The sequence below is a fragment of the Lygodium microphyllum genome, chromosome 5, assembly GCF_053477565.2.
Source record: "Lygodium microphyllum isolate KBCC chromosome 5, Lygodium_microphyllum_v1.1.10, whole genome shotgun sequence".
NCBI classification, from domain to species: Eukaryota; Viridiplantae; Streptophyta; class Polypodiopsida; order Schizaeales; family Lygodiaceae; genus Lygodium; species Lygodium microphyllum.
Window position 1 is genome coordinate 19,134,133 of NC_141139.1, and position 288,358 is coordinate 19,422,490.

A 288,358-nucleotide genomic window follows, 5' to 3' on the forward strand; every position below is an offset into this window, starting at 1 on the left:
AAAGAGCTACATTTAGAATATCTATCATATCATGGTTAGTGGTAGTTTCTCCTAGCTCCATCACTATATGATCTTTTGCATTGAAAATAGAAAACTTAGACCCTTACATGACCCTTAAGAGACATAGTGGGCTTCAATAACCATTTTTAACGAAACCTTGAGGACTTCATAGGCTAGAGGCTAAGGTTTTAACATCTAATGGTGTCTATTTGTTGAAATACTACCAAGTCAATGAATTATTGTTTGCATATAAAACTCTCTTTATAACATACTTTCAGGTTTTAAGGGACACTTTTTTTAATGGGAATAAGGGAGTTGAAGTTTTAAGGTTTGTTTTGAAGAGGAGTGACCAAAATCTTAGATAACCTTTCAAGACACAAAATCCTAAGGGCTTCACCACCCAAGAATTACAATTTGTTATTAGGTGCTTTATCACTATTGGTGAAGGGTTATGCACTAAGAAGGATTAATGTCATAGGCTTGAGTCAAAGAATTGAGAGAGAGAAAAAGAGAAACCATCAAGGGGTTTCTAAGGGTTAGGTTTTTTTGAGAGGGGAGGAACCTAGATGCACCAATTTTCTCCCCCTAAAGTTTATAGAAATTAGGAGATTATTTTGGAAAATAAGGAAATTAAAATTTTAGGGTTTGTTTTCTAGAGGGCCAAGCTAAGGATTTGCCATGGTGGATAGCATCAAGGTTTAAGTTATATCATGGTGGGTAGCATGAGAACTTAGGTCATCAATAGATATTGTGGGCTTCGATAGCGCACGCATGCATGCACACACACACACACACACACAGGTGTAGATTCAAAAACAATGTACCATATACGTACATGCCTACATACATCCAATTTTACACACACACACATACTCTCTCTCTCTCTCTCTCTCTCTCTCTCTCTCTCTCTCTCTCTCTCTCATGAATCTAATTGTCTACTTATACTTAAATAAACATAGAAAAAATAATGCTCAATAGTCTTAACTCAATAATTAGGAATAAATTATTTATATGCTAAAATTAAATAATAAATGCATAAGAAAAATATTAATGTGATAGAAATAATAACTATTATGAGCAATTAAATGTTATAAACTATCATAAACACAAAATATCTTAAGATATAGTAGATAATCTATTATTAAACATATCATCAAACATGCAAAAAATATATTTCTCAATTGCCACCATCCATCCTGATCATAGCCTATGATTGAACAAGTCAAATACGGCCCAAATCCTGAGATGGCATTGCTAAAAGGATATTATTCAATCCTAATGGCACCAAGAACATCTAGGTGGTCAATTGATGCAACCAAGAAGATGCTAAGGTTTTCATTAGGCCAGTCTATTTGACATCTTACTATTTCAATGCAAAATGTTTATTTGAGAAGATTTATTCATCAATAGGATATAAAATTTAGTAAAAGACTCTGCATTTAAAAACCAATTAACTTGAAGACAATTATTTGTTTAACTTATTAGATTTATTAGTCAATTCCTTAATCAAAACCATATAGAAATTAAGTAAAAGTGTCTACATTTTATACCCCAATTAATCTAAAGACATGTTACTAATCACAACATGTTGATCACATTTTACTAATCATGACATGTTAATCAGTCAAGGATTTAATAAGGATCAAGGTATCTTGCATGCAATGAGTCATCTTGCAAGACTTTTTCCAAGTACCTTATGCTGATATTTAAGTGCTCAAAAACCCAATCTCTAGAATTATGTTGAAGAATAAGCCTTATTAGCATACCTTAATTAGTTCACAGGGTATTTAGGGGAGGAACACACCTCAAAAAATTGTACATTCAATTAATCCTAAATCCATGCTAATTAGAATTCATGATTGAAACCAATATATAATATTTTATATAGCATAAACAAAGTGTTCTGTAACTATGGAATCATTTGCAAGGAAATAACTTCATTAGGATCTCAAACTTGAGAGTTTGATGATGAAGGTACCAAAGCCATTGAGGAAAGTAATCAAGAAGGTTGATGAAGACTAGAGTATTCAACAAACTAAAAATCTCACTATGCATTTTGATAGTGTGTAAGCACAACACCTCCATACATATAGTTAGATTTCTTGCAACGCTACATGCTAATTGAAGAATCATATCAAAGAATCAAGGGAGAGAAATCTATATCTAGGGGAAAGCCTTGCCATTTGGAAATGAATGAGAGAATATAGCTATGTATACAGTGTTAGAAATCTATCAACATAGGATAATATATCTTAATGTGCAATTGTGTGTGTGTGTGTGTGAGATAAATTTTTATTCACATAAAAATGAATCATTTAAAAAATTAATAAAGTAACATAATCTCAATAAATAATTCAAAGATAACTTATACAATGAAAAGTATGAAAATTTAAAAAATAATTAATTGTGTGTGTGTGTGTGCGTGTGCGCGGGTGTGAGCATGCGTGCATGTGCGCGCGCGCACGTGTGTGTGTGTGTGTGTGTGTGTGTGTGTGTGTGCGTGCGTGTGTGCGTGCGTGCATGCGTGTGTGTGTGTGTGTGTGTGTGATATATGAATCATATTGGATTATTTAAAAAATTAATGAAGTAACATAATTTCAATAAATAATTCAAAGATAACTTATATAATGAAAAGTATGAAAATTTAAAAAATAATTCAAATATAACTTATTTGAATGAAAAGTATGAAATTTTAAAAAATTAATAAAGTAACATAATTTCAATAAATAATTCAAAGATAACTTATACAATGAAAAGTATGAAAATTTTAAAAATAATTAATTACATTAAAAATGATTCTTAGAACAAAAAATGTATCATTTGTCATTTGGAATGTATTCAAATAGTTTTCCATAGAGTATGCAAAAATTGTTGAATTTTATCGAAAGGGAGTCCCTAGGAATAGTCTTTCTAGGCTTGAGTGGGTGAAGGGTCTAGCTATTACTTGCATCCATACAAAAGATGAAGGTAAGAACCTTACCACCTAATGCATATTGCAGGGCTGTGTTGTCACGAGACTCAGTTGTTGTCCCGGTCACACCTACAAAGATGCTAGGGAAAATAAAACCCTAAGGACAAAGTCTTCAGAAATCATATTCTATAGTCAAGAAAAATCCCTTCAACTTTGAGCTAGAAGTATCATAAAACACTGCCTCTAATAATAAATGATCCATAAATTACTAATCTAAGCATATATTACTTAAGATAAGCCATCATCCTTTAGTAGTAAGGTAGATATGCATGGTAATACACTAGTGATTAATAGAATTGCACTATCAAGTTGAAAGCTAAAAGAAAAAACATAAGTCATGCCATAAAGATCCCTAGTATATTGTTTATCCATCCAAAGACATCCAAATATTGTAACCTATCGCATAAGAATAGTGCCATAATAATTGTAGTTCCATTTATTGATAATGTTTCTAATACAATGAAGGCAATTGTGAATGATAACAATCTATTAACAAGACATAACATGTATAAATTAGCTATCAAAGGATGCACCATCCACCATCAGTAAACCATCACTAATTATCATAATGGTATAGAGGATAACTATCTATTCTTACTATATCTTGGTCCATATACATATTCACTTTTAAGATATTATCAGGTAGTACTAAGAGACATACTTCTAAGATCAAAGAGATTTCTTACTATATCTTGGGCTTTATACAAACTCTCTTTCAAGCTCTTATCAATGATTGGCCTAATTCAAAAAAAGGTATTGTGTTTATTCAAGTTATAGAATCTTGTAAGGATAGGAGTATGGCATGTCCATTGGCTATTTCGATTTGAGACCTCCAAACTTTCACCCTAATAAAGCTCGGATGGATCATCAAATAATGTTCTTTATGTGTGGTGGGGTGGGGGTGAAAAAAAGTTTTAAGATGTAGGTTTAGAAAAACCATGATCTACATTACAACATAATAATGTTAACTATTGCATGTGCCATTAATCAATTGTTACTCATAGCAACCACACTGAATCAACTACTATTGCATGTGCCATTAATCAATTGTTACTCATAGCAACCACACTAGATCAACTACTTGTGAGTATCAATAAATATGTTTTGAAACATGAGTGCAAAAGGGTGGCACGTGATACTTGTCAAACTTATTATTATGCCAAAGCCATCATAAGCTTTTTCTGGAGCATGTGACATTCAACAATATGTGGAATTGCCAACTTTTCTCCCTTATATGCGAAGTGAAAGCAATTGATGGAGATATCATGGTCTCATGAACCAATGTCATATATCAATGATGCCATCAAGACTCACCAATCTGTCATAGTGGAGCTACTTTAGTTTACAATATTGGAGGTCTTTAATACATTCATCGAGCTACCTAACTGAAATCGGAGTGTATTCTACTTTTAGATAACATTTTCCCACTAAGAATGGCAATCAAGTTCTTGATAAAGGCATTGCAAATTATTGTTAAAAGGACTATTAGCCTGCAATAGAAGAGATGATTAAGCATCTATGAGCTACACATGATATTTGCAAATTATATAATATTAATAATTACATATTATCATAATAGAATGATTGTATATACCAACATCGATGAAAACACTCAAAATCTAACTTGTATAGCTATTTTACAAGTTGTAGTTCCAAGGAAAGACATCACCTTATTCACTCAAGATGGCAAGTAATGATGCTCAAAGCACTTAAAGTAATATGAGGATAGCTTGTATGCATGTGTGCTAGCTTCCATCAATGTCTGAATACAAATTCTTTATGAGGATAGTAAAATAGATATGCAAATGTATTCTAAGTCTTTAGATGTGATAAAGTCATAGGTTTAATGGCTCTTCATGCCTCAGTAAAGAAATAACATGGATTGTTAAACATGAATCCCTATTTTATGAGTCACCTACTTATTCCTTGATGAGATAGAGAAGTTACTATAGCTTCCTTATATCCATACTAGTTGCCAAGAATTGAGTAGACTAGCTAGTTAATATCACAAGGATTACCTAATCTACTTTGATGCGACTAGGGAGCTGCGAAATTGAAGCGAAATTTCCTCCAATCAATAGAGTCATAGACTTTGGCCTAGTCTTTATTGTGAGGGATCATAGCTTTGAAACCAACTTTGCTTCAAGCGCATCCTTTAGCTTACTCAGCTTCATGCATAGCACACACTACTATTAATAGGTCACATAGCCAAAAATAGATTTGTGGGAGCAAGTTGCCAACTTAATCAAGAAACTTATTCAATTATACCCCATTATGTACTACAGTTTTGAGCTTTCAAAAGGTGCAAAGTTGAGCCATGTGATATGTTTCCGTGATTCCCTCTATTCATATCCCCAAAATTTAGGTCTAAGTGTGTAAACTACTCTATCCAAAGGTAGCAAGGTAAGAGATACGTGCACATGAGAAAGAGAGAGTGTGTGTGAATTTGTAAGTGTGGTCAATAGATGCCTTGAATCTATGCCAATAGAATATAAGAAGAAATAACAAAATCGCATGAAGAGAGAGAATGTGGCCTAAATTCATAGTTAAGCATACCTTGCATTCACACACATGCATATAAGTATATCGCTAAAGAGACAAGTCATGTAGTGTGTGTGTGTGTGTGTGTGTGCGTGTGCGTGTGCGTGTGCGTGTGCGTGTGCGTGTGCGTGTGCGTGTGCGTGTGCGTGTGCGTGTGCGTGTGCGTGTGCGTGTGCGTGTGCGTGTGTGTGTGTGTGTGTGTGTGTGTGTGTGTACATATGCATACATACCTATTACACTATTATAAAATATTAAATATTTACATATCAATATATCAATATCAACATCAAGACCCTAATTATAACAATATCAACATCAATATCAAGCTCCTATTTCTATTTACATTTCTAACTATATTTAAAAATATGTATCTAACTATATTTGAAAATATTGATATTCATGTATCTCCATTGTTAAGCCATAAATGTAAATATAACCTATTGAGAGATAAAAGTATGAACAAATTATAAATAACAACCCACTTTAAATATTTCCATCTTAAAAAGAGAGAGAAAAAAGTTTTCAATATTTAAAAATCTAAATAGATTAAATTGAAACTTGCCTAAAGCTATCATGCATCTATTTTAATGTTTTTTTTTTCATTTGAGAATATCTTTAGTTATTATTTCCCCTTCTCATCTTGTGGTTTTTGCTCCCTATGCACCTCAATTTGATGATGCCTCTACACCCTGCCATTATCCCATTACCGTGTGCTAGCATGAACAGACTACCCACTACCTTGCTGAAGAACAACTACCACATTTGCATCCACCTCTACATGATGGTATGAGCTACCCTTTATTGCACTCCCTACCATGCATGAAGCCACCTAATTGACGTGATTCTATGCCTTGTGGTGCTATTGATTTTATGTTTGACAGGTGATGCAATATGAACAGCTCATTTGCCTAAATGCATGTTGGTCTACAATGGTCATATCCACCTCGATGTGTGCTACTATCAAAGCCTTACTGCAACTCACATTGGGTAAATTATCTCTATATAATTGTGCATTATTGCTATTAATTCTATTTGTTGAGAATTATCTCTTGCTCAAATGTTATGCTTATGCTTAAACTAGTTTTGATCATGATGGGCATGCTACTGCCCTAATCCAAGCACTAATATGCATGCACTTAATATTTCTGTGTAATCTCTTTCCTATATAATTACCCTAATTCCTAGTCATTGTGATGGTAGTAATGATTTATTCCAACACTAACATTAGTATCGAATTCTCGCAATTTACTATTTTTGACTTTGAAATATAGCATAAACAAGGTTATTATCTCTTGCAAAACTAATTTACAATGAATGTTACCACTATGTAAAATTGATTTCAATTGACATGTTGTGGAAATTTTACTTTCCAAGGGAAATGAAGAGCTAGTACATGCTTACGCATAGCGTATATATGTCTAGCTTCTATCCCTAATAGGTTGTCTTAGTTGTGCAGTAATATTTCAATTCTTATAAAGATAATTATTTATTCTTAATCTTATTTCTTGTTGAATCTTTATGTATTTTAAAACATAATATCTATTTAGCAATTACTTTTTACCAACTATTCCAAAAAGCCCACTATAACTATTATTGGGGTAATATTTACACCCCCATAGGAAGTGAGGAGTTGCATCTAAGGTGAGCTTGTTTTCAACTTTTGCTCCCAAACCATTGTAATATTTAAACTCAATTTTTTTATTATTTTCTTTCTCCTTATGGTTTTATGCACTTAAATATATATGTTTTGCGCTATATATCCTATAATTATGTAATTGGTAAACTATAGCAACTTTTTGGATGAGTTACTGGTTGTTATAATAAAGGTTGTAGTTCACTAAGCCCTCCTTTGAGTTTTCGATTTGATAGGTAATTGTTGTTTTCTAAACCACAAAGTAATAGATAAAATTTTGTGGAATTTTTTATGTATTGTGCCCTCCATTTAATTTTTCAAATTGATATATAATTGGTATTTTCTAACCATAAGGAAATAGAATTGATTCTAAATTTGCTCCATTTCTAGTAACAATAGTTTTTTGCAAGGTAGAGTTTGCTATTGTATTGGCTATCCCTCACTTCAAGATAAAGATTCTAAACATGCTTGCCACTCTAGATTTGAAAAAGAAATTTAACTTATATTATTTTTACCATAGAAACTTATTTCAATTCTCATTTACTTATTAATGTTCTAATTTTTTGCTTAATAAGGGAGTTTCTATTAAGTTAGTTCTAGCCCCCACTACAAATTACTATTTATGTGTATTAAGTTATACATACGTAGCTTTTGAATAGAGTTACTATTTCTTTACCCATAATATTAGTCGCATTTACCCTCTAAATGCATAGCCTTAGGTATACCTTCTAAATACAAAATCCTACCACTCCCAAAGCTTCCTTATAGTAATATTTAGCACTTCTTCTTAAGCTTAGCTTAATGGATTATCTATAGTAAAATTATTTACTTCTCTCATTTTTGCTACTTCCTAACTAATCTATCTTCTATAAACTAACTTATTCATGACTCTTAAATTTGAATTCCTATTAGAATATCCCCTAAACACTTGTGGGTCCCACAATTTATAGGTTATGCTCAACAAGCTCCTAGAGCTACTCTTGCTTCTCTGCCTTCATGGCCATGTGCTGCCTATAAATAGCCAATGCTGGCCATTGAATAGCAGCCTTCCGAATTGCTCCTACTATAGCTACCCTTCAAAGTACTACCTATTTTACTTCATGGATCCCACCAAGGTATTTACATTGCTAAGGAGGTGACTGGGATAGCAACCGAGTGCCTCCATTGACACCTACAACATAAGCTTGGTTCTTTAGTCCTAATAATTTACTTATTCAATTTTGCAAGTAATAGGTGGCGCCTCTCCTCCTTTTCTTTGTAATTCTTGTGGCATTCATTCTAGTTTGTATGACTAATGAAGCTAGCCTACTTGGCCTTTTTGGAAATGTAGTTTTTGCTTATGGACTTCTAAAACCTTTTTACTACTACAAATCTATAAAAGTTTACTTTGTTTTAATACACACATGCATCGTATGCATACATACCTATTGAACTATTACATTATTATAAAATATTAAATATTTACATATAAAATATCAACATCAATATCAAGATCTTGCTTATATTTATATTTTTTAACTATTCATAGTTATAACTATGCATCAAATACATACCTATATATGCATATTTATTATTAAGCTACACACACGCACTCGCACACATGCACACTCACACACACACACACACACGTGTGTGTGTGTGTGTGTGTGTGTGTGTGTGTGTGTGTGTGTGTGTGTGTGTGTGTGTGTGTGTGTGTGTGTGTGTGTGTGTGTGTGTGTGTGTGTGTGTGTGTGTGTGTGTGTGTGTGTGTGTGTGTGTGTGTGTGTGTGTGTGTGTGTGTGCATACATACCTATCAAACTATTATAACATTTGCATATCAAAATATCAATATCAACCTCAAGATCCTACATATATCAATATCAACATCAACATCAAGTTCCTATTTATATTTACATTGCTAACTATATTTAAAAATATATATTTAACTATATTCAAAAATATTTATATTCATGTATCTACATATATATCAATAACAATCACCATATGCATACATACTTGTTAAGCCACAAATATAAATATAACCTATTGAGAGATGAAAGTATGAACAAACTATAAAGAACAACCCACTATCAATATTTCCATCTTAAAATGAGGGGAAAAAAGTTTTCAATATTTTTGAATCCAAACAAATTAAATAGAGACCTGCCTAAAGCTATCCTGCATTGATTTTAATGTTGCCTTTTCATTTGAAATAAAAGAATCATAGTCCTTAGGTGAGCTAAACGTTGGTTCTCTTGCAAATAAAAGCTTATTAGTAAAGTTTTCTAGTCAAGATGAAGGATTGGGCTAGATAGATGATGTGTTGATTTGTATGTGATGAGTTTAAGAATCACAATGGCTAATAATTGCAATCCACCTTGTAGCCACTACAAACATAGCTTAAAAACCATGTTTCTTTTTCTAGGGAAAAAGTTTGTTGTTTATGTTGAAGGACTAGGTATTTTCTTAGACTACTCAGGCCTATACCTATGCCAAAAAGTTTGTTAGTTTCACTTGTGTGGAATTTAAAGCACCAATAAAGCACATGCATGATTTCTTGAATTCACGTTCTCATTGTTGGCTATTGTCAACTTGAAGAAAGAACATGGCCAACTAGGAGCTCTCTACTAGTGGGAGGAACAGTGGTGTTGCAGCATTGGTTGTTTTACTTTCCATCCGCCTTGATCGAGCAACTTGCAACTGCGATATATGTAATTATTAAATAGAATTAAGTAACCTCACATAGACTAATGAAGTATGAGATGCATGTTTGATTTGTTTTAAGTTCATTAGTCTCCTCACCTCATGATATTTTTCTCAAATTTGGATCTAAGATGTCAAGAGTTAAGAGTTGGAGGTGTGAGAGTTGTGAAAGGGAATATGCATTATGCTAGTGTGAGTGATTGAGGCTCAAAATCAAACTCCAAGCTCAAATCTTTGCCAACAAAGCCTTTTCATCAAATAAAGTGCAAAAAATTGTATTCTCTAGCTAGCAAGGCTGTTTTTTATGTCTATAGCAAAAGGGTTTTCTAAATCTCATGTGTTGTGGGTTTCCAACATATAAGACTTTTGAAGTTTAGAATAAACTAATGTTCCTATAAAAACTTCTATTTGATATATAAAGTGGGGGGCTAAAGTACACAAAATATCCCTTTGGCCTCAAAACTTGATAAACTTATTTTGAGTAAAACTCTTATATATTGAATAGCTAGTCTCAGAGAGAGAGAGAGAGAGAGAGAGAGAGAGAGAGAGAGAGAGAGAGAGAGAGAGAGAGAGAGAGAATGAATGTGTGTGGTGCCCTTATTGCTTGGAATTGAGACTCTCACAAAATCAGACGTTGTTTTGCCCTATTAATGGCTCATCTATTGTATTGCTATTTGGGTTTTTAAGTCTGCTACTTCAACGTGAATGCATCATTGCACAAGTCCTAGGGTGCCATTGAAGCTGAGTATAAAAGAGAGTTTTGGACCCCTTTGTTCATCCACTTCATTTGAACCTACCCTGAATGATAAAGTGATCCAATTTCAACATAAGTAAGGTGCAATTTACACCCATCCAAATACCATGTATGTAGAAGAAAAATAGTATTGGTTGGTCAAACCTATCCATGAGAGCATTTTCATCTAGCCTTGACCACTACCCATTTTCTAAATGTGGCCTATATGATGTCTGATCAAATAGTCATAATGTTCCAACCACTTACCCTTTCCATCAAGTAGACCCACTCTGAGATATTTATCTACACTATATTAAAATACTAGACCTATCTCCTATTGTACATGCATATGTAAGATGATCCCAATGTGCCTAGCTCTCTCTCTCTCTCTCTCTCTCTCTCTCTCTCTCTCTCTCTCTCTCTCTCTCTCTCTCTCTCTCTCTCTCTCTCTCTCTCTCTCTCTCTCTCTCTCTCTCTCTCTCTCTCTCTCTCTCTCTCTCTCTCTCTCTCTCTCTCTCTCATGTTACACTTTCAGGAGAACCACGCTGCATAGATTGTTCTTTCATTGTAGCTACCTTGTTCTACCATGGGGGAGGAGAATCATTGTATATTTGGAAAGGTCCCATGGGTAATAATTTGGCCTTCCGTGGACGATAATAAACTACTCTACTCTAATCTCTCTCTCTCTCTCTCTCTCTCTCTCTCTCTCTCTCTCTCTCTCTCTCTCTCTCTCTCTCTCTCTCTCTCTCTCTCTCTCTCTCTCTCTCTCTCTCTCTCTCTCTCTCTCTCTCTCTCTCTCTCTCTCTCTCTCTCTCTCATCATCTATGCAATCAATTAGTATTAGAACCATGTGGCTCGAACCTATGGGGTGCATGCTTGAGAGGAGATCAAGCCACTACTTAAGGCGCACAGGGCATTTGCAAGAATAGATGAGCTTTTGTTGCTACAAGGAGATCATATATCCAAAAATTGGAGAAGAAGGAGTGAGCTTGCAATAAGAGAAGATCACTGCTTGTGGGAATAAATGCTTAATCTAAAGAGGGAGCTCATTCTACCCATTGTGTGTGAGTGGAGACCATCTTGCAAAAGGCATGCAAGAAAATGGAAGCTTACAAGCATTCTACTATTTCAACCATAACAAGGGCTAGGCACTTGTATAATTACAAATTTCATTCTGTAAGTGTAGCCTATTCATTTTGGATACGCAACAAAATTATTTGGTTAGGGACAACCACTCCAAGTTTGCTTATTGCATGTATCTCCTATGCCTTCCAAGTGATTGGTAGCTTATCTTGAAACTCTTTCAACAAATAACAAGTTAAGAGAATAATGAGTCATTGTGAACATCAGCTTGAAAGGTCTTGGAAAGCATATGGAGATGGAAACATTTGCAAGGATATGGTGCATATAGCGTATCCGTGAAATAGCATTGGCTTCTTTTGGAGCAAAAACAATTACAAATGAAGTGCATATGGTACTATTATGCATTCATAGCAATTGGAGACTCTAATTTCACTAATCTTGGATGTTTTTTTAAGATCGTGTCGATATTGTGCCTTGATCTGGTGTAGCTTGAGCAATGTTTGGTCTCTAGATACTTATGTTTGAGTCAAGTTGGACACTTTTGTTGCATCTAGTCCATGGCAAACATTGGATACGCTCAGTTCTTTATTAGCTTGGGTCAATGGTATTTTTAGGCTCCCCAAGAAATTATAATTCTAACATTGATGTCAACATAATAGAATCTCTCATTGTTAAAAGCCATTGGAAGCTAACTTCTCTCACTAGAAAGAGTAGATTACAATATTTTGGTGCAAAAGAAGCATGTTATGCCCGTAAAATGTAAAGATGTGAAGCTTAAAGACATGGATAAGAATGATCAGGAGGACTTGGATGAGCTTGCACACTCTAACATCATGTTGACACTCTCTAAGTTAGTGTGCTTCAACGTAAAGGACATGGAAGGTGGTCCTTATGGTGTATGGAGGAAGCCATTTGATCTATATGACAAGAAAAGTGTTGCATCTTAGGTGTATTGTCCACAAAAGCTTATTGATATTCACATGCAAGAGAATACATCTATGCCTAGTCATTTTAATGAGTTCAACTTTTCAATCGACTTCTAACTCAAGAGATTGCATTTGAGATTTCATCAAGCTATGTTATTGCTTGTTACTTTACCTGAAAGTTGGGATTTAGCAGAGCACCTTGCTTATTGAGAGGCAACTAGAAGTATACTAGTACTCAAAATTCCAACACAAGGAAATGTCATGAAAGAGCCAAGTCACACATGCATAGACTATTTGTAGTCATAGATACAAGGTGATGTCTTATATGTCCTTACAATTAGTGACACATTTCTAGTTGTCAATAACAATGGCATATCACAATATTGGATCATCAATTCAACTACATCTTTTCATATTACTCCACACAATAAATGGTTCATGTCATATGATGTAGGTAAGAAAGGATATGTTTGGTTGGATATGACTATGGAGTGGAATATGCATATCATACCTTACAAGCAATTCTTCCTTTATGCTCAAGAATATACATAATGTATCAAATCTCAAGAAGAGCTTGATCAACATAGGATGGTTGGATGATTGTAGCTATTGTTTGTCTTTGGTAGTCATTCATGGAAGATTCACAATGGATCTCGTGTGGTTTCCAAAAGGTCCAACTTTGGTACATTTTGTTTTGGCATATATCCAATATCAAAGATCATGTCATAGTAATTGTGACAAGGCAGCCATTTGTATCTCTTTGGCATCACCAATTATGTCACATCTTTTTGATAGGAATGAAGATCCTTGCTTGTTTGTATCATGTCATTTCCTTTAACTTTTCTGATTTTTCTATATGTGAGCATTGCATGTATATAACAAATAATCTAGGTTGCCATGTAATATGTCTCTTCGTAAAAGAGGCTTAAATAATTGGAGTTGTTTCACACTTATGTGTGTGGACCTATGTTTACCATGTCATTGGGAGGAGCATTGTATTTTGTCATGTTTATTGATGATGCTACATGGAAAGAATGGGTCTATCCTATACGGAAGAAGATTGGCACCTTTGATGCATTCCAAAAGTCCTTGGTATATGTAGTGAATCACTTGGACAACAAACTCAAATGCATATATACTTATCATGATGGGGATCATGCTTCTCATACCTTTCAAAACTTTTGTGAGATGTGGAATACTAAGAGGGATTTATGGCTATTCCTGGGAACCCAACTTAGAATGGGGTCACAAAGAAAGTGACTAGAACCATACAAGAAAGGAGTTAGAGAATGCCGTCTATACATTTATTTCTTATGGAATTTGGGCTGAAGTTGTGAGCACATGGTTCAATTGATAGAAGCCATTCGATTGAAAAATTATTGGAGAGATATGGTCGAGATAAGACACCTACTTGTGAGCATATATGTGTGTGTACCTATGCTATTTATGTGCCCATTTCTAAGGACAAAAGAAGCAAGCTTGACCCTAAGTCATAGAAGTGCACTTTTCTTGGGTATGGAGACTCAAGAGAGATGGCAGGCATGTCTGCATCCAACGCCAACATTCTGCCCTTCTTCTTTCCTTTTGCTATCAAGCGACCTTTATTTTCCATATCCTCAACAAAGCATCCATGAGAATTAAATTTGACCTGCAAGCCCTGCTCAACCATTTGACCAACAGAAACAAGGTTCTTGGTGATATTCGGGACACAATTCCTGTCACGCACAAGCCGCAGGTCTTCCACAACTCCAAACTTCTTGAATTCAGCTTCTAATTCATCTTTTGTGACAGTGCCACATATGTTCCCAACCCAAAGGTACCTGCAAGTCTTGACCTGAAACCAGAACATAGATATAGATGCTGAAACCCCTCACTTGTGATAATATGACTACAATCACTAGCTAATAAAAGAAATATCCACCACACTATTTGAGAGAACTGCTTTCTCAAATGATGATTGTTTGTAGAACACTATGAATTGTCTGATGACAAATTTCATAGAACTACATGCATATGTAATAAACCTATGCTTTAATAAGAGCAGAAAATATAGCAAGGAATGTCAATGGTCTAGAATATTGTGCCTAAATATTTGCTAACACAACTTCCTCGTGCATACCATCACCCTCTTCCTAGTAGACATGGTGATGACAGAAATGAGCATTTGTTTATGGTACAGTACATGACCAATTCCGTGACAAGTGTAAAAGAAAGCAACGATGTGTGGTATGTTGACTTAGGTGCATCAGACCACATGACAGGTCATACAGAATGGATGTAGGATACAAGGAAAATGGAAAAACCAGGATTTGTAGAGACTGGTGATGATACTACACATCCTATTGTGCAGATTGAAAAATTTCATTTATCTATGCAGGATGGGAAAAAAAAATACATGTCAAATGTATGACGCGCATTAATAAATTCTATTGGTTTTAAGTATGTTCGTATATTAATGTATGCATAAATGTTTAGATGATGCATATTAAGAGTTTATATATATATGTTTTATATCTTTAAGATTGTGTGTATATTGATATGTATTGTATGTTTAGTGTTTGTGTGCATATAAATGCACACTTATATGTTTTGGTGCATGTAAAAATTGTATATATGTACATTATGTATATGTTTTCATTTAGTAGTTTTAATAAAAAAATTGACATGTATGGAGTACAATTAATAATGCTCCTCTCTTGCATGATTGGTGAATGTATGTATATTAATGTGCTTTAACCTATGTGTGTACTTTAATGCTTCAACATAGATATAGAGTCATTGTCCCTCTCTCTATCTCTCTCTCATGATTATTGGTTAAATTATGTCTATACATTAATTGCATGGAGATGGAGTTTAGGGAGCCTGTGTGTGCTTGAAAATTTGCATATGTGAGTCTTTGTTATTATCATGTATATGCATTAGGTTTTTACCTTTGTGACTTTTCTATGTCTTGGATAGGTCTTATTTAATGGTTGTCCAATCTAGGAGATATGAGGAAACTGGTGGAATAGATGGTGCACAATTAGAAACCGGTGCGGCCATAGGTTTTCAATCTCTCAAATACTTGCAAGTTCACATTGCTAAGGTAGAGCTAGTTAAAAAAAATCACAATAATGTGACTTTTTATTCTTAAGCACAAGCCGATAACACAACATAGAGTTGGGCAATTGGCTACTACATTCACAATATTGACATTTGGTTGGGTGTCGGATTCAAGTACCATCACATCACTAGTAAGTGTTCACAACTTTTTCATTGCACCTCTATGTTACACAACAAAAGTACATTTTTTTCCATTTGACCATAATATCACCGTTGCTTGCTTGATCAAAGGCATCACACACAAATGTATTTGTTTAGGATGATGGGGCTTGTGTATCATCAAAGTGAATCACTAAATTTTACATTTAATGCATCCTAGAAGAAAGTTGATGCATCACTATGTAGGTGTTATTTAACTAGTTTCTCTACCCTAGACCAAAAATAGACCAATATCTTATAAACAAAGACACATCTCAATGCCAAGACCCGCTAGCTCAAGTGGTAGTGAGATGGTGTGTTAAACCTACGGGTTCCATTCTCACGGGCAAGAGTGAAGGCACCTTGTACGATGTTAAAAAAATGATTATAGCTCCACTTGGCTAGTTAGCAAAATGGATATTGTAATGGGACGACTTGTTGAGTTGGTGGTTGAGGGTTTGGGCATCCCTCAACCACTAGTCTCAATGTAAGCCATGGCATTCAGGTAACAAAAAATCCCATCACACCTAAGACACACCAAGCACCATAAAATTTGCAGTTAGCTTCAAGAAAATGAAGCAACATAGTTTGCAATGCAAAAGCAAGCACAATAACTAGAAGAGAAAACTCCAACACAACCCACATATGCACCCTCGGTTAATATATATTGTACTGACAACTTTGAAGGTAAGAATTATACAAGAGGGAGACGACACATCAAATTGATGTTTTGTTTTCCATTCTCTTTTCCTTTACATGACCTGCCTAAGCAGGCCAACAAAAACTTACATGAAGATGGAGGCAGATGACTAGTAGGCACCCCTCCACTTCTAGAGGACGATCCTTTCTGTTTGTCATGATTTGTCTGCCAATGCTAAGCAGGTGAGGCCTGGGATAAGACGCATACAGTGCTGTCAGCATCAAAGACCCTTACTACTGTTGCTTTCAAGTTATATACACTGCCACTGCATTCTTGTTGGTTTCCGTCTTTCTCCAACAAGAAACATGTTCAACAGATTGTCCATTCCTCAGCATCCCACTTTGTTTGATGCCCATACTATCATGACACTTTGATCAGGAGATTTATGCAAACTCCTTCAAATTGCAAGCTAGAAGGTAGTTGGTTTGTACAACACAGAGAGAGAGAGAGAGAGAGAGAGAGGTGTGTGAACACAAGTACTGTCCCTTGAAGCCTGGAATTCCAAATGGAACTCTCTACGCTATCCTAGTTACTTACAATTGGGTGTGCTGGCTGAGGCAGTTGTTACATAAAGACTGAAGCCTGAACATGCTTTTTGAACAAAGCTTCCCATCAAGATTCAAGCCTGAAGACACTGTTTTCGAACGAAGCTTCTCCCACGTATCAACATTCATTTACAAGGGGATCCCCATCGGGGAGTGAACTGTTAGGCTTCTTCATGTAGTTATGGCCAAGGACGATACTAGGAGAGAGTACACAAGAACCCACCAGTCTTGGCAATACTTGACTTGCTTGTCATCATCCATATGAATGTGTGCCACTGTTCTTTGAAGCACAGCCATTGATACCTCATTATGGTTGTTACCATGCAACTGACTGCTCTGTTGAGCTAGGCACCATGGATTTCTCACTTGAGAGAGTCAACAATGAATCTCCATATAACCAAGATGGGTAAGGACTTGGAGCCTTTTATGAATCTGAAGCATCTTTGCATTTGACTGGTAGTTTCACCATTCGCTGACCCAAAAAATTACACCAGAATTCATGGACTCTTTTATGCAGATGTCAGAGACTGAAATTTCATGCTAGGCTCGAAACCACCATATGGTATTTTACAGACTGTCAAGATACCTGTAACAATGAAACAAAAAAATTTAGAAGCATGTGACATAAGAAATGGGATATTATGTGATAACTCTCAGCTGTGAACTCCTGAGGAAATAAATTACTGAGTCAACACTCGAAAATGGGAATGAATAAATGTCACTGATTGGAGGATTACTCCACCCGACACCTTACAAATGCTGCATTCATAGCACAATATTTCTTTTCCGAGGCAATAAAGTTTTGTTAAAACCCAGAGTCAATCCAGTAAAATTTATCAATGCAAAATCCAATCAAGAAGAGAGTCCCCCTTTTTCTGGGGATCAAAACAATGGCTGATTATATTTATCAAAGGAATGGAGGAAAATACAAGGGCCCAGCTGTATGACTTTAGTAGGCTCAAGAACAAATGTATCAGGGGCTGGCATCTTGCAACATGGACAACAAACTATACTTCTTCCAAGTAGTGAGGAAGGGACATATAACATCCTGATAATTGTGGGAAATCCTAGCAACATTTGATGGTGGAGCTCCAAATCTCAGCTAGAGGAATAGCCATATTGTCCTATTGCATTGTGCCTTTGATATGGATGCCAACATGTAAGGGTCTCAAAACTGTCCCAAACCTCTAGCAAGATTAGAGAGATCCAACCCCCAAGACTGGATAGCGAGGGAGAGCCACCAAATTGGTAAGACGATCCCTCCTCCGCCACGACAACAGTAGTATCCTGCTAACAAGTGTGAGGGTGGGAATCCCTTGCCATGTGATCCTAGTAACCTTGGAGGGTTGGAGCTCCAAAATTCAATTAAAGTGATGACCATTTGATATATGAAGAAAAGCGCTGAAAACACAAAAACGACTTGATGTAGATGATGGAAGCTGATCATTGGCAGCAATGGGAGGTGGGCGACAACTGTAGACCACGTAGCAACAATCACTGGGAGTTGGACATCTAGTGGAAGAGGGCTGATGGCTGAAACCTGCGAGACAAGGATGGGGCTAAATTGTGTGTAGCTTGCCTATTTATAGACATGGAAGGATCCTCCCAAATTAGGGTTTTGCATTTGGGACAAAAATTGTCCAGAAACCGCTCTGTTTAATGAAACTTTTGGTAATTCACTGATTTGGTGCTGTTTAAAAGAGCGAGTTAGAATGGAATGAATTTTTAGCTCAATAGAGTTAACCTGCAAGGTCCAAATCTTGCCATGGACGATCAAAATCCAAAACCAAGAAGGGCTCTTTGGGCCATAGTGTGGTTAAAAGTTGGTCCCACAACTCCCTATATCCTAGAGGGATCCGAAAGAGGCCTCCCAGCGGCACGGAGAGACATCAATCCCCTTCAACTATCCAAGGTGGCGTTAGAGATTGAAGACGGGCACAATTGTGCCATATGATTAAATTTGGAATGATCTTCTTGCTTCCCATCCCACATGATCAGCTTGGACACAGCCAATAATTCCATCCGAAAGGGATTAACGACCACGTGATCCTCTACAAGATGCCACTAGACCTTTGGAAGAACGAACTTCCATGAGCAAACCAATTGACTCACCAAGGAGAAAAAGGAGCAAAAGGGGGTATCAACATTAAGAACATCCAAAAGGAACCTTGAAGGGTCGTATTGCCTTGAACTAGATCCCACTCTTCCAAAAAGAAATAGGCAACAAAGACCTAGAGGTGTTGATCCTTGCACATTGCATGAAAGAGGGACCATTGAAGAGCAACCATGTGAGTGTGCACATCCAATATAGCCCCATCACCCACATGTCCACATAATGAGATAGCAAGGAGAGGACCAAGTGGGATGCTAAGGCAAAAAAAAAGGGACTCAAAGCGTAGCCTTGTCTTACTGAATGAGCAGACTCAGTGACCCCACCATTCAACATGACCCGCAAAGGGGCAACCGTGCTCACCATATGTATCAAACGAGACATATGCAGACCAAAACCCATCACATGCATAAGCTTTGCCACAAAAGACCGATCCAAATAATCAAAGGTCTTTACGAGATCCAATGGACCAATGCTTCCTACTTCGAGTTCTTTGCATCGTCAATGGCCATTTGAACATTCACTATATTGTGCAAGATATTCCTACCCTTGATAAAGCCATTACTCTGATTAGGGTGCAGAAGGTTAGGGAGCTACTTATGGAGGCAATTAGCCATAACTTTAGAAGCCATACTCTGATTAGGGTGCAGAAGGTTAGGGAGCTACTTATGGAGGCAATTAGCCATGACTTTAGAGAAGATTTTATACACAAAGCCCATCAAAGAAATGGGTCATCAATGTTTCAACATTGAGGGTGATGGACACTTTCGGAATAAGCTTAATAACCCTACCTTCCATGAAGCAAGCATAATCCTAGTCTCCCAGACTTGTTCGCACATGGCTGTCAACAGTTTCGCCAAGCTTGTAGCATAGGCTTCAAAAATTCATCGATCGAGCCATCCCTTTTTATACTTTTATCCTTGGGTAGATGTAGCAAAACATCCATAACTTTCTCCTCATAGATATCCCTATCCAAATCATCATGCATATTTGGTAACATGTGGTCTTGAACCACGGGATACAAAGCCAAGCGGGCCAAGGTGGTCTACTGAATACAAGGGGTGGAGAGCCAAGAAGATTGCGAAAGTACTCCCTACACATACGCACAATGGATTGCACTTCCGTGATCATTTGGCCCTATGTATGTTCAAGTCAAACCATACACACAATGGATGGCATATCGCAAAAGTGCTCCCTACACATATGCACAATGGATTACGGATCCATAATCATCTAGCCTTGTGCATGTTCAAGTCGAACCATATTCTCTAAAGCAAGAGAGGCATACAGGCTGCAAAAAAAAAATATGTGAATGTCATGAAGCACCTTGTAAATTCTCAGTCAAACTTTGCAACTTAGCTCGTTGATACGATCTCAATTGGAATTGCTGAATGAGATTTGTCAGCTTGTAGCTAAGCGCCACAAAAATGGATCTTCTAGTGAATCAAGTAGCAAAGAGTAGACCAAGGCCAACATTGCCGAAGTGGCTTCTTGTCGATGCCTACACAACAGTTGTAGATTGCAACAATCTTATCTAGGTATTCGACCATAAAGTGCCCTAGTTAGCCTCTCTCTCTCTCTCTCTCTCTCTCTCTCTCTCTCTCTCTCTCTCTCTCTCTCTCTCGCGCACACACACACACAAGGGAACTGAAGAAAGAGCAACGTACCAAGAAAACAGATCGTGTCGAGAAAGAACATTTGCTATCTCAATGATGTCCAACTGCCAAGCAAGAAGGCATCTCAAGCAGCTGAGATAACTCTATACTTCAAAGGTGGAGTAAAAAATGAATACACAGCGCATAGTCCATATGTGCCAACCTCCCTAGAATCACAAGAAATAGACAAAAAGTTTCATATCAAGCTGCACAAGATCCGAGAGTTGGGCTGTCCAAAAACCCTGGCCTTTGGAGACATTGATCCAACTACAATTCAAGACCAAAGAGTGGACAATAGAGATCAAGCTTTCCTTGCAATCGCACAATACAAAAAATGATGACATGAAGAAACTTCACGTGTTGCACAAAAGAAGCAATATCCATTTGAAATACCACCTCTTGAGAGTGTAAATGCAAGGGGGTGAAGTGCCAAGCAACACTTGCCAGAGAGAGACTTTATATTTCAAGGGAGTTCTATTAAGCCAGCACACCACCAAATTTCCACTAGGTGCTGCCTTTATGCATACCCCAAGTAAGGTTGCCCTTGTGAGCCAACCATTCCTTCTCATGTAAAAGCAAATGGTATATCATGTTTATTGAGGTACTGTGCCAAATGTAGCTGGAAATTTAGCATCCAATATTCTAGAGGGGCATCCTAGTTCAAAGGAGAAAAATGTTGCAAAGCCCGTAGGAAGATTGAAATGGTGTCTCGTAAATGATGATAGCCTCTAGGAACATGATAAACCTGCCAAACTATCCTAAAAGGCATGAGAGCAACACTCATGGGCAAGAGTGCATCAACAGTAGTGATCAACCCTACTCACGCCATTCTATTCAGCATTGACCTCTATTGTTGTCTGTCTTCCCATGAAAAAAGCTTTGAAAGAACCAACAATTCGTCTCTCAAAAAAGTTGCTGTGTGTGTGTGTGTGTGTGTGTGTGTGTGTGTGATATGCCTCCAGCTAATCCATGCCCCCACAAGATGCATCATTTGTAGATAGAGGGGATACTACACCCTACTCATGCCATTCTATTCAGCATTGGCCTTTGTTGTTGTCTGTCTTTCCATGAAAAACGCTTTGATACAACCAACAATTCAGCTCTCAACGAAGTTGAGCATGCACGTGCACGTGCGCGCTCACACACACACACACACACACACACTCTCTCTCTCTCTCTCTCTCTCTCTCTCTCTCTCTCTCTCTCTCTCTCATGTCACTAGTAATTAACTACTATAAGCATAAAAGATGAGTCACAAGAGAACTATGGACATGAGACCTACATATTGCATGGTGCTAATTTGCCAGTGTAGGAGATTCCTCAAGTGGCCAATATGAGTGCAGTGTGCACTCTGAAATGTGAATAAAAACGAATACATTCTGAATAGTTATGCCAAAACCCCATAAAGCACAAAAAGTGGAAAACCATCATTACATATGGCTACATAGAGTCTATCAGTATGAGCTTTCCCACAACCATTGAGCAAGAGAGAAACCAATGTTGACAGGTCTCCTCAATTGTAGTACAAAAGACACAAAAACCATTGGAAATATTGCGCCTTGAAAGAGTAACAACTCACTAGCATTCTCTAAACAAAGGCTTTGCATTTGAAGAGGGTTATATTAAGCAGCGCAAACCACCATCACCGTGGATTTCCACCAAGCTTTGCCTTTGTGGAGGCCCCAAAGGGACTTGCCCTTATCCATCAACCCTTCTTGATCATCAAAAAGCAAATGATATATCTGATTGGTAGATGCATGCTCTGAGACCAATCATGCATTAATTTTCCAACCCTACCAAGGGCTATCCACATCTAAGTAAGGAAAGGATTGCCAAACACCACTCGACAGCAAATATCAAATACTAAATACCAAACTTTTCTCATCACTTGACAAGACAAACCAATGACAAGAAGTTTCTTTCCATGTTGTACAAAAGATGCAACAACAATTCCTGATACTGTGTTTTCAAATGGCAAATGCAAGGGGTAAAGTGCCAATCAACATTTGCCAAAGAAAAACTTCGTATTTAAAGGCAATTATATTAAGCTTGTCCACCATCACCACAGATTTCCACCACATAATGCTTTTATGAAGACCCCAAGTGCGGTTTCCCCTTCTCTCTCTCTCTCTCTCTCTCTCTCTCTCTCTCTCTCTCTCTCTCTCTCTCCCCCCTTGTAATAGGTAATTTGATTAATTACAAAAAAATACAATACTACATGATTACAAGATGCATGATGGCTCTAGGTCATCGTACATAAACTCGATTTATAGAAAATCGAAAAACTTAAAACACTACAAAAGTCACGATAAAGAAGCACCAGAGATTGCAATATGCCAAGGGACCAAGTCCTCCCTAGAAAGTAGATCAGTGTGCCGAAAAAGGTCAAGCTACCAATGTTGAAGACCTTTCTACTTGGCGAGGCCAGGTTGCACCCCAAACACGGAATCAAAAGCAAAAGCATTCCAAGTTGTCTAAAGTTGCTAGTAGCCCTAGAAAACAGAGTTATGGAGATAGAATCGTCATATGTCAACCATATCCCAATCAAAGGTGTGTAATGATATGCCAACCACATCCCACCAAATAGCTGCTAATAGGGACCAAATTTCATTGCCAAAGGGCATGAAAGAAATGGTGGCAAGAAGTTTCTGAATTAGCAAGGCAGAAAAAAAAAGTGCCATTTGAGATTCGGTGTTTTGCAACTTGTGTGGCGAGAGGCAACCTACTAACCATGACACACCAAAGGAAGACTTCACCTTTGTATGGGGTCTTATTAAACCAACCCTCCATGATAGTCATTTTCCACCAATGCCAAGCTTTGTGTAGGCCCCAGACACTATTGGCCTTAGTGACCAACCAATAGTGGTCCCTAATTACAAGATGGTATACTTGATTAGCTAAAGCCTTCTTTGCTCGAGTCAACCTGCAAGGTCCCAATCCTGCCAAGGTCGATCAAGAACGAGGGAGGAAGGGCTCTCTAGGCTGCAGTGCCATCAAAAGGTGGTCCCACAAGTCCCTATAACCTCGAGGGATGCAAAACAACCTCTTAGCGGTGCACAAAGACATCAATCCTCGACCAGTCACCAGAGTGGCATCACAAACTGAAGATAAGCCTAGTTGTGCCATGCAATTAAATCTAGGGTGAGCCTCTTACTTTACATCCCACAAAATCAGCTTAGATATTGCTAGCAATTCCATTTGAAAAGAGTTAGCAACCAAATGATCCTCCATAGGGTGCCATTGGGCCTTTTAAAGGATCAACTTCCATGAGCAGTTGAGCTGGGCAAGCAAAAAGAAAGAGGATAAGACAAAAGGAATGTCACCTTTAAGAATCTACCACCACAAGCCACCAATGCTCATGTTATCATGAACCATGTCCCGCTCTTCCAAAAAAAACTGGGAAACAAAGACCCAAGGGTATCGATCAATGCACATGGCATAAAAGAAATACCACCAAACAGCAGCCATGTGAGTGCACATCCAAAATAGCCCCACCACCCATACTTTTAGGAGTGCAAGCATGGCTCCAAGAGATCCATGAGTCAAAGTATGGAGCTCTGGGTTCGTAATATCGATCTTTGGCATGACTACATCTAGTGGTCCAAAAGCACCAAGCAATGATGCTAGCTATGAGCTCCCATTAGTCAATGCCCTTGAGTCCACATTGGCTTTAAAAAATCCAATATGGCGATCTTGCTCAAGAGATGACCCGAAATGAGATAGACATGGCTTCAAGATTCTTGGTGGCATGTGCTGAATTCCACAAGGCCCAATCTTTTCTCCTTTCTCATTTGATTGCATCCTAGCAAGAGATTTTGTGTTTCACAGTTTGGGGCCCTCCTAATCTTCATAAGGAGAAGAATTCGCTGCAAGGAGAAGTGTTGGCTATCTCCAAGTTGTTGAACTAGCCTGATAAAGACTTACAGCGAGATAATTTTAATTGGATGGCTCGCTTGCGTTTGCAAACAGTCCATGATGGTGTCATTCCTAGGCAACCCCCTATTTATTCTTTTCGGCACATTTGTCAATATCTTCGGGTGCCTCCTCATGGCTATCATGACATTTGGTCGTCCTTACACGAGTAGCTTCTGAGGTACTCTCCATTGACTGCTTTACAACCCTCATCTCCTTGGCAGGATTGGATATTCGAGGTCAAGAGATGGTCAGCTAATCATATCTATCATCAAATGGTCGAGGTCAAGAGATGGGTCATTGAAAAGGCCAATAAAATATGGCATATTTGGGATAGCAAAAAGAAGTGGCATGAAAGATTTGTCCAACTCTGGAAGTCTAACATTCCTCATTAGGGTAAAGTTTTCATATGGAGGTTGCTTATTGGGGGTCTTCCAACTGGGGACGTGTTGCATGCTCGCAAGATCTCCCATGGTCGTGTATTTTGCACTACATGCGATGAGACATTGCTTCATCTCTTCGTCTCTTGCCCTATTGCTCGATAGATTTGGAGTATTGTTTCCCATGTGTGATCCTCAGTGATTCAATAGCGGATATCAACTCATTCGTGGATTATGGGAAGGATGCCTTCTATGTCCACCGTGCAATTAGACCATTCTTGCCTTTTCCATTTACTTAGATGGACAACTCTGTGGCATATTTAGCATACTCATAATGCCTTCATTTTGTATTTTACCTCAGGTATCCATGGTTATGTGGCCCATGTTCGTGGTTTATTCTTATAGCAGATCTCCTCTATGGTTTCAACTGACTTGGTTCTTCCTAACATTGTTGCTTCTTGGCTAGATATTATTCCCTCCACTTCGTTTGTTCTTTCTTTGTTATATTTGTGTGCTATGATCTTAGAGACCTTTTGGCTTGATTTGTGTTTGTTTTATTTTTCTTAGTTGACTTGATGGTATGATGTAAATATTGCAATTTAATTCAATTATCTTCAAGAAAAGAGAGAGAGAGAGAGAGAGAGAGGATTGATAAGTTACTTGAGCCCATGCGTATTGGTTTCAACAAAGTATGGGTGCTCTATCCTATCCGATTGGTGGAGCAACCATTAAAAAATGGGGATTATCAATATCCTTGTCTCTTGCCCGCTTGGTACATACTTTCTACGAGCGGTGGATGTCGATACAAGAGGAAGAAGAACCACAAGCTCCTTTATGTATCAGCACATACAACATCATTGATGTAATTGATTTGTTTACTTCAAAATTCTCAAATATATTGATTCTAACTTCATTATGCGTGGTCTTGTAGGTTGGTGCACAAAATGATGTGCAAGTTGTCATAGACAACACCTCTAATTGTGCCTCTATGGGATGAAAACTTGAGATTGAGTTTCCGTCCATAGCATGGATACCATACACCACACATTGCCTAGATCTTCTTATGGAAGATATAGGCAAGTTGGAGTGGGTGAAAAGGATTGTGGATAACACTTGCACAATCGTCACTTTCATTAACAGCAAGGTCCAAGTTCTTGCAATTTATTGCCCATACTCGGACTTGAAGCTAAAGAACCCTTCAAAGACATACTTTGCAGCCATGTGGCTTCTCCTTAAGTGTCTCTACAATGTTTGCAATAAGCTCCAAAAGACAGTTGTGTCCAGCGAGTTCAAGGAGTGGATTGAAGGAGAGTCCTTATTTAGTCAAGTAGAAGCAAAGCCATTCAACGGCTTTGCTTGAAGGAAGAAATTTCGAGTACTGTGAGGGGCATTGTCATTGCCGTCACTCCCATATACAAGGTGCTTCGCATAACTGACATGGATGGGTCTACTATTGGCCTCCTCTATCATCTTATTACGGAGGTAATAGCAGAGATACAAGCATCAACCATTTTGGATGAGGAAACTTTTTCCTCATGGTAATCACTTTTTTTTTTGTTGGGAATTTTTATCATGATCTAAAGTTCTTCTAATCTTCTACACTCTTTCTCTGTCTGTCTTGTTCTCTCAATCTATTTGTCTATGCAAGGTTACATAACCTAAAGGTGCTCCCTCTTTCTCCATGTTTATTACCTATCTCTCTCTCCATCTCTGTTGTTTTTGTGGGACTGCACATCTAGTCATGGCAAGGTTGTAGCAACACATCTGTCTATTCTTACGTGCTACAGGGATTCCAAGACACGCATCAAACAAGCGTGCTCCCACAACAATCTCTATGTCGGAGCTTTTAGCTGTGGTCTGCAATTCTGTTGCTCTCTTTTTCATAAAGTAGTTTGAATAATGTATAGAAATATTTACATCATGCCTTCTAGCCAACCATGCACAATCATAGCCTTTCCAGGAATACGTCAGGCCTTCAAGCCAACAATACAAGAAGGGAATAGCTATCACAAAGCCAAAAGGCAAACAAAAGAATACAACACGCGAACAAAAACTCTCTAACAAGCTATCCAGCAGCAATCCACAAGAATGAGGGAAGGGGATCAAGAGGACGAGATGGTACAACAAGGGTGGAGTGACCAATGTCCATGCATGGAGCAGCCAACTCTCCAATAATGAGGCCAGCTGAAATCATACAAAAAATCGGCCATAACAGCAAGCCTCGCACTTGACCTACATGGCCATGGATACCCAAGGCGGAATCAAATATAAAGGCATTTCTAGTCCACCAAATGTGCCAAAAGAGCAGTCCATTGCATGAAGTGAAAGAGACAAGGATGATAAAACTGCAACCTAGCCAAGGAAGGCATCTTGCCAAGGACCCAAGAATGCACTGGCATTCTTTGACCTATGAGTGAGGTCCACACTCTAGAAATGAAGTCCCAGACCTGTCTGGCAATCGGGCAAGAAATAAAAAGATGAACCGGTGTGTCATCACAAGTAGTGCAAAAGATACACTTGCCCGAGGATATCTTTATCTCCCGTGGGGACACCCTCATTGAGAAGCCTCCAAAGGAAAACTTTCCCTTGATAGTGAAGTTTTGACTTCCATAAGTGAAGTAGGTGATCGATCCCTCCACTTGACCGCACTGTCATGCACCTTCCCTTAATAGGGAAGCGCTCTCTCTCTCTCTCTCTCTCTCTCTCTCTCTCTCTCTCTCTCTCTCTCTCTCTCTCTCTCTCTCTCTCTCTCTTTTTCGTAAAAGGTAATTGTATTAATTACGAAAAAAAAATACAAGATTACTTGATTACAAGATACATGACGACAATGCAAGTCATCATGCGACGAGGTGCTAAGTACTACAAGTTACAATTTCATGGCAAGGATGCGGAGGAAATTGCCATATGCCAAGGACGGAAGTCCTCCGTAGAGAGCAAATCAAAACGATGGAGAAGAGCTAACTGCCAATACAAGAGGCCCTTAAGCCTCCCAATATGTCGCTGAACATTATGGGCTGAGTCAAACAGAAAAGCATTCCGAATGGTCCAGTTATGCCAACAGCCCCAGTATCGAAGAAAGTGATACATGAGCTTCATGTGTGGCTGTGCGGGAGAAGGGTATTTGGGCTGGCCCAAAACCCAATCAAAGGGGCGCAGTGTGATACCAACCACCCCTCGCCAAACGGCCGACAAAAATAACCAGACCTTCTTAGCGACGGGGCAGGAAATAAATCGGTGGCGAGCGGTTTCCATAGTAGTGGTGCAAAAGAAACAGGTGCCATTGGAGATTCGTCGCTTGGAAAGAGCCGAAGCAAGCGGAAGACCCCCAATGATCACTCTCCAAAGAAAGACTTTATATTTAAAGGGTGTCTTGTTGACCCAGCCCTCCATCACAGTGACCTTCCACCAGGAGCGGGATTTACGCAATCCCCATAAAGCATTCGCTTTAGTAACTAGCCATTGATTATCTTTAATCAGGAGATGATACACTTGATTAGCAGAAGCTTTGCTCAAAGGCAGCCGGCCTTGTAGGTCCCAATCCTGCCAGGGATGATCCAAAGCAAGAGCAGGAAAGGGTTGTCTGTTCTGGAGCACTGTCACGAGCTGTTCCCATAAAGGCCTATATCCACGAGGGATCCGGAAAATCCTCCTAGCAGTACGAAAGGAGATAAGCACATTGCGACTGGCAAGGGTGGCATCCGCAACTGAAGACAAGCCCAACCGTGCCATCCGGTTGAATTGTGGTCTAAGCTCATGTTTACCTTCCCACGAAAGTAGACGCGAGACTGCCAGTAATTCCAATTGAAAAGAGTTAGTAGCCAGGCGATCCTCCGTTGGGTGCCACTGAGCCTTTCGAAGGACGTGTTTCCAGGAACACACCAAATGGGTAAGCAGCGATGAAGAAGAACTGGAAAACCGCGAATCCGCATTAAGAACGTGCCACCAAGAACTCCGGAGTCGGGTATTGCCATGCCGAAGCCCATGACCCTCAAGGAAAGAACGGGCGATAGCGACCCACGGATGATGATCATCCGAGCACATGGCGCGGAAAAGGGACCAACGGAGTGCCTACATGTGGGTGTGGGTATCTAAAATAGCTCCGCCACCCATGCTTTTGGGGGTGCACGCATGCGACCACGAGATCCAGGAAATACCTGCCTTCAAAGAGTCCTTCTTCCAGAGCATGAAGCGAATAGACTGAGTGAGAGCATTCAGAGTCGTAGGAGTCCAGGGCAACAATGGCAAGAAATATGTGATCATTGGCAACATAATTATCTGGGCTACTTTGAGGCGGACATGAAAAGGCCAGGCCTGAGACTTCCAGTACATAAACTTGGCCATCATCTTCTGAGAAATCCACTGCAGAAACTGCTTTGGGGGAACATCAACCCCCAATGGGTATCCAAGATGCCTGACAATGGAACCTCGAGGAACAACCAGACCTTGCCAGTCCAAGGACTGCAAGTCCGACTCCGTGCAGCTTAGAATGGCTGATTTGAGTGGATTGATACGAAGGCCTGACGCCTGGCCAAAGAGACCCCAAACATCCAATGCTTTTCGAAGGTTATCCTTGTCCGCACGCAAAACCATAAAAGTATCATCCGCCAGGGATTGGCTAATGAAATGTTGCCCTGTAGGAAGCGACAGTCCGGCCAGCTGGGAAGAGGCGGCCATATGTGATAACATGGAAAGAACTGGATGTGTCGCAAGGGCAAAGAATAAAGGGCTCAAAGGGCACCCCTGTCTGACAGAACGGGCAAGGACAAAAGGCTCAGTAACACCTCCGTTCAGCATGACTCGCGAAGACGCCGCAGCACTAATGGTGTAGATCAGACGAGACATCCGAGCACCAAAGCCCATAGCGGACATGAGGTCAGCAACAAAAGACCAATCCAGATAGTCAAAAGCCTTTTCCAGGTCCAGTTGAATCAACACCACCTCCTGATTAGAATGCCGGGCATAATCAATGGCCAATTGGGCATTCAAAACATTGTGTAGAATATTTCGGCCCTTAATGAAACCGTACTGGAGAGGGTGCACAAGGGCAGGGAGATGCTTATGGAGCCGATTCGCCATTACTTTGGAAAAGATTTTGTACATGGAACCCATCAAAGAAATGGGGCGCCAGTGTGTCAACTTAGATGGCGAAGGAACTTTTGGAAGTAGTTTAATAAGTCCTTGTTTCCATGAGGGAGGCATGATCCCCGTTTCCCACACCTGCTGAAACAGAGCCTGCAATGGTTTCGCCAGTTGGGTAGCGAAAGCTTCAAAGAACTCATTGGTGAGACCATCCCAACCCGGACTTTTATCTTTGGGCAAGTGTAACAAAACATCCATAACCTCTGCTTCACCAATATCTGACTCCAGAGTAGCTTGCATGTCCTGGGGTAACTGATTGCGGACCAGGTCATAAAAGACCGAACGGGCCTGAGTAATTTGGGCGGAAGGAGGAGAAGCGGAACCGAGAAGGTCATGGAAATAATTCCTGCACATATGCACAATAGTCTATGGATCCAGGATAAGGTGGCCTTGTGCATCCTCGAGTCTGGTCAAATTCTCTCGAGCAGGAGAGGCATGGAGGGCTCGAAAGAACTTGTGGGTCTGACATGCACTATCTTGCAAAGTCTCTGTTAGATGTTGCAATTTGGCCTGCTAATACGATTTTAACTGGAATTCTTTAACAAGATCGGCCACCCGCAGGGCCAGTGCAAGCAGAAATGCATCATCCGGAGTGTCCATCAGCAGAGAGCGAACCAAAAGCAGCAGGTCCTCCGCTGCCTGTCGACGGCGCCGACAAAGAGAGGCATGATAGATCCCATATTGCCGAGCAACCCGCTGCACATTACAGAGCAATCGGTCAAATGACGCAGTGCCCTAAGAGGAAAAGTCCAAGGAGAATCTGTCAAGCATTTGCTGCATATAGCCCTGAAAAATTGTATGCTTTAAGTAGGAGGAGTTGAAACGCAAAGGGAGTCTCTCCAGAAATTGCTTGAAGGGGGCAATGGGTTGTGCAAGCAACTCGAACTGCAGAGGGAAATGGTCCGACAAGACATATTGCTGCAACACTTTTATTTCGAGCATCTCAGGCAGAAAATCATCATTCTGCATGATATATATGCGGTCCAACCGCGACCATGTTGTGGCATACTGGGCCGAATGGAAAGTAAAGCCTGGAGAAGACGGGTGTAGCCAGGACCAAAGATCTTGCTTAAGAACAGCAAGAGCCAAGTCGTGCCACATACGACATTCCGGCGCATCCATGACCGAGTGCTCCGATGTAGACTGGGAAGAATCAACACACATATTGAAATCCCCCATGAAGAAGCCGCGTCTGCCAAGTGACAAGGAAGTCTGCAAAGTCTGCCAAAGCTCCCGGCGAGATAACGAATCATTCGGAGCATAGAGGCCAAGTAACCATAGGATTTCCCCTTCGAATAAGATTTCGACCACCAAAAAGCGGCCATGAACATCATTTTTAATAAGAACCGGCTGATATTTGGCATGTACAATCATGAGCACACCCGAATAATGCATGGCCTGTGTTCCTGCATAGAACAAACGAAAGCCATGGCAATCCACAACTTTACCGGCGTCACTGTGACTCTTGTGCTCAACAGCACACAGGACATCCCACTGATTCTCATACAATGCAGTCCACATGGCATGTTGCTTGTGGCGAGAACAAATTCCTCGCACATTCCACGTGGCTATTTTCATGTGTATACAAAACACAATCAGGTACGAGGCACAGCTTGCCTCGATTTGACTTTGTCGGCGAGAATGTCCAGGACTCCCTCATCCAAGAAATCTGCCAACACCGCAAAAGAGTTCTGAGGACCAGATTTGGAAGTTGAGGGCATATCGGCTTGCTTGGGGTTGGAACGTGGGTAACGACGGTCCCACGGAGTAATGACGTTGCCTCTGGTATCAAAAGCCAGCTGTGCAGGTGGACCCTTGAGACGATCCGAATACATTTTCCTGGCGGGTTGGTGGCGGGGAGCTGAAGAAACCATAGCAGGAGCAGAGCGCTCTGACGACATCATTTCCTTCCTGCGCATATATGTTCGCATGGAATCGTGTGAGGTAGAAGGCCCAGTACTCTCCATGCCAGCACCAATCCTGTTGCCTTTTTTGGCGCGTACTTCAACCCAATCAGTAGCACAGGAATCCAGACCCGAAACCTGTTGTTTACCTTTGGCCAGAACGTGGGGCGGGTGGGTAGGATCCAACGGCGGGGCATCACACACCATATCTTCCATGGGCGGAGCAACATGAGCTGTATCTGAAACGTGTTGTTGCTCGGGGCATTCAGCCATAAAGTGCCCCAACTGTCCACAGGAAAAGCAATGGCCAGCAAAATTGCCCCATTTCAAACGAAAGTGTAACGGATGCATGCCGGAGCAATTGAAGCGTAACCATGCAGGCCGTTTCCGTGCAGTATCCCATAACATGCACAAGCGGTTGCGATTCACAGCCCTGAGACTGGGAGGGACCAGAACCGTGCCCACAGCGGCCATAGCATCCTTTAATAGTGGCCAATAAACAGCCGGACAATTCTCCACTTCTACCCACACAGGGCATTCACGTTGCAGGAGGCGCTGGAAATCTGCCATCGGGCGCCATGGAACCACATGAACCAACCGACGATCAAAAAACAAAGGCAGTTTAGACAGAAGAGCAGCACGGTGCGTCTCTGTTTTCAAGAGGACCTCGAAAAAACCCCGGGATCCAACAAAAATCTCTTCAACACATTCCCCTTGTAGCAGACTCTGCAGCCATTGGCGAATACGGGAAAGCAGCGGAATGCGACCGGTGAAGAAGAGTATCACCGCGCGATCATAAAATACCGAAAAGGAGCGTAGGACAGTTTTTGGCTCGACGGTAGCTTCCAGAACATCGTCTGGAGCAGAGGCAGAGAAGGCTTCCTGGTTGTGTTGAACATATTCACCAAGCAGAGTGTTGGCAAATTCCAACAGATGCTCCCAGTCCACCTCCTGAGAGTCCACCGGATCAGAAGCAACCTGCGCATAGGAACGATCGGGAGTAACGCCTATCTCTTCCGGGGTGTGCTTGGTACGTTTGCCCGCAGGCTGGATGTCAGGACCCGGGGGCAATTCTTCAGTGCACGGAACCATATCCTCGGGTTCCTCAGCATCAGAGTCCGGGCCAAGTGCTGCCACCGTTTGGTCTAGGAAATCCAGATCCAAACCAGCCATCGTGTATGACAAACTGATCTCACAGAAGGACTGACTGACACACACTCTCTCTCTCTCTCTCTTTCTGTGTACAGAGCAGAGGGCACGCGATTCCGGACGCTGCCTCTCTGACGAGGTTTAGGGTTTCACAGGAGCTGGGAAAACAGGGCGTCTGGACAGCTCCGGGAGCAGGCGCGACAGTCAGCAACAGATGTCGACTTGTAAAGGGGCTGAAATCTGGCAAGGCGCACCTCTGCAGGATGTGCGGGCGGAGCTGGGGCAGGGGGGCACTCGGGCGAGGCGTTTTCGACGGGGTCTTCTGGCGACAGCGGCGGGACCTGCAGGAGACGGCGGCAGGACCTGCAAGCGACGGGACCTGCAGGCGGGACGACGGGGCCTGCTGCGGGACGACGGGACCTGCGGCGGGACCTACAGACGAGGGCAACGGGGCCTGCAGGCGAGGGCGGCGGGGCCTGCAGGCGAGGGCGATGGCGAACCTCTCTCTTTTTTTTTCGTAAAAGGTAATTGTATTAATTACGAAAAAAATACAAGATTACTTCATTACAAGATACATGACGACAATGAAAGTCATCATGTGAAGGGGAGCTAAGTACTACAAGTTACAATTTCATGGCAAGGATGCGGAGGAAATTGCCATATGCCACGGACGGAAGTCCTCCGTAGATAGCAAATCAGAACGATGGAGAAGATCTAACTGCCAATACAAGAGGCCCTTAAGCCTCACAATATGCCGCTGAACATTATGGGCGGAGTCAAACAGAAAAGCATTCCGAATGGTCCAGTTATGCCAACAGCCCCAGTATCGAAGAAAGTGATACATGAGCTTCATATGTGGCTGTGCGGGAGTAGGGTATTTGGGCTGGCCCAAAACCCACTCAAAGGGGCGCAGTGTGATACCAACCACCCCTCGCCAAACGGCCGACAAAAATAACCAGACTTTCTTAGCGACGGGGCAGGAAATAAATCGGTGGCGGGCGGATTCCATAGTAGTGGTGCAAAAGAAACAGGTGCCATTGGAGATTCGTCGCTTGGAAAGAGCCGAAGCAAGCGGAAGACCCCCAACTATCACTCGCCAAAGAAAGACTTTGTATTTAAAGGGTGTCTTGTTGACCCAGCCCTCCATCACAGTGACCCTCCACCACGAGCGGGATTTACACAATCCCCATAAAGCATTTGCTTTAGTAACTAGCCATTGATTATCTTTAATCAGGAGATGATACACTTGATTAGCAGAAGCTTTGCTCAAGGGCAGCCGGCCTTGTAGGTCCCAATCCTGCCAGGGATGATCCAAAGCAAGAGCAGGAAAGGGTTGTCTGTTCTGGAGCACCGTCACAAGCTGTTCCCATAAAGGCCTATATCCACGAGGGATCCGGAAAATCCTCCTAGCAGTACGAAACGAGATAGGCACATTGCGACTAGCAAGGGTGGCATCTGCAACTGAAGACAAGCACAAACGTGCCATCCGGTTGAATTGTGGTCTAAGCTCGTGTTTGCCTTCCCACGAAAGTAGACGCGAGACTGCCAGTAATTCCAATTGAAAAGAGTTAGTAGCCAGGCGATCCTCCGTTGGGTGCCACTGAGCCTTTCGAAGGACGTGTTTCCAGGAACACACCAAATGAGTAAGCAGCGATGAAGAAGAACTGGAAAACCGTGAATCCGCATTAAGAACGTGCCACCAAGAACTCCGGAGTCGGGTATTGCCATGCCGAAGCCCATGAGCCTCAAGGAAAGAACGGGCGATAGCGACCCACGGATGATGATCATCCGAGCACATGGCGCGGAAAAGGGACCAACGGAGTGCCTGCATGTGAGTTTGGGCATCTAAAATAGCTCCGCCACCCATGCTTTTGGGGGTGCACGCATGCGACCACGAGATCCAGGAAATGCCTGCATGCAATGAGTCCTTCTTCCAAAGCATGAAGCGAATAGACTGAGTGAGAGCATTCAGAGTCGTAGGAGTCCAGGGCAACAATGGCAAGAAATATGTGATCATTGGTAACATAATTATCTGGGCTATTTTGAGGCGAACATGAAAAGGACAGGCCTGAGACTTCCAGTACATAAACTTGGCGACCATCTTCTGAGAAATCCACTGCAGAAGCTGCTTTGGGGGAACATCAACACCCAATGGGTATCCAAGATGCCTGACAATGGAACCTCGAGGAACAACCAGACCCTGCCAGTCCAAGGACTGCAAATCCGACTCCGTGCAGCTTAAAATGGCTGATTTGAGCGGATTGATACGAAGGCCTGACGCCTGGCCAAAGAGACCCCAAACATCCAATGCTTTTCGAAGGTTATCCTTGTCTGCACGCAGAATCATAAAAGTATCATCCGCCAGGGACTGGCTAATGAAATGTTGTCCTGTAGGAAGCGACAGTCCGGCCAGCTGGGAAGAGGCGGCCATATGTGATAACATGGAAAGAACTGGATGTGTCGCAAGGGCAAAGAATAAAGGGCTCAAAGGACACCCCTATCTGACAGAACGGGCAAGGACAAATGGTTCAGTAACACCTCCATTCAGCATGACTCGTGAAGACGCCGCAGCACTGATGGTGTAGATCAGACTAGACATCCGAGCACCAAAGCCCATAGCGGACATAAGGTCAGCAACAAAAGACCAATCCAGATAGTCAAAAGCCTTTTCCAGGTCCAGTTGAATCAACACCATCTCCTGATTAGAATGCCGGGCATAATCAATGGCCAATTGGGCATTCAAAACATTGTGTAGGATATTTCGGCCTTTAATGAAACCGTACTGGAGAGGGTGCACAAGGGCAGGGAGATGCTTATGGAGCCGATTCGCCATTACTTTGGAAAAGATTTTGTACATGGAACCCATCAAAGAAATGGGGCGCCAATGTGTCAACTTAGATGGCAAAGGAACTTTTGGAAGCAGTTTAATAAGTCCTTGTTTCCATGAGGGAGGCATGATCCCTGTTTCCCACACCTGCTGAAACAGAGCCTGCAATGGTTTCGCCAGTTGGGTAGCGAAAGCTTCAAAGAACTCATTGGTGAGACCATCCCAACCCGGACTTTTATCTTTGGGCAAGTGTAACAAAACATCCATAACCTCCGCTTCACCAATATCTGACTCCAGAGTAGCTTGCATGTCCTGCGGTAGCTGATTGCGGACCAGGTCATAAAAGACCGAACGGGCCTGAGTAATTTGGGCCAAAGGAGGAGAAGCGGAACCGAGAAGGTCACGGAAATAACTTCTGCACATATGCACAATAGTGTGTGGATCCAGGATAAGGTGGCCTTGTGCATCCTCGAGTCTGGTCAAATTCTCTCGAGCAGGAGAGGCATGGAGAGCTCAAAAGAACTTATGAGTCTGACATGCAGTATCTTGCAAAGTCTCTGTTAGATGTTGCAATTTGGCCTGCTCGTACGATTTTAATTGGAATTCTTTAACAAGATCAGCCACCCGCAGGGCCAGTGCAAGCAGAAATGCATCATCCGGAGTGTCCGTCAGCAGGGAGCGAACCAAAAGCAGCAGGTCCTCTGCTGCCTGTCGACGGCGGCGAGAAAGAGAGGCATGATAGATCCCATATTGCCGAGCAACCCGCTGCACATTAGAGAGCAATCGGTCAAATGACGCAGTACCCTGAGAGGAAAAGTCCAAGGAGAATCTGTCAAGCAATTGCTGCATATAGCCCTGAAAAATTGTATGCTTTAAGTAAGAGGAGTTGAAACGCAAAGGGAGTCTCTCCAGAAATTGCTTGAAGGGGGCAATGGGTTGTGCAAGCAACTCGAACTGCAGAGGGAAATGGTCCGACAAGACATATTGCTGCAACACCTTTATTTCGAGCATCTCCGGCAGAAAATCATCATTGTGCATGATATATATGCGGTCCAACCGCGACCATGTTGTGGCATACTGGGCCGAATGGAAAGTAAAGCCTGGAGCAGACGGGTGTAGCCAGGACCAAAGATCTTGCTTAAGAACAGCAAGAGCCAAGTCGTGCCACATACGACTTTCCGGCGTATCCATGACCGAGTGCTCCGATGTAGACTCGGAAGAATCAACACACATATTGAAATCCCCCATGAAGAAGCCGCGTCTACCAAGTGACAAGGAAGTCTGCAAAGTCTGCCAAAGCTCCCGGCGAGATAACGAATCATTCGGAGCATAGAGGCCAAGTAACCATAGGATTTCCCCTTCGAATAAGATTTCAACCACCAAAAAGCGGCCATGAACATCATTTTTAATAAGAACCGGCTGATATTTGGCATGTACAATCATGAGCACACCCGAATAATGCATGGCCTGTGTTCCCGCATAGAACAAACGAAAGCCATGGCAATCCACCACTTTACCGGCGTCACTGTGACTCTTGTGCTCAACAGCACACAGGACATCCCACTGGTTCTCATACAATGCAGTCCACATGGCATGTTGCTTGTGTCGAGAACAAATTCCTCGCACATTCCACGTGGCTATTTTCATGTGTATACAAAACACACTCAGGTACGAGGCACAGCTTGCCTCGATTTGACTTTGTTGGCGAGAATGTCCAGGACTCCCTCATCCAAGAAATCTGCCAACACCGCAAAAGAGTTCTGAGGACCAGATTTGGAAGTTGACGGCATATCAGCTTGCTTGGGGTTGGAACGTGGGTAACAGCGGTCCCACGGGGTAATGACGTTGCCTCGAGTATCAAAAGCCAGCTGTGCAGGTGGACCCTTGAGACGATCCGAATACATTTTCCTGGCGGGCTGATGACGAGGAGCTGAAGAAACCATCGCAGGAGCAGGGCGCTCAGACGCCATCATTTCCTTCCTGTGCATATATGTTCGCATGGAATCGTGTGAAGTAGTAGGCTCAGTACTGTCCATGCTAGCACCAATCCTATTGCCTTTTTTGGCACGGACTTCAACCCAATCAGTAGCACGGGAGTCCTGACCCGAAACCTGTTGTTTACCTTTGGCCAGGACGTGGGGCGGGTGGGTAAGATCCAGCGACGGAGCATCACACACCATATCTTCCATGGGCGGAGCAACATGAGCTGTATCTGAAACGTGTTGTTGCTCGGGGCATTCAGCCATAAAGTGCCCCAACTGTCCACAGGAAAAGCAATGGCCAGCAAAATTGCCCCATTTCAAACGAAAGTGTAACGGATGCATACCATGGCAATTGAGGCGTAACCATGCAGGCCGTTTCCGTGCGGTATCCCATAACATGCACAAGCGGTTGCGATTCACCGCCCTGAGACTGGGAGGGACCAGAACCGTACCCACAGCGGCCATAGCATCCTTTAATAGCGGCCAATAAACAGCCGGACAATTCTCCACTTCTACCCACACAGGGCATTCACGTTGCAGGAGGCGCTGGAAATCTGCCATCGGGCGCCATGGAACCACATGAACCAACCGGCGATCAAAAAACAAAGGCAATTTAGACAGAAGCGCAGCACGGTGCATCTCTGTTTTCAAGAGGACCTCAAAAAAACCCCGGGATCCAACAAAAATCTCTTCCACACATTCCCCTTGTAACAGACTCTGCAGCCATTGGCGAATACGGGACAACAGCGGGATGCGACCAGTGAAGAAGAGTATCACCGCGCGATCATAGAATACCGAAAAGGAGCGTAGGATAGTTTTTGGCTCGACGGTAGCTTCCAGAACATCGTCTGGATCAGAGGCAGAGAAGGCTTCCTGGTTATGTTGAACATATTCACCAAGCAGAGTGTTGGCAAATTCCAACAGATGCTCCCAGTCCACCTCCTGAGAGTCCACCGGATCCGAAGTGACCTGCGCATAGGAACGATCCGGAGTAACGCCTATCTCTTCCGGGGTGTGCTTGGTACGTTTGCCCGCAGGCTGGATGTCAGGACCCGGGGGCAATTCTTCAGTGCACGGAACCATATCCTCGGGTTCCTCAGCATCAGAGTCCGGGCCAAGTGCTGCCACCGTTTGATCTATGAAATCCAGATCCAAACCAGCCATCGTGTATGACGAACTGATCTCACAGAAGGCCTGACCGACACTCTCTCTCTCACTCTCTCTCTCGCTCTCTCTCTCTGTGTATAGAGCAGAGGGCACGCGATCCCGGACGCTGCCTCTCTGACGAAGGTCAGGTTCAGGGTTTTCACAAGAACTGGGCGCCTCTGCACGAAAGGAGGAGCACACGCAGGCGGCGCCTCGAGCCGCAGCAGAGGTGAAGTTGACAGGGCGGCTTCAGATGATTCAGCGAGACAGGCAGGGGCGGATCCGCTGACTCACGGCCTCAGGGGCAGGCTGCCGTGGCTAGGGCGGCAGAAACAGGGCGGCGGGACGGCTCCGTGAGCAGGCGCGACCGTCAACCAGAGGCGGCGATGTAGCCCTCGACGATGGACAGCGCGACCTACCAACGAACAGAGGCTGGGCGGGCGCGAACGAGGGGTGGCGTCTGGCAGGGCGTCAGGCGGCGACAGCGCAGACCACAGGGCGCGCCAGATCATTCGATGGCAGGGCGGGACGACGCGGGAGCACCATCGCGACCTCTCTCTCTCTCTCTCTCTCTCTCTCTCTCTCTCTCTCTCTCTCTCTCCTCTCTGGCGAACCTCTCTCTCTCTCTCTCTCTCTCTCTCTCTCTCTCTCTCTCTCTCGTGAAGATAATTGAATTAAGTAGCAATATCTACATCAGACCATCTGGTCAGCTAAGAAAAAAACAGACACAAATGAAAGGCTACCATGACTCTAACACACAAATATCACACAAAAAGGACAGCTGGTGTGGAGCAAACAATATCCAGCCAGCGAGCAACAATGTCAGGAAGAACCAAATCAGTTGAAACCATAGAGAAGATCTGCCATAACACTAAACCACGAACATGGGCCACATGACCATGAATGCCCGAGACTGAATAAAAAATAAAGGCATTCTGAGTACGCCAAATATCCCACAGAGTTGACCATCTAAGGAAACGGAAGAGGCAGGAACAATCTAAATGCAAAGTAGACATAGAGGTCGTTCTTCCCATAATCCACGAACAAGTTGATATCCGCTGCTGAGTCACCGAGGACCACACACGGGAAACAAAACTCCAAATCTGTCTAGCAATAGGGCAAGAGACAAAGAGATGAAGCAACGTCTCATCACATGTAGTGCAAAATACACGACGACCACCGGAGATCTTGCGAACATGCAACATGTCCCCAGTTGAAAGACCCCCAATAAGCAACCTCCACATCTCTCTTTCTCTCTCTCTCGTGTGTGCAGTCAGGTTACCTGTGTCTGCAGTGTGCAAAAAAGATATGTGGCAGGAGGTTGGCGCAGCAGGTGCTAGCTCTGTCTCACAGCCTACACAGAAGCACTGACAAACAGACTGAGTGGAGTGGAACAACGAGCAGGCTGTGAGGGCAGGGGAACAGCGGACACTACTCTCTCTGTCTCTTTCGCTGGCTCATGCAAGTTCTGCCCCTGCACGATGCTGAACCAAGGCAACAAGCACGTGTCACAGTAGGCTGGCGGCATGCAGGTCCACACGATGGCAGAGAAGTGGCACACAGATCAGATGGGCCGCCCTAGGGCCATCTCGTTGCTCTCTCTCTCTCTATACATACATACATACATATACTTTTTTCATTTATTTATTCTATATCTGTCCTTCCAGAAGGGCTTCTCTCCCTGAAGAAAGAGCCATCTGAAAAGGGACTATCCCCCCAAATCTGTGGAATGGGCTCCCTTAGGTCTTCATCATAGCAAAGGTAACCTGGACTCCTGAACTGGAGGAGGGCCCTTCAATCCCCTCAAGGTGACCTAGCTGGCCAGGAGAGTGATCTGAGAGAGTAGTGCCAAAATTTATCGTGCCAAGCAGATCTTCATAGCATCTACATAGAATCTGCAACCTTGCCTCTTCCAGAAAACTGTAGAGAGCCTGAGGATCTGCCAAACTCAGTTGTGAACCAAGGATCCTGTCCCTTGGTCTGGAAGATGAACTCCTCCCCCAAAACTGCATGCTCTCCTCCTCTAATAACATCTATGTGTCTGCCTCTTCTATCCTCCAACTCCGTATATTGTATAACAACCAACTACTGGTGAAACCCCCACCACAGACAACTCAAGACCCCCTCACACATACACACACGCACACACACATACACACACCCCACACACACCCACATGCCCCCACACACCCACCCACCCACCCGCACCTCCCCTCCACACATGCATGCATGCACACGCGCGCGCACACACAACATGCACGCACACAAGCACACGCTCATGTGCATGCACACCCACATGCACAAACACATGCACTCACACACACACGCACAAACACAAGTACACACACTCCTAAGCATTCACACAAATAACTGAATGCATATCCCATCCTATTGTCCGTATCAGCCTTAAATCATCAAACAACAAAAACAAGAGGGCACATCTTATGAGAAGGAATCTACATTGCTATAACCAAAACATGGTGACAATACTATTCACCTCTTTGTAAAATAATGTCCATTGGAAGAACAAGAGTCAAAAGTTGAGCCTCACCTTGACCTGCTCAACCCACATTTCTGAATCGCATGTAGTTCAAAGGTTTCGAAGCTGTCACACCCCAAAAATTCAAGAATGGGACACCAGTGTGGATGTGTCTACCACTTGGGCTTTTCTTGGCTTCTTCTGCTCCATTACCCATGGGATTTTTATCTTTAACATAGAATAATATCTGTAGCAGTATTGAGAAATGATTCATAAATGGCTAAGTTTAACTGAATGCACATTAGATAAATAGGATTTCAGTCATAATCCTCAAACACAACTTAAAATGCCATTAAAGCTTAAGCTAGCTTGAAAACAGTTCATATAGCTGTACCTTCTCAGCTAGTACTCCCTTGGGCATCTTCAACTTGTGAATACGCACCCCTAGGTAAGGGGTAAAGTATTTTGCTTTCAGTCAAAACTTTTAGAAACCGCTCCCATTCTCTTGTTAAGAAGTTGTGACTTTTAGTCCCATAAGTAGCTGCTAAACCCCGCATGCCTTCAAGATTATGAGCATTCCTATTGCAAGAGTCCTTAGATACTTGTTTTAAAGGTCGTCCTTGCATTCTTGTGTGCTCCTCTACAAATCCAAACCACATAAATATTAATGAAAGAAGGATGGCAATAAACGATGACCAAGAAAACACAGCTTAGTATTTTTAACCATAGGTGGAGTTCCTGAAAGTGCTTACATCGTCAAGTTTATATGCTCTCTGAAATGATTAACATCTATCTTGAATCTTGATAGTTGACCATACCTGACGGGATCTCTTCCCGTTTGCGCTTTGGAGGCCTTTTAAACCCTGATTGACATTCCACTTTATCAGAAATGGGATTGTCTGAAACAGCCTTATCAGGGCCCATAATCTTGGCTGCTATGAATTGTTCTCTATTATCTGCATCCCGCTTACCGGAAGCCAGATCAAGCATATCAATGTTAACATCCCTCGTTTTTGGAGTGTTGAACGCTTTGGCATCTGCATTTGCTGACGTAGAGATGTCTTCTTTTATTGTCCCCTGCACCATGATTTTGTTTAGAGTGGGTCTGTCATGTCTCTCCACTATAGGCTTTACAATCTCCGTTTCTGAAATTTCACTATGTGCATAGCACTGTTTTCCCCCCTTCATCTTACTTTGCTTCAAAGAAGTGCTTACTTTACCATGGAGTTTCCACTCATCCCTGCTGTTCTTATTAGAAAAACCTGAAACTTGGTTTGAGGAGTGTGATTGTACGAATTCCTTCATAGAAGAACAGTTTTTCTTAGAGTCGTTGTGGACTTCATTACGAGATCTTCCACCCCCCTTTCTATCACAAACAAAACTATTATTGTAACTAGAACCAAGTCCTGCATCAGGCACACCCTTTTCCTGTAGATTGTCCTCTTTCGTGTCCTTTCCAGAATTCACTGGTTTCAAACTAGCCTCTGAATGTTGCTCTCTCTTGACCTGCTTGCTGATATCTGTGGCTGTATCTTTACTCCCAACAACAGCTTGATTTTGATCTGAAACAGATTCATTCCACAGTCTGTTATCGACATGTCCCACAAGACTTCCACCATGTGATGAATCCATGTCATCGCCAAGGTTCGCAACTAACCTATTCCCTTCCTGAAAACACTCTCTCTGAGAGCCTGATCCCTTTTTCCCCTTGCTTTGTACCTCCACTTTTTCTTCCACAGTTGGACAACCAGATGGTGCATTTCTGCCACTTAATGGAGTGGGTACGCCCAATCTATCTACATTTTTATCATTGAAGAAACACTTGTAAGGACTTTTCACAGTATGTAGAACCCCTCTTTCTTTTGCATCTTTCAATAAAGCTGCCCATGGAGGACTTGTCTGTAATGTAGCCACATTACAAACAATCCACAGTGCAAATCTGGCACGTGTAAGAGCCACATTCATTCTACGAACATCTGCAACAAATCCAACTCCTGAGATTTTTTGCGAGTTTCTGGCTGCTGCTCTCACAGTAGACAAAATGATTATGTCAACTTCACGTCCTTGAAACCCATCAACAGTGTTGAAATCAATAATTTCTGTAATCTTCTGTCCAAACACCTTGTTAAAGCGCTCACGTAGAAGGGAAAGCTGCTGTTGATAGGGGGTGATAATACCAAGTCGACCAGAACGTACTTCATTTGGATACCTGTAAGAAAGTAGCAACATATATAATTTGCTTGATTGAACTCAATAGCAATTTCTAGAACACCAGATTCATTAAACCAGATAACTAAAATAGAAGCTTGGCCAAAAAAGGTTTGATGTATAAAGCCATCAATGACATGACCATGGGCTGTCATTAGAATGAAGATTCAAAAGACTAAACAAGGGTTCTACTTTGTGAAGACCTTGAATGAGGCTAGAGCTTCTAGTTTGGCACATTGAAAAAGGGGCTTTGCAAGAAGAACAGAGAAATATTTGAGTAATGACATTGTTGAAAGTTGCATCCAGTTCCCATTCTTCATATGCAGGCAGCTTGAACCTAGAACTAGTAAACCACTTCTAGTTGCAATCTTGAGATGTGTTCCAAATTCTCAAGCACCACCTAAGCAACAAATTGAGTCATAATTTGTCCTCCTCTAACACTTGTTGCTATGTCTCTAGATCAAAGAATATTCTCCCATTGTACCAACCATAGCTACAGAGAATCTCCCAAAGATACAATGGCACCTCTATCCAAAGAGTATGTCCAATCTGACATCTGATGTGGTTGTTGAGTTGTTGTCCCACTTTCTCTTCAGGAGATGTAAGTGCTCTGGGAAAAGGGCAACAAGATGTGCAAGTTCAAATAACCATCAGCTGCTGCAAGCCTAACCTCAAAACCTCTACCCAAGTCTCTCGCTTTGGTACAAAGAATCTCCCAAAGATAAAACCGCACTCATGTCTAAAGAGTATGTCCAAGCGGACATCTGATGTGGTTGTCAAGGAGAAGACATTGTCCTGCTTTCTCTTCAAGAGAGCGAGGAGGTCTTAGAAAAAGGTAAAAAGAAACTTCAAACAATGATTGGTTGTTGTATGGTCCCTTGTGCCCAAAAAGGTTCATGCACAATTGTATTTTCCTGAGCTGATGTTTGTAAAACATACAAGTTTCCTTATTTTGCATTCATTAAAAGGGTTGTGTCAACAAGTTTTCATACCCATCTCCCTTGCATGTTTTCATTAAAAGGCACTTCTAGTTTTCATACAACAAGTTTCTAGACTCCATTGACTACCTTCCAAAAAAATTCCCACACAAGAGTTTTACAAGTACTTTCTTTGACAACTTCAAGAATAAGGAAGAACCTTGCCAACACAAGCTATAGATTAATGTCAAATAGAGTTGTTGTTTCTTTGATAGAGATTGTATATTTGGGGCATATCATCTCCAAGCCCTGATTGTCCTTTACCCATGACATCAGATGAGAAATTTTCCTTGGTCTATAAGCATCCATGTAGTTCCTTTGCATGACTTGACAAAGAAGAAAATGGCTCTCTTTTGGGGACACAAGCAACAAGAAAGTTAGGTAAGACACAAACAAGTTATGAGTTTTGCTGAGCATTGACCATGCCAGGTCTTGCATGGAATCATTGGTGCTATTTTGAATCAAGGATACAAGAGTCTACCTCTATCATCTCACATACTGATTTTATTGGAGTTGCCTATGTTCTATGGATCAATTTGGACTTCGAAGATGCATGTATACAATCGCAATCTAGTAATAATATTCCTCATTATGAGGTTATTTATTATAAGAATCAAATGTGCATCATAAAAGATGTCAAAACAAGGGCTATGGAAGAAGTGCATGATGTGGTCATTGCGGAATACAACTAACAAGCTACTATTGAGTGACATGACAGGCATTTCTACTTGTCTACTTCAAGATGTGATGTTGAAGCCTTTCATCAAAGAGCACATGTCTTGTTAGAAATATTGGTTCATTCCAAACCATGGTGAGAGATGAGTATGAATATCATTATGGGATTTACCCAATCTCAGGGAAGCATTCCAAGAAATTGAGAGCACAGCTGTCCAACAGACCTTTCCAGATTATTAATATCATTAATGATCTCGACTTGTGGTTAGAACTTTCAAAACACACAATGCTTTCCTTGTGAAGTTTAAGAACCATATCAAAATGGATACCAAGCGGCTGCCACGGTCTTTCAAGGCTATCCTGATGTATTGCAAACTTATCTGGACCCAACTAAAAATTAGAAGAATGTTAAAATGAATTTACCTATATCTTATATGCAGGTCAATGTGAGAAGTAAAACATCTAGCTGAAATGAAATGATGTGATGTGACATGTTTTGCATAACAACCTACTAGCAACTTGAAGAACTGATGGCATGTGTGCCATAATCTGCTCATGAGTTTTTCCTAGAGTGTTGACAAAGTAAAAAAGCTGACCAGGAGCATGGCAAAACACAACCCCCATGAAGTCAACCTTCCATTCATATGCTTGTATGAACTCTCTTTATTATTTTCACATACGCTTGCACCATTTTCTTTGAGATTCATTTTGATGGCTCAAGCCTTAGAGCTGGCCGTTCTAAGTAACAACTTGAGCTGTCTGATGCATTCATGGAACAAGTTTACATCATGTGCAAGTCATAAGTGTTTCTTTCTTGATTTAGGGTAAAATGAATTTGTATGTACAAGGTAAAAAATTTGGCACTTCGCTAGCCAAGAGGGACATGATGTAAAAAATGAGTTGCACCAAGACAGAATGACAGGCATTCCTCTATATTCAAAGTGGTGTGTCACATATTTAGCAAAAAAATAAAAGATATGGAGATTCCAACTGAGATGCACATACTCCAGATGTGCACATGTGGGGTGATGGTGAATTAAGCAATCTGCTTCCAGATATGTAGGCGTGAAGAGCTAGGACCCTAAAAGATAATAGTTTGAACCTAAAACAACAAGGCTCTACAGCAACATGACTTCTAAAATCACTTGTAGGCAACTGAGTAAGACTCTCCTAAATATTTCTGTTGACTAAAGATTGCTAAAGGTATTCATCTTACACTTTTAAAGTGTTGAGGTACAAAGAAATACCCTGCACAAAACAAGTCTAAACCAAGTATATGCACATTTGACTAAGTAAGACAAGACCGAGTAAATGGTGAGTAGGAGCCTTAAGTGTAAAAAGCCACACCGCCATCAGATAGCAAACAACATGATGTTCTACCCAATCAAACCTATGTCTTCCAATTTCATCTTTGACATATGCACCACATTATTACCAAATTGGCACAATAATGTATGTTGCATGAATTGCATATCATCCACTAGGATGGGACGTTATCCAACACAAATAATCCCCCCCCCTCCCTCACACCCCCCTGCCACTCACTCCCCACCCCCCACCCCCTCGGTCCCCCTGTAATGGGTAATTATATTAGTAAAAGCATGAGAAATACAAGAGTCACGGCACTTCAACAAAAGAGACTGCTGTATGCCAAGGGACCAAATCCTCCTTAGGGAGAAAACCAGTGTGTTGAGCAAGATCCAGTTACCAATGAAGGAGACCTTTCAGCCTTGCAAGTTGACTTTGAGACTTGGGAGGTTTAATATGAAAGCATTCCGGGCAATTTAATTATGCTAGTAGACCCAAAATCTAAGAAAATGATATTAAATTTTCATATGTGGCTGTGCCAGAGTAGAATATTTTGCCTTGACAAAGACCCAATCAGATGGATGGATGGAAGGACCCGTCCCAGCCCTCCAAATGTCAGACATCATGGACCAAATCTTCCTAATCAAAGGACAAGAGATGAATCTATGACGAGAAGACTTCACACTCGTAGTACAAAAGAAGAAGTTACCATTTGAAATACAATGCATGGAGAGGGCAGAGGTGAGGGGCCAACCATCTATCAACATTCTCCAAAGGAAGACATTGCATTCGAACAGGATCTTATTAAGCCATCCTTCCATCACATTTGATTTCCACCATTTTCTGCTTTTGTGTAAGCCCCAAACAGCATTGGCCTTGGCCACCAGCCAATAACGATCTCTAATCAAGACGATAGCTCTAGTTGACTAAGGCCTAAGGCACGGTCTAGATGCAACCTACATGTGAATCTCCAATCTTGCCAAGGATGATCCAAATAAAGAGTGGGGAAGGGGTACCAATCATGCAAATGCCAAGAGATCATGTTCCACACACTACAAAATCCACGAGGAATTCGGAAAACCCATTTGGCTATGTGGAAGGACATAAGCACATTGGGAGCTGAGAGGGTTGCATCTCCAATAGAAACCAAGACCCAACCTACCATTCAATTGAACTTGGAACAAGGTAACCGCGAAATGCTTCACCCTGAAATGTTTCACCCTTGAATCGTTTCACCTTTGGGCAAGTCCCAAGCGAAACGCCAAGTGAAACACCTGAATAATATATATGAGATAGATTTCTTTATAAACAATGAGTTGCAACTTACACATTTATACCATGTGAATCCTTTCACATGAACAAATGATATCTATCATATATGCAAAGTGTCTTAAAACTCTCAAAAAAGCAAGAAAAACAATTGTTTTTCATTTAAACATTGTTTTAATCAATCGTTTCACTTAGGTCATTTCGCGCTTCAGTGAAAGAAACACAAAACATTTCAAGTGTTTCACATTTCAATGCCAGCGAAATGTGTTTCACAGTTACCATGACTTGGAACAATCTTCATGTTTCCCTTCCCATGAGAGCAAGCAAGAGACAGCCAATAATTCTATTTCCAAGAAATTCATGTGCAATCTATCCTCTCATGGATGCCAAGTCACCTTCTAAAGGATTGTCTTCCATGAGCATGTCAAATGGGTCAGTAAAACAGAAGGCAAAAATTGAGCGCTTGAACTTTCCAATACAGAAACTTGGCATCCAACTTCTAAGAAATCCATTGCAGCAATTTAGATTATATATGCACACCGAAAGGATAACCCATATGCCAAGCAATATGACCATGTGGAACTACTTCACCCAGCCACCCCAATACTTGTAAATTTGATTCTAAGCAGCTAATCAATAACACGATCTGGTGGCATTCATATGAAGCCCAAAGCATCGCTAAACAACTTTCAAACATTCAATCCTCTACGAAGGTTGTCCCTCTCAGGTTTCAATATCATAAATGTGTCATTGGCCAGTGCCCCGCCCAATAAACTGTTCATTTAACGCAAGGGATAAACCAGCCAACTACCCAATCTCAAGAAGATAGGACAACATAGTGAGAATCGGATGTGTAGCAAGGGCAGAAAATAGAGGGCTGAGAGGACAACCTTGTCGGACCAACCTAGTAAAAGGGAAGGGCCGAGTAACACCACCATTCAGCATGACATGCGAAGAGGCCTTGCTGCTAATAGTGTATATCAGCTGAGACATACGTAGCCCAAAACCCATGGTTTGCATAAGGTCCACCTAAAGAGACCATTTCAAGTAATCAAAGGCCTTCTCCAACTCTAACTAGACAAGAACAACCTCTTGGTTAGAGTGTTGTGCATTATCAATGCCCTTCAGCACATTCAGCATATTGTGCAAAACATTCCTGCCCCTAATGAACCCATGCTAATGCGGATGCACAATGAAAGGGAGGTGCTCATCGAGACGATTAGCCAAGTCCTTTGAAAATATCTTATAGGTAGTACCAGTCAAGGAAATCGGTCGCCAATGTTTGAGTACGAAAGGGGAAAAGATTTTAGGAATCAACTTGATAACCCTTTCTTTCCAAGATGCAGGTATTAGTCTAGTAGCCCAAACCTCCTAACACATGGTTGTCAAAGACTTTGCTAAACAAGTAGCATAAATCTCAAAAAATTCATTTGTAAACCATCCCAACCCAGACTTTTATCCTTATGTAGCTCAATTAGACAACCATAACCCCATCCAAAAATATCGACCTCCAAAACAGCATGAATGTCTGAGGTGACTTGATCCTTCATCAAATCTTAAAATACCAAATATGCATGGGCAATCTCATCAGAATGTTCTTGTCTCAAACCAAGTCACAATAGAGCGAGGATCTGTAGCCATCTAACCATCAATATTCTACAATCTCACCATGTTTTCTAGAGCAAGGAATGCATGCAAACCACAAAAGGATTTATGGGACTAACAAGAATTGTCCAACTGACCCTCAGCATGATTCAAAAAGGAGAATTTGAAACACAAAGCAAGCCTATCCAAAAGCTATGCAAAGGGAACAATAGGCTAGTGAAGCTCTAGCAATAAAGCTACAATATCTTCATCTCCAAAATCTCTGGCAATAAAGCATCATCTTGCATAAGATGCATGCAATCCAAACAACTCCTTGTTGCTATATGCCGCCCCAAATGAAAGGTAACTCCAAAAGAAAATGGATAGAGCCAAGACCAAAGATCTTGTTTAAAAACAACTGGTGCAAAATCATCATAAGTACTATGTTCCCGTGCATCCATTACTAAGTACTCAGTTGTAGATTGCGAAGAAGCAACATCCATATTAAAGCCCCCCATCATCAAACCCTATCTAGCAAGGGACAAGTGTACTTTCAAATGAGCCCATAAAGCATGACAATGCAAAGAGTAACTCAATGTATAGAGATCCACCAGCCCTAAAACCTTGCCATTAACCATAATTTCAATCACCAAAAAAATGCCAAATACATCATTTTTGCAAGAACTGACTGAAATCACTCATGAACAATCATGAGAACACCAAAATAGTGGATTGCAGCACTCCCAACATAAAACAATCGAAATCCATAACATGCAACATTCTTTCCAACATCACTATGACTCTTGTCTTCAATAGCACATAAGGCAACCCATTTATTCTCATACAAAACACGCCACATGTCATAGTGTTTGCTACAAGAGCAAATCCCACGAATATTCCAACTAGCACTCTTCATTCACTTACAAAGCACGATGAGAATTATATTCGATGTTGAAAACAACCTTCAGAAACAATCTAAAGTGCAATGATCATAAAATACCTTATATATAAATAAAATAAAATAAATCAGCAAATAAACAAAACACTCACTAAACAGGAGAGCTAAAATACTATTGCACAATAGATGATACATGATAGGTCCCAAAGGTTAGCACCCATTTTGGTGTTTCTCTATCATTATTTAATCCTTGCACAAATAACAATGACTTGCTATCACTGTCCAACTCTTTTGATACTAATGATTCCCATGTGCCTTGCTCTTGAATCCACCCAAACTTGTCTCCAACGTAGTGTCCTCAATTGCTCTCACCAACCTTAACAAAATGTGCAACAAATTTATCCATTCACACTACAAGTGCAATGCATAAGAACACATGTTGTCCTTAGTCCAATTGACCTATAAAAGTGACATTGGATATGCAAATCTCATCCCACATTGCTGTCCATTCCAAACAATGTATAATAAATGCAAATCTTAGTTATAAATTGATCCAATCTACTTTGTCAAGCGTGAACCCTATTCATGCATCATTCCCAATGTGTTGCCCTACCTTTGTATCCCCAATTTATTGTCAAACAAAGTAAATTGAAACCTGTATGTTAAATCTACATTGCTATCACAACAAACCAGCAATCCATTCATGCCCAAAAACAAAGGGCAACCGATACATACAATATGCATTCTATTAGGTACTACCTTGCATTTCCCTAATTTTCCCATCCATTTCCCGCCATTGAATGGCTGAATTTCAACGACTTGACGTGGAAAATTGATCCACAAGGATACATTGACCTTGTTACTTGAATATTGGCCTCCAACCAACTGTAGAGTGTTCAAAAATGCACATGAACACTTCAGTTTGCCCAACCCTAAAAATGACTGCCTACATTAGAGCCCAATTTCACATAGCATTCACCCAAACAACTATCATGCATAGTTCCCATGCAATCCCACATTGTTCCTCTCACAAATAGAGGAGTTCCTTGCAATGAAACCATAATTAAATCATGTTCTTCCAAGTTGTCAAAAAACTGCAATATGCTTGAGATCTTACACGAGAAAGAGAATCTTAGCTCATAGTGCTATAGTAACATGTTTTGCTGAGAATCGCGTCAAAAACAGCAGGATAACTTACTATAAATGGAGTTACAAAGCTTCCCAGTGAATTCCAGTGAATTCTATATGCCCAAAGGAGAAGATTAGTTCTTGTTCCGACTTCATATCCGCTGTCAACTCATCTTCCATAGCTGAAAACTACAATTTATATAGCAAAGAACAAAATAATAGTTGTCCAAACTTGGTTTGCTCCAAAATGAGAGAGAAAGAGGCCCCAAACAACTAAGATCAGCTTTCTTTATGAATAGCTAGTTGCTCCTTAATCTAATCTCGTTTTTAATTAAGGGCTAATTAATGACTTGGCCATTAATCATAAGTGAGCTACTCGCAAGACTAAACTTAAGCTCATGGCATGCTTTATAACTTAAATGAGATGCTTACAAGGCACAACTTTCAACCGATCATTAAACCTAATAAGCAAACTTTCAATTAATCAAGTTTCACATTGCACTTTGTTTCTTTTACCCCATCCTTGTACCGCAAAGAATGTACACTTGTCCACTACATGTCCCAATGTCAAATCCTTCACTGCTTGTGCAATGGTCACCATGCCAAGGGCTAGGGGTAGCAAAATTTGAGTTCATTTTTATTTAAATCATTAAGGCCCTTTCTCATTCTCGTGCCATAATCCCGTCTTGAAACATTGCAAGTGACCCCAATGGAACGCAATTAAGATCCAACACGGCATACAAAATGGCCGATACATGGTTTCCATCTCCCAAGCATATTGCCATTACTGTATGTATGGTCAATGTATAATTATTCATACATGCTTCCAAGGAACCAAGCATGTTGTTGTTGCTCTATATACTACCGATGTACAATTATGGAAGATGGTAGTCACTGTGCTAGTAAACAACCAATCACAACTATACATATCCTTGGCTATCTAAGTGGTACTTTTTACACCAGTGAATAACTATAGAAACACATATGCACCACATTGATCATAGTAAGTCTCAAAGCTCACTATCTATTAAGAGGAAAGGGTGCAACAAACTCAATAGCTTGATTCAAGCAATGCAAATTCTTTACAAATGCAGCCATCTCTTGTCTCAAAGTTGGCCAAAGCAAGAATTGTTTGCTTTTTCACTATATCAATACATCAATACTCTATAACGGTAGGCCACAATTTCTTTAGCTCACATTTATGATCACTAGATTGGGTGTAGAAAAACAACCGACCAACATATACAAAAGCTCTCAACATAGGTTCATGACGGACGCCTACAAATTCATGAACACAAGAGCTCTAGAAAGTTGTAACCAACTACAAAGCCATAGTTCATCTCATGCCATTGCTCTATCTTGTGGCCATCCCAAAGCCATATTCTCTACAAACCTCCATTTGCCAGCAACAAAAATGAAAACAATATCCTCAAGTGCATTTAAAAAGCATAGCAATGGTCCACGAGCAAAGAAACATCATTGAAAAGTGTCACATCACACTGACTCATATTTATTTTTTGTTCTTCAAGAACCAAAGAGAATATCATCTATGAATCCGCATGCCACACTTAAATGCTTTCGCAAATACTATGTTCCACTAGATGTCTCAATCATCCATAATGGTTTCTTTACAAGACTTAGGCTCATAATCATGGATGGTTAACAAGACTTATGCCCATGCCATCCCTAGAGATTCATATTGCTTCACAAGACTTCCAGTCATGGCCAGTCCAAGAGATCCACATTGATGACACATCTTAAGCATAAACATGTTCCATTCAAGGTAAACAAGCATGCATTTAGTGCCTTGCACTCTACGTCCCAATGTTACCATACATGCCAGACTCTAGTGTGCATTTCAGGCTCCAATGCTCCACAATAATTCCCCTAAGAACCTACCATAGAACCAGCTGCATTTTGCATATTAACATTGGCAGTTACAATAGTATCCATAGACTAAAACATTGTTCCACCCCCAAAATAACCTAGATGCATAGATGAGGAATTGTGTTCCTTGTGGTATCCGAGCACATACACAATCAATTTCTGTTGCCCACCCACATACTTGGAGGCACCAAAACAGTACCAACGGCAACCATTGCATCCTATAACAAAGGCCAATAAACTACAAGGGAGTTTTCCACCTCAACCCACATTGGACATTCTTGTTTAAGCAAGCATTAGAAATCAGCTGTAGGTCTCCACGGAAGCACATGCACCAATTGTATATCAAAGAAGAGGGACACCCTACCCAAAAAGTCATCTCAATCCTTGGCTGATGTAAGCCCAACCTCATAGAAGTTCCCCTACAAAACTCTCTTTTACACAATCACACTACTAAATGGAAGTCGACCACTGACGTGAATCCAAGGCAGCACTAGAATCCTAGCCATGAAAAAAAGGATGACTCCACACCCATAAATAGCACAGAAGGAGAGAAGCACTTTGTGCATGTCAACATGAGTATTCACAATGTCCTCTTCATCACAATTCAGAATATTGCTATGATTATGTTGAACATATTCACCCAACAAACATTAGCAAATTCTAGCAAATGGTCCCAACCCAAGTCCTAGGAATCATCAAAGTGATTGGAAGCATGTGCATATGAGCACCGCTGAGACTCAAAAAGGGATAGAACTCTTGGAGATCATCATAGTATCATCCACATAATGTTTATTATGTTTCACAGCTGGCTGCATATCAAGGCATGGAGCCATTTCCTCAATACATGCTACCATTTCATCTTCTTGCTTAGAAACACTTCCATTACCTGATCAATGAAAGGTGTATTGAGCTCCAATGTAGTCACAAAATATGACATGTTCTGCTGTGCCACATCTCTCTTTTTTTTCTCGTGAAGATAATTGAATTAAGTAGTAAATATTTACATCAAACTATCGGGTCAACATTCTCTCTATATCTCTTACATTCTATTACATCAGACCATCAGGTCAGCATACTCTGTCTCTCTCACACTCACTCTATAGAATATTTACATGAGGCCTGCAAGCTCTCAAAACAACCAAAACAACCTATCACATGACCCATTCTAATAAATCACGCAAAAGAAACAACTGGAGTAGAGCGAACAATTGCCAGCCAGGGGGCAGCAATATCCAGAAGAACCAGGTCAGCTGACATCATAGAAGAGATTTGCCATAACACCAATCCACGCACACGGGCCACATGTCCATGGATGCCCAATGCCGAATCAAAAATAAAGGCATTGCGAGTATGCCATATATGCCACAGGGCTGTCCATCTGGGGAAATGGAATAGGCACGAACAATCTGAAGGCAAAGAGGGCATAGAGGACATATTTCCCAGAATCCACGAACGAACAAGTAAGCGGTGCTGAGCCACCGAGAACCACACACGGGAAATGAAATTCCAGATCTGTCGTGCAACAGGGTAGGAGACAAAAAGGTGAAGCAGTGTCTCATCACATGTAGTATAGAAAACACAACCACCTGCAGAGATCTTTCGAGCACGGAGCACTTCTCCCGTTGGAAGTCCCCCAATGAGTAGCCGCCACATGAACACTTTACCCTGATACGGAACCTCAGACTTCCAAAGCTGGATAAATCTTTCCCGCCACTTCTTTTTGCTATCCCTGAGATGCGAGAGCTAATTAACCTTACCCATGACCCATCTCTTAGCTTCCACTATCTGATGATATATCTAATTAGCTGACCCTTTCTCAAAGTCATCAAGTAGCACAAACATCCAATCACGCCATGGATGCAATGGCTATAGCACACGCAAAGGAGAGAACCTCTGAGGATTGTCCTGTATGAACACCCAAATGTCCCTGTATCCACGAGGCACCCTAAAGTACTGATGAATACGCCTAAAGGAATAAAGGCGGGGTTGCCCAGGGATAACACCATCACAGATTGTCTTCAACCTTAACCTAGCCATCCGATTAAACTTGTCTCGCTGCAAATCTTTGTGTGACCAATCCAACAACCTTGAGGAAGCAAGTATTTCTTCTTGCATCGAATTTTCCTCCTTACGAATATCCGGAGGGTGCCAAACTGCAAAACGAAGCATCTCCTACGAGAAAGCAATCAAATGCGAAAGGAGAAAAGACTGGGAGACCTTTATAGGCCTCGTAGAATTAAGCACATGCCACCAGGAAGCATGAATAACCAAGCTACCATGAGAAATGCCAGTCTTTTCTATGAAAAATTTGGCAATAACAGACCAAGGATGACACTAAATACATAGACTCTACAAAAGGGACAACCTCAAAGAGGCCATATGCAAATTAACATCCAACAAAGCTACACCCCCCATCCTTTTCGAAGTGGTCACATGCTGCCAAGAGATCCATACCTGCCCCAAACGATTGCCTTTCTTTTTCCACAGCATAAATCTGATAGGCTGGACCAAATCCAAAAGGGACTTTTTAATCCAAGGCAACAATGGCAGAAAGAACGAGATCATACTGATCATAATGCATTGAGCCACTTTTAGCCTAATATGTAGAGGCCAACTCTGAGATTTCCAGTACATGAACCTGTCATGAATTCGGGATGCCATCCAATCCAGCAAAGCACAAGGAGCAACCTCCATACCAATAGGATATCCCAAGTGTCTAGTTATATTGCCCCTTCATATCACAATTCCATTCCATTCCAAGGCCTGCAAATCATTCTCCGTATAGGAGAGAAGGGTGGATTTCTGAGTATTAATGTGAAGACCCGATGCCAAAGCAAAAAGATTCCAGGCCACCATTGCCCGATTAACATTAATGTGATCCGCCTGAAGGAACATAAAAGAATCATCTGCCAAGGATTGACCCACCAACTGACCACCACCGGGAAGAGATAAGCCAACTATCTCACCTTGAGCTGCCAACTTATCCAATAATGAGAGCATCGGGTGAGTTACCAAAGCAAACAGTAAGGGACTAAGAGAAAAGCCTTGCCGAAGAGACCGAGATAAGGCAATTTCCTCCGTAATCCCTCCATTAAGAGCAATATGTGCCACAGCACCCTGACTGATGGTATCAACTAAAGAAATCATATCGGGCCCAAAACCCATTGTAGACATTAATTGGCGCAAAAATGACCAACTAACATGATCAAAATCCTTCTCTATATCCAGCTGAAGCATAACAACCTGATGGCTAGAAGCTTTGGCATAATCAATTCCCAGCTGCACATTCAAAATGTTGTGCATTATATGCCGACCTTTAATGAAACCGTATTGACGTGGATGAATGAGGTGCGGAAATATTTTCTGCAATCTGTTCGCAATAATCTTAGAGAAGATTTTATATAACGATCCCATAACTGAAATGGGCCTCCATTGTTTCAAAGAGGTCGGAGAGGGGACCTTGGGCAGCAACCTAATGACTGCTATCTTCCAATCTAAAGGCATCATACCAGAGTTCCACACCTGTTGACACAATCGAGTTAATGGGTCCTTAAGCACTTGCACATGGGCTGAAAACAGCTCATTAGAAAGCCCGTCCCAGCCTAGACTTTTCCTTCGAGGCAAGTGAGACCACACTTCATCTTCAGAAATATCGGCCTCCATTAAATTTACCCATTCTGGTTCGACTTGATTACTAACCACGTCACATATGTATGTTCAAGCAAAAAGAACAGTATCTGAAAGAATCCCATGTGGACCCAACAAGGCCCTACAAAAGTCAACAGTCATCCAAATAATGGAGGCAGGATCAGTCACACCATATCACCGTGCTCATCCTATAAGCGCATAATATTTTCTCGGGCATATTTCTGTTGCAAACGAGCAAAAAATTGATGAGTTTGACCATTGTTATCATGTAAAGCTTCGGCTCTGGCTAACAGTTTGTATTTTGCATATTCCTCGTCCAGAAGAGGTTGGACCCTGCCTTTCAGCCATTCAATGCAAGTGAGCAAGTCATCATTGGAATCCCTAGACTGACACAGAGACAAGGAGTGAGCTAATAAAGATTGAGCATGCTGCAATTCAGCTTGAAATGAGGATGCATGCTGAATACCATATTGTTGGAATAACACTCGCGCATTATCCCTAAAAACCGCCCATGCTTGCATCCCTCTAGATAGGACCTTCGTGCTAAAAGAAGCTATCAGTTGCTGAACATCTTCCAAAAACTGATTTTGCTGCAAAAAATATTGATTAAACCGAAGAGGCAAATGGGCAAGAAGAGCCTTGAATGCATGAACAGGTCTGTGGCTCATTTCCAGGACCAAAGGGTAATGATCTGACAAAACATGTTGTCTTTCCACCCACATGTCAATGACTGCAGGAAGAAAGAAGTCAATTTGGCAGATGTAGATCCTATCCAATCTGGCCCAAGTATTTGGATGTTGAAGAGAGCAATAAGTATATCTGGCTTGTGGTGGATACATCCAGGACCACATATCCTGTTTCAAAGATGCCGCTGCAAGAGCATCCCAAGCTTGTCGCTCATGGCCATCCATAACCAAATGCAGAGAGGTCGCCTAATCTGCAAAAACACAGGCATTAAAATCACCCATAACAAAACCTTGACGAGCCAAGGCGAGGCAATGCAGGTCATCCCAAAGCTGACGACGTTCCCTTGCATTAAAAGGAGCATACACGCCTACAATCCACGAAACCTTCCCCTCATAACATATTTCCAGAATCAGAAATCGGCCACGGGTATCTTAAGAAACCAATGCTGGTTGCAGGGAGGATTTGACAACCAACATAACTCCTGATTTATGCGGAGCGCGACCACTAAAGAAGACCGCATAATCCTTATACACATAAGAAGATCCAACCAAAGAATGTTGTTTGTGCTCCACAGCACAAAAAACATCCCAATTTCCAACAAGCACAACTTTTCACAACCAATACTGCTTGCTGCCCGAAGAGATACCTTTCACATTCCACAAAGCAATTCTCATAATAAATCAAAAAAGAGAAAACTACTGAACCACCGCTTTTCCTTTTCCTTTTACATCTAAAGCTTTAGCTGCCTAGAACCTTTCCATCTCGCTTTGAATTACATCGACAAGGTCTGCCCTTTGCAAACTAGCAATGGAAGCAGGAGAAGGGAACTGATGTTGCTGTGACCAAAAAACATTCCTAGGAGGCACAAGCCTCCCCTACGCATCAAAGTGCAAAGCAGAATTGGAATTCCTGTTATCATCCCCCGCCAGAGCACGGGAAGATAGAGGGTTCATGTAAAACTCCTCACCTCTTCGTTGAAAGGTCTGAGTAATGGGGTGTGGCAATGGGCGCGCAGGAGCCGAACGAGAAGCTTGTCTTGCATTACGTCTAACCACTAAAACCCAAGAATCTTCCTGACGAGACACATTCTGGACAACCGGAATGGAAATACGCTCAAGATCCACTTGTGAAATCTCCTTACCATCATCCTGACCATGTTGGGGAAGCATCTCAGAATCAGCTTGAGGCTGCTGAAATGAGTGGGGAGGATGGTGTTCCTGCATCTCCATGTCTAAATCTATAGTGTGTTGCAAAACATCTGGATTTTTGTCACATTCGAAAATGAAATGGCCCAATTGGCCACATCTGAAACAGTGTCTTGCAAAAGTACCCCGTTTCAACTCATAAACCAAGGTTTGCAGTCCTGGGACCTGAAAATGGATTTTGGTCTGGCGAGGTTTTCCTGTGTCCCAAAGCATCCATACCCTGTTCCGATTGCGGAAAGCCAGCCGAGGCTCTACCAACACCTCGCCTAAGGTTCTCAAGACCAAAGGGAGGAGTCTCCAGAGATGGCACCGAAATCAACCACCTCCACCCAAATAGGGCATGCCTACCTCAACACCTCCTAAAACTCGGCCACGGGCCTCCAAGGGACCATGTGAACCAGCTGCCCATCCAAAAACAAAGGGATGCACTGCATGATGAAAGACCGCACTTCCGAGGAGCGAAAAAGCACCTCAAAAAACCCCTTGCGACCATCATAAATTTCTTCAACAAGAGGGGCTTGCATAGGCCCTGAAGCATGTTCTTGACACTGTTGCACATTTACAAGCATAGACTACAGCCAGGTACGAATCCTTGTGATCAAGGGAATCCCTCTTGTGAAATAGAGGATGGCTGCCCTCTCATGGAAGGCAGCAATCTGTTGTAGAACCAGTTCTGTTCCCATGACTGCTACTACATGATCCCCTTCCGGAAAAGAGTTAGCTTTACTCTCATTAACATGTACATAATCGGAAATAAGATGGTTGGCAGTGACCACCATGAACTGAAGAGACCCATCAGGTCCTTGACCAGAAGCCTACACCTCTGGTGGAGACAAATTTGGGGGGCATAACAGCGGGTCTTCTAGCAACATCTTCTGACATTTACCTGTATCTTCCCCTTCTGTCAACTGCTCGGAATCCTCTGCCAAAGAATTGCTATCCGAATCCGGTAGAACTTGGTCTTTCCTAATTCCCAAGTGCTGGTCAAGAAAGGCCACATCGATACCATTTGTCTCCTGCAGATTCTCCATCACTGAACTAGATGCTGAGCATAAACTACTTGTCTCCCCTGTTGCAGGCTTGCAGACCACAACTCTCTCTCTCTCTCTCTCTCTCTCTCTCTCTCTCTCTCTCTCTCTCTCTCTCTCACACAGTAGGTAATCCTATTAATTAGGAAAAAACCTACAAGATTACAAGGTTACAAATGCAGGTGACTCTAGGCCATCATGCAGAGACCAAACAGAACAAATTCAACTAACTCAAAAGAAGTGCAAAGAGCATGCCGGGACTGAAGTCTTTGTGTGTGTGTGCAGGATTGATGTCACTTCTACAGGTCTGCAGTCAAAGAGTGACGTCTGTGGGTAGATCTGAACTAGCATTTTAGTCTGCCGCCAGGTCTGAACTGGCATTTTAGTGATCTGTGCATGATCTGATGCACCAATTATCTGATGCGATGCTGCCTAGATTCTGACGTGTTGTACTCTGGTTTGCACCTGAACTCCGAGTCTGTGCTTGGCTGCAGCACATGTATCTCCCTGTCCACAGGTCGCTGCCTGGAGTCTCTTTCCAACTGTCTACCAGTCTGTGTGCAAGTTGCAACCTGTCTGTAGACACCCAATATACCTGTTTGGAGGTCTCTGTCCACAGAGCTTACATGCCTGTCTGCAGGTTAACCCTGGTTGCACGCTGCAGGTCCTCTCTCTCTCTCTCACATTCATAATGGGCAATTACATTCATCACACGAGAAGTTACAAGAGTCACAAACAGAGTAGCAAAGGAAACTCCCATATGCCAAGAAACTTCTTTTTTTTTTGCGAACTCTCTCTCTCATCTTAGTTCTAGGAAATTAGCATCAGTCATGAGAACTAGGGCTAGGTAGAAAGGGTGGAGATGTAACATTTTGTGTATCTTTGATCTTTTGGAATAATAATTATTGTCATCTCCATTCTTGGAGCTTTGAGGTTTCCATCCTCCTACCATAGCATGAGGTATGTGTCATGCTCCACCATAGCATGTGGAAAGTGACATGCTCTACCATTGCAAGAGGTATGTTTCTTGCTACTGCTTCATGTCTACCTTTGTATCTCCTAGCTATAGCTACATCAAGTCATATGCATAATGTGACTTAGCTATGGCTATTTCATTTCTTTGATTTCTTGCAAGTATTAGATGTATTTTCTAGCTAGAGATTAGCTTCATTACTCTCTCTCTCTCTCTCTCTCTCTCTCTCTCTCTCTCTCGTGAAGATAATTGAATTAGATAGTGAATATTTACATCAAACTATCAGGTCAACATTCTCTCTGTATCTCTTACTTTCTATTACATCAGACCATCAGGTCAGCATTCTCTCTCTCTCTCTCTCTCTCTCTCTCTCTCTCTCTCTCTCTCTCTCTGTGTGTATAACAAATATTTACATGAGGCCTGCAAGCTCTCAGAACAACCAGAACAGCCTATAACGTGAACAGTACTAACACATCACACAGAAGGAACAGCTAGAGTAGAGCAAACAATCGCCAGCCAGGGAGCAAAAATATCCGGAAGAACCAGGTCCGCTAACATCATAGAGGAGATTTGCCATAACACTATTCCTCGCACATGGGCCACTCTCTCTCTCTCTCTCTCTCTCTCTCTCTCTCTCTCTCTCTCCCCCGACATCTGAAGATGCGACCTGTAACTATTTAACAGCATCATTATCCTCTAATTAAAAAAGTTTTAATATTACACTAGCACCTGATGTAAGGTATAGGATAGGACCTTGTTTTAAGAGTTGTAACTATTTCCAGAGCAGCATCCACTTCTGCATCATTGCAAAGAGACTGTGATGCAGATCTATGCTTCACCTTTTCATAGCCTTCAACAATATCAAAAACCATGTAAGGTCCAAAGTGCTTATCAGCATGGAACAAAGCGTGTCTCCCATTTGCAATTGTTGCTCCATCTTGTAGCTGATTTTCATAGAAATGTGCAGAGGGAAATATGCGGATTTCTGGATGCATTCGGTACTGCAAAAGAACCACCATGTTTAACCAAGACACACCAGTTCTCCACACTTTTACAATGGGTAAGACTTCAATAAGAGCAAGCATGATCAGGTTGATAGATACAAGCCTACATGATTTGAACCTGCACACCAAGACTGGCAATTCGTCGTAAGGTAAACAATGTTGTACATATTAAGGTCACCATAACAGTCATCGTTCTTATTCCAGTGGCAATTCAAATTATTCATCAAACCAGGAAGTTCTGGGAAGCTTGAGAATGATTGGTGTTTTGACTCAAAGCGGTCATCTTTTACGATTGATTCTACTCGTCAATCAAAGGGTTTGCTTCAACTTTCTTTCTGACGATATAAGATTTGGTCTTTCAAAATAGTACAAGATTGTGCAACAGCAAGACTAGCAAAACAAACCTCTACACCCAGTTACTATATTCTGAAGTGTCGTCAACACCTTCTCCCACTTTTTAATGAATACAGACCTCCGCGAGGATAGAAACATACCTGGGTGCTCAGCATTGTTACTGGATAGCCACCTCGTTGAAGACGTTCAAACATGCTGCATTCATAGGAAAATCTGCTTGCCAGCTGCGATAAAACTGTAGCTGGGAGCTGTTTTGGATCACCCACCTGCAAGATTTTGCCATGCCATAATAAATGCTGACAAACTGTACCCTAATTTATGCAAAATTTAAATTGCACATAAATGTGTAGTAGAAGATATCAACAGACCATAATGCACTTTGCACGAGACCACTTCAAAAGCTGCAGCGGGATAAGTGTAGCTGGCTCCAAAGCCTTGACAAAAATGTGATTAAGTACAGATATATTGAGAACCTCAGCCATGTGAAAATTATACCTATGAAAAAGCCTTTACTCATATGACTATGTAGAGTTACCTGAGCTGCTTCATCAATCACAACTGCATCGAATAAGCCATCATCCAAACTCTTCATTTGTTTCTTTGGTCCACATTTTTCCATACAGGCTGAGTAAACATCACCACCACATCCACTTAATGTAGCTACCACCACCTCGGCTTGACGAATTATCTCTCTTTTAAGTAGCTGCCGCTTGTTTTTCTCTTCTTCATATGATCTTCTTTCATCTGCCTCCATCATTGCTAGCTCTGCAGAAATCTGTCTGCGTTGTTTGTACATCATATTCAGTTTGACTTTCAGAAGTGCTTCACCACCAGCACCTGATTGCTGATGGCTTGCCTCATCCGTGGTAGAAGATTGTTGTCCAGCAGAATTATCAGTCACATCATGACTACCCTTCCCAATGCTATTATGTGAACCTGAAAGTTGAGCTTCAAGAACCTGGATAGTGTCAGCAATTTTGTCAAGCTTGACTCTTAGAATCTGTATAGTGTTTTTTGCTTTTTCTACACCTCCAGCATGAGCTTGTTGTTTATCAGCTTCCAGGCGACTTTCAATGAGTGTATCAATGAAGACAGGCAATGAGTTAGGGTGCACAGTCTTAGGATTACCCACACGAACTAGATAAGGTTTAAAATGCCCACCATTGCTGTCATAAAGACCCTCTTTACACAATCGAAAGACTAACTCATCAACTGCTGCATTTGATTGTGCACAGACCAAAACCCTTGGACTTTTGTATCTCTCTCTATGTACATCCTGAGAGGTTTCCATATTCATTTGTTCTTTGGCTAATGCTGCTGCTTGCCAAGACCTTGCTATGGCGACACTCTGACTCACAGATCTGGTAAAGCTGTCATGCACTGCACCATTCACATCTTCTCTCATTCTAGCAAACTGGCCATCTGAAGTTCTTGCACCAGCAATAAGGGCACTGATAATGGCAACAATAGTGCGTGTTTTACCGGTTCCTGCAGATACATGTGAGATTACACAAGTGTACATCTTTGAAATCAACAATAAACAGCCTAGTCAATTCACAACTTAAGGGCGCTTTAGGAACTGCTAAAATAGAAGCAACAATCAAAATTACTCAAAAATTTTCTGAATGGATTCAGTCAAAACATTTCTGCCCCCTTGACAGACTTGCAAATCAGATAATAAATTCTTCACAATTTGGGAAAAACCAATGTTACACTCAAAACCTGCAGCTATGTCTCTCTTTATGTAAGGGTCACATTTTGTGCATGTGCACAAAGTCATCCAAACTTCAATTCCTACTGAAATACTATAAACATGACCTAGTTTGCCTGTACATAAACTCCAAGAGAACCAGTTTTTAAAGCCTAAGGGTGGAATATGATAGCATAAATCACAAACTAATATACATACACATTCTCTCTCGTTCACACGTGTGCACATGCACACACATACGCACATGCACACGCATGCACGCACACTCTCTCTCTTTTTTTCGTAAAAGGTAATTGTATTAATTACGAAAAAAATACAAGATTACTTGATTACAAGATACATGACGACAATCTAAGCCATCATGTGAAGAGGTTCTAAGTACTACAAGTTACAAGGTCATGGCAAAGACGCAGAGGAAATTGCCATATGCCAGGGACGTAAGTCATCTCACTCTCTCTCTCTCTCTCTCTCTCTCTCTCTCTCTCTTTTTTTCATAAAAGGCCTCTCTCTCTCTCTTTTTTTTTCGTAAAAGGTAATTGTGTTAATTACGAAAAAAAGTACAAGATAACTTGATTACAAGATACATGACGCCAATCCAGGCCATCATGTGAAGAGGGGCTAAGTGCTACAAGTTACAAAGTTATGGCAAGGGGGCAGATGAAATTGCCATAAGCCAGGGACGGAAGTCCTCCCTAGAGAGCAAATCAGAATGCCGGAGAAGATCCAACTGCCAATACAAAAGGCCCTTAAGCCTCACAATATGTCGCTGAACATTATAGGCGGAGTCAAAAAGAAAAGCATTCCTAATGGTCCAGTTATGCCAACAGCCCCAATATCGAAGAAAATGATACATGAGTTTCATATGTGGCTGTGCAGGAGTGGGGTATTTGGGCTGCCCGAAAACCCAATCAAATGGGCGCAGGGTGAATCCAACCGCTCCTTGCCAAATAGCCGACAAAAAGAACCAGATTTTTTTTGCGACAGGGCAAGAAATAAATCTGTGACGGGCCGATTCCACCGCAGTGGTGCAAAAGAAACAGTTGCCATTGGAGATTCGTCGCTTGGAAAGAGCCGACGCAAGCGGGAGACCACCAATCATCACTCTCCAAAGAAATACTTTACATTTGAAGGGGGTCTTGTTCAACCAGCCCTCCATCACAGTTGCTCTCCACCAGGACCGGGATTTTCGTAAGCCCCATAAAGCATTGGCTTTGGTAACTAACCATTGTTGATCTTTGATCAGAATATGATAAACTTGATTAGCAGAAGCTTTGCTTAAAGGCAGCCGGCCTTGTAGGTTCCAATCCTGCCAGGGATGATCTGAAGCAAGGGCAGGAAAGGGTTGTCTGCTCTGGAGCATCCGCAAAAGCTGTTCCCATAAAGGCCTATATCCCCGCGGAATCCTGTAAAGCCTCCTGGCTGTACGAAAAGATATAAGCACATTACGACTAGCAAGGGTGGCATCCGCGACCGAAGACAAGCCCAAACGAGCCATCCGGTTGAATTGTGGTCTAAGCTCATTTTTGCCTTCCCATACAAGTAAACGCGAGACTGCCAATAATTCCAATTGAAAAGAATTCGTAGTCAAGCGATCCTCCGTTGGATGCCACTGAGCCTTTAGAAGGACCCGTTTCCAGGAACATACCAAATGATTGAGCAGCGACGAGGAAGAACTGGAGAACCTTGAATCAGCATTAAGAACATGCCACCAAGAAGTCCGGATTTGGGTATTGCCCTGTAGAAGCCCATGGCTCTCAAGGAAATAGCGGGCTATATCAACCCATGGATGATGATCCAAGCACATGGCGCGAAAGAGAGACCAACGGAGTGCCTGCATGTGAGTTTGGACATCTAAAATAGCTCCGCCACCCATGCGTTTAGGGGTGCAGGCATGCGACCAAGAAATCCAAGAAATACCTGCATGCAATGAGTCCTTCTTCCATAGCATGAAGCGAATAGACTGAGTAAGAACATTGAGAGTCGTAGCAGTCCAGGGCAACAATGGCAAAAAATATGTCAACATTGGCAACATAATTGTCTGGGCCACTTTGAGACGAATATGGAAGGGCCAGGCTTGAGATTTCCAATACATAAACTTGGCCATCATTTTCTGAGAAATCCACTGCAGAAGCTGCTTTGGTGGAACGTCGACACCCAAAGGGTACCCAAGGTGCCTGACAATGGAGCCACGAGGAACAACCAGACCCTGCCAGTCCAAGGACTGCAAATCCAACTCCGTGCAGCAGAGAATGGCTGATTTGAGCGCATTGATGCGAAGGCCAGAGGCTTGGCCAAAAATGCCCCACACATCCAATGCGCGCTTGAGGTTGTCCTTGTCCGCCCGCAAAATCATAAAAGTATCATCCGCCAGGGATTGGCTAATGAAGTGCTGGCCTGAAGGAAGCGACAGACCGGCCAACTGAGAACAGGCTACCATATGGGATAACATGGAAAGAACTGGATGTGTCGCGAGGGCAAAGAATAGCGGGCTCAAAGGGCATCCTTGCCTGACTGAGCGGGCAAGTACAAATGGCTCAGTAACACCACCGTTCAGCATGACTCGCGAAGACGCCGCAGCGCTAATGGTGTAGATTAGACGAGACATCCTGGGACCAAAGCCCATAGCCGACATAAGTTCAGCAACGAAAGACCAATCCAGATAGTCAAAAGCCTTTTCCAGGTCCAATTGAATGAGTACTACCTCCTGGTTAGAATGCCTTGCATAATCAATAGCTAGTTGAGCATTCAATACATTGTGCAGAATATTTCGGCCCTTAATGAAACCATACTGTAGAGGATGCACAATGGCCGGGAGATGCTTATGAAGCCGATTCGCCATTATTTTGGAAAAGATTTTGTACATTGAACCCATCAAGGAAATGGGGCGCCACTGTGTCAATGTAGATGGCGAAGGAACTTTTGGAAGCAGTTTAATAAGGCCTTCTTTCCATGAGGCAGGCATGATCCCGGTTTGCCATACCTGCTGAAACAAGGCCTGCAATGGTTTCGCCAGTTGGGTAGCAAAAGCTTCAAAGAACTCATTGGTGAGACCATCCCAACCCGGGCTTTTATCCTTGGGCAAATGTAACAAGACGTCCATAACCTCTGCCTCACAAATATCGGACTCCATAACAGCTTGCATGTCCTGCGGTAGCTGATTACGGACCAGGTCATAAAAATCCGAACGGGCCTGAGTGATTTGATCTGAAGGTGGAGAAGTGGTGCCGAGAAGATCACGGAAATAAGTCCTGCACATCTGCACAATAGTCTGCGGATCCATGATAAGGTGACCTTCTGCATCCTCGAGTCTGGTCATATTCTCCCTGGCAGGAGAGGCGTGAAGAGCTCGAAAGAATTTATGGGTTTGACATGCATTATCTTGCAACGTCTCTGTCAGATGTTGCAGTTTGGCCTGCTGATATGATTTCAATTGGAATTCTTTAAGAAGATCCGCCACTCACATGGCCAGTGCGAGCAGAAATGCATCATCCGGAGTGTCCACCAGCAGAGAACGAACCAAAGCCAGCATGTCCTCGGCTGCCTTGCGACGCTGCCGACAAAGAGAGGCATGGTGGATCCCATACTGCCGAGCAACCCGCTGCACATTAGAGAGCAATCGTTCGAATGACGCAGTGCCCTGAGAAGAGAAGTCGAAGAGAAATCTGTCAATCAATTGCTGCATATAGCCCTGAAAGATGGCATGCTTCAGGTAAGATGAATTGAAACGCAAAGGGAGTCTCTCCAGAAATTGCTTGAACGGGGCAATGGGTTGTGCAAGCAGCTCAAGCTGCAGAGGGAAATGGTCCGACAGGGCATATTGCTGCAATACTTTTATTTCGAGCAGCTCAGGAAGGAAATCATCATTCTGCATGATATATATACGATCCAATCTTGACCATGTTGTTGCATACTGGGCAGAATGGAAAGTAAACCCTGTAGCGGACGGGTGTAGCCAGGACCAGAGATCTTGCTTGAGGACGTCAAGAGCCAACGCCTGCCACATACGACTTTCCGGCGTATCCATCACCGAATGCTCTGATGTGGACTGGGAGGAATCCACACACATATTGAAATCCCCCATGAAGAAGCCCCGTCTACCAAGTGACAAGGAGGCCTGCAAAGTTTGCCAAAGCGCCCGACGAGATAAGGAATCATTCGGAGCATAGAGGCCAAGTAGCCATAAGATTTCCCCTTCGAATATAATTTCAATCACCAAAAAACGGCCATGAACATCATTTTTAATCAGAACAGGCTGATATTTGTCATGGACAATCATAAGCACACCCGAGTAATGCATGGCCTGTGACCCAGCATAAAACAATCTAAAGCCATGGCAATCTATCACTTTTTCGGCTTCATCATGACTCTTGTGCTCAACAGCGCACAGGACATCCCACTGATTTTCATGCAACACAGTCCACATAGCACGTTGCTTGTGTCGAGAACAAATTCCACGCACATTCCACGTGACGATTTTCATGTATACTCAAAACAAAATCAGGTACGAGGCACTGCTTGCCTCGATTTGACTTTGTCAGCGAGAATGTCCAGGACTCCCTCGTCCAAGAAATCTGCCAACACTGCAAAAGAGTTCTGCGGACCAGATTTGGAAGTAGACGGCATATCTGCTGGCTTTTGGATGGAACGGGGATAACGACGGTCCCACGGGGTAATGACATTACCTCTGGTATCAAATGCCAGCTTAGCAGAAGGACCCTTTGAACGATCCGAGGACATTTTCCTGGCGGGCTGATGACGGGGGGCAGAGGAAACCATAGCAGGAGCCGAGCGCTCAGAAGACTGCATTTCCTTCCTTCGCATGTATGTACGCATGGAATCTTGTGATGTAATAGGCACATTGTTCTCCATGGCCGCAACAACCCTGTTGCCTTTTTTTGCACGGACTTCCACCCAATCAGTGGCGCTAGAATCCAGACCCGCAACCTGTTGTTTACCTTTGGCCAAAGCTTGAGGCTGATGGGTAGCATCCAGCGATGGGGCATCGCACACCATCTCTTCCATGGGCGGCACAGCATGGCCATCATGGGAAGTGTGTTGCTGTTCCGGGCACTCGGCCATAAAGTGCCCCAACTGTCCACAGGAGAAGCAGTGCCCTGCAAAATTGCCCCATTTCAAACGAAAGTGTAATGGGTGCATGCCAGGGCAATTGAGGCGTAACCAGGCAGGCCTTTTTCTTGTAGTGTCCCATAGCATACACAAGCGGTTGCGATTCACAGCCCGGAGACTGGGAGGGACCAGAACAGTGCCCACAACGGCCATGGCATCCTTCAATAGCGGCCAATAAACAGCCGGACAGTTTTCCACCTCGACCCAGACCGGGCATTCACGTTGCAGCAGACGCTGAAAATCTGCCATTGGACGCCAGGGAACCACATGAACCAACCGGCGTTCAAAAAACAAAGGCAATTTAGACAGGAGAGCAGCACGGTGCGTCTCTGATTTCAACAGGACCTCAAAAAAGCCCCTAAAGCCAACAAAAATCTCTTCAACACAGTCCCCTTGTAGCAGATGTTGCAACCACTGGCGAATACGGGAAAGCAACGGGATTCGACCAGTGAAGAAAAGTATCACTGCGCGATCATAAAATACCGAAAAAGAGCGTAGGACAGTTTTTGGATCCACGGTGGCGTCCAGCACATCGTCAGGTGCAGAGTCAGAAAATGCTTCCTGATTATGTTGAACATAATCGCCAAGCAAAGTGTTTGCAAATTCCAGCAAGTGTTCCCAGTCCACTTCCTGAGAGTCCACCGAATCCGAGGCAACCTGGGCATAGGACCGATCCTGAGAAACGTCTATCTCTTCCGAAGCATGCTTGGTACGTTTACCCGCAGGCTGGATGTCAGGACCAGAGGGCATCTCTTCGTTGCACGGAACCATATCCTCAGGGTCCTCCGCATCGGAATCCGGGCCCAGTGCTGCCACTGTTTGATCTATGAAGTCCAGATCCAAACCAGCCATCGTATATGATGATTTGATCTCGAAGGAGGACTGGCACTCTGTTTTGCCGGCTCACTCGCTTTCCCTTTTTCTGCCTCCGTGCAGGGGCAGACAGGCGAGGCACAGGCCGGGCGGTCTCCACAGCAAGACGGGACAGGCTGGGCTGCCGGGCAGGGGTCCGTCAACAGTGTCCGGGAACAGGGCACGCTGGCGGCGCCAGGAGCAGGGCGACTGTTGAACTTAGGGTTTTTGGTGGAATAGACAAGGGCGTGAAACCTGATGCAGAGCCTACCAGAGCGACGCGCACTGCTGCCGCAGAGAGAAAGCTGCGGACGGATGCCAACGGCCGATTCCAGCCGCAGACGGAACCTGCGTGATGGCAGGACAGGACCTGCGGGACGTGCAGGCGGGCGACAGGCGGGACGTGCAGGCGGGCGACAGGCGAGGGCGACGGACGTGATGGCAGGCGAGGGCGACGGGCGGGACGTGCAGGCGGGCGTCAGGCGGGACCTGCAGGCGAGCGCGTCAGGCAAGGGCAACGAGCGGGACGTGCAGGCAAGCGTCAGGCGGGACCTGCAGGCGAGGGCGTCAGGCGAGGGCGACGAGCCTCTCTCTCTCTCTCTCTCTCTCTCTCTCTCTCTCTCTCTCTCTCTCTCTCTCTCTCAATGACCCTCTCTCTCTCTCTCTCTCTCTCTCTCTCTCTCTCTCTCTCTCTCTCATGATCTTGCTCTCTCTCTCTCTCTCTCTCTCTCTCTCTCTCTCTCTCTCTCTCTCTCTCTCTCTCTCTCTCTCTCTCTCTCTCTCTCTCTCTCTCTCTCTCTCTCTCTCTCTCTCTCTCTCTCTCTCTAGTAATTCGTAATTCGTAATTCGTAATGAGTAATGAGTAATGAGTAATTATATTCTTCAAATGAGAAATACAAAAGTTACGGCAAAGAAGAAGAAGAAGCTGTCATATGCCAAGCAACTGAATCCTCCCTAGGGAGAAGGCCAGCGTGCTGAACACAATCCGACTACCAATGGAGAAGACCCTTGAGCTTAGCAATATGAATTTGATCGGAGGCCCCATCAAAGATGAATGCATTCTAGGTGACCCAATTGTGCCAACAGCCCCACAATCTAAGAAAATGAAACAGATCTTCATGTGTGGCTGCCCAAGAGCATGATATTTCGCCTTGCCAAAGACCCAATTAGATGGATACATCAAAGGCCCAACCACAGCTCTGCAAATGTCAAGGACAGGATGGACCAGATTTTCATTGCCAATGGACAGAAAATAAATCGATGGCAAGAAGACTCCACACTGGTCGTACAAAAGGAATGATTGCCATTCAAAATACAGCACCTGGAAAGAGCCAAAGTAGGGGGCAGACCGCCTATCAGCTTTCCCCAAATGAAATTTTGCATTTGAACAGAGTCTTACTGAGCCACCCTTCCATGGCAGTCAATTTTCACCATGCCTGGTTTTGGGTAGGCCCCAAACAGCATTAACTCTGGTCACCAAGCAATGGCATTCTGTAATCATAAGGTGATATATTTGGTTAATTGAAGCACACTCCAGACTCAGTCGACCCACAAGGTATCAATCCTGCCAAGGATGATCAAAATCCAATGCAGGGAAGGGCTGTCTATCTTGCAGCTGCATTGAGATCTTGCCCAAAACCCTCATCTAACTATTGAACTTGGGCCCATCCTTGTGTTCCCCTTCCCAAGAGAGCACACGAGAGAGAGCCAACAATTCCAGTTGCAAGGAATTAATAGATAATCTATCCTCCATTGTATGCCACTGCACCGTCTAAAGAACAGTCCTCCATGAGCACACAAAATGGGTTGCTAGAATGGATGAAGCGATTGAAAACTGGGAAGTGACCAACGGAGAACTGTCATGTGAATCTCAACATCCAAGACAGCCCTGCCACCCATGCTTTTCGGGGTAAAAACATGATTCCAAGAAATCCAAAGGATACCTGCGTGCACTTAATCCATTTCCACAACATGAAGCAGATATGCCTGGTAAGATCATTCAACGTAGTCCTAGCCCAAGGAAAAAGTGGCCAAAAACAGATAAGCATGAGCAATGTAATGATCTGCGCCGCTTTGCAATGCACATGAAATGGACAAGCTTGTGATTTCCAATAAACAAACTTAGCTTTCAGCTTTTGAGAGATCCATTGCAACAACTGTTCAGGCTGAATTGCAATGCCCAAAGGGAAGCCTGCCCAAGGGAAGCCAAATTTCCGTGCAATATTGCCACATGTAATCACCACACCTACCACCCAAAGCTTGTAAATCTGATTCAATGCAACTCAAGAGGGACAATTTAGCAGTATTAATATGAAGGCCCAAAACAAACTTAGCTTTCAGCTTTTGAAGGATCCATTGCAACAATTGTGCAGGCTGAATCACAATGCCCAAAGGGGAGCCAAGTTGCCACACAATATTGCCACATGGAATCACCACAACCTACCACCCAAAGCCTGTAAATCTGATTCAATGCAACTCATGAGGGACAATTCAGCAGTATTAATATTAATGGCCAAAGCACCCCCAAACAAATTCCACAAACATCCAATGCCTTGTGGAGGTTATCATGATCCACTTTCAACATATGAAAGTGTCATCAGCCAAGGCCTGCCCAACAAAATGTTGATTAGAAAAAAAGAGACAACCCAACCAATAGCCCACTATCAACTAGATGTAATAACATGAAAGAAGTGGATGGGTAGCAAGGGCAAAAAACATAGAACTCAAGGGCAGCCTTGTCTAACTTATCGTGAAAGACTAAAGGCTTCTGTGATACCACCATTCAGCATGACACAGAAAATAGCATTTCTACTACTGTTGTATATCATTTGGGATATGCGTGGCCCAAAATCCATAGCATGCATAAACTTCGCAAGAAAGGACCATTCCAAGTAATCAAAAGTTTTCTCCAAAGCCAACTAGACAAAAATAACCTCTTGATGAGAGTTGCACATAATCTATGCCCATCTGCACATTCAAAATATTATGCAAATTATTCCTGCCCTTACTGAATACATATTGATGAGGATGCACAATGCCACTGAGGTACTTATGGAGACAATTAGCTAGCACCTTTGAAAAAATCTTGTACATGGTGCCCTTCAAAGAAATTGGTCTCCAGTGTTTAAACATCGAAGGAGAAGGGACTTTGGGAATCAACTTGATAACTCCTTTCCAAGATGCAAGTATGATTCTAGAAGTTCAAACCTGCTAACACATGGCAGCTAAAGTTTTACCAAATGAGTTGCATAGGTCTCAAAGAACTCATTAGTGACATCGTCCCAACTAGAGCTTTTATCCCCGGGAAAATGAAATAAAACATCCATAACCTCATCCTTATGAATATCAGCCGCATGGATGTCAAGCAAAACCTGATCTCTGACCCAAGCATAAAATACTGAACCGGCATGGGTAATCTAATCAGAAGGTGCATGCCTCAAACCCATGAGTTCTAGAAAATAACTTCTGCACATGTTAACAATGGATTGAGGATCTATGACTATCCGACTATCAGCATTCTATAATTTGTGTTTTTATGTAGGGTATGCATGCAAGCCACGAAAGAACTTGTGAGACTGACACAAGTTATCTTGCTGACTGTCAATCAAGGCTTTGAGTTTGGCTTGCTAATAAGATCTTGTCTGAAAATGCTTAATAAGATCAGCCAACCGCACAGATAATGGAGACAGGAAAGCATTGTCCAGTGACTGAAGTTATAAGGAATGAAGCAAAACTAGGATTCAGAGGGGGGTTTTCTTACTTCGCCCTCAAAGGGGGCTTCCAATTATTCTTCAGCTTCATAAGGAGCTCCTACTTCTACTCCTCCTAATTCAGAGAGAGACCCTATGTGCCATGAAGTTCTTCATACACCACCACCTTTCACTTTCAAGGAGTGGCTCTACTTTGAGCAGTCATTTCCTCTACTCATAACCAAGATCTAGAGGATCTACCTAGATCGGGGCCCCTTGGATCTTCAACGACGACTTGGGGACTAGCAGCATGGAGTCACGGAGCTAATGGCTTATCTCCCGAGGTTGCATTTCGGGTTCTATAGTTCATCCCTTCACCTGCAATTTGCGTTTTTTGTGTTTTTGTGTTTTGGGTTTAGGGTTTGCAGTCCCAAAAAGGGGCGCCACCCTAGAATGACTCTGCCTATTTATCGGTCACTCTCTCATTCATTCATTCCTTACAACTAATTCATTCACTCCACCACCTCTTCTATCTATCCTCTCCACTACCCTCACATCTCTTTAGGAGGACATTGCGGTTCATGGTTCGTGGTTGTCTTCATCATCTTCCTTGTGCTACGGCACCCTTGTTCCCTTGTGTCACATTCACTCCATGATTTAGGTCTTCATCATTCCATTCATCAGAGTTTCTTCTCTCTTCTCTTCTCTTCTCAGTGTTTGCCTAGTTCACTCCGTGTTCCTCCCCGCAAACCCTACCGTCTCGTAGGTATGTCTTTTGACACTCCCAGTCCAAATCCTAACATTCATTGAATCTAGTGATGACCTATGCATAAGAGCACACCGCAGGCTGCAAGGAAAAGGACCCTTGGAACCTGCCATCATTTCATCCAAAGTATGCTGCTAAGCTTAACAGCTGGCTAATTATCAAAACTCAGCACCATTTCCTCGGAAAAAAGAATCATTTCCTCTTCCTCTACAGCTTTTGAATCCAGTCCCAAGGCTTCCACTACCTACTCAATAAAGGCTATGTTCAGGCCTGCAATCTATCTCACTTGATGGTGCACTTAAACATGGCACTCTCTCTCTAAAGATCTATTGTACCACAGGACTGCCTAAGAACACTACTGTTGACAAAACGTTGTCTGCATACAACCGCATATCTGTTGTACTATAGAAATCCAAGGATTGCAAGTTTGCTACTTCACATGGTTGTCATGACTCACCTTCTTGTCCTCGTTTGTTGACTCAACAATCGCATGCTTGTTTCTGTCTGTTCACTAACTAGAGACGTTGTTGGTCTGATTTGCAACCATTGGAGGACCTTCTGAGGCAGCCAAGGGTAGGAGAAGACCAATCAACAGTAGGTGATAGCATCTACAAGATATAGTGTTCTACTCAAAGACACATCAGGGACCACATACTACACTTCCACGGGTGACAGGCTATAGGTGGGAGTCAGCTTGAAGGAAGGAGACGCACACAAACCACAGTAATCGCGGGTCGGGAGGAGTGACAGTGTTATTTAGGGAGGAGCTACAGCAGATGATCCAAGTAGTCCGCAGAGATGAGCAGGCCAGATACATGTGGGTGAGAGTGTGTGGTGAGGAACGCACTTTGTATGTTGCCATATCCTATTTTCCCCCTATGACGTCCTGATACGCCCCACCCAAGGGGCAATCACCATATGTGGCTTTGGATGAGGATATTTGGGAGTTCTCGAAGGAGGGAGAGGTTATCTTACTAGGAGACTTTAATGCCAGGAAAACCTCCCATCAAGTGTCTTTCTTTGATGCATCTGAGGAGATGCTACAGGAGCAGGATGTGTCAAAGCTACAGCTGGAGAGGACATCTCAAGATATGGGGGGAAGTCACCGAATATGGGAGATACCTTGTGGATATGGGCATAGCACACAGGTTGGCCATTCTTAATGGCCTGGCTAGATACCCCCTATCCGGCGCCCTCACACATGTTATCCTCACCAACATGGTGCTAGCATAGTAGACTATGTTCTTGCCCCACCAATGCTGATATCACACATCCAGGACCTCTCACTATCCCCACGCCTTCTCAGAGTTACAATGGATCACGCCTACCTATCATTCACCATCGACCTCCAATTCACTGACACGCAGACCCATAATGCAGCTCACCGACACATGAGATACCTCTTTTCCAGAGAGAGAGAGGATACCTATGAGGCGGAGATCCTTAGATTGTTACATAATGCAGACCCCGACATTCCATTACAGGAGCTGACTCAGCAGTTCAGTGAGGCCTTACACATTGCTGCAGGTGTAGCCTTCCCACATTCACGACCCACACAGAGAGCCTCCACCGGGGTGACACCTCGGAACAACTGGTATGATGATGAGTGCCGTGAGACCAGAGCACGACTACAGAGAGAGATAGCACTGGGGTCCACTACCCACAAGCAGGCAGAGATACTCTTTAGACGCCTCACATGGTGGAAGAAGAGAACATTCTTGGCCCAGCTGGAGGGAGATCTATATCAGTTATTCTTGAGCCAGGACTCTAGAGAGGCTTAGAGGCTTTTCAGAGAGCATTGCTCGACGACACCTATTACGTCCACCGCTGTATGGGAGGAGTACGCAGCTAGTCTTTTAGTATGCAAGGTCAGCCACCTCTTCTTGACCCACTTGAGCCTTGTCCAGAGACCACCACTTTCTTTACAAAAAGTAGAGTCCGAGAGGCCATTAACAGACTCAGTAGAGGAAAGGCACAAGATCACGATGGATTAGTAGCCGAGCACTTGATCCATGCTAGAGATTTGGTGGCAGGATTCCTAGCTTACATATTTAACATAGCCATGCGTGAAGGCCTACCAGAAAGCTAGAGCACGAACACTATTGTGCCTATCCTCAAGTCAGGGGACCCTACTCTACCCAGTAACTATCACGGTTGGGAACCCTACTCTACCCAATAACTATCAAACTATCATGGTTGGGCATACATTGGCTAAGTTATATGCTTCCATCCTTGAGCATGAGTTAAGCAGGTGGGCAGAGATGTGGGGTCTTAGAGCACAAGGACAAGCTAGCTTTAGAAGAGGCTTCTCCACATTGGATCACATCCTCACACTCAGAGCGATCATTGAGGAGGGAAGGGCCCATGGCCGACGAACCTACTACTGCTTTATGGACTTCCGCAAAGCCTTCCACACAGTACCGAGAGACAGGCTGATAAATAGATTGCACACCATGGGAGTACTGAAAGAGCTCAGTTGGGGTATTTTGGCACTGTATGAGAGAGTTGTGGGCAAAGTCCGGACACCTGAGGACCTTTCGGCACCTATTTACTCTACCATTGGGGTGAAGCAAGGATACCCCCTCTCTCTTATTTGGACTGTACATTGATAGGATTACTGACTACATTTCACAAGAAGGAGATAGAGGAGCTCCACTAGCTGGCACTTGGATACCTCTCCTATTATATGCAGATGACATTGTATTGATAGCTGACTCTCCAGAGGATCTACAGAGATACTTGGATGCACTACACTCCTATACTTTGGACAGTGGGCCTTCAGTGAACCTTGGTAAAACCAAGGTGATGGTATTTAATACTACACCACAGTGGGTCAGGAGATCAGCACCTAAATTCACATATGGATCTGAGGAGCTGGAGTATGTGGATTCTTATACATACCTAGGAGTCTTATTCACAAGGCCCACCTTTTCTATGCGAAAGGCAACAGACACTAGACTGACTCGCGGATACACAGCACTAGCTGGTTTGGAGAGAATGTGCTCACAGGTGCAATTCCAAGAACCCCGTACCAAGCTATGGCCCTTTGATACACTGGTCACATCCACACTACTTTATGGAGTACAAATATGGGGACCTAGTCTTGACCACCGTAGCAGATTAGGGCGCACTTATGATGGATGGAGGTCGATGGAGAAACCCCTAGTGTCCATGATATCCAGGATGATCAGATGTAAGGCCTCAATGCCACATGAGATCATCAGAGCCGAGCTAGCAGCTACACCAATTGTGGTAGAGGCCCTCACCCGATTGGTCGCATACATACATAGCCTATGGGACTTACCCAGACACAGATATGCACGGTTGGCCCTTGAGTCCTCCAGGCAGCTTGCCAGAGAGGGTCATACTTCATGTTAGTATGCACAAATGTCGGCCTGGTTTGAGCTACATGGCTTTAGCATGGACAAGTTACCCCCCTTCCAGTACTCCCTTGATGCACCATCTCTTGATCTGAGCAGGTTAGAGATCCGCAAGATCATCAGGATGGATCTTACCCAGTTGGATATCAGACGGACATGGTTGATGTCAGGGCAGGAGCTAGGGACAAAGATGGCTTTCTACCGTGTGCATTTCCTTCATACTACAGATGATGGATTTATTGTTTGCTCGAGATACATGGACATCCACCTTTCCCATGGGATCAGATGTACTATTGGCCAGTTGCGTACCTCCTCACATCAGCTAGAGATTGAGACTGGTAAATATAGATCCATCCCACCAAAGGAACGCATATGCTAGATATGCCAATTAGAGCCAAAGACAGAGAAGCATTATATTTGCCACTGCCCAACGTATTATGAGGTCCGTGGTTGTTTCCACTGTCTCTTTAGAGACCAATTTGAACCACTATCCAAAGTCATGGATTCTACCGATCAGCGATGCCTTGGCCTCTTTCTTCTTGAGATACGACGGCTTCGTGACATGCGCCTCAGGAGTACAGCTGCCCCAAGACATCGAGGCCCTTCACAGAAGCAGCTCACAAACTTCTTTGTAAAGGAGACTCAAAAGACTTCAATACAATTACAGCCACAGTCCACATGAGAGCCTCTCTCACCGCCACAGTCCACACACAGACAAGGAGTACTAATTGAAAGAGTCATTCAGCTTAGCCGATCCATACGTCCTAGGCCTCGGCACAGACACCAATGACGCCTTCATAGGCGGATACATGGGATTATTGCTCGGACTAGAGCTAGGTCCTCCATACCCACATGAGATTGTACCATTTGGAGCTCATTGTTACGAGATAGAGCTCTATGTTTTACACATAGCTATAGTTAGTTTCCTTTCTTATTTTGCTTTGTGCTACATACATATTTTGCCCAGACAGTTGTGCTATCATACACATGATTGTAACTCATGGTCTCATAGGTCATTTTGGCCTTTTGTAGACGTTCATATATCATTTCATTTCATCTCTCTCTCTCTCTCTCTCTCTCTCTCTCTCTCTCTCTCTCTCTCTCTCTCTCTCTCTCTCTCTCTCTCTCTCTCTCCTTTTCTCTTCTTCTCCTCCGCTCTGCTCCTCTTCCCTTCTCCTCCCTCTTTCTCCCTTCTCCACAAATGATATCTCCCCCAAAGACTAGCTAAAAACTAAGGCTCATATAGCCTTATATGTAAGTTATTTAGTCCTTCGCTCCTCATGGCTATTGTCGTCCCATCGAGAACTCTCTTCCTTTCTCATAGTGATACCATTGAGGTAGACTATGGCGTCGAATCATGTGGAAATAGGAGACCATCAATGCCATTGACTCATGATGACAACAAGGAGGAGTTGGTGACGTTGATCAATCCGAGCTCAAGATAGGGTGAAGGCTTGTGATGACATCAACTTCTTTTTTTTATTTTCATTTAATTTGTTATGAAAAAAACCAAGCCTATAAACATTTGTTAATCCCTCTCATCATAGGCCTTGTTCTCATGGAGTTTGGGATATCACATCCTCTCCCCCTTAAAGAAATTGAGATGTCCTCATCTCAAAACAACTTAGGGTTTCTTATTTCAAAAGACAAGTTCTTGAGGTATATGTGGATTAAAATCCACTACACTTCAACTGTGCCACTTTGATTATGCAAGAGTAAAAGACAGGCCCAAACATGTCATATGATAAAATTTTGGTCGGTCTTTGTGTTTCTTATCCCAAGAGAATAGCTTTGATACAACCAACAATTTCATCTGAAAAGAGTTAGCCGACAAGCGATCCTCTATTGGATGCCAATGCACCTTTTGAAGAACTAGCCTCCATAAGCATACCAAATTAGTGTTAACACGAGCAAGTGGCCACGAAGGGCCACCATGAGAGTCACAGCATCCAAAATAGCCCCACCACCCATGCTTTTAGGGTACAAACATAGCTCCAACGAATCCAAGGAATACCTTCACATAAGGAGTTCTTTTTCCATAACATGAAACAGATATGCCTGGTAAGATCATTCAAGGTAGCAACAATCCAAAGTAGAATTGGCAAAAAATAAGTAAGCATAGGCAGCATGATAGTCTGTGCCACTTTGAGAGAGATGAACGTGGAATAGCCAAGCCTAGGATTTCCAATAAACAAACTTAGCCTCCAATTTACGTGAAATCCATTCTAGCAAGTGCTTTGGTTGAACATCAAGACCCAAGGGGTACCCTAGATGCCACGTGGCATTAAAACGGGCCCACGGGATACTACCACACCCTACCATCCCAAGGACTACAAATCCAATTGAATGTGTTACAGTGCAGTTGTTAATAAGGAGGGATTTTACAACATTAATATGGAGGCCAAAAGCATGCCCAAAAAAGTTTCAGACATCCAATGCCTTGCGGAGATTATCCCTTTTTACTTTCAAGATCACGAAAGTGTCATCAACAAATGACTGGCCAACAAAACGCCGACCAGTACTTTAATGGCTTTTAGGGTTTATTATTAGTATCACACATATACATGCACACTTGTACACACATGCACTCATATCTATACATAACTATTTTGCTACATAGTTCTATATATAAAAAGATATTGAAATTGAAAAATTTTAGACATGCATGGATACACAACATAAGTCACATGCATGCATGGTACTTGATACATCTACAAATGTTTATACAAGTATTTACATATAAATACTTGATGTAAGACATTTATCCATGCTAATAGAAACATACACCCACTACTTAAACATGTGTGTATGAAAAACTATCAAATATAACTTAATGAAATAAAGTTTAGAGGAAACTACTCAATGAAATCACTTTTGAAACATAAATTTTATATTGGCTAAGAAAGCTTGTGTTTAATTTGGTTAGTCTCATTTTGGAATCCTACCATATATTTAAAACTATTCAATTTGTGTTTAATTCGGTTAGTCTCATCATGAAACCCTGCCATAAATTTAAAGCTATTTATAGCTTCAAATGTCGACTAGGCTCAAAATGGACCTATTGCTCATCTTGTACTTGGCATTTGTGGTAGAAATTTCATGGGATTGACGTTTCAAGCATCAACCTAGCAATCTTATAGCATGAAAGTATTTATTTGTGATTTTTCCCTCTACTTCTTATATTTGACGTTCACTATTGTCCATGGTCATTTGGATCTTTCACCCTTACTAAACCTTACCCTTGTGATTACATCACCTTGTTTTACTACTAATAAAGGTAAGAGTTAACACTTTCCCGACTTGTTTGTCACTATTGTAACTGATTTAGCATGTGCTAAACTTCCCTACACACTCAAATTGCCCAAAACAATCACACAAAAGTCCACACTGATGGAGCTCTACTGCTGAATCAACTTGGTGCCAATATGCTTAGAAGATTCCAAGCTGATTTGACTCCTGTACACTTACCAGAATATTTCAAATTGTTGTTTCCTGGTGTCCCAACTCCAAAGCTACATGTGTCAATTTACTGCTTTAAATATTGGTGCTGCAATAGTTTCACAGTTGTGGCAGCCTGCTTGGACCTGAAGTGCAGTCTAAGATGACAAAGTCCTAACATGGCCTCCCTATCTTAGACGATGCAGTGTTTTGTTTGCTGCAGCAGTCCTGAGCAGTTTGAAGACCCAATATGGAAGAATCTAGCAACATGATGCACTTTGCAACGTTAAACACTATCACGGTGTTTGACAAACCTGAAATTTTGATGCTTCGCTTAGCATTTGATTAAAGAATTAATCAAATGTGCAAATGTGACTTGCACATGTGAAGTACAGGTTACTTATTTCATAATATGGGACCTAGGACCTAGAGATATCAGTTGGTGCCAAAGGAAAAAGTTGCGACAAGTTATATTGGATAGGTACTTGGTGGTAATCAATGATGACATTAGAGAATTGGCATTAGTTAATTGATTAATGCCAATCCCAAGCTAATGAGTGCTCAAGATCACTTGACTGATAACTTGGCCTAGCCAATTAATTGTTGGCCAGTGATATCTTTTTTTGAGTATTAAATAATTTTTAAATTAATTTTTAAAACTAAAAATCTGAAATTAATTTAACAAAGCTAGAAATTGTTGTTGAAAGGTTGTCATTTAGCAAAACTTGTCCATGAAAGTGGAAAAAACATTTCCAGAGGATTTGAGGAGGGGGGGGGGGGGGGGGGGGGGGGGAAAGGGTCGTTTGCAATGCACCAGCTAGAGAGAGGCTGTGTGACCAAGTTGCATGTTGTTGGAGACCATTTGCACCCAGCATGGGAGGCTTCAAGACCATGCGACTCCAACCCAAGGCCCTATGGATGCAAGAGACTACATCTAACTCTAGGTGATAACAGTTTTGGGAGGACCTCACACTTTGTGATAACTTCCATGGCTGTCTAAATAGCGCAACAGCTGATTTTCTCTAGTTTTTCACTACAAAAATCAGAATTTTCTCCCTTCTCAGCATTCTCTCTCATCCTCCAACCTATCCCTATTCTTTCTCAACAATTTCCAACAAAATCAACCATTGGAGATTGAGATTTTGACTAATCTTTGCAATAAACCCTTATTTACTAGAAGGATCTTCAGCTGTGTCAAAACCTTGCAAAGTTGGCAGTGGATGCCGCTCTTGCTCAATTCTCGACATAGGCTGCTTAGGGGATTGAGTAGGTATGGAAGTATTCAATGTCATCTTCTCTTCAATAGTCCATGCTTCTAAGTTGACCTTTCCAATCAAGGGCCTAGGTTTCTTCAATGAGTACCTTACTCTAATACTATGTAAGGACTACAACAAAAAACATAATACAATCGTACAACAAAGCACAGACTGATAAATCGTACAACAAAGCACAGACTAATAAAGAAACACCATTGAGATTAGGGTAATGCAGAGACAATGAACATGATGAAAGATTATGAATGAATACCAAATAGAATATAATGCTCAATGTAGCAAACACACTATGCAATGAAGAATACTGACCCCCAAACTCCTCTATCTGAAAGACTGAGGCAAAGAGTATTTGCTGGAGAGTGTGCCATACTCTAACAAATCCCGAAACACAGCAAGCCAACCTCCAAATGTATCTAGCAACAGCAAACACAAAAGTAGGATGCTAGATCAATGATAAACATGTAGTAGATTGGCAAAAAACTGCAATGCAGTAAAAGATGATAATGTGGCAGCTTGAGGAGGTCCAAATCAGCAAAACCCAGCACTAGGGGCAGTAACTAGGCCAAGCTGCAGCAGGAAGGTCAAAACGCATCCCTGTAGGAGGTCACCATCTGTAAACAACAGCTGATCTGGGAAAAATGCAGGTTTTTGAGCAGTGTGCAGCAGTAAATGCACACTCCAGGGTGTAGATAACAGCCACCTTAATCACAAGCAGTGTGAAGATGGCTGGAAAGGGTCCGAATCTGCAATGGATGGCTGAGAAGCAGGTGCTTGATGGTAGAAGACAATGGCGGACAGCTTTGGCTAAGATATCCTCCATGTACAAGGTGTGGACAACAAAGCTCTAGCACCTGCAAGCTGCAAAAGTGAGATTGTGGCTAAAAAGTTTAGCATTTCCAGCTCATCATCATTACCATCATTGATAGTTGCCACCCTGCCCTTCCTTGATTCCTTGTTGTTTTTGGGCATAACACTACCATCACCACCACCTCCTACCACCCCTCCTACTAGCTGCTTTCGTCTCTTCTGTTGTCCTCTACATCCATAAGCTGCCACCCAATCAAAGAGAGATTGCCTCTTGCACATCATTACTGCAGTTTTGTTCTCACCTACCTTCACGTAGTCACCCAACTCTTTGGCATCATAGCCTTCCTTTATCCTCTGCATAACTATTATGTGACAATTCTCTTCGTCATCACCCTTGCCAAAGTGGTCTACATCAGATTTCAACATCGAGCATTGGTGGTTTGCTGCATTTAGGATCCCTTTTGGAGGGAAGCACTCCACAACACTCTCCCACTTCCCTAGGAACACCCCCTTGACCACCTAGTTTCTCCCACTCTGGTGGCTCTTTGGTATACTATTCCTTAGATGTAGAGGGCAACACTCCTTGTCATTCATTCAAGTATCATTCCTTAAGGCCCAACACTTCTTAGCATATCCTTCTTTAGGAGGTGGATCTTAATTATAGCAATCAGCTATTAAGGATGGCCACCTCTCAGCTATAAAAGATCATATCATCAATGAGGCATCAGTTGGCAATCCAACAGGACCACAACTTTCAATATTGTTCCTACTATGCAGGGATAGGCTATAAGCATGGAGAGCCAATTAGTACTAGTATGGTAATAGAGAAGGCTCTAGTACCAAAGGAACTCAGCAATCGACACGAGCAGAAACGCAGCAATTGACTGTTGTTTTGCCGATATGGCCAAACATATGAAATCGGTTGTAAATAGTGAATTGTTACAATACATGTTGTAGTGACGGAGAGCGCGAAGATCGAGACACGCAAGGATTGTTAGCAGTAGAGAGAGACAGAGAGTGAGAGAGAGCAGAGTGGTGGAGAGAGTGAACACAATTTTTGGGTACAATGACAAGTGTACCACTTTAGGTTTTTAGATAGATATATATATATGTAAGTACAAGTGTTAAGGATGTGTTCACACCCGAACACATTAAAAGGCACGAGGGACTTTATTCCCAACAACCTCCCACCTGAAGGCAATGTGCCTTAAGAGGAGAAAATAATCAGCTGAGTCTAGGTATGTACAAAGCTGAAATACATATATCTATCCAACTCCCATCATCTGTCGGCAATGAGTAAACCACTTTGCTGGAAGACCCTTCGTGAGAAGGTCTGCAAGATTATTATCTGTATACACTTTGACAAACTCAATGCTCTTGCTGTCAAGTACATCTCTAATGAAGTGGTACTTCACCTATATGTGCTTCGTCTTCGCATGAAAGACAGGATTCCGTGCTAGCATGATAGCACTCTGACTGTCACAATGGAGAACATGTAACTCTGTAATGCCAAGCTCTCCCACCAAACGTGAAAGCCATAAAGCCTCCTTGCATGCCTCAATGGCAACCATATACTCTGTCTCTGTAGTAGACAATGCAACACACTTTTGTAGCCTGGAGATCCAAGAGACTGCTCCTCCTGTGAAGGTGAACACATACCCAGAAGTGGACTTTCTACAATCCGCATGACCAGCATAGTCTGCATCCATAAAGCCAACAACAAATGCCTTCTACTTTCCAAAGCAGACGCACAACTCCTTTGTGCCTTTGAGGTATCTCATAATAGCTTTCACTGCTTCCCAATGCTTTTTACCAGGGTTTGCCATGTATCTGCTAACCACTCCCACTACAAAGACAATGTCAGGACGTGTAGCAATCATAGCATACATCAAACTGCCAACAGCTGAAGCATATGGTATCTTGGCCATTTCAGCCGTCTCATCATCAGATATAGGGTTGTCCTATTTTTTTCCCCCTAAAGATAATCCTGGCATCTAATATACATCTGAATGTACTAACTCTAGAGGAGAAGATTTCAGCTAAAGAAAATTTTTATGAGACATCCGTGCATGTTTACCATAAACACAATGATCACAATGCTCAAAATCAGTATAATGAAGACAAGGCAAGTAACCCAAACGAGAGAGCACTTTCATTCCAGTTTGACTCATGTGTCCCAACCAGCCATGCCACAAAGAAACACTAGACTGCTCGGTCACGGCAACAACATGATCACTCACACTAGATACATGGAGAGGATACAAGGTATCACTTTTATAACCTCTAGCAATCACTCTAGATCCCTTACAGATCTTTCATTTTCCATCACCAAAGGTGGTATGAAATCCATCATCATCTAGCTGCCCTGTGCTAATCAAGCTCTTCTTGAGCTGAGGTACATGCCGTACATGCTGAAGTATGAAGGCAAAGCCATGTTGAAACTGCAACTGCACACTGCCAATACCTGCAATGTCACATGCATAGTTGTCCCCAATATGAACAACACCATGTCGACCCCCTGTTTAGGTAGAGAACCACTTAGGATGAGGGGTGACATGAAAGCAAGCACCTGAATTGAGAATCCAGGTATGCATGTCATCATCTGTATCTGCAAGTAAAGCATGTGCACCAAAGTGTGAAGAGACATAGAGTACGTTATTCCCACTGTCACTATCATGAGTGACCACATTCACCTCTTCAATTTTAACACTGCTCTTCTTAGGTTGACCCTCTTTCTTCTCTTCCTTGCTATCATCTGTCTTCTTGCCATTTCCTTTCTCTTTCTTCCATTTGTAGCAGTCACGTTTAAAGTGACCTTGCCACAATGATGGAATTCAACATCTTTGCCACGTGATTTATTGCATCCCTTGCTATCAAATTTGCCTTTCTATTGTGACCTACCCTAGTATGCAAAGTACTAGAAGACTTATTGGATGCATTGTTTTGCCGATTCATTTCTTCCATGAGTAGAGCACTCTCTACATCAGCATACAAAAGAATCGCATTAGAATTGCTCATAGCAGTCCTGAATGTATCCCAACTCTCTGGAAGTTCATCAATCAAGAACTTCAAGGCAACCGGCTAGCTGAAAATGGAGTTAAACTCACTCAAGTGAGTAAACATTACTGTACCCTCTTTCATATGCAAATCCATAAGCTTTTTCAGCCAATACACTTTACTTGCGGCACTCTTTTGTGCATACACTTCTTCCAGTTGAGTCTAAATAGCATATGCAGAATCCAAACCTTCAATGTTAAACAACAAGGCATCAGAAATCGATAGCTCAATGGTTGGGCATGCAAAGCTCAATGGTTGGGCATGCCAGCTCATTTAACTCATCCCAATTGTTGTGTTCCATATCTGCGGGTTTTGCCCCTTTTGTCTTAATCGGCTTTGCCTGCTTCTTTTGCAACAAGATATTGTAGCACTGTTTTTGCCAAACTGCAAAGTTATGTGCTCCTTCAAGCTTCTTTATATGCATGAGATTACTGCTGCCAGCCATGATTTTCAGCCCAAATGTGACCAAAAAATTCAGCAAATGCAGGCCCAAACTCTCACACAAGTGACCAAGGTACAAACAAGTACCAACCAGCAATAAATGACCGAGTAGAAGCAGAAATTTCAGATCTGTAAGTAAATTTTCAGAAGCATCAAACCATGAGCTACAGCATTGCACAACTGATTATAGTTGTTCCAAAGGCAAACACATCACATTACATGAGAAATCCCAAATTTTATCTGCAATTTCTATTGTACATGTACCCACGGGCATAAAATTTGACACGCACAATCAAAAGCCCCAAAATTTTTATGCTCAAAGCATCAACCATACATCTGGATTGTCTTTGATATGCATAGAATTGGCCAGTTTTGCCAAAATAGAGCAATTTCAACAAAACCCCCAAATTTTTTTCCGAGTGCTAGGTGTCCAAATTGCATGGAATTAAACCCACATGTACTTAAAATGACCAAACGGCACACAAATTTTGCCCAAACAGCAAAGGCCCCAAATTGCACAGGGTCCAATGTGCATCAATGTCGAGAAACTGGGCAAATTTCCGCCCAATTCTTGCATGTACTTGAAAAGCCCCAAATGTTGGAGGCAAAATGTCACAAACCCTTGCAATTTCTGAGACATATATCACTGTTGTGTCTTGCTCACATCAAATCTGGACAAATCCCCAAATTTATGGCACAAATCTGCCCAAAATCCTGAACTGTACTTACATGCACGAACGCCCACCAAATTGCACAGGGTTCAATATGCATCGATGTCGAGAAATTGGGTAAATTTCAGCCCAATTCTTGCATGTACATAAAAAGCCCCAAATGTTGGAGGCAAAATGTCACAAATCCCTGCAATTTCTGAGACATATATCACTATTGTGTCTTGCTCGCATCAAATCTAGACAAATCCCCAAATTTATGGCACAAATCTGCCCAAAATCCTGAACTGTGCTTACATGCACGAACGCCCATCAGTTGAGCAAAGGGCTTGCTTGTAGGGAACCTTTAAAAAAATTTAAAATTTTTGCAAAGGAAAAATGATGAATCTTCCCCGTTTACAGCTGCCAGCCTGTCGCCTGCTCGCATGACCTGCATCAGACCAAAAATGACGTTTTTGACCTGCGCCTGCAGCCACGTGACTGCGTCTAACCAAGAAGTGACATTTTGACCTGCATCTGACTAGGAGGTAACGTTTTGACATATGCCTGCAACTTGGAACTGTCGCCTGACAGAAACGTGACCTGTTGACCTGCACGGGCTCCGAGAAGCACGAACACCTTAGCCGCAGCTCTGATACCAGTTTGTAGTGACGAAGAGCGCGAAGATCGAGACACAGAGGGATTGTTAGCAACAAAGAGAGACAAAGAGTGAGAGAGAGTAGAGTAGTGGAGAGAGTAAACACGATTTTTGGGTACAATGACGAGTGTACCACTTTCGGTCTTTAGATAGATATATATATATATATAAGTACAAGTGTTAAGGGTGTGTTCACACCCGAGCACATTAAAAGGCACGAGGGCCTTTATTCCCAACACATGTTGTGACATATTTAATGTTGTTGAACAATTTAAAACACCAAGCCTATTAATGTAAGGACAGTCTTCATCATCAAGACCATATCAACATCGCAAAACAGTATAATGAGTCAAGCATTGGATTACAACAGAGACCATGATGTAAATTGATGGTCGATCTACTCTAGGGAACATCTCTTGCAAGATCATGTGGAATGTTGTTAGAGTGAGTGAGAGTTTAAAGGAGCACAAACAGGAGTGTTTGTGGCTATGCATGGCCGCACAAAGGCTGACCATGACTCATTGAGGGAATATACCAGATTGAGCAAGGATGTGTTAAGTGGAATCATGGATACAAAGTGCGAAAGGTTTTGAATAGCACATGGAGCTAAAGCACTGCTTAGATACACAATCATCGACCCATATGTTCTGCATATCTATATTATTGTTGTAGTACAAGATGTGAGGAACTATTCTGCCTTTTGGGTTCTCTCATCTTTCTTGAGTTGTGGATTTGCAAGAGCAGTATCTTCAAGAGATACAAGTGCAAGACCTACTTATGAGTAGTCAAAACACCAAGCAATGAGCATATTTGCTTGATCCAACCATTGGTGAGAAAAGATTTAGATGAAAATACCTACATGAAATGAAGGTTTGAACCACTACTAATTCTTTTTGAGATGTTCAAATTGGTTTTTGCTCAATTATCAAGCTGATTGAGGAGAGTCAATGTTGAAGAAAGTTTCTTCAAAAAAACATCATCCTATTAGCTAAGATGAAAACTGAGTTGAAACCAGGGGCACAAGACCGGAACGGAAAGTAAAGCGCATATTGAACGCAAAGTAAAGCAATATTGAACAATTGTAAGAGAATACCACCCCTCGCCGGTCTAAGTTAGATGGCTTTAGCAACTGGATTTTGCCCCTAATGCTTCCCTCCCGTCATGTTCCTGTCGCCGCCATCACACCCCCCACCTGTTGTCTGCCACCGCCTGCCACCATCACACCCCCCCTGCTGCTGCCAACTCCCCCGCTGCCTCCACCTCCCTCGCCCTTGCGTCCCCCATCCTATAGGGCCCCCCATGTTGCTCCCGTCCTTCGCCTATCCCCCCCGTGGCGAGCTACGCCCCCCTCCCCGTTGGAAAACCTAAAAGTCTGCCCCCTCCTCGCCACCACTCCCCACCTACCACACGACCTCTTCTCGCCTTCAAGCTCCCCCCTCGATCTCCCTCAACCACCCCCTCTCCCCCCCCCCCCCCCAATTGCTCCCTCCATCCGCAACAACATTCTCCCCTCTAGTAGCACAGCAGCTTGAGCGGTAGGTTCTCAGCAAGGACGCGCAATGGAAGCCTCTGGTCAAACGCCGATGTATTCTGCAAGTGCCCCCCAGTCAAACACCTTGCGCATTGTCCTCTCTGAGGAGCAGCTCTTAGCCATCTGTGCCACAGAGCTGGAACTGAAAGAAACAGTGATCTTTGGTCAAGTTGTAGGACACTCCCCATCCATGGCCCACCTTCGGGATTGGCTTCACTCCACGCTACGCATTGGCACAGCACAGATCACAGAGGCAGTTCTCATGGGTCAAGGGATCTTCATGGTTCAACTCACCTCTACGGACGCAGCTGTGAGCTAGTGGATAGCTCACCTTATGCCTCCATGGAGGGGGTCATCTACACGGTTCCCTAGTATAGTGGCTTCACAGTGGAGGAATTCGTGCTCCACAACAGGTTTCTTAGACATCCGGTTACCCTACTATTCCCCAAACTGGCGGTGGAGTATCATCAATTAGTGGAGGACTTTGAACGGCTCTTCGGCATAGTTCTTCCTGCCTCTTTGCGGATGCAGTGACAGCCACAGGAGTCCCAAAGGTACGGGTGGCTATGAAAGATACAAAGAACATACCAAAGTTTTTGGAGATTGAGGCAGGCAGACACTCCTTCAAGGAGCAGATTATTGTGATTGGGCAGCCAAGGTAGTACCTACGATGCCATGACTTTGGGCATCTGCCTTGGTGGATCCACCGACAAGCTTGCAGGTGGACGTTGACGGCTTTACACAACAATGACAGAGTGGGAGACGGCAAGGGGGGCCTCAATCAGCCCCTCAAACACAACCATAGCAGCAGAGAGGAGGAGGGCGAGCGATGGACCCAAGGCAAAGCACCCCCCACCTCATCCCACCTAACAGAATCACAGACCTCCACCTCCACCACCCATGAAGGCATCACAAGCTACCCCACCTGATATCCCACAACCCCCACGCCCAACCCCTCCTCATGGATCCCCCTCGAACCTAGCCCACAGCCTTCCCCTTCCAAGACCACCCGCCTCCTACCTCCCATCACCCCACCATCCCTCAATCTTCCTCCTCCCCACCATCTCCCCCACCGATCAATCCCCTTGATCCTCACCCAATACAGGTGACCCCCCCGCCCACAGGAGGTGACAAGTCTCATACGTCTATATCTTCCCCTCACACAACAGCCTAGCTCTCCCCCCCTCCCCACACAGCCACTAGCTCATCTGACCATGCCGCCCCCATCACACTTTCCTGAGACTGGTGCAATTGCTACCACGGTGGGGAAATGTCGTGTGGTCCGCGAGTCAAGGAGCGGCAAGGTCCATTTATTAGAACCACCAGATGGACCAAACTATGCTTTCTTCCCTCAGACCTCTCATTCAGGAGACTGGACGATGACACAGATAGAGGAGGAAGTGAAGGGCCAGGTGGCAGTCCACATCTCCCAAAGGATGGGAGGAGGACTAGCACTCTTTTTCCAACAGTGGCCAGGTTGCATGATGGACATAAACTAGTGGACTAGAGCTGAGGTCCCACATCTGAGCATTATTTTTCGAGCCCCTCCACAGTGGAGAGCACCGATGGATGTGATCGAGTGGCCCCTTGCACAGGCTGCCCGTTTCTTCCAATGTACAGAGTCACACCTCTCGGCCTGGCTGATAGATGCCCTAGAGGTACCGCCTGGAGCATCTATTACCCCCATGGTCCACCTGAGAGCCACTATGGGGGAATGGAGTTCACCTTCCAGGCCTGTGGCAAAGCGTATTCTCATACCCCATAGCTCTTCTTCTTCATCAACAACTTCCACACCGAACAGATGCCTGTTCAATCAGTCACAAGCTTCCCTATGAGTTTACATCTAGCATCCTGAAATGTGAATAGCCTCCACTACATTGGGGCACATGGTTCCAGGAACTTGACTGTTCGGCAGGAGTTGCAACCTACCCTTGCCGGACGGATCGACATCTTACTTTTGCATGAGCACAAGCTCACTCCCGCCACTCCCATCGGGCAAGGAAGGTACTTCCACGCAGCTCACACACCTATTGGGAGTACTCCATTGGTGCCCACGGCAGGAGTGGAAGCCTATGCACCTCTATTGGCCCAAGCTTCACTGCCTGTGTACGAGACCACGAGACGATTGTGGCAAGGAGGGTCCTATGGATCAGATTGGATATAAGGGACTCGTGCCTTGGAGTCCTCAATGTTTATGCTCCTACTGAGGTTAGGACACACTGGAGATCGCAACAATACTCCTAAAAGTGGACACCTGGATTGTTGGAGGAGACTTCAACAACTTGGAGGCCTTAGAGGACCAGCAGGGCAGAGATAGAGATTGCCAGGGTATGGCAAGGGAGGAGCAACAAGCATGGGAGGTCTTCCTCCTCGCAGTAGGAGCACATGATGCATGGCAAGACCTAGATTTCCACAAGAGGGAGAGATCCTTGGACTTCTCTTAGGAATACAGGCGGCTGGGCAAAGCTCTTCTGGAGTGGCTGGACAGGTTCTATGTGGGAGAGTGGGGGTGCTCTCAAGGAGGCCAGGTAGGGCAGTTGGCTGGCACCACCTTGTCTGATCACTACCCGGTTCTCCTCACACTTGATGCCCCAGTTTCAGCCCTTGACACACGATCCTATCGAATCCCTGACTCGATCTATAGTAGGGAGGAGGTGAGGAGGCAGATTGAGCAGCTTTGGACTAGGGAGTGGGACAAGAGGGACTGGATTGCAAAGGAGGTTGCAGAGGTCCTAGCCGAGTCGAGCAGGATCTCCCACGAGGCATCCTTACAGGCCAGGTAGCAGAGTTGGGAGGAGGAGAGAGCACTCTGGCAAGACCTAGCAACCACGCAAAGACTACTCCATGAGGCACCAAAGGATCCCACTCTCCACGCGCAGGAGGTGCGCGCACAGGCAGCCCTCGCCAATCTCCAAGACAGGCGCTCGGAATTTTCCTTCCGTATCTCAACAGCCTTTTGGGTGCAAAAGGGAGACACGATGTGCAAGGAGTTTTTTCCAAGTGCATCAGCCTCACACCTCATGAGATCAGATTCACAGCCTCCATGATCAATATGGGAGGATTCGCTCTAGCCCAGATGAGGTGATGGAGATTGCCACTGACTACTACACACACCTTTTTCAGCAAGAGGCAGTCTCAGTCAGAGGATAGCATTGTAGACAGTAGGTTTGGGACCACATTCCGTCCCTCGTCACAAAGGAGATGGGATGCTCCCTCCTAGACCCCTTCACAACGAAGGAATTAGCGAAGGCTTTCCATGCATATGACGGATAGAAATGCCCAAGAGAGGATGGTTTTTCTAAGGCCTTCTTCACTACCTATTGGGAGGTGGTGAAGGACCCCCTACTGCTGGCCTTTCAGATATGACGGATAGAAATGCCCAAGAGAGGATGGTTTTTCTAAGGCCTTCTTCACTACCTATTGGGAGGTGGTGAAGGGCCCCCTACTGCTGGCCTTTCAGGAGATATTCAACTCATGACGGATGCCAGGGAGCCTATCGGCAGGTCTTATCAGTCTCCCCCCCAAAGGGGGAGACCGGCTGGAGCTATTTCAATGAAAACCGATCACCTTGTTGTCAGTGGCCTATAAGGCACTGGCCAAGATGATCGGTAGGCGACTCCGCCCCGTGCTTCCAGACATCTTTCATGATACACAAACAAGTTTTGTCCAAGATAGGAGCATCCTAGACAATGTTTTCACCTTCTTCGAGGCGACCAAGTGGGCCCAATCAGGGATTGGTTGCACTTCTAGACTTCGAGAAAGCCTATGACACGGTTGACTGGGACTTCTTAGAGGGCACCATGGTGAGGTTGGGCTTCCCCCAGGCATGGATCTATGGGGTTTTTGCACTTTACAGATTGGCCACCAGCAGGGTTCTCATAGGTGGCAGGAGGGGGGAGGAGTTTCGGCTAGAGAGATCTGTCCGACATGGCTGTCCTCTTGCCCCGTATCTGTTCTTACTCTTTGCAGAGGCGATGTCCTACTTCCTCCGGTCACGTGTGAGCGAGCTACGTGGCCTTCAACTTCCGATGAGGGAGGAGACGGAGCTACTAGATTCACAGTATGTAGATAATACTGCCCTTTATATAGAGGATGATGAGCTGATGTTGGAGAGAGTAAGACTAGCTCTGGAGGTGTTTTGCATTGCAACTGGAGCGAAAATCAACTGGCGAAAGTTGATTGGTTTTCTTACAGACCCAGACTCTAGCACGGAGTGGGGCGTCCACTTGGGGTTCAGATGGGTGTGCAAGGGGTAGACCGCCCATACCTAGGGTTCCAGGTGGGACTCAACATCACTCCTGCTCAGCAGTTTCTCCTAGTTCTCGACTCTATCAAGCGAAAGCTGACCTACTGGAGTATTGTCCACCTTTCCTTAGTGGGTCGAGCCCTAGTGGTCACCCAGGTCTCCTCGTCTTGTGTAGTTCAACTTCGCTGCTTAGTGCGGAATTTTCTCTGGGCCGACTCAGACGGTTCCATGGATTCTCGGGCCAAGGTGGCGTGGGCGACCATCATCCGCCATCAATCTAAGGGAGGGCTTGGGATCATAGACCCAAAGTTCCTGAGCCTGGTCCTTTTGGGCAAGCTAGTAGTCTATGGCCTCACACAAGGAGGGTAGACCTAGAAGGTCCTTCTGCAGGAGGGCTTCCAAGAGTGCAGACCGAGGCTTAGTGGTGATTGGAAACCATCCTTGAGATGAATCTTCATGACTACCCAGATCACGCCACCCAGATCTTCCTTCCTCCGCAACCTACTTCGTGTGTGGCAAGGCCTTCGCAAGGCCCTAATTCAAAGGCCCCAAGGATGCTAGGAGAAGATAGACTACCAGCCGGTGGTCTGGAACCCCCAGGTTAGAGATCAAAACGAGATACAGATTGGAAAGCGCCCCCACATCCAATGGGTTGGATGGGAGGCTGGCCCTGCTCGTACTATCAGGACGTGGTGGGAGGCGTACAAGATGGTGAATCAGGAGGTGTTGCAGCGAGTATCAAGTTATCAACAAGGGACTGAGGTGAGGAGAAGGGAGATTGATTTAGCGATTCCTCAAGAGTGGCTTGACCCCCCCGATCCAGAATCCGGTGGAGCTTGGTGAGGTGTGGGCTGCTAGATTCTCACCAGTAGGTATCCCCCTACAAGTGATAGGCAGAGTGAGCGGTGCCCCATACAGGATTTTCTTCATTGTGCAAGATGGGGGGCGTTTGGTCCTCAATAGAGGATAGCAAGATGAGGAGATCGTTGTTCTTCCTTGGAGGAGGATTCATGTGGTTGATCTCCACGGGAAGACCTAGCATCTGGATCCTTATGTGCTCTAGGAGGAGTTCCAAGAGTAGGGCCTCTGGATATGGGAGAGCAGGCCACTTGATGAGCTAGAGTGGGACCCTAGAGAGTGGCTATGGCCGGCCACTATGGTCACCAAGAAGCCATTGAGGTTCTTGGAGTACACAACCAGGATTAGTAAACATGTACTGATGCAGGAGGATATGGATTGGACGCCTTCGCATAGCAGATACTGGGTGGAGCACAGCATCACGGATGCCTTCCGTCGGACTTTCTGGCGCCACCTATGGGACAACTCGAGACCGAGAAGAGTGTGGTATTTCCTCTGGCTTTTGGCACATGGAGGTCTCGCGGTTGGGAATTGGTTGGTCTAGATGCAGCAGCATGGAGGGTGTAAGTGCTGCCCACAGCAGCACTTGGAAACCCCAAAACACTGCCTTTGGCCTTGCAAGGTGGCACAGCTCATGTGGATAGAAGCCCACCCAGCCTTGGATGTATCTCGTGGGGGGCTTTTTGTTGGCAGGCAGTTAGCCAGGGCCATCATTTTGTGTATGAGGCCGGGATGCAAGACACGATTTTCATCATTGAGGTTGGGTCTTGCGCAGTGGTCGGCTTGGAGGCTTTACCCAATCACCAAGTACTAGAGCCCACAGCAAACCACTCAAAGGTATGGGAGATCATAGGGAGTCTTACAGGATGGCACATTTGGAAGGCACGCTGTCAGGAGGTTTTTGGCGGGGAGTGCCTTTCAGTACAAGCGACTTTGGCAGAGCTTTGGACCTCCATCATCCACTCCCTCCGCAGCCGGTACGTCAAGAGCTCCGTTTTCACTTTTTGTGCACTTGGGGCAGCCAAGACCTGTTCTTCATGATGCATGCAAGCAGCCCCACATGGCAATACACCCCCCCTCCATGGCTTCTTGCTCCCATCCCCCCCAGACCACCTTGAGAGGCTTGTATACATGATGTGTTTGCGATTTGCATCAGCTCCAACTAGTCAGTTGAGCATGAGCACTCCATTGTAATCAGCCTTCTAAGTAATATATTTAGCCACATTTTACTTGCAAAAAAAGAAACCACCCCTAGCCATCTGCTCTCTAGAGATAATCTCCCATAAGGGAGTATTCATCAGCCCTTTGGGTTAAAAGCAAGTGACCACGCATCCATGAATTCATATGTTTCATCCCTCATCTTCTGTAAGTTTGCATCTTGCTCTCAACTCCCATTTTTCAAATGTTATATCATTGTTTTATGTCAACATTCTCCGGTAAGAGCCATACATTGAAGAGCTCTACGGTTGCCTATCTGATGCAATTAATCCAAGACCAATTTCACAACTTGAACATGTTGCCTATTTTCACCCATATAATGTTTGCCATGATCCTGCATAGCATATTGCTTGAAAGAAACAAAAATTTTCAAGCATAATCTACATTATTACATAGTTGTAAACAAAGAATGTCTACCAAATGCTGCACTTCATGCTGAATTTTTTTATGCAACAGAGAACTTATGCTCAAACATGTCTACCACATCATGAACTCCACACTTGTCCCTGAAAAAATTAATGTGAGAGAAAACTGATATTCAAATACTAAAGGTCAAGGAGTCATCCATAGTGTCAATTCTAAATGAAAGCCGAGCCAGAAAGGCACATGATTTGATAAAACAGTACTATAGGCAATCCAAAGTAGCTACCATTGGTCCAAATGAGCCCAAAAGTGACTATTTAGCATCATCAGATGCATATAACTATGCATCCCTGTAGAAGCTGAATTTCACAAAACCAAGGATCAAACTCACGCACGCTGCCCATTATACTCTTTCAAATGCTCACATACAAGAATAACCAAAAAAGAGTTATCCATCTATGAAGGGGTGTTAGTGAAATTCCCACAAACAAAAGAATTTTGTAGCAAAGGATAGGAAGCCATTTGAGCCAATACATTTGCCCCATGGCCTAAGGCGTAACAAGCATAAACAACCACAAATTCATAAATCTATACAACAATGTGAACCTGCATTACAAGCCAAATTCCATTTGGATCATTACAGGCCAAGATAGGAATTGCCTGCATAAGAAATATCAAAACCAGTAAAATGAACTAGTTGCCCCCAAATTTGATCTTAGTAGCGAGCAACTTTAGTGGGCATCCAAGCTCTAGTCACTACGGACATTCGCATTGATAAATGCTTATTTCCAGAGCATACAATTATTGTGTATTTAATTTATCCTTCATATTTTTCTGAAGGCCATTATTGGGTCCAACCAGCAGTATAACTTGCTTGCTGTCATGGGGTCATGAATTGTTAACTTATTTCCTTAGAACAATTGAGTTGTGCACCTGAGTTGTACACGTGTGTGAATAAGTTGGAATGCGAGTCACAATGAAAGGTAAACCCTAGCTTTGGCAATGGGCGACATTGGCATAACTTGTGGTGGATAGGTGCCAGTGGGTGCCTAGTGTCACATCTTGGCAACAGACATTATGCCCTTGCAAATGACTTTCGGAGTCATGGGAGTTCGAAAATTAAGACATCTAATGGTTTGGACTAAAGTTAATGAAGTTTGAAAACTTTTGAATTCATAGGCCTTATGAATTTAAAATTAGGCTGAGCAATGGCCAACTTTTGGGCAAGGTCAAGCAATTTTCATTTCCCACAATTATTAATTACTGGAAATTCAGTTCTAGAGGCTGAATTAGGCATGCGCATGTTTGACATGTGGCAGTCAAAGAGAGACATGCCATGGAAGGCTGGGACAGCCTGTGAGAGGCAATCTGGGCTGGTTGGACAGGGAAGCAGGTACATTCTGGCTGGGTGACTGCTGGCCTACAGGTTTTCTCTGCTGCTGAGCACCAATTTGCTGCTGGCAACCTGATCCTGGAACTCAGCTGTAGACAACACGTTTTTGGGCATCTGTTGCTGAAGCAACCTGTTTCTGGGTAGCTCTGAGGCATCTTTCAGCTGGCAATTGCTGCTGTTGACAATTTCTCAGCTTGGAGTTGAAAATTCTCTTCTTAGTTACTGCTCTCCTCTCTTTCTTCCAACAAATTGAAGATTCTCAGCCCTGCAATAGCTGTTACCGACCTAATTTCAGTAAAAATTAGGGTCTACCAGACTGTCTTGGGAGTGTGCATAAAGAAATCCAACACATATATGCCATAAAGCCCTATTGCTGTAAATCAGTGACATTGCAGCAGATCTGAAGACCTTCAGCCATATGCGAAGGTTGACGACTCAATTTGGCTCTCCAAGGGCTTAAAATCAAGGGTCAAAATGAGGATTATTGCTGCTCATCATTTGGGGCAGCAAGAGCTTCCGAATTTTGTAAGTGAATGGGCTCAATTCGCTGAAGAACTTTGGGAAACCCTTGGACATATTTCTTGAGTTTGTGGGAAACCCACCAATGTCTTGGGGATCCAACCTTCGTCTTGTTGAGAAACCCTTCACCCGCAGTTTGCATTTTTGCGTTTCTGCGTTTTGCGTTTAGGGTTTGTAGCCCCACAAAGGGGCGCCATCCTACACTAACTGTGCCTATTTATAGGCCACTCTCTCATTCATTCCTTACGGCTAATTCATTCAGACCGTCACCTCTTTTCTCCAGCCTCTCCACTACCCTCACACCCCTTTATGAGGATATTGCGGTTCGTGGTTCGTGGTTGTCTTCATCATCTTCCTTGTGCTAGGGCACCCTTGTTCCCTTGTATCACATCCACTCCATGATTCATAACTTCATCCTTCCATTTATCAAAGTTTCTTCTCCCTTCTCTTCTCTTCTCCGTGTTTGCCGAGTTCACTCTGTGTTCCTCCCCGCAAACCCTACTGTCTCGCTGGTACGTCATCTTTTGACATGGTATCAGAGTTGGATCTGCTCACCTAGCGGCAAAGATCCTCCACTCCAGTGAAGGCAAAGACCGGTGGCGGGTGTGGCATCCACTTCTCTTCTTCTTCCTTGCATCAAAATCTCGTTTATGCAGATTTCACGTGTTTTCAACTTGCTGCCCACACCCCTTTTGCGGAGGACATTGCAGTCTTAGCTATCCCTTGCTGTCATCTACAGTCTAGTGCATGTTTCCAGCCTTCCACCCGCAGTTTGCAGCTATTTATAGCAAAACGACTGTTGCTGATCACTCTCCATTCAGAAAACAATCTCGTTTTTGCAGATTTCAGGTATTTCAGCTTGCTGCCCACACCCCAAACATGGAGGACATCGCGGTCCAAGCTGACCATTGCTGTCTACAACAGTCTAGCGCCTGTTTCCAGCCTATCACACACTGTTCGGAGCTGATTTCAGCATATTGACTGCTGCTGCTGTTTTTTCCTGCGTTTTTAGTTTATTCTCTCCTGCTGCCTACGTTTTTAGTCTTCCTCTCTCTTGCTCTGCTTGCGTTTTTAGTTTTTCTCTCTCCTGCTGCCTGCGTTTTTAGTCTTTCTCTCTCCTCACCTATGTTTTTCTACTGGTTGCAATCTCTTACTGCTTGTCGCATCCTCCTCCCATAGGTAGCTCACTTCCAACCCTTCCACTGCCCTTCCACCCCTTGAGGCAGACATTGGGGTTCATGTTTCACAACTGCCCTCACACCCCTTGAGGCGGGCATTGCGGTTCGTGGTTCATGGTGGCTGACCTCTTCCTTCTTCAGCAAGGCATACCGGTGCCAAGGCGTCTCCCCCGGCAGATTGCCCTTCTACTAGGTGTTCCTAATGCGGCACGAACGGTCATCCCACCGAAGACTGTCGACATCGACCTTTGCTCCCCACCCCTCCGGAGTACATGCGTCTTCCACCAGGCACTCCTTGTGCCACCCCTCCTTTCTAGGCCACAAAGATCGTTTTGCATCGGCTATCAAAGTACTATGCTCAAGGCAATAAGACGCATCCGATGGCACTAAGTCCTTTCGAGCACATGAAGGATCGATTGGCGCTACGACCTCCTGGAGATTGTCGCAATGCCAGTGGCAGTCTTCTCCCACTTATTTTCAGGTACAGTGGCTTCCATGACCTACGGATCTGCACTCCGCTCCATCGAGAGACAATGATTGTTTGATACCGTCTCCTTGTCAATCTGCTCCTTCAAGAGACAGTGGTTGCTCGACTCCTTCCTCTTCTTCGGCTACCCAGTCTACTCCACTTAGAGACAACGACTATATCCCACCTCTTGCTCATTCTGAGCCCCACCCTTTCCCACCCTCAACTACTCAGATTCGAGAGGCTACCTCTGGGAGCTCTTCGGCACCCCAGATACCTTCTTCAGCATGACCGGTGGCACTTCCTTCGTCATCAGTCATTTCGGAGTCCATGATCCATGAGTTTTTGGATTCCCTATCTACTTCAGAGGGGGATCCAAAGGGGGATGTTATTTCTTTGCCCTCAAAGGGGGCATCTACTTCTTCGACTTCAGCGGGGGCCCCTCCAGCTCCCACCTCAGAGAGAGAACCTACTCCACATGAAGTTCTTCACCCATCCTCTACTTTCTTGGGGTGGCTATCTTCGACTAGTCATCTCTTCTATTGATACCCGAGATCTAGAGGGTCTACCTAGATTGGGGTCCTTGGATCTTCGGCAGCGACTTGGTGGCTAGGCCTTCGTATTCCTTTCAGCATGGAGTCACGGAGCTAGTGGCTTCTCTCCTGAGGTTGAGTTTCAGGTTCTACAGCTCATCGAGTCTCCTGACTATCTTCAAAGGTCTCCTTTCAGGTGGTATTCTCAGATTACAGGGTGAATCTTCTTCGTCACTTGGTTAGCATGGAGCCACCTCCCGAGATCGAGTACGGGCATATCCTTATGGTTCTCGGCATCACACAAAGTCCGACATTCCTCCATGCATTGCATGTTTTCTTTATCTTTGTACTAGGGCGCTTGGGCAAGTGAACAATTTTCCCAGGAGGGACACCGTCCAAGTGGCACTTGCTGCATGAGCATTCTTCAGCATGTAGCATTGCATCTCCACCTCACTCTTCTCTTATTCCCCTTTTTGGGCCTAATAGGGGGTGTTGAGAAACCCTTCACCCACAATTTGCGCTTTTGCGTTTCTGCGTTTTGCATTTAGGGTTTGCAGTCCCAAAAAGGGGCGCCATCCTAGACTGACTCTGTCTATTTATAGGCCACTCTCTCATTCATTCCTACAGCTAATTCATTCAATCCATCACCTCTTCTCTCCAACCTCCCCACTACCCTCACACCCCTTCAGGAGGACATTGCAATTCGTGGTTTGTAGCTATTTTCATCATCTTCCTTGTGCTACGGCACCCTTGTTCCCTTGTATCACATTCACTCCATGATTCAGAACTTCATCCTTCCATTTATCAAAGTTTCTTCTCTCTTCTCTTCTCCATGTTTGCCGAGTTCACTCCGTGTTCCTCTCCGCAAACCCTACTGTCTCGCTGGTACATCATCTTTTGACACGTCTTGGTTGTACAACAGATTCTGAAATAAAGATTAAGAAATACCACAAGGGGTCCTAGTTTTGGGGCCAATAAGTGTCGGTTGTCTCTTGTACTAGGTAAAGTGTTAAGTTGGTTCGCTTCTTTAACATTATTGCTTCGCAGCTTAGTTGTGAATCCACTCTTTCAAACGAGGAAGCCTCGTTTTACTTCCCCTTATCTACATTCAGTGGACATTTGAGGTCATGGCTGAACATTCAACGTAACATCATGCAACAATGATTTGACATGTGAACAAATTTCTGACAAGCATAACAAACATCCCCCCAACCCAAGTTTCTAATATATATGCCCAATCTTTGAACATCTATGAGTTTTAATACCAATAGATGGGATATTCTCCAACCTCAATAGGCCTAACACTTTACCTAGCAAGACATATATAATTTTGGTCAGTGACTGGCCAAACATCAAAGGCAATTTCTCCAACATAACCTGCTTATGAGTGGCCTCTAAAAGGAGAACATCCAGAGAACCTTGTTGCACAAAATTAATTTTTTGTACATACAGGCATCCCAATATGTCCAGAACCCAGCATCCAACTTCTTCAACTGTAGGCACATTTTGAGGGGAAAAACAAAACCGGCTAACGGAAATGTTCCTGCATATAAAAACTTCTGTGCTGATTTAGAAATACGGTTTTGTGCTGGTCCCAGTCCTTATCTTGTGACTGGTTAGCTCAATATTCGGAATGTGAGATGATTCGCCTTGCCAGCAGGCAAAAGCCAGCGAATTGGAGTCTTTTCCAAGAACCTATAAACTGGAACTGCTCGTAGCTGCATGATGGACCTCATTAATGCATGGCTTGCCTTAGTATGCCCCTACCATGGAGAACTTAAGTGGACAGCCCATTTAGTATACAAAAGTGGTCAGATAAATGTGTAGATGGAATATGCTGTAGTTGAGATTCAAACCTGGAGGCCCTTGTACCAAAGACACTTCATGCCCATTTGCTACCACTGATGACTCTAGGGCAACCTCAATCGCCTGAAGCTGGCTTTCATTATAATCTGCTTTTAGTTGATTCTGCAACTTTTCTGAAAGCTTTTTCAAAGGTGTTTTCAGTCTCCCATGTACATTTGAGCTGCCTGGCTTTGATAGCCCATTGTTCAATATTATAGGTAGTAGTGGGAGGTTTTCTATAGATGAAAGCGCTTGAAATTCCCGTAGCTGTGGTGTTATACTCATCAAACGGGTGACATGCCATTTGCTACGATCCATCAAGAGACTACGAGCTTTTGATAACCGTTTACTTCCAGAGCGAAGAAAAAATTTCACGATCATTTTGATTGGCTGATTTTTATTCTCTTTTTCTTGTCGTTCAACCTTGAGAATCAAAAGCACTGATGAGTACAAGTATGCAGCAAATTGTAAGTGATTGCATACCATATTCAATGAACATAAACTACAGTATGATAAGTATTAATGCGCTATCAATACCTTTCCAAGCATGTGAACAGTTTGTGAGCCAGTCTGAAACGGTTGCCGCGACAGCAGAAGCAAATCATTTTCAAACCAGGCCTTTACCACTGCATCTGCACCAGACTCTGCAGTGAATCTGCCAATCTCAAAATCATCTACTTTTTCCAAAGACATAAGACGCAAAAAACCAGTGTTCAAGGCATCAGACAGGCACGACTGATCATAACTATGCTGTAATTGTGCCTTGAACTCTTCCAAAACCAGAGGTCTAAATACATCCATATACTGTTCAGAAGACTTGAAACTGATAGGCACCTTTCGCATGGGTTCTGACTGAAGGCCTTCTGTAGTAGTATCTGAACTCAAGCCAACAACTGCAAAATAATCCAAGCTCAAAATTCTCTTGTACCATTCATCCATCCTTTGAGGTGCTAGCCGTGGCATCATGCCAAACCTTTTTGCATTGCTTTTCAGTTGGTCACCAGGAACTTGTAGCTGAATAAGCTGTCGCTTAGGCTGAAGAGGCGGGGCAAGACTCCTCTTCTGCACTGCTGGTAAAATTTTCCCTTGATTAGAGCTCATCTTGAAAATATCATCACGATTATCTTCCACCAGCTCTCTGAGAACTTTGCCTATTTCTTCCTTACGTGCACTCTCCTCCTGTGATCCTTCCTTAGACTTGCTTGGCCCCATCCCTTGCAAGGATACATTTGTGTCACTTTTAGAATCAGCTTGCACAGTTGCTGGATCTCGACTAGTTTTTGCATCTGCAACACTAGAAGGTTTTACACGATCGATTTTATTAGTTTTTCTACTTGCCTCAGAGTTCTCTGGTGCCTTGTTGCTCAAGGATGAAAAGTATTTATCAAGTGTCCTATCCCTTGATGAACCAGGGAAAAGAGTCCCTGCAGATTTTCGTAGGTTACTATTCTGTGATTCTTTTACTTCAGATGATTTTGTGAGATCATTAGATTCGCTTAACTGAAGATTTGCACATGGTTTATCTTCAAGCAAGAGTTTGAAGTTCATGCCCATAGAATCAACTCTCTCTGAAAGCTCCTCCAAAGACTCGGTCTCATCATCAGATAGGACAATTACACTGTCTCTCCCTGTTGCTGTTTTATCCTTGTTAGGTGTTATAGCATGTTCTTTCTCTATGTCAGGCAGCCTATGTAAGAAAGAGCCAGGCCCCATACTAGACAACTTGGAACCATGCCTTAATTCAGTTAATAAAAGGTGCAGAAAACTTTGTAATTTGTTTCTCATGTCATCATTTAGAACTGTACCTGTGGAGGTAAGTTCATCATTAGTTAAAACATGTATCATATCCAAACTGCCTCATAAATGGGAATCGAAGGCCTCACCAACCTCTATCTAACCAGTCCTTGACATCCCTTGACAGTTCTGGTTCTGAGGAACAGTGCCATCCGTTCATGCATTCCACGATGTATGACATTGCAGCCTTCCATCTCCTATGAATGCTTGCCGTAGATATATCCCCCCAATTTAGCAAATGCTCAATCCAGGATGTTCCATTGGATTCCTGAGAATGATACTGTTGATTTTGCAACACACTCTTCATTGGAAGTTTCTTAACCAAATTTGGTAAGACATTCCGAAAAACCAAAGGCAGGACATCAAACATGCGTGCAAATACCATCTGGAAGAGAATAATGTGAGTATCAGCAAATGAAGACAGACTTCATAATACTACATTCAGAATCAAACTCTGTCCACAGCTAATGAGTGTTCAGAATTGTAACTAAGGAAAAGGCACAAGCTTAGCATACACCAGATCAAAATACTTGCTGCAAACATTTCATGAAAAACAAGCGTGTCTCAGTACTTATTTATCAGCCTTAGCATGATAAATTGAAGCAACATGATGATTTAAACAGCATACCAAATAAGTATTGTCTTCAGAGAAATTGTGCCCATCTTGTAATATTACCAAAATCAAGTGCCAAACATAACCTGACAGCTGCTGTAATGTTTTAAGTGCATCCAGGCTTGCTTCTTTGCAGGGTTCAACATTATTCTTCGTTCCCTGATGCTCATAAACTGGCAGCTTCAGAAAACCACCTTCCATAACCCTATTTGAAGGAGAGTCAGAAACACCGGTTCCAGAACATCCTTGAGCTTTTCTCTGCTGCAAAGTGATCAATTTCCAAGAGATAAACAGGAAGTTCTGAAGAGAAGGTAGAGATCTAGCCAGCCCACTTGTGATAAGCTGCAGACACACCATTCACATTTATTTGATATGTCAGCTTCTTGTTGACACTGAATAGTATACATGCAGAGAAAAAGAAAACTCAAATACTTCAATCTGAAATCTCTGTGTATTACATGCATGGTAGCCAGGTACAATTCATATGATGTGTTCAGTATGCATACTATGGTGTGGAATGCACATAAAATTTTCCAGAATAATATACAGTTTTTCATACAATGATTAAAAAAGACCTAAGGAATTAATTGATACGCACAGTAATAGATACAGAGGAGATAAAAGGTAGAGGTTGAGGTAGAAGTAAATGAAGAGGAAGAGGAAGGATTGAGTGCTTAAAAGCTTGAGAAGTGTGTGACAAGTGCATAAGAAAGCTTGCTTAAAAGGGGGCTGAAGTGTGCACTTCAAACATCACCAAACAGCCTAAAAATAGCTCAAAAGTGCTTTGAAAAACAGTTACTTTTTTGGACCTTGCATGTGGATGATAGTATGTGGCTCCATATGCATACAGAATGCAACTATGTGTACATGATGGTGCAATTTTGTCTTATGTGCAAAAGAAATGTCATCGCATAAAGCGTATTAAGTTACTAAGCTTCAAAAACTTATATTTGCAAACCAAGAGAATTCTATCAATAAAAACAAACCACTAAGGTAAGAATGGAATATAAAAACCACATGGACCAAACATCGTGTAGGCAGCTCTCTAGGGAGAATGTCTCGTACAAGGGGTGAAAAGATTTCTAGACTAGACATACAATCCACTTGTTTGGATAAGTAACAAAGTGTTCTATTATTCAGCAGCCAGCTCCAAGCTGCAGACCACTAACCACAAATTTGCCAATAGTGATTGGTTCCAAGTCACATGAGCTGCTCTTGCTAAGCCTCACTGCCCAACTGAATGAGCCTGATAAGAGTACATGACACACATGGGCTAGGACACTTAAAGATACAACAGACACATAACGCACATAAATATACAGAAGAAGACATATAATACAATCAAATGATAGATATCACATCTTAATTCCCAGACCTGACGACACATAGGGTTTAAGCAATGTTTCCATAGAACCAAAGAGCACCCATTAAGAACACTTTTAGCCAATTCTCTAAAGTCGGGCTATACCCATATTTCCAACCAGTGTGCCATTGATGTTTCCTTGGCATAACTGCAATTCTGAAGGGGAGTTTCTACAATAAGCATGTCTCCAATTTTTCTTTCTAAACCATTCTCAAGACGTCTTCAATATTCTCTCAACCCTGCAGTCCATCTCACATTTCAATCGAGTATTATCAGAGCTATCTTGAAACTCAGAATCATGTGTCTGCATACATGTTTTGTAAAGACATGAAACAGGATGTTCAAGAGAAGCACAAAACAATAGACAGGTACTAATACTATCCTAACAGAAGCTTGAATAAGTCGCTCATACATTCTAAGGAAGATGTAGTTAGGACATGAAATGTTAAATGTCCTTAAATTATTAGATATGGGTAAGATTTCGTAGTCTTTTCAAAAAGCATTTTGGTAAGTTATGGACTGCCAGGACCAGAACTGCCTACATCTCTTCCCAGCAGAGATGCACAAGCATCACATCACGTAAGGCTGTTACCTTTGTGCAATCACTTTGACACAGCAGCAGCAAAGAGTAGATCCAACCAGCCACATTTCTAAAGACACAACAGGAGAGCCCAGCAATGCAGTAAGAGAATAAGATCACAACAAACTCTAAAGCCAAGCAAGGGACATGGCAATGCACTATTGCACACATCCCAAAACAAAACCAGGCACAACTACCAATGGAATATCCTTGAAGTCAACCTACCAGCCACCAATTTGTTTTTCCTTCTCTCCCTTTCTTCATTCTCAACTTCTATAGTGGAGGTGAAGACTGAGGACCAAAATCCATGCATTTAGCTCTTTGAAGACATGTCATTTGATATTAGATGCTTTGATTGAGTTCTGAAAAAAGCAAAAGATTTTTGTGGATATGCACCTAGCATGAACAATGATCCATTTCATTTGTCTGATTGGTATCAAACATATTTGAATATCTGTGACAAGAAAGGCAATCTCAACTGTTCTTAAAATACCAAGAACAGAATAACACAATGACAATGTAGATAGTGACCAATCACTAGCAAAGATCTGAATAAGTCATCAAAAGAGACAAACCAGCTTGGTTGCATAGCACAGCCCACTGTTCACATAAGTGGCAACTGCCTGAGTACTGCAAAGGAACATCAATCCACTCTCAAGACTGGAATCCTTCGCAAACCAAGACAAAGCACACCTTCCAAAGTCTCTGATAGTCTGTTTCTCAAAAAAAAAAACAAATCAGAACAGGATCGTCTCAAAAAAAATTTTAAATAGAAGTCATTTGATTAAGGTGTTATAGGAACTAACAGCAGCTTCTCAACACAATGGTAGAAGAGGATGAGGTGAGTTCAAAAGAACAGCGAAGGTACTGGCATAAACACATCAACAGCAACCTTTACCTCACTGCCATCCAAGATTATAAGGACTAGGGCTTCTGCCAAGAAAGGGTCCCAGCTCCACCTTTCAATAATGCTGGACACTTGGAGATGACACAAAAATCTCTCTGCACACCTTATGTGCCACAGAAAAAACGTTTAGCATACATTATATGAATACTAATCAGCTCCAAGGACCCCAAACTCCAGAAGCAAACAAAAATGAGCTTAAAAATATAAGTCTCAATTAGAACAAAAGTTGCAGTGACAGGAAAGCAAACAGAAAATCTCAGGTTTGAATATGCTAACCTCTTCAGCAAGGAAAGTAGCTGAGGGCCCTGGGATGAGACCTTCACAGTATTTACACATACTTTCCCATCAGCACCATCATCACAACCTTTAGGAACTTCCCATTTCAGAGAAGAAGTTATTTCCTTGGATGAAAGAATCTCAGGATACTTTTCCACTGAAGTTTCAACTGCTCCTGACTGGTTGACTTGGTTCACAATAGTTAGCCGAGAAAGAGCCCACAGCACTGCCTTCAAGAAGGATTCAGAAAAGTCCCAAGGAAGCATTCTCCCTAGTATATCCACCCAGAAAACTGGAGCACACAACCAATTTTCACAATCTTCTACCAGTTTATCAAATGACTTGTACTCCATGAAATGGCAATCTTTCATTCCTTCTGTATTAGCTGACAGGCCCTCATAATCTTCTTCATCAAACTCTACAATGTCACATGCAGGACTCTGTCTAGCTTCAAACCTTCTTGAATAGAGTGAGGCCAAAATCACTGAGTCAGCAATTATGATGGTTTCAAGGAGAGTAATTGCAGGCTGTCGAACAGAATCATAAAGCTGTGTGTCTCTGACAGATTCAACCAATGGAGGACCCCTTGCATCAAAAGCAAACACACTGTCACATTACACACTCGCCAAAAGATAGCTGACCAAAAACTAACGAAATGTTACATCAGTTTATTATGCTGCACTAACAGGTCCTAGTTGCTCAAACCCTGAAAACAACCAAGAAAACTAAATCCCTTCTTTCTCTACAATCACAAGAGCTTTATTATGCTGCACTAACAGGTCCTAGTTGCACAAACCCTGAAAACAACTAAGAAAGCAAAAACCCTTCTTTCCCTACAATCACAAGTGCTTCAACAGTGCATTCCTTGTGAGTTTCAAGTGAACGGGGACCAATCTTGGTGCCTTGAAATTTTTAATGCTCCATATAAGGTGTTGCAAGTTTCAAGGAAATCAGGACTAACATTGATTATTGTCACCGTGCAATTTCTGAACATCAGCGTTATGAAGATTAGAGAGGTGTGGACAAAGACCAAATCCCCAATTGAAAACTGGAAAAAAACAGGCATTTCCTGTCCTCCAAATATGCAAAAAAGGTATCCGACATTAGAAATGCTAAAGGCTCAAACACTCCCCTTTCCACAGAGGTTCCTGGGATCCTATCAAAGATGCAGTCACTGATATTAGAAGAATGTTTGGTAATATTCTGTGACACATGAGATATAAATTCCACATCCTGCAACCCACAGGGCACAACCTGCAGAAATGCAGTGCCTATGACTGACTTTCCTTCTCCCGTGACTAGTCCCCAAGGGAGAATGTCCCCCACCATCACTCCATAGGAACACCTTACCTAGGAAAGGGACTCCAGAAGTCTAGCTATACAAAAGTGTGGTCCTCCTCACTTCAACTTCCAATGTGACCCGCACCAACCTTTAGTAGATGTCCTTTTTGTCTGAATACTGATGTCTTGAAGTTAAGGCACAAGAGCCCATTCTAGCCAAGGCTCTTGTGTAGCAGGCTAGCAGCACACTCACGTGTCACAAGAATCCACAGCACTTTTAGCCCTGAGACACATTGTATCCATAACGGATCAAAGGATAACAATGTGACTATCTAAAACATGTCATCCTCATGAACTGTCGTCGTGTTCTCTTTCTGGACGGCAAACCATTACCTTGATGTGTATTACATAGTCTATAAAAGCTAGTACCTCCTGCAGAACTGCAAACAAGGGTGACAACAGCACTGACAAAAAGATGGTCACCCCCTATCAACCATTACAATATCTTGCTTTCCCTATGATTCATGTCTTTCCATGCACTACACCAAATTACTCAATCAAAGCTTTCACCATAGACACCCAAGGCTGGTGAGCAGCACCTCTTCTGAAACAATGCCATGTAGCATCATATACCAAGTATGTCACTTGATGATTGCTTTGCGGACCACATAGAAAAGGATGAAGAAGAAGAAGAAAAAGAAGGGGGTGACAATCACGACCACAATGACAAGGATTAGGTCAAGGGATGTACACGTAACTTGTTGGGTTGATCTTTTGTAGTCCATGTCAATATATGAAATTGTAGTCTTCTTTGTACATCAATACCTTTGTAAGCTTCATGTGATATGAAAGATGATATGTATGTACAATCTATGCAATATATTTAGGTCTGCTCTTCTCCGTATTCAAGTTTCAACAATAGGTTCAAGGTCGCAATTTGCAATGGAAATTGTTAATAACACTAGCCTGCATTACTACAACCTAAAAGAGAAGCACAACTGCAACCAACCTTCCTTCTCCAATAGGGTGGTAAATAACCCGATTAAGTACTAATAACAGCAATAATAAAATTCACATATACTGAAAATGCACAAATTACCTTAGTAATGTCAGAGATCAAACACATGTTGGCCCAAAAAACTTGATTGCTAATGGAATGAGTACAAGCTGAGATTTACAATCTCCTTTGCTGTCCCAAAAGCCACTTTGCTGTAGCAACAATCAGCAATCAATTCGGACCAATTGCCCCTTGATTTTTCACCTAAGACTTGCACGAATGGAACCTCCAACTGGCCAAATGTTGCGGCTAAACCCTTTATTATTACCATATCTTTTTCTTATTAGTTATAATAAGAATTTTTGAAAACACTTCAAAATATTTTATGGGGGGGTTTAGTCCAAATTACAATGAATGGGTTGGCATCTGAATTCCCTAACATTTACACAAATTTCAGGTGCTGAATTCAGTATACAATGCCTTCACCAATTGGCACAGGTCCCAAGGTGACTGTCAAACCCTAATTTTTGCAAAAATTTAGGGTTTAAGGTAGAGATGTCTCTGCTGTCAACCAAATTTGGCTGAAATCTGCTCAAAATGGCTGAGAAATGTTGAGATCTCTTGGGAATAGGTTGGAGAAGGTGAGAGAAAGCCAAGATGAGAGAGAAATCTAATTTTCTTCACAAGAAAACCCTAAATTCTGCCCGCTGCCTGCTCCAGCCTGCATTTAATGCAATCATCTACTAGCAGACACCTCCAAAATGCTATCACTTGATCAGCAATGCTGTTGCCAATCCCTGGAATGTGACTCCTTGCTGTCCCCTACCTATTAAGGCCCCCAGATGGCTATCTTCTGCAGCGAATTGCTATTCTCTGATCAGAAAATGGACCAGCACCTCTCTCTCTCTCTCTCTCTCTCTCTCTCTCTCTCTCTCTCTCTCTCTCTCTCAAGCTGTAAACTAACTAAATGGCTGAAATATTTTCTCAGTTTGCATGGGCATTTTTGCTAAGTGGCAGTCTTCTAAACCAATTTTCCAGCATTATTCAACCATTCAATTAACTTTCAGAATTAAATAATCATGAAATTAATTTTAGCCCTTCTAACCTTACCCAATATTAAATATGCCCATCCATAATTGAATTGGCTAGGCCATCTGCAACCTGGAGTGGTCCCCAACCTTTGTTGACCCTTAGACTAGCATTAATTAAGTAATTAATGCTAGTCCCTAGTGTCATCACCAACACTTACTGGCCAAATAACTGTCCTAGGGTCAAAATTGACACCAACTAACCCCCAAAGCCCAGCTGGTATAACTTATCACAACTTTTGTCTTTGACACCCATTGCATCCTCGAGGTCCTTAGCCTATTGCCATGAAATAATTGCCATGTGTATCAAGTGCTAAACAACCTTGCACATTTGATTAATAACTTAATCAAATGTTATCAGCAAGATTAAAGCATCTCAAAATTTCACATCTCCATGACAAAAGCCATCTTCAAGAATTACACTTAGTATTGCACGAAAAAAGAGACATATAGAGCGATGCCAAGTGTAAAAATTGTCTTAAAACAGCTTCACACATCAATCCAGAATGCAATTGAGCCTAATTACTAATTGTGTTACGTGCAATTGGCCCCTGCTCAATGGTAGTGAATGTTAAGACAAGGTCTACTCTACACCAAACAAGCTTGTGATCATACTAGGAAGACAATTAGGCTAACAAAGTGCACAAAAACATAAATCCTCGAATAACAAATGGATGCTTGAGCAAATGGAGTTAAAATGAAAGGATAGATACATAAATTGTCAAAAGTACATGTAGCAATGGAAGCATAGAAGACTACTGTAGTAGACTGCACAACACAAAAGAAAAGAGAAACAAAAGAATAGTGCAAAGAAGAACTCAGAAAAATGCACACGAGATGGAATTCATATACCAAAGTCACGTACAATAATGAATCACTAGTTGTGTGAGCAATGGCACCAACTCCCTCTCTCCAACAAGACCTTCTTCTTCTCCTTCTCCTCCTCACGGCTTTTTCTTCATGGCATTGGACCCATTTTGGAGACATGTCACTACACTCTCAGCATATGAAGGCTCTGGTGGATCGAAGAAATGGTAATGTAACTTTTATGGATTGAAAAAACTTAATATGTAACCAATGTAAAAGACCATTTGGCACGCATGCCCAACAGGGATATTGGGCCTTGTGCAAATGTGCCAATGGATGTAAAGCGAGCCTTGATCTCTAGCGCTAAAAGCGATCGGGGCTTACATCACATGAAGAAGAAACCTCTCTTTATGCTGGGGATAAAGCTTATGGAGCTCAAGATAGTCGAGCAAAGGCTAGCCAAATGGAGACATCTAAAAGAAATGCATCTGCATTTGTGCTTGGTCCTAGCATGAAAAGGACTCCATTGCCATCTTCTAGTGCAACAAGAGGGACTCATTGAAATGCGCAAGTATCCATGCAAGGTTTCAAAAGCAAGCCATGACAAATGCAACTAGAGACTCACTCAGTTTCATTCGACATGCCATTCCTTTCAACGTGGCTACCATGCAACAATGAAAGATGACAATCAAGGTAGTTAGCCACATAGGATGCAAGTGGGAAGGTCTCTCAGCTGATCCATTGTACACATGAGAGCTAAAGATAGAAAAGAAATACATAGAAACCCGATTGGATCCCTTGAAGGAAACTTGAGCCAAATATGGATGCACAATTCAATGTGATGGGTGGTCACAGACTCGCATTCATGTTCCACCTTTCATGAATCATGTGACATGAAAATTGGAAGTTTTCTATGAAATTTGAGTGATTGTTGTTTTGAGCATTGATATATTTAAGTAGCTGCATATGGATTTAATGCTAAAATCCAAAACTCCTCCCCCATTTCCAAAATTGGCTGAAACTCTGAAACTCCATTTTTTGCCATTTCCATTTCCCCCATCTCCAAAACTCCCCCATACTATGGCTCCATGGAAGGCTGGAACAGCAGCGAAGCTGGCTGAGGCAACTTGACGAGCAACAGCTGTCGTTTCAGGGCTGACAGCAGTGTCAAAGGCTGAAGGAGCACTTGTTTGAGTGCAGCAGAGATTGCATTCTTGCAGCAAGCAGGTCCCATCAACTGCAGATGCGCAGCAGCATGGGTGGCTGGAGCAGTCTGAAATGGCTGTCATGGAAGACTGGAGACGGGCACAATCGGCTGAGTGAAGCACAAAAAGGGGAATGACGACAGTGAATCACCAGGCGTTGGGATGAAATGTGAGAGTCCTAGAAAACATAATTTTGATTTTCCTCTTTACGTCTGTTCTACAGCCAAATAAATTGGCCTTACTTTCACAGTTAGTTAGCAATAGCATTGGTCTAATTTTTCATTACTTAGCATATCCACTGCTGGTTATAAAACAATTTGAGCGACATTAAAGACAATCAAACGGAGATCTTGGCTGCCTTGGGAACAAATAGGTGGACAGCTTTCCTGGATGCATCTACACGTTATGCCTCCGCAAAAGGCTTACTAGGAAGAGCTTCCCACAATACACAAAACAGATCATGGAGCATTGATAAGTGAAATGGGTTACTTATAAACCTAACCTAACTAACCACTTACAACTAGAACCTTGGTATGATTGATATTTTTGTTTTGTTGCTACTTGTGTACCGTCCAGACAACATGGAATGTCATCAAAAAATGTAGTATATCAAAAGGAGTCATCTAAGCTACTCATCTTTGAAAACAACTGCCGTGCCAAACTAAGCAGGCAGAATCTTTGACTTGATGTGCTAAGCAAGGCTCTAGAACACACTGTTATTCATAGGCCAAATAAAGCATCTAGGGAAATAAACAGGAGGCAAATACACATTTATCAAATAGACAAGATGGGATATAGCTCTTGGAAGGTCGAGCAGTTTGGATCCTTAATTACGGATAATTCTTAGAAACTTTAACCTAATTTTTCAAAGTCCATAAGTAAAAGGAAAATGCCTCTAGAGATCTTCCTCTTTGGAAAGATTGGATAGGATAGAGCAAAATTCGGCACACATTTGGCTTTTGTCTTCACAAAATCTGTGTGAAGCATGAATTCACAAAACAAGCTTCTGAAGTTTCAAATTTCCACAAGGCCAACTACACACACTTAAAAATATAACAATGAGAGAGAAAGTTACCACACATGGACACACTCCAGAGGTGGACAAGCTGGATTCAACTTGAAACCTCGCAGAACAATGAGAAATGCAATCTGCAGACATCCGCCTCAAAGCATTAGGTATCAGAAATTGCCACAAGAAGCATATCAAATCCTCTACACACAAAAAATCAACCTGACGAGCCTTCTTATTCATAAGGCCGCTGAAGTTTCTGCTGTGAATGACTTGCTGTAAAAGAAAATAGAGTAAATTCCTGCGCTGCCTTTCATATTCCCCATCTTGAAGGGCCTCCAAAGACTACCTTGTCAATCAAAAGAAACAGGATAAGCTGCATTAAACCATAACATGACAAAGCCATGCATCATACAATGGCAGTATCATGCTATTCATCTCTCGTATGGCAAAGACACAATGCTGTTTATAAACCTTTAGAAATGGTTGGAAAAGGTCAAAAATAGCCTTATGCATCTTCTCTTCACGAGTATGAAAACACTGGCCTATCAATGTGCTGCGCATCACTCCTGGAGAGAATGTTGTTTTAATCCAGAGCTTATAACCTTCACACAAGTAACAAGTCTAAGCCAATTAGCACACAGTTTTGGAATGAAGACCAGATATACATTGCACTTGCTTTTTGAAAGCTGTTATACATTTTCTCAGAGTAACAAACCTAGAACTTCAAGAAGCAGCTTCAGGCAATGAAGAGCATTCCAAAAGACGGGAGTGGCTTCACTGGCATGGTTTAATACTATACTCAAGAAGGAAGGATAACGCTCGACAACTCCCTCCTCAAACGCAGATGGCTCCAATAAACCAAGCCTTTGTAATACCAAAAGTTTATGAGTCCATGATATTTACATTGCCCGAAAAGCATATAGGTGCAGCAAGGAAGTATGGAAGGTTGATAATAATTTACATACAAAGTCTTTAGCCCCATCCAAAGTGACTCTCTTGTAAAAGATGCCCTCGGTCGTCTCTTTCCAACCATCAGTTGTACAGTACTGTTTTCTTTTCCAATTTCAAGTTTATCTTGATCAAAAAGATCAAATTCTAGACAATGCATGTGTTTTTTCAATAATGGTTGAATTGGCTCTAAATCAGCTGCAGTCCTGCCCATAAGTAGGCATACCTACTTAGCAAACTCATTGAATTGTAATCAAGAATGAATAGAAAGTTTTGCAGAGTTCTTACCTCAATTTTCCAAATGAGGCAGCAAGGCGAAGGGCAATTCCTCTGGTGGTTTGATCAGAATGAAAAAGAAGAGCATACACTCCCTGAAACATCAGCAAAAGCTCAGTCACCATACTTCAAAAACACAAGCAGATATATGAAAATGCCAGTGAGAGTAGAAAGGAGTTACCGGATAACAATGATCTCCTGCGAGAGTGAGTTCATAGATGTTTTCAACATACTGGAGGAATGGAACAAATGCAGAATTTATTTCAGCATCATCCAACAACATGGGAAACTTCAAAACCTGCACATTGCTAAAGCAGCATATTTTAGCACAATTAAATTTGAAGTTGCAAAGTCATCAATAGAAGACAAAGTGATCAGAACATGAACTCTGAGAAACAACATAGAAAAACATGTAAATTTGCACTTAAAATGGCTTGCGAACATTGCATACCTCAAAGAGAACACAAATAAGTTCTCCACAATCCTTATCTGTATCTAAAGCATTGTTTCTTAACTTGTAGAGTATGTCCTGTAAGTGTGAGGCCACTCTTTTTTCATCAAGAATCTGCAAAACTGCAAGTAGTGTGCTAACAACATCCTCAAGAAAGTCCATAGCATACAATTCCTTAGCTTTATGGTATTGCAGAACACATTGGGTACACCTGCCCAATTCATGGGAAAGTCTTCCCCAAAGTATGTCCAATGCAGAGTTGTGTTGAGAAACTGTGAAATAGTTGTAAAATGGCTCCAAGAGGGGCCAAACAACATCACTGTGACTACACCAGCAATGTTCTTCATTAGGAAGGCACTGTAGAAATGAGAAAGCTTGGCCAAACCTGCGAGACAAAAGTCCAGATGATTATAATGAACAATGAACATGGTCAGACCTGTAATTATCACATTGAAAGAAAGTGGGTTGAGAGAATGCATATATAGAAAGTTCTGCTTAAGTGTTGAAGATGTGATAGATATATTGACTAGTTTTAAGAAAAAGATGTAAACCCTAATAGAACTGGCTCTTTATGTTGTGTCCCAATCCTTAACCCTTGTCAACAGTGACTACATGTCAGCACATAGCCGTGACACAAAAATTCTAAAGCACGAACTGCAGAAAACAGCACACGCACATAAAGCAAGCTATCTACATGTAAAGTGCACATAGATTGCATAGGGAGGGTACTCATTACATCATTCGACATCATGGATGGGTGCCTGCAGCATTGGCCACTAGGGATCACTGGGTGTGAACACAGTCAAGGCACTTTCAGGTTAACTAAAGTGTCTTGTAGGATGAATATGTTCAGGGAACCTTAGGGTTTGAGTACTAGGTTTTGTAAATAGGATTTAGGGCTCAGTTGTGTGACACTTTTTCACATCATGGCTCTTGGACTCTAGACCCTAGGTGCTCCATCCATACACCAGGATAGTGTGAGCTGGTGATGCCCTTGGAACAGGAGCTTGGCCCAACATGCTGCTAATTACACCAATATATGATTAGCAAAGCAGATTACAGTTTTGATCTGTACAAATTGCAAATCAGAATGCAAGTCAGATCACAGTTCTTTAACAATATTTGGAAACTAAATATAATTATAATAAATATGAAATGGGCATGCACAAGTGAAATCACAGTTTTTTATCAACATTTGAAAATTAACTATAATAATAACAATAAGTATAACACGGGCATGCACAAAAGACTTTGGCAGCATACAAGCAAGGGCTCAATGCTCTAAAACCATGGCCTTGGATGTCAATAAAATTACAAACTTTTGCCTTGGTTTATCACTATCATACCATATGGTATTGCAAAACATCTATAAATGCATACAAGAGGCCACCTGATCAGCAGACTTGCACATCAAGCTTCTTTTGGCAATCAACCCCATAGCAACAGATGGTCAATCAAACATGATTCCAAGAAGGAAGATGGGTAGCTTGAGGAGAGATAGTGCTACAACCATTCCTACATCAGGGACTTCCTGCGAGAGATCGATTGCCCTTGACCAAGCAAAACCTCTAATGATTGGATTTCTGTGTGCTCTTATTCCTTTTCTAGAGAATTGTTCTATTTATGTAAAAGACCAAATTGTCATGATGACAATACCTCATTTGGCCCACACACTTGGCAAACCCTCACGGTTTTGACTTGAGAATGGCTTTACTTGTCCAAATTGTTTCTTTTATTGTGTATAGTGAATTGCCAAATGACTTCTGCTGACCAAAATTACTCGATTAATTAAAGCCCAAAGCTTGAGCATGGAAACATCACGTAGCCTTGCTGACCTCAATTATTCGAACCATTCTGTGGATACTTCAAATTTCATTTCCCATGGAACCAATAGTGTTTTAGTCTGATCATCGGATTCAGCCATCATTGTCCCCAACTTCCGGTTGATTCAATTGGTGAATGCTACATTCATGTGGTTGAAGTTTCTTCATTCTTCCTAACCACAATACGTAATGTACATTTAGTTGCACCTTTTTGGGCTAACCTCTACGCTTGCATCCAAGCCTAGGGAAATCCACCGATTGAACTAGTACAATTTAATTTGACCATAGCCAACGGATTCAAAGTTAGACCTCTAAGAGTCTTAAGGGATTGGCTGGTCCAGATTGCAAGAGTCTCATTCAAGGTAAACTTTGTTGTCATGAAAGGTTGACTACGACCTATTACTCCGTTGACCTTGGATGTGAGATGCACATCTCATTGAAGACTAGAGCAATGGTCTCATCTTTCTTGCTAATCGGAAGGAGCAAGTCTGCATTGAGATGGGGTCTTGGAAAACATCCCCCATTGACTTGGATGCTATTTCTTGTGGGTGGTGAATTGGTGAAATCCCAATACCTCTAGGAAAGTGGATTTTGTGCCCCCACAAGATATATTCGCACAATGCGTTGTTGAAGGGCACATGTTCTACCTCTTTGAATGCTCTTACAAGTGAAGGGGTTTGGAAATAATCCTTGTGTGCATTTTTAGCATAGAATTGTGCTAGTGCAATGGTAATGATACACCATCAGCCTCAAAAATATGGGATTTATGCTCCAAAGGCATGCTTTACATTTTAGGCGAATTGTGAAATCACTTTTAATTTCACTAGAAGTTATTGAGCTAAAAATGCATTAGCTTTACTTAAACAGCCCCAAAACATGCTTAATTAATGAAGAAACCTTGTTTATTTAAAAGAAACGCAATCCTAGAGAGTTTCTGTGTCCCACATGCACAAACCCTTTTGGGAGGGCCCAAACTTTCTATGAATAGGTATGCTGTCCTCCATTCAGCCCTAATCTCGTTTTTGCAGATTTCAGGTGTTTCAGCTTGCTGCCCACACCCAGTTCACGGAGGACATCTCAGCCGAAGCTGTCCATTGCTATTTCCATCAGTTGGCACCTAATTTCCAGCCCTCTTTACGCAGTTTGGAGCTGATTTCAGCCAAGCGACTGCTGTTCCTGTGCAGACCTGCTGCTGTACAGCCTGCCACATCATCACAGCCCTGCGTTTGCTTTCTGCAGGCTGTCGCCCAGTTGCTGCAAGTGTAGACTGGCAGTTTTCTCTCTCCTCCAACAGTCGCCAGCTCCTATAGGCTGTCACCAGGCTATTCGGCTTGCGTCTGGTAGTTCTCTCTCTTGCAAGCTGTCCTGCCTGCGTTTTCAGTCTCTCTCTCCTACTACCTGCGTTTTTAGTCTTTATCTCTCCTCACTACTGTTTGCATCAGATTCAACTTCTCACTGCTATGTTTGCTGGTGTTCAACATCCGGGGGCTGCCTTGCTGCAATTCGGGATCTGTTGAGAGTACGACACGCTCTCCAGCTCATTACCCCTGCCCTGATCCTTGAGATACAAGAGTTCGAGGTTCACTATTCATTCACTACATAGTGTGTTTGCTGCATGAGCATCGTATATTAAGTAGTCATATCACTTCATTTATTCACTATGTTCATTGTCTTTGAGTTACTCTAACCCTAACTGTGTTCTTTTATCAGTCTATGCTTTGTCATACGGTTTCTGTTTATGTTTTTGTGTTAGGGCATTTCTTTACATGATATCAGAGCCTAGTACTCTCGGAGAAACCTAGGCCTTTGATCTGAAAGCTCTACACAAGAAGCAAGAACAACAATAGGTTCAAATGACTTCAAACACAACAACACCGATTCAGCCTCCAAAACCAACTATCCTGAGAACTGAGCAAGAGTGGGCCGATCAGCTTGCTCCACAAAGTTCCGACATGGTGGAAGACACTTCTGATTACATGGAAGAAAAGCTAGGCAAGCTGACCTTTGAAGAATATAAACTAATCATAGCTTATAGACGAAAGAAGATTAAGGAGCTCGATCGAAGGATTGCCCTTCAAGAAAAGCTTCTAAATACAGGTATGCATGAATTTCTCTCTTCAGATATTGCGCATAAATCTGATGATGTTGTAAGGCCGTCGAGACCTCCATCAAGGATGGGCCCCCCTCTTGGAGAACAAGACCCAGAGTATGTTCCTTTCTTTCATCCTCTTCCGTCCACTCCGGTGCAAGATACTTTAGATTCGTCTTTTGTTTCTTCTTCTTTTACCTCTTCTACTTTGCAATATTCTGATAGAGATCATGTGGAAGAAAGAGTCCAGCCTGTTGACTACAGAAAAGGTCCTCTTGAGGACCAATTCTTGTATGTTAACACACGTCGTGGGGATTATAAGAAAAAACCAAGTACCTCTTCTTCTAACCTTCCTTCTTTTCAATCTACTGCACAAAATCAGAATGAATTTGGTGTTCCTTTTTCTTCATTGCATGGTGCATCATCATCTTCACACTTTCATTTCCAATCATTAAATGTTAAAAATGAACAAAATGCATCTGCACCTCATACGCCACATTTTCAAAATCCACCCATCCCACCACATTCTTCCGCTACTTCTCCACTTCCATTCAGACCATTTACATTTCCATTTCAGACACCTCATATCGCACCGCACATCACACCGGAGGGTTATGGAAACATAAACACATCCTTTAGGACCTCATCCTTCCCTCAGCCGAGTGGTGTTCCACCTACTTCATCCACATCTTTGGGATCATTATAGCCTGGGTATCCCCCCTAGTCTCTCCCAATTGTGGATCAGCTGACTCCACAGTTTGTCTCCATGGGTTTACCTAGTGGACCTTCTGGTCATACTGTTTTGCCCCAACCTCACTTTGGACAGGGCTTCCGTGTCCTAGTGCCTCCACCTCCACCGGCACCTTATGGAAACATTCATGTTCCAGTGCGTCTGCCTCAATCGGCACTCATTGGACACTCATAGCCTACTTCTGTCTACCCACCTCTACCCCCTCCTCCTGCTTATCAAGTATATCCACCTCCACCATCTTATCCCCCATATCCATCTTATCCCACCTACCCAACACCTCATGGTTCTAGCTCATCTTCTTCTGCCAAGCATGCATTTAATGACAAGACTCATTTTAATGGGTCAAACTTTACCACTTGGTCGAACATGATGAGACATGTCCTTGACTCCCAGAACCTATGGGATCTTGTGTAGGGGTTGGAACCCCAACCCAATCCCGCACTTGTCCCATACGAGATTTGTCTACTCATGGAAGGCTAGGAATGCCTCCGCTATTGTCGAGCTAATACAGGGCTTATTGCCTGAGTTTCATTCTCAACTTCAGCATTTTGACTTAGTGTCTGAGCGATGGGCACTCTTGACTGACCACTATGCGGCTCAGGATAGCACCCATCGTATCAATCTTGACCATGAGCTCCAGCTTTTCAAAATCACTAACCGGGATGTCTTGAAAGTCAAGTTGGCTGAGTATCGGCATCTTCTCACTGAATTCTCCACTACAGGGACTCCCAAGTCCTCTGACAATCAAGTCACATTGTTCCTAAATAAACTCCTTTGAGTGTCAGTTGTTGCGTTACGCACGATTGTTCCATCAATTTCATATGAATTCCTCTTCGGAGGGGGCTCTTATTGCTCGTTCTTAGAAAGGGCAACAAGGGAAGGGAAAACAAAACCAAACCTCCACTCAAAATCAAAATCAATCCGGGAAATCACAAGAAACATCCCAATCTCTCAAACCTGGGTGGCAGAATGTACCTAAAAAGAATAGGTATTGTCAACATTGTCAAAAGGCTGGCCATTTTGACGACCAGTGTCGATCAAAGGCAAGAGGCACAGCACCAAAACTTAAGTCACAGACCCCCGCCCCTCAGTCGGGCAATCCCCAACAAGGGAGACAAGGTGATGGCAAGGGGCAATTTAAAGGTCAAACTCATACTGCCACTGCTCAACCATCTCAATCGACAACGTTCTCAACTCCAGAGGGCTTGTCTAACTAGTCTACAACGGCCCACATCGTCTCCATAGAGACATCAGATACAAGTCTCATCCACATCTGTGAGCTGCCTCCTGACGAGGTTACCATAGAGGCCCACTCATCACAACCAAGCACTTTAGCTCTTGTTTGGATTGTGGACAGTGGAGCTACACATCATATGACTGCTATAGCAAACATTTTCCGTTCTCGAGCCCCTGCAGCCGAGCGATCTGCATAGGAAATAACTCCCCAATGAAGATTCAAGCTCAAGATTGCATCAGTTTTGCCACTGACCAAGGTCCGGATCTGGCTTCACTGGACAATGTATATCATGTCCCTCAGCTTGGGGTGAATTTATTATCTATTCAGCAACTTTGTCGGTTGGGGTGAGCAATCTTCTTTACAGCGACCACAATCTAGGTCCTTAACTCTCAGATTGATTTAGTGATTGCTCGCAATGAGGGACAGCCTAATGGCCTATACCACATGACACATTTTCTGACCAAGCCAACAGCTGAGGGCTCTGTGTTCCATAGCTTCCAAGCCTTAGCCACATCTCGGGAGCCTACGAACAATAAGCGCCTTTGGCATTTTCACTTAGGGCATCTTGGTTATGACTCTCTTTATGAGTTGTCATGCCATGAGTTGGTTGAGGACCTTCCCCGCCTGAAGCTAGCTCGAGATGTCTGTAAAGTATGCCAGCTCGGGAAGCAACACCGCAACCCATTCCCTCAACAAACCTCACATCATGCTCAGGCGCCTCTTAGATTAATTCATGTTGATCTTTGTGGGCCGACATCCACTGCCGCCTTGAACGGCATGTTGTACTTCTTTTTTATAGTAGATGATCATTCCAAATACATGTGGATGTACTTTCTCAAGCATAAGTCAAATGTTTTCACATATTTTTCTGCTTAGGTGTTGCTGGTTCATAACCAGACTGGTCGTCATGTCGGTTGCATGAGGAGTGATAGCGGTGGTGAGTTCATCTCCCACGAGTTTTCTAAGTTTCTACAGAAGCATGGCATCTCACACCAGCTCGCCTCTACCAACTCCCCTTCTCACAGTGGAGTCGTAGAGCGTAGAAACCGGACAATCATGGAAATGGCACGCTCTATGTTGTTCGCAGCAAAGCTCCCTAAGCACCTTTGCCTCGAGGCTATTAACACTTCGGTGTACATCCTCAACCAGTGCCCCGACTGTGGCTCTTCCTCAGAAGATCCCATATGAGGCATTTTTTGGCTCTCGGCCTATTATTTCCCACTTCAAAGTCTTCGTGTGTTGTGCGTACACACACACGCATGATGACAAGATAGGCAAGCTCCCTCCCCAAGCTGATCTTATTTTTGTGGGATATTCCTCTGAAGTGAAAGCCTATCGTTTGTTTGATCCTCGGACAAACGAGGTGATCATTAGGTAGGATGTCGTATTTGACGAGAGGAATATCGTGCAGTCCTCTGCACCGAATTCTGTTCCGATTTCTTCTTCCACATCATCAAAGATCGTGCCTATTAAGCCTAGTCTACTTCCCGCTCCTAACATTTTTGCAGATTCTTCAACTCCCAAGTCCCCTCCGTGAGACCCGTTATCTCCCTGGTACCAACAAACCATGCGGGATTCGGGGATCCTACCACCGGATTCCACTTCAAAGGAACCTAGAAGATCTACCCGGCTTGCTCCTCACTCATCATTTGCATCGCTGTCTATAGCTGATTATATAGCACATTCTAAGCCAGATACATGGCAGGAGACTCTTTAGCATCCTCAATGGCGAGAGGCCATGGAGAAGGAGCTAGAGAGTATTGACTAAAATGAGACTTGGACATTGGTGGATCGTCCGAGCCGCAATAAAGTCATCGGGACAAAGTGGATTTTTAGAACCAAGCTAGAAGCTAATGGGACTTTAGACAAGTACAAGGCTTGCCTTGTCGTGCAAGGGTTTCGACAAAAGCATGGCATTGATTATGACAAGACCTTCACCCCTACTGCGCGGTTGACTTTCTTTCGGTTGCTACTAGCGCTAGCCGCTCACCACGATTGGCCGATACATCAGATGGATGTTAATAGTGCCTTCTTGAACGGTTTCTTAGAGAAGAAAGTCTATGTGGAGCAGCTATCGGGCTTTCCTTTAGGGAACCCTGGGATAAGGTATTCCGCTTGCATAAAGCTCTTTATGGGCTGAAGCAAGCACCACGGTCTTGGTTCCATAGGATGGATGAGTTCTTGCAGACTCATGGATACCATTCTACCCCTTATGACCCGAACTTATATGTTCAATTTACTGCATAGGGGGTTAGCTATATCCTACTATACGTTGATGACTTACTCATCACAGGCTCAAATTCTGTTGTCATAGCGGAAATCAAGGCTAAGCTTAAAGCTACATTTGAGATGACAGACCTTGGTTTGTTGTCTTATTTCTTGGGGATGGAGGTAGTTCATTCTAGGGGCTATATTTTTGTCACAACAGAAGTACGCACTTCAACTCATGGAACAATACGCTCCGGATCAGACACGGCCAGTGGCCACACCTCTAGATCCTAGTATCCACTTGTCGAAGAATATCCTAGGACAGCCCTTCGATGAACATACCTATCGTTCTGTTGTAGGAAAACTTCTTTGGTTAATTCACACTAGGCCACATTTAGCTTACTCAATTAGCATACTCAATCAATATTTCACAGCACCTAGTATGTCACTTTGGATTGCATGTCTTCGTGTGTTGCGTTATTTGCGGTGTACTTATTCTTATGGCCTAACATATGGTTCTAGCTTATGTTTGCAAGGGTACACCAGCAGGAGACCCTGAAACCCGACGTTCCCATGGCGGCCACCTCTTTACCGTGGGCACGGCTCCCATTTCTTGGTCCAGCCATAAGCAAGAGACGCTGGCGGCTTCCACGACCGAGACTGAGTACCGGGCTCTCTTCGACGGCACCACCAAGGCCATCTATCTGAGGAGTTTATTAACGGTGCTTAACTTTCCATGTGACTCTCACATAGTTATCTACTGCGACAACCAAAGTGCCATTGCCCTTGCAGGCAATCCGATTATCACACCATGGACACGGCATGTAAAAGTCTACTTCCACTTTTCCAAAGAGCAGGTTGAGCTATGCACTATTCGCCTAGAGTTTGTGCCATCATCAAATAATTTTGCAAATATCTTGACCAAAGCGGTTAACCGGCCCGTATTTCAATACCTGCTACCCAGGATCGGTGCTTCCCTCTTGCTTTCCCTTCTAGTTTGAGCGGGAGCAACTTCTACTCTTGATAGTGACAGTGATGATACTTACAATTTTTTTAGACGTTACATTCTTTTATTCTTTTGTATTGTATTACGAACATTTGTAACTTCATCCGCACTGTCAGGATGACATAATTGTAAAAGGGCACTTGGACAAGTGAACAATTCTCTTGCGAGGACACTTTCCAAGTGGCACCGTTGCATAGCATATTGCATAAGCATGATATCTTGCGTCTCACTTTGCATTACTCCAAGCATTGGCATTCATTTCATGTAAACATGCATATGTACGCATTTATCATTTTCGGTCGTTTGGAGTGGTCGACTCTAGGATCCACCATATTCGTGGCATTGTACATGGTAGTCTCCAAGGCAGTCTTTCCCAGCTTGCTTGCTTGCTTTGCTTGTCTTGCTTGCTTAACATATTTGCTATACACACACCTTAGCCATTTTCTTCGTCACCGATATCCAATAATGGCAGGGATAGTATGCTTGTCTTATGAAGGTTTTGGATCTGACCATCCCTTATCACTCTCCTACTTGGGACACGGATACTCAATAGGACGAAAACTAATTTGAAACCCCCACTTAATGCTTAATCTATCAAACCTAAAAAGCCCTCAAACAAAAAAAACCCAAAAAAAAGGTCCATCATTGGTTCCATTCGCCTTTGTAGGGCTTGGTAGGCCATTGGGCAACTAACATGCACCCTTTGTCCAATGCCCTATCCTCTTTGGGGTGATCACTTGGGCTCCCTTCGTAAGATAACCATCGCCTCTGTAGTCTTAGTAGGTCACTCCGCAGCCGACGTACACCCTTTGTTCAATGTTCAGGCTACTTTGGGGTGGGACACCTTGGGATAAAAGATATCCAAAGAAAGGGCTTGGCTGGCCTCTATTCTGGCACTGTTGTTTGGCGTAAGAGGGGGTGTTGTGCTAAAAATGCATTAGCCTTACTTAAACAGCCCCAAAACATGCTTAATTAATGAAGAAACCTTGTTTATTTAAAAGAAACGTGATCCTAGAGAGTTTGTGTCCCACATGCACAAACCCTTTTGGGAGGGCCCAAACTTTCTATAAATAGCTATGCTACCCTCCATTCAGCCCTAATCTCGTTTTTGCAAATTTCAGGTGTTTCAACTTGCTGCCCACACCCTGTTCGTAAAGGACATCTCAGTTGAAGCTGTCCATTGCTCTCTCCATCAATTGGCGCCTGATTTCCAGCCCTCTTCACACAGTTTGGAGCTGATTCCAACCAGCAACTGCTGTTCTTGTGCAGGCCTACTACCGTACAGCTTGCCACATCATCACAACCCTGCGTTTGCTTCTTGCAGGCTGTCGCCCAGCTGCTGCAGGTGTTGACTCGCAGTTTTCTCTCTCCTCCAGCAGTCACCAGCTCCTATAAGCTATCACTAGGTTGTTTTTCCTACGTCTGGTAGTTCTCTCCTACAAGCTGTCCTACCTACGTTTTTAGTCTTTCTCTCGCCTGCAGGCTGTCCTGCCTACGTTTTTAGTCTTTCTCACCTGTTGTATGCATTTTTAGTCTTCCTCTCTCCTCACTATTGTCTGCATCAGATCTAGCTTCTCACTATTGCCTTTGTTGTTTTTCGACATTCGGAGGCTGCTTTGTTGCAATTCGGGATCCGTTTAGACTACGGCACACTCTCCAGCTCATTACCCTTGCCCTGATCCTTGAGATATAGGAGTTCGGGGTTCAGTATTCATTCACTGCATAATGTGTTTGCTGCATGAGCATCGTATATTCAATAGTCGTATCACTTCATTTATTCACTGTGTTCATTATCTCTGAGTTACTCAGAACTCTAACCCTAACTATGAACTTTTATCAGTCCGTGCTTTGTCGTACGATTTCTGTTTATGTTTCTGTGTTAGGGTATTTCTTTACAGAAGTTATAAATGTTTTACAAATTTTTGAGATTGTATCTTGCTAACATTCAACTCTATCACAACACACCAAAGAGTAGTAGTTGGTGGCCATTCACGTGCTTAAACATTGGTATCATGCAGTGCTCGGATCCACTATACAAGAGCAAAAGTGCACAACAAGACCATGAGGACAAGAGCCAGAAGGTAACAATGGAAGACCAAAAAAAGAGCACAAGAATAGAGAAAAAGGAAGCTATATTGCTCAAAATGCAGTGTGGATGTTTTCTCTGTATTCTCTGTCTTTGTCTCAAATGAGAAGGCATATTTATAATGTTACAAAGTGTTTCCGCAAGTGCAATATAAGCTGGCTTCCACTACTTAGTGGACATAAAACTTTTGTACAGTAAGGGATGCATGTGCAGTGAATAAAGGTATATAGTACAAGTTTATGGCTACAGTCCAACAACTACAATGCAAAAAGTATCAAGGTGGTTGGTGTGATCTAGACAATAGATCTACCAAAACATTATCTTTTTCCACACTTGCTGTAAGTTAGTCCGTACAGTAAAAGTTTCAAACTCCACAAAGATTGGGAAAGCTTTGATGGCTTTGATGATAGCCAAGATCTCTCGCTAGGAGGATGGATAGGTCTTTTGAGTGGCTGAGCAAACTCTTGAAGCATAACAGCAGATGTGAAGATGTTGTATTGACGATGCTGGAACCCATAGTAAAGGATAGAGATCATGGGTATATGAGGCCAAATTGGGTGCGGAAGAGTTGATCCAATTGAGACGTCCCAAAAGCTATTGGAGCATTTTGATATTTGGGAGTTTATCAGGAAATTTTAATATATTTTTTAATACATGTCCTTGAAGCTCTATCATACCATAATGAATAATTAATCCTAAAAAATCAACCTGAGTAACAAACATCACAAATTTTGTAGAAGAGAGTACCATGCTTGCCTCTTCTACAACAAGCATAAATCGTGTGAGATGTTCAAGGTGCTGCTTAATAGTCTCAAAAAATACCAAAATGTCATCAATATATACAAGATAAAAGGGAAACTTAGAGAAAACTAAATCATTCTAGCCCTGGAAATAAGTGCGAGTGATTTTAACTCCAAAAGGAAGAATCATCCATTGGTGATGTCCATGGGGAACACAGAATGTTGTTTTATACATGTTCTTCGATTTAAGAGGCAGCTACCAAAATCCTAATTTGAGATCAAATTTACTTTAAAATTTTCCCTTTTTAATCCTTTTGATCAAAATGTCTTTGAGAGGAATGGGATGTCCATGGCCAAGTAAATATTTATTGAGGGGTTTGTAATTAATGACCAATCTCTTATTGCCGCTCTTTTGTTCTAAATGTTTATTAACATAGAATCCTTGGCATGCCCATTTGAAGATAGTTGGCTCTATGAGATGTTTCTGAAGGTCTGTGATTTCTACTTACATAAAACAAGATCTTCTTCCTTTATGCCTTTGTGCACTGCCTTGGTGGGTACAACATTATCCTTCAAGGGACGGAGTCATAGTCTCAGAGTGTGTTATGGGCTAGCATCCCAAGTGTGTCTTCATGCCTAGGATTTCGGCATATTATATGGATATATTGAGATTGCTTTGCTGAGCTACATGTGATACAAGATCTTTGGATTGCACCTTTATTATTGTCTTTGGATTCATCTAATCTTTATATTCTCTTTCTTTCATCCTGTTCCAGGACTCAAAATCTTTGTACCCTTCTATCTTTTACCCCTCTGGTAGACCTTTAACCTTACATGCTTGTAAATGGCAACAGGCTTTTAGTCTACTTGAACTCTTGTGGTTCAACAACTTCGTTGCCCTTTACCACATTGACTATCTTCCCCAACTACTGCATTAGCTACACAAGTATAGCTCTCTTGCAAGAGACTTCTTTGAAGATCCCAATGACCTCCTCCATCTTGGTAGCCTACTAATGAACAAGAATGACAGTATGCAAGTATCCACATGCCACATCCTTGGCATAGCTACCTTCTAGTGGAAACTGGTTGCAATGGAAACTAGTTCCCTTTCATGGAAACCAGTTGCAAAGCGTAAACCTTATAGTTTTTCTTGAAACATAAGAGGGTCATCATGCATATACTACCGCATTTAACAGGTTACCTCTTGAATATTTTTATCATGGTTTTTCATTTCCTGCTGAAGCTAATATTTAGTTTGCTGAATTTTCTGTGAAGAAGGAGAAGGGGTTATAGAATATACACTTCTACCAAATCTCTCTAATAAGGGAGCTTGAGTCTTTTGCCCATGATATGAGACAATAATATGATCCTACCAGAAAGTGTAAGGGGTCAAATGCTGCAGGATATCTGTACCAATAAGCAAATTATATCCCATTTGGCGCATTAACTGAATCTCAATGGGCAATTTTATTTCACCGAGTAAACAAAAGCTTTTCTTATTTTTGTCAAGGTGAGCCTCTTATTGTTGGAGAGCTCTACTATAATAGGACTACTTTCTTGGATGAGGTCTGGAGCAAACAATTCATAGGGAGCAATAGTGAGACCGGAACCTGTGTAACCAGCCTTCCTTCCGTGGATGGGTGGTAAATCCCTAATTACAACTTAATTACAGCAGCAAACAATTAATGCAAATTTGAAAATACAAATTTACCTACTAATCTTGGACAATGCACACCCGATGCCCAAAATCGACGCCCCTTTTGGTATTTCTTTAACTTTATTGAAGAAAAAATTGATTTACATTGGGATTCTCCCAATCCCCTTTGCAATCCAAACTCCCCTTGCTGTCCAAAGTGACCACCAAGTCTTCAATCTCATTTGCCCCTTGATTTGGACACTTAATTGGCCTTCACCCACTTCATAGACGATTGAAATGCCCCAAATTAACGGCTGGCTAGTCCTCCACCTAAATTTAGCTAAAATTCACCTTCAACCTTTTTAAATCCAAGTCTTGGAGCTTCCAATTTCTGGCACACTTCCCGAGGCTGCTGGTAAACCCTAATTTTTGTTGTAAATTAGAGTTTACAGTAGATAAATTTGTAATTTCTCAGCCTCCAAGGGTCCAAATGCTGAGATCTTCAGAGCAAGGCTATGAAATGGCTGAGATGAGAGAAAAAGCTGTAGAGAGAGAAAATTTAGAGTTTTGTTGCGAAGAACGACTGAAAATCAGTCAAATGTAGTTGCTGCCCTGCCACAACAGCTTGTAGATGCAAAGAACTGAAGAAAAGCTGTTATTTACTGTTGCTGCCCTGTCTCAACAGCCTGTAGATGCTGTCACCTGCTATTGATTAGTCTTCTCTTGCCCCTAACTGCCTCAAAAGGTCCTCCAATGGCTGCAAATCAAATCAACAGCATCTCCTCCCTCTCTCTTGCAAGTTGAATACACTAAAAATGCCTCTCTCTAGCCTCTAAAGACGTTTTTCAGTCTTGCATGGGCATTTTTGACTAGTGACAACCTTCCCAAATGGTTTTTCTAGCATTAGCCATAATTAAATATTAATTTTCAATCTTTAAAAACCGAAAATTAATATAATAATTATTTTGGTGCCCTAAAAAATAATCTAACTGGCCAATAATTAAATTGGCTAGGCAACTTCCATTCCCAAGTGTCTTTGTGCCATCTTTGACCATCAGATTAGCATTAGGTACCATTAAACACCACTTCTCTAGTGTCAACAACTAACACTTATGGCCAGATGAATGACCTAAGCCAACAACTAGCACCAGATACCACCAAGTACTTGTGCGGCATAACTTATAGCAACTTTTGCCTTTGACGTCCCCTGATTTCCTCGGGTCCCGAGCTCATAAATTTACTTTAACCCCAGTTGCACTTCACATGTGCAACATTTACTTAATCATGTGATTAAAAATTAACCCACATGTTAAGTGAGGCTTCAAAAATACATGTCCTCATGACAACCTGTGTTTATTAAGGCATCCAAGAAAAATTGAAACTTTCTTGTAGGGCATAGCCTGACACATACTATTGGAATCAAGCCACCACCTTCAAGAAGATTGATTACATAAGCCTAGACAGTGTGTTTCGTCCAAGTAGTCCAAATAGGGTTAACAAGGTTAATGGCTTTAAAAGAGGAAGGTGGTGATGTAGCCATTTCCTTAAGCACATCTATAGTAGCTTGAGCATATGCTTTTGGTCTTGAATTGAGCGCTTAAGGCTTTTACAAAGAGAATGCAACTGAACCTACATTGCTTGAAAAGCATCAATCATGTCTACCATTTAACTAGTCGTGGAAGTAACGGTCTAGGTTAATTCATCCACAAATTGTTGCACGGTCCTGGGGTTGTGGATTTTCTCTAGCTTATGTGGTACAAAGATATTAGCTTTTTTTAGAGTGTATGTACTTAATGTACCATGGTGAGGAAAGTCATGAGGATTAGAAAACTGTTCTGCCTTCGAGTTTTTCTTTATGTTTCTTTTTATGTCTTAAAGACAAAGTTTCTAGATCAGAAGAAGAAGATTGAGTTGGACTTTTCTCTTCGTCAAAAGAAGAGGTTTTATGATTATGCTTATCTTTCCCGTTGTGAGATGCTTGTTTAGATATAGATGCTCCAAGGAGATCTCAAATGAATGTTACCTTTCTCTAACAAGGCATTGCCAAAACAAACCCTCATGTTGGTACGATCTAGCAACTAATTTAAGACAAAACCATAGCTCGTAGAGCTTAGGTATTTCAAATGTGAGCAAGCTGGCTACCAAGAGAGAAAAAGTGTAAAGTATTCCATCAGCAATGATTTGCTTTTAACAAAGGCAAAGTTAAGGGTATATGCCAACAATTGTCTCAATGCACCTAGTGATGAACATTGAGTTTGATATATCAAGCCACACCATGGATCACCAATACTTAGTATTAATCACACATTGAGTTGCTTGCAAATAAACAAGCTATCCACAAGCAGTTGTCACGAATGCGCCCAGTGATTAACAATGAGTTTAGGACTTCATATACTCAGGGCAATGGCACGCCGATACTAAGTATTGATCACACATAACACCCTTTGTGGATGCATACATGCATAAGTGCCAATTGTATCAACCTATTGAAGCTAATTGGCAAAAGTAGGTTGGGCTCTTATATTCCTTGCAAATTCCTAATGGATTAGCACTTCCACAAATTTTTGGGTGGAATTGGCCCCCTGAAGCCTTTGTCATGATGCAATCAAGGTCCTCATGGAGTGATTTCCATCAATAGCATGTTTCATCTTTACTAGCCGAACTCCGCAAAGCCACGAATTGGCTTATTTGTTTGTCGATCAGTTAGTATTTTATATGGTTCTCCCAAAGAAATCAACAAATGACCATGAATATAAGTACAATATTGTTTCTAGCAACGAGTCTTCCACCAATGGAGACCCGTTTATTACATGGTTGCCCAATAAAATAGGCGATGGCTGCAACTCATTTGCCATTTTTGGCAAATGAACTTTCGTGGGGTTGAAGCCCCATTTCTCTTTATCCTCCTCCATAATCTTGAGATTGATGAATAGAACATAAAGCATAATCAATTCATATGCCTCGCACATCTACCATTGTCAATCTGATTGGAAGTACCATCTTCCATGGACCAGGTATTGCATTTTGGTTGTAATAATACTAAAATATAGTCTATTAGCTTTGAATCCAGCTTGTTCTCATCAATGGACAGTTATAAGTCAACGCCATCAACCTATTATACATTCTCTTCGCGGCATCTTTCTGCTTGAATTGCCTCTACGATATCGCATTCAATGGTGCCCCATGTGAACTGTTTGAAAATACCCTTGGGGCAAGGTGAATAGGTCATCTACATTGAGGAAATGTATCACTAGGATGTGAATTTTTCATGCTTTGCTTAGCATTTGATTTAGTTGTTAATCAAATGTGCAAATGTGAGGACCATATGTGTGTACAAGTCAATTAAGTCACAATATAAGTTCTAATGGTCAGATACTAGGTAGTGCCTAGTGACAATTTAGGCCTAGCCTCTAAGGTATTCAATTAGCCATTAAATGTCACTAGTGACCTTAGGATGTAGACATTAATGAATTAATGAATGTTGGTTCTAAGAGCTAATTAATACTCAAGATCACTTGGGAGTCAAAATGGCCTAGCCAATTTAAGTGTGGATGAGCACGTCTAATTTTTTTAGGCAAGGACAAGGGCAAAATTAATTTTTAGAATTATTAATTTTGAAAATTATTTAAGCTATAAGCATCATCCACAATTGTATTGCTGTTGTTCCATGCCACCCAACATCCTCGAATACTCCTCCAACTATCGCCAACAATTTCCAGCCTTACTTTTGCTGCCAGCAGTCTTGTATACACCCTAATACCACCTATGTTTTCATATTGTAGCCTAGGCTGACACATTGCTGCCACCTCCACTCAAACACCATCTGATTGCTGCAATTCAAGATCCCTTTGGAATACAACACGCTCTCAGATTTGTTATGAGTGTCTCCCACTCCTCTTCTAGCTCCCCAATCCACTCGAGAGACAGAGGTTTGAGGCCCGTTATATCATTACCTTGTCAAAGTGAAGAGGTGCGGAAGCGTATAACCAAGACAAAGTGAATAGAGAGAGAAAGAGAGTGAAACACACAAAATCTACAATGAAGAATGCTGTATAAGGAAGCAGATATGTACACGGGCCTGGAGTGTATGTCTGCATATGTCTCCACCTCAAAGATCTCACAATTTGTGAACCTCGAAGTAGTCTCCACGATCAGCAATCCGGAAACCTGTGATCAGAATCTATGAAAGTGTGTGCTGAAAACAGGCAATAAATAGCCTGAGAAAAATGACAAAAATATGTTGTACTGTCCGACCAAACAAAAAACTGTCCAACTGCCTGCTGACATGGCAAGCAGACCACCGTTGCCATGTGGCACACTGCAGACTGTACAGAACTACCAGCACACACAATTGACAAGAAATACGTCCAGGAGATGACAATCTCTTAACGCCCCCTCTCAGATCTTGGACAAGGCAGAAGGCTAAGGGATTTGGAGTGTTGTTGAAGTAAAGCCTGAGGAAGTGCCTTCATAAACAAGTCTAGAAGATTGTCCTCTATCTTGCAATAGACCATATCAATAGTCTCATCCAAAAGCTTCTCCCTAATGAAATGGTATTGGATCTCGATGTGCTTCATCCTAGCACCAAACACAGGGTTGTGGGCCAAGGCAATACAACTCTCATTGTCGCACTGAAGGACAATAGAACCTGTATGTGAGCAGCCAAGCTCCTCTAATAACCTACGAACCCACATTGCCTCACATGCAGTAGAAGGCACTGCCCGATACTCCACCTCAATCAAAGATAGGGCAACCGTGAGCTACTTCTTGATGCTCCAAGAGACAACGCTGGCACCCAAGGTAAAGTAGTAACTATCGTGGACCTCCAATAATCCACATCACTAGCCCAATCTGAATCACTCCATCCAATAAGTACGTACCAAGTTTACATCACTTATACCTGCTAGATAATAGATCCCAAGATCAAGGATCCCCCAAAGGAACCTCAAAATCCTCTGAGCAGCCTGCCAATGCACCATCTTGGGTTCGCTCATGAGCCCGGCCAACACACCTACAACATAACATGAGTCAACACAAGTATTGGGAAACTAGATCAAGGAGCCAACCAACTAGCATCCGCCAAAGGAGAATCGAAATGAGCTGTAGCCTTCCAATTCGGATCCATAGAGGTCATAATAGACTTGCATCCCTCCATCTTACACATAGTCAAGAGCCCCCTTGAATTCTGATAGATCTCATGACCAAGAAAGAAGTGAAAAAGGCCCATATCCGTCATCTCAAACTTCTCATGAAGTGTTGCCTCCGTCTACCCGACCATCTGAGCATGGTCACCTGTCACAATCAAGTCATCCACATAAAGGACAAACAGCACACAACCTCCACCTGAGGTGTGAACATAAAGCTAGGGGTCAGGCTTGGAACACCAATACCCCAATCGCTCTTGGGGGAACAAGTGAATCTTCTCATTCCAAGCACAGAGAGTCTACTTAAGACCATAAAGGGCCTTCCTCAACCAGTACACCTTACCATCAAAAGAACTAAAGCCTGGAGGCTGCTCAACATAGATCTCCTCCTTCAACTCCCCATTCAAGAAGGCAAACTTCACACCCAGCTGATAGACTGGCCATCTCCTATGGCTAGCCAAGGCAAGAACGGCATGAATAGTAGCCATCCGAGTTGTAGGGGCCATCATGATATGGGCCATCTCAATCACACTGTGATTCTTCCACTCCAATATGCCATTCTCCTAAGGGATGTTTATATTGGCAAACTCCTGGTGGATACCACGATTTGCACAAAAATGAGCAAGCTCATTAGAAACAAATTCTCTGCCCTTATCCAATCATTACATCTTGCGTTTCCGGCCCGATTGGTTCTCCTCAAAGAGCAACCAATCCATGAAGTTGGAGAAAGCCTCCGACTTCAGCTTCAAAATATAAGCCCATCTCATCCTGCTGCAATCAACTACAATTAGCATGAAATACAAGCTCCCTTTAAGGGACTCTGTCCTCATTACTTCACAAAGCTCGATAGAAACATGCTCCAAGGGTGCGGAAGACCGCCACGAAGCCTAGTTGGGAATAGCATCACAAGTTTGCTTCCCACAAATGCAGGATACACATGGCTGGTAGCTCACCACAATATCTGGCAAACCTCGAACAAGTTGTCCCTTAGATACCTTTCAAAGGTAATCATAGTTGAGGTGGCCAAACCGAGCATGCCAAACCTCGAACTCTGTCTAAGAGATAAGAAGAAGAGAAGTCAAGGTAGAAGAAGACCACAACTTGTAGACTCCATTCTCCTCATAACCTAAAGTAAGGACCTGTCTTGATCCACGATCAAGAATCTGAAAGGAATCCACATTAAACTCAACCAAGAGACCGAGGGCACAAATATTATGCACCGAAAGCATATGGTATCCCAAGGCCGGCACGTAAAGTAACTCGAATGTATGGGCACCACCTTGCCCATCTAGAATAAGATGCATGTTACCCTGTCCTTGAATAGGGATAGAAGAACTATTACCAATGGGAATTTGGCCATGCAAAGGCCGCAAATGAGCAACATCTGCTGAAAAAGGAGTCATGTGCCAAGAGGCACCACTGTTAACAATCCACTCCCAAGTGTATGGGGCCATCAATGCAACATTAAAGGCCTTCAAGGGTCAATGCCTTGCCCTCAACCACCTCCAAATGGAGGAAAGCTATTGACGAGGGAGCAATCGCTGCTCCAGAATCCTTTGAAGATTTCTCCTTCTTCTCCTTTTCTTTCTTCTCCTTGTCGGGGCAGCCCTTCTTCCAGTGACCTGTCTTGCCACAGATGTGGCAAGTGGACTCCTTTTCCTTGTCCTTCTTTGATTTGTCCTCCTTCTTCTTTTGGTCCTTCGCCGACTAGCCTATTAAAGCCTCCGATTTAGAAGCATTGGTCCCTTTCAATTGCTCCTCTTAGTCCAAGACCATAGAAACCTGACCACCCTGAGGCAATCAAGGCGGAATAAAAACCACAAAAACGAGGCAGTAACTATGAAAGAAGAGTTATCACCATGTCTTCAAAAATGATCACCTTCCCTATGTTTTGTAATTGCATCTAAAGCTGCCTCAGCTTGTTAATATGCTCCCGCATAAAAAATGACTTGTTCACACTCATGGTCCTCATCTGCACTTCCAAATAAACTTATTTCATAATAGTCATGTGATTATACATCTGATCAAGCTCCAGCCATATCTCCCGAGCCACCATCAAATGCTCTATATGGGAGAAATAAAAACGAGCAAATGCGAGCATTTAGTTTGTCCCAATGTGCCTAAGCCTTTGCCAACTCCAACTTATCACTTGTAAAGAGTCTGGACTCATCTCTCTCGAAGGACGGTGGATAGCCTCTATAACAAGCTCCGCCTAATCATTGGACTCCAAAATGGCAAGCATCATAACCTGTCAGATGCAATAATTCTCACCATCAAGCTTTTGATCTGACAGAAGAGCCGGTAATACGAGCACCTTCCGGTCCATGATCGCATGAAACTCTATCTCGGTCTCAAAAGATATCTCCACCTAAAATGCTTGCACTAAACCCAAAAAGCAACCCCCTCTGACTGTTCTAATGCAGTTTGCTAGGGCTCTTCACCACTTGTCCCGCTCCTTGTTCACTCGCCGGAGGCAATGAAAATGTAAAATCTGCACTCAAAGGGCCCAAAACGCAGCCTTCTTCCTTCTTAAACAGCAAAAATCAGCATCAGCTTCAGTAACTCTGTTCCTTTCTCGCATGCCCATGCTCATCTCAGCTTTGTTCTAATGTACAACCCTCCTGCTCACCCTTGAACGCTGAAAACCCGGCTTTGTGTCGCACTGAAAAATTCTCTTCAAATAGGTCCACCCTTAGTCAATCCTTCAATGCTCTGATACCATGTCAAAGTGAAGTGATGCGGAAGCATATGACCAAGACAGAGTGCACAGAGATAGGAGAGAGAGAGAGAGGAACACAAAAAACCTTCAATGAAGAATGTTGTATAAGGAAGCAAATATATACACGGGTGCAAAGTGTATGTCTATGTATGTCTCCACCTTGAAGATCTCACAATCAGTGAACCTTGAAACAGTCTCCACAATCAAGAATCTTGAAACCTGTGATCAGAATCTACGAAAGTGTGTACTGAAAACAAGCAATAAATAGCTTGAGAAAAATTACAAAAATATGTTGTCTATTGCATTGAATGCAGCCAATTGTACTATCCAACCAGACACTATCCGCCGACCAATGCTGCCACATGGCACACCTACCTACTGACGCGGCACACCTGCAGACTGTACAGAACTGCCAACACACACAATTGACATGACACTCTCCAGCTTATACTCTCTCCCCTGACTCTCGAGACACCAATGTTCAAGGTTTAGTCTTCCTTCACTACATAGTGTGCTTGCTACACAAGCATTGTATTTACTATTTATTCAGATTCATTCAATTTCTTATTCAATGTGTTCATTGTCTCTTATTTACTATTTGCTACACAAGCATTGTATTTACTATTTATTCAGATTCGTTCAATTTCTTATTCATTGTGTTCATTGTCTCTAAGTTACCCTAACCCTAACTGTTTTCTTTTATCAATTTGTGCCATTGTCGTTCGATTGTGTTTGAGTTTCTGTGTAAGGGTATTTCCTCACATGGTATCAAATCTAGGTTCTCTTTGAAGAAACCTAGACCCTAATCTAAAAGCTCTTCTCAAAAGCAAAGAATCACAATAGGTTAGATAACTTTGAACACATCTACATCCACCCCATCCCAAAATAGCCTATGCCGAGAATTGAGCAAAAGTGACATCCATTGCTAACTCCAGAAGGTTCTAACACAACTAGAGATCCTTCTGACTATATTAGTGACATTACCAATGAGCGACAACTAATCTTGGCTCATAGAGCTAGGAAAGCCGAAGAGCTATAGTGACAAGCCTTAAAACAAAAGCTACATGCAGAACATATATTTGGTTTTTTCTCATCAAATGTAGTGCACAAATTCGATAATGTTGTAGGGCTGTCGAGACCTACGAAGGATTCACATACACAACCTTTTGACAAGCATACCTATTGGTCTAGGAAAGCTCCTATGGCTCATTCATTCAAGGAAAGATATTGAATACTCTATTTTCATACTCAATTTGTTATTTAGTGCATCAAAGATGTCTCGCTAGATCTCCTATTTATGTGCATTTCCTTCGTGGGTTTTGGTTAGTAACATATGTCAAGTGTGCTTATGCTTATAGTTTACATTTTAGCAAACGACTAACCCTGCACACATACACTGATTCTAACTAGGTCACAAACTTGGACGCCTCACATTCCTATGGCAGCTACATGTTCTCCCTAGGCTTGGCTTTGATCTTTGGTCTAGCTGTAAACATAACACAATTGTTGCATCTTCAGCCAAGCCAAGGCTGAGTTTCAAGCTCTCTATGATAGTACCACCAAGGCCATCTACATGAGGAGCTTGCCAGCAAAGCTACAGTTTCCATGTCAAATCCTAACAATGATTTATTGCGACAACCAAAGTGACATAACACTTGCTGGCAACCCCATCATCAATTCAAAGATGAAGCACGTGGGGATACCACTATCATTTTACTAAAGAGTTGACAGAGATAGGCACCATCTACTTAGAGTCTGTGTCATCATCCCAACAATTTCACCACCATGGCACTCCCTCCCCTTCAACATCAGCATGATGAGGAGAGAGGGTCACCATAGCTCTCCCTCTGACCATCCCGTGGTGAGAGGGAGTGGCTACTTCTCTTGGTGCTTACACAATTTTGGTCATCATTACTTCATTTCCATATGTACTTGTATCATTATCAATATTTGTCTAGATGATCATACTTATAGAAGGATGCTTAGGCAAGTGAACAATTATGACACTGTTCAAGTGGCATTATTGCACTATGCATTGCATTTTGTTTGAGCATAATACCTTGCATGCATCATGCAATGGCATTATGTTTTTGTACAAAGAGGGTGTTTTGAATTGGGGGGAAACCTCTATTTACATGTACCTATCTAACAATGAAAATTCCTTGCATTTGTGTACCACAATTTCCTTTTACCTCATCATAGGATAGTGGACTTTAGATCCACCATATTCACAACATCTCACTATTCACATGGTAATCTATTGTGACATTATATCATGGCAATACGTAGCAAATACCCTCGCCATTTACCTTATCGATATCACTTCTTACAAGGCTTTTGTTTATGGAGGATGTTACTTTTTCCTTGCTTTTCATCATTAAAAGCCATTTTAAAAGTGAAAGATAAGAAAAATCTTAATACCCTTTCAGTAGAACTATCTAATAGAAGATATCCAAAACCTCTATAATCTTAGCAAGATCCTCAACGACCACAGAGCACCCTTGGATTGATACCTGGGCTACTTTCTGGTGGCACCTTTCAAGTATGAAATGAGGGTAGAGACTGACTTTCACTTGTCTCAAGCAAAGTCATTTTGGACATGAGAGGGGGAATTAGACTACTAAATTAAGGATTTTCACTAAATTTAGACAAAAGTAGTGAAAGTCACAAGAAATAAGAAAAACCTTATATCACAAAAAAAGGTGTGCTAAAATAACTATTCTGGCCTAAGGCTAGAATTTTGAGTTTGTGTACTATCTTGCAAGGGATGGGACAAATCTTTTCACAATAAATCTCTTCACAAAAAGTCTTTCATTGTCTTTGATTATTAATACTCCTAGGTATTTAAATACACCCAAGATGCAATGTGAGGTGATTTTCTCCTACTTAAGAACTGTGTCACTTTGTCATGGAGGACATTAGAACTTAGGAGTTCTATCCACTAATACACACCGCTGTGGTCACTTCTTGCCAATGTAGCCTTGTAGCCATCTCTCTTTGACTTGTTCTTCGTGGTCAATGCTCTCACCCAATGCACATGCATTCACCCAAGGATGGATTCTTTTATGGAGTGCTTTCATCATCTATGACGACTTACTTCACTATCTTCAGCAACACCATGTTGACCATTCTGGCAGTTCTCAGCAGCTTCTACAATAAGCCTTGCTGTTTCTTCTCGCTTTTCATAGGGTTTCAATACTCGTAACAAATAGAAACATAGTAAACCACAATCTCGCACAGACATAAAAGCAGGCCCCGGTACTTTAACCAGTAACGATGTTAAGGATAACGATTTCTGTTATCCAACGTATGCTGCAAGAAAGCTTCATGCCATAAGGTTTGTCCTCAAATCTTGCCAATGCAAGAAAGCTTCATGGCATATTGTTTGTCCTCAAGTTTTGTGAATGCCTCGACTTGTATTTGTACAGGTAGGAAAGAAAGCACAAATACAGCACGGTTCTATCAATCATACAGAAGCTTTTCTAATGGACATTCATGTAAACAACCGAGTTCAGTCTTGTCGGCTTGGCAAATGGTGATAAGACAACCCAGGAGACTGAGCGACATCAAGAGGCTCAGCCACAGAGTGTTTTAGGCATCTTCCTGCGATGCAAAACAGAAAAGCTTTTGCGTTAACAATCAGAAGGTCTCACCAGGCTTCCTTTTGACGAGCAAATTCCTCTTCGGAGACCGTGTCTTCATTGCTATCCAATGCCTCTATCTCTTTCCAACGCCTGATGAGGGCTGCCTCGCGCTCCGCCAGAAGACGAGACTGTGGAGCCATGACTCATTACAGACCATCGGCCTCCATTGAGCTACGATGGGAGCGCGTGCATATCGTCAAAACCGATCGGGCCCAGTCTTTATGCATGAGAAAATTTGTCAGGACGACTCTTTTCCGAATACTGATAGCGTGCAAGGACCTCTTAGGCCCCCAACTCTTAGGAGCAATATTTTATTACGAGTGAAATTGTTCTCTTCCCTGCCAATATGAAGGAATTACATTAATCGAAATATCTACATCAGCATTGCTAACAGGCATAGCCAAAGACTAATTAGACTCTAGATGGTAGCTTATAAGCCACTTTACAATGGATTTTCCCACTTACTACCTTCAAAATAGCTAAGGCCTCATTTCCACATACTATTCTCTCGGAATCGAACATGTCCTTTTTGGCTCTTGAAACTCTTCTTTTGTTCCACCAAAAAATTTTGTACACTATGGCTCTTGTGATACTCCACACTTTAAGAGTCGCTTCATCCAAATTGACTTGGTCTCCAAAAAGTGTTTTATTTATCTTCAAGTTGGCATTGACACCTCAATCCACTCTTTTCATTGTAACCCAAATCTTTTTGGCCTCGAGGCAATTCCAAAACAAGTGGGTAATGGTTTCACCTACATGCCAACAAAGAACACATAAAGGGGATAGATTTGGGATCATCTTCAACCAATTTTTAGTTGGAATCTTCTTCATCATGATCCTTTATCACGTGAAATTCGATTTTAATTTTGGAGTAGCCTTCCAAACAATCTTCAAGTAATCTTTAGTTGGAATCTTCTTCGTCATGATCCTCCATCACATGAAATTCAATTTTAAGCTTGGAGTAGCCTTCCAAAAAACTCTACCTCTCTTCTTCCACTTGCCAACCTATGTTTGGGAATCTCCTCTTCCATGTTAGTTATGCCTTCAGGAAATTTTCATTATTGGGCTATGCAAAGTCGGCTCTCTTCTTCATCTTACATGTCGATTTTCCATTGTGATTTACAAGAGATTTCCATACATTACCATGCCCAAAAGTTTTAATTGGTGGCCAATCTTCTAACATACTATTCATGACTTCACTCAACCAATCTTTCTCACTTTGGGTGAGGGAGTGTTTACTATTAATGCCCTTCCTGATCACAAATATTGCCAAGTCAAGCCTTTCATTTGCCAAGCAACTTCTGTCTCCATAGGCCCTCGAGAAGCACCATATAACCTACAACAAAGTACAAACCCACTTTATTGATAGTTATGCAAGCTCAGTCCATCTTACCTTATCTGAACCTCGACATGACAATTGGGTCCTTACCTGTCAATACTATGTGCTTTGCAAATAAGTCGTGTTACAAGCTAACTCCAAATAGAGGACATGGTTACTTTAGACCTAGTTGAGTTGTACTTTGACTTAGTGTGTGTGATGAATAATGACGACAAGAAGAGAGTATACTGCTCTCTTTGAGCCTATGGCCCCTATGTCCGTCTCTCTCTCAACGTGAACATGGTATCAAAGTTGATGATGCAACTACAGCAACATCCTTATACAAGCTCATCCACCTTTTGATAAGTAGATACAACTTGGGCTAAAGCAAGTGCATCTTGCTCCTCGACTTCATCTATTTTCTTAATAGTAGCATACAAGATGGCTAGATGATTTGTTCTATCATCCTTTGAGAAGGGAACCTTGGTGTTGAGACCATGGATATTGGAAGATGATGCATACACAATGGCCAGTTGTGGATTATTATTCTTGCACTGCTCCAACAAAGTGACAAATCCACTGACATTGTTGTGCACATAGGCGAGAGGCTTCTTCACTGTATAGTGAAGCTACTAGATGCAAAACATGTGTAAAAGAAACAAGGTCAAAGAGCTTTGCTAGAAAATGCTAGTCATTTAAGTCTCCCTCTCAAATGAATATACCAGCTTTAAAACCACCATCAATTGAGTCAATGATAAGTACTGCACAAAAATGCAAGCAAATTTATGTGTTGAATGTAACCAAGCCACTTAAGCATGAAGTCATGAGGGTAGTCATAGGGAAATGCAATCTTGTAAATGTCAATGTGAAATGGAAGTGATGGACAATCATCAGCTGCTTTGTTAACCATGATGATCCCCACAAAAGTACTAACATTGAACATTCATGCCGCTACATCTAAGGCAGTCTTTCTAATCAGCTTCATTAAGAATAGTTGTTAGTTCATCAAGTAGCAAGACTTAGTGTGCCTCGGCCAATGCTCCAACAATTGCAATATGTTGTTTTTGTCCATCACTGAGAGTTTGAACAAGCATATCAAACTGCCTACGTATGCTCAAAATTTATTAGTACAACCATTACGATTGTAGGCCCAAGCAATGGTTGTCATTGTTACAAGGGAATTGGTTTACCTACTATGTTTTGTGATGCTATAATTGCACTATAAATATAAGTTGAAGGATAGCATATGCACAAGACTATAGCATGTGCTTTACAAGAGGGTTGTTGGACAATATCAAGCATTGAAATTAGTGCAAATGCCATACGGAGGCCACGAGCTAGGCTTGTTAATCCTCTAATGCATATTGTTGCAACCTTGATGTTGCACTTTTTTTTAAAGAGGAAATTGCTATTATCTGTGCAACACAGAATGACTAGAACCAACATATATTGTTTGCACAGTAGAAGGATGTTATTGACTGCAGTGTATGTTTAAGCAATCAAGCTTTTAAGAGATTGGACAATGGCGTGTTTGAAGATGCAAAAATACAACATGCAATGTGTTCCAACAACATCAACGATGTCATTCGTTGCATTGTTCTTTTAGCTCTCATTGACAAGGTGTATGTTGGTTTCTCTTGCTCAGAAATTGTGTGCCTGATTTCAAACATTAGTGATGTAGGAATTGCATTTCAGACAAAATGCACATTAATGTTGTGGAAATGCCTATGTTGTTTGCCCAAGCTATGGCTCCTCCGATGCCAGTCACCAAGTAAAAGTTTCATATTTCAAAACCCAGATCACTAGGTCATCATGCCTACAGCTAAAGTTGATGTTGCATTTGGGCTTGGTCTTTTTAAACTATCGAATGATGTAATTAACCTAATTGGCCTATTGGATGAACTTCCTGTGTAGGAATGTATGCTGAATTTGTTGCAAAACAGAGTTGAAAATTACTGGTTGTTGGAACTATTCGAGCTCTAAATTGGACAAGTACAATTGGTCACTTCTATGTATGTCTCATACACATACTTGAGAATAAAGCACATGTATTGGCTAAGAATGTAATTGTTTATGTAGGGTTTATGCTGCTAAAAATTTTAGACTATTGCCTATTAATAATGTTGCAGCATACCTACATGTTCTTTATGCAGAAAATGAAACCTACTTGGCAAGCAGCTATACATGGTGGTTATAACATATGCCTGGAGATGTTTGCAATGTTTTGAGCTGGAAAATCACTGGTTTTTGTAGTCAATTTACTGTTATAAACTTTTTGGACTGAAACTATCCAGTTTATACAGTGGTTAGTAGACATTGGTCTGTGCAAGGTGTACTTGGTTTGTAGGGACTCAAGCACTGTCTATTTTAAGATTGCATTGAATACATAGAGTTGTAGAGATAGCAAATGTTGATAGGACTGACACATCACTCAAATAGTGAGTGAGAAGTTGGATAACAACAATTATGCTATTTGGAAATTCACTTTCTCATTGGGAAAGGCTATTGGGAGCTTGTGACAGGCGATGAAGTTAAACCTAAGCTTTAAGACAGACATCCAACTCCTAAATAGTAGAAGGCACACTGTGCTTGGCTTGAACATGCTCATAGAGTCCTACACTAGCTCTCATTGTGCATTACGGATGCAATGGTCACGTAGATAATGAGCTGCAAGTCTCCTAAAGATGCTTGGGACATCTTGATGAGATACTATGGTACTACCATTAGTGCCAGAAAAGTATAGATGGAGTAGAAATTTAACACGATGGACACAAAAGGACACTCCATTCAGGATTATGTGATTGAGATAAAGACTGTTGCATATCAACCAGTATCCATTGGGATTGAGGTAGACGATGAGGATTTGGTGGCTATGATTTTGAATGGTCTAGGGCCAGAATACAAGTCTTTTGATAAGTCGATCTCAATCAGGGTTGAAATGACTGACTTTAATGGATTAGGATCCTTGCTTATCCATGAAGAAGTGAATTTGGGTTTGACTATGAGCTCGAGTAGCTCTACAAACAGAGTTGCATCTTTTTACTTTAATCAGTGAGGCCATGGTCATCGTGGCTAAGGTTCTAGCCATGGTAGGGGAATTCAACAACATGCATCTCAGCATGGGTAGAGTCAACAAATACTTGCTAGTAGAGGTGGTGGATACTATCGTGTGAGGGGAAGATCTCAGTCTAGGGGCAAAGGATCATAGCACACTCAGTCTATTCACGAGAATGCAAATAGGGATAAAGATTTCCATTACCATGGAAAATATAGCCACATTGCAAAAGAGTGTTGGAAGAAGTAGGCTAATCAAAAGGGTAGACAATAGGGATAATGTGCATCATCTAGTCATGCAAAGCCTGAGACTGATGAGAGACTGTTTGCTATGACTTATGTGCAAAACAAGGGCAAGTAGTAAGAAAAGTCTAATGATATTTAGTATATAGATTATGGTGCCTCAAACCACATGACACACATGGTGAGTGGTTTGATGAATTGAAAACATGTGCTAATGGCTATGTATGCATTGGAGATGATTCTCAACATGACATAGCACACATAGGAATTGTTTCTTTGGTTATGCCTAATGGTTGGTAAGAAAAAGAAATTGCATGATGTCTTGCATGTTCCATTGGTCACCAAGATTCTATTATCTGTTGGCCAAATGGTTGAGCAGAATCTGCATGTACAATTTAATATAGACATTGATATATGGCATAAACTGATTAGACATATAAAAGTCCAAAAGCTAAAAACTATGCCGCATTAGGACTTGGTTACACGGCTACCAAGGTTTAAGTATGCTGATTTGGGACATATATACTCAACATGTTAGTTTGGGAAACAAGCCACATTTCCATTTACAAAGAGTACACAGAATAGTAGCAAGCATTCATAGCTTGTGCACTTAGATCAAATGTCTGGGAACCTGCTCATAATGTATCACTTGGTGGGTCTAGATATTATGTGATATTTGTGGATGACTATAGCAGGTATACATGGTATACATCCTAAAGCATAAGGATGAGGTTTTGGATAGCTTTATGGATTTTGAAGCTCATGCAGAAAAAGAGCTTAATAGTTATGTCTCATGTTTACAGTCTAATCGTGGTGGAGAGTACTTAGGAAAGCATGGGATCAAGATGCAGTTAACTTACAACTATACTCCACAATAGAATGGAGTGGCTAAAAGAAAGAACGGGGTGATTATGGAGGTAGGATGCTTTTTCAAGATCCAATTGTACAGATGGACTAGTAGAAATTTTGTGGCCATAATAACATTTAGGATATTGTCGAATATGGATTTCCCCCTCAGGATTCCATATTGCAATGGATTCGTATGTGTCTAGATAATTTGCCCCAACCTCAAAAAGTGCTCTGCTCAATAACTTATTGGCAATGATCATCAATGAAATGGGCCTCCAATGCCCCAATTTAGTGCATTGCTATAGCATGGGCACCAAAGATATTACAATATTTTTTACCACGAGTCTAGGAGTAAATTTTTAACCCAATACCAATCAATCAATTTACCGATACTTGAAAAGTGGAGCAGGAGTGGAAGCATGAGCGAAAGCAAGAGAGAAGCAAAAGCTATGGAGCTTCAAGCAAGAGATAGAGAAAAATGGTACGTGCAAACTCCAATAGTGAGAATGTATGACCTACCTTCCCTTATCCTATTGTCATGTATAGAATAAAGAATAAAGTGACAGTGATGGGCGGCTGCCACCTTTAGTGTATTTGTAGAGAGTATCCAATTTGCAACCACATGAGTTTTTAGCCATGGAAACAAAATAATAAATGCATGAGAATACCTCTGACTTGTCCTTCAAGCCGACTACCCAAGTGTGATATGTATGGTCATTAATGAAGGTGACAAAGTAGATGCATCCATTAAGAGGAGTACGCATAGGACCACATACATCACTATTCCCAAGCTGCACTTTTAACATGGCACCCACATTCCCATCCTTGTGGGAAAGCATAATCTATGCATTTTCCTAAGCAAACACCCCTCACATATATACTTACGAGGCACATGTATTTTGCACAAATCATGCACCATATCATCTTTGTACAATCATGACAAGCAATTAAATTTCAAGTGTCCAAACCAACTATGCCATAACTCAATAGTAGATAAGGTGGAAGCATCCACAACCATAACATCCAAACAATGCTACCTATCATAAACATCAAGTTTGTATATAAAGTACCAGTGATGACAATTGCATCATGATGTGTGTGCTTAACCACATGTCATGGCTCAATGAAGTGAACTTTGAAGCCACTAGTAGCAATGATAAACACTAATAACAAGTTTTAAAAAATAAGGTGTTAATATCCCCATTTACTACAATGATTAACAAAACCCCCTTCAAGTTAAAGGTTTTGCTTGGCTAATGCTAATAGCTTATGTGCTATCTTGTTGTCTTTAGCTGAAGCTAGAGTTCTTGCCACACTTTGATAGCTCCATTTTTATCTTACTTGAGTTATTCACAAGGACTTTTAAGGGTGGATACACTCTTTGGGGTATAGGTTATCTTACTAGGTTAGTCTGAAGAGTCAGTGGCTAACTTTGTAGATGGCTTGATTAATGGTGTGGCCATTTCCTCCTTCATACTTTTTCTTCTTTGTATGTGTCATTTCTTTTCATAGCTCTTTCATGGCTAGTACTAACTAGGGTAACCTTTTCCAACTACACTTTCTTTCCCTCTAATAGAATGTTCTTCTTAACATGCTTTGGCCAATCCTTCTTACAACTACTATATGAATGACTCCCCTTTTTTTCTCATGTCTTCCTCAAAAGATATTCTCATGGCCATGAAGGTGTTCTCCTACTCAACACAAGCTACTTCTTTAGGTTCAAACTCCCTCTTCAATTGTTCTAGCATGGCTTTGAACTCTACTTCTTCTTATGGGTCACTTCTAGAGATTGACTTGTTATGACTCTTCATTCTCTTAAGTTGCTCCTACTTTCTCTCCTCTACAGGGTTGGTTGCCTCATCTCTCTTCCTTTTTTCAATGGATGGCATATTTTACCTTCTTTCCTCCCCCTCTCTAGATACCTTTCTCTCCTTCTATAGAAGAGGTGGAGTTGGAGTCCTCTATAGACGAGAGCTCCCTTGGTGAAATTGGATCCCTTTGGGTTGTTTGATCAATTGGCCTTATCTAATAAGTGACGGGGTATTTGAACTTGCCAAGGCCATGTTGATGAGCTTGGTCAAAGTGATATTGTACACCACTATAGCTCCTCTAGAATCTATACATGTTAGCTTGCCATCTATGCTCTTGTGGAGAATCTTTTGAGCCCTTACTATAGCTTCATGGGCTGCATCTATCTATAACTCAATTAATTTCTACTTACTAATCCCTTTGGCGAGTATATCTTCGATGAATCCCTTCCCAATCCTAGTGATATATGAGCTATGTTTTATGTAGGTGAATGTTATGTGGAAGATTTATGTAATTATGTAAAAGTCTAAACAACGTACCATCTTTGATAATGCATTATTTGGTCCATCTCTTTATTATGGTCTTAGACTTATTGGTTTTATTGTATTTAGCCTCACCTTGCTTGATTCCCAATGCTTCTTCCACTAAACCAAGTGCAAGCGTGGGTGGTACCATAAGTTGCGACTCCACTATTGGTGCAAAGTTTGATGGATCCAGTCTTTATATGCAATTAGTAGATCTAATGAACCCCCCACATCAAGTGTAGTGAATGGGCCTATATATTATTCTTATGTGAGTTCTTAGGTAGTATTGTTTCACTGTTCTCTTTGTCATCACCTTATCCAAGTTGCTCATCTTTCTATATTTTAGAACTTCAAAGCTCTAGTGTCCTAGTATTAAGTCAAACTCCATTTGTTTTTCCATGGTGATGATGGGAGCTGTGAAAATAATCCTTATCTTGCCATCTGCACAAAAACAACAAATCTTCTCTAAAGGAATTTCCTATACAAGGAAGTAAAATTGATCCTTTAAGCAAGGCAGAATAAAAAAAATATGGTCGATATCTTTTATGAAGCTTACATAGCATCCATTCCTTACCATGTGTAGCAAAGCCCTTTGGCTATTGCGTATAGATGTCATCATGCATGTCCTTATGCAAGAAAGTTGTCTTTTCATCAATTTGGACAAGCTGTATGTCCTTCTTGGGGACCAATGGAGTTTGTACAAAGTCATCTTGACTCTACTATATTTAGCTATACACCCACTTACATGGTAATGCATGCTTACCTTTAGGCTATAGAATCAACTTGCAAGTTGCATTCTTTATAAAAGAATCTATTTTTATAATAGCCTTCTCCCACTTATGATTGTTAGCCCTAGACATTCCATCTGCATAGCAAAAGGGCTCTCCACAGATTTGAGCATGACATGATTAATAGATTGGATTGAATCTTTGTGAAGGGTGTAAGACTCTTGTAGAACATCTCAATACTCTGAACTTGGGCATTCTACTATCCCAACTATCTATCTTGTTGAATGCGGGGCTATACACTTGGATATAGTCATCCACATCAATGTTTGCTTGCTACCCTAACCCTACATCATGTGGGATAGGTCATGTGTGTAGCTCATATGGTGGCCATCCATCATTTGAAAACACCATCTTGAGTACCTCAATTATCTTTGTGGGTTGCAAAATAATTTATCTTTATTGAAGGTCATCCTTAGTTGTGTACAACCTTTATAGCCTCTAGATTCCATGAGCAATATCCCATCTCTCAAAAGCTCCTGCCAATCAAAAGAAATCAAGTGAAGGGTGTTAACTTTGGCCAAGAGGTCAAAGCTTGCTCTAATACTAATTGTTGCATTTAGAGCAGATACATACCTTGGATATGAAGAAGCTTGAGAAAGCACAAAACAAAGTGTATAGACATATATCAAAAGAAAATATTTACAAGGCTAAGTATGCTCTCAAAGTGAATAAGCATATGTACAAGGTCGAGGGCTCCAATAGTCCTAAGTGTGTTCACACACATCACTATTGAAATATGATACCCAATGCATCATGCCAAGCCATCTTGATTGATACTACTACCTTCCAACTTATAACCACAAATTATGCATACATGTGCATGCTTCTTTCTATGTTCCATAGCTAGTTTGTGGTAAAAGAAAGACAATTGTTAATGCAAGTTCCATAGTCCTACTTAACAGTGAAGATGGCTATAAAATTGAGAGAAATTCCTTTTTTCTTCATCTCATTCCCTTTGGATTATTGGTATTCTATTCTTGATCTTCTTCATTCGCATGATTAGACTAAATTAGTTACAAGTAACCATTCAAGATTTCCACTCAACAAGAGAGTTGTGTTCATACTAGAAGAATGAGGTGAGTTGAGGCATGGCTAATAAGGTCTGAGCTACTTGGTCTAGATATATAGATAGACACAAGCTTCATGGGTCCACATGTTGAGATCACCTGTTTTGGTTGATGAACATCATTAATTGGTATTAGTGATTTGGGAGACTATGCACTTATTGTGCATGAATAATGGATTATGGTAATGTGTTAGGTGTGTCATATTACCTTAGTTTTGGGATACTAAATAAGTTTAGTTGTGGATAAATTCATACACAAGTCTCCCCATGTGTGTCAGTCACTACCCTAGTATTTGGGAAAAACTAAGGTTTAATGTTGAATGAATTGCAGAAATATCAAAAAGCATCCATAACTTAAACAAACATGTTAAGGTCTTGAATGTGTTTGGGAAAAACTAAGGTTTAATGTTGAATGAATTGCAGAAATATCAAAAAGCATCCATAACTTAAACAAATATGTTAAGATCTTGAAGATTGTAAATTTTTAATTCTCAAAATGTTTTGAAAGTATATGTAATTTGATTTTAAAAACCTCTCCCAAATTTTGAGTTAAAGGTTTGTTGTACTTGTTACCAACTATATTTTTTTGTGAAAACTATAGAGCCCCTCATGGGTGAGCCCTAAAAGGTTCTTACACACACACACACACACACACACACACACACACACACACACACACACACACACACACACACACACACACACACACACACACACACACACACACACACACACACACACACACACACACACACACACACACACACACACACACACACACACACACACACACACACACACACACACACACACACACACACACACACACACACACACACACACACACACACACACACACACACACACACACACACACACACACACACACACACACACACACACACACACACACACACACACACACACACACACACACACACACACACACACACACACACACACACACACACACACACAGAGGAGATAAAATTATTCGCCTCATTGATAAACCTATCAAATGTTTTGATTTTTGTAGACCGCTTGACCTTCTAATGCCTCGCAAAGCTCCTCTATGCTCTAATAGTTCTATGTTCCATGGTAGGGCTGGAATTTGAAGGTTTTAGTATCTTGCAATAGAGGGTTTATCCTATGCAAGAAGGGTGAAAATAAGTGTCCCTCAAACTTATGGATATATAAGAGGAATGTACCTTCCACTCTCTTCATGAAGAAATTGATAGCATTTCAAAGTAAAACTTTTGAAATGTTCTTCAAATTCTCACGATGTCATCCAAGAGAGCTACATGCTTGCAATTTATTTTACCCATTGATATTGCTTTATCAATTTGGATATTAGTTATACAAGTTGCTCACATGACCTTGTAGAGGGAGAAGACCATGCCTTACTCATGAGAAATGTGTGATGGTTTAAAGCACACTGGTTACTTTGTCGAACAAGTTGATATATGAAGAGTTTTGGATATACATGTTCCATCGAACAAAGTACTAAGGACTATAGAGGTATTTTACCATCATGATGGAAAGTGTAAAGAACCTTCACACATAAATTGTGGCCGTGGCATTGCACATTAATGCACTCTCATTCTGACATTCATGTTGAAAACTATGCCCTGCTTCACAAACTATTCCTCTTTGAGATAAACAAAGCAAACTAGTCCTCTTTGGGATACAATTTATACCAAATTTCATAGTTTATTGATCCTTTGTTTGAAGCACTCAGTGAAGCAATGGAGTACTTCATGAACCATGAATGCACTTTAGAAAATTATAAAAACTTTGATGAAGGAAAAGTGAATTTTTGAAATCCCAATGATGATGAAGTGGCTAATAATGCAAAAGATGAACCAATTCATGGTGCAATGATAAAGGGACCAATGGCCACGACAAATCTTTATAGCTACAAAATAGACTATAACAAAGAATTACCATGACATAGTTTCATCTTTTTTAAATAATACATACTTATATTAGTAATAGAAGTATTTACATCAACCACCACCAAATGTGACGACAACTCCTACCTAGTGGATTTTAGCTAACATTCCCAAGTTTTTAGCTAGCATTCCCAAGACCATGCTATATATAGGGCCAAACCTATCGAGGCCTTTGAAGGGAACAACTACCTCTAACTTACAAATGGTCACATTACTTCTAGGATCCTAAGTCTAAGAAGGTATATGTAGCCATGTTGTCAATTTTAATGAGGATAAGGTGTTGAGGTAGCCCATTAAATACTTGACATCTATAGGGTAATGCCCTAGGAGGAGAAACCACCATCACATGAGCAATGTATACGTATTATTCCACATGATGCAAGGCATGGACACCTAGCTAATGCTGAGGTGGCAGTGCCACAAGAAAGTGGAAAGTCTCATGTTTTACAAGATAGATAGATGGGAGAACAACATGCTCTGGTTAACCCACTTTTACAATAATGTAAGAGGGTTTCTAGACTACCAGATAGATAATCACACGCTCTAGACCATGTCATGGTTGCAGATTGCGGTGATCCTTCTTATTATGTTGATGCTATAACTGAATATGACAATAATAAGTGGAAGAATGCTATGTAGTCAAAGATGGATTCTTTGGTGAAAAGTGCTACTTGGGAGTTAGTTCCTTTGTTGCACTACTATGCAATTGGGTCTAGAAGTTAAAGATATTTCCATCTAATGCATTGCCTAAATGCAATGCAAGACTAGTGGCCAAGGAAGACATAGAGCTTGTTCATATGGATCTAAACACAACCTCCATGCATGGAGATTTACATGAGGGTATCTATACGCAACACACCCTATAGGGTTTGTTGAGGAAGACAAGGGAATAATTGGTTTATAAGCTACATAAGAGCTTATATAGTTTGAAATAGGCTCCCAAGGAATGGTATCATTAGTTTAATGCCTTTATCTTATCTTAGGGATACATTAGAAGTGAGACTGAAAACTACTTATACACTAGGAAGGTTATGGATGGCAGCCTTATGGTTTTGCTTCTCTATGTAAATGACATGTTGATTGTTGGGCAGTCCATTGATGGATATAGATGCACTAAATAAAAGGTTGCATGAAATCTTTGATATAAAGGAGATGGGAACTATTGGTCACATGCTTGGATATGCATGTTATGTGGGACAGAGACAAGAAGATACTCTATTTATCTTTAAACAAATACATTATGTTGGAGCATTTCATTTTTGGTAGGGGAAAGGTAGTTAGTGTTCCATTGGCTCCATATTTGAAACTTGGCCAAGAGGAGAGTCCCAAGTCAAATGAGCAGAAGGTTGAAATGGCCCAAGTTCCTTATGCATCTATAGTTGGTAGCTTAATGTATGCCATGGTTGCTACGTTTTTAGACATTGCCTATACAATGTGAGTGGTTAGCAGGTGTATGGAAAACTTAGCTAGAAGCATTGGGAGGGAGTAAAGAGTATCATGAGATACTTGAATGGCACTAGAGCTATGTGTATACTCTTTGGAAGAAAGGATGCATCTGTTCTTGGATTTGTAGATGTTGACTTTATAGGGAGTATAGACACTAGGAGGTCCACTATATGTATTGTCTTTGTTTTTATAGGTGATGCAATCTCTTGGATCTCTTGATTACAACCATGTATGACTTTATCTACCATGAATACCAAATATATTGTAGCCATTACGGCTTATGCATACAGTGGAAGACTTGGGTATTGCAAAGGAGAGGTGCTTACATTGCACTGCGATAGTTAGAGTGTCATTCAATTGGCACGGAACCTATTTTTAAAGTCAAAACAAAGCACATTAAGGTGAAGTATCATTTCAACTAGTCCATTAGCCTTTAAGCATGGGATATTGTTGGGGTAAATGCCAATGGTAAAAAATTGAGCAAGTGCCCTTTGTATAAGTACACACTATACAATCATTTATAAATGAAGATAAAAAAGAATAAGGGTATCATTCATTTTACCCACAAAACACTCTTGTAAGCTTCTCTCTTTCTACACTCTTAGAGTCACAACAAAATATTTCATCCACAAGAAATATCAGAAGATTTTCTTCAACTCTCCCCATTTGGATTTATTGAAGCCAAACACAATAGTCCCAAAGACAATTAGTGACATGAGCATGTCAAACAAGGTTACATGCTTAACTACCCATAGAATATATTTTGGTCTTCCATTTTTGCACCGTGAAGAGGATCTTACCTTTAACCATTGAAAACATTAAGCCAAACACTGAACATCCAAAATATTGCATCATTTCCCCCTTCTTAATGATCCAATTGTATTACAACAACCAGGGAGGGTCATTATCTAAACCAAGAACATGATTTTTGTCTTCCTATGACTAAGGTGAGACCCTAAAAGCTCAAAGAAAGCCTAGAATATCTCCATGAGTACTCCATGTTTCCTTGGGTCTGCATTGGCCAAATTTGATTTGTCATTTACAATATTGCATAATCATCATCTCCCCATTAGGAACCTTGAGAACATGAATTAACCTTCTAATCAAAGGCTTTGTGATGATCGTGAAGAGTAGTGTGCCAATGGTGAGCCCTACCAAATTGGTCATTTTAGCTCAAAGGCTTGTGAAGCTGCTCCATTTACTTGTATACATGAAGATGCATTACTAAAGAGGGTGTGCTAACTACCTCCACAAACTTGATGTCAAAACCAATGGATTTTAAGGCAAGGAGTATGAAGTCCCATCCTACACATTTGTGGACTTTATCAAAATCAAGATTGACCACTTGCAAGGGTCCAATCCATAAGTAAGAGGAATTTAATCCTTAGCACAATGTTTTTTGCCATGACTTTGTGCTACACCATTAACATTATGAGGGGTCAATAGTGGGAAAACTCAAGTCTTTCAACTAACTTAGGGATTAGTTTAATCAAATTTCCTTATAGTGGTCAATTTAACCATAGGTGAAAAGATCTAATCAAATTCCACATCTCTTTCTTACTTAAAACCTTTGGCTACTAACCTTTCATTGTACTTTGGTTTAGTATCACATATAACATTCCAACTTATAAATCCACTTTGATGGCAAAGAATTTTTACACTTTGGTAAAGGAACCAACTACCAAGTCCGATTCTTCATAATGGAATCATATTAGATTGTTGGGGGTAAAGGCGCATGTGCTTAGCCGCCTGTGTATTAGTTACACTGACAATACCTACACAATATATTAGTTACATGCACTCTTGTATACTGCAAAAGGCAGATGCCCATCATTGTCACTTTATTCTCTATTCTTTCAGTGACATTTGAATAAAGGGAAGGCCAGTCACACATTGTGATTGTTGGAGTTTTCACATCTTTTCTGTTTGTCTCTCTTGCTCTTGCTCCTTCTAGCATAGCTGTCGCTTCTGCTTGTGCTTCCACTTCAAGGCTCACTCCCTTCGCAGATTGCATAGCTAGCTCCCACTTAAGCTTATTATCATGACTCATGGCCTATTTTGTCAACATCACATAGTCACTCCCAAGCTTAAATCTCTCATGAGGATCAGAGATATGAGTAAATTTGTGTGGCACAATGGAGTGATTTAGAGTGGGAATTTCAGCCTCCACTCTTTCTTGATGAGGCACCATAGCACTCTTAATAGGCTACTCAATAAATCTTCCTACTTCATGCTCACTAGCTATAGCATCACTTGTGCCCTCTATCTACACACTTGGTGCACTAGCACTTACTCTACATGGCAAAATAATATGTGGCATTGCATCTTAGAGAGTGACATTTCTTGTTTCCACTTCCAGAAGAGGTTGCCTATGCATCTTCTTCTCATTGAAGATCACATCATTACTATGGATAATCTTCTACCTTCTAAATTCCAAAGGCAATAACCCATCTCACCATTCTGTCTGTAGCCCAAAAAGATGCACTTAGTGGATTTTGGTTCTAGCTTACTACACTTTTTCTCTACCGCATGCACATAATCTATAACCAAACACTCTTAAGTGGTCATAAGAGGGCTTCTTGCCTGACCATGTCTCTTCAAGAATGCCATCATCTAGAGTACTATTAGGCAACTTGTTTATTAGATACATAGTGGTTGCCATAGCCTCAACCCAAAATCCTTAAGTAAGACCAACGTTACATAGCTACCCAATGTTCTTTTATCCTATTTATACATTCTGTAGTACCATTTTGGGCAGGATTCACAAGAAAATACATGCATGCTTTCTATATATATGCAATGCTCACAAATAGAAATATCAAAAAAATCAAGAGAATACAAGTAAGCCAAATGATATCATATATAAAGCGCATAGAAAGTTCCACATTTGGCTTCTTTAGCAAAATAAATGATCCCTTATGGACTATCCATGACTTTCTCCCAAAGGTACGAGAGAATCTAATGTCATCCAGCTAAGTAGTAGGTATTAAGCTCTTAGTAAGCTTGGAGACATTGCATACATTACGAAAAGTAAAGGTATATCCATTATGAAACACAAACTGCACATCACCTACACTAACTATTTCGCATATATAATCATTAATGAGATGGACTTTGCTACTATCATATGAATAGAACCACTTCTTATGAGGAGTCGCATTTAAATATGCTTTAGAAATCAAGTATCCAATCTTGAGCTAGTTTTCTGTTTGTTGCAACTAGCATATATGTAGGAAGAGTAGAAATAAATAGCACCTTACAAGCATCATTTTTCACAATCATTGCATTGATCTATTTAATATTTACCTTCTTTTCTATTAGTTTCCTTATTCTCATTTTTCTTATCCTTTTCCTATCACTTCCATTTGTAATAATCCTTCTTAATATGACTTATTTTACCACAATGGAAACATTTAATGTCTTTCTTGGTCAACTATCCACAATATTGTTAAACTTATACTCACCATCTAGATTTGAATTATTGATTGCTATTTTAAATTTTTTCCATTATGCAAGCAAGGAGCAAAGGAAAAAGATCACTTTAACCCCATCTTTGAACTTCAATTTTTGATGAGCATACATTTAACTGAATATGATTTTGAATTCATGAACGTGGAAGGAAATAGTGGAGTCCTCCTTCATCTACAACTCAAACAACTTTTTTACAAGATATACATTTTTACAAGCCATTTCTTTCTCATAAGTGTACAAAGCTTTTTCCATAAGTCATAAGTAGTAGTCTCATTAACAACTATAAAAGACATAGATTTTTCTAAGTACATCCTAATAGTAGATTTGGCCAATGCATCAAGCTCTGACAAATCATCTTTATATATGTTTGTTGACTTTCCATCTATGCCTTTTATGGGCCTTAATTGCTTCTTGTGAATAAGGAGATCTTGGATTTGCTCCTTCTACAAATTGAACTTGGTACCATCAAACTTCTTGATGTTGTAAGTTCCTTATCCATTGCAGATGATGAAGCCATTTTTGCAAAACAACAACCAACTATCAAGTGACAATAAAAAGAAAACTAGTAAACTCTATCACAAAACTACCATACTTTCTTTAACACATGCTCATTATAATCAGAAGCATATACAACTGCTCAGTAAGCATATATCACTATCCAAACACTGTGAAAATCACTAAAACTTAAAACATGGTACTATAGCATCAATGCTTCCTCATAGAAATAATAACATAACATCATCCAATGTTCAAAAGTACATTGAAAAATTGATCTCCCTAAAACCTCTAAATACATCAAGTAACAATAGTCTTACTCATTTATGAGGAAGCATGGATGGATAGTATGACAATATACATAGCTCAAGAATTACCACAATATATATGTTAAAGTCTCCAATAAGACTTATTGCATATATAGTAGCCAACAACAACCTCCAAATTTGTAAAATCTATAATCTACAACTTGTCTCAAACTACAAGCAACCTAAAACAACTTGTCTAAGCAGTCTATCATGATTACGAATGCCTAGTAACCTGTATAAAGTGTCTCTGTAGTGGACACTATAATCCTTCACATGTTTTGTAGTTTTTGAACAACTTTTGCATGATTGTAGAAAAAGACAAAACAACATGTGCAACACTTACATACGTAAAAAAGGAGCTCAAAACAACCTCAGATTGAAAAAGAAGAAGACTAAAATCTTATAGGATATCCCTAAGAAATTTTCAACCTCTTTGTGCATGTCAAATCTCATTCAAAATAGAGAATGTGAAGATTTCTATTAGGAGCACTAGATGGAGACTCCCTCCAGCTTTGATACTAGTTATTGGAGAGAGAGAGAGAGAGAGAGAGAGAGAGAGAGAGAGAGAGAGAGAGAGAGAGAGAAGACCATGTGTTTGTGGTGCCTCTAATAGCTCTCTTGTGAGTAGCACCTTATTTTCTTATCACTCAAAGAATAAAGAATGAGTATATGCATATATAATTAGGATTAGTGAGTGACATGGGCGATTGGCCACATTGGCCTTTATCCCAAATTTTTTGGAGGATAATCTTGCATATATACGTGAGAGAAGGGGACATAATCTTGGATCGTGATTTGGACTATAGTGACCTTGTATCAGTGGCACTAGATTTTCAAAGATAGGTTGTATGCTTGTATTACTCTCCTGAAGAGGGAAGATTTGAAAGAGAAAAGCTGAAATAAGTAACTAAATCTTTATCATGAGAAAAGCTAACAAAGCTTCCTTTTTTTCATAGCAATACATATGTGTTTTCACATTTCCTAAAGTGTATCTATAGCTACCCCTAATAACTAGGAAGCTCATTGTTTATGTTCAATGTAAATGAGGTTCTTCTACATAGATAACTCAAGCGAAAAGAGTTATTACTAGTCAAACCCTTGGAGAGAGTTAGATGTTGGATCATCTTCTGGCTAGGCCTTGTAAAGTTTCTAGCTGGTGTACATGTATTATTTGATATTGTCATATGAAGGTTAATGAAGGAGAAAAGCTTGAGTGAGCTACTTCAATTATGGCACCTGCATCAAGAGAGGGCACCATATCCATGTTTGATGAGAAGGGGGGTTAGAGAGCCTGAAAGCAACCCCCCCAACTAATATTGGGCCTGTTCTTCTTCTTATCTTTGCTCTCCATCACTCCAGTCCGCTCCTCGAATGGCTGCCCGATTGTGGAGATCAGATTTCAGTCTTTCTCTCTCCTCACTCTCTCTCTTGCAAGGGGTAGTTCCTACGAGTGAAGAAGAATGAAGCCCTGTTGATGAATGCTCGTCCGGCATGGTACCGAATTGCTTCCAAGTTGAAGGTGGGCTGAATATTACAGTGTGGAGGCAGGCTGAGCATCAAACGGGCCCTGGTTTGCAGACCTCCAATAAGTTTTAAAACCCGAAATAATGAAAAATACATGATAATGATATTTTTACAAAGAAAATTGTTCTTTTTTCGCATTTGATGAGGTTAGCAATGTTCATATGGACTGAAAATTGATGGACATGTTATTTTCTGTTGGTTTTAGTCTTTCATAATAAAAAACTCAGAAAATATACACTTAAAGTGTGGGAAATAAATGAGAAATACCCGAAAAGCATGGTTTTTAGAGTAAAAATGGGGTTTTTGGGCTTAAAATCGGATAAGCATGAAACAAAACACCAATAAAATCTACATGGTTCTGTTGAAGGACTCAAGAGATACATATCTGAAATAATGCTAATTTTCTTCTATTTTTATTGATAATAAATAGGAAAAAAAATAGGAAAAATGAAAAAAATGCTCTTTAAGATAGGAAACAGACGAGAAAAATTATGGATGTGTCTGTGAGTATATAATGAGGATAAAGCATGAGGGTTTTCCTCAAGTTATCCCCATTTGTATGTTTTTGTGAGTATTTACTGCTTATTTTGTGCGAAATACACATGAAATTACAATTTTACCTATCACTGCAAGCAAAACTCTAAATGGTAGGGAGAGAGGGGAGTTTGAGCGTTGAAATATGATATAAAATCTGATGTATTTGCTACATTATTCATATAGGATGACGTTGAGTTAAATAAAACGAAGTACAGCACAAGTGTAAGGCTCGGTGTCTTCTCTGGTTGCAGCAACTATGCGTTAGTGTATGGAAACATGAAAAGAATGGATTTGTACAATGCACAAGGCTGTTTTTCAATTGTTTGAGCGCTTAATCATATACACATTCGCATCAAGCATCGTTAAATGGTATCAATTACAAGCTCCTGGATGCATAGCACTTGGTTTCTCTAGGACTTGACCCACGTAGAGAGAGTGAGTAACCTGGTTGTAGGTCTAGATGGTGGGTCAAAAGGGGATGGATAAGTGAGGATAAGTGCATTCTTGGAACGTTAAATATATTGGCACTAAGAGGGGAGTTTATTTCGAATGTGTCTATATGTGGAAGCAGTGTATCAAGGGGCCAATCCCCAAGATGTAGGAGAGATGCAGTGTAGGGCCACAGCAATCAGCCGATAGGGCGCCCTTGTGTCTGTGATATGTGGCATTTATTGCCGATATATGTATAATCTCCCTCTAAGGAGACGGGGAAAGGGAACATTCGTTGGATTACAGACTATAAACGCATAGTGATTAGTGTTTAGGATAGTGTATCCCTCGACATACGCTCCTGGTCCGTGAGGCCATGAGGTGGGGTTATCTGTTGAGGGCATGAGGTCCGGCTAGTGCCTTAGCCAGTGCCGGCCCATTTTAGGTCCCATCACACATGCATAAAGAGAGAGAGAGAGAGAGAGAGAGAGAGAGAGAGAGAGAGAGAGAGAGAGAGAGAGAGAGAGAGAGAGAGAGAGAGAGAGAGAGAGCATGGAAGAAATGAGAATTGGTGAGAGACTTTGGCGTGGGGGAGAAAGAGACAAATGGTTGATGGTGGTGCTATTGGTTTTTGTACTTATATGAGAAGGAGGAGTAAAAAAATGTTGGTGGTGGTTGTGGTGATGGTATTGGTGGAGATGGTGGTGCTAGTAATGGTACTTGATATATGTTCACATGAAGTGGAACAAGTAGATTGTGTGGAACAAACTTTGGAGGCTGCCAAGAAAAGCTGGCTTCTTGTATACACCTTTGATAAAAAGTATACTTAAATTGTTTTAAAGAGAGATGAACTATTAGTCCATCTTACTATGCATAGAGAGAGAGAGAGAGAGAGAGAGAGAGAGAGAGAGAGAGAGAGAGAGAGAGAGAGAGAGAGAGAGAGAGAGAGAGAGAGAGAGAGCATGGAAGAAATGAGAATTGGTGAGAGAGTTTGGCGTGGGGGAGAAAGAGACAAATGGTTGATGGTGGTGCTATTGGTTGCGGTACTTATATGAGAAGGAGGAGTACAAAATGTTGGTGGTGGTTGTGGTGATGGTATTGGTGGAGATGGTGGTGCTACATGAAGTGGAACAAGTAGATTGTGTGGAACAAACTTTGGAAGCTGCCAAGAAAAGTTGGCTTCTTGTACACACCTTTGATAAAAAGTATACTTAAATTATTTTAAAGAGAGATTATCTACTAGTCCATCTTACTATGATAGTAAAAGATATGGAAAAAGAAGTATTGAACTAGACAATGCTTAAAGAGAGAGGTGATCTACTGCTCCATGTTACTATGACAATAAAAGATGTGGAAAAAGAAGTGTTGGACTAGATGATACTTAAAGACAAGTAAAGCAGGTGATAATCCCCAAGATTTGTGGAGAATAGAGGCAATGTTCAATCTACATTAAAAATTTGTATCATAAAGGGTTTGTAATTTATGTATATTCAAACATAGTATCTACAATAATCTAAAGCTATTTGCCAAGAGTTATGTGAAAGGGCGAATGATACGTTAAGAAGCTCTTGCTATTGCATCAAATTACATGTCCAAATCACCTTTATTGATTTTGATACACTTGATTATTCAATGTCAATAATTCACTAAATATTCAAACATAAGAATTGATAGTATTATCAATGACTGCAGATAGCCACTATATCACCTTTTTGTCTTTCACATTCCACTCTTTCCATGCTTTTAACTCATTTGCAATCCGAGGGATACCCAACTCAGGTTACCCAACTCTGGCTCCTTTTCTTCACCTAAAACAAACTCATAAAGGCCCTTTCCAATGAGGAAGTTCGTCACACGAAACTTCCATGAAGGGTAGTTGTTCTTGTCGAGCTTCTCAATAATGGGATTACCACTGTTCTCTGCCATTATCACAAATAAGGATACAACACAACAAGCTAGTCTTCTGTAATCTTTCACAACACATGCACAACAATACACCAAGCAATCTTTTTCACTGATTGCTCAATAGTACATGTAATTTGCAACCTGTTTGCAGATAAACCTTATGTTTGCTTCCTGCAAACACCTAAAAAATTACAGATTCGCAATCTGCAACCTACACACCCACTTTCGATCAATACAGCCGAAATCACAGTGTACCCTGAAACTGTTGTCCGCAACCTTGCGGCTCTAAAATGGGGCCTGAAACGGCCTCAGACGCCCAAAATAAGTGATCTGCTTGTACACCAAATCTCACAGCAATCTCAGATTTTTGCTCGACCTGCTTCTGGTGCCTCCACAGGCACTATTCAAGAGAGAGAGTGGAAGAATGGGAGAGCTTCTTGCCTGTTACTTGTTTGCTCGAACCTTGCTTCTTCTCCTTCACTTCAGTCTTCAAAATCAGCCTCTCTTAGTGGCGCAGCTCTGATACCATGTCAAGAATCGCGTGATGGGAAAATTTGCTTGAGCTGCTGCGCCAAACACACACTGTATACACAAGAGGAAGCTCACTCAAGAACACAAGAAGATAGATGGAGGCCAAAACGTTTTCTTGCTGGTTTCTTCTTCTTCTTCCACACACTATACAATGTACACAAAGTATAGATAAGATACAAAATAAAGGAAATTGACTTACTAAGTCAAACAGTACATAACCGGCTACACTAATCGACTAGCGCTATGTCTTTGCCAGCTGTAGATAGGTCTAACAAACTAAATATAATAAGTGATAAGTCAGTGGCCATGTGAGTATCATAATGACCACCAACGTGCTAAGTGTAGACGTGTGGACCCATCTAGCCAGGCAGTCCATCATCAATGTCCACACGTATTGAGCTTGCCATCTCAACAAGAGAGAGAGAGGGAGGGAGAGAGGGAGAGAATATGGAGAGAGAATTATAGAGAGAGGAAAGATAAAATTTAAAAGAGAGAGAGGGAGAGAAGAAAAAAAGAAAATTAGTAGAAAGGGAAGAAGACAAGGGGACGAAGAGAGAGAGAGAGAGAAGAAGAGAGAGAATATAAGCATAAAGATAGAGAATTATATATAGGGAAAAGATAAAATTTACATACTTTAAGAGAGACTGAGGGGGGGAAAGAAAGTGCAAGAAAAAGAAGAAGGAGAGAGAGAGAGAGAGGGAACATGGAGAGAGAATTATAGAGAGAGAAAAGATAAATTTTAAAGAGAGAGAAAATTAAAAATAGAGAGTGGGTATGAGAAGGAAAAGAGAGGAGAGAGAGAAAGAGAGAGAAGAAAAGTGCAAAGAGAAGGGGAGAGAAAGAGAGAAAAGAAAATTTTTAAAAAGAGAATGGAGAGAGAGAGAGAGAGAGAGAGAGAGAGAGAGAGAGAGAGAGAGAGAGAGAGAGAGAGAGAGAGAGAGAAAGAGATAAGAAGAAGAAAAAAAAGAATAAAGAGGAGAGGGAGAGAGAAGGAAAAGAGAGGAGAGGGGGGGGGAGAGAGAGAGAGAGAGAGAGAGAGAGAGAGAGAGAGAGAGAGAGAGAAGAAAAGCGGGGAGAGAAAAAAAGGAGAGAGACAGAGAATTAGGAGAGGAGAAAAAATAAACTAAAATAAAAGGTAAAGAAAGAGAGAGAGAGAAAGGGGAAAAAATTTTAGACATAGGGAGTTTGGGGGGAGAGAGTTAGAGAGAGAGAGGGTAAAGAAAAAAATTAGAAATAGACAGGGAAAAGAGGAAAGAGAAATATGAGAAATGGATTGTTGAGGGAGGCAACTTTGCTTGCTGCTTCGGAGCAGCGAAGCTATCGCAAAGTGGCCTCTAGCGTTCCAAGCATGCGAAGCACACACGGAACACTAGTAGTTATATTATAGAAGGTTTTCTAAGTAACTCAACCATACTGCAACTTTGTGGAAGATTACTTAGACTCTTAAATATCCTAAGAATTTGTGTTTTATGGAAGTTTGTAGGTATACATATGAAATGTATCCAAATGTATATACTATGGGAATAGTTGGTTTTGAAAAAGCTTTATGCATGTATATCTCCCTTTTTATGTGCCTACATTAATGTGTATAAATACCTACAAACATGAATATACACATATAAATCTATGTGTGTGTGTGTGTGTGTGTGTGTGTGTGTGTGTGTGCACTTTTACTATGTTATTTGAAACATAACAAACAATGCTAACCCTCTTTGGGTAATTGTTGTATTGGCTCTCAAAGGATAAGATTGCAAGTTTTGGGTCAAGCCTCTAAATCATGTGGCTCCACTACTTTATGTAAAAGGTATTGCAACAAATTTAGATATAGTTTAGGGCCAAGCAAAAGTTGGTGGACAAGCCTATTTGCAAGTCCACAATTGATTGTTGGTTTTGTCTAGCATGTTACTACTAAAAGAGATCCAAAGAGGTATCTAGAGAAAGAGAGAGCTTGTTATAAACATGTATAAACTTTAAAGGCTATATTACTGTTGTCACATACACCAATACATTTACCATTTCTATAGTACATATGTTGGTTGAATATACCATCCCTGAGTTGATTGTTAGGTATTTGGTTTACCATTGTTTTGTATGGGTTGCTACTATTGAAAGGGATGCAAAGAGGTATTTGGAGAAAGAGAGAGCTGGTTATAAATTGTATAAAGTTTACCTTATTGCTTTCATGTATGTCACATTTGCCATTTCTATAGTACATATGTTGGTTGAATATACCAACCTTGATTTGATTGCTAAAAATTTGTGGTTTACCATTATTGTAAGAGATGTAAATGAGAGAAAATAAAATTAATGGCTATGGTGAAGTTGGGAATTTTACAACCTGCTCCATCAAAGCTTGATATTGCTAAGAATTTGAGGAGAGTTGGAAATTTGACTCTTACAAAAGTTGTGCTTTGGAGTATGGATAGCATTGAATAAAGGAAGTGTACATTTAAATGAATATGTTACTATCTATAAATGGTATCCTTCAAGTTAAAGCATACCTAAGGGGACATGTATATGTCATATTTAGTGCTAGAGGTGGTATGATATGGATTGAGATAACATGAAGAAAGAAATGCATGTGCTCCCTATGTCTCAAATATTGAAAGTGAACTAATTGATCCAAGTCTTTGTGAAGAGTTACTAATGGTCAAAAAATAGTTAGAGTGGTTTATATGAAAATGCATAGTTGTACTTCAAGAAAAGTTTTGTAGAGAAAATGGTAATTTTGAGTTTTCTAGATTAGTTCTACAATTGTTTTCTCGGAGAGTCATAATCTTGACAAATGCAATTTTTTTTGTGTTGATCTTATGTATATCACTATGAGATGGAGTATGAAAGAGACTTACAATTTTGATTGAATTTCTAGTCATGGTTAACTTTCATGGCTAATTAGATGTGATTGCAACTCTGCTTTAGTGGATGATTAGTGCGGTGGCTTAACTTGCATCATGGTGTTGAAGATGTTTTTATCTACTCCATTATACAGCATTGAGTTTACCTTTGAACTATATCCAGTCAGTATCAATGATTTTATATACGTTTTTATCACTTTTGAACTTGTCTTAATGAGAGCAAAAACCATAACCTATTTTGAGGAAGATGTCTAAGTTTGGTAATGATCGTCTAGTGGAAATTACAAGTTAAATGTGTGAACATATAGTGTACACAAAGAATAAATTGCGGATCATCTTTGTGATAGTATACAATGAAGTATGCAAAACATATTTCGTATTGTTATTAGAGGACTTAGATATTAACATTTTGATGTTCAATTAACACTATTACATGTTATCTATCAAACTATGAGCCCTAGAGTTGGGACATTACATTTTGACATGTTGACAAGATAAAGTGTAGCATAGGAATGAACTATATTCACTTAAAGTACTTTGACATAATGTAGATATAATGCTCAAAAGAACTTAGATAAAGTGTAGCATAGGAATGAACTATATTCGCTTAAAGTACTTTGACATAATGTAGATATAATGCTCAAAATAACTTAGATGAAAGTAGAAATTGAAAATGATATTAAAATGACTTAGACTAAAGTACAAATTAAAAGTGATATATAGTAAAAAGTGGATTATCCAATGATTAAGAGACCAAATGTAATGAAATTAGACTCTCTTTTTTTTGTAAAGATTCACCCAAAGTTGATACTTTGGATGTCTTATAAGCAAATAAATCGTCCATGAAATTGCAAACATGTAATATATTTTTAAAGGAATAGCCCAACCTATTACATCCACCATCGCTTAGAGGAAGACCCCCCATCGCTTGGTACCTTTAAGGTATTTTTGGTGATGAGTGGTACTTTTTATTTTTAATATAAAATATTATTTGGCACTCCCCACCCCCCATCCCTTGGGGGAGAGCCCCCCATCACTTGGTGGTGACCCTCATGAGAACTTTTTTAGAGGATTCCCTATCACTTGGAGGAGGACCTTGCATTACTTGGTACCTTTATGGTATTTTTTATATTGTTTGGTAGTTTTTATTTTTAAATATAAAATATTGTTTGGTACTCCCCATCACTTGGCAAACCCCCATCCCTTGCTGGAGGGCCACCCATTGCTTGATTGTAACCCTCATGTAAACTTTATTGGAGGGTCCCCATTGCTTGGTAATTTTTGATATTTTTTGTACTATTTGGTCCTTTTTATTTTTGAATATCAAATATTATTTGGTACTCCGTAGTACTATTTGGTACTTTTTGCACACTTTTATTGCACATGTTATAATGCATTTTGCACCCAACTCTTTGTGCATTTTGATACCTTTTGAAACATTTTGATATATTTTTTTGTGTATTTTGGTGCATTGTGATTTACCTTTTGGTAATTTTTGATAATATTGGTACTGTTTGGTACTCTACATTTTTATGTTTTTCATTGCAAATGAAATGTGATTCAGTCAAGAGTTAAGAGGCTCAAACCTAGAGCAATTTTCTTTAAATACTGAATGCAAAACTAGAGGAAGGTAGAAGGTTCGCATTGTTTCCCAGACCCCAAGTTGTGGATGAAGGCAACACAATCCATGTTTTGGGGACTTGTGTTGACTTGCGAGGAGTCTTTAGACTCCGTCTATGTGGTGGGTTCTTTCATACTGACTTGCAAACATGCATCAGTACCATCCCTTGTGTTTCACTGCCACTCTCATGACAAACGACACTTGTGTGAAAGCTAGATGCAATCATCGAATCCCAGAAGTGGCCAAGAGTTGGACTCACAACGGATATATTCAGGAGAGTAAGTAACTATTTTCTTCTTTCTCATACTCTCTGCCTTATATTTCTTTTTCTTTTTTTCTATGGGTCATCTTACTAAACTTTGTAGATTGTGAGGCTAATATGGTGTACATAGACAATCATGTTGCCAGACATGGACCCAAAGGGTCTTGGACATGACTCAAGTGATATCAAGGAAGAGGTGCTTGGGGACCCTAAAGCAAGCAATGACTGGGGTGACGTGAAAATGCATGTGAAAATACCCACTAACCTTGTTGTTTGTGAAGAGCAGAAGAGAGAGTTGGAAGGAGAGGAGAAGCCCGCTACAGTTCATGTCTCTAGAGAGAATGTAGAAACACCCACTGAGCCTGCTGTCTGTGAAGAGTAGAAGGGGGAGCTGGATGGAGAGGAGGAGCATGCTATGGTTCCTGTCTTTGGAGAGTATACAAGAATACCCACTGAGCCTACTATCTATGAAGAGTAGAAGGGGCAGTTGGCAGGAGAGGAGGAGCTTGCTATAGTTCTTGTCTCTCTAGAGAGAAAAAGGGGGAGCTGGAGAGGGAGAAGGGGAGCCCACTATGGTTCCTTAAAATGAGCAGAGACTAGGTGAAGAAAATATGTAACTCAACCACTTTTGAGTTCAACTATTTATTTAGTCTACTACACATACCTAATTTGTTAACTTATTTTGTAGCCCTAAGAGCCTAGTGGCTTGAAGAGCAGTCTACCATGGAAAGTAAGCTTCTAGGTGATGTTCCTACAACCATGGGAAGATTGATAATCATCAATTTCAATGTGTTGGTCTTGAAGGAATCAAAAGAATCTTTTATATAGGACTGGGTGCTGGAGGGGTCCAATCTAGTCGGGGTTAATGAGGATTGTTACTATATGGTGAGGCCTAGAGACAAATATTTCCTGCTATCATTGGGGGCCAAAGCAAATATCGTGGTTTGGAGCTATTGTAGCAAGACAAAACTAATGCATGTTTTGCGTGTATGCTTTCCCTACACACTAGCAAACAATAAAATTCTTACAAGTAAAGCTACTTGGAGACCATAGATATTTTGTGTCACTATGTAGTCTTTCTATTGATTAAGTCTTGTGTTTCTATTTCCATATGAGCATATGTATTCTCTTAGGAGTATTATGAAGTGTGGAAAATAAGTTTTTGCCAAATCCCTCGTGTTGATGGGCAACATTAGAAGAAGCCTATGCTATTAAAGAGCTTGCAAAAAGTGTGGGAAAAACACCCTCGGTTCAATGCCAGCAACACCATACTCTTGGAGGATTGTCGCTACAAGTCTCTAAAGAATGAATATGAAATTTGTTTAGTTTTCCATTCCTACATGCCAGAGGTTGAGTCCCATAGCAGTCCATCATATCTAATGGGTAATTAAGCCATGGCTTCAAGGGTGGATCAAAGATCCCTGTCCACTGGCCTACAGTAGGAAATGTCCCATGTATGACATCAAAGATGACTTGTCTCTGGTGGTGACAAATTACTTCATTCAAAAGGAGGGCTATTTGTATCAGCCTAAAAGGTCAAATTATGAGTTGTTCCAGTTGGTTTTGAGGTCATTAGTGTGAGATCTCTTGCTTGGTCAAAATTGGCCAAGGTGCTAGTTGCTAATCCCAACCTGGTCTATAGCTCTCTGTACGTCCTCTACATTTCTAGAAGATACACTATAGATAAGATATTGATAGAACTCATGTTGTAGCAAAAGTGCTTGGTTGTATGTTACTGCATGGAGTTTAAGTTGAATTTCCCTGTGAAGAGAGTGTGCCAAGCATGTAATCAATCATTATAATACTTCCTTGTAGGTTCTATTGGCTCCTTCCTCCATTCAATGGATTGTAGTATTTAGAATCGCCACGATTATATTGTAATCCCATGAAGCCTACCTTCATCTATGCTCGAGTCTAATGAGTTGATATCCTTACCTTTTCCTTATCTAGCTAAACTATAAGATCTATGATTTGGATAGGTTAATTTTGTTCGTTTTTCTCATAACCTCAACTTCTTGCAACTTATGTGGTGATGCAATGTTGTGGGTGGTGATACATGGTGATCTTTGGGAATTTATAAATGCCAATGTTGATTATCATATTGTATTATGCACTACAAGAACTATCATACATCAAGGGACAATCAAAGAACCAAAAAACCTCGTTCGCCATGTAGGCACTAGATTGTATAATTATGTTGTGATTATGTGGTGATATGATGTTGTGCGTGGCAATAGGAGGTGATCTCCGAGCTTTTAAAAATGTCAATGTTGACTATGGTATCTTGGGGAGTTATGTTGAGGAGGTGACCATCACATTGATGTGGACCGTTAACACTTAGTGGTGACCTATGTGTATTGTGAACCCCACATGTGTCACCACCAAGTGAGAGGGCTCCATCACAGTAGTAAAGTTCCCTCCTACCACTTGGTGGTGACCCTCGTGGTTGGGTGAGGGTGAGAACCATAAGTGGCAGGTGTGATACAATGTTGCTGATGGCTATAAGTGGTAATCTCCAAGCTTTTAAAAATTTCAATGTTGAATATGGTATCTTGGGGAATTATGTTGAGGAGGTGACCATCGTGTTTATATGGCCCATTATCACTTGGTAGTGACCTTCGTGTGCTGTGAATCCCGCATGAGTCACCAACAAGTGAGAGAGCTCCATCATAGTAGTGGAGTTCCCTCCTACCACTTGGTGGTAACCCTCATGGGTGGCAAGTGTGAGAACCATAAGTGCGAAGTGTGATACAATGTTGCAAGCAGTGATAGGAGGTGATCTCAGAGATTTTAAAAATGTCAATGTTGACTATGATATCTTGGGGAATTATATTGACAAGGTCACCATCATGTGTGGAGGGCTCCAAATGGGTTAGCACCATGCAAAGGAGGCACCTTCCAAGGGAGTTGTGGCAAGTTATTGCTTGGTAGTGTCTTTCGTATAGTGTGAACCCCACATGGGTCACCACCAAGTGAGAGAGCCCCATCTTAGTGGTTGAGTTCCCTCATATCGCTTGGCTATGATCCTCATCGGTGGCTAGTGTGAGAACCACACAATGCCAAGAGTGGTTATAACAACGTTCCATCCTAGTATTAGACAGTAGCCCTTTGTTATAGAACCCAGCATAACTTTGGTGCTATATTAAAAAATTGAATGTCTATTCTAGGACCAAGAAGAGTGTACAAGACAAATAGGGTATAATGTCTAGGTTTTAAAACAGAAGGTGATGGAAGGAGACAAAAAAACCCCATATGCATTGTATTAATAACAATGTTGATGCACTAGTTACAATTTGCAAGCACATGACTAGAGTCAAAATCCACTCCCACCCTTTGAGGGTAGGGCATAAAAGTTGGGTCATTCCACTCAAAGGGTTGAATGTTGCAAAAGGCCATTCAAGTGTCCATGTTGGTGTCATAGACCCTTCTTCTCCATGTAGGTTGGCATTCGTAGCCAGGCACAGACCTTGGCGCTTGAAAAACTTTATTTGCCAAAATTTTTCATCTTCAGTGCCCATAATGTGGGATTCTGCTCTCTCTCCACTAGCCACTTTTGTTTGAGCCTGCCTCCAATGTTAATCACCTCCTCCACCACCTTAATGGTCAAAACCTTACACAGGGTGGTGGGAAATTGGAAGGTAAAGTCGAAGGGGCTCTTGGCCATTTCTTGCCTCTCCCAAATTACAAGGTCATCATGGAAGCTTGTTGGGGCATCGTCCTCACATGGTGGGATAGGTGCTTGGGGTGCCCTCACTCCCTTGGCATTCCATTTTATTCTCGTTTCCTCCACCATTTTTTTTCTTATTTCCCTCAACGCCACCTTTCTTTCTACAGGGTGTCTGTGTGTTGCTACCCTTTAGGCCGTGGGGAAGGAGGCAATAGGACAAGCTCTTCCTCGCGTGGTCCCCTTTCAAAGTTCATATCCACCTCCCTCTCCTGCCTTGGCTCCCACTGCTCTTCTTTGGTGAATCCGTTACAACGACCACAGGGGGGGGCTTCCTCCCTACCTCAAAAAAGAGCTCTAACAAGGTGCAATTTCTTGGAGATTTTTCCTCCACACCAACCATCTCCAGATTGACATCTGCCTTGGCAACTCCTCCAGTATCACCATCTAGGATATCAACTGCACCCTCAGCTGTCCCTATGGCTGTACTTGCTCCCTCAGTTGTCTTTTCACATACCTCTGACCCCATAGCCTCAACCACCAGCTTTTTGCTACTTCAAGAACCATGTCCTCCATGGCGTCTTTGGCCTTCTTGTCAAGCCCCCTGCCACCCCCCTTTGGCCCATCAATAACCCACTCCCCACTTTTGGTATCAACAGCATCTAGATCCCCCTTGACCCCAATGACATGTGGCACTACCTCATAAATCAATGAGTCTTTCTCAGCCCTAGCGTGCTCCAGATTTGGCACATCATCCTCGATGTTCTTGGGTTTAGCCACACCAACTCCCACGTTCAAATCCAAAGAGTACAAGAACCATTAAAATATCCCAAAAAGAGCATGAGGTAGTATAAATAAGCTTTTTAACAACAAGAACAACCAAAGAGAGTACCAAGAAGCACCAAATGGTACTAAAAAGGTTTCAAGAGTACCAAGGGTACTAAATCTATCCAAAACAACCAAGTGCTCTGAAATGATTAAGAAGCAATAAAGCACCAATTTCACCAAAGGTTCAAGAATCTCAGAGTACCAAAGACCACCAAATGCACCCTACATTTTCACATGTACCAAATGCAATCCCTAAACCTAATGCACCAAAGAGAACCAAATGTATCAAACAAGACCAAATGTACCAAAGAGTACAAGAAACACCAAAATATACCAAAAAGAGCCAAAGGTTGTATCAATAAGCTTTTTAGTAAGGAGATTAGCCTGAGAGAGTTCCAAGGAGCACTAGATGGTATTAAAAGGGTTTCAAGAGTAGCAAACGTATCCAAATCCAACAACTGCTAAGAATAAGAGGCAGTACCAGGGACGAACCAAGAGAAAGTACATTGAGCATACCTGCTCAAGCTCAACCTCTTGTCCCAACCATGTTATATTATCATTGACCCTTAGACATTGTAACATTCATTGGCTCACTCTTAGTTCAACTTCCACCTCCTTTACCTCTGCATCATTACATAGAATTTGTTATCGAAGCTCTTGGAGGTGTGCTTCATATGCTTTAATGTCGTCCTTTATGCACTCGGCCACTACATTCAACCCCTTGTACCTAAGCAACTCCTCCTTCTTTTGCTAGATCAAAGCCTTCAGCTCTGACAACCTATTTAGTATACTCTTGGTCGTGCCAGGCATCCTCTCAAAAAGAATAAGTCAACAATGTAATCACAGACTGGCCCTATATACCCAAGCCCTAGCTCTATACAAATCTCGCTTGTCATAAACTTTGCGAAATGGCTCTTCTTTCTAGGAGTGACATTGGTCTGAGAGGCACCATTTCCCCTTCTCCATGTCTCAATATTATTTTCCAACCCCCCTAGTCTACTCCTGCACATCTAAATCACACTTTCTCAAAACCTGGCCCATGCCTCTTTGTGGCCTATGGGGTCTATCATCCCATCATGGCATCACTTGAACGTATAGCATTGTGCAAACCTAGCTGTGATCTCACCACAAGATGGAGGTGCTTGATACACCTTATGGAAAAGCAACCTGTAATCTTCCACCAAGTGAGAGTGCACATGGCTCAAGTAGATCTTTGTATCTTTTTGGTGCTTGTGCTTGAAGATAATCAACCACTGGTCTTCACAGAGGGTATCTTCGCCTATGTCCTTTGGAAGCACCCCTTCCAAACTCAGGCTGTACTCGTCATGTAACTTTTTTGCCATATAGTAAAACTTTCTCAACTACGGGTACTTTTCCATTTTATTTTTCTGTGAGAGATGTCAATCGACACTCAAAATTAGACATACTATGGTCCTCTTTTGAAAGTAAAACAAGACTTAATGTACATAAAATCTATTTTTATTTATTTATTTTTTCGTTTGTTTATTTTTATTTTGGTGTAGTGTGGGGGGTTCAGCTACCCAAAATTATGTGAATACAGAGCAATCGCATTGGCTAATGCAGACTTGGCAAAGGATTTGCTCTAAATGTTTAGTCTCTCTCTTGGTATCCGGGAAAGGTCCAAAACTAGACAACCATATGCAACAAGCTCTTAGGAATTGAAACTGTGAGATCATGCAATAATGTTGCTTTGATGTCACCATTCATCATGAGAAGCGCTCTATGCACAAGCATGCATTGGAAGATTTGACCCCTTCGACATGTGCGTGTGTGCATGTGTGCGCGCATGTGTAAATGCAAACATAGATTTGTATTGATGTGTAAAGGTAAAATTTACTATTCATGATTGGGATTGATCACATTGGGAATGTAGTTAAACTCTGATCAATGAGCTCATAAGGTAGGAAACTTGATATCATTACAACAGATGACAATCCCTACAATGTATGCAATTTTGAGTAGCATTTGGGATGATGTTAGACACATTTCCCTGACATTATTATCATTTATTTCTCATTAGTGGGACCGAGGGCAATGACAATGTAGCTCATTTTCTTTATTAGAAAAAGCTGACCACTAATCTAGTCTAGTTTTCACTATCTACAATCAAGTGTGCAAAGAACCTTAGATTCTTAAAACTTTTCTACAACTTGTGAACAAATGCTTATAACACCATTGCTTGTAGTACTGGTTATAACACTACCCACTTTCTGCAAGATAATTTGGAGTAGCAAAATGGCCAAGATACAAAACAAAAATAGAGAGTAAATAACAAACAAATATTTAGAAATTAAAGATGGATCTTCTATTTAGACAATAGAACTTTGTGTAAATCCAAGGTGCAGATTAGCAAACTCAACATTGGTCCATTTGCAAGAAGTTTTGCAAGCAGTCACGTGGCACTGTTGTATTCTTAATTAAAAGGATTTTTAGTGGTGGATTGATTTGCTTTGAATCTCAAGGAACAAATTTTGATGTGCATTGTACTATACTTGCTATAATTCCCTAGTCTTTTGAAAATGAACCTTGCACTGCTCGATTCTTACAGGAACATTTTCCATGTTCAAATATATGAACACAGTTAGCCTCTAAGACCTTATTTTGCTTCTCTATCGCAGATATGAGTGTTGTAGCTCTACACCAAACATTACAAACTATGATATTCATAGCAACAATTATAGTTCACCCTTTTGGTGTGTTGATCAAGGCATAGGCAATTGCAAACCAAAGAGTTGCAATTTGCTTTGGAAAGAATACTAACTTCTCACTATGCCCTCAAAGCACATCCTTCTTCATGTCTTCATATATGTTTTGTGAAACTAGACCCAAGCTCAAAGAATAACCCTGCCATGATAACTTTCCTATAAGATCTTGTAGCTTCATAAATGTATTTGCTTTGTGGGTGCTTTTTGTCCCCGACTAAAAAGGATTGAGTGTTTCCTTTAGCATCAATCCGCCAACAATATCTTGGCTTCTTCCAAGCCTTATCGGCAACTTTTATGACTTCAATCTCTCTTCCATCCTCTTGCATTCACATTACTATGTAAATATTAGCTATGCAGGTATAGGCTGAAGCAACAATTTAATCTATCTCAAGGATACAATCAAAAACCAGTCTCCTAAGCCTCACATTTTTCCACTTTTGACAAGCACCCAATGAAGCCATGCAAACTAGAATATAATCATTGGATGGCATCATTTTAATAATTGTTAAAGCCTTACTAAACTCCCCTAGATGACCTGCAACAGAAAACAGAATATGTGAGATTGAGTTTCACATCACATCTTATTGGAATATCTCAATGCATCCTTCCCTTGCCCATGTTGTGCATACCTTGCAATTAGTGTACTCCAAGACACTACATCATGGACAGAAGCTCGCCCAAGACCTCATCTCATCTCAATTCTCAATATTTAGAATTAGTTGCAGCAAGCATTGCTATATGAAAGGATAATACTAATGACAACCACAATAAATTGAGATGATAGCCCTAGTTTGGGTTTTTGTGTTGTGACCCTACAAGTCAAGTTCCTAGTATTAAGGGTTTGAAACCTATTACCTCTCCATAGGAATAAGTAAGCTAGCAAATGTAATTTCAAGTCTTATGACTCATCAGACTCTAAAGGACACGTTTTTAAGTTGCTCTTCCCGAGGTAGGGCTAGGAAAAAATGAACCCTTCCATGATGAAGGGCTTCATGGCCAACTTGGCCTACATTGGGAAAAGTTGCAATTCGATTCCCATTGCATATGTAGGGCTACAGACAAAGGAAGGGTAGGCAAGGTTGCAATTTTTAGCACTGGTTGACTCTCCAATTTGCATGCTTTTCTCATCTCTTGAACACAATTCTCACCTTGACCACATACAAGGGTCATGATCATGCAATATGAGGCCCCTCCACCACTGAGATGGGGATATGTTGCTTACTATTGACCCATAGGGGGTTCACTTCACAAAAGCTTCACCACCAAGCGATATGGTACTTTCTACCCTTAAGAGGGGCCTTTCTCGCTTTGTAGTAACCCATTATGGGTTTAAACCACACGAGGGTCATGATCGGGGGCAACAAGCTCTTAGCAATCGAAAAAGTGAGATGAAGAAATAATGTTGCTTTGATATCACCATTCACCATATGTTCAAGTATGGAAAATTGCATGAAGTCCTAGGTAAATGTGGAAAAATATAGAACAAACAAAGTGAATCCCAAACAAAGTAATACCATGGAAGCTCACCTCTAGGCTTCGTCAAGGATTTATCTTCATCATTAAATCGGACTAATGTTTTCTCAAACTGCTCCATGGAGTAGCTATCCTTGCTTGCACCAGTGGTTGGGGTCTATGTCGACTCAGATGCACGGACCCGTGGTGTCTTGTTGATGTTGCGGGAGGATTTCATCCTCTCCTTGTGCTTCATCATCGGGGGCTTCAATGGGGTGGTTTTAATGGCTCCCTTCCTTGATGGAGTCATCATGGTAATAGGGAAATAGGCAAACTGGACACAAAGCACCAAGAAGAGAGTATGAGTGGCACAATAAAGAGCCTTGGGGTTTGTGTTGAGAGCTTAATGGCTAGAGGGAGCTCGTGGTGTATCTGGAGCAATGAGCTTTAGCACGTCTCTTATGTCTTGTCAATTGGATGATGGTGAGATTTGTTTGCAGAATAGGACATTTCTCATAGTAGTTCAAACTCGAGTCCACTCATTTGAACTCCATCCATACGTGATCATAATGATACCATACATGCACATCACAACTTGACATCATTTGGGTCGATGACATGTTCAAAATTCTATACAATTTTAACTTTTCTTATCTCGGGATTTCCCTTCAAAATCCAAATTAAGAATTAATGGAAGCACCAACTAGACACAAACAAAATTGGTCCTTTTATTCTATCATCAAAATGTGCTTTCACCCACCAAGGGCTAATTTTCCCTTGGATTGTGATTTTTCCCCCAATGGTGTATTTAATAAATTGCACAACACTTTCTCTCTCCTCAATTTCTTACACAGCCAAAAATTGACCTCAAATCTCCCCTCATGCATCATATTGACCATGTCTTGCCCACAATAACCCCACATCTTTTGGAAGAGTTCTAATGGGAGGCTTGCGGACCAAGAGCTTTCCCTGGTTTCATCTTTGAGACAGTAAAGTGGACCTCTTCTACAGTGAAGGGTGTATCTAGGTAGAGAGCTTTAGATGCTAGTATGGGGTTTAGAGAGGCACCTAGGAAGTCAGTGATGTGTTTCATAATCTTGTGGTGTGGAAGGCTCAATGCAACCATGGAGAAGAGGTGTTGGACAAAAATTTGAGTGATGGAGCACTTGTCTGATTGCAAGGACTCTAAGGGATCCTCGATAGCTATAATTAGCTCTCTAGATTGTTGGGCTTTCAATGAGTTGAAGAAGAAGATGTTGGGTGTGTCAACCAATGACTCCCATCGGCCTCTTAGGAGCATTTCGGTTGTTTGAACCGATAGCTCCTTAGACTTCTTCATGTATATTTTGATCGCTTTGAGTAGATTTTGAGCGATGAGGTCCTCCAAGGAGTCTCTGACAATGGTGAAGAGATAGGCCCATATCCTAGGTGGCATTCTTAGCTTCCCTCCTCCTCTGTGCAACAATAGCCTTGCCATGGTTTTTGGCCACCAATGTCACAATTTCAAGGCATTTTTGCCAATGATAGTCAAGGAAGGCTGAGAAGTCATGGGATGTTTACCAAGCTTGAGTTGCCTTTGACAGAAAGGCCTTGTCATCTAGGAAGGATGACATTGTTGAGTCAGAAGGGAGGAGGCCCATTTTATGTGCAACTTGTAATCACCATATGGAATGAGATTAGTATGGGGATGTGATCAAAGGTAGTAACATTTGTTAAACTCCGATAGGTCGTGCGGCCACTAGTCCACCATGCACCTAGTGCACCATACAACCTATCAAGTTTGCATGCGGCCACTAGTCCACTAGTCACATGGGGAGCATGCAAACTTGATAGGTTGGTGCACTAGGTGCATGGTGGACTAGTGGCATGGTGGACTAGTGGTATGGGGAACATGTCGGTTAGGTCAGGTGTATGGGATCTCGATGCTTCCTGGTGCCTGGACAGCCATGCTCCTCAGCTTGCACACCTATGAGAAGAGACTCCAAGCTTTGAGTTCCTCCACGACCATGGGTTTGGAGCCATGTGATCGATCGGATGGGAGGTGTTCTAGTCTTAGGTGAGGATATGTAGTTGTGGTGCGTGAGTTTCTCATAGAGTTGAGGCCATTGTCAAGCACGATTACTGGACGAGTTGGAAGCGTAGGCGTACACTATTGTTAGTGGCTCTCCCCATACATTCACCTAGGCTGCGAGACCGCACCACCATCACTGCGCTTCTAGGAGAATATTGGGCTTAGATCGTTCTTTAGCAGGAGGACTGCGCCGCCTTGGCCTCTTCCACAGGGATCACTGAAGGTTGAGTAGCCAAGGAAGGTGAGGGTGTTACATGCATCGGCATCAAGTTTAACCTCCTGTAGGGCTACTGCATGTAGCTTATACCTTCAGATGATGCCGTAAACTTGTTCAAGCCTTGGACGTTCCACAATAGAAGCTTTAGCTTTGGCTAGCTCAGTAGGGAGCATCGAGAGCATCCAAGAACTTATGATCAGCAATAGGAGCGTAAATATTCCTATCAACCAATGGATTATAAGCAAGCTTCTTGAGGGAGACTCTGCCTGAAAGCTTACCTTCACCATGTCTCTTGTCTTGATTCTTTGGCCGAACATTCTCCTTATTACTGGTTGCTTCAGATTGATGGAGTTTCATTGTTTGTGACTTGCTCGTTGCAGGTTTGTCACTACTGTGAGCTTTGGGTGCAGCATCCTTCTATTTGCCTTGGTCAAGTTGATGATTGCCGATAGGATTGGGGGCCAGAGCTGTTGCAAATGGGGCTTCCTTCTTTTGCTCTTTTGCTTTCTTTTCTTCTTGGTCTTTGAGCGGGCATGCCCCTGCGAAGTGACCGCTACCATGGCAATACAATGATAACAAAAAGCCATAAAAACGAGAAAAACTTAATACTAAGGGTGTTTTCCATTTTAGAGGAGTCCCAAAGTTGAAGATACTCAAGTGGCTCAGCCCGTATGTCCCAAAGGATGTAGACAAAATGCTTGTAGGGGTGTAGAGTACTCTACCCAAGGTGGAAGCAATTGGCGCATATACAAGTTGCCATGGTGACCCATTATAGATGGCAAGATCCAATCATGTTTTGCCTTAGGGGCTAGGAAGACGAGGTAGAAACCTTTGTTGATGAAGCAGAACTGAGGAGGTTAGCCTTTCCTTGATAGGTTGCATCTATATCTATATCTTCTTATTTTGACTGGAGGTTCGGTTATCCCGAACTTCCATTTTCTTCCCGAGCCTATTTTGAATTGCATGCAGGATTGAGGGAGGTTGAGGTGGCTTTAATGCCCGACGACCTCTCTCTTTCATGATTAGTGATCTGATTTTAATCTCATTTTTGCCGCTTGAGCTTGGGGCCTGTAGTCTCACTTAGATTGATTGGAGAGCTTGTCTCACTTAGATTGATTGGAGAGCTTGGGGCATGCAGGTGGATTTGGAGCTTTTGATTGAGGAGCTTGGAGCTTGGCGCATGCACAATCCGCTTGGACTTGGAGCACACACGATCCGCCAGTTGCTTGGAAAGCCGCATCTCTCTCTCTCTCTCTCTCTCTCTCTCTCTCTCTCTCTCTCTCTCTCTCTCTCTCTCTCTCTCTCTCTCTCTCTCTCTCTCTCTCTCGTCCAAACCCCAAACCTCCCGTCCGAATCCCCGACACTCCTTGTCCGAGTCCCCGTCGCCCGCATCACTACCCCAACCGTTCTGTCTATTCATCACTTGCCCCACCACAGCTCCTGCTTCCGCCATCGCGCCACTCGGACCAACCGCTCATCCGAGCCCCCAAACCTCTCGTTCGAATCCCCGACACTCCTCATCCGAGTCCACTCCCAATCGGACGCCCTCTCGTCCGTCTCTGCCACGTGGACTAAACCCCTTGTCCGAGTCCCCACAACCGAACGTCCCTCGTCCGAGTCCTCGCCCTTGTCCGACTCGGACACTACCTCGAACATCCCTCATCCGAGTCCCCGCACAATCGGACGCCCCCTCTCCACGTGTCCACACTCCTTGTTCGAGCAATCACCATCCCTCCTCTCTTCGTAGCAGCTGCCCCCCCTCTCCCCCACCCTGCTACTACAGGCCTCCCTCACGCCCCAGACTCGGCACCCATATCACACCACCACCACTAGCCCTATCAATACCCGACTTTTCCGCCACCGCCCATCACGCATCCGCCACCACAATGAGGCCAAATGCACACATCCCTTGAGGAAGGGATGGGCTCGAGCAAGACATCCCCGTCACCAGGCAACCGCACAAGAGGGGAGAAAAATGACAAATACTCAGTGATTTGGAGTAGCATCGACAAGGTGATAGACTACCACACAAGGAAAGGCATGGAGGCCCTCCGAGATGTATGCAAGGCGCATGACCAAGACATCAACAACATCAAGGAGATCATGGCAGCAATGTGCGTGAAAACGGCACACCAAATCAAGGAGGAAATAAGCACGAAAGTACAAGAATGGAAGAACAAAATCTATGCCGAGATCACATCACACTTCACCTCCTGGAAGGTGGACATTGAAACGTCCCTCCAGGAGAGAAACAGGGTGATCAAAGAACTGAGGCACGAGCTCGATGAATATAGAAACCAGCTGGACCTACTCAAGAAGGAGGAAGGAGAAATCACCGAAACAACGCCCACCAAGGTGCAAACCGAGATCAACGAGCTGAAGACACAAGTAACAAAGGAGCTCAACACATGGGCGAATATAGTGAAACAACTGAAGTGGCCGAGAACTCCAAATGGATTGAGGTAGCCAAGAAGTCACCAACAAAGAAGGAGGAGTTTGTGAATGCAGCGCTGGAGGAGGAGAAAAGGAGAAAGCTTAGAGCGCTCCACATTTGGGTGGTCGGATGGAAGGAAGGGGATAGCCCCCTGGCAAACGCCAAGCAAATAGGTGAAAAACTGGGAGTAGAGGACCCTCAAATAGTGGAGAATGCATGGCGCATAGGGAAAGACCTCACCAAGGGAAGGCCTCTTATCCTCAAATTTGCCAACTTAGAATCCAGACAAGCCTTCCTCTCTAAAAGGACAGCTCTAAAAGGGGAAAAATTCTACCTGGAGGATGACCTCACACCCGCACAGGTGGCACACCGTAAAGAATGCATGCCACAGATCCTGGAGGCTCAAAAGCGGGAAAATGGGCAGTATACAGAGATGGTCGTGTCATCATCACATATAAACGACAATGACGGGGAGCGGCCTATGAGACCCACCTGAGGTTTGCAGTGTGGAAGTGCAACGGAGCTATGAAAACAGATGCAGGATTATTCCAGGAGACCTTCACCGGCAAGGACATCGTCCTCTACACAGAAACCCACCAAAGCCCAGGCACCTACTTACCAGAAGTGAGGGGATATAAATGGGAGACGGCATGCCGCTCTAGAGCCCGAACAAAAGGAGGAACTCGAGGGTCCGGAGGGGTGGCTGTGTTGTACAAGGAGGAGTTACAGCCCATGGTGCAAGTCATGCAGAAAGATGAGGAAGCCCTGTTTATGTGGATCCGAATACACACAGATCGCCCCCGAGACATATACATGGCGGTGTGCTATTTCCCACCAGCACACTCCCCATACGCACCATCGAAGGGCGAGTCACCATACCTACCACTGTACAAAGATATCACGCACCACTCCAGCTTAGGGGATGTCATGTTGGCCGGAGACTTCAACGCACGCACAGCACAGAGGCAGACCCCCTTCTTCGAGAGCGAAGACCACATGTACAAAGAGATTGCACCGGAGGAGAAAGGACTCAACCGGCATCACAGGACACAGCTGAATGCACCAAATATGGTGAACACCTACTGGCATTAGGGGGGGCACACGGACTAGCCATCCTTAACGGTCTCGACAGATGGCCCAGGTCGGATGCCCTCACATGCTTCCCACACAAGCACGCTGCCAATTGCATCAGACGGGGGGCACATGGAGCACCCACACAGAGATTGGGAGCAAGCACAGTGGACTATATCCTTGGCCCTCTATCACTTATCCCCGACATCCAGTCCTTTAAAATATCACCTCGCCCACTCGTAGTGGCTGCCGACCATGCCTACCTGCAATTTGACATAACCTGCAGGTATGACCTAACCTGCCCAGCAAGCAACCCCCCCCCCCCCCAAGATTCCCCAGGTATCACTTTACCAGGCTAACTACAAGCGCATACTCCAACCATCTCTATTGGAGCCTGCAGGAAATGGACCCCCACTCACCCTTGGAGGAGGTCACAGCATAGTTGGCGAGCACACTACACACCTCGACTACCGAATACTTCCCCCACACATCCCCCCACTCCACCCCTCCGAACAAGAATGTCCCACAGAATAGCTGGTACGACGTAGAGTGCAGGGAAACCCGGCTCCGTCTTCAACAGGACGAAGCACGGGGAGTACACACGCATAAACAGGCATGCTTGATCTTCCGTCGTCTAGTGCGACGGAAGAAACGAGCCCACCTCTCCAAAGTGGAACACGAATTCTACCAACTATTCTTAGGACAGGAAAGCAAAGAGGCATGGAAGGCGTTTCAGGAACCCCCAGCCCAGACGCCCATCACCTCCCCGGACACTTGGCACGCATATGCAACCTCACTATACCAAGTACCCAAGCAATCCCAGCTACCCCGGCCCCCAGGGAGCAGACCCGGATCATCCACATTCTTCAGCATAGGGCGGGTTCGGGACGCCATTAATAGACTCCAAAATGGCCGTGCCCAAGACCACGAAGGCTTGGTAGCAAAGCATTTGACCCATGCTAGAGACATACTGGCACCTCTCCTAGCACACATGTTCAACAGAGCCCTATGCGAAGGCTTCCCTCCCAACTGGTCAGCCAACACCATAATACCTATCTTGAAGGCCGGAGACCCCATGGTTCCCACGAACTACCGAACAGTCATGGTTGGCCATGTACTAGCCAAGCTCTATGGATCTATACTGGACCACGAGCAAAGCAAGTGGGCAGAGCAACACCAACATCGGGCGGCAGGACAAGCAGGGTTTAGGAGGGGGTTCTGCACCCTTGACCATATCCTCGCACTAAGAGCCATCATAGAGGAGGGCAGAGCACATGGAAGACGGGTGTACTACTACTTCATGGACTTCCGCAAGGCCTTTGACACAGTCCCACGAGCGAGGCTCATGCAGAGACTACAGGAACTGGAGCTACCAACCGAAATGCGATGGGGGATACTGGCACTATACGAATCGGTAACAGGCCGAGTTCGGGCACCAGCAGGGCTGTCAAAGGAGATAACTAGCACCATCGGAGTCAAGCAGGGATGCCCACTCTCACCCACCCTATTTGGCCTCTACATTGATGAGATCTCAGAGTACATAGATAGATTGGGCGAGGAGGGATCGAGCCTGGGAGGGACACTGATACCCATCTTATTATATGCGGACGACATAGTCCTCATCTCCAGCACACCCGAAGGGCTACAGCGCCAACTAGACGCACTACAGGCCTTCTGCCAAGACAAAGACCTAACTGTGAACCTGGGGAAAACCAAGGTCCTGGTGTTCAACACATCAACCCAATGGCTCCGACGGTCGATACCCCCCTTCACATACGGCGGAGAGACCGTGGACGTGGTCCAAAGATACGTGTATCTGGGGATTACATTCTCTGGACCGAGATTTACCCTGAGAAAAGCTGCAGAAGATAGACTGACCGGAGGCTATGCAACCCTCGGGTCAATGGAGAACCAATGTGCCCGCATACAGTTCTAGGAACCCCGGACAAAGCTCTGGCTTTTTGACACCCTGGTCACACCAGCCCTCCTGTACGGGGCTCCCATATGGGGGTCCAGTCTCCACCACATGCGGAGGGCCCCACAGGATCAGCCACAGCCTAAGGAGGAGGCCACCTATGAGGGATGGGAGCAGATGGAGAGACCCTTAATACTTATGATCTCACGGATGATCCGAAGCAAGCCCTCCGTACCACACGAGATCATCCATGTAGAGCTGGGGGCACCGCCCCTCGTGGCTGAGGCCCTCTTCCAGACCGTGACCTTCTTGTGCCGAATATGGGACCTGCCCCGACACCGGTACCCCAAACTCGCCCTGAAGTCATCCAAACAGCTAGCAACACAAGGGGACACTAAGTGCTGGTATGCCCGAACAGAGACCTAGCTACGGCTCCATGGTCTGCACATGGACCAACTTCCCCAACTACAATACAGCCTAGACTACCCACACCTTGAGCTCAACCGAGAGGAGGTGGATCGCATCACCAGAATGGATATCATCCAGACAAACACAGCCAGGACATGGGTGACCCCCACGTCGGAAGTAGGAACCAAGAAGGCTTTCTACAAAGAACACTTCCTGCACATCTCCTTGGATGGCTTCATCACCCGCCCAAGCTACATGGATACACACTTGTCTCACAGGGTCAGAAGTGCCATCGGACAGATCCGCACGTCCTCACACCAACTACGGGTCGAAATGGGCAGATACGGGGCCAACCCCCTCCCCCAGAAGACCGAATCTGTCAACTCTGCCATCTCGAGCCAGAGACAGAGGAACACTATATCTGTAGATGCCCAGTGTACTACGAAACTCGGGGATGCTTCCACTGCCTATTCAGCGAAGGATTCGGACCACTCTCCAAGGTGATGGAATTCAAAGACCAGAGATGCTTGGGGTTCTTTCTACTGGAAATACAACGTCACAGAGACCACCTCCTACGAACCACGGAGCAAAGACAAGGAGCCACCAACCAACGCACACTCAACGAATTCTACCAAATACCAGCTACCCTCCCCACCACCAAGCCCAACCGGCCTCTCGACCCCCGGGGACCACCTTAGAAATAGCCACAACGAGAGGTAAAGCCGCGCCCATGCCCCGCCGGCCCCCGCCCCCGCAGAAGACACATGTCGAAGATACAAGGGATACTACGCCGCCATTGGAGGGCCCTGCCCCGCCGTTTTAGTCTCTCCATGTTAGACCAACCCATGCAGGACATCCTAGGATGAACACCCCAGGAGCAATTCCACACTACATGGGGAGTCCCTCTAAATTATATCTAGTCTAGATATCATTTTGTATCTCTCTCTCTCTCTCGGTGGGCGGGCGGGCCAGAACAGGCGGGCAGGCGGTTGGGCCAGTACGGGCTAGTGCGGACGAGGACAGTTGGGGGACAAGCCGGGTCGAGCCGAGCGACGAGGACAGTTGGGGGACTGTTATATTGTATTTGTTGTTGTTGTCATTTTGTTATTGTTAATTATTAATATCAATTTCAATAATGAAATAATAATAATGGTTAATTAATTAAATAATAAATAATTAACTAACTATTATTTAACTATTATTATGATTTTATTAGAATATAATTATTGTTAATGTTAATGTTATGTTTTATTTATTTATTTATTTATTTATTTATTTATTTATAGAGTTTTATATAATAATTATTTTATTATAGTTATAAGTAGATACAGATATTGATGGATATAGGATAATTGTTTTGTTATAATATTAATAGTTAAATTAAATGTTATCTGTATCTATCTATAACTATAATAAAATAATTATTATATATAGCTTTATATAATAATTATTTTATTATAGTTATAGGTAGATAGAGATATTGATGGATATAGAATAATTGTTTTGTTATAATATTAATAATTAAATTAAATGTTAATTTATATATATATATATATATATATATATATATATATATATATATATATATATATATATATATATATATATATATATATATATATATATATATATATATATAATTTATTTTATTATAACTATAGGTAGATACAAATACAGACACAGATATTGATGGATATAGAATAATAAATATAGCTAAAAGATAGAAGGTAGATATAATAATAATAATAATAGTATAGTTAAAAGTTTGTTGTTATTATTATTAGTTATTATATTATTATATTTTATAGTTATAGTTAATAGTTATTAGATATAATAATATAGTTACACTCAATAGTTAGTTAATTAGTTATTATATATATTATTATATAGTTATTATTGTTATATTATTTTATATTATTATTATTATTTTAGTTATTATATATATTATTATATAGTTAAATAGTTTAATTAATTATTGTATATAGTTATAGTTAATAGTTAAATTGTTGATTGTATTGTATTTGTATTTGTATTTTTTTACGATGTTATTTTATTTGGATATTACTGATTGTATTGTATTGTATTATTATTATTATTATTATATTAGTTATATAGTTTTGTTATTATTATTATTATATAGTTATTATTGTTATATTATTTTATATTATTATTATTATTATTATAGTTATTATATAGTTAAATAGCTTAATTAATTGTTTTATATAATTATAGTTAATAGTTAAATTGTTAGTTGTATTGTATTTGTATGTATTATTAGTTTGTTATACATTATTTGGTTGTGTTAGTAGTGTTTTATTTTTTATTTTTTATTTTTATTTAAATTTTTTAAATTATTTTCATTATTTTATTTTATTTTTCTTAATTATTATTTAGTTTATTATTTTATTATTGTTATTCTATTTTTGTAATGATGTTATTTTATTTGGATATTGTTGATCGTATTGTATTGTATTATAATTATTATTATTATTTTATTTCTATATAGTTATTAATCATTAGTTATAATTATAGTTATATAGTTTTGTTATTAGTTACTTAGTTTAGTTGTTATTTGATTTATTATTAGTTGTTATTTTAATTTTGTTATTGACCTTATTTTATTATGATGTTATTTTATTTAGAAAATATTAGTTATATGTATTATTAGTTATTTTATTATTTTTTATTTTTTATTATTATATTGTATTATTATGGATTTATTCAATTTTAGTTTATCATTACTTTATTGTTAGTTTATTGTTATTGTTATTTTATTTTATTATTGTTATTATTTTACTAATAAACATTTTGGGATATGTGTTTTAAGACATGGAGTGGAAGGTATCCTTTACGTTGATTTTTAAACATGGAGTGGAAGGTAACTTTAAGATATGTATTATATTGTCGATCCTTAAAGGTGCCAGAGTGGAGCTAAATTATAATACTACTACTACTATATTACTCATGACTTTCATTATTGAGAGATAGAACTATCCTTTGCCTCACTGATTGCGATTCGTGGAGAATTATTAAAAGCCTATATTGACTCTTTTAAACTTAGAAAGTTGTTTAGTGTGTGAGCTATAATTTTATTGGCAGGAGTGAAAAGTGTTGCATCATTCTAGGGCATGATTTTCTAAGAAAGGATATTGTATGGTGTGCATCATACAAACTTAGGTACACCAATTAAAAAGCCAACCCATTGGTCTAATACACGTGTATTTTATGGAGTGGAAGGTTCTGTAGTAACTTTATAATGTTGTTTTGCAAAACAAGCTAAATATAAGTTGTAGCCACATGTTTTCTTAAGTTGTGAAACATGAAAAACTTTGGACATTACTTATTTTTTGCTCATGAGAACATTTACATGCCATCTTGCCACATACTTTTACATTAGTTTTTGTACTCTTTTGCAGCTCAAGTCTTGGATGTCGGTGAAACTATCATGGCCTTTGTTTCTCCACTGACATATGGTAGACAATTGCAAGCATTTGACAATTCTTCTTTGATACATCAACAAGTATGGAAAACATAATTGACCTTGAACAAATGGCACACATTCAAATTTTTTATGTGTGACATGTTTGGCCCCTTTTTAGATGAGGGATAAGAGCATCATGCACTCTCTTTGTTTAGCAAATATAATGGCATGTGCTTCAAATGCTTTCAATGTGGCAGTGATATCTTCAACATAGAGAAGTCGGATGGCAATAAATTCAAGTATTATAAAATAGATTTGGCAGGCTTTGGTGCAGAAGAAGCAAGTTAAGCCATTGAAATTTAAGGGTATAAGACCAAAACGAATGGGAAAAGCTTGATGAGCTATGTAAGTCTATCATTATTTTGTCATTGTTAAAGTAGGTACAGTTCAATGTCATTGAGACGTAGAGTGGTGCTTATGCATATTCTGAAAACAAATTTGTGATCTTCATGATAACCAAAGTCCTACAACTCAATTATATTAGCTAAAGAAACTCATGGACCTTTGGATGTAGGGTTGTCTATATCTTCTCAATTAAATGATATTCATTCTACTTTCACTCAACTTACTTTGCATGGTCTTAAGTTTGAGGAAAAAAGTAGGGAATACCTAGAGTGCAAGTTGAGGAAGAGTCTTTATGAGCTTAAAAAGGAACCTAGGCAATGGCATCATAAGTTTGATTATTTATGCATTCATAGGGTTATTCATATAGTGATATGGATATGTGTCTTCGCATGAAAAAGACTCGTGATGGTAGCCTTATCATTTTGGTGCTATATATTGATGACATGTTGATTGCTGGGAGTGCTCAAGATGAGTTGGATACTTTGAAGACTCTACTCAATAATATTTTTGAGATGAAGGACATGGGGTATGCCTCTCACGTACTTGTCTCTACAATTTGTGGCATTGGAACATTCATTGTTTCGCAAGTGTTTCTCAAAAAAAGTAGTTCATCAACGTGATATCTCTTATCCATATATGGGATACCTATTTCGTAAACAATCATTCCACATCGAATCAAGAATCTTGCTATTGATATTTCCAACGAATTGTCTCCCATATGCACATTACACATTGCATTCGCTCTAAAGGATTGCCCTATTGCATAGAAGTACATTCATAAAGTTCTTGAGTTGTTCCATATGCGAGGTGGTAAACCTATTGGCTACCCATTATCTTGTAATGTAAATTTCAATCAAACAAATTATCCCCAATAAAATTATGAGAGGGTCAAGATAGCAAATATCCCCTATGCATCAGTGGTGGTTGGGCAGCTTAATGTGTACTATGATAGCCACTAGACCTAACATTACATTTACAGTGGGAGTTGTGATGACATGGTATAGGGAAACATTCACTAGATGACATTAGGCTACCATGAAGGGTATCATGAGATACCTTAAGGGCATGGCAGATATGTGCATTTGTTATGATGTCTATGATATTGAAATTGTGGGCTACATAGACTTTGATTATGTAGCACATGTAGATAGTATTAGGTTTACCTATAGTTATGCCTTTAACTTTGTTGGAGGTGTTGTATCTTGGATGTCTAGGGTACAAAAATGCATAGCCTTGTCTACTATTGAGGCTGAGTATATTGCAACGACTAATGATTACAAGGAGACCCTATGGTTAGGGCTGCCTCATGGTAGACCCTCATGGTTGAGGCTAAGTATATTGCAACGACTAATGATTACAAAGATACCCTATGGTTAGGGCTGCCTCATGGTAGACCTTGGCATGACTATGACTCCTACATTGCATTTGGACTCTATGAGTGCCATTTAGTTGTCACATAATCTGATCTTTCATGTGAAGACCAAGCACATAAAGGTGTGTTATTACTCTATTAGAGAGGTGGTTGAGGACAAGAAAATAGAACTTTTCAAGATCTTGATTGATGATGACAATCCTATAGATTCACTCATTAAAAGTCTCCAAGTGAAACCTTATGCATTTCTTAGGAAGATGATGGGTGTAGGACAAGATGATGCTATTTCTCATCATGTTGTACTTCTATGTACACTTTCTACCTTGTCACGTTTTTCTTGTATTTTGCACACTTAGGTGTATTCTCCTTTAATTGGGGGTTGTTGGTTTAAAGGCCACCTATTACTAACTACCTACATTTACTTGCACTTATCGCCAATACACCCATGCATTGCAAGTGTTGGCCGCTCGTCACTGTCACTTTATTATTTCTTCTTTATGTGACAATAGAATAAGGGAAGGCAAGTCACGCATTCTAAATGTTGGAGTTCCACATACCATCTTGCTCTCTCTCTCTTGCTTGAACCTCCATAGCTCTTGCTTCTCTCTTTCTTTCACTCATGCTTCCACTCTTGCTCCACCTTTCAAGTATTAGTAAATGGATTAATTGGTGTTGGGTTGTGAATTTACTCCCAAACTCATCGTTAAAAATATCATAATATCCTTGGTGCCCAAGCAATAGCAATGCACTGAATGGGGGAACTAAAGGCCCATTTCATTAATGAGCATTGTCAATAAGTTATTGAGCAAGGCACTTGTTTTGAGGTTTGGGTCCAATTATGTAGAAACATATCAATCCATTGCAATATGATATCCTTAAGGGGAGATCCATATTCGATAATATCCTAAATATTATTATGGCCACAAAATTTCAAGTGGTCCATTTGTACAATTGGATCTTGAAAAAGTATTTGATAAACTGAATTGAGAATATCTCACGAGGATGCTATTGATAATGGAATTTGCAACCCCAAAAAAAAAATTGCAAATATACCATACATGTTAGCAAGCAATGCAAAGCATAGGCCTCAATTAACAAAACATTGATGGATCCATTGCAGGTGAGGCAAGGAGTAAAAAAAGGTTGCCAATTTAGTCCCTTACAAGGAAGAAATTTATGGGACAAGGATTCACTGATGATCTATTGATGATGGTTAGAGATAGCAAAGGCAACTTGAAAATGGCAATGCTGATGATTTGTTGATTATGGTTAGAGCTAGTAAGGAAAACTTGCAAATGTTGTGCAGATCATAGAGATTTATGAAAAAGATGCAAGGTTTAAAATCAATCTAGAAAAGTATTATATGTTTTCATTGAGGATTGCCTAATGAGCTAGGATGACCCAGTAAGGTGATCGATAGAATGGTGTGTAGGTAGTTTGGATTCCAATAGAAATAGGGATAAGTGATGCGGAAGATAAGTTGTGTGATGGAAAAATTATAAAACAAGGCAAGCGATTGGAAGTCCACGTCTTGTCCACTTCACAAGTTGAAGATCCTTAAGATGTTCATTTTCTTGATGCTTAGGTTTTGTCTTCTTACACTACGATGGAACCAATCATTATAGAAATCCTAAGGCTCCTTAGTGGGAAGGTTCATTTGGGGCATGCATGGAAAGACAAGGTATATTGCCCCAATTTGTATGGAATGTCTTAAAAATGACTCACTAGATGGTGGATGGCAAGCTTATATAAATTGATGTGGAATTGGATGCACTTTGGGCCACAAGCTACTTCTAAGGTGCTAGGAGCAAAAAGCACATTAGGTAGTCATCATGGTAGAAATTTTGGTAACAAAGAACAACATGTTTTGTGAGAAATGGGGCTACATGAGAGCCAAATTGTGCCTACAAAAGCTTTCTTTGTTATTAAAGCGGGCATTTTGTTTGACATGTTGGCATGTTGGGGAAGATTGCTACTTGGAATAGAAAGGGATTATACTAGCCAGGGAATTAATTTGAAGGCTAACATATACTAGTTATGGGATATCAAACCCCTGATGCAATCTCACTTGGAAGGAGAGCCTGATGCTCTAGTTAAAGCAGTGTATGTAGAATCAAGCATCAAACATTTAATTAATGAGAATTGGTAGGTAATGACAATATATCAAGGGGTTGTCTAGTGGGGACTAACCAAGGGGTCTCAACTTGCATGGGAATACATGACATGCAAGCTTACTAAAATGCTCAACATTAGCACTTAAGAAGAGCCTGAAAAGTGGCCTCCTTTATAAATGGGTGGAAGAAGCATAGAGGAGGTGCTACAAATGGGGATGGTGAAAAGAATAAAATGTGTAGAGTCATATGAATCAATGCAACATTGGGGATGGGCCAAGGTTGCTCAAACAATGAGATAGTGGAAGGAGGCTCCTCCACCTAATAAATGTGTAGAAACACAAACTTGGTGTTAATAGCAAGTGTCACTGATGAAGTAGAAGTAGATCAAGGCTCTAATGTAGATCCACCCATCGGTCCCAAATGAAGGTGAAGGTATTTCCTCTAGCACTTCTCCTTGGGGTGTGAGGTCTTCCCACAATGAGGACCATGGGTAATCCTCTATGCTTCTCCACAAAATTTGTATCAAAGTCAAAATATGACTTCAACTTCTTCCTCTTCCCTTTCTTCTATTTGGTGCCTCCTGTACCTATGGATAAAGTCACATAAGCATGGCCACGTATCGAGGCTCTCCAAGAATCTATCTCACTATGACACGCATCCTACTCAAGCATCAATGGAACCACCTCCTTTTAAGTGAGAGTCTCCCAGGTATGAGAATTGAAAAGGCTTGTGTAGAACACATCATATGTTAGTCATAGAAGATGTGAGAGAAGTGTCATAGCAAGGTCCTTCAAAGAAATATATGTAGTACTACCGAGGGATGTAAGCTCATCTCGAATCTTCTCCATCTTGTGGATGTGATCCCTCATCTTAAGGGAATCTGTGATAGAAAACTATCGTAACTTCAACTCAAGAGATACTAAATTCACAAATATCTAGATCCTAAAGGGAGATGCCAATCTCCTCCAAACCTTTGCACTAGTGTGGATATGTTTAACATGCACTAGCATAGAATCTATACAAGTCAAAGGGAGAAAAGAGCAGGCTCTACCATTCAACCAAACCCATACAGCTATCAAATTAGTGGTCACAATCCAGCTTATTGGATGTAGATAGAGAGGGTAGGATAGGCACCTACTCAAGAGATGCCATCAATGCCAATCAAGGAGGACTAGAATCCCCAAAAGAATATAACCAGAAAGAGTGATAGGATGGTGGTTGGTCTATATCATCCCAAACCACACTATTCCCCAAAGCATGCATGTTGGCCATAGATGTCCTTCAATAAAGTACTTGTAAGAAAATAAAGATGTTGCAATTGGGATAGCCTCGACCTGTATGGGGTTCATCGGTGTGTTGATCACAGAGGAATTATATGAGAGGGCTGATGGAAAACAATGTAAATGGGGAGTATTCAAGGTGAGAGACATGATTTGATAAGGAGCAAAAGAAGGGAGTTGTAAATACAAATGAATACAAGTCTTCAACCCCCAAACATGGCTAATGCAGGGACTGGTATTGTACCACGAGTACCTTGAAGTAAGTAAACACATATTTGCCTTACACTAGGCCTAACAAAGAGGCTTCCCAACACCAAGAAAAAGTGGCCCTAGCCGAAAAAGACCAACCAATAAGAAATGCAGTAAAGAAATGATTCTATCCTATTCTACCCAACAAAGAACAAGGAGCACCCAACCTACAATAAAGATGTTGCAATGCAAGGCTTGGTTTTGTAGCAAGTACATTGGGGGTTGCTTGCAAAAAACACAAGCCTGTATGGTGCTAGTTAGCCAATAGAATGACCGCACAGCCTATTTGTCATCGTTTGGGTGGAGTAATTGTGCCACCTAGCTTGGATAAGACTGCGTAGGTGCAAAAAGCAAATCTACCCTAGTAAACACAACGTAAAATGGCTAGAAACAAGCCACCCTCCCTTATTTAACTCCAAATGTAAGGTTTGTAGCACAAGACGAGGACACGTGGCAAGTATTGTTTTGTGGACAGCATGGGTCTAATACTATGTGAGAGTGTGCAATAGAAAGAGAAAAGTGAACATGGAGAGAAGAAACAAACAAAGAGAGAATACAAAAGAGAGAAGGAACAATGTGATTGCAATGGCTGAAGGTACAAGGCTGCAATGGTCAACCCCAATACACAGCTTTATGCATCAATGTTGTGGGCACTAGAAAATAGCTAGTGGATGAGAGAATAAGGAGGGTTGGTTGATCACAAAGGATCAATGATGGATAATGAGAGTGGGAGAGTAAATTATCTATACATAGGCAAAAAGTGGCAAAACCCAAGATAGGGTCAAAACCCTAAAAATGGCCAAAAGTGCTTAAAATGAAGTACACTAATAGGCCCTCCACTTGAAGTGTCTAAAACACATAAAATGATAGAGCTTCTAATGTCCTGTTTTGACTCAAATTGAGGCTCACAAGTAGGAGATGACCACACAAGATGCACATGACTACTAACAAACTTTCCAAAGAAATTTATTAAAGATCTATAATATCGAGATAAAATTACATTCCATAGGATGCAAAGTGAAAAGTGAAGACCAAGTTTTCATCTCCTATCTTGATTGGGAAGCTAGATCCATGAGAGAAATAAATGCAAAGTGTGGTTCACTAGCTATACGATGGTGTCATCACATAGATCTTCACCCATAGCTTAGAAAACATCTCTTCACCCATGGCTTTTGTGGAAAATAGAGATGTTGCAATTGACAGTAAATGAATTGGACAAGCATAATATAATTTTGCTCCATAGTACTATAGAGAACATAGTCTTTCATGGCTACAGATAGACTTTACATGGTTCTCACAACTCATGAAGAATAGAGAATAATACAATTGGATGTGAAACTTATGAGATAATTTTTGGGATTGAATGTGCAAGTGAATTAAGAGAAATGTATTTGCAAGAGACTATTTCAAAGTGACTTAGCTTATGGGGAGTGACTTAGCTTATGGATTGAGGTTGCATGGTACATAAGAGATAGAAATCTCCTGTTAGGGGTTGTTGGAGAGATGTTTTGACAACCATTGGATGTATATTAGCAATAGAGCTACCAAGTGTGACATATTTCTCTAAAAACTACAAATTGAAAGCAATCCCAACACTCGAGATGTGCAAATGCATCCAACCCACTTTGGATTTTATGGGGCTTAGAGGACTTCTTATAACTAACATGAGGTGACTGTAATGTGACCCTATGATATAGCAAAATCTATAAGCTTAGTTGTTATCAGCTAATCTATCTACCTACCCACATTTCCATGGGGATCTATAAGATGTCAAGTTACAATGACTACTACTAGCAATTAGTAAACATAGCCAGAGACATAGAGAGAGAGAGAAAGAGAGAGAGAGAATATTCTTTCAAGCATATATTTTTCTCCCAATAAGAGAGAATTTTCTAATTGAGATGCTTCTCTTTCCATTTTGAATTCACCCCTTTAGGTTCTTATTCTTGTCATGTGGGATTGTTACCTTGGTGATTATTCCTTCACATGCTTTACCAGCATTGGAGCCCTCTCTTAAGGATAATTTTCAAGCACCGTTAGGTTCTTCTTCCTATCATGTGGATTGCTACCTCGGTGACCGTTCCTCCACATTCTTTACTAGCATTAGAGCCCTCTCTTGAGGTCAATTTTTATGAAAATCTATAATCTTACTACTATCGTTGAGTTGCTACTAGACCCAAGATCCATACTCCAAGGATGACACTCTAGCACTCCCTTGGTCCACTCCCATGATGATAGATAATGAAAATTGGGATAGTCTCCCACTCATGAGCTCCTTCAATTATATTCAATAGCCTCATCATTCATTCATTTAGCATTTACTCATCCTTCAATTTGTTTCTTTTCTTCGGCATTCTTGTTTGAGTTCATTGTGTGCTTGTCTTGCTCATGCACTCCTGATGTTTTCTTTGCAAACCCTAGCATAGCATCACACATGACGCCATCAACATTTTATGTTCCTATAGCTTCACCCTCACATTTTCCACCTACCAACTATCAAGCACTATCCCACTCTCCTACATGCATCTAGCCAACTCCTCTTTGACCCCTCTCACTACATTCTAAGGTGCTTCTTTTCATCTAGCCACCCTACTATTCTTCCCTCATGGCAAATTCTTCAATCTCCTATCTACCCTTGCAAACTTCTTCATAGGTAGGAGCAATGAACTCATTAGGTTGGACCTAGTCCATTTCCATTACCATTCGAGTCCTCATTGGGTTGGAACTAGTCCATTGCCATTACTAGTGGACTCCAATGTATCCCTCCATGTATCCTCCATTGAATTGTTTTCTTGCTGATTCACTTTTCTCCAAAAGCAAGGCTTGCACTCCTAGACAAATTTACAACTCTCTATGTGTCAAGTCTATCTTGTAGATGGATTGGAGATCTCTTTTTCCCAATATATACCCTTAAAGAATCCATCCATGTGTCCCTTACAAATAACAAACCATGGCCACCCAATCAATTATCTTGGGAAAGGGATGCTTCATATGCAATTTCTCTTGCCCAAGTAAATTGAGGCAACACTCACCACCAACTTTGATGCCAAATCCTTAGCAGTGTACATCAATAGATGGGTCAAGGGCCAACACTATTCTCCACTCAGTCATGCCATTTGAAAATCCTGATGATAATTTAAAAAACATTTTAGCAAATATTCAATTTAGAATCCCTTTTATATTTCTTTATATTATTGATGTATACTCAATATTAGTTACAAATTGTCATATTTCAATGATTGCTTGTTGCAATACAACTGATCCACACGTGCCCAATGACCCTTCACCTTCAATGTTGGCCTCCAATTGGTTATTGACTATTCAAAAATGAACATTTTAGCCAGCCAAACCCTAAAAATGATAGCCAACATTTGAACCCGATTTCACAAAGCATTTGCCTTGATAACTATCCTCCATAGTTTGCATGCACTACCACATGTTCTTCTCACAAACTAAGGGATTTCTCACAATCTTAAACAATGCCTTGCCAATGCAATTGTGCATTGTGTTGTTATAAACATATTCCATAAGTGACAAAAATTATTCCCATTTGGCCTTATGATCACACAACCAATAAAAAATTATTCTCATTTGGTCTTATGATCACACAACCAATATTTCAAAAAATCTAAGACAAATTGGCCTATTTAGATTGCCCATCTATTTGTAGATGAAAATTGTACCCATGCTCTCAAAAATGCCTCTCCAAAACAATCTTGTTGTGTTGAGAATGCCTATCGGTCACATAACAATAAACTATGGAATGCCATGATATTTAAGCATGCTCAACATGAATAAACTTGCCATGTGATCTACAACTATCTTTTTTCTACTACAATAAAATGAGCCTATTTGCTAAGCTTGTAAATAATATTTCATATGTCTTCATTTTCTATAGCTATCCTAGAAAGGTTAAAGATAAAATGCATGGCTATCTTGTTCCATGGTCTATCAAAAATAGACAAGTCTTACCTTCAAAAATGATGCCTTTTATACTTTATTAAATATACCTTGTATTTTCCTCTTGAAATGTTTTGGTGTGGTGGGAGCCTATCCTATTGATAGGTACTTTTTACCATCTTGCATGGGAGGGGTTTTCTCCCCGTGTGAACATACTTTAGTGTGTAGGTCTATATAACCTTAGTGTTGTATATTGTATTCTCACTCTTGTGATTCATTTTAGTGAAGGTACTCTTGCATGATTCTTTCTATGTCTACTCTCACTCTCACTCTCTACTCCACTTATTGTCTATCAAGCAATCTATTTGATCCAATAGTAGTATCAAAGACATTGTGCCACTAGCCATGCCATCACTACTACATTGGTTCCATTGCCAACTCCAACATGTGGAGTCCCTCATGGCATTAATGCCTACAATTATCATCGCTCCAACCATCTAAACCCATTTTGTGATGTGTCCTCTCTCATTCTGCAAGTTGCACACAACCTCTCTCTATGCAATCTACATGAAGTTTCATGTGCAACCCCATGCATGGCCCCTCACAGAGTCTCTCTCAACCATGGTCGTCTCCTCTCTTAACCACCCTACCCATAGCCTTACCAACCAATTTTTGCATATTTGAAAATTTGGTAGAAATGCTAATTTTTTTAAATTTGGAAATTTGTGCAAATTCTTATCTATCTTGTCTATCTATGCCCATCTCTAGCATTTTAGGCTGCACAAAAATTTTGAGAAACAATAAAATGTACATATCTTAAGCTTTGAATTTGGGGTTTCAAAAATTTCTACAATTTTCATGCCATCTTGCCCATTTCATACTTAATTCCAAATAGATTTTCAATTTCAAGTGTCCATCACTCAAAATTTTGGGGTTTTTAATCAAATTGCCCAATTTTTGCAATTTCTTGAAATTTCCATCACAAAATTTGAGGCTTTTGCCGATTCACCCTCTATTGTGTGGATCTTCATTGAATTTGTGCAAATTCAGCAAATTCTTCAACGCTTCCATGCAAAATTTGAGGATTTTTATCCCAATCACTCAAGTGGCCGATTTTGATAAATTTTAGCTTGTTGTCCCAAAATTTTTGCATGTGGATACCCAAACAACCACATCAACATTTGCATTAGTTGTAAGCCCTTTTTTATCCCATTTTACTTTCAGCCTTTTTTTTGTGACAAGTGTTGGGAAAACAACTCCCTTATCAACAATTTGAGTTGTTTCCTTAGTTGCATTTGTGCATTCAATGTGTGTAGCGATGGCATATAATCAAAATGAGTTGTTCAAGACACTTTCTTTTGATGACAAGTTGGATGATACCAACTATTCCACTTGGTTGTACACGATGAAGCATATATTGGTTGCAAAAGATTTTTGGGGAATTTTCATGGGTTCAAAGATATGGGCAGGAGTTCCTAATGTACCCACACATGCTAGTAATTCTACTTCATGTGGTTCTATTACCGCTTCTAGATGTTCAAGAGTTACTATTGTTGTTGCTCCTCTTGTAGATTAAGTACGTTGGGATATGTTTGATTCTCAAGCACACTCTTTGATTGCTTTTTCAATCAAGAGACTTATTATTCCACGCATTCGCTCATGTCAAACTGTAAAAAGTGCTTGGAATAAGCTTGCATCTCTTTATCAGATTAGGAATGAGGCACGTGTTGCCTATTTGAGAAAGTCTCTACATTATGAGAAGATGTATGAAGGGGACATCATGGATGTTTGTCTTACATGGATGATAGATATCTTAGGGCTATCTTATCTCTATTGTGTTTGGTAGACTCCCACAATCCTACGAAACGTTTTCTACCACCTTACAATTGGTTTCGCAGGGCAATGGGCATTAGTATTCTCTCAATGAGTTGATGACACTTCTATTGTAGGATAAGAAAAGTTGTCTCAACCACTCTACTACTACTTTGAATGATCAAGCCTTCGCCTTCTCTCATCATCAAAGAGAAGTCATTAGCTTCTTCATCCAGCCAATCAAAAGAGCAAGGGTAGCTCATCATCATCATCTTCACATAAAGAAGAGTACAAGCAGAAAAAGAAGAGATGCAATTATTACTGCAAGCTAGGGCATGAGTTTTTTTATTGTCACAAGTGCAAGGCTACGGAGGAGAAGAAGGCAAGCCTCATTGGTTGTTATGACTACCATGTCTAGTGCTCCTAGTGGTGGGAAGGGTAGCTCATCTTGCATAAACTTTTAGTTCATATGCTTTTGTAGCATCTTGTTCTTATGACCCACCATACATGATGTAGACCTTTCAGTAGAGGATAGTGGGCTGCATTGGTATTCTAATAGTGTTGCTAGCAAGCACATCACCTCATGCATGCATCTTTTTATTTCTTTGATTTATGCTTCCTAGGGGGCACCAATAATGCTACCTATATAATCAAAGGTATTGGGAAAATCCTTATCATTGTAGTAAATGGGGATATTGACACCTTAAAGGATACGTTGTATGTACTTGGCATTTTTAAAAACTTGTTATCATTGTTACTAGTCACTTCAAAGTTCACTTCATTGAGTCATGGCATGTGGTTAAGGGCACACATGATGAAGATGTGATTGTCATCAGTGGTACTTTATATACAAACTTGATGTTTATGATAGGCACCCTTGTTTGAATGTTATGGTTGTGGATGCTTCCACCTTATCTATTGTTGAGTTATGGCATGGTTAGCTTGGACACTTGAATTTTAATAGCTTGTCATGCTTGTACAAAGATGATATGGTGCATGATTTGCACAAAATACATGTGCCTTGTAAGTACTTATGTGAGGGAGGTTTGCTTGGGAAAATGCATAGATTCTCCCTTTCCCACAAGGATGGGAGTGTGGGTGCCACATTAAAATTGCAGCTTGTGCATAGTGATATATGTGGTCCTATGCGTACTCCTCCTAGAGTGGATGCATCTACTTTGTTGATAGCCTCAAAAAGGCTAAAAGGATGCAACATTGATATCGACAAATCATTTATGTTATCCAAAATTATATGCTATATGCATGTTCTTTGTACTTAGATTGTGGTGTCTCTTTAACTTCCCTCTTTTCCAAACTCTATTTTTCCATCTTCCTTCTTGCTCTACCTTTGTGCAAAAAACTATGGATTCTTGATGTGTGAGTTTGAAAGAGGAGCCTCCTAATCTTGTTTCTTGATCAGTGTGGGTGTGTCTTGGGTATTTTGTGTGTGTGTGTATTCATGGCAAGAGATGTGTGTTTGCAGGTTTCATGGTGAGGAGCAAAGCTTCGGGCATATACTTTGCTACCCAATACCTTGGTTTTGTGCTTGTTAGAGTACTGGGTGAGAGCTAGTCATTCTTGGTTCCGTTGTCGGGGATTGAGTTAGCCTTGGATTGTGCAAAGTGAAGTGCAAGTGTTGAAGATCTTTGAAGCAGCAGGGAGCTACATGCATATTTGTTTCTCACAAGCTCTATTTTACTGGAAATTTGCAAATTGATAATCAATCTTCTTGTGGATGAGGGGAGGAGGAAGAAAGAAGAATCATCTTGGAGCTGAGGCTAGTAGAGATGAATGTGGGGAAGGAGATCAAATGTATTGGGCAATCCCCATTTCATGGCGAGTTATTTTTACTACTGCAGTTGAAGCATTAGAAGAAGGGGGAAAAAAAGATTAATTAAACAAGAAGAAGAAGAAGAAGAAGGGATGGAAAAAGCTCTTGTAACAAAGGATCATCAAGACTTGCCAAAAGCATCATTAAGTCTTCACACCATCCTCTACACGACACCCTGATTGACAAAGAAGCGAGAAGAATAGCAAGATAATGGCACAACCATATCCTCATGTGGCCTGCCCCATTTGCTCTACAATGTCTCTCTTTTCGAATGGCTTCAGCACGATGATCTGTTTTGCTTTTGTCTCCTCTCGCAAATCTTGGCGACATGTTCCTCTCCTGCTACAGCCTATTTCTTATATGTCGAGCTTGCAACGGTACTTTCCTTGGCATCCATGTCGTTGCATTGACAACACTGAATGTTCGGTTCTTATCGTTGTTGGGTTTCCTCGCTTGTGGAAATTTACATCATGTAATTTGTGCTTAATTTTCTTGATACATCCATCTTATAAGGATTCTAGTCTTATGTTGAGACGTTCCTAGGCCACATGAAATGGGGATTCTAGATCTAAGTACTATTCACATCTTTTACTCTAGGGGTTTTGGTAGATACACATTGTAATTTTCTCGAGTCATTTTGGTGTGAATGCGCCCCCTATCCATGAGAAATTTTTATCCTCACATCTCTATCTCTTCACCCATGGCTTTTGTGGAAAATAGAGATGTTGCAATTGACAGTAAATGAATTGGACAATAATAATATAATTTTGCTCCATAGTACTGTAGAGAACATAGACTTTCATGGCTACAGATAGACTTTACATGGTTCTCACAACTCATGAAGAATAGAGAATAATACAATTGGATGTGAAACTTATGAGATAATTTTTGGGATTGAATGTGCAAGTGAATTAAGAGAAATATATTTGCAAGAGACTATTTCAAAGTGACTTAGCTTATGGGAAGTGACTTAGCTTATGGGTTGAGGTTGCATGGTACATAAGAGATAGAAATCTCCTATTAGGGGTTGTTGGAGAAATGTTTCGACATGCATTGGGTGTATATTAGCAATAGAGCTACCAAGTGTGACATATTTCTCTAAAAACTACAAATTGAAAGCAATCCCAACACTCGAGATGTGCAAATGCATCCAACCCACTTTGGATATCATGGGGCTTAGAGGACTTCTTATAACTAACATGAGGTGACTATAATGTGACCCTATGATATAGCAAAATCTATAACCTTATCTGTTATCAGCTAATCTAGCTACCTACCCACATTTCCATGGGGATCTATAAGATGTCAAGTTACAATGACTACTACTAGCAATTAGTAAACATAGTCAGAGACATATATATATATATAGAGAGAGAGAGAGAGAGAATATTCTTTCAAGCATATATTTTTCTCCCAATAAGAGAGAATTTTCTAATTGAGATGCTTCTCTTCTAATTCAGATGTTTCTCTTTCCATTTTTAATTCACCCCTTTAGGTTCTTATTCTTGTCGCGTGGGATTGTTACCTTGGTGATTATCCCTTCACATGCTTTACTAGCATTAGAGCCCTCTCTTAAGGATAATTTTCAAGCACCGTTGGGTTCTTCTTCCTATCATGTGGATTGCTACCTCGGTGACCGTTCCTCCACATTCTTTACTAGCATTAGAGCCCTCTCTTGAGGTCAATTTTTAGGAAAATCTATAATCTCACTACTATCTTCGAGTTGCTACTAGACCCAAGATCCATACTCCAAGGATGACACTCTAGCACTCCCTTGGTCCACTCCCATGATGATAGATAATGAAAATTGGGATAGTCTCCTACTCATGAGCTCCTTCAATTATATCCGGTAGCCTCATCATTCATTCATTTAGCATTTACTCATCCTTCAATTTGTTCCTTTTCTTTGGCATTCTTGTTTGAGTTCATTGTGTGTTTGTCATGCTCATGCACTCCTGATGTTTTCTTTGCAAACCCTAGCATAGCATCACATATGACGCCATCAACATTTTATGTTCCTATAGCCTCACCCTCACATTTTCCACCTACCAACTATCAAGTACTATCCCACTTTCCTACATGCATCTAGCCCCTCTCACTACATTCTAAGGTGCTTCTTTCCATCTAGCCACCCTACTATTCTTTGCTCATGGAAAATTCTTCAACCTCCTATCTACCCTTGTAATCTTCTTCATAGGTAGGAGCAATGAACTCATTAGGTTGGACCTAGTCCATTACCATTACCATTTGAGTCCTCATTAGGTTGGAACTAGTCCATTGCCATTACCAGTGGACTCCAATGTATCCCTCCATGTATCCTCCATTGAATTGCTTTCTTGCTAATTCACTTTGCTCCAAAAACGAGGCTTGCACTCATAGACAAATTTACAACTCTCTATGTGTCAAGTCTATCTTGTAGATGGGTCGGAGATCTCTTTCTCCCAATATATACCCTTAAAGAATCCATCCATGTGTCCCTTACAAATAACAAACCATGGCCACCCAATCAATTATCTTGGGAAAGGGATGCTTCATATGCAATTGCACTTGCCCAAGTAAATTGAGGCAACACACACCACCAACTCTCTTGATACCAAATCCTTAGTAGTGTATGTCAATAGATGGGTCACGGGCCAACAGTATTCTCCACTCAATCATGCCATTTGAAAATCCAAATGATAATTAAAAAAACATTTTAGCAAATATTCAATTTAGAATCCCTTTTTTAATTCTTTATATTATTGATGTATACTCAAAATTAGTTATGAATGGTCATATTTCAATGATTTCTTGTTGCAACACAACTAATCCACGCGTGCACAATGACCCTTCACCTCCAATGTTGGCCTCCAACTGGTTATGGACTATTCAAAAATGAACATTTTAGCCTACCAAACCCTAAAAATTATAGCCAACATTTGAACCCAATTTCATGAAGCATTTGCCTTGATAACTATCCTCCATAGTTTACATGCACTACCACATGTTCTTCTCACAAACTAAGGGATTTCTCACAATCTTAAACAATGCCTTGCCAATGCAATTGTACATTGTGTTGTTATAAACATATTCCATAAGTGGCAAAAATTATTCTCATTTGGTCTTATGATCACACAACCAATATTTCAAAAAATCTAAGACAAATTGGCCTATTTAGATTGCCCATCTATTTGTAGATGAAGATTGTACCCATGCTCTCAAAAATGCCTCTCCAAAACAATCTTGTTGTGTTGAGAATGCCTATCAGTCACATAACAATAAACTATGGAATGCCATGATATTTAAACATGCTCAACATGAATAAACTTGCCATGTGATCTACAACTATCTTTTTTCTACTACAATAAAATGAGCCTATTTGCTAAGCTTGTAAATAATATTTCATATGTCTTCATTTTCTATAGCTATCCTAGAAAGGTTAAAGATAAAATGCATGGCTATCTTGTTCCACGGTCTATCAAAAATAGACAAGTCTTACCTTCAAAAATGATGCCTTTTATACTTTATTAAATATACCTTGTATTTTCCTCTTGAAATGTTTTGGTGTGGTGGGAGCCTATCCTATTGATAGGTACTTTTTACCATCTTGCATGGGAGGGGTTTTCTCCCCGTGTGAACATACTTTAGTGTGTAGGTCTATATAACCTTAGGGTTGTATATTGTATTCTCATTCTTGTGATTCATTTTAGCAAAGGTACTCTTGCATGATTCTTTCTATGTCTACTCTCACTCTCACTCTCTACTCCACTTATTGTCTATCAAGCAATCTATTTGATCCAATAGTAGTATCAAAGACATTGTGCCACTAGCCATGCCATCACTACTACATCGATTCCATTGCCAGCTCCAACATGTGGAGTCCCTCACAGCATTGATGCCTACAATTATCATCGCTCCAACCATCTAAACCCATTTTGTGATGCGTCCTCTCTCATTCCACAAGTTGCACACAAACTCTCTCTACACAATCTACATGAAGTTTCATGTGCAGCCCCATGCACGGCCCCTCACATAGTCTCTCTCAACCATGGTCGTCTCCTCTCTTAACCACCCTATCCATAGCCTTGCCAACCAATTTTTGCATATTTGAAAATTTGGTAGAAATGCTAATTTTTTTAAATTTGGAAATTTGTGCAAATTTTTATCTATCTTGTCTATCTATGCCCATCTCTACCATTTTAGGCTGCACAAAAAATTTGAGAAACAATAAAATGTACATATCTTAAGTTTTGAATTTGGGGTTTCAAAAATTTCTACAATTTTCATGCCATCTTGCCCATTTCATACTTAATTCCAAAGAGATTTTCAATTTTAACTGTCTATCACTCAAAAATTTGGGGTTTTTATTCAAATCGCCCAATTTTTGCAATTTCTTGAAATTTCCATCACAAAATTTGAGGCTTTTGCCGATTCACCCTCTATTGTGTGGATCTTCATTAAATTTGTGCAAATTCAACAAATTCTTCAACATTTGCATGCAAAATTTGAGGATTTTTATCCCAATCACTCAAGTGGTTGATTTTGATAAATTTTAACTGCTTGTCCCAAATTTTTCGCATGTGGATACCCAAACAACCACATCAATATTTGCATTAGTTGTAAGCCCTTTTTTATCCCATTTTACTTTCAGCCTTTTTTTTGTGACAAGTGTTGGGAAAACAACTCCCTTATCAATTTTTGGACAAATTTGAGTTGTTTCCTTAGTTGCATTTGTGCATTCAATGTGTGTAGCGATGGCATATAATCAAAATGAGTTGTTCGAGACACTTTCTTTTGATGACAAGTTGGATGATACCAACCATTCCACTTGGTTGTACATGATGAAGCATATATTGGTTGCAAAAGAATTTTGGGGAATTGTCATGGGTTCAGAGGTATGGACAGGAGGTCCTAATGCACCTACACATGCTAGTACTTCTACTTCATGTGGTTCTATTACCACTTCTAGATTTTCAAGAGTTACTACTCTGCTACTATTACCACTTCTAGATGTTCTAGATGTGGTTCTATCACCACTTCTATTAGCACTCTACTACTACTTTGAATGATCAAGCCTTCGCCTTCTCTCATCATCAAAGAAAAGCCATTAGCTTCTTCATCCAGCCAATCAAACGAGCAAGGGTAACTCATCATCATCTTCTTCACATAAAGAAGAGTACAAACAGAAAAAGAAGAGATGCAATTATTACTACAAGCTAGGGCATGAGTTTTTTTATTGTCACAAGTGCAAAGCTATGGAGGAGAAGAAGCAAGCCTCATTGGTTGTTAAGACTACCATGTCTAGTGCTCCTAGTGGTGGGAAGGGTAGCTCATCTTGCATAAACTTTTAGTTCATATGCTTTTGTAGCATCTTGTTCTTATGACCCACCATACATGATGTAGACCTTTCAATAGAGGATAGTGGGTTGCATTGGTATTCTAATAGTGTTGCTAGCAAGCACATCACCTCATGCATGCATCTTTTTATTTTTCTAATTTATGCTACCTAGGGGGGCACTGTCGTATGTACCAATAATGCTACCTATATAATCAAAGGTATTAAGAAAATCCTTATAATTGTAGTAAATGGGGATATTGACACCTTAAAGGATACGTTGTATGTACTTGGCATTTTTAAAAACTTGTTATCATTGTTACTAGTCACTTCAAAGTTCACTTCATTGAGTCATGGCATGTGGTTAAGGGCACACATGATAAAGATGTGATTGTCATCAGTAGTACTTTATATACAAACTTGATGTTTATGATAGGCACCTTTGTTTGAATGTTATGGTTGTGGATGCTTCCACCTTATCTACTGTTGAGTTATGGCATGATTAGCTTGGACACTTGAATTTTAATAGCTTGTCATGCTTGTACAAAGATGATATGGTGCATGATTTGCACAAAATACATGTGCCTTGTAAGTACATATGTGAGGGAGGTTTGCTTGGGAAAATGCATAGATTCTCCCTTTCCCACAAGGATGGGAGTGTGGGTGCCACATTAAAATTGCAGCTTGTGCATATAGTGATATATGTGGTCCTATGCGTACTCCTCCTAGAGTGGATGCATCTACTTTGTTGATAGCCTCCAATTTCTACATCAAAAAGGCTAAAAGGATGCAACATTGATATCGACAAATCGTTTATGTTATCCAAAATTATATGCTATATGCATGTTCTTTGTACTTTATTGTCATATCTTATGGTGTATTGTAAATGCTTGGCTTGGAGCTATAAAATCCATTGCATATGTTCTGTTATTTTAAAACCTTAGGAATCTTGCCTAGAATACATGCAACACACAAGGCTCCTACCTTAGTCTTTATGTATGCTCAAGTATATTTGATTCAATAAAGGTTTAAAAGGGTGCAATTGGGGTTCTTGGGAAAAAGTGGTTGAGAAGGTTGGAGCACAACAAATTATGGTGTCTCTTTAACTTCCCTCTTTTTCAAACTCTATTTTTCCATCTTCCTTCTTGCTCTACCTTTGTGCAAAAAACTATGGATTCGGGGTGTGTGAGTTTGAAAGAGGAGTCTCCTAATCTTGGTTTCTTGATCAGTGTGGGTGTGTCTTGGGTCTTTTGTGTGTGTGTGTATTCATGGCAAGAGAGGTGTGTTTGCAAGTTTCATGGTGAGGAGCAAAGCTCCAGGCATATACTTTGCTACCCAATACCTTGGTTTTGTGCTTGTTAAGAGTGTTGGGTGAGAGCTAGTCATTCTTGGTTCCGTTGCCGGGTCCGAGTTAGCCATGGATTGTGCAAAGTGAAGTGCAAGTGTTGAAGATCTTTGAAGCAGCAGGGAGCTACATGTATATTTGTTTCTGACAAGCTCTATTTTATTGGAAATCTGCAAATTGATAATCAATCTTCTTGTGGATGACGAGAGGAGGAAGAAAAAAGAATCATCTTGGAGTTGAGGCTAGTAGAGATGAATGTGGAGAAGGAGATCACATGTCTTGGGAAATCCCCATTTCATGTCGAGTTATTTTTACTACTGCAATTGAAGCATTAGAAGAAGGGATGGAAAAAGCTCTTGTGGCAAAGGATCATCAAGACTTGCCAAAAGCATCATTAAGTCCTGCCAAACCGACGACAAAAGAAAGCCTCATAACATATTGCAGAGCTATGTTAATGCTCCATGTAGTAGTGAAGAAACAAAAAACAACAGCCTATTCTCACCCTCGTGCCCTGATTTTTTATAGTTTGACTTTTTTCCTTCACACTATCCTCTACACGACACCCTGATTGACAAAGAAGCTAGAAGAATAGCAAGATAATGGCACAACCATATCCTCATGTGGCCTGCCCCATTTGCTCTACAATGTCTCTCTTTTCAAATGGCAGTCAACATGTTGTTTTTGAAGAAAAATGAATAAAGAAGATGAAGAAAAAAGAGAAGAGGAAGCAAGAAATAGCTTCAACACGATGATTTGTTTTGCTTTTGTCTCCTCTCGCAAATCTTGGTGACATGTTCCTCTCCTGCTCTATCATAGATCTACGATGATCTATTCTGCTACAGCCTATTTCTTATGTCGAGCTTGCAACGATACTTTCCTTGGCATGTCATTGCATTGACAACATTGAATGTTCGGTTCTTATCATTGTTGGGTTTCCTCACTTGTGGAAATTTACATTATGTAATTTGTGCTTAATTTTCTTGATATATCCATCTTATAAGGATTCTAGTCTTATGTTGAGACTTGTTCCTAGGCCAGATGAAATGGGGATTGTAGATCTAAGTACTATTCACATCTTTTACTCTAGGGGTTTTGTTAGATACACATTGTAATTTTCTCGAGTCATTTTGGTGTGAATGCACCCCCTATCCATGAGCAATTTTTATCCTCACATATGAGAGGGCAATTTCCCCCATGGAATACACTTTAGTGTGTAGGTCAATATAACATAAGGTTTTACCTTGTATTCTCATGGTTGTGGGTCATTTTAGTGAAGGTACTCTTACATGCTTCTTTGTGTGTCTACTCTCACTTTCACTCTTTACTCCACTTCTTGTCTATCGAGTTGTCCATTCGATCCAATAAACTTGACCTTCTAAAATACAATGCATGTTCACACAAAGTGATCCACATCATGTCTAAAAGTTGGACAATTTAAAAAAGTTTCAACCAATTTCATTATAGCATCAGTACCACAACGCTTTGCATACAAAGGTATGTGACTCTCAACCTTAAACCTTGGCCTTTAACTCTGGCCATGCATCATAAGAAATCTCTCTCTGAGAGCATCATGCCGAATGGTGCTAACCTACTGATAATGACCATAGAATGTACCAAACTCCTTATCTCTAAAGAAGTTAATTCCACACCAAACGATTAAATTGGAAATACAAGGAAATAGACTAAATTGCCAAGAAACCTTAGCCAAGGTGGCTAAGCTAAAATCATATTACCATTAATGGCTGAGAATCAATTGATGAGAGGTTGCAATATGGTATACACCCCAATGCTATGGTGGCCAAGAGTCTTATAGGTGAGAGGTTGAGACCTCAAATATGAAATGTTAGAAGTGGCAAAAAGATCCTTGGCAAGTTATATCTTAGTCTTTTATACTTAACCCTAGTAGGCTAAATATTGGCTAAGGCATTAAGGTATTTTTACTCTATTACAAGCCATCCTAGCCTAGAAGAGCTTTGTCCTCAAAGCTGAATTTGGGACAAGATACAAGGATAAATACAAGAATAGCTTGAAATAGATGAAATCATGCTGAAATAAAACTCCATGTTGAAGAAGACCAAATAAGCCGATGAAGGACCATGTAAGTGGAAAAAACTGATGATGTAGGCTGTCCAAAATAGGCTATAGTACAAATTTGGCCATATCTTGAAGTAGAAGTGTTCAATTTCCATGTGTGAGCTATAGAAATGTAGAGGACAATATGTAGTATCCAACCATGCCATCAAAATTGAATTTTAATAAAGATAAAGCCATTAATTTCAGTATAGCAATTTATTACAGCAAGTTGGTTACTGCTCAGTGAGTGAATTATCCTCTTGAAAAAGCCATGGAAATTGTTTCAAATACTAAGCATGCTACCAAGAAGACTCTTCCATAGTCAAACCCTTCCACTTTATAAGATACTCCACAAGAACTCGGGTCCTTAGAACCTTCTCTTTCTTACCAACAATCTTTTTAGGTTCATAAATGATCAAACCATCTTCATCAAGGGGAGGTAGTTCTTCAAAAACTTGAATTTTAAAGCCAACATAATTCGTGAGTTGAGATACATGAAAGGCATTGTGGATACATGTAGTTGAAGGTAAATCAAGTTGAAAGGCAAGATCCCCAACTCGCTTAATTATTTGATATGGACCATAATACCTATGAGCAAGCTTATTATGTCCTCCCTTAAGAGAAGCATAATGGGGTTTGGGAACCTTCAAGAAAACCCATTCACCTTTGTCAAACTCCACGTGTCTTCTTTTCTCATATGCATAGGCTTTCATTGTCTCTTGAGCTCTTCTAATATTATCCTTGCATTGCTTCATAAGAACCTCCATCTTCTCCAACTCTTCACGAGCATTAGGATTCGCATCATCATGAAACAATGTAGAAGGCACTTGAACCTTATAGCCATATAATGCTTCAAAGGAAGACATTCCAATACTCATGTGATGAGTATTATTATAACAAAACTCAACAAGATGAACCCAATGGTCCCATGAGTTTTGTGTATCATGGAAAAAATAACATAAGTAAATCACTAGCCATTTGTTGACCCATTCGGTTTGCCCATTCATTTGTGGATGATAAGCCATACTAGGAGTCAAAATAGTTCCCATAGAAGAGAGAATAAACTCCTCCAAAATTTGCCCATAAATTTAGTGTCACGATCGGACACAATCTTCATTGGCATTCAATGAAGCTTAAGGGCACATTCCATAAACTAATCAGTCACTTACTTTGCTGTAAATTGAGCCTTGGTTGGGATGAAATGATCTGATTTGATCAACCGGTCTACCACCACATAAATGCTATTCCACCCATGTTTCGTTGTAGGCAATCCGGTTATGAAATCCATGCTAATATCAGTCCACTTCCCATTAGGAATAGGTAGTGGCTAAAGGAAACCACTCGGTAGAAGTATGGAATCCTTATTTTGTTGACATAGAAGACATCTCATGGCATAGTCTTTAACATCTCTCCAAATACCCTTTCAATAAAAACTCTTATGGATATTATCAAATGTTTTAAACAAATCATGATGTCCCACTAAAGGTGAAGAGTGTATCTCTTACAAAATGCAGTCTTTGAAAGATGATTGAGAAGTCAAGAAGACATGTCCTTGATACCATAAAAGACCATTGTGCCACTTATAATTTGGATACTCTTCTTCTTTGCCTTACTTATTCCTTTATCATTTTGGATGCTTTCTCATCAAGCAAGTACTTTTCTTTAATGTCAAGGATTCAATTCTTATGCATGGTTGAAATGGTAAAAATGTAACATGTCCATATTCTTGATAAGGCATCCGCTACCATATCTTTTCTATCCATATAGGATATCTCAAAGTCATATCCTTGAAGAGTAGCTAACCATCTTTATTGCTTCGGAGGAAAATTTGGTTGTGAAAGAAAGTATTTTAGCACACAATGATTACTTTTGACCTTGAAATGGCTGCCATAGATATAATTATACCACTTTTTAATAGCATGAAATATCGCCAATATCTCTTGCTCATAAACATGTAATTGACACTTCTTTTCATCTAGCTTTTGCCTTTCATAAGCTACGACTCCATGATCTTGACACAAAACAATCCCAATTCCTATTGCACTAGCATCTGCACATATGTTAAACTCCTTAGAGAAATTCGGGCATACAAGGATAGGTTCTAAAATTAAAAGAGATTTCAGCTCATTGTAACTTTTATCAGCTACTATGGAGTCCTAAAAGAAAGCCTCTTTTTTAAGCCTATGTGTCAATGGAGCCACCACATGAGCATAATTCTTGATGAACCTCCTATAGAAAGACGATAATCCAAGGAATCCTCTCAAAAAGGTCACATTCTTAGGAGTAGGCCATTCTTTAACGCATTTCACTTTGTTACAATCCACTCTAATGTCTTGTTCTCCCACAATATAAGCCTATGTGTCAATGGAGCCACCACATGAGCATAATTCTTGATGAACCTCCTATAGAAAAACCATAATCTAAGGAATCCTCTCAAAAAGGTCACATTCGTAGGAGTAGGCCATTCTTTAACGCATTTCACTTTGTTGGAATCCACTCTAATGTCTTGTTCTCCCACAATATAACCTAAGTATTCCACTTCATATTCCATGAATAAACACTTTCTCATCTTACCAAAGAGAGTGTCTTCGTAATGTGTCAAAGACCTCTTGTGCATGCTTCAAATGCCCATCCTTGAATTTGCTATAGATAAGGATATCATCAAAGAAAACGACAACTGTATTGAACAAGAAGGACTACGATATTTTATTCATGAGGGCTTGAAAAGTAGTGGGCACATTGGAAAGCCCAAATAGCATAACCAAGAAGTGGTATAACCTCCTTTCAATCCTAAAAGTTATTTTGAACTCATCCCCTTCCTTCATTTGAATTTGACAATAGCCCGAACTAAGATCTATTTTGGTAAAGACCTTTGCATCTTTAAGTTCATCCAAAAGATCATTAGTTTAGAGAATAGGACACATATTCTTGACCATTGACTTGTTCAAACCCCTATAATCTATGCACATACGAAATGATCCATCATTCTTCTTGACTAAGAGCACGGGAGAGGCAAACAGTGATTGACTTGGGTGAATTAAATCCATTTGCAACAATTCTTTGACTTGTTGCTCTACCTTCCCTCTCAAACTTGGACAAGTGATAGAGAGCTTTGTTGATGGGCTTTGTGTTTGGCAACAAGTTGATATGATGGTGGCTGAAATAAATCCTTGTATTCCTCAAATGGCTCTTCCAAATCTTGGATCCTTTTTCTTTAGAGAAGAAGATAGTTGATTTGGTGGCTGGTCTTTGTCTACTTTTGCAACCAAAAGAGTGAAGATGCATTACTTGGCATTTATTTCCTTCCATAATTTCTTCATGGAGATGAGTTCTATATATTTGTGGTCTCTACCTTTCTATTCAATGTGATACCCCCTTGCCAATTAAATTCCATTTGCATGTGTTTTAAATCTAAAGTAAAATTTTCAAGGGTTTTCAATCAATTACAATGGATAACAATGTCAATAGGCCCCATATCCAAAGTGATCAAATCCACTTGTATTCTGCAAGAGGGCGATAGATCAATTGGAGTACATAGACACACTTATTTACTAGACTTATATTCACAATTGGTAACTTGTATACACAATGATGATTCCATGTCAATGGGTAGCAACTTCAACCCGATCAAAGACTTGGTGTTGGCTAAGCTATGAGTGCTACATGTATCTACTAGAATATGTGCAACCTTGCCATTAATGATACATTTGAGTCTAAGTGTACTTTTCCCTTTGCATCCCGTCCATACATCATGTGAAATAGCACACAAGGAAGAATATAAATCATTGGTGCCACCTGGATCAAATGAAAATCCATCCATGACATCATAGAATCCTTCATTAATGGCATCCTCTTCTTCATGAATTTCTTCAACCATTGGATAAGCATCAACATGCAATGAATTGCCCTCTTGTTCCTCTTCTTCTTCAACTTTCACATCTTGAGTGATTACCATATTGATTTTAGAACTCTTGGCTTTGCACTTCAACTTATGGTCTTGGGGCCACTTCTCCCCACATTTGAAACATAATCCTTTGGCATGCATTTCCCTAAGCTTACCCTAAGGAAGGAAGCTACTATTCAAACTGTTTTGGGGCAATTTAGAAGCTCTTTTTTAGCCCTTGAAAAATTGTCTCTTGTATCAGTCACATTTTTTAAATTTTTCCCCTACTTCTGTGCATAATTTCCACCCTATTGAGAGGCATAAACAATGAAGAAAGTTGGCACTTTGTTGTTATAACTGTTATGATGGTTATAAACCTTGTCTTGTAGATTGATTGGAAAAGTTATTGCCCAAACTCCTTTGCTGGAAATTTCCTACATCTCTACACTTCAAAGAATATTTTGCAGTCAATTGTATAGCCTCATGCAATGTTTTGGTTGTTGAGCTCCCACCTCCAATGATAGGGTAGGGTCAAGACCAAAAATATATTTATTCAACTTAGAAAAATTTGAAATGCCTTCTCAACATACATGGAGAGTTTCAAGTAGGTGTTGGAGTAGTCTCTAATAATGGGCATCCCTCTTTGAGTACATGCCCACCATCTTCTTTCAAGCCTTTCTTTTTCCAAAGGAGAAACAAAAACATCAATCATTGCTTGCTTGAACTCCTTCCAAGTGAGAAATTCTAGCCCAATATTGCACATGTATAGCCACCAAGTATGGGCGTAAACTTCAAGATGAACAGCCGCAAAGTACATCTTGGCTTATTTACGTCGAGGATAAATGGTGAAGTACAATTCAAGCTTGTTAATCCATTCCTCCCATTCCGAAGGTAAAGCATTATCCCGTTTGAAATTAGTAATGTTGATATTTTCCTTATACTCATTTTCATTGTAAGATGGCTGTCCATAAGAATGTTGCTTTCATAAATCCTTATTCCAAGAGTGTTACCTAGTAGGTTGCCCAAAACCATGGGATGAGGGTTGATCGTTTGAAACATGCTCTTTATTTGAGAGATCATGGACTGATCTTCTCCCATCATCCCTTCCACCTTCATGAACTTGATTGTCAATAGCATTTCTTTTTTCCACATTAGAGAGCTGATGGTAAAAAGACTTGCAGAAGGGGTCACATCCATGATAATCATCATCCCATCAATTGTTATATTTTTCTCCTTCATGTCTAAGACAACCTTTTGGGCTCATGAATTGAGGCCTTGTGGTATGATTGCCATGAATTTGTGAAGAGTAGTGGTTACCCCTCACCCTTGATGGTTCTAATCTTTCAAAGGTGTGCATAACTCATTGAGAACTTTCTTTGTTTGGATTAGATAAATTATCAACAAGAGGGATTGCATGTGGATCTTCAATAATTTGAGGTTCCCATTGTGGCTTACAATCAATTTCTTTTATACTAAAATGAGTTCTTGAAAGATTTATTGCTTTGCTGTAGATCAATGATACCCTTATTTACTTGTGCCATCCCTTGCAACAAACCTTGATTCATATGTATTGAGCCTTCATTCAATGTCTTCAAATCCTTGGAAATACCATCATTCATATATATCCCAACTCTTTAGATAGTAACAAGCAGTCATTCATTGCATGTACTTCATGTGTATCCTCCATTTCTTGGTGTGTATTTGCTCAAAATTACTAGCTTCATTTGTATAATTTGTTCCTCTTTGAAGTTTTTGACACCCTCATTCAATGCTTTTGTACCAGGGTATTTCTTCTTATTCACGGCCATTAGAACACAATGTTGTAATAGTAGATTGTTTGTCAATAAATCCCTTATTTCTCTCAGAAAATAGCTCCAATTGCGATGATTAATAGCTCAATGGAAAGCTTATTATGTGGAAATATATCAGACTTGAAAATATTTCAACTTGGATTAAAGACTTTAGGTGAAACGATGATAAATAGTGTCACCCTATATTTGTATAATTTGATCCTCTTGGAAGTTATTGACACCCTCATTCAATGCTTCTGTACTAGGGTCTTTCTTATTATCCTTGGCCACTAGAACAAAATGTTGTAATAGTAGATTGTTTGTCAATAAATCCATTATTTCTCTCAGAATATAGCTCCAGTCATGATGCTTAATAGCTCAATGGAAAGCTTATTATGTGAAATATATTAGATTTGAAAAGATTTCAACTTAGATTGAAGATTTTAGGTGAAACAATGATAAACAGTGTCACCCTGTATGTTGTTTGAATGTTATCTCACTATACCTATTGTTAGTAAATCAACAATTACTTGAGCTCCCGATATGAGATCGATAAAAAATTTTATTCAAATCGAATCTTAGGATCCCCTCTTTGTAAGGAGCTATCAAGTTCTCAATATGGATGAGTATAGAATTTTTTATAATAGGATCTTCAATGCTAAACATAAGTTTCCTGCACCCTGTCCACAACCTATAAGTACCCTATTTGACTCTATGGAAATTCCTTGTGTGAGAGTAGCCCCTATAACAACCTGAAGAGGGTTATGGGACACATGTAGGGCTCAAGAATGACCAATGAAACTGTGGGTACCTATTGTACAAACTTGTGAAACTATGACCACCTGTAGATATACAAAGAACATGAGATGCTCTACACCTCTTCCAATATTATGCCTATGGAACTTCAACCAGTTGTGGCTCTCTGAATAGGGCTAATCATTGTTGTACTACTATCAAGCTCTATCAATGTGTGTGTACCTATACCTAAACTTGAAAATTACATGGGCTCCGAGACTTGAGGGGTGTGCGAAGTTCCTCCTCAAGCTGGGTTGTGTATCCCTGCAAGGTCATAATCAAGAAGGGAGGGTCCCCTCGCTATTATCTTCTCCGACTCACTTAGAATTCGCTTTTTCCCTATGGGAATCAACATGGCAAGTATATTCTAATGGCTAATGAAATAGGGATGTTACGCATTGATTGAAAAAGCCTTTGGATTCTTCAATCAAATGCAAGTGGATATTAGGAAATGACAAAATTGAAAGGGATAGGGATAGGGCATTATCCTTTTGCACTGACTCATTGCTTTTACAAACATCCCAATTACCATTTTCATCATTATTACAATCCTATAGCATCAATGATCAATTGTCCAATCAAATTCCAAGTTAGGTAGGTAGTGAATAGCACTATGCAATCAATTTAGCATCAATATTGAATGGGCTAAAAAGGGAATTCATAAAGCAATCACAATCAGCCCTAGGTTGAATTCTACATGCTCTTTAATGTTGATTTTAGAGGATCTATCACACTCAATCTCTCTTTATCAATAGCAGGATTGGTTCAACAGTAAGATTGGAAAGAGAGATTCAATTGAAAGTAATAGGATTACCTCCTAATCTTGATAAAGAGTAGTAGATGGACCACAACCAATCAATTCTCAACACAATCCATTATCAATGGATCAAGATTGGAGAACATAAGGCTAGCTTCAAGAAAGAATTTCCCATAATGATTGCTTCCATGTAACTTCACCTGCCAATCATAAAAATTGCTCCAATGCATCAAGAGAATCCAATACTTGAGTAGAAGTCCAAGATGATTTGTTGGCTAAGGTTCTTTGAGCCTTGAAGAATCCAAATTCTTGATTTTCATACATTTCCATGTTCAAGAAGTTGAAAATGCCATCAATCTTGATGGAATTTATCAATGTAAGCCAATCCTTGATAGAATAGCTTCAATCTAACCTTCCCCGGGTTGTAGATAAAAAAAATCCTCGTGGATTGAAGCCTCAAGAAAGCAAAATTTGATGAAAATTAATGGCTACCCTATTTTTTTGAATAATTTGAAATGGAGAAAATACTTTCAATCTTGCTTTAAATCTTTAATGCATGCCTGATGTCGACTATAGATGCTTGCCTTTCACTTCTTGAAGCTAAAAGGCACCAAGATTGACTCAAAACTTCAAGAAATCTCTAAAATTTTCATATTGTCTAGGTTCTACCATAGCTAGGGTTATGATTAGAGCTCCAAGGTTCAAGAAGAGTGAAAGATCAAGTAAGAGATTGTTAATACTTCATGTTAGGGCTACATTTGATCAAGTAAGAGAGGGAAGAGCTTCAACATGATCACGATTGCTGATTTTTAAGGAGAAGAGGTTGCTGAAAATCAAGGCAAACTGTCAAAGACATATTCTTGCATCATGTGATCAGAAACAAAGTAGAGATGAAGCATAATGGTAGTCTACATGTTGTTTAAGACCTCAGCAATCATCCTCTATAGGTTGCATGAGAAGTAATGGCCATGGGAGAGAGATATAAGAAGAGATCTCCATGAAAGCTCTCATAAGGAAGCTTGGAAAGAGAAAAGAGAAGCCTACTTCAAAAAGTAACTACAGTTCAACTCTTCCAAACTTTGCTTAGACTCAAGTTAAGTCCAAGGACCTTCAAAATGGACCCAAATTGACCATGAGACACTAAAATAACCTTGACACTGCCATTATTACTTCATGCCCTCTTCAAGATCCTCAAATTTAGTCATGAGTTACTATAGAGAACCTTAACTAGTCATAGTTTTAACTGTGTCAAGTCCTGTGAGTAATTATTGTCCTCCAATTACCCTGTGCCTAGTCTTGTAACCAAATTCACCATGAAAATGGCCTTCCCATTAGATCAAAGATTTGTTTTCATACCAATGTAAAGAAGCTAACTCCCACGGCAAACAATTAAATTGGAAATACAATGAAATATACTAAATTACTAAGAAACCATAGCCAAGGTGGCTAGCCTAAAATCATATTACCATTAATGGCTGAGAATCGGTTGATGAGAGGCTATGGCATGCTATACACCCCAATGCTATAGTGGCCAAGACTATACACCCTCTAAGATGGTGGGAGGTTGAGACCTCAAATATGAAATGTTAGAAATGGCAAAAAGATCCTTGGCAAGTTATAACTCAACATTTTATACTTAATCATAGTAGGCTAAATATTGACTAAGGCATTTTTACTCTATTACATCATCCTCTACATCATATGCCTTCATCTCATCTAGCTCACGATGATATGCTATAGACATTCCTAAAACATATGTTTTCTAAACAATGCATTAGCCATAACATTCTTTATACCTTCCATGTATTCTATTTGAAAGTGCAACACGAATAAGAAGTTGGCCCATTGCATATGCTTCTAAGAGAATGTGAGTACGAAAATATTGTGGAGTTTGGCGATCTACCTATACAACAAAATATGCACCTAACGAGTAGGTTTTCAACTAGAAAGAGCATGGTTTATAGCAAGCAACTCTTTCTCATAAATCTGCAAATTTCTCTTGGCACACCATAAAATCATCCCTTCACATGCCACAACATGGCCTTCCTACATTAGAATTGTGCCAATGTTATTTGCATATGCATCAGAATAAACAATAAAAGATTCCTACAGATTTGGTAAAACCAACTCTAGATTCAAAATAAGATTTATTTATGTTACAGATTTCTTATCAGTGCATGCGAATGAAACTCCCTTCTTTTATAGAGCATAAAGTCGTGAAGCAATTTCAACAAACATTCAAACCTTCTATAATATTGACACATTCCCAAAAAGTTGCTACATCATGCAAGTTCTCAAATGAGGGCAACCACATATTGCTTCCACTTTGCAATATCAATTCTCACATCATCTTTTGAGACAATATTCCATAAGAAGTGAATCTCTAACATGAAGAATTCACTCCTTTTTACATTAATGATGAGTTTGTGTTTTCTAAGTTCCTCAAAGGTAGTAAAATGCATTTTGATCTTTTTTCTTATTCTTTAAGTGGACTATGATATCGTAAAAGAATGTGCAAATGAAAGGCAACGTTGAAAATTCAATCCTTCACTCAATTAGCTGTCACAAGTGCATTTGTAACTTATAAGTCCACATGGCATGCTAAAAACTTGTATAATCCAAAAGTGGTTTGGAACTTGTGCACATCTTCTACTTTACATGTATCTGATACCCACTTTGAAGCTATATCCTACTAAAGATTGCACTTCTCTATTTCCAATCAAGGAGATCATCAATCCTTGTTATAGGAATCTATTTTTGATGGTGTTCTTATTCAAAGCATGATAATCAATAGACATATACTATGAAGCATTCTTGTTCTCTACACAAGGGATAGAAGTGAGGAAAAGAGTGATGAGCTAGGCTGAATTAACATTGTTCTCAACAACCCATAAACCTAACTCATTATTTCTTGTTGTTGGGCAGCACTAACTCTATAGGATAACATGTTTAGATGTGTACTACTAGACATTGGGTTCAAAACATACTAGTAAAAATCATGCAAGGTCTAATGTTTCAATGCTTATTAATAGTGGAAAACATTCGTAAATGAATCCCAAGATTTTTCCTTTGACTTCTTGCCAAGGGAATTACCAACTAGTAGGCTAGATTATCCTCCCATTGAAAGATGAAATTTTCCTTAGCAAAGAGATTGTTGAAGTAGACACAAGAGTTGATTCTTCCTTTGTGAGTGACAGTGGTTTTCGTACTATATACATTAATCATAGCATGATCATTGATGTACTCTATGATGCCATGGAATACCCAATACTACACAAACTCTCTAACAGGATAATGTAAAAATGTTCACCATCCATTTATGATTACAAATGAATATGGAGTGTTCCAATGACATAAGCAATTGGCTCTGCATGTTTGGGACAACCCAAACTAGCTTGACCCATGGGGATCCGTCTCATCATCTTTAAGGCTCGACTTGGCTACCAATTTTGGAAAAATAAACTTGGTACATACGCAAGCATCAAAGAAAACTAAAGCATGGCAATTCCTCACTTTGCCCGATGCATACTATTGCTCTAAAACTTTCTAAATTTGGTTTCTCAATATCAAAATCATATAAATACCAATCCAACTATAGTTTATGCTCAACTTCCTAATCCGAATTCTCATCTACATGATATTTAGACTTACACTTTGGACATTCATGTGCCACATGCCCCTTTTGTCACATGCATAACACTTTTTTGCATAATATAGTGCCTTCCTTTCAACTGATTTGTTTGGCACTAGCAAATAACCTTTTGCCTTATTCATCTTTTTGGTGCAATGACTTGGATTCAATTTTAGCTTGTTGGCTTGTTTTTTAGGATTTAAACTTGTTGCCCAGGAACAGCATTTTGTTGGCACCTTATTGTCACAATCTCTTCTTAAGCATCTTTGTTGCCCTTTCCAAATTAGCACAAGAAATTACATCCAATTCATGCCAAGTTGTTCTCATATCTAGTTCAAAAGTATTTGTAGACCATTGGAAATTTAAAGTTATCAATGCCTTGATATGCATGAAAATATTTGTCCTCATTAACTGCATTCCATTTTTAAAAAGTGGTTGCCTTATGTACATTTGAATGCTTGAAAATTTTGCTTCTAGAGTAGGCTGCATCAAATTGTTGAATGAAAAATCAAAATCTTCAATCTATCATGCATATCATTAAAGGTTAAATGCGTACTATTAAGGACATTATTATATTTGCATTAAAGATATTCCTAACTATGTTTCCCAATGAGCCAAACATTCCAATTTGCATTTAGGTTGTCTGTCAATGTTATCGTACATGCCTATGTGTGTTTTAGGATGCAATGTCCCATGATAAAAAGACATTTTGCATGCCAATATTGGTGGGTGCAATGGCATCCATGGCCTGAACCTTGTTCCACACCCAAAATATCCTGAATATGTAGTTGACTAAGGAATTGTTGATTGTCCATAAGGAACATGGTACACATTATTCTCTAATGGATGAACACGCTATTAAACTAGTGTTCCATGTATATTCAATATTATTGGTGTTGGATATGCAATATTTTGATTTAGAAATTTTACCTACGAACCTTACTTGGCTATCTAAAATCCAAATAAACCTTTTTTCCTTTAATATCGAGAACTTTTTGCATAAACTTAGCAAATTGAGATTGCTAAATCAAGTGCTACAAGTTCATTGCAACATTATGTTCTAAATACAACATCTGCTTCTCAAGCACCATGTACTTATGGAATTGAATGTGATTGAGCTACATACTCATCAATCGCTTTCTATAAGTATAAAAATTGTTGTAATTGAATCACAACAAGCCAAAATGTAATGCTTCTTAAGACAACCACAAGCTCACATCCTTCAAATGATCGTGTTGTCTTAGTAATGGAACTATGAAATCCAAAGGCTAGTAAATCACATTTTAGCAAACACTTGGAAGGATAAGTCACTTATTCGAAAAGAGCCAACCTTATAAAAAGTCTAAGAGTATCATGAGGCACCTACAAGTGAACATCCACCTCACCAAAAAAGCAACCACCACTTTCCTAGCCACACCCTAAGCAAACCAACATGCTCATCATGCATTCATGTCTTTTGCCCAATATGTACCAAAGATATCATTCAATGTACCTATAATACAAGTGAATGAAGACTTTGATCAACATGCTGAGGTTCTTGAGGCTTTGCAAGTTGAACCTGATACCACTATCGTGTTTGACTTCATGATCTGCAACGAATTTCCAACGGTTGATGCTTCTTTTGTCAAACATCTTTAGAAACCCCCCACCATCAATTCTTTTCTTGCCTAGTGGCACCATATATCTAGTCACTACTATTGGCCATTTGGTCCCAAGGGGTTGGGCTATCAATGCTTCCAAAAGACTTGGTCTTTGAACATCCCAAGTTTGTCAAACTTGTGTACCTCAATATGAAAGTGCTCTTTCATTTCTTAAGCTTCTAGGGTTGTTGGCACATATGAACTATTAGGAATGCATTCATCTTTGATGCTTAAGTAGGAGTATAAAGTTATATGGCCTACTTAAAAAGACTTCTACATTGACAATTTAACATAATTAAGTTGAGAGAGAGAGACAAAGAGACACAGAGAGGAGAGTGTGAAAACTTAGAAGAAGCTTTCCTTTTCTTTCTTTATTTTTTCTTTACTTGTGGCTCCATGGATAGAAAATTACAAGTGTACAATTAAATAAGGGGTACACTTGAATCATGAGACCAACAAAGCTCCTTTCAACACATTAAAATACAACAATAAAGATATAAGTCTACGACACTTGGCTTTGAGCTTTCTATTTGGTTTCTTAAGTAGACTAGAGAGAGGATAAGCAATTTGAACCTTAAGGTAAAAGCTCACTGTGAGAGAGAGCCTAACATTATAGAGTAGAGCTTAAAAGAAAAAGCTTTCTATCCAATCCCACCCTTGTCTTGAGCTATCCTGACACCCGATTGTGTCTTCATTATCCACCCATGTTGCTTTGTCTAGCTCAACTTGGAGGGTCTATAACAACACTCTAATTTGCCCAATCATTATCCTCACAGTGTGGAACATATGCACATCCAAATAACATGGTCGTCTATTAAACCTATCATAAATAAGTCTAAGAGAATTATCTTTTTAATGCTTAATATTTGGGAATAGGGGACCTACCAAGCACTTGGGAGTATCCATCTATATGAGACCATGTCACAAAACTCTATTCCTCTCCTCCCAAGAGAGTTTCAAGTATGGAGTGTTGTCATCATACAAGAAGGGCGATAATCTGTCTATGTCCAATACATGCATTAATTTATATTAATATTTATATTTATGCATCACAAAAAAGACCATAAAAAACTAAAGCCTTGTAAAGTAGGGAAAACTACATGCATTCTAGCACCTAGGATTTCAAATCCATATGTTTTCTAATATATCCATGAGAAAATAAAGAACAAACATGAAGAGAGACAGACAGACAGAGAGCTATAAGATTAAAGATATCATAAAGACACTGAATGCAAAAGATAATATTACAATATGTTAAATGCTATAAACATTTACTTTGTTAAATGCTTTACACATTCAACCAATAAGATACCTAACATAAAGAACCCCCCACCAAATACTAAGTGCAAGCCTATTTAGACTTTGATCATGGATAAATATAAGATAAAATTATAATTTTCCACCACATGATATATTCACAAGGAGCTACCAAGGTAAGAATAGAAAACAAATAGAAAAACTAGAGATAAAATTTCATAGAAATGCATTAAAAGTCTAGATTGATCAAGATAAAGCTTACATTCCATGACATTCCATAGATGCAAAGTGATAAGTCAAGACCTTTGCACTTTTAAAATTGATGGGTGTTTAAAGAAAAATAATGCCTTGAAATTTAAAATAAATCTATCTAATGTATGAAAAAGAGATTCTAGCCAATGTCAAGCTTTTATTATAGTAGTTAAACAACATTAAAAAGTCATTTCAAATTTTGCTCAAAAGGTTACATTCTTGGCATTTAGTTTGGCATGTTATTCAAGAAGTTACATGTGTATCCGTACATATATGCGAGTGATACATTTATGCTTTGTTAGCATTGCCCTTTAGGAAATATACTTATACAATGGTACAGTGACAAGGTGGTGCACACCCCCAAAAAATTAGCCCACTATTAACTTTAGTTAAGTGATCCACTTAGTCTTGATTTATGTGTGGAAATCTCTCTTTCCTAGAAAGAAGAGTTTAGTTTTAGAATTTACAAAAAATGGCTCTCTCTCTCTCTCTCTCTCTCTCTCTAAGGGTAACACTCTTGCACATGACAATGCCCCCTTGTTTTTTGTGAGTATTGGTTGTATAGACATATGCATGTAGGCAACACAGTTACAAATAAATATCCATGTATGTATGCATGCATATGCACAACTAAAAGGTTGATGAAGGGTGTAAACAAATATTTGCCCAGTAAAATGTTTAGTGCTGCCAATAGACAAAATAGGAACACAGATTTTGGAGAGACTCAATTTGGCGCTATGTATTAATATTAATAGAGACACTAGGAGAAGCAGGTGACTCTAAAGAAACAAACGTTTGCTAAGCACAAGATGCTGCAAATATTCAACCAATACGGTTCTTGAGATTAACAAACCAAACTGAAAGACCAAAGGTTGTGGAATATAAATGGGAGTGCGTTTCAATTAAGGTTCTAAGAGATTCGATCAAATTTTGTGACCCACCCAAAATTGGGACAAGATTTTGTGACAAACCTCTAATCGATATAATGCAGCATACTACAATGTCACATGTTGCCTTTGCGCTCCCAACGTTCTTTTGTGTCAAGACTGCAATACAAAAGGTACCCAAGTTTTCCATTAGCGACTGTAGTAAGCCATAATCCTGTCTGGCAGATCATAACAAGCTTCTTCAACATCTCTATTGAAACAATTTATAAGGTTCACACACACACACACACACACACACAACACACAAACAGAGCCATCCTGCATCTTGTAATCTTGTACTTCTTTCTGTAATTAATACTATTAACTATTGAGAGAGATAGAGAGTGAGTATCATAATTTCGAAAGAGCTCAACTCACTATCCCAAACACCCAATGCTCTGCACATGGACACAGAGCCATCCTGCATCTTGTAATCTTGTACTTTTTTCTGTAATTAATACTATTACCTATTGAGAGAGATAGAGAGTATCATAATTTCGAAAGAGGTCAACTCACTATCCCGAACACCCAATGCTCTGCACATGGATCGTCCTAGCTCGGTATTTATTAATAAGATCACTTAGATCACTCAGGCTAAGGCACGTAACTGTATACTGTAGCCCTGTGATATGGCACAGGCTGTGAATAATTTACTTCATGACCTTCAAAGTAATCCCTGGCTGATTTCTCCTGACACCTGGCAACAATGGCACCAACTATTCATCTCCTGATCGCCGATTGAGAAGCCAGGTCCATGAGAGAAATGAATGGTGTGCTTCAGTAGCTGGACAATGGTGTCATCACGTAAGTCTTCACCCATAGCTTAGATCACATGTTTTCACTCATGACAGAAGGGATGCTGCAATCGACAGTAATTATCTGGATGGCAATAATATAATGCTACTTCACAGTATCAGACAACACACTCTTGTATGGCTGCAAATAGACACTTTAAGGTTCTCACTATTTATGAAGAACATAGAATAAAGCACTTCGATGTGAAAGATATGACAATTTTTGGGATTGAATGTGCAGGCCAATTAAGATACATATCTGTGCAAGAGATTGTTCTGAAGTGAGGTCAGCTATAAATTTATGGTGAGTGAAATTTCACTCGGTGCGAGGTTGTATGGTAACCTGAGAGATAGAAATCTCTAGTGAGGGGATATTGGAGAAATGTCTGGAACAATCAAAGTATGCACTGGGCATATACTAGCAATGGGTCTTTATAAGTGTGACATCTTTCTTTGACTACTTCAAATTGAAAGCAATCCCAACAATCATGCTGTGCAGGAGCATCAAACCTACTTTGAATGTTAGGGGGCTTACTCTCAAGTTTTTCAGCTAATGCACATGACTGTAATATAACCCTATGATAGGGCAAAAGCTGTGACTTTATCAACCAGGAGCCAATCTAGCTCCCTACCCGCATTTTTATAGTGATCTATAAGATTCTAAGTTACATTGACAACTACTAGCAACTAGTAAAAATAGTGAAATCGAGTTTTTTATCTTAATTAGCAAGAAAGAAAATAATCCCTTCAAGTAGATCTTTTCGTCCCAAATAGAAAATTTTCAATAAACTCCTCAGTCAAACTAGATCAAGGTAATAGGTCCTATATCAGGACATCAATACAAAGCAAAAACAGCCAAATACTCTCCAAGCCGACCACTCATAAGGAGAAGAGATGTGTGATTAGCATAATCACAAATTGTGGCTTTAAGGTGAAATAAGGTGCCAAAATCCCCTACAAACCCTAGTGTCCTTGCATGCTATCAAAGCTAGCTGCTAACCACACCTAAGCAAGGTTTTGTTAAGATCACATGTGACACAGACCAACTTTTGATGTATTGGCCTACTTTCCCAAAGCAATCACCATCAGTGTTGTCCTCTTACCCTTCACCATCAATATTGGCTCAATGGGAGTGGTATTCTAATCCTTCAATATTCAACACCTACAGCAGCCATAGATCCTCTACATATTTCTCCATCATAGGAGGGAGGCTTATCTAGCTGGTTCAACTCGTCCTCCTTTAGGCTACACCGTGAGGAATCCTAAGTTACCTTCAGGATCAATGGGCTAGTCAAGCTACCTTCCTTTAGGTTAGGTTAGTCTCATCTTTATTTTAGGCCACTCTAGCTAGATCTTTTGGCCACTTAAGTCCGGCCCACAGGCTAGTTGCTGTTAAGGTAACTCCTTGCTTAGGCCTCTTTAGGCAACAATAGGTTAAGTTAGGCTAAGCCCCTTTTTAGCCCTTTTCCTTTTTCTGATACATAGCCCTCTCTCTCCTTCCATTGCATGCACTCTTTCTTAGATTCATTTAGCTTCAGCTAACCTCCAAAAGTTCGGCACCCTACCCATCTTTTGGCCTTTGACCAGTCCTTGATTTATGCATTCACCTTAGACTAATTGGACCTTCTCTACCTAAAAGTGAATAGAGGTTCCGTGTCCACAACCTCATGCCTTATTGCAAACCGCTAACCTCTCTTAGTAACATGTTACTACCTACCCGGAAGTGAACCTACCTCTCATGGAATTATCATTACAAACATGAAACCCTTCTTGTGCTCAAAATTTATGACTCCTTGAACTGCGACACTCGCGCCTTTGTTCCAAACCTTGTGAGTGTGAAGATATGCTAGGGTTTGCATAGAGAAAACACAAAATGTACGAACACAACTGAAACACAATAACTCAAATAGTATGCAATGAAGGCAAAACGCAAAAAAACAAACACAAAAAGAGAAGAAAGTAAACTTTGAAGTGAGTGTATCAATGATCTAAACGAATGAGAGGATGTACAAAATGCTCAAGGGTAGAGCTATCTAATAGTTGGTGGCTCTCATGGGAGTAAGTTGACGGAGGGGTTGATGTGTCTCGTCCTCTGAAGAATAGATCTCAAGTACAATAACCACCAGTTCGAGAGAGAGTGATGAAGAAAAGTGTTGAAAACACAAAAACAACCTATTGTAGATGCAAACGCAAATCAGGCCGATGCTGGAAATAGAAGCGCAACAAGCTAGAAACCAGAACGCAACAATCTCTTGGGCTGGAACTGGTAAACACAACAATGTGACCCACTGAAGATGATAACTCTTGATCATTGGCAGCATTGGGAGGCTAGATGACAGCTATAGGCCACATAGCAATAGTCGTTGGGGGCTAGCCAGCTAGTGGAAGAGGGTTGATGGCCTACATGACAAGGATGGATTTAATGGTGGGCAACTTGTCTATTTATAGATGCAAAAGGATCCTCTCAAATTAGGGTTTTGCTTATGAGACATAGAAACTCTCTAGGACTGCATGGTTTGGCGTTGTTTTAAAGAGCTAATCAGTTTGTAATGCATTTTTAGTTCAACATGCCCTCTCAGGCCCAAACCCGGAACCAAGAAAGGGCTCAAAGAAAAGCTCAATCTCACTTTTACCCCAAGGCATCCCACCCCAAAACAGCTAGGATATCGGACAAAGGGTGCACATCATTGTTAGAGATTTAGTCATCCCTAGACCGGGTACAATCAATTCTCTTGGACATAGTTATGCATTTCTTGTCACTTTTGAGCATTTTCAGAAGTCACCAAGTGCGGGCACCATTTACCAAGCAAGTCAGATAGTTTTGGGACAAGCGGCGATGCCACATGGCAGCTCTATAGCTGATTGCTATTTTTTTGGCATTGTTGCAGCCAGTTGACCATATTTGGTTGCTGGTCGGCTACTTTTGCCTAGTCGCCTTAATTACTTTATGGCCATATTTCTTGCTATTTATATCTGACAGCTTGCTTGCCCACTTCACTTGTCTTTCAGGTGGTGGAGAGAGAGATCAGCTCGAGGAGATGCTTTGACAGCCTGTTTGTATATCAGCCTTCTTCGTTTCAGCATTCATTGACTGCAGATTTCTACATTCTTCAATCTCTTTTCTCTCTCCCTCTTCTCTCGTGCTCATTGTCTTTCAGCCTTGTCTATATGCTTCTACATTCGCTGCACAGTGATATGGTATCAGAGCAATGTAGAAGGGCTAAGTAATCGTAGGCACACCTAAACACCAGGATTCTTAGTGACAAAAGTTTGCATTACAGTATTTTGGAGAGTGAGGCGAACAGGTGAAGCACAGGAAGGGAGTGAAGGCTACATTTTCAACCTTTTTCGGAGTAGATTTTGGGTTTTCATTGCCTTACAATAGCTAAGCAGGGAAAGCCCTAGTAGGCAATGGCACCATGTGCGCAATTAGAGGGGGCTACTCCTTTTTGTGCAAGTTATTTAGTTGACAATGTCTACCAAACTCAACACGGAGTTTCAAGATATTATGGACCATAAGGTCCCTGTGTTACTTGCTCTTCCTTCAAATCAGAAGCTTGATGGGGAGAATTACCGCATTTGGTGGATAATGATGCTAGCCATCCTGAAGTCCTATGATTTGGCGGAGCTCATGACCGAGGCTATAGGCTATCCTACAGCTGATGACGCCTTTAGGCTTTCTACTAATGAGAAAGCTTAGTTGATGAAGGTACAGGCACATTGGGATAAAGTGAATGCTTGCATCCATTATTTCCTCTCTCTCTTGCACTCTAGCTATCAATGCTCACATCGAGCACTTGACTGTGGCTCGATCAAGTGTGGCTCGGGAGATATGGTTGGAGTTAGATCAGATTAACAATCAGATGACCGTGATGAAGGGGGGTGTCTTTGGAGTTTCAAATACAAACTTTGAGTCTCAAGAAGTCTTTTTCTATACACGGGCATATCAATAAGCTTCGGTAATTGCAGATGCAAGTCTAGAATACAAGAAATGTGATTACCTCAGAGAACATAGCAATAACTCCCCAATTTAGTGCATTTTATTCCGCCTTGATTGCTTTAAGGCAGCTAGAGACTCTTAAGTGGGAGTTGGTTTTGATACTCTTGGACCGGGAGGAACAACTCAAAGGTCAGAATGCTCCCAAGTCAAAGGCGTTATGTCAATCTTCCTTATGGAAGGGAAAGAACAACAATAACAAGAAGAAGAAAAAGTCCAAATAGAACAAAGCCAAGGAGTTTACTTGTGACATCTGTGGCAAGACAAGTCGTTGGAAGAAGGATTATTCCGAGAAGGACAAGGACGCCAAGAAGGAGAAGACTACAAATGACTCAAAAGCGGTGGTGACTCCTTCATTGGTCTCCTTCCTCCATTTGGAAGTGATAGAGAATGTTTCTCTGATGGCCACTGATGTAGCGATATTGGCCCCACAGTCTTGTAAGTGGATTGTGGAAAGTGGTGCTTCCCGCCAAATGACTCCTTCAAATGGTATTGCCCATATCCATTTGATGCATGGGTAAATTCTCATACATAACAACTCTTCGATCCTGATCAAAGGCAAAGGTGATATATAGCTGATTCCAGATGGGCAAGGCGGTGCTCACACATCAAAGGTGCTCGGTCTAGGGCATCATCTACTTTTAGTGAGCTAGATTTGTACTCTTGGTTTGATAGTTGAGTTTGATAAGGACTCTTTTCGAGTTTTTCATGGGGTATCTCAACAAGTTCTTTGGCAACTCTACCTTTCAACTGGTATCAGAATCAACCATTTGAGGAGCTTCTTCATCATTTTCTTTAGCCTGGATTCAAAGCTCTCAACTTATTCCAACTTGCTCCCAGCTTGTCGACAAGCTTCCTAGGACTTAACTAAGCCTTATTGAGCTAAGGAGCACCATTCTATCCATTTTGAGTGGATACAGAGCATGTTGTAGAAGTCGCGGACAACTATGGTAACTTGACAGCACTTTCATAGTTTGGCGATACCTTTTGCATATGACATCGCATTTAGGTGTATTATATCTACAAACAAAGAATGTGATGAGAGCTATAGATTTGAACACTCGTAGAGTTGACTCTGTGCAATTTTCAGTTCTCTATTTTACACAGAACAAAACAATTTTGGTTTGGACACCAAGCAAAACAGTTATGGTTTGTGCAGTTATGCTTTGGAATACTATTTGGATTGTTTAGAGCTTGATTACCTTAGTTTTGCAAAGGTTTATTGCTACCATAACAATTTGGATAACAAGCATACAACAATGAACTTCATGCTTTGAATGTCTATTGTGCCTACATTGTATTTCAGATATGCTACATATCTATGTGATGTCTAGCATTGATCCATGATCGCGGATATGGTTATGACATGCTTTGACACTTGGATTTGAGCTACATTTGATGTACTTGGGCTTTGATCAATCGCTTTGAGCTTTTATGCTTACTTATGGGTATTGAAGCTTCATTGGACACCTATGCTCTTGGATGTATTTGTGATACACTTAGGCTTTCCGGATACTTTGATGCATATGTCTTAAGCTTTGCTTGCTCACTTTGAATTTTGGATTCACTTCCAGTGGGAAATACTTGTACTTACTTGGCAAAGCATGGTTCTTTGAGATAATGGGACTCTTGGTTCATGTATATGCTCTTTTGTATGCTATCAAACACAGTTATCTCCGCTTGTGGACTGATTTGATTTCATATGCTTTGGACACCAACACTTACCCTTGTCAGCACTTTGTCAGTGATATATATGCTTATGGGATGTATGGTTTACTGACACTTTGAGTTCGTGACAATCTTTGGTATCGGTAGTCTATGCTAAGTCACTACTAAATGCATTCTTCATATCCTGGTTACTACTCGGATATCCCTACCAATGGGAGCTTGCTTTCTTGGCTATTTGCCCACAGTTGGATTGACATATACTGTTGTCTTTATTTCAGCACTGTTGTAATCACAGTTTTTCATCATTGTCTTGGTGGAGAGCCAACATTGTACTTTGGTAGCCTATTGCTTGTAGTTGGTGGACAGCTCTATACTTTGGTATTTTCTCCTGTTTTGGCTGAGTTTTGGGGGCTGATTTGCAATCATTTACAGCACTCCATTCTCTTGTATTTTACATTGGTATATTGTCATGGCTAGTTCTTCAAATCATAGTACTATTTTCAATATTGAAAAGCTTGATGGCTCAAATTTCACCTATTGGAAGACGCACAGATGGTAGATACTGGTTCAAAAGAAGCAAATTAGACCTTTGAAAACCAGAGTGTAAAGCCCAAAAGGCATTGATCAAGATACTTGGGATGAGTTGGATAAGCTATGTAAATCCACTATTGTATTGTCATTGTCTGAACATGTTTATTTCAATGTTGTGGAACTTGAAGATAATGCTTGGCAATTATGAAAAAAACTATACAATCTTTATGACAAGCAAAGTCTTGCTTCATAGATGTATTAGTTGAAACAGCTTATGAACATTTGCATGAGGGAAGGAACTAGTATGTCCACGCATTTGAATGAGTTTCATTCGATTTTACTAATTGACTTTACAAGGCATTGAGTTTAAGGATAATCCTTCTCATTTATTCTTGCTTGTGACACTTCCCAAATTGCGGGACACTTTCCGTACTACCAATATGTGCTAATATGCCTAAGAATGGTTTGCAATTCTAGGATGTTGAGGGTGCCTTACTCACAAAGGAGATATATAGAACGAATGTGGATACAGCCCATACTTCACATACATTGACTGTTAGGGGAAGACATTATGTTAAGAGCTCTTATGACCAGCATGGTAGAGACTCACAAAGGTTTCAATCTTGCGAGCAATCTCATAGTAAGTCCCGTGGTTGTAAGGCCTCTCTTACATGTCATTATTATGGGAAGCACAATCATATTCAGCCACATTGCCATAAGATGCGCCATGATGAGCACAAAGAGAAAGGCATGGGCAAAGTGTAGGAAAAATTTTATGCTCATAGCATTGTTCCTAGTAAGTTCAACGTGAAAATTTGGGAGATAAATGCCTTGGAGCCTGAGTTTGATGATGATTACATCTCGATAGCTTTTTCTCTTCATGTTAGTTAGTGTGCTTATGTCTCGTCCACTTTTTCTCAATGTTGGCTACTTGATTTGAGGGCTTATTTCCATGTTACCTCGCATAGGGATTGGTTTCATTCCTATCATAACATGATAGATTCTATGAGACTAGGAAATGACTAGGCATTGGATATTATTGGCATTGATAATATTAGACTGCAATTTATCTCAAGCAGCACTTTTGTTTTGCATGATGTATGCCATGTTTCAGCTTTGACCAAAAGCCTACTCTCTGCTGAACAGTTGAATGATGCAGGATCATGTATCTTTTGGTGATTCCGCATGGAAGATTACACGTGGAAATCTTGTCTTTGTCCAAGGTGCCAAGGATGGCAATCTCTATCCCTTGCTTGTATCTGGGTCTGTTGACCATGTTTTGGCTTTGGCTAACATACCATCAAGCTGTAATGCACAAATTTTTTCAATTTCTTTGAAATATTAGGAAGAAAGTCCTAGTGGGATTTTTGGTACAAGGAATACAATCTTTACATCAAGAGAGAAGTATTTGGCTGTAGATTTTTTTCCATCACTAACAGTATGGCATGTTAAGGGACTAATGATCAAAACAACATCCTCGGTGTCCTCACTCAAGAGGACAAACTTGATGGATCAAACTACCCGTTCTGGAGTTTTATGGTCCCCAACCTTCTTGTAGCAAAGGACCTATGAGACTATGTTACAGGTCATTTGCAACAACCAACAAGTCTTGCACCTCAAGCACCTCAACGTAACGCTAGAGAACAACTAGTACTGCTACCCCTTCTCTCCCTCCTAACGAGGATCAGAGAAGTTGAGACTCAAAAGATGCACATGCACTTTCTTTGATTGCCATGTCAGTGATCAATCATTCCACACATCCGATCTTGTAAGTGTTAGCGATCGGATCCTGTCCTGGCAGCCAGTCGGACTGGTCAGTTGGACTGACTAGTCGGACTGCCACGTGGCTATATATAGCCGATCTTCTGCAGTCTCTCACATCACTGATCGCAGGTGTCAGGCTGGAGGCTCGTGCAGATTACGTCTCTATTTGCAGATTTCAGGTTGGAGATCATGCAGACTGCAGCGGACTTCGAGGTAAACAGCAGGTTGCATCGTCGAGGTAGAGACACGCAGTCCTGCACACTGCGCTCGTGTACATATTTGCATATCTTTGTATACAGTACACTTTATACAGCAGATCTTCATCTTCCACTGTCTCTTTCTCTCTCTTCTCTCTGCGTTCTCTCTTTCTCAGTCTTGGTCCCACGCTTCCGCATTGCTGCACTCTGACATGGTATCAGAGCAGTGTAGAAGGGCTGACTGAATGAAGAACCAACCTGAAGAGGAGTTTCCATCGCGACACAAGGCTGCGTTTCCAGCATTCGAGGGCGAGCGGGAGGGCTGCGCATCAGAACAAGGCTGAAGCGAGTGTGGGCGCGCGGGAAAGGAGTCCAGTTGGTGGATTTGCTGCTGTTTGCTGCTGTTTGAAGAGGAGGAAGGCTGAGTTTTCAGCTTTCAAGTGCAGGTTTTGCTTTTTCATCGCCTCCGGCGGGTGAAGAAGGTTCGGGACGCGGAAGCAAGAGCCCTAGCAAGCTGCGTTTTCACAATCAGAGGGGGCTGCTTTTGCATTTGTAAAGGCATTACAGGTGAAGATGTCTACAGAGATTGACTTGGAGTTCCAGACGATCATGGACCGGAAGGTGCCTGTCTTACCGGCTCTTCCCGCAGATCAAAAGCTCGATGGAGACAATTACCGCATCTGGCGCGTGATGATGTTGGCCATCCTTGAGTCCTACGATTTGGCGAAGCTTGTACAGGAGGAGATCGACCGGCCCTCGGTGAGAGATGAGTCCAAACTCTCTTCCGATACTCGTGCGGAGTTGGCCAAGGCACAGTCTCACTGGGACAAACTGAATGCTCGGATTCATTCTTTTCTTTTTCTATCTTGTACTACAGCCATGATAGCCCACATCGAGCACTTGACAGGGGCTCGGGAGATATGGCTAGAGCTTGACCAGATGTATAACCGGATGACCCTTATGAAGCGGGTTTCTTTGGAGGTGCAGATGCAGACCTTGTCCGTGAACAAGTCTTCTTCGTTGCGGGAGCACATCAACAAGCTTAGACAGCTTCAGATGCAGGTTCAGAATGCGGGGAAGCCGATTTCCTCCGAAGACATGGCGATCACACTTTTGTCCCAGTTGTCGCCACGATTCGGTGCTTTCTACTCCACCCTTATTGCTTCGGGGCGTGAGTCTACTCTTCGGTGGGAAGAGCCGGTTCCTATGGTCTTGGACCAAAAGGAACAACTAAAGGGACAGTATGCTTCCAAGTCGGAAGCCTTGACAAGTCAAGCCTCTCAGAAGAAGGGGAAGGACCAAAAGAAGAAGAAGAAGGACAACAAGTCAAAGAAGGACAAGGACAAAGAATCCACATGCCATATTTGTGGTAAGACTGGCCATTAGAAGAAGGATTGCCCTGACAAAGACAAGAAGGACACCAACAAGAAGGACACGAAGGATTCTGGAGCGGTGGTTGCACCCTCATCAGCTGCGTTTCTTCATCTACTTGTCATTGAGGACTCTACACTGAATGCTTCTAATGCTGTGATGACAGCTCCCCAAGCTCGAGAGTGGATCGTTGACAGTGGTGCCTCCCGGCACATGACTCCTTCATCAGTTGGTGTTGCCTAGTTGCGACCTTCGCGTGGGCAGATTCTCATTGGAGATAGCTTTTCGGTGTCTATTGTAGGACAAGGTAAGATGTAGCTTATTCCAGATGGACATGGTGGTACCCATACCTCAGAGGTCTTGCATGTGCCAGGTTTAGGGTATCATCTACTTTCGGTTCATAAGATTTGTTCACTTGGACTTTTGGTGGAGTTTGACAGTGATTCGGTGCGAGTCCTTGATCATGGGTCAAGGAAGGTTCTCTCATCGGGATATGAGGAGAACGGCATCTACAAATTGACGTCTTCTACCGCCCTCCCTACTCTTCTTCTTACCTCCTAGACACAATCAGTGCTATGGCATGCTCGGTTTCGTCACCTCAACTATGATTATCTTCGGAGGGCGTCACGTGGACAACTTGTTCGAGGGTTGCCGGAAATAGTGGTGAGCCAACAACCATGCGTCTCCTGCATTTGTGGGAAGCAGCATAGGGATGCAATTCCCAACAAAGCTTCGCGATGGTCTTCTTCACCGATGGAGCTTGTATCTACAGTCTTTGTGGCCCTATGAGGAACGAGTCCTTGAGAGGAAGCTCGTACTTCATGTTGATCATAGATGACTACAGCAGGATGGCATGGGCCTACTTCTTGGCGTTGAAGTCAGAAGCTTTCTCCCACTTCAAGGATTGGCTTCTCTTTGAGGAGAACCGATCAGGCCGGCGATTGAAGACCTTGCGATCTGACAAGGGTGGTGAATTTGTTTCTAATGAGTTTGCTCGTTTTTGTGTAGATAAAGGTATCTACTAGGAGTTTGCTAACACCAACACTCCTCAAGAAAATGGCATTCTTGAACGGAAGAACCGAAGTGTGATCGAGATGGCACGCACCATGATGGAGCACCGACAAACACCTCAGTTTCTGTGGACCGAGGCTGTGGCTACTGCAATCCACATCGTTAACCGATCCCCCACTTCGGCCATTGATGGGATGACACCTTTTGAGGCTTACTTTGGGACTAAGCCCGATGTTTCTTATTTTAGGGTTTTTGAGTGTGATGCCTATGTTCACATTCCCAAGACTTATCGTGATAAATTTGAAGCAGCTTCCCGAAGACAGGTGCTCATTGGCTACAGCTCTCAGTCCCAAGGCTATCGTTTGTATGATCCCGTCAAGCGGGATGTGTACACCAGTCGAGATGTGCAGTTCGTGGAGGTTCCGGCCATAGTAGCGGGTGAGGAGCATCCCGTTCTTGGAGATCCAAGGGAGAGTTGGGCTCCCGAGACAGTTCTTTTGGAGCCTGTGCCTTTTGATTCCAATTCTGTTTCCGATACAGAGTCTATTGTTCCACCGGTCACCCTCGAGGAGTTACCACCGGTGGATATCCCAGAGTCTTCAGCTGATGGAGAGAGACGAGAAGAGGTCCGGCCTCCTCCTCGTTGGGCCCGTGACACACTCCGTGATTCAGGGATCGAGGGGGGTCCTTAGGAGTGGGGACCGCAGGATGGTCCGCGGCGGTCACGGAGGCACCAGGCACATTCTACGGAGCTTGTTTGCTCTAACTATTGTTTGATGACCCGTATTATGCAGGATCGAGAGCCCACCTCCGTGAAGGAGGCTTTACAGTCCGCACCATGGAAGAAAGCTATGGAAGCCGAGTTGGAGGCTATTGAGAGGAATGGCACTTGATATCTCGTGCCACACCCCCCGAATAAGAAGGTGATTAGCGTTAAATGGGTCTTCAAGACCAAGTACCTTAGCGATGGTTCTTTGGACAAGCACAAGACTCGCCTTGTTGCTAAAGGTTTTGCACAGCGCCCAAGGATTGATTGTCATGATACTTTTGCCCCCACTGCTCGTATGGCGACTATTCGAGCTGTTCTTGCCTTGGCTCGCCATAGGAGATGGCCTGTCTACCAATTGAATGTGAAGTCGGCCTTCCTCAATGGTGATTTGAAGGAGGAGATCTATGTAGAGCAGCCTCCTGGCTTTGGATCTTCAAATCGGAAAGTCTACAGGTTAAAGAAGGCTTTGTATGGCCTCAAGCAGGCTCCGCATGCATGGAACGAGAAGATTGATTCGTTCCTTCAGTCACAGTTGGGATATCGGCGTTCCAAGGCCGATCCGCAGCTTTATATACACACTTCCGAGGTTGGTTGTGTGCTTTTTGTGTTGTATGTTGATGATTTGATTGTCACAGGTGATCATGCACAGAAGGTCAAAGAGACGAAGGCAGCTTTATATCAGACGTTCAAGATGACGGATTTGGGTCTACTCCATTTCTTCTTGGGCCATGAGATTTATCACTCTCAAAGGGGGATTTTCATCTCTCAGCAGAGATATGTACAGGAGCTCTTGGTTTCTTTTGCAATGGAGGATTGTCGGACCATTTCTACTCCTATGGATCCGAACTGGAAGGCCACTTCACATTCAGCTTCTCCCATGGCGGATGCTTCCCGCTACCGTCAGTTGATTGGATCATTGATTTGGCTCCTCAACACTCGTGTTGATCTTTGTTTTGTTGTTGGTCTCTTGGTGGGGTTCATGAGTGAACCTCAGATGGTGCATTGGTAGGCTGCCCAAAGGATACTTCGGTATTTGAGGGGGACATCTGATTTAGGGACTCATTGTCCAGCAGGCACAAGTGGTTCAGATCTTGTCCTTGCAGGTTGGAGCGACTCAGATTGGGCTGGTGATGTGGACCATAGGCAGTCTATAACAGGTTACTGTTTTACCTTGGGTGCAAGTGTTATCTCATGGAGTAGCAAGAGACAGCCCACGGTAGCCCTTTCGTCTACTGAGGCGGAGTATCGGGCTGCGTCTTCCACCACATGTGAGGCTGTGTGGCTTTGGAGATTGTTGGAGAAGCTTGGCTACCCCCAAACTCGTCCTACTTTGCTGCAATGTGACAATGAGAGTTGCATTGCCTTGGCACGGAATCCTGTTTTCAATGCCCGGACGAAGCACATAGAAATCCAGTATCACTTCATCAGAGAGAAGCTTCTGGATGAGACCATCGCTGTGGAGTACTGCAAGACGGAGGACAATCTTGCAGATTTGTTTATGAAGGCGCTTCCCCAGGCTCTACTTCGGAGACATGCCAGATCCCTCAGGCTTCTACCCTGCCCAGGCTTTGAGAGGGAGTGTTAGCGATCAGATCCTGTCCTGGCAGCCAGTCGGACTGCCACGTGGCAGTTCGACCTGTTATTGCACCAGTCGGCTGCATTAAATGCAGCCAACCTGCCTATTTGTGGCGCCCATTTTCTGGCTATATATAGCCGATCTTCTGCAGTCTCTCACATCACTGATCTCAGGTGTCAGGCTGGAGGCTCATGCAGATTACATCTCTGTTTGCAGATTTCAGGTTGGAGATCGTGCAAATTACAGCGGACTTCGAGGTGAACAGCAAGTTGCATCGTCGAGGTGGAGACACGCAGTCCCGCGCACTGTGCCCTTGTACATATCTGCATATCTTTGTATACAGCACACTTTATACAGCAGATCTTCATCTTCCACTGTCTCTTTCTCTCTGCGTTCTCTCTTTCTTAGTCTTGGTCCCACGCTTCCGCATCGCTGCACTCTGACAGTAAGATCTCAAAATCAGCATGGGATGTACTTGACCGTATGTTTGGAGCACATAACAAGGCCAAAATATCTTATCTCTGTAGAGAGTTGGCCAATGTGAACATGGATAAGGGTGATAGTATGACAAATCCTTATTAACATGCAAGATTTGTGCGAGCAACTGCTCAATGTGGATGAAATCATTCAAGATGATGAATTGGTAAACATCACATTGAACTCTCTTCTAGAGTTATATCTTGGTTTCCACACCTCTTTGATGTTGTCTTTGAGGAAGGAGCAGCAACCCCTTACATTTGTGGAGTTAAAATGCCTTTTGTTGCAAGAGGAACAAACTCGAAAGAATGTTGCTTGGCGTTCAGAAGATGTGGCTATGCTTTCCAAGTTCAAAGGTAAAGGAAAAGTCAAGCAAAATGCAAAAAACCAGCAAAAGGGTGATGCTGGACAGCCATCAAATAAGGCTGTCCAAGACATAGAAAAGTCTTAAAAATTCGGAAAATGTTATTATTGCAAGAAGCCAGGTCACTATATTGATGAATGTCATAAGAGATTACCCAAAGCAAAGAAAAAGAACTCCAGTTTAGCTGTCCAAGAGACATCAGCCAACAAATCTACTGATGGTGATGCTTCAGCCAACTTTGTGGAGTAGGACTATGCATTTCTAACTTTCACTTATGATTCTTCAATGTTTGATTCAGCTTGCTGAAATGCAACAAACATGATATTTTGACAGTGGAGCTTCAAAGCACATCACTTCTAGGAAGTGTTTGTTTTTCTCGTTGCATTCAACCCCTATTGGAAAGAGTGTTACATATGCAAACAGCAGTAGAATTGATGTTTACGGCATTGGGACAATCACTATTATTGTTGTTTGCATATGGTTTTGACTTCATGCTTCTAGATGTCTTGTTTATGCTTGGCATTACAAAGAACTTGTTGTCTATCTTTGCTTTCAACAAGCATGGCTTTCAGGTTATCTTTGAGAATAACAAATGCATTGTTAGAGACAAGGAGATGGATTATGTACTCAGATTGTCTAGGACCCTGTACAAGGGTCTAATTTTTATGAATAACTATGGTGCACAATCTCATGATGCTCTAGCAGTCACTACTCTATCACCTGCTATGCAAAATGCAAAGCTATTGCATGCCTGCTATGGACATATGCATTTTGGGAGTTTAATGACCCTTCAGAGGTGTCAAATGGTAGATACATTGCCTCCAGGGAGACTCCACCTCCTCATGCATGCGAAAGATATATTTTGAGCAAGATGCACACACAGATTTGCCTTCAAAAAGGATGGTGCAATGCATGCTATCTAGAAATTGCAACTTAGTCACTCTGATGTTTGTGGCCCAATGAGGACACATGCATTTGGAGGTCATCTTTACTTTGCTACATTTATTGATGACTACTCTCGACATACATGGGCGTCTGGGTTGAAAGTGAAATCTCATGTATTTATGCATTTTAAACATCTTGTTGCAAAGGTTGAGGCTCAAACTGGCTTGAAAGTGCAAACACTTCACGGATAGAGGGGAGAAATACATGTCTCATGCTTTTGAGACATATTTGATAAATCATGGCATTACGCATCAAGTCACCATTAGAATGACTCCTCAACACAATGGTGTTGTTGAAAGGAAGAATCGCACTCTTATGGAGATGACTTGTTGTATGCTAAAAAACAAGGGGCTGCCTCATTAATTTTGGTTAGAAGGCCTTCAGTGTGCAAATCATGTGTTGAGTCCTGCACCCACTAAGGCACTAAAGAGGAGCACCCCGTTTGAAGCTTGGCATGGCAAGAAACCCAAGGTTGACAACTTTTGGATATTTGGTTTCATAGCCTATGCACATGTTCTGAAAGAGCTTTGTGGGAAACTTGCTAACAAGGCTGTAAAATGCATATTTACTAGCTACAGTTCGGAAAGCAAGGGCTATTGCTTATATGACCCACACACAGAAAGTTTTTGTCAATAGGGATGTCATATTTGCTAAAAATGCTGCATTTTCACATGATCATTTTCAAATGCCAGCCACCTATGACATTGGTGATGTCTTTGAGGATCTCTTTCCACTTTCTTTGGAGTCCATGCCTGCTGGAAATGGCCGGACAGACATAATACAGCAAGCTGTTGTTGCACCATATGCGCTTGAACAGCAAGGTATTGATGATGGTTTGCCACATGTAGTGGAAGTTGCAGTACAACATGAAAGGGCTGTTGTAAATGCAGCAAAAGTAGTCCCAAGGTGACTGTTACAAACTCTCCAAGAGAGTAAATTGGATACTCTTTTAGCTCAATACACTAGAAGGGCTGCTAGACATGCAGCACATGATGCAAGGGGACCCCATTTGGCTCATTTTATAGAAGTAGATGATTGTGATGAGCATGTATTTATGAGCTCACTACTGGATGATGATGAGCCTACTTCCTTGGACGAAGCTCAACAAGATGTACATCGGATGTAGACCATGCAAGATAAGTTAGACTCTATTGCCACTAACTCTGTATGGGATCTTATGGATTTACCACTTGTTGGCAAGAAGGCCATTGGCACTAAATGGGTTTTTAAACTCAAACACAAGGCTAATGGTACCATTGACAGGTACAAAGCACGGTTGGTAGCAAAAGGCTATACACAGAAGAAGGGCATAGATTATGAAGAGACTTTTGCTCCTACATCCCGTATGAGTACAGTGAGATGTGTAATTGCTATGGCTGCAAATTATAGTTGGAAGGTACATCAGTTGGACATTAAGACAGCATTCTTGAATGGGGATTTGCATGAGGATGTTTATGTGTCACAACCTCCAGGGGTTGTGTTTAAGGGGAAAGAGCACATAGTATACAAGCTAAACAAAGCTCTTTATGGTCTCAAACAAGCTCCTCGTGCATGGTACTCTAAAATTGATACATATTTGGCCAGCAAAGGGATCAAAAACAGTCCAACTGCTCCCACTCTATACATTAAGAATGAAGGGGGGGAATTACTTATTATCATTCTTTATGTAGATGACATGCTACTCATTGGACCTTCACAATAAAAATTGCAGATTTCAAGCTGAATTAAAACATGTATTTGCTATGTCAGATATGGGCTGTCTACACTATTATTTGGGGATTCAGTTCACCCAAAATCAGCATGGTATCATCATGTCACAGTCAAGCGTATATGGATAAGTTGTTACATAGGTTTAATATACAAGATTGCAAACGTATATACACTCCTATGGAGCCAAGCTTGAAGCTATCTATGCATGATGGTGAAGAGATGTCTGATCTTGTAATTTACAGCCAAGCTATTGGTTGTCTTGTTTATCTTTGCAACACACACCCTGACATTCAGTATACAGTATCTCAGGTGAGCAAGTATATGCATAGCCTACAGTCTATACATTGGCAAGCTATTAAGCAGAACTTCAAATACTTGCAAGGTACTCAATCACATGCATTATTGTTTTCTAAGGGGGGAGACTTGCGATCACAAGCTTACAATGATTCAAATTGGGCTCGTGATACAAACACTAGACATTCTACTAGTTGGCACTATTTCTTTCTGGGCCGTTCATGCATTTCATGGCTAACCAAGAAACAGCCTACAGTGGCTACCTTGTCCTATGAGGTTGAGTACAAGGCAGCCTTTAAGGCAATAATGGAATGTGTATGGTTGCACGGACTGTTGGTTTATCTACATTTACCATTGGAGGGTCCTACACCCATTCTTTCTAACAGTCAGAGTGCTATTGCAATGGCACGAAATCAAGCATGAAACATATTGAGGTGCGTTACCATTACGTCAGAGAGGGATGCTATGCAGGAGAGATCAGCTTATTGTATGTTTCTACACAGGAAAATGTTGTAGACATTTTCACCAAGGCACTACCTCATGAGAAGTTTGAGGCTTTTCGCAAGTCCTTAAACTTGCTACCCTTTGGTGATTAATCATTCATATACTTTACCACATTGGCACTACAAGGGGGTGTTAGAATTTGCCAATTCTATGGGCAGTGCCCAATGTTTTAGTCTTTAGTTTTTTTTCAGTTCTTAGTATGAACACAACTAAAGTTATAAGTTGTATCACCACTCTTAAGAGTTAGAGTTAGAGTCAGTTAACTCTAGTTGAGTTAGAGTAATGTCTATCTTGTACCTTTCATTTTCATTCTTTCAGTTCAACAAGTACGCTCTACTCTTTTGCTTCAGCACACTCTCATTGTCTCTCTTTTCTCTCCTCCATAGTTGGTTATCATTTTCCAACACACCTTTGGTCATGTCTTCACCTTTGCTACAAGTACTATTTCTTGGATGTCCAGGGTACAGAAATACATGGCCCTATTTACTACAAAGGTAGTGTATATTATAGCCACTAAGTCTTGCAATGAGGCTCTTGGGTTAGGCCATCTAGTCACACCTTGGTATCACTGATGTAGTCCCTACACTGCATTTGGATTCTATGAATGCTCTTCAATTGGCCAAGAATCCGATCTTCCATGCAAAGACAAAGCACATTGAGGTGAGCTATCACTTCATTAGGGAGGTAATAGAGGACAAGTCTATTAAGCTTGTCAAGATCTCGACTAACAAGATCCTGCAGATCTTCTTACTAAAAGTCTCTCAACGGAACGTTTTGTCTTCCTTAGGAAGATAATGAACATAGGATGAGATGACGTATATTCCTCATCCTATTGTACTTTATGTACATTTGTACTTTGTTAAGTTTTTCCTTGTTTTCTCCCCACTAGAGACACATTGTCACAAGGACGTGAAATTTTGAGATACTTTAATCTTGCTGAAAACATTTTATTAAGTTATTAATCAAATCTACAAGATTGTTTAGCACATTCGATACACATGGCAGTTATTTCATGATAACATGCCAAGAACCCCAAGGATGTAGTGGGTACCGAAGGCAAAAGTTGTAATAAGTTATGTCTGATAGATACTAGATGATACCCGATATCAAATTTGGGCAGGGACCAATTTATTGGCCACTAATGTCAATGGGTGGTGACATTGAAAATTAGGCATTAATTAGTTAATTAATGCCGGTCTAGGGATCATTAGCTACTCAAGGATTCTTGGAAGACAAATTGGTCTAGCCAATTTAATTATTGGCCTAGTGAAATAAATTTTTTGAGCACTAGAATAATTATTAAATTAATTTTCAAAATTAATATTTTCAAAATTAAGTTAATAAGGTGGATAATACTAAAAAATGATATTAGAAGACTGCCACTTGACAAAACTTACCCATGCAAGTGGAAAAAGCATTTTTAGAGGCTCGTGGAGTCTATTCTAACCATTGTGAGAGAAGGAGGCTATTAGAGAGCAAGGAGAGGCTGTTGATGTGATTTGCAACTACCATGTGTCAGTCCTACAGTAAGTGGCAGCAATTTGGAGTCCTCTAGGAGCAAATGACGGCAGCCCAAGGTCCTTCTGGTACAGGTGATAGCATACAAGAGGAGGCAACAGTCTTTCTGATGATCCTAAGTGGTATATAACAGCTTTTATGGTTGTTTGAGCAAGGCAACAATAATTTTTTGGTGTTTCTCGTGATAAAACTCTAAAATTTCTCTCTCTACAGCATTCTCTCTCATACCCCAACCATCTCTCAAATTATCTTAGCATTTTTCAGCAGTTTGAGCCATCACAGAAAAAAATTTCAATCAATCTTTACTGTAAACCCTAATTTTCAACAAAAATTAGGGTTTTTACAGTCACCTCGAGATGCACTTAAAATTGAGAGCCTAGGACTTAAATTCTAACAATTGAAATTCCAAAATTTAAAGGAGATTCAAGAGGCTAGCCAGCCAATATCAAATTTAGGGCTGAATTCAAGGAGTAGGGTAAAGGCCAATCCCCAAGCAAACCAAGGGGCAAATTGGTTTGAAGACTTGCTAGTCAGTATTGACAGCAACAAGCAGGATTAGCGGAGGAGATCAAAGAATCTCAGATATACTCCTTCCATTTGTAATATAAGATAAAGAAATACTGTAAGAGGCGCCAATCTTGAAGCCAACTGGGTGTCAACGTTCAACATTAAGGTGGTAAAGTTTGTATTTTCAATTTACGTGAATTTTATGCTTCTGTAATTAGTGCTTAATCATGTTATTTACCACCCTATCTAAGGGGAAATACTGGTTTCACACATTTGCCTGCAAGTGGGAGGCTATTGGAGGCAAAGGCACTTGTGCCTACATATGCCACCTTGTATTTACTTAACACATCATGACCACACACCTTTACACTATAGGTGGTGAGCACCCATCGAAAATCTATATATTTCAATATTTTCATTTCAAATTGTCACTTTATTCTTTATTCTTTCAGTGACTATTGGATAAGGGAAGGCCAGTCACACATTGTGATTGTTGAAGTTCCCACATATGGTGTCTCTCTCTGTTGTTGCTCTCCTACTCCATTCACCGTAGCTCTTGCTTTGCTCTTGTTTCCACTTATGTGCTTTCACTCGAGTTTCAGAAACGCTTCGGGATGGGCTAAGGAGTCCTTGGAGCTTGTTTCAATGAACTTATATGGACCGATGAGAATGCCCTTAAGGGAAATTTGTATTTTATGCTAATTGTTGATTATTTTAGTAGGATGATGTCGATCTACTTTTTGAAGCTAAAGTCAAAAGCATTCTTATACTTTTAAGGATTGGTTGATCTTTGAGAAGAATGGCATCTAGCAAAAAACTCAAGATCTTGCATTCCGACAAGGAAGGGGAATTTGTCTCCCATGAGCTAACTCGTTTTGGTGCAAATCGTGGCATATACCAAGAGTTTGCCAACACGAATACACCTTAGGAGAATGGCATATTGGAGCAGAAGAATTACAGTGTAATCGAGATGGCGTGGACTATGATGGAGCATCAGCACACCTTAGTTGCTATGGGCCAAAGCAATGACCACCATTGTCCACATCCTTAATTGATCCCCTACATTGGCTATGGTTGGTATGGCACCTTTTGAGGCCTAGTTTGATCAAAAGCCAGATATCTCTTATTTTAGGGGGTTTGGGGGTGATGCTTATGTTCACATCCCAAAGAAAAAGAGGGACAAGTTTGAGCCAGCTTCAAAAAGATAGGTGTTCGTGAGTTATAGCTCGCAATCCCAAGGATACAGGCTTTATGATCCTGCTTCCCAAGAGGTATACATGAGTTAAGATGTTCGCTTCGTGGAGTTTCTAGTTGCAAAGGGAAATGTTGAGTATCCCGTCCTTGGAGATCCACATGACAGTTAGGCATCTGCTCTAGTGCCTTTGGAGCCCATACCTATTGAGGCTCCACCCTCAATGGAGGAGGAGATTGCTTCACTATCAGATTCACCCATTGAGTCAGCCTTGATGGATATTCCAAAGACTTCATTGGCAAAGGTAAAGCAATGAGAGGAGTATTGGAACATAGTCTGTGTTTAAGATTCAATCGAGAAAGGAAAAAGTGGGTCAAAATATAGAGGTGATTCTTTTCCACTCCTTGTTTTCTTCAAATGAGGTGACTCGTGAACACAAGATGGGGATTCATGCATTTGAGCAATTGAGGAGGTGGATACAGTATGCAAGAGGGGGATTCCCCACACAACAAGACCATAGGATAGAGAGTAACACACTTGCGGAAGTCTACAAGGCACACTGTTATAAGGATGACATTCCTGCTAGAATGTACTAAGGCGCCAAAATGGTATTCTTCTGAGTGACCTTGATGGGCATCAAAGACAATGTCCACTAAGACAGGATAACCTATTGTAGATCTACAGGGTCTAGATTGAAAAAAGAGATATCTAAATGGGAAATGAAAATTGAAGGAAAGGGAGGAAAATGTGAATGTGAATGTAAAGCACCAAACTCATACTCAAATGAAACAAAAGATGAAGGATTGCCTTGTGAAACATCTCTGAACATAAGAGTTTTCTTCAAAACCATATCAATACCCATCTAGGTCTCCGTGGTTACACTTGGTCCTAGCATAAATGAGGGAGAAGTATAGCCAAAATCAAACTCACACAAGAATGGATTATACAAATCTCCCATTGGGCTTGATTGTGAAGAGTTTGAACTTTTAGTTGTGTCCTGAGTGGATAGACTTTCCTCAACTGAGAGGTGATCAATCTCGTCAACAAAGTGCTTCAATTGAGATGCACCTTGTGAAGGAGTATGAGAGGAAGAAGAGTTGGGCCTTGATGAGTAATCCCTACAATAAAGGTTAGTAGAAGGAGTGTTGTCCTTTAAATCAAGACCATAATGTCTCGTAAAGGCCTCCATTGAAGGAATAGTTGGACAAAGCATCAAGGGATCCAAAGAGAGTCGTTTGAGCCATAATGAATCAAATACGTGACACCCATGTATCTTACACAAGACCCAAGCTCTCCAAAATAGCCACAAGATACTCTTTAAAAAAGCACTAGCTTGATACCATGTGAAGATATGCTAGGGTTTGCATAGAGAAAACACAAAATGTATGGACACAATTGAAACATAATAACTTGGACAAAAACACAATAAACAAAAACCCTAGAATTGAAATGCAAAACACAAATAGAGAAGAAAGAGAACTTTAAAGTGAATGAACCAATGCTATAAATGAACGAGAGAATGTACAAAATGCTGGAGGGCAAAGATGGAAGCTATTGATATGTGTTGTCCGCCAAAGATGGGACTTGAGTATAGTAACCACCTGTTAGAGCAGAAGCTGATGAATTGAAGTGCTGAAAACACAGAAATAACCTGTTATAGATGCAAATGCAAATCAAGCCAATAATGGAAATAGGGCAGCAAGTTGGAAACTAAAATGCAGCAGTCTTTCGGACTAGAACTAGTAAACAAAGCAATGTAACCCCCCTGAAGATGATGGCACCTAATCATTGGCAGCAATGGAAGGCTGGAAGACAGCTATATACCACATAGCAGTAGTCGCTGGGGACCGGACAGCTAGTGGAAAAGGGTTGACAGCCGAAACCGGCAAGACAAGAATGGATTGAATGGTGGGCAGCCTATCTATTCATAGATGCAAAAGAATCCTCTCAAATTAGGGTTTTGCTTATGGGACATAGAAACTCTCTAGAACCATGCACTGTTTAATGAACCTTTTGGTAATTTACATGTTTTGGGGTTGTTTTAAAGAGCTAATTGATTTCTAATGCATTTTTAGCTCAACAACAAGGACCATGAACTTACACCTGAATTCTTGAACCTTGAACTTCTTGAATTCCTAATTTTGTGAGATAGGTAGCATTACCCCTCTCCTAGATGAATGTTAGTCCCATGGCACTCTTCGTCAAAGGTAGCATGCTTTAGCTTACGCCATAGACAAGGAATGTTGGGGATGGTCACATGGGGATAGTGGAGGGGAGCAAGGGAGCAATGATTGGCGTTGAAACTATTAACAAGGTGGTAAGTGATAGTAGGAGTTATTTTGATGCCAAGGGGAATTGGATATTTGACTTGTAGCGCAATCTCCATTTGGTAAGTATGGCTTGATAGGAAAAGGGAATGGAAAAGATGGTCACAGATGGAAGGTCCACTCTAGAGTAGAAAATTGCCTACACTCTTGTACTTGCAAAGGAAAACCTTGTGTGCTTTCTCTTCCTAATGGAGCAATAATTCTGTTTTTGCATGCATAGGATATTTTATTGGATTGGGAGATGGATCAGAACTCCAAGCAGATTTGGAGTGTTGTTCCACACTTTAGGATCCAATGTAGGTTATGGTGCAAATACTAAGTGCACATGCTTACATAGGCTATTACATATTTAGAAGACAGCTCCATGTATTCTTCTTGCTGATAAGTCAATGAAGCAGGGCACATGTTGGTGGATAAAGGTTGGAAGCATTGTCCTTAAGTGCAATAGAGAATCATGAAGAGAACCTTGAGATATGTTGGGTAGCATATAGTCCATCCATTTGATGGATGGGGTTCTTCAACAAATCAGCAACTAGTCGAAATTGCAACACTTTGTGACTCTCTATTGACATGCACGGTTATCCTTGCATTTGGGATGATTGCACTAGCATTGAGTGAATGGGATAGGCATGAGGAAAATAGTGCAAGTGGCTTAGGTAGATAGGTTAAACATAGGTAAGTTGAGACTCCCTAAGTGTATCCTGCCGTTGATGGAAGCAAATGTGGGGGGTACAAAGAAGGGCTAGGGGGTTATGGATGTAGCAGGCCAACGAAGGTCACCAAACGTACCCTAGGTATAATGTGGTGCTCAATTCCTTTCCTTTTCCTTTCTCTTTTCTCTTTTTCTTTTTTTTTTTGGTTTTCATCTATCTACTTGGAGCAGTGTTGCACATGTTGCATATGAGGTTTTAGCTTGTTACCCTCGTATATTCATCTTATAAACTCTAGCGACATGGCTATTTTGGCTGTAAACATGTATTTTATCATTTGTAGTCCAAAACAATCAAGTTAATGGTTTTTTTTTTTGTATTAATATCATACCATACCTTATATATTCTTAAGGTACCAAATAGTATCATGTTTTATCATTATCATATAGTATTGTACCTTTTGTACCTAATACTATCAAGAAGACTAGCAAAATGATGTAGGGGAGTAGAGAAATTCTAAGAAAAAGCTGGAAGGTGGAGTGAGATGGAGAGTGGACTAAGGTGGAGTGAGATTGTGAAGATATAATGGAGATAGTGAGGAAAGAGACTTGATCACCTAAGACAATGGAGAGAGAACACTACAAATGGAAACAACAAATTTTAATATTGCAACGTTATACATAGAATCACACACAAGTTCTCTTCTTCTCATCTTTATAGATGGGAGAGAAGCAAGTCAAAAATCTAGATGTATGTCTATCAAAAAAAGAAAATATCTAAAAAGGAATATCTTTGTGGAATGCCTCTACTTGACAACCGCTGAGAAACAGAAGGTGTAGGGTTAGAAAAACTTGGCCCATATTGCCCAGAAGGAATGTCAACTATCGAGGTTGCCTCTTGTATCATTGTCGGCTGCAGGAGGTACCCAGGTGTCTTCATAGCACACATCCTTCGTGGCAAGGACCATGCGGAAGCTCCCAAGGAAGTAGCTGGTTGAAGGAATCGCAGGAAAGTCGTCGATGACCCCCCTCCCCAACATGACGTGACATCCCCCCCCCCACGACACGACGCGACGCGACGCGCCCCCTCCCCAACATAACATCACATCCCCCCCTTCCCCCCCTCAACACGACACGACACGTCGCGATGCGACGCGCCCCCCTCCCCAACACTTTTTTTGCTAGTTAGCATATGGCAAATAGCACTTCTTGTTCGCATGCAAAGAATATAATGATAGATAGAGAAAAAATAAACATTGAAAAACTCAAATCACTACCCCACTCCTAGCAAGTGTGCGCAGTGCTTTTCGGCAAAGATATTACAAGAGTGGTGGTGTAATAATGAAGACAGAGAAGTGGGTAGGGGGTTCCACAAGCAAGGCTATTTGGGGGGGGGGAGGGAGAAGACATCCAAACAAAATAAGCACCCACTTGAAATTGACTCATTGTACTCTCTGCGTTCAAAGAGGGAAAAATCTAATTATCTTCCAATACTACTCTCTTTTTTGTAATAAAGAATTATATTAATCATGAAAAAAGTACAAGATTATAAGATTACAAGATGGCTCTAGGCCATTGTGCATAAACTTATCGCTGTGTGTGTGTATGTGTGTTTGTGTGTGTGTGTGTGTGTGTGTGTGTGTGTGCGAGCGCGCCACAAGGACATGAAATTTAATTGTTTTGCTTAGCATTTGACTAAAAGTTAATCAAATGTCAAAATGTGACTTACACGTGAGATGCATAACAATTATTTCAGTGTGGCATCTCACAATTATTTCACAGTGTGGAACCAAAAACCCTAATATCATGACATAATTTTTTTTGCTTTGCTTAACATTTAATTAAAATGTTAAATCAAATTTGAAAATGTGACTCGCACATGTGAGGTGCACATCAATTATTTTACAGTGTGGGACCTAGGACTACGAGATATCAGTTGTGGTACCAAAGGCAAAAGTTGTAATAAGTTATGCTTGACAAATACTAGGTGGTATCGGATGCTAGAAGTTGGCCTAGAATATTTGATTAGCCATTAGTATCAATGGTGACACTAGGGAATTGACATTAACTAATTAATTAATATCAATTCTAAGCTAATGAGTGCTCAAGATCACTTGGGTGATAAATTGGCCTGGCCAACTTAATTTGGCTGGATAGATTATTTTTCTAGGCACAAAATTAGTTTTAAAATTAATTTTTAAAATTTATATTTTAAAAATTAATTTAATAGGCTGGATAATACTAGAAATTCAGTTTGAAAGGCTGCCAATTGGCAAAACTTGAATGTGCAAGTTTGGAAAAGCTGAATTGGGACTAAAGGGAGAAGGAAATCTCATTTTCGCAATTTGGAGCTATTGGAAAGAGAGATTCGATTGTTGCTGCCTACTTTTGGGGCCATTTCTCAACCATTGGAGACCATTTTGGTGAAGGCGGTTGCATTCCTTGACTAGGGGAAGCTGCTAATCATGGCTGATGCACTTTCTCCAAAAGATTACAACCTTTGATACTCCCTTTCCTATTATAAATCCATTTAGGGTTGGAAAACCAAGTTGACAACTCAATTTCACCAAATCCTCACAAGTGTTTGAATTTTCTCTCTCAAAAACATTCTATCTCTTTCTCCGACCATGTTCTAGCTTTGCTATAAGTTTTACAACACTTCAACCATTGGAGGTGGAGATATTTTGGTGAATCTCTGTTGTAAACCCTAATGTACAAGAAAAATTAGGGTTTGACATCCACCTCGAGAAGCGTGCCCAAAATTGATGTTTTCAAACCTAAATTTTCAAAGTGAAATCAATGTATTTCAAGAGGATTGAAGAGGCCAACCAGCCAGCACTGAATTTGGGGCCAATTTATCTTGGAAGGAGCACGGGTGAAAGTCAATCCCCTAGCAAATCAAGGGACAAATTGATTTAAAGGCTTGCTGGTCGTTTATGAAACAAGAGACACTTGGATTAGTGGAGGAGATTGCAGAATCTCGGTTGTACTCCATCCATTTACAATACAAGTTAAAGAAATACTACAAGGGGTGCCAAGTTTTGGGGCCAACAAGCTATCCAATGTCTAAGATTAAGTGGTAACATTTGCATTTTCAGTTTATGTGAATTTTATGCAAACTGTAATTGTTGGTTAAACTGGTCATTACCACCCTCTCCAAGGAGGAAGGCTAGTTTCACTCTCCCTCTACAAAAGTCACGGCAGAGAAGTAGTAGAAATTGTCATATGCCAAGGAACCAAGTCTTCCCTGGATAGAAGATTAGTGTGATTGATGAGATCCAATTGCTAGTGCAGGAGACCTTTTAGCTTTACAAGGTGTCTCTCACCCTAGCCGCGGAATCAAAAATAAAAAAATTATGAGTTATCTAATTACGCCAACAGTTGCAAAAACAAAGAAAATAAAACAGAATCTTCATATATGATTGTGCCAGACTAGGGGTATCTAGGTCGACCCAATCAAACAGGTAGAGCAACGAGCCAACCACAACCCTCCAGATGTCAAACAAGAGGGTCTAGATTTTTTGCGCCAAGGGGCACAAAAGAAAGCGATGGCAAGGAGATTCCATAGTGGTGGGACACAAAAAGCAATTGCCATTGGAAATCTGCCATTTTGCAAGTGCCACAGTAAAAGGTCTCCCAACCATAACACGCCAAAGGAAGACTTTGCATTTGTATGGAGTTTTGTTGATCCAACCCTCTGTGATAATTAGTTTCAACAATAATTAGCCTTCCTATGTCTGCTCTATTTTTTATGCCATGGTTACGGAACAGGTTTCACCTAACATTCAAGTTGCCTTGGAGGCACTTATGAATGCCATGGGCTTTGGTCTATGCCCTTGCATGTTAGTCATAAGCCTGTCCTTTGAGCCTTCTATTTTTGGCCTTGGTGACCCATCTAGTCCTCACCATATTATCCCATCTAGTCTCGAAACCAAATAGTTGGCTAGCTTTTTTCTTCCTTTTGGTCAACACTTTTGGCCGATCATTAGCTAATGATGCTTTCATGATCTTGAAAGTGGGAAGGGACAATCTTTGCAAGGCATTGGATGTTTGGAACCTTTTTGGGCATGCTTCTAGCCTTCATACTAATGCCTTGAAATCCTCCCTTATTAATTGTACTAGATGTTGAAACTCATATAGTGGCCCTTCGTTTGTCACTTTTTCAAGCTATATGCACTGATCATCACCCTTGGGTCTTTATTATCCATATCTTTCTAAAAGACCGAGGACTTGTGCATGGTAGTACCACCATTTGGGGATCGTGGTGGCACATCCTTAATATTGTTGGTCAATTCTCCACATCTTAATCTTTCTTGGTGAATCATTTTGTATCCTCATAGAGGCTAGTTCTACAAAAGGTACAATGGCACTCATCTGGCTACTAACTCTTTCCATATATATTGTTGACTATGTCAAGGCTTCTCTTTTAGGATGGGAAATATGAGAACCAATCCAAATTTAATTGCATGGCACGTTTGTGTTTGATTTCTATTGGATGGCTGATCCCAACCTAGTGAGTGGTAGTGTGATGTCTTTCTACACGACCAGGAGGCGTTTTCTGATCCTGATTGGGATCTTTTAGGAGGGTTGAAGCTTGAAGAAGCTTTGGCTAATCAAGTATATCATCTCGTGATCAAAGATCATCATTGGCTCATTACCAAAGCCAATGTTATTTGGGGCTTGTACAAATCTAAGGCTTGGTAGAAAATGAATGTGATGGAAGACTGGCTAAACAAGACTCGCTTCAAATATAAATTCTCAAATATAAATTCTTTCTTTAGAGAGTGATGATTGGTGGACTTTCCCTTACTTCCGCTCTTTCCAAGCGTTGAATCTTGAACGGCAATTGTTTCTTTGGCACTACCTGTGTGGAATCCTCTCATCATAGATTTATTTCTTGCCCAATGGCCAAAAAAAAATTTGTCTAATATTTGGAGAGCTACAGTTGGTGGGCTGTCTCTATACCCCTCTGACTAGGTCTTTACTAACGCAAAATTTTCCACTCCCATGCAGCCACATGTGAAGATATTGTTCCACTTTCTCAAATTTTGGAGCTTTTGGCATAGCTAGGCCATTCGGACTGCATTCATTTTAGATTCAGTCTCTAGTGTCCAAGGATATATATCTAGGCTCAAGGGTCTTCTACATTGCCAGTTATATCTCCTTTGACATACGAACATTCTCCCTAAGCAAGACTTGGTTCCTTGGCATACAATAGTTTCTTCAGCTTCTTTGTCGTAACATTTGTATTCCAGGTGATTTGATATAATATAACTATCCATTACTGGAAAAAAAAAGTGAGGGAACAAACTTGCCAAACCTATGTGGGGGGGAGTGTTAGCAGAGTATTTGTCAGCTCATGTGTGAGTCTGAGCTTGATCTGGGCTGGGCATTTTTATTAGGTATTTTAGGTATTTTTCTGGTATGGCATTTTATGTCATTGGGACATTTTATGCACCAATCGGCCAGCATTAATGCTGTCCGACCAGCATTATTGCTCCCCACTTTTTCAGCCTATTTATACTCAGTGGCTCCTCCTCAGTCAGTCACTTCATCTTCACCATCTGCAGACTCTGTGGAGAGAGGAGCCAGTGCCAGTGCCCACACAGCTAGTGACTCACTGTTGTATGCGACTGTCTCGTGTTCAGATGTATGGATTCCATTTCCCGTGCATACATCTGAGTTCTCATCTGTATCGTGTTCTTTCTTTTCTCTTTTTGTCTTGTGTTTCAGCAGTTTATTTCAGCACATGTTTATGCTTCCACCGCTGCTCCACTTCTGACATGGTATCAGTTTTCAGGATTTGTGTTTCTGCTGTGTTTTCTTGCTGATTTCAGGACTGTTTTGAACCCCTGCTGATCAGACGACTGCTGTCGCAGCCAGGCGACCTGTTTTGGGGCTGTTTTCAGCCTGCGTTTTTTGCAATTTTGCCATCGCCTGCTGCCTCCGCACCCTCTGCTGCCTACGCACCCTCTGCTGCCTGCGTTTTTCATCTGCAGCTGCTGGTGACAGTTTACTACCTGTTTTCTCCAGTTTACAGCCTACGTTTGCTGATTCAGCGTCTCTCGTGGCTGGGTGACTGTTACTTCAGGCCGTTTTCTCTGTTTTTGGCAGTTTTTGACTGATTTTTTGACTTTCTGCAGCAGATTTTGTCTTCTATTGATCAGATTTTGGGTTATATTGCATGTGAACTCTCATTTTCTGCAGTCTGTGCTTGTGTTTTGGCTGTGTTTCCTCTCTAAATTCCATCTCTTCTCTACTTCTCTTCTTATCCTCTCCTTATGGCTCCTCCATGCACTTCCACCGATGATAAGTTACATGGACCTGATTATCTCACATGGAGTGCTGTCATGAAAGCTTGGTTTGTGCAAAAGCGGTTATGGTACATCGTCTGTGGAGCTACTCCTCGTCCTCTCCGTCCTTTTCCTCTTCCTGAAGACTTTGATGAGGACAACCATGAGACATCCTTGAGATTACAGGGACGGCTTCCAGCACATTATGGAGGTGAGGCTTATGTAGCTTCAGAGAGGGGTAACGGGAAGGCGAAGTCGAAGGCCCAGTGTTACCACTGTGGCAAGAAGGGACATTTGCGGAAGGACTGCAAGAAGTTAGCGGCTTCCAGGAAGAAGGAGCAGAAGACGAAGCGGGATGCTGACTCTACCGATGAGTCCTCTCCTTCATCAAACTCCGACTCCGATCCTCCGACCAAGGTGAAGTCCAAGGCGCGGAAGGGATCCTCTTCTTCGGATCTCGGGAAGGGCTTGGTGGCCCCTTCCTCGGCTGCTTTCTAGTGGTGGTGATGAGGTCATCCCTCACGACTCTCTTGTGCCAGAGAGGGAGTGTAAGCGGGTGTTCAGATGGGGCAACCGCGCCTCATCTATACTTTTATACAGGTGCACAGGTTCCAGAGAGGGACGTCCCTGACGCATCGACTTCAGTCTGGCGAAATCAAATCCTGGAGCTGGGATTGACATCCAGGTTCATGCTGAGCTGGTTATCTAACAGAGAGCGGGAGGCTTTCGTCTGGAGCTCACATGAGGGGACACTTTGGCGGTCTGGCCAAAGGCGGGGAATCCATGGTCACCTATGTTCAGGGGCATTTTTGACAGGATGGTCTTGTATGCTACTGCGAGACATTGGTGATGGACACAGAGACATGCTATGATCTTCTCTATTTTCAAGTGTTTGGTACGATCGACATCGACATCAGGTTCTCTCCGAGGCACCTTGGTGGTGGCTTGATCACCCACTGCTTGGGTATCCATGGTTCTACTTGCTGGTTCTATGTTGTATAGTTTCTGATCCCTTTTCATTGTACTATTGTATTGTATCGGATCACTCATGATCTGAGAGAGGGTGTTAGCAGAGTATTTGTCAGCTCATGTGTGAGTCTGAGCTTGATCTGGGCTGGGCATTTTTATTAGGTATTTTAGGTATTTTTCTGGTATGGCATTTTATGTCATTGGGACATTTTATGCACCAGTCGGCCAGCATTAATGCTGTCCGACCAGCATTATTGCTCCCCACTTTTTCAGCCTATTTATACTAAGTGGCTCCTCCTCAATCAGTCACTTCATCTTCACCATCTGCAGACTCTGTGGAGAGAGAAGCCAGTGCCAGTGCCCACACAGCCAGTGACTCACTGTTGTATGCGACTGTCTCGTGTTCAGATATATGGATTCCATTTCCCGTGCATACATCTGAGTTCTCATCTGTATCGTGTTCTTTCTTTTCTCTTTTTGTCTTGTGTTTCAACAGTTTATTTCAGCACATGTTTATGCTTCCACCGCTGCTCCACTTCTGACAGGGAGGGGGGGGAGAGAGAGAGAGAGAGAGAGAGAGAGAGAGAGAGTATTGGTGGGAGCCCTCCCTAAGACATTCCCCTAGGATCCAACCTACACACGAGACACGAAGCAAGCCAAACTCACCATAAAAAGGATTGGACGTCAAACTCACCTCCTAGCCATAGAGCCAAATAGGCTCACCCCCAAGCTTTAGGAGCTAGCAACACTCCGGGCCACAACCACATCCCAAGTTGACATCCCATACTACCAACCCACACCATCCTAGTGTACGGATGTGTTGGCCAACGGGCCAAAAGTGATGATCACACAATGAATGTGCTCAATAGGTCCTTGAGTCCTATAAATAGGACTCAACTTCCCTAAACCCCAAGTATCCTTAGTGAATTTGCACTAAGTCACTTTATAACCACCATAGCTACTAGCGTTGTTATGTCTCTCGACATCTAGATGAGCACTAGTAGCATTGGTTACGAAGGTCACAAAGTGACTGAGTGCGAATGTACTAAGGATAATTTGGGGCTAGGGCAACTGAGTCCTATTTATAGGACTCAAAGCTCTATTGAGCATATTCATTGTGTGATCACCACTCTTGGACTCTTGGCCCATTGGCCAATGCATCCGTGCACCGAGATAGTGTGGGCTAGTGGTATGGGGGAATACCAACACTTGGGATGTGATTATGGCTCGAAGCACTACAAGCTCCCAAGCTCAAGGGTGAGCCCATTTGACTCTACAGTTGGGAGGTGAGTTTGATGTCTATTCCCTTTTATGGTGAGTTTGGCTTGCATCGTGTCTCGTGTGCAGGTTGGATCCCAAGGGGACATTTCATACCACCAGCCCACACTATCCTAGCATACACATGCATTGGCCAACAAGCCAAGAGTCCAAGAGTGGTGATCACACAATGAATGTGCTCAATAGGGCCTTGAGTCCTATAAATAGGGCACGACTGCCCTAACCCCGAAGTGTCATCAATGCATTCACACTAAGTCACTTTGTAACCACCATGACCAATGCTACTAGTACCCATCCAAATGTTCCTATGGTTGAGTCTCTCCCATCATAGATATATCTCCTATCCTTTTGCTCAAAAGATTTGGGCCATGGTCTTGGACATCTGGCATGTTGTGGTGGGGACTAGAATGCATCCTCCTAATTGGGTATTTAGTAAAGCTAAATATAATGGTCTATCACAACTTCATATAAAGATCCTGTTTCACTTTTTCAGATTTTTGGGATTGCTAACATATTTGGTTCACTCACAATGCCTTCATTTTTTATGCCATGGGCAATCAACATCATGTTGCCAAGCTTCAAGGACTTCTCAAGCGGTAGCTTGACCTCATACAACATGTTGATATCTTGGTCAGAGATGATTTAGTTTCTTAGCATCAGGCGGTCTCCTCAACGACCTTGCCCTGACCTTTGTATTCTTTAGTACTATGTCTATGATATAATACAATATAACAACTCATTACGAAAAGAAAAGAGAGAGAAGTGGGAGAGAGCACAAACTCGCACCATAGACTTGTGTGTGTGTGTGTGTGTGTGTGTGTGTGTGTGTGTGTGTGTGAATTACAAAAAAAGGAGAGAGAAACATAGAGACAAAGAGAGAACCTACAACAAAGAGGAGAGTACGTGAGCACGTCGAGTACTCCAAGGCACAAAGTCTAACTGGAAACTGAATATTTTAAGGTGGAGGTGTCTTGTGATTTTTAAACATTGGCAAGGAATGAAGCTTTCAAATTACTTTTGAAAATGGGCAGTCCTATATGTGAAAAAACATTGCTAACTAGCAATGTTTGGGACAGCCTTTTTTTTTATGTCACGTTAACATGCTTACAGCCAACAAGTACCTGGAGAAAACTCATGAGGTCGAGTACAAAATATCCACAAAAACATATTGTCCAGAGAAAAAAGTCCGCAGAAAAACCAAAGTATCTACAAATTCATGCCACATAAAGTGACTCAAGTACACTTAAGGAAAGTGTAAAAAGCGACTAGCACATCCATAGTAAACAACCTTATCTCTATGCTAATGCACGTAAAGCAGTGTACAATGGTACATCAAATAATAGAGATGCACAAAGAAACTACAATTGTATCAAATTCCAATCAGTGCAGTCAGCAATCGCTCATGTGCCTCAATATTTGGAAATAAACAGCATGCAAACCTTAAAAGCATTTGATAACTTACCCCCAATGCAACTTCCGAGTTTTTTTCCTGTCCAAAGTTGATTTATCCACCTATCATCACATGAAAGAGTTCATTACAGTCCTACAATAGGTGAAAGAATTAGAAACAATAGATTATAAGTTAGTAATCTCATGAGCACCACCATATCCACACCTCAACCATCTTTGGACTTCCAGCTAGTATCACCACATCATATGAAATGCTTTTATCAAGAGGCTTTAGAAGGTCTTATGCTGGTTCATTTCTGAGGATTGTGACAAGTCAACACAAACTGCCTTAGATGCAGCAACACATCTGCATAAAGCTCTGTAGGAAAAGTGCCGAAACTAGCATATTTTAAGTACATGGATAACTCAATAATTATCGTCGTTCAGTTTTCCCGTGCACGTTAATTTTTTCATGACTGGTAGTAAGAAAGCAAATGTTAGCAGCAGACATTAAATCCTGCCTGGATATATTTAGGAATGTAAGCACGTTTATCCTGTCCGATGTATCTAACTAAACATTTTTACTTAGTTTATCGAAAAACCTGATACTGATGTAAAACAGATAGGGTATTTTGAAGACAAGAGCTTTGGCAATTCAGAGGTTGTGGAAGCTTCTAGTTACTGGAGCTGGTGGGCTCACTGATTTGACTTCCAAACACAAGGCTAAATCAGTGCTTTTCGAACTGCCTTCTTGCAAGGTTTATGAGTGAGCCCAATACCACAAGACCTCAGAGGTGTGGGTACCACCATGTCCATCTAGAATAAGCTGCATCTCACCCCACGCAGCAATAGACACAAAAGAGCTGTCTCCAATGAGAATCTGCCCACGCGAAGGTCACAAATGGGTAGCACCAATGGAAGAAGAAGTCATGTGCCGTGAGACACCAGTGTCCACAATCCACTCCCGAGCCTAGAGAGCTGTCATCGCAGCATCAGAAATCTTTGGTGTAGAGTCCTCAATGACTGCTAAGTGTAGAAAAGCAGCTGATGAGGGTGCAGCCACCGCTCCAGAGTCCTTCGTGTCCTTTTTCTTGGTATCCTTCTTGTCTTTGTCGGGGAAATCCCTCTTCCAGTGACCGGTCTTTCCACAAATATGGCAAGTCGATTCCTTCTCCTTGTCCTTCTTGGATTTGTTATCCTCCTTCTTCTTCTTTTGGTCCTTCCCCTTCTTTTGAGAGGCTTGACCAACCAATGCCTCCGATCTAGAAGCATTCTGTCCCTTCAATTGTTCCTCCTAGTCCAAGACCATAGAAACCAACTCTTCCCACCGAAGAGTCGACTCCCGTCCTAATGCAATAAGAGTGGAATAAAAAGTATCAAATCATGGTGGCAACTGGAATAGTAAAGTGATCCCCATGTCTTCGGAGGTGTTCCCGAAGCGAAGAAGACTTATTCACGGACAAAGTCTGCATCTGCACCTCCAAAGAAACCCTCTTTATTAGGGCCATCTGGTTGTACATCTGGTCGAGCTCCAACCATATCTCACGAGCCACCGTCAAGTGCTCGATGTGAGCTATCACGGCTATGGTGCAATACAAAAACAGAAAAGATCGAATCCTGGCATTCAGTTTGTCCCAATGAGACTGGGCCTTGGTCAACTCCGCACGAACATTGAAAGAGAGTTTGGACTCAGCCCTCACTGAGAGCCTGTTAATCTCCTCCATCACCAATTCCGCCAAATCATAAGACTCTAAAATGGCCAACATCATCACCCGCCAGATGTGGTAATTGTCACCATCAAGCTTTTGATGTGATGGAAGAGCCGGTAAGACAGGCACCTTCCTGTCCATGATCGCCTGGAACTCCAAATCAGTCTCTGTAGACATGTTAACCTACAATACCTGCACAAACACAAAAGCAGCCCCCTCTGACTGTGAAAACGCAGCCTTCCAAGGCTGATTCCTCTGCTGCCCAAATCTTCTTCACTCGCCGAAGGCGATGAAAAGGTAAAATCTACAATGGAAGGCCTCAAACGCGGCCTTCATCCCCTTCAAACAACAATAACCTACAGCAAGTTCACCGATTAGACTCCTTTCCCACACGCCCACGCTCGCTTCAACCTTGATCCGATGCGCAGCCCTCCCGCTCGCCCTCGAATCTTGGAAACACAGCCTTGTGTCACACTGAAATCTCCTCTTCAGATAGGTTCAGCCCTCAATCAGTCCATCTTCACTACTCTGATACCATGTCAAAGTGCAGCAATGCGGAAGCATAGGACAAAGACAAAGAGAGTGAACACAGAGAGGAGAGAGAGGAAAAGGAGACAGCGTAAACACAGAAAATTTGCGGTGTAGTATGTTGTATAAGAGTGCAGAAATACACAAGGGGGCAGAGGAAACATCTGCGTATGTCAACTACTTGATGACCTCAATCTCCGTCAGCCCTGTCTCAGCCAACAAATCTCAAGATCAGAATCTGAAAAGATGAATGCTGAAGTGTCCACAAAACCAACTATAAATAGCCGAAAAAATAGGAATTCCCAGCACCAGGTCGGCTGCATTAAAAGGTCGGCTGCATTAATGCAGCCGACTGCAGAAAAGCTTGCCGACTTCACAACCCTGCTGATGTGGCATCCTACCTGCTGCCGTACACTGCTGATGTGCCATCCTGCCTGCTGCTGTACGCTGGCTGACTGTCCAGGAAATGACACTGGCTAACAATAATGCCATAAAATAATGCAAGTAGCCAGCAAAACTGGCCAACCTGATCAACAACCTGTCGACTACTGCACAAATGAATAAACTAATCAGCGATCTGTCCTCCAGCTGCCACGTGGCATAATCGCCTACCTAATAAAGTGCCCGTACACAATGAATATTGAAAATGTCCACTAACTAGTAAGAATAATAAATAATGCCCTCCAAAGTACCTCTGAGAGAACTAACTGCACCAATAGTAACCTGAGAAATGCAAGTCTAGGGGATGACTAATCTCTAATAGTACAACCATCTACTGCTCCTGTGGGGACTTCTCAGCCTGTCACCAGCTGCCACATGGCAGTTTTTACTGTGTCTAGTGCTCCAGACTGCAACTGATCAGCCAGTTTTAGGCTCGACTGCCTATTTATACCTGCCCCTCCCTCCATGCTGCTCATTATCTTCGTCACCATTGCTGCCAGTACACACACACACACACACACACTCTCTCTCTCTCTCTCTCTCTCTCTCTCTCTCTCTCTCCAGGCAGCCTGCATCTCTGCTGTCCATCAGCCTGCTCTGGTGCCCTCACTAACACCTTGAGCTGCGTGCAGGGACTGATCAGTCCTCTTTGTATTTTCAGCGTTCAGTTACCAAACAGTGCAGTCTATTCCTTCCATTCTCTACGTTCATTTCAATCTCTCTTCCCTTCTCTCTCTATGGTCGTGTATCTCTTCCATTGCGCACTCTCACAAGTTTGTGGCAGTTTTGCACCGGTGGCAGCAGTTTGGCACAATCAGACAGCAGGATAGTACAGTCAGCCAGCATTGATGACCAATAGGGCTAGTTCTAGCATGGCCAACATTTTTACACACAGCCCTTTTTTTAATGGTTATTTTATTATTTTTTATGTCTAGACAGCAGGTTGGCCCAGTTTACAGGTCCGACCTGGCTACATTCATCATGTATTTATTGCCAGCACGTGTGGTCAATCAGTATTTGGGCAGTCTATGAGAGACTCAGTCAGTTGGTGTGAGGTACTCTCAGTGACACACTCACACATGCTTGTACATAGCTACAGCTTTAGTTTACCCTCTTAATTTAACTTTCTTCACATTTTTCCTTCTTTTGTGTTTGCTGTTGTACAACAGTCTTTCTTCTGGTCGGGACACACAAAGGATCAACAGGCACGGAGGTTCCACATCAACAGCAAGAGGCAGAGGAGCAGTGCAGATTGAAGCAACAAAGCTGCATTTTAGATGTGGGAGAGTTGCTGCTGGTGTACTGCTGTTGAATGCGCCACACTTGCATGTTCTGCTGTTTAATATGTTGGGTAGCTTCTATTTTTGCTATGGAGGTGATGGGCGACCTGGGAAGCAACCTGGGTAACAAACAGGTTTGGTAGTGCATCGGCGTCTCTAGGTGTGTGTATTTTGAGGTTCTTAGCCTAGACTGGTGAGCCACAAAAAAAGTCGACATCAGGCAGAATTGCAAGAAACCCATCTTGTGCACTACAGCAACTGTGACATCATGGCAGACCTGCCCGTCCTACACTCTTTCCAGGGACTTGCAGCAGTATGCAGTGCAATACTGTCTGGAGGTGTGTGGCTGGTTGGAGTGCAGAGACATGACACAGCTACATCAAACATTGAGCTGTTGTGGTTTGTTTGCTACATCTGCTCGTTTCTTTGCATTGCTGCTCCTCCTATGCACAGAATTTTGTTTGTATGGTGCTAGACAGGCGTAAGTGTGGTGCTTGCCTGTTTCTTGAGGAAGGTAGCCAACTTCTTTACAGCCTGTTGGAATTTGAGCGATAGTTACCTGTGTTCTACATCAAATTCGTTGTTATAGTGTGACTGATTGTTGATTTTGCTGGTGGTCATCTGCTTGCATTCTGTCCTTGAATCTATGGGTATTGCTAAGCACGTAGACCATTGTCAACTGGACAGTGTCATGGAGTAAAGCATCCTCTGACAAGAGATATAGATTGTATACAGCCGAAACAAGTAGAGGTTCATTGTTGCTACATGGTATCTAACCTTTAGGAAAAACACCAGTTGCTACTCTTTTGTCTTTTCACATGAGACATGAATTTAGTTTTGAAGTAGGATGATCCTTGTACGTCTTTACTAAACTCTTGCACGTTTTCGTATAAGAATCATACATGTTTCGAATAGGATAACACCCTTCTAAATGTTAATTGAAACCAGCCCTCATGTAGCTGGGCATGTCTTGTATTACGTGTGACAATCTATTTCCTCACTAAAAGCAGAATAAGAGTCATCATGTAGCTAGTCATGTCATGCGCCAGCTTGTGACACTCATCAGGATGAAGTAGCATGTAATTGGGGACCTTAAAAGCTTACATTTTCAGTAGGCAACTTGGTTCCGGTCGTCCGATTGAGATCAATGGCTTCTTTTTCGATGCCATTGTTCGATGCCTTTCCAGAATCATTTATCGTCAGCTTGCTCTTTCCTGCGATGAATCACGACAAAACAAAACCTATAAAAGAATGCACCAGCTAAGATGTTGCTTGGCAGAAGCGTACTAGTCTGCGACAAAACACGACCATGAGTTTGGGGCGCATTATTTTTCCTTTTCAACTGCAACCTTCTGCTACGGAGAGCCTTCGAGCATCAAAACAAAACAAACAGGCAGGAAGATGGTCAAGTTCTAATGGAATTGCATAAAAGGAAGAATGTGTTTCTCTAAGGACACACAGACCAGCAGCTTGGTGAGTTGTTCTTGAGAGACTTGTTTTGAGGAGAAGGAAGGATTGAGAACGGGAGTAGAGGCTAGGGCAACCTCTCTCTCGTCTTCTTCCATGATGATCCAGCGGTACCTTTCAATCACGTCATGCAGACCATTCCATTAAAAAAACACGCCGCGCGCACTCTCGAGTCCCTCTAGGCTCTCTCCCTCTCCCTCTGCGCAGGTTATTAGAAATCACAAGAGCCTGCCTGAATGCCAACTTCTTGCGATCTAAAGGGTGGGTTTAGAGTCTGATCCTGTATGAACAACGTGGGCCAATCACACTTCAGACCAGAGCTAGTTTCGTACGCGTGGGAACTGTTCTCTCTCGAACAAGGTTAAAAAGAGAGATGCGAGTTTGCTCACGGCTAGGGCGTACCTTTATTTTCTACGCAGACCCCCCATGCAATGACCATGCACCAAACTTGTAACCTTGTATCTATATTTGCTCTCCGCAACAATTAGAAGTAGCTCTAGATGATCCTTGGATGTTATAATGAGAAATAACATTGCTACGGTGAAACAAACCACAAATGAAAGATGTATGAATCACACCACAAAGTTTAAGTTTGTCTAAGCATTACATGCAAACTCTCAGTATTAATAACCCACATAGGTGAAGCAAAGCCTGAAACCAAACTTTCTTCTAGAGACTGCGCCAATAACCTTGCACCACAATTTCAAGTATCAACAAACCACAAAGTGTCACCCCTTGATTGTGCCTATGCATCTACATCCAAATGTTACAAAATTTTTAAAACTTCCCATAGGGTCTAACTAACCAAAACGAAGCTTTCTTTTCTTTGAGAAATAATTGGGAAATTGTTCACTCTCCAATATAACATGGCTAGGTGAAGCAAGTCCGATCATCACTCTTCGTCTTGTTGATGGTACAAGGGACATGATAGTATTTCCTCTCTTTCTTGCACCAAAAATTTTAGAAGCCCACAACGTAAATGTAAGCACATCTAACAACCAACAAAGACTACTTAAGATTAAAACAACAATACCTGGCCTAACATCCGCAAACCACTCAGTAGGCTTTGTCATAGCTTGATGCAGCGTCACAAAACAATCAAGGTCTTTAGATTCATATATCGCCCACTCTCTTGGTACTCTAACAGTGTGAGATTGTCAAAACCTCTTATCCTATTCAGCTTCACCCATATGCACTTGAAAATGTTGAGTCTATCCACAATGTATTCCTCCCTCCCCTAGTCTATGCCTCTCCTCTGTTTGCGACCCCTTTCCCACACAATTTTTACATCTCTCCCTATCTTTTCACACACACACACTCTCTCTCTCTCTCTCTCTCTCTCTCTCTCTCTCTCATATGTACACATGCATAAAAGGATAGATATGCATTTGCATCTAGGTGTATAGAGACTTACATATGTATACAACGTATTTTATATACCAAACTCGTAAACTTTACCCATACGTACTTTGCATGATATCTAAAAGTAGCTCTATACGATCCTTGGATGTTGCAATTGGAAATAACATTGCACCAAACCATAAACAAAAGACATACAAAATGCATATTTTGTATCCTTAAGTGTAAGAAACTATATGCTTGCTTACCAAATTCTCTCTATCTCGAATCTCTCTCACTATTTTTTGCCTCTTCCTCCCTCTCCCTACCTATCTTCACCCCCCTCCATTTGCGACTCTTCTCTCGTATATCTGTTACCCATCTCTTTTTCTCACATCTATCATCCTCATTCCCTCCCTCCTTCCTTGTTATCTTTCTTCTCCATCCACAACCTCTATCTCTTCCTCCCTCCCTCCTTGTCACCTCTCACTCCCTCCCCTCTTTTACCCCTCTCCTCTACTCTATCTCTCACCCCTTTTACACCTCTCCCCTCCTCTATTAACACTCACTCACTTACGCTCTCCCTCCCTCTCTCCCTCTTTCTCTCTCTCTTACATGCATGTACAAAAGGCCAAACATGCATCTAGTACATAGACTTATATATATATATATATATACACACACACACACATGCAATGAGCATGTATCAATATTGCAGTTACATCCATACTTGCTATACGCAATAGCTAGAAGTAGCTCTACATGATCATTCGATGTTACAATCAGAAATAACTTTGCTACGCTGAAATGAACCACAAAGTCTAAGCATATCCAAGCATCAAATACAGACTCTTGGTAGTATTAACAATCCACACAAGTGAAGCAAAGCCCAAAACCAAAGCTTGCTTCAGAGCCGATAACTTTGTATCATAAATCCAAGTATCAACAAACCAAAGTGTCACTTCTTGATTACACCTATGCATCTACATCCAAACACTACAAAAATGTTGAAACTTTCCATGGGGCCTAACCAAAATGAAGCTTTCTTTTCTTTGAGAAATTATTGGGAAAATTTCCATTCTCCAACACAGCATGCCCAGGTGAAGCAAGTCCCATTGCCACTCTTCGTCCCGGGGTGATAGTACAGGGGACATGATAGTCTTTACTCTTTTTCTTGCACCTAAAATTTTAAAAGCCCACAACATAAATGTGAACACATCTAACAATTGACAAAGATCACTTAACATTAGAATAACAATACTTGGCTTAACATTTGCAAACCAGTCGGTAGGCATTGTCACAGCTTGATGTAACATCACAAAACAACCGAGGTCCTTAAATTCATACGATGGCCACCCCCTTTGTATTCTATCAATATGAGATCCCCGAAACCTCTTTTCCTGCTCAGCTTCACCCATATGCACTCGAAAACACTAAGTATGCCCACAATGCACCACCTCAATAAAACACCTCAATAAAAACTGGAAGTAAAATCTCTATGTTGACATCATCATATAAACACTCAATGACCCTTGCAAGCGTTCTTCTTATAATATCATGCGTTGTCACTGCACGCAAGATACACTGCAGTTCCTTCTAATACTCAGAAGCTAGATAATAACCCTAGCTTGGAGTAGGCATCTGCAAAATTCAAGCAAACGCTTATATACAGTGTAGGAAATATATACTCAAAGCATCGAGTATATGCCAACCAAATACATCATAAAGGCCATTTTACATATACAAGCAGGGACTACAAAGCCATCAAAATTCAATAGATACATCTCTATAAAAATGCAAGCATATCATTCCACCCTCCAAAAAATTCATCTTTGTATGCATCTTTGCAAAAAAGCAATGCACCTTATTGCATCTTTTGAAGTACATCCTTGTACACAATATTCGTCGTGATATTCACAGTGCTTCCATCCTCATCCAATAAGACCCTCACACCGCATGAGGATTTCACCCTTGAAAATGCAACATACAACTGTCCATGTGTAAATACTGGTGTCTTTAAGTAAAGACCAACAACAAACAATGTCTGGCCTTGCGACTTATTGATCATCATAGCAAACGCCAATCAAATAGAAAATTGCCTCCACCTCATAGCAAACGGAAATTGCAAGGTGCTATGAATAAAAGTGATCCTAGGAATAAAAACTCGTTCCCCTACATTTGTCCTTGTTATTATCTCAGCATCTATCACATTTTTATTGAATGCCTTACATATCAACCGTGTATTATTACACAAACCTTTTGCTGGATTTAAATTCCTAGGCAGAATAATAGGTGCATTCATCTTTAGCAGCAAATACCCACTCCATCCCCTATCCCTTGAATCTAACCAACAAATCCATTATCCATTATACCACCAGTGGTTGACATCCTCATATTCCCAGGTAACCTTAGCACCTTAACATACTGCCATAAATGAGAGTAACATAGTGCCGCATTAACAATATCTTCATGGGAGCCCTTCATCACGACGAGCAGGATTTGCCTAAAATCACCCCCAAGCAAAGTAACCTTTCCACCAAATGGTTTATCACAGCTCACAATATCTCTTAAAGTTCTATCAACAGCTTCAAATGCAAACCTATGCATCATGGGAGCCTCATCCCACAAAATAAGGCTCAACTATTTGAACAATTGAGCAAGATCGCTCTGAACAAGAATATTACAGGTGGATCAATTACATAGATCCAATGGAATTTTAAACCTCGAGTGAGCAGTACGACCGCCCTGTAGAAGCAAAGCAGTAGTGCCAGATGATGCCGTTGCTAATGCTATATGACGATCACTACGCAACCTAGCAAGCAAACACTTGTAAAGAAATGTCTTTCCAGACCCACCGGGACCATCCAAAAAAAAACATCCCTAGAGTTTCCACCAATGGCACCTATAACTGCATTATATGCAACTCTCTGTTCGTCATTCAACATTGCCTCCATACAAACATAAACTCTACGTTGCTCTAGTATATCATATGCATATTCATCTTCTAAAAGAGGGTTAGCACACAACTACGACAAGGTTCTGGCAATCCATCAAAGTTAGACAATCTTCGCCCATGCTGTCGTAAAAGACCCTGAAGATGCAATAAAGCCCTCTTTGATGCCTCTTGTTTTAGAACTGTAGAAGATATATGCACATGCTCTAGATGTAACTTATACAAAATATCCTCCACCATTGGTGACATAAACCTATCCCAAAGTTGACCAGGTTGCGCAGGCTCACAAAAGACCAAAATTGTAGCAAACAAAGCACACAACTGGGCACCAATTTGACAGCACACAGCACACTCGTCATCACCCTCTAACATGCCCTTTGCAATGTAGGCTTCCTTAAATGTGTTGTATACCACGTTGCCAACAATACGCAAATCATCAAGAGACATACATCCTCAAGACATTGTCAAGAGCATTCGCAAGTAATAATACTCACCAGATGTGGGCGGCACAAAGTATATTCGACCACATGTATTTCCATGCTTTCTCTTGATCCATACCTTTCATTGTGCATTCCACACCCAATACACTGGGAAGTCTTGAGAGCGAATAGCTCGAGCCTCTGGATGAATACGATTGCACACAAACCATTCCTAAGAGTAGTTTTCCCGATATCTTCATTCTGCATAACATCTGATATATTGTCTATATCTTGAAACACCACACAATTATCATCATGCAATGCCACCTGCAACCGCTGTATATCAGGCTTCTCATTGTGCAATGCATAGTCATATATTCGCCAACACGCTTCTGAAGTAGAAACATACAGTGCATCTAAATAGCTCTCGATCTCATCCACTTCATGAAAGGTTGTACCATTTAACCCTGAGTTTCCAACAAAAATTTTTATGGTTGCACGATCATGTTCCTTGTATATATACTTATACAAATACTTAACAGCTACCACCGTTGAGCATACCTCAACATTTATATGTGCATCGTATTTTTTACTCAAGTAAGGATCGTATGGAACAATCCATCAATTATCAATAGCATTACCCTTTATTGTGACCGTCTTTCCATCATCTCGTCTTCTATAAACAGGATAGACAGAGCTATCAACAGGTGATACATTCACAAACCTCCGAGGGAATTTTTTAGTGCATCGACCATTGCGCATGCAAGGGCTCTTGGGATTCGTTGCACTACAAGGACCATGGACATTGCATTTTGAGATAGTTTCAAACAAAGCTGAAAACTTTGCTTTATCAGGAAACTCAACACAAACAAATCTATCATAATGGCATGCTTCAGAGGGTTTAAAAGGGTGCTCCAAATTTAGAAAAGTATGAGAATGCAATAGCCCCCACTTTTGAAACTCAATCACACTAACATAGCCTGCAACATTCCCAAACAGATTCCTTTTCAACAATGTATGCATCATATCAGCATGTTGTTTATGGAATACTCGAGCAGTCAAACCAGGACGATCATAAGCAATCTGTCCAGGCAACAAAGCATTAGTTATCTCTAACCACTTTGGATTACATGTCATCGTTATAAATGGATCAGGTTTCCCTTACTCCGCACTATAGCCATGGCATCCTGATACAACTGTCGTCTATATTGTGTAGAGTTGAGTCTATGCTTATGAATACGTAACACATAATCCCTGCTAGTTCTTTGATGCGAAAATCCCATATTGTTTGGATTCTCACAAAGCCTGCACATAAAGAGAAAACATGCATTCTTTCAAGGAGAGACTTGATTGGGATTAGTATTTTTAAAAAGACTTAAAAGTAGAATCAATCTAGAATCACATAATCCAAAATACTATAGCAATTTAAATCAGCACAATCCTCCTACGTGCAAGGAACAATGGTAGTCAAAATTAGAATCATCATATATTTTTATATGTTCTATACAATTAGATATCTAATCCAAAGACAAACGGAAAAAAACCATATCTAATTGGCAAGCGATCCCCCAAAGCCTATAACTCAAACCCAAATATCACTCTTCAACATGAATGCACAATAAACTATAAAACATTAGGATTCTTAAATCAATGAACTCTTCTATGTAGATTGCAAGACATAATAAGTGTTTTTATAGATCAAACCTCAAGAAAGAGGCAATATACTTAAAAATACAAATGTATTTAATATTTACAAACTCTTCAAAAGAGAAAGAATACACATTATTATTCCAATCCATAGCAAGTTCCTAGACATTGAAACTAATATTGGAGAGAGAGAGAGAGAGAGAGAGAGAGAGAGAGAGAGAGAGAGAGAGAGAGAGAGATGTCCATATCCAAGTATTTTATAGCAAATATTACTCTTTGACACGTACTGCATTGCAAAAATCAATGAAGTTTTCTCTCTAGATTGCAAGACATACTAATTCTATCTATAAACTATAGATCAAACCTCAACAAAGAGACAATAGACACATATATAGAATTATAAATGCGATCAATGTTTACAAACTCTTTAAAAGAGAGAAGAATGCATCATATATTGAAGCTCCCCAATAAATTGAACCAAACGGTTGTGGAGAGAGAGAGAGAGAGAGAGAGAGAGAGATGAATATTCAAACATTGCAATTAGACCATACAATTAGAGAATATTACTCACATGTATTACACTACAAAAATAAATAAAGTTATATATCCACATTGTTTGACATGTTAATAATAATTCTTTGTACAAATCAAACATCAAGAAAGAGACATCACACCACATTGTAGGTACCCAATACATTTTACTCAATTTAGTCTCGTTACAAAAAAAAAAGCACACATTATCACAAAAAAAGCAGTGGCCCAAGCACTTCAATATCTTCATAAGTGAGACAACAATAGATCATAACCTTCATCCAAATGTTGAAGAGAGAGAGAGAGAGAGAGAGAGAGAGAGAGAGAGAGAGAGAGAGGTGAATATTCAAACATTAAAATTACAATTAGACCATAAAATTAGAGAATATTACTCTAGCATACACTACACTACAAAAATAAAAAAAAGTTGTATCCACATTGCAAGACATGATAATTCTTTATATAGATCAAACCTCAAGAAACATGTATCATATCGTTATATTAAAACCAATATAAGCTTCACAAAAAGGAAGCACACATCATCACAAAAAAAGCATTGGTCCAAGCACTTTCAAATAAGATATAAGAGAGATAATAACAGATCATAAGCCTCATCCAAGCAAGTCCTCCTCAATTGGGACCGTTCATTTGACGACTCAATTGTTGTAGCAAGGCATTGAACCTATTAACATTCATTTGAAACTGCAAGAATGGTAGTCAACAACCCTTCTGGCAAATCACAGGCTCGTGGTCATCTCCAAGCCTCCAAAACGATGCCCACATATCATTCAACAACAAATTCATCAACTTGCTTGTCTCAGAGACAATTGTCGAAAGTTCTCTCACTTCACCACCCAAACCACTCGAGACTTGTTGAAGAACACTCTGGGTGTGCTTTGTCTCGCACACAACACCGTACAAACCTTTAGCTTGTTCATGCAACTTTGCAGAGAAAATGGCAAGTGCATGATCGACATGTGTGGATAAACTCATCTGCAATTCCATCAACTCATTCATCTTGGTCTCAAGGCGTTTAAACTCCAAAGAACTTGAAGCAGCCTTTGTGTCTCTTTGAATCATTGATGTCCTTGTGGATTTACTAACATGCCCTCCCTGTTGCCCCACCACTTCTTTCATCTTTCGCACATTAACTTTATTTACTCTATTAAACTCCACATTTTGGCTGCAACAAAATACACAAATGACTATCTCCCCAAAAAGAACACAATACCTTGACGAAAATACAATTAGAATAACTATCTCCCATACCCATGTGAACGGCTCCAAGCAGGCAAGCGTCGAAGAGATGATGTTATGGTTGTTTTCTTTGATTCAACCAAATCAATTGCATTCGATGGAGTCAAATGCACTATGTCTAGAACATCGTCCATAGCTTTGCTTTGTTCCATGATGACTGCACGAAACTTTCAATAGAGTATAAGAGTCCCAATAGAGAAATCTCAAAGCCATTGAAGACAAACCAACTAAAAACCCTAAATCAAAAGTGTCTTGGACTCAAAGAGAAAAGAATAGTCATGCATGAACACGTGTACAAAGCGTGTAAATAATCATGCATGAGCACATACATACACACTGCTCGCCAAAAGCCAATTAATGATTCCCCTCTCCAATGGATGTCCATCATCCACATGTGCACATGACACTCACCAAAGGCCTAGCAAGCATCACTCAAACTTGAAGATATGTTAGTCTCGAGGATATCCTAGACTCGAAAGTGAAAGAATACACACGTATTAAGCCCAACAGACGTAACCAAATGCATATATCGACATGTCTTAGCACATGCACACATCGCTCAACAAAGGCCAATTAAGTATTGTCTAACCTCCCTCCTCTCCTCCCACGCTCTCTCTCTCTCTCTCTCTAGGCCCTACTAATGGATGTTCATTCGTCTAGATCCATACATAGGTCTTGCCAAAGGCTCGAATGTGTTAAAGATCCAAAGGTGTTCGACACTCAAAGATGAATGAATACCAAGGTGAAAATATGAAAAAATAAACTATTAAAATGAGTTCAAAAAATCTTAATAATTTGGAAGAGATAGACAACGTTTTTCAAAATGGAGATTTTCATCAATCGAATAAAACACAACTCGTTTAAAAAGTATTGTAGAGATTATATATATCAAGTATGTGGCGATTTTCAATTTGGAAGAGATAGACAATGTTTTTCAAAATGGAGATTTTCAAGGATGTGCTTATGCAGCGGCAACTCATTGAAGTTAACATTGCCAAAAGCTATCTAGATAAACTTTGAAAGAAGCAAGTTGCACATCAAGGGCAATGTTCTCGAGTGTAAGGGGATGACCCCACATGGCGATTCATCTAGGTTAACATTGCCGAAAACCTATTAAGAGAAACTTTCAAAGAAGTAAGTTGCATATCAAGGGAAACATTCTCATTCTTGTGAGCAATTAACTCACATACGCCATCCTCTATACGACAAGCACTGTCAATAAGATCTTTCATCTTCTCATCATGATCATCCAAGGATCCAATACGTGGCCAATATTTTCAGACATGGTCATATATCTCCCCTATGTAACCCTTGATTTCTTCCAACTCATCCTGTATCCTCACCCCATCACAAAGGTTTCCTTCATATTTCTCCTCCAAAATTCTCTCAATCCTCTGTAGATGACTATCAATGCTCTCACCAAGAGAAACCTAAGCCCTTTGACGTCGAAATGTTGCCTTCACTTGCTTCTCAAGCCCATCCAAGCGATGAATGACTCTCAAGAAACTAACAGAACTTTCACATCCTCCAACATGCCTGAGTTGCACGACGAATTGCCTTCTTCCTTATAACCCCTTTCCCTTTGCACATATTCATTTGCACACTGGGAGCGCACTACACAACATTTGCTACATACACATTTTTGTCCTCCATGCTGCTCAAAACACATGCATCAACATCAAGGTGAATATCAACTATTCTTATCTTATCTAAAAAATTAGAAACAGTGGAAAATCCTAGATGGCATTAGATTAACTTCCAAAGCATTAAATTTAAAACATATGTGCATTAGACCATATGATTGACTACAATAGAATTTGCTATAGTAAGTAGCATTTGGAGTGAGGTTTCAATTTGTTTATCCTACACATAGGACTCAAGTGGGTATTCAAGGTGCATTTGGATTATTTCAAGCAAATTCCCATTGCTCCCTAGGTGAGAGATTAGACTTTTTGTCACAATGGATGTATCCATTTCATGGTGCAAAACCCCCCTTGCATAATGAGTAAAGTCAAGGATCGAACCCAATGCCATAATGACCAATGAGTTGGTATTTTAAGTGGTGTACCTAACGTTGCATGCTGCACACCATACGATATCCTTTCTTAGAAAATCATGCCCGAGGATGATGCAACATTCCCCACTCCTGCCCAATAAAACTATAGTTCACACACTAAAAAACCTCCTAAGTTTAAAAATGTTAATAGCTGATTTTTAATGCCATGAACGGTTATTATATCCATGCCAACCCCATGAAGAACATTAGGCACACTCCCCCAAATTTCTAGGTTTAGTTCTTGCTCTGACTTTACTAAGATATCTGAGTACTAAAGCTCATTGGAAAGAAAAACAAGGACATACTACTACATGTGAGCATTGCATGTTCATGTTTTTCCTTTTGGAAGCAATCAATGATTTTAATAATTTTACATTATTTTATTATATAGTGAGGTTGAGCGAAGGGCTTGAGGAGCTTAAGACTAGGTGTGGCTTTGATAACATGAAAAAGTTCAAGCATGGAAGGAATGTGAAGGATGGAATGAGTGGTAAGAACATGTACACAAAATGATACGTCTATATTATATTTATTATTATTTAACTATAGCTTCAATAATACCTGAAGCACTAGAACCATTACTTTTGATTAAACAAGCCACATTTCAATGGGTGAAAATTCAAATTCTTGGTGGCTCTTTGACAATTAAAACAAAACATTACAATAACATTAAATTAGCCTAAAAAACAAGTCAAAAGCATGTAATATGAGAAATACTAACCTAATACAATACTATCCACAAGTAGGAATCACTAGGAAGCATTAAAAGTGCTAAAGACAAGTGTCTACTCTCAAAAGAGCTGCTCGAAATAGATTGTCAACATGGTTGTCCATAAAACTCTAAAAAATCAACATCTAATCGGAGGCAAACATGCAAAAGAATGAGATCCCACTTTAGAAGAATCCGGGTAGCAATTGGGACGTACGATGCAACTAGTAATATAAAGACAAAACATAAACCACCGAGTGCCAAAGATTCTCAAAACATCCAAAGTGCCACGTACATAGATGCATACCAAGCATATATCCACCATTGACAACCCACTAACAATAAGTGATACAAGGTGCCCGAATTAAAGAAATAAGCTCATACTTATAAACCTCTATATAGTGAAAGTGTATGCATAAATAATAAATCATAAAGAGAGTATGCCATTGACTCAAACGAATTAATATCTACACAAAAAATACCAAGTACTCCCATTAGAAGAAAATCTAGAGTATGCAAATAGCCAATCAAGCTCATTGCATAGAGCTCATAGCATCCAAGTGCCCAAAGTACATCATGTACATATCCAAGAGCATAAACCTTTAATAAGTCTTTCTACACGTGGAAATAAATGAAGCAAATAGTCATTGCTCAAATGCAATGAATTGAGCTCAAATCCAAGATGTAGAGCTTAAGATAAGCATTTCTGGGCATAAACAACAATGCCAAGTAGAAAATTGAGCACACATGACAACTCGGGAGTACGAGAGTGAGCACCAACATTGTAGAGGAATATATATAGCTTTTCATCCAAGGTCTCCTCCATGTCACCCTCCAACACCAGTTGGATCTTCTTGTTTCTTGTGTCCAACAAAAAATGTGAAAGCAAAAAATGATTCTCCAAGCTAAACAAACCGCTTTAAATCATGCACACTTTGTTTGGTGGCGATCCACACTACATTCAAATGCATATGAGGGTCAATGCTAAGCAACCCATTTTGCTTGCCACCCAACGAGGGGCCTTCCTCACTTGGTGGTAACCCATAGGGCATTCAGTGCATGCGAGGATCTCCACCAAGAGTTGTGGGTGCTCTTAGACCTAGGGAGAAGCCTCTTCACCTAGTAGTGACCCATATTGCATTCAATGCTAGGGAGAGTCAACACCAAGCGACGCTCTTTGCGCACCGACTAGGTGAGGGCCCCCCCTTGCTTGATGGCGTCTCATATTGCTTTTAGTGCATACAACATTCAAAATCAAGTAATGTGGGTCTTGTTAAGACTAGGGAGAAGCCTCCTTTGCTTGATGGTGACCCACACTATGTTCAAGTACCAATTAGGCTCCTCTATTGCAATGAGATTCCTCCCTTGCTTGGTGGTGTTCCATGCTACATTCAAGTGAACATTATGTCACAATCAAGCAATGTGGGAGCTCTTTGGCCTAGGTAGAAGCCTCCCTCACTTGGTGGTGACCCACAGTGTGCTTAAGTGCACATGAGGGTCAACACTAAGCAACTCTTTTTGCTTGCCACCCCAATGAGGGCCCCCCTTGCTCAGTGGTGACCCATATGGCATTTAGTGCATGAAAGGGTTGCTACCAAGAAATATGGGTGCTCTCAAGCTTAGGGAGAAGCCTCCTTTTCTCGACGGTGATCCATACTACATTCAATGCCAAGGAGAGTCCACATCAAGTGATGCTCTTTGCTCACTGACCTAGTGAGGGGGCCCCCTCACTTGGTGGTGTCCCACACTGCTTTCAGTGCATATGATGGTCAAAATCAAGCAATGTGGATGCTTGGTGGTGTGCCACACTATGTTCAAGTGAGCACTACGTCAAAACCAAGCGATGTGGGAGCTCTTTGGCATAAATAGAAGCCTCCCTTGCACTTGATGGTGACGCACGAAGGTCAACATTGAGAAATAAAGGGGCCCTTGATCCTAGGAGAAGCCTCCGTTGATTTGTGTGGACCCATACTACATTCAAGAGGACACAATGTCAAAACCAAGTGATGTGGGAGCTCTTTACTCTAGGTAGAAGCCTCCCTTGCCTCATGGTGACCCAGACTTCGTTCAAGTGCACATGAGGGTCAACACCAAGCAATATAGGGGACCTTGAGCCTAGGAAGGCACCCCCATCACTTGATGGTGACCCATACTATGTTTAGTGCACACGAGGGTCAAAATCATGCAATGTGGGAGTTTTCAAGCCTAGGAAGAAGCCTCCCTTACTTGATGGTATCCCATACTGCATTCAAGTGCACTTGAGGTTTAACTTGTGCAGCATTTAGTGCATGCCTGGGTCAAAAACAAGTGACCCATGTGGCATTAGTACATGGGGGTCCCCTAACCCCTAAAATTTGTGGAGCACCTCTCACTTGGCGTGCACATAATTAGAAATATCACAAAGTTAGAACTAGTCCACACATGTTGCATTGTTATATGGCACCTTGTGTGAAGAGCCAACATCTAACTCTAGATGGGTTGGTTCTTTGATCTACCATGTTGAGGGAGCAAGGGCAATTGAGCACACTTGAAGCAGAAGCAAGATGAGAGAAAATGCACCAAGTGCAAGAGATCATGTGTGATCAAAGGAGGTCAAGAAAGCATGAGTGTAAGGCACACCCTAAAGCATAAATTGTTCCTACATATATGATCAATGGTTCCTCTTTAAACAACACCCATAATGACAGGGGCATTCCCTTTTAGGATTCTAATTTCTATCTCCCTTTCTCCTAGTGGTCTGGCAGTAGTGGGCCACAACACTATCTCCCACAAGGATCAATGGCCCAAATCGATCAATGGAGTGTGGGAATCAATGGCCAAAATATACACGGTTGTTCTCAGCCTGCAATCCTTTATTGTTACTTTTTGTTGAGCCCCTAAAAATAAGCATGTTCTGGTGGTGCCCTACATCATGTCCCAATTGGGATGCATCCAAAATAAATCTAAAACTTTTCGCATGTTATGAAAAAATAATCATTACGAGTTTCCCACACCCTTAACAAATTAATGCAAAACACTTGATTTCTCATGTCATAAACCAGTTATTGTAATAGCTTCTCCAAACTAGACTCTACAATCATTTTACAGATTTCTTACTCTCGCCTTCACCTGGTCCTTCTACTCCACCTCTCACCCACCCAGAGCTATTTGTTGAGGCCTCATATTGATCCTGCCCCCAAAAGGAGCATATCTTTGACCCATCCATACTGAGAATCAACCTTCCAACAAAGAGATTTTGCCACTACAGTTTCAATTCTATTGTAACCTATTTATCGGTAGTAAGACCCTTTTTTTTTTTCTAAAAGATATCCTTGAGTATTGCGTATTTGAGATTTTTCTCCCCATGGCAATGGTCATCACACTAAGGTTTCACTTTGGTGGATGGCCTTTCAAAGACACCATCGAGCAATTAGTGGCAACCCATTTACCATGGGCTACCTCCCTTGCTCGATGGTGGCCCTCGTCCCCTATTATTGACTTTGATGGTCCCAACCAAGGAGTGTGTGGCCAAAAATTGCTAGTAAGAGAAGCCTCCCTCACAACTCATTTCCAAGAGAAGCCTCCCTTACTCAGTGGTGGCATGTGTTCCATGTCTTCGAGGTTGCCACCAAGTTGTGCTTGGCTACAATTTGTGAGAGGAAGCCTTTATGGCCCTTGTCCCCTGTAATCGTGCTCGAGGGGCACCACCAAGCAGTGCATGGCTACCATTACCAATATAAGCCTCAATTGCTCAATGATGACCCTCATTTGGTATTATTGTTGTCAAGGGTCACCACCAAGCAGTGCATGGCTATCCATTGCAAGGGAAGCCTATATCATTTAGTGATAGCTCTCATTTTGTATTTCTATCTTCGAGAGTCAATACCAAGTGGTGTGTACCTTGTAAGTGTAAGTGAGTAGCCTTTCTTGCTTGATAGTGACTCTTTTTGGTCTTTGGTTCAAGCATGATGCCTCCATCTCGCTCAAGGCACATAAGATACCAAACTCAATGCGCAGTGGTTGGAGAGCTACACATGATAGATGTAGCTTGCAATACCATGCCTACACTTCCAAAGGTTGGTTTGTGAATCTGTGAGGAATGGGGCATTAACATGAGATGGAGTGTATCTACAATTCTATCTCTTCATGAGATTGCAGAGGCCTTCCTTGTGGAGTTTTTCGAGGATGCATATTTTCTTGCAGCCCATGCTCATAGGGTGACTGTCATGCCAAGAGATTTCAATAGCTTGCATCACCTATATCTATAGTATGACAAAACTACCCAATCCTATTAATACCTTAGACTGCACATGCGAGAAATTCTTGCCATGTTGCCTCTTTACCATCGACAATCTAGGTCAAGATCCCTCATCTTGCATGAGAGGGACATGCACAAGAGCAAGAACAGTGGCCTAGCAGGTGGCCGAGATCGAGATGTAGGCCCACTAACCCAAGCATCTTTGTGGGAGCTTTCGCTCAACCGCCAAGATCCACGGACCGCTTATTGTTTCAAGCGTTCCAAGCCGAGCACTAATGGCTACCTCTCACATAGTCGATGCGCCATCCATATCTATGGGTGTAGTGAGCTTACCTCCATGCTGATCGAGTTACCTCCTCTCCCGCGCACTCAGGTAGCTCCACAATCCAAGTGCAAGCTTCAAGCAAGCTCCATCCTCAAGCTCCACGCTCCAAGCTCCATAGCCACAAGCAAGAGAAGAGAAGAGAAGAAGAGAGGGGAAGATGGAGAGCTTCTCCTCCCCGGTCCCTAGCCCTCACACACTCACTCCCTCACACTCTCACACTCCTTCTCTCAAGTACAAGCTCAAGCAAGGAAGAAGAAGAAGAAGAGGAGACCCACTTTTTGCCACACACAAGAATGAGCTTCTCATTCACTTTTCAACATTATATACAAAACCCTAAATCCCTTTTGGGCGGTCATCCCCTTATCCCCTTTTTTACATGGCCGGCCGGCCCTTTTTTCCATTGTCCTTCTATCTTCCTAGCTTCCTTTCCACCGCCGGTCTACATTTACAAATTGCACGGGTGAGAGCCTAGCGCTCTTTAAATTGAATCATGATGCGCTTGTGTTCTTTTACAAAAGTATTGACTTGTGCTTTTTCATGTGCGCATTTTTCCCTTATTTAGGACTTTTCTGCGCTTCTTGTGTTTCTAGATTTTTCTTGGCATACCTTCATCTTCCGTTTCACTTTGCCTTTGCCTTTGTCTTCTGCTTTAGCTTTTCCAGATTTTCCACCTTGTTTGTCTGATGGTTAACATTATCCCCCTCCTAGACGAGTGCCAGTCCCATGGCACTCACCGTCGTAGGTAGCAGGCTTTGGCATGCACTGAAGATGTGGGTGGAAGGGACATCGGTTGCCGTGGAGGAGTGTTGGTGGTGGTATGGAGGAAGGTCGTTGGGCGTACGTTGGTGGCCTAGGTGGTTGGTGGTAGGGTTGTTGGAGTTGGTGGTAGGGTTGTTCTTTGTTGGGGATTGCATTGATGGCCAATACAAGTGTTGGTTTGTTGGGGATTTTGCACATGATGATTCTTGGCGGGCTTGCAGGATGATAAAGGATAAGAATTTAGAGTTGGGCATCGATGAAGAGCGAATGACACTTTCGTTGGAGTCTTTAATACCTACAATTGAAAACCTTTCATAGGTGGTGTCTCTCTAGGGGTAGTGCTAGTCTTCTCTATCGTGCACAAGACATAGTTCAATTAGTTTGGGAGACAGATCGAACTCTAAGCAAGCTGTGCGTATTGTCCTGCACTTGAGGACCCAAACTGTGTATATATTTTGGTGCATATATTCTATGAGTGCTCGTGCATACTTAGATATTACGTAGTTAGAAGACCGCGGACTGGTTTCTCGTAACAATGTGTGGATGAAGCAAAGTTGTCCATGTTGAGAAGAAGTATACGTGAAGATGTATGAGACATCCTTTGCGTTGTGACTGCACAACGTAGCATAATTGAACACAGGGATGCCGCACTTTCAGTAGCTGGGAGCTATTGGACTTGCTTGATGATTATGGTGTACTTTTCATAGCCATTCATGTGGTGCTTACCACAATTGATTGCAATGGTATTAAAGCAAAGTGCAAGAGGGAATCGTGCGAATGGGTCAGGGTGACAGGTCTAACCATAGGCGAGACAAGCTCCCTAGGTATGTCCTGCCCTTGATATGCCCTGAACAATTGTGGGTGATGCTTAAGGGCTAGGGGACTAGGGACGGAGCCAGCCGACCAAGGTCACTGGATGTACCTAATTTGAGGACCCCTAGGTGCTGTGCTATGACCGTGGGTGCTTACTATCTTTTCATTATTTTCTTTTCTTTTTTCCCTTTCCATTTTCTTTTTGGTTTCTTTTTCTTGTGCTTTTTTCTTTCTTTCTTTCTTTCTCTTCTCTTTTCTCCCCCTTTTTTTTTTTGGACTTGCCTGAGTACAACCATTGCAATATGTTGAGGCTATCAGCCTTTCAATGGGTTGGGAAATGTCAAGCTTCGAAGGCTCAGGAAATGGATACTATAGTGATGATTGTGTCTTAGCCTCATTGTTAGAGAAGCAGTTGTTGAGATGGGGAGATACACTTGAGATATTGCAACTCTCTTTGGAACGTGTGATATTGGTACAACTGGGGTAACAACTGCCATGAGTGCCCGGCGTAGAGTGTAACCCAGAAAGAGGAAGCGGTTGAGATCATGCTTTGGGCCATGCGACGTGGGCACTCGCAAGGGTGATTTTCACTTTCGGCAACGTGGCTTTGTTGCGGCTCTTTGTGAGGTTGGTGATCTTGAGGTGACTTGGACATTGAACACGATTGCACGAAGACCTGCATTGTCCTGCATCCACTTGTCACTTCATGAGAGTATATACAAGTCACATGCCTCAAGTACAACGAATAGATGCAATCATGTCAAGATATTCCTTTAATAAAACCCTATGATACTGTTTGCGATGTATATTCCATTGCTTGTTAAAGATGTGGCATATATTAGCAATAGGTAAGGAAAGTGTATGCAAGTGGGGAGCCTGCCCCTTTAACCATTCAAAGACAAAAAGTTATGGCAGGATGGCCTTTGTTAAGCTGCTTATATATCATAGGGGCTACTCTATTTGCACAAGGCAGGGCAATTCCGAGTGGTTGGGTGACTGAGGCTGTGTCGGTGAGGGGCTCCTATGAGGCTGGGTGGGGAAGATGTCGGCTGGGACCCGGATGGTGTAGTCCCTGGCCGCAACTGTTTCCAGAATGCTTTTAAATAATGCGTCAAATTCTTGCTTGTCTCGAGCTACCCTCTCCTCTTTCGAGCACCTAGTGGTTGAGCGTCTGGTGGGAGCTTGCACGGCTGGTGTTGCCACACCCCGTGTGCTCCCTTGAGCCCTCGTCCTCTTGGCTTGGGGGGTTTTCGACTTGCGTCCTGGGTGGTGTCGTTTGGGGCCTCTTTTCGGTGCATACCTCTTTAGAGTAGGCACGTAGCGTTCTGGTTGGGCCGCCAGTGCCTTATGCTCTTTCCAACGGCGGAGAGCTTCCTTGCATGCCAGTTGCACTATGTGGTCCATGGCTGCTACCGTAGGGGAACCTGTAAAATGCGAACCAAGGATTATACAGTGGGTTGTCAAGCGCATATGACGAGGAGGGGAGAGGTGAGGCATGTAGTGTTTGTTGTAGAGGGGTGGCCCCCATAATGATGTTCGTTTTGCCTCCAACCATTAGCAGATATTGGCTTATGCTAAGTTGCGTGGACTGGTTGTCATGGAGTGGGGTAGGGCTCATCCTCAGAAGGATAGAATGGAAAGGGGGAAATGTGTATAGAAAGGGACGGTACCCCGTTTACACATCACAGATGTTGGTCAGGGCTTCCTATGGCGGTAATGAGGGTTGCATTACCTCCACCTGGAGGCGGGAATGGTCACACGACTTCTAAATCATCCTCTTCAAACTCTAGCTCTACCTCTATATGGACTCTGTGTAAGAGAAGAACATGCTCTCTGTTGCATCTTCTACTTTTGCTTCTATATCTACCTTTGTTGTGGCCATGTAACAGGGAGAACAACACATCCATGCCTTTATCTCACTATCAAAAGTAAATTTGAAAGTCATTTCTAATTCGGGTAGAAGATATTAATCCATTGACAAGGACTTTGCTTATTTTGGAAGTTGGCTTACAATGCAAATTGTTAGGGACTGTGCCTCTATTTTTTTAGGAAACATATGTTTGACAGCTTCTTTCGGTGCTGATGTACCATCTATAACTAGGGTCCATGGGCTTCTCCAACCAACTAGGGAATAACGCAACACCCACTTTCATCTTTCCTCTTTCTTCTAGAAGTAGCAACATTTGAACTTCTTTTATTATTGGGGGCACCTCTGTATTGTCTATCTTTTGGACATCTGGTTTTGTCTCTATAACTGTCTCTATGTCCCTCTGTGACATTGTAAATGTGGACCCAATGCAAAAGGCAACTATCTTTCATTATGTTTCTAGTCTTGTAACTGAGCCATGTAAAACTATACATATAGCTTTCATGAAGATGGCAAAAAGAGGTAAGTGTTCTTCTTTCATATGATCCTAATCTTAGGTTACCATTATGGCCATCAGTAGAAGTAGGACAAGAAGGAACTGTAAGGATCCATATTGCTTGTTGACCACATGTCGTCAAAGTATCCCTTTCTTTCTACTTTAGATACCACTTTGTTATGTCATTTGTCGGTTTTCTACTCAATTGTTAATCCACATAAAGCCAATCCACAGGTAGTAGAACAAATACTAATGAAGCAAATCAACTACTTTTATACAAATTCTAGAATCTCTCTGTGGCAGATCAATAGTGGGGATGAAACATGCTTGAATGATGATCTTCATTCCTCTCAACCTCTCCAAGGTTTTTCTCTCTCACCTCCCTACTCATCTGAGTCAAGCTTTATGATGCAATGTGATGGAAGCATTCCCTTGGAGATGAAAGGTGTCCTTGATTGCCATGATCCCAAGTTTGGTGATGAAATCATGGTTCAAAGAAAGATACTTGCAAGACAAAGACTACTAGCTCTACACACAATTAGGTCATTTGTGCTTTCTGTCTAACCTCAGATGATTCCTAGGTGGCACGTCCAATGATACTATTGTATCTAATGTTGTAGCTATTGTTGTGTCAAAGTTACTTTTGTTGATGTTGTTATTCAAACTACTATAATGTTAATTAGAGAGTTGATTGTGCTTTGCTTCTAATATCCCAAGTCTGGTGATGAAATCATGCTTCAAAGAAAGATATTTGCAAGTCAAGGACTACTATCTCTACCTACAATCAGGTTGTTTAAGCTTTCTATCTAACCTTAGATGATTCCTAGGTGACAAGTCTAATGATACTGTTGTAGCTAATGATGTAGCTACTATTGTGCTGAAGTTACTTTTGCTACAATTGTTATTCAAGCTACTATCATGTTAATCAAAGAACTTACTATTACTTGAAATGGGCAAAGTTCTACTTATGAAGTTGTGAGTTTACTAATGAAACCATTGTTATTTGAGGGGTCATCCTCTATGTTAGAATAATAGTGACACAACATCTACTACAAAGATAGTGTCTATTGCAAGAATAGTGACATCCATCTACTACATATGCCATCTATTGTAGGGATTCATCCATTAAGAATCACACTGATACTATTGCAGGGATAATGACACAACATCTATTGTACATACCATCTTCTTGACAATTTTTTGGGCTCAAGTCTTGTTTTTCTCTCAACCACAATCCCGAGCAAGTGCAAGTGATAGATTTGTCAAATGCAAAGTTGTTGCCATATAAAATGGTGGATCTATGCCTTGATCAAGAGAGTAGCACCTTATACAGCTTTAGTTTAAGAACCTTAGTGAAGCATGTTGATCAACCATATAAGATTAGCTCAACACATTCTTATAGAGGATATAAGACTTGATCTTGTTGAAGTATAACCCTTAGTTGAAGCTTAGGATTTAGGTGAAGGAATAGGACAATATAAAAAATCTAGATTGCTAAAATCATGGCCTAATATACTACTAATCAATAATTGAGTTTACAATGATTGTTTGCTCCTTGATGCTCCTTCAAAATCATGCATATATATGTATTATTTGTTGCTCCTAGTTGTTTTCAAGCACATGAAACAAATTATGGCACAAGGCATGGTGATTTCATGATTAGGGAGGCTAGCAGGACAGTAAAAGCTATTGGAACTTGTAGGCTGCTCACGTGGCTTGAAGCTATCCAAAATGGTGCTTTACTTCTTGCATATGATGCCTAGAACGCCTTTACACAAGCCATTTATCCAAGAAGAGAAGGAACTTGAAGGAAAAATCACCCATGAAATCCTCTTGCATGTCTTTCAAACATATCTCAAAGTGCAGCTTCCAAGCTCCTGCAATACTTCATAGACTAGACTCTTAAATGGTACAAACAATCATGGGATCAGATTTCGCCAAATATTCTAGTCCTTCCACCAATTTAATAATATCACATGCAACCTTGCACTGCACTGTAGCATGTACAACAAGTGACATAGAAAACTTCATTGCTCTAATAGGATAAGCATCAACCTATTTGTCATTTAGTAAGTAGTGATATTTGGTGACTTGACATGTGATACAAATAACCTGACAACTATCTTTATGAATAACATCAACATACAACACTACATCACAAACTTCAAAAGCTATCACCCTCATGTTTTCTTCTGCAAGAGCATCCTACTTTGTAGCCCATTGAAATGCTACAAATACAAAATCTTTGAGCTAATTTAGAAACTAGACTCACTCACACATGCCAACAACTATCTTACATCCTATGGTTTCAGGTCCAAAGCACCATATCTTCTTTGCCAAATCTTTCTCACAACCAAACTCCTCAACTAATATCTTGCTATAAACTTTGGGGTCACCAATCCTCCCTTCATCTATGGCCTCAAGTAGACCCTCTTCTAAACATCTTCCCTCAAAATAAAGACTATTATGTTCATTTGGAGACTTGCTCATTATAATATGATTGGACTTCTACAAAACAATTTCTCTTTTAAAAAAAGTATAGGATCAAAAACAATAATTTTAGCACCACCCACGAAATCCTCTTCAAGTCTTTCACCTCTTACAGTTCTTTCAAACATATTTCCAAATGCAGCTCCATAGCCCCTACAACAATATGTTCACCAAACTCTTCAATTATATAAATAACCATTGCATTAGAATTGGCCAAACATTTTAGCCCTTCGAGTGGTTTAGGAACATTAGATGCAACCTTGGATTGCACTACAACACATGCAATAAGCGACACAAAAAACTTCATGCTCCTAACAGGATGACCATCAACCTACTTTTTATTAGTAAGTCGTGAAATTCTCTCTCTCTCTCTCTCTCTCTCTCTCTCTCTCTCTCTCTGTGCAAAAAACTTCATGCTCCTGATAGGATGAACATCAACCTGGTTTTTATTAGTAAGTTGTGAAATTCTCTCTCTCTCTCTCTCTCTCTCTATGTAGATTTTGCAAATATGCTCTAAAATGTATTAGCTAACGTATTCCAAAGATCGATTTATTTCAAGCAATCAATTTTAGAATCTCTATTAAATATATTCTGAGTTGCTAGAAATTCTAACATTCAGAACCAATTTGAAATGCCATTTGTTAACATATTTCTAACAACTAATTTATATCAAATATTGCTAATTTTAGAAATTGTATTATGTGTGGTGTATGTTGCTACAGATTCTAAGGTCAAGATCAATAAAAAGAATAGAATAAGTTAATGGCATATGTAGCTTACATATTTCCCAAGTCATTTTATTATTTATTTATTTTTTGTTTCATTTTTTGTGTATTGATTAATAGAACTAAAAAATATATATAGTTATATGTAATCCGTTCTTATGACATTTTTCTCTATTTAGATAATCACTCGTCTATCTTAAAGATAGTATATTTACATAATGCTGTTTTGTTTTTGACACATTGACCAATAATATTGAAATAGAATAGAGTTATATGTAAACAATTTTGAAAACAAGTCTTCATCTCTATTCAACCAATTATATATCTAAAAAATAGTATTCTTTTAATGAACCATGATTTAAAGTTTTATTGTCCTAACATCATAATACTAACTTTTTTTTATCATTCTTCAATTGTTCTTTTGTTTTTATTACATTAATCAAAATTATCCAAAAGAATGCACCTAAATCTAATCTTTACTTGAAGATCTAAATCTTTTTCTATGATACAATCTCCAAAGCATGAGAACTATTGTTGTTCTTGGGTGTCAAGAATGATGTTGTAGCACTCTTACTTATACTTGTTATTGATTCAAGGAAACATATATTAGCTTAAAAATTTAATAAAAATGTTATAACAAGCTTAGTACAATAAATTCCTTCTTCAAATATGCATTTGCTATTTACCACATAGTGTAATCATGCTCAAAACAAGTCAATAGTTGTTGGCTAATACCGATGGCAATATTATCGTGATTTGAGCATGGTTTGCAAATGATAAAACTCAAAATGTACCATTTTTGAATCTATGTTTGTTTATTATCTTTAATTATTTTTTTAAATTTTTAGACTTATGTTTGATTTAATTTCATATCAAAGTAATAGATATAGAAACATTCTTGAATTGCAATATGAATTTGAATTAAAATTGTTGTCATAAAGTAGTGCTTTCAAAATTTAGATCTAGTTACATGAAATTGATTTCACATTTTTCTCTCGAGTAAATTCATTTAGATCAATATATTTCATCATAGTTAATAACAAAAACTATATTCTACTCCAATGTTCTTATTACCATACATTACTTCTCCAAATTTTTATCAAGTAAATTAGTTTGAATTATTATATTTCATTACAATTAATAGAACC

General features: G+C 41.2%; 2 protein-coding genes and 1 pseudogene across 9 annotated transcripts; 1 reads left to right on the top strand and 2 right to left on the bottom strand.

Annotated features, from left to right (window-relative positions):
* Positions 1-16,432: 16,432 nt before the first annotated feature.
* LOC148035569 (P-loop containing nucleoside triphosphate hydrolases superfamily protein) lies at positions 16,433-141,512 on the bottom strand. Of its 7 annotated transcripts, XM_087677529.1 has the most exons (25): positions 141,259-141,512; positions 116,167-116,551; positions 115,897-116,013; positions 115,728-115,810; positions 115,457-115,645; positions 115,207-115,355; positions 114,963-115,093; positions 114,711-114,833; positions 114,555-114,628; positions 108,102-108,686; positions 107,817-107,928; positions 107,494-107,631; positions 104,991-105,317; positions 104,456-104,747; positions 103,106-104,373; positions 102,580-102,991; positions 63,107-64,059; positions 62,940-63,005; positions 62,712-62,837; positions 61,967-62,214; positions 42,710-43,947; positions 42,557-42,601; positions 42,133-42,378; positions 41,811-41,985; positions 16,433-17,641 (listed from the first exon to the last, which is right to left on the bottom strand). In XM_087677529.1, the coding sequence occupies exons 1-23, from the start codon at positions 141,387-141,389 to the stop codon at positions 42,137-42,139; spliced, it is 7,434 nt and encodes a 2,477-aa protein (XP_087533655.1). In that variant the 5' UTR covers positions 141,390-141,512; the 3' UTR covers positions 16,433-17,641; positions 41,811-41,985; positions 42,133-42,136. The 7 variants fall into 7 exon arrangements, with proteins under 7 accessions (XP_087533655.1, XP_087533654.1, XP_087533653.1 ...); XM_087677528.1 differs by having other exon boundaries at positions 42,557-43,947; positions 115,897-115,947; XM_087677527.1 differs by having other exon boundaries at positions 42,557-43,947.
* Positions 77,170-78,952, top strand: LOC148035570 (uncharacterized; annotated as a pseudogene).
* An 82,824-nt stretch (positions 141,513-224,336) lies between the features above and the next one.
* Positions 224,337-264,926, bottom strand: LOC148035571 (uncharacterized). 2 transcript variants are annotated; one of them, XM_087677536.1, is made up of 6 exons: positions 264,585-264,926; positions 264,430-264,487; positions 264,226-264,335; positions 259,237-259,286; positions 225,115-225,189; positions 224,337-224,579 (listed from the first exon to the last, which is right to left on the bottom strand). In XM_087677536.1, exons 1-5 carry the CDS (start codon positions 264,684-264,686, stop codon positions 225,147-225,149), a joined length of 363 nt encoding a protein of 120 aa, XP_087533662.1. In that variant the 5' UTR covers positions 264,687-264,926; the 3' UTR covers positions 224,337-224,579; positions 225,115-225,146. The 2 variants fall into 2 exon arrangements, with proteins under 2 accessions (XP_087533662.1, XP_087533660.1); XM_087677534.1 differs by lacking the exon at positions 224,337-224,579 and having other exon boundaries at positions 224,965-225,189; positions 264,585-264,924.
* Between the last annotated feature and the right edge of the window lie 23,432 nt (positions 264,927-288,358).

Bases quoted from the DNA above. Each gene is read 5' to 3' on its own strand.
- LOC148035569 (XM_087677527.1), bottom strand. From the start codon at position 141,389: ATGGCTCCACAGTCTCGTCTTCTGGCGGAGCGCGAGGCAGCCCTCATC. The intron at 114,834-114,962 runs GTTTATAAACAG...TTGACAAGGTAG, and splicing joins TTTTCCAACCATTTCTAAAG to TCTTTGGAGGCCCTTCAAGA. The intron at 62,215-62,711 runs GTATGTTTCTAT...GTTCTTTTGCAG, and splicing joins TAACAATGCTGAGCACCCAG to TACCGAATGCATCCAGAAAT.
- LOC148035571 (XM_087677536.1), bottom strand. From the start codon at position 264,686: ATGGAAGAAGACGAGAGAGAGGTTGCCCTAGCCTCTACTCCCGTTCTC. The intron at 264,488-264,584 runs GTCTGTGTGTCC...TGATGCTCGAAG, and splicing joins AACAACTCACCAAGCTGCTG to GCTCTCCGTAGCAGAAGGTT. The intron at 225,190-259,236 runs GTAAGTTATCAA...TTTGTATTGCAG, and splicing joins ACTCGGAAGTTGCATTGGGG to TCTTGACACAAAAGAACGTT.